This window comes from Talpa occidentalis, unplaced genomic scaffold (genome assembly GCF_014898055.3).
Source record: "Talpa occidentalis isolate TD23 unplaced genomic scaffold, MPIMG_talOcc4v2.1 talOcc4.14, whole genome shotgun sequence".
NCBI classification, from domain to species: Eukaryota; Metazoa; Chordata; class Mammalia; order Eulipotyphla; family Talpidae; genus Talpa; species Talpa occidentalis.
The window spans coordinates 18,461,817-18,722,244 of record NW_023601433.1 but is presented as its reverse complement, the minus strand read 5'-3'; the positions used below and the strand labels follow the sequence as shown (position 1 = coordinate 18,722,244).

Sequence of the window (260,428 nt, the reverse complement as noted above, 5' to 3'; positions counted from 1 at the left end):
ATTGTGAGAAAGTGTCTTATTTTTCTAGCTAGATAAGCATTATTTATGAATATGCTATGGAAAATAAACCTTGATACTTATCTTTCTGTATAAGATGAGAATAAATAATTCCACTAAAATAGTAACATATGCTTTTTAAGTGAGTTAGTATAAAAACATAGGTCATGGATATAATATGAAAGAGTTCTAGCCAGTAGTTGGTTTCTTTTGCAGAAACCAAGTGTGGCAATGAGAGATCACTTGTGTTGTTGAGAAATCATTGCACAAGTGTCTTTAATTCAAATTTGTGGGTTATTTTTCAAGTTAATTTAAGACTGTTGGAAAATAACTATGTGTGAGATCAGGATTTTGAAATTAATGCTTCCATTTATGTGCCCTTATGTGAACACTGAAGGCCTTCATTTTTCACTTTGACAAATGAGGGTAGAATAGAAATCTCTCAAACCCTATCTGATGTTAAATATGTCAAATTCTTTGCTTCTGTGGCTAGGCATAGTGAACTAAAGTAGCGAAGTGTTTCAGAAAGGGTTAGAGAAACCTATTATCCAAATTGCTTTCCCTCCAATGCCCTTTTTTCCCCTTTCTTTTTGGCCAGTTTCATTCTGGGGATGGAACCGGTGCTGCAGAGGCTGCGGGCAGCTTTGCAGCCCAGCACTTAACCGCTGTGCCACCAGGGGAGGCCCTGCTTTTAAAGTTATTTTTATATTCCAGAAGTGATATGACCTTCACTTTAACAGCACAAATAATGTAGGAAATGGATGGTATTTGTTGTTCAACAATCAGAAAAATTCGTAATATTTTGCCTCCTCTTTGACTCTCGGGCTCCTAGCTTAGTGCTCGCTCACACAGAATCATCAGAGGAGATGAAAGATGCAGGTGCACTTTTACAGGGAACATTATCTGGTAGCCTGTTACTTGAAAACATTTTGAAAGACTGCTTTAGAGAGACAATTGATATGGGGAGAAGATAGAAAATGAGGGTGAGAGCCCAGGTTTGTTCATGTATTTGTATGATTTCATCAGTTGCCCATCTCAGAGAATAAAATATGTCTTAAGAAGAAATAATTCAGTAAAAGGGAAAAAAAAACAGAAAATAAAACCTTTACGGATTAGTAAATTCAGGAATCTAGTTTGCAATCTCTCTCCCTCTCCACCTCTCTCCATCTTATGAGAGAGAAAGAGAGATAATGACTGTCACCGCTACTGGTAACATCTCTTTAAAAATTGTGCGTACTTACTAAGAACGTCTTGCATTCATTCAAATATCTGTTTCTTCAATAAACGACAAAAAATAAAACTTTACAGCTTCATCATGGCCTGCAGTTGAGTCTTGGCTCAAGATATAGTTGGCTTCAGGATTATATGGATGAATTGCGCATTATTTTAACGCCTGGATTATAATTGTTTTTATGGTTGTTGTTGTCTTAGAGAGAGAAAAAATATAAATTTATTAAATCTTTGCATTCAGGGTCTTTTAAAATCCTTATGATGATTTTACTCATCATCTCAGTGTGTGATAGTTATTATTTGGATGATTTGATAGTCACATGGGTTTACTCAACCTAAACCTTCGAGTGGATGAGAATCATTATTGGAACAACACAGCAACAGGAGGAAAAAAGTGGCATCATTCGAATTTCTTTAAGAAAACCCTTGGGTGTTGGACAAAGCTGTACAAAACATTGTCCATCACCTGCTTTCACGCCAAGCATAGGCACTCGCTCCTTGACTGTATTTTGCTGTTGCTGATATAGTTGTGTGTTTCCCTGAAGTAAGCCCGCCTCCATGTGTTTGTAGTGTCTGATAAACTGATTCTCCATAAATGCTTAGGGAACAGACTTTGAGTTGGAGGAACAATTCCCCTTTGGTTGTTTTGGTTGTGTCACATTATGGAATTCCTTTTCCTCCTCTGCCTTTCAAAAAGGTCGCTCTCATAGAGAAATTGAATGGTTCCTGCATTTGGGATTTTGCTTCAGCACAGCCAGCTTGTGCTGAAGATCTGGAGAGGGTGGCTGGAGTCCCCACTGAGTGATGACCTTTGTTACAGTGAAATGAGATATGGGCTCTTCTTATGAAATCCCCCTAGAATGTCAGTTCACTTTATGGCTATTCCACTTAGGAAAATCTAAAAACCTACGGTGAAACTTCAAATCTAAAAAACTGTTAAGATAATTAAGTGCCGTTTGAATTTTAATTCAAAATCAGTTTCTTTTAAATACCCCAAAATTGATGTTGATGCTAAGTTTTTTACAAAAGAGAATAATCATGATTGATAATGTCATAGTAGTGTACTTCTTTTTACCCACTTTTTCAAATTGCAAGTCACTGCATGTTAACACACATACATACAACACATGTTTCTCAGTCCCTTACACATTGCAGCTGCCTTCCCATCAGCGTGCGCATAAGCATGCAGCTCCCTGTGTGGTGCTGAGGGCTCACATGACCTTGCTGGTGATTGACCCACGGTGATTGGCAGGTTTCTCCTTGACAGATATCACTTCCTAACATGTGCATTTGAGTATCTGCCTTGAGTTTCTTCCTCAGCCCACGGGCAGAGACTGCTGTTCACTTTCTTCATTGTTTTATGCTGAAAGCCTGGAAGAGTTTTGCCACAATGCAAGTGCTTTAAAACAAATTGTGAAGTAAATGAGTTGTGCACTTTTAACACTGGGAATGTAAAACCAGGACAAAGGCCTATTAGTACAGCTGTTAAAAAAGACAAGTGGACCCTCACCCCAGTTCCCTGTGCTCCTCCCTCCTTCCCTCTGCAACCTGTCCTTCCTCCTCCCCTGCAGGATGTCTCTGATTAATAGTTGCATGTTTCTTTTTTCTGTTTTGTACTGTTGTTATTTTTTTAGACTGATGTCTTATTTGGTTCCCCTATATCCCTCCTATAAGTGAAACCATCCTATATTTTTCTTTTGCCATCTGGCTTATTTCACTGAGCATAATTGGTGAAGGAAATTCTATGGGGACTACACCTGAAAGCAGGGAACAAATGTTGTTTAAAAATGAACAATGATGTCTAAATTAAAAATGTATATTCTCACCAAGAAAAAAGGCAGAAGTGTTGCCAACCACCCCTCTGTAACCACTTCCTTCTTCTAATGGAGGGCATTCTTTGAATCTGTTCTCCCTACAGTGTTTGAAATGGCTAACAAAGGACGTGGTTTTAGTGGCTCCTCCTGGTGGGTGACGTCATTGCCAATCCCTGACCTGCCTCTAGAGATTGTCTGGACAGGAACAGTGTGTTTAGGGCATCATCCATGCAGAGTTTGGAGAACGAGACCCTTAGCAGTCAGATGCCCTTTGAGAAAATCTTGAACTTTAGAAGTCTCAAAACCTTTTCCTTCTCAAAGAAAGATTTATCCTTTCCAATTCTATATAATAAGAGAGATCAAATTATTATTTTCTATTGGTAAAAAAATAAAATAGTTTTAAACCTACAATTACCAGGAATATCACTTCCTTTTTTTACAGCATTAGGTAATACTTATTTTTATTATCTGTATCTGTTTATCTATAAATAAAATATATATCCATTATCCTTTAAGTCCAATTAGGTATCAAATTTAACTGATAAAGAAAATCCAAACAGATCAATTACTAGCAAGGAGATTGAATCAGTAATCAAACCCCTACCAAAAAACAAAAGTCCAGCACCTGATGGCTTCAGTGGTTAATTCTTTTTTTTTTCCAGATATATTTATTTATAAGAACAGTGGTACAGACCAGATGCACGGAAGGATGAGAGGATTTACCAGAGATAGAGTGGAGCAGAACAGGCAGACGACCAAAACACACTGCTGAGGGGAGCAGCTGGCGAGACAGGAGAGGTCTGCTTCACCATGTGGGATTCTCCCCGGCCAGCTAGGATCGAACCTGCGCTGCTGAGGCTGTGGACGTCTTAACATTGTGGCGCTCAACTGCCCATGCCACCCAGAACGACTCAAAAGTGGTTAATTCTTCAAAATTAAAAAAATTATTGATAGCAACTTCAGTTCATCCAAATATACGATTAAGAAAGTGCATAGAAAACTCCCAGTATGGAAATTAAGTAATAAAAATTTGAACCTTTACATAGTAATGCATATAGGAAGTACAGTACACATAACATCCCACTGATAGCATATATAATGTAGAAAATTCTTAATTCCAGGCAGAAAGGCTAATGATAAGAAGGAAAAAAATAGAAAAAAATGGAAAGTTTTAACTTATACGCAATTTTTATAGTTTACATTAAAGATGACAACACTTCCTAATTGAGTAAAAATATTTTAATGTAGGACTAATTAATTTTTCTCAGGATATTTTAAAGAACAGCTTTGAATGAGATTTCCAAATCAAGGAAAACATGCCTTGTTTTCAGTTTATCAACTATCCTTAATATAGCGTTTTTACCAGACTGTGTTGGGGCAGTCAAGAATTCTATCATTGGGCACTGATTTGTTAGTGGATATTCCAACAAATCTTCAAAAAAATGGTTACGAATACTGAAATAAAAACTGGGCCATGAATAGCCCCCAATACCATGACAAAAAACATAATTTTAAAACATGTCCTGAAGATGTATGTGTTAGCTACAGATAAAACAGACACTCCTATTATTGTTGACAGTGCACTTTGTAACACTGCGTAACCTAGCAAAAACAATGCCTCAATTGCTTTTTGATTTGATGAAGGTTTAGAACTGGAAACAAATGCATATGAAATATGTGCACAAAAATCAAAAGAAAACCTATACAAATCACAAGATTCATCATGGATACGGGATCAAGGTTGACATGCCAGTATCCCATGAAACCTTTATTCCTGCAATCACAGACCCAATAGAAAAAGTGACCCACAAGGATCACAATGGGTGGGGAGTTAACAATAAAGAAACAATGAACATAGCTACGGATGCAAAAATGACACTTTGAATATTGTTTTCTAAGATGGCAGAATATTGATCAAAATAGATAAATGCTGGGTTATACACCATTAGGGGAATCTCACACCTTTGGCAAAACTTTGCAATTGGAATAACATGTTCTTCTTACTGCGTGAAGAAGAAACACCCGTGGTGTGAATGAAGGCCCAGGAAGAAGTAATCTCATGTGATGATGAAATGTTAATATCATATGTAAAAATTGTAAAAAGACTGTGGGTAACCAAATTGTGGAGCACACATACAATGGAGCACAGAGCCATCGAATGGAATGAAGATGTCACATGTGCACAAGGACAAACCCTGGAAGCATTATGATAAGTGAAATAAGTCAGTCACAAAAAAATGTATGATTCCATTGACATGAAAACCTAAGAAAGGCAAATTCATAGAAAGAATAGAGTCAAGGTTATTCAGGACTGGAGGAGAGAAGGGCAGCAGGAGCCACTGCTCACTGGTCACAGAGTTCCTCCTTCAGGTTATGAAAGATACTGGAAACAGTCACGAGAGTACACAGCCGTGGGGATGTGGTCAATGCCACTGAACTATACACTTAAAATGGTTAGAATGGCACGTGATACGTTAAATATCTTACAACAAACATTTTTAAGTTTAAAAACTAATAAAAGTTTTTTACCTGTAGCATGACACGATTGCAGATAATATGATCAGAAGGTATGCCATGTTAAAAAAAAAAGGGATCACTGTCCTAGCAGTCGCCTCAAATTCAAGTTTCCTAGAGAGTGATGTAAAGTAGACCACCTGTCGTAAAAATACACGCAGGTAAATAACATTTAATTTCAATATTTGTGAATGAGTGACAAGATGTATCAAAATATTATAGCTTATTGATTGAAACAAGTTACAGTTTGGTAAAAGTTTAAAATATGTGAATTACGATTTTAGAATAAAGGAATAAAAAATGTTCCCACCAATCCATGCCATGCTTTCTAAGATTTCTTTCAAAAATCCAATGTTTGGGCCTCCCGTGGTGGTGCAGCGGTTGAATGGTGGGCTGTGAAGCTGTCGGCAGCCTCTGCAGCGCTGGTTAGATCCCAGGCCACCAGTGAGGGTCTCACCTGATGAAACAAACCTCTCCTGCCACACCCACTGCTCCCCTAAGCAGTGTATTTCGTCAGTCTGTCTGTTCTGTTCCCCACACTGGCTCTAGTGAATTCTCTGACCCTCCCGGCATCTGACTGTGCCCAGTGCTTGTATAAATAAATATATCTTTTTTTTTTTTTGAAAAAAGCCAATGTTTAACATTTCTGAGTATACAAATTCTCAATTTTCTCTAATACTGTGTAATCATTAATAACTGACAAAATTTTGGCTTTTTCTAAATGACAAGTAGGTTGCTCTCTTGCTATTTAAATACAAAGTATAATTTCAGCAAGGTCTGCTATTCAAAGCCTTTTCCCAGCAGGTGTCTCTCACCAGGCCTGGACAAAAGTATTAGCAGGTTTGCTCATCATCTGAGGTGCATGGCAGGATGCTACAAAATACTTGAGAAATCTGAGCTAGTTGTCTTTTTCAAAAACACTAAGGAACATCAGCTTAAAGGTTTGTTTTTTCTTCCAGTGCCACCAAGCAATTTCTCGGGAGCTCCAGAAACAGCACAGACGTGAAGTGAGAGCATTCTGACTAGAAAACCAAAAGGAACCCTGAAGATCAATGTCTGCCCTGAACATGCCCACCCTGGGGTGTAGAATGAGTGTTTCCCACTAGAATGAGACCCAGTATCTAGGCTGGCGGCTTCCCTTGGTGTCCCTTGAAGAAAGCTGGCTTGAGCATCAAAGAGAGTGGAGCAGAGCCGGTTGCAAGTCAAGGCCTCCACCAAGTAGCCAGGCGCGGACACATCCCTGGACAGGTCTTATCCCTCCCACCTTCTCCTCCCTCTAATCCCAGCCCCCTGGATATTCTTCAAGGCCAGGCGCTTTTCAATGGCATGAATTTGGTCCAGGAACTCGAGCATCCACTTCTGGCTGCCCGCACTGTCCTCGGAGTCCACGGTCTTCAGGTAGTACTGCAGCCCCATGGCCTTGGCTTGCAGGAGTAAGCGACTTGTCCCCGCGCCAGGACCTAGGACGGTTCCTCCCAAGAGGCTGGCCAAGTAGAGGGGCGCAGTGGAGGTATTGTAAATAGGGAAGGGGATGCTTTTCATACATGTTGTTATTCTGCCAGATGAACAGGAGTGGGTTGGAGGGCATGCGGATGCTCTGGTACCTGGCACACACCTGAGGGTAGAGGACCTGGGTTCCATTTCCCCAGGGCACAGTCAGTGTCTACACCGCCTCGACCAGTTGACTAATTTCTGAGAAGATGACTTGATCCAGCAGATTGGCAGTGCTGGAGACCACCAGTATGGAGGCGAAGTTGTCCTCGGTGCTGGACCGAAATGGGGAGAAGAGGTGTGACTTTTTGGTGGAGAGATGTGCCTGCACGAAGCACCGCTTGCCTTTGCCCGGGAAGCCCGAACGGGTGTCCTGCTCTTCCAGGTTCTATTCCATCTCCCTGTGTAGGGAAATCCACCTGGTGCCCAGGACAGCCGTCAGCACCAGGGAGCTAGCAGCCAGCCCCATCCTCTGGAAGCCCCGGGCCAGGGGCTGCTCCAGGCAATTGGTGTGGCAGCGGGACCTCCCAGGGGGTGGCTGCTGCCCCTGGGCTTCTGGGACTGGTGAATCCCCTCTCTCAGACGGCTGGCGGGGTGGGTCTGAGGAAGGCCCCGAAGCCTGGCTCTTGTCGGGCTCCTGCCCCTCACTGGACTCCAGGACCTGCTCTGGCTGCCCCGCGGAGGTGGGGAGCTGCTGGGGCCCAGTTGCCGCCTCAGGATCTGCTCTGCTCTCAGAGTCTGGCTCGGGCCAGTCCTCCTGCTCTGGCCTCTGAGCCCCTGAAGCCTCCCCTTGCTCGAACCCCCCTTGGGGTGCAACTTTGGAGGAATGGACACCCATTTCCGGAAGGACCGACCAGTTGTTCAACAAGAGGAACGAGAAAGCAGTGACTGGATGTTGCGCCCAGTCCCCTCCCCCCGCAGCTTCCAGGAGGAATCCACAGGGAGGCTGTGCCAATGGTCACAGTCCCTCGACCTTTGACCTCCGCTGTGCATGCTGGGATGCGGCAGGGGGGTGGGGGGGGCTTCCAGGGGTGTACTTTGCTGGAGAGCGGGTCTTTCCAGCTGGCCTAGTTGGGGGAAGTGGTTTCCAGGCGGGTCTGCTCCTGCCCTTAGGATCCCCCACCTGAGGGGCCTGCATTTGCTACACTGTTATCAGTCCTGGGGTTCCCTCCTGTGGCCTGGCAGGGGTGTTGATATATCCGCGGAGAGAAGCAGAGGCCGGGAAAGAAAAGGAGAAGGACACCAGAGAAGCCCAGAGTGAAGACCTGCCGGGGATTTTCATTTTATTTATTTTTTTAGATTTGTTTATTGTTATTCAAGAACTGGGGTACAGGCCAGATGTGCTGGAGGGTGAGAGGATCCACCAGAGACAGAGTGGGGAGTGGAACAGGCAGACTGACTGAGATACACTGCTGAGGGGAGCAGCGGGCGAGACAGGAGAGGTCTGCCGCGCCATGTGGGACCCTCTGCGGTGGCCGGGGCCGGGGACAGCTCCACAGTGCAGTGCTCAACCCGCAGCGCCACTGGGGAGGCCCCACTTTTCATTTTAGAAGTGAAGAGAAATCGAAATACTAATAAAATGCTAGTCATGAAAGTTGAAGTAGTTAGATTACAATCAAGAAAAGTGGATATTTAGAAGAATAAAAAATATCGCAGATAAAGAGGTGACCACATAGTGACAAATAGTTTGATTTATGGGGCAATCCTTAAATGTGTGGTGATTGTAGTCTCAAATATGTTTTTAAAATTCCAGAGCAGAAGAAAATAATGAATATTACAATGACATGCATAAATTAGAGACTTTATAAATAGAGAAAATCAGTGCAATGCAAATGACTAAAATCAAAAATGAAAGATTACCATGGATCATTCTGAAATTTAAAACAATTTTAAGAAATTACTCTGAAAATGACATACCAACAAATTGTGCACACTGGATGAAACAGACAAATTCCTTGGAATAGAAACGGTACCAAGGCCAAATGGACAGACCTCTCTCTAGGAGGAGAATGACTCAGTCAAAGAAAAGCCTCTTAGAGCATGCTTTTAACTGGGCTTTGGAAAGGCGGGTGATGTACAGTTCCTACTATAAGGAAAACTGCCTGGCATTTTCCCATGGTTGCCATCACTTTGCATTAATAGTAATTTTTTTTAATGTAAATAGAAAAAGCTTTTTCATACTGTCTCCAGATTGTAAGACTACTCTATCCAAGCGTTTATGGGAATATCTTTTACAGTCTTTTAAAGGAGAAATAGATTTTGAATGTTGGTTTTCCATAAAGTCATGGTTGAAAGGGGGAGGGGGTGCTGGCCTGTTGCCTTCGGGCCTGTAGACCTTTGGCTTCCCTGGGAGCAAGGCCACCTCCATCGTGGCTGCATTCACTGCCTCCAGCCCGTGGTTGTCGTCGGGGTCATGGGCTCGCCTCTGTGTGTGCTCAGAACTCTGTCTCCGCCTTTGATCTCTCTCTGCAGGCCAGCTGGGGCATCGCCGGCACGATGGCCCTCGGCCCCTGGGCCTTCTGCGCTTTGCTGGCAGCCTTCGTCCCGACCCCTGGGCATCTGCCACCAGCCTTGGACGGGCTCCACCCACTCCCAATGGCCGGGGCCCCTCCTGCCTGGGCCCCCTGCCTACCAGCCCAGTCGACCAGGACCCCACCTGAGTGCACCTGGTCCTCTGCGGGGGGCCCTGCCTCCCCCAAGACGCACGCACCCACGCCCTTGCCCGAGGGCACACACACATACTCACATGCACACACACACAGGGCTGATGGGGCGGGCGGCCTGCACAGCCCAGCACCCAGGCCTTAAATCTGGCGGGCAGCTCGGCACCCACCCTGCCTCCACAGACTGGCGTGGCCCACCTCGGTACTCGGCCTCTGACAGCCCAGGCGCGGCAGGCCCTTGTCCCCAACCCGGCCAGCGGCTCCACAGGGCCCAAATGGACACTGGCCGCCGCAGCTACAAGCGGCCCCCTCCTCGCCGGCCTGGGGTCTCCTGGCCCAGGGCACGGCCTGCCCCCAGCCAGCGGACGCCAGCCCCCATGGCCCTGCTGGGTCCAACCCGGGTATCGGGGACGCCCGTGGGTACTGCGGGCAGGCGCCCAAACACCGGCCAGTGGGCGGTGCCAGCCAGGCTCCAGGAGAGAAGGCTGATTCTGGCTGTACCACTGGGGGGCCATGGGTTTCATTTTTTTGGTTCTGGGGATGGCAGTGGGCCCTGGGTGCGCCTTTGGCTGGCCACTGTGTGGTTTGTGCTGTGTATTTCTTGGGCAAGCTTTGGGGTTGTGCGACTATTTTTGGAGTATCAGGAGTGGGTAGAGTGCTGTGGATTATGGCAGAATGTAGGAAGGTGATGACAACAGCTAGGAAAACAACCCAACTGCTTCAAACACTGATGAATCTACCCATGTTGGGGTTTGCCTTTCATTTGGGTAGAAAGCAGGATGCTTGAATTTAAACGGGTAAATTAATCCTTGGAAACCTGGGCAGGGATGAAGGGGTGTCGGGCCACAAGTACATGGTACACAAGGCCAGCCTCCTATCCCAGCGGGCACCTCCCCAGGAATGGCCAGAAGTTGATGAAACCCTATTGCAGTTGGTGCAGCCATATATGAAATAGAAGAGACTTTAGATAATATAGTGCCTGTGAGGCAGCAGGGGCTGTATGCGGGTGGTTCTCACAGCTCTGTGAGAGTCTAGGTGCAAAGAGTGATCCAGAATCCAGCAACTGCAGGATTAGAGGCAAGATCTGCAACAGTGTTTGGTGATTCTTGGGTAAGAAGTTCAGAGAAACCAACCCACCGTTATGAAGACGCCAGACTCCTTCTCGGGAGGAGGAGAGGGAGTCTGGCCCTTTATCCGAGTGTCATCCAGTAGTGGCAAACCAAGCTGCCACCTCAGAGTTGCCAGACTCCTCTGGAAAGTAGGAGAAGGCTGGCTCCATGTTCTGGCTCGCCGGATGGTGTCTCAGAAAATGAAGCCAAAGCGGCCCATGGCCCCGGGGTTAAGGCTGCTGAAACAGCACAAATGACAGAATTTACTGCACACCGACCATACACCCAGGTGGAACTGGTGGACTTGGGCAACAATTCTGCCAGAAAGCAGGGCAACCGTTGGCATCCTGGCTGCTACATTTGAGGGACTTGGGGGTGGAATGGATTATTTGTATGGCACAAGAGATGGAGAGACTGGCCTCAGGGAATTACACCCATCCTTGAGACAGAGGCTGCAGAACAGCCAGTGGTATGGCCAGGGCAATCATATCCTGCTGGAAAGGATAATGGCTGACATACGAACAGTATGGGCTGATGCAAGAGATGTGCCAGAAACAGTGAGCAGATGGCAGACGTATGTCGTGCTGGTACATGTACTTCGGGAATTGGGGATGTGGCAGGCCCTGTTCATTATGAATACTCGTGGTCCCAATGGTGAGCATTTCACAGCAGGGATGAGAGATTTGGTATTAACAAGTGCCCTGTTGTCCTCATTTGGATTCCCTCATGGCAGTTCTTGCACCCTATGTGGAACGTCAAATACACAATGTCACAACGACGATAGCTAGCTTGGGTGAAGTCAAGAGCCAGCACTCTCAAACTCAGAAAGGAATATGCATAATTGTTGAACAATCAAGAGGAATGCCGAGGAGGGCAAGGAAGCTTCTTGGCATCACACAACCTGTTAAAGTTACCCGTAATCAAATGTGGACAGATTTAGTGAGAGCAGGTGTAGATCACACTAAAATACATGTGAAGCCCAGTGCATACTTGTTAGAATTACGGAAACAGCTTCAAGAAGACCAGAGGCTCACACTGTTGAGAAGGACTGCAGGCCTCAGGCATGAGCCCTCCACCTAGAAGACCACCTGCTGCCGACCCCGTCCTCGGGCGATGGCCTGATCACTTTCGAATAGGTTGAGGGCCAAGGAACCTGTCCACAGGGGCTAGGCAGGGACATGAGGCCACATGTGGAGCTTGCCATCCTCTGGTCCCCGACTAATGTGCATATGGTTTTAGCTCTGGTAGACACAGGAGCAGAATGTACTCTGCTCTATGGAAATCCAGAAAAATTTCATGGGTCTGCTTACAAACATTTGATGGCTATGGAGGCCAGAGTGTCAAGGTGACAGCAGTGAGACTATCCCTGGGGTTTGGGCGATTACCCCTGAAGGAGTATAAAGTATATGTATTGCCCATCCCAGAGTACATCCTGGGAGTGGATGTACTACATGGCTTATGGTTAGAGATCACAGTGGAGAGTTTCTCCTTAGAGTGTGTGTGATAAAGGCAGTGGTGTGAGGACACGCTAAGCATCCGCCCATACAACTGCCAGTCCCTAGGTGAGTGACTAATACCAAGCAATCTCGGCTGGCTGGAGGCCACAAGGAAATTATGGGCACAATATCAGAATTAGAGAAAGTGGGCATTGTGCATACTGCCCACAGCCCCTACAATCCGTCCGTGCCGGCAGTCCTGTGGGACCCCACTCTGCAACCTATCTGTTGGCAGGATGGCCACAGTCCTGGCTGCCTTCCATGTCCTCGGTGGTCTGCGCATGGACGGGGACACCCAGGGCTCAGATGACATCTCATTTAGAGCAGCTGCTGTGTAGATGACAAGAAAGCACTAGAGGTAATGCGGTGTCCCAGAGATTTCAGTCCAATTCCTTGAATGTGGATTCGATCCCAATCCATATCCACTGAGTCTTCTGAACAGCGGCTGGGCTTGTCATTTTCACAAGCATCAGTATTCTTCCCATGGAACAGAAGATTTCCATCCATTCAAATGTCCTGCCAAAAATGCAGTTCCTCGAGGCCGAGGTCTCCAGTTTGTTTGGTTTTGTTTTTAGGTCAAGTCACATCCCAGCGAAGCAGTTGGGAGAGCAGAAAAGGGCTCCGGTGCGGCGTCGACACCCCATTTGTGTGCTGTCTTGGCCAGTGAGGGGAGACTCTTTCCACACGGGGGCAGCAAGGCACCTTGTCCAGCCTTTGTGAAGCAACAGTTGGGCTCTGGTTTCGTCAGGGGGAGGGGCCTCTGAGGGAGGCAACTGTCATCCCTTGGACAGAGGCAGCAGACACCGAGATGACACAGTGGGGACGAGGAGGGTCAGCATGGGGTCCGTCAGAACAAGTGTGGGTTCCTGACACCTCACCGGTGGTGAGGACAGCCCAGCACACCTGCCCCAGGATCATCCTCAAATGTATCTCAGTGCAAGTGAACACGTCAGGGAAGCCAAAACAAAGCAATCCAAGAGGTGACAAAAACCCACACATACTGTCCTGGGACAAAAAAGTAAAGCATAGACCCGTGGGCACTGCTATCTCCATGGTCACATCCTGGGGTGGACAAATGGATGGCCAAACAGAGTTTGTCCTTCCCTTGTTCCCAGGAAACTCGTGTGACCACCCCCCACCCCCAAAGCCAAGAACAGATTTAGAGTCAGCAAGAAAAAAAGTTTTTTCTGAGTCACCTTCCTGCCCAACTGAGCCCATGCTTCTCTCAGCCCACCTTGTGCCAAGCCGCTGAGTTGGTGCTCCTCCCTCCCAGGCCACCCACTTGTGACTGGGCAGCCCTTGCTCTCCTCAATCCCGCGCCTTCCAGGGACATTTCTCTCGGCGTGCTGGTGTCTGGGCCGATGTCCTGTACTCTCAACTCCCTCTTTGGAGTAAACCTGCCCTCTTGGAGGGAGGTAGATTTAGAGGTAGACACAGAGTTCTATCTCTAGCATCTGTTCATTTATTTATCTTTTAAGATCTGTTTATTTTTGCATACAAGAGCTGAGGTATAGGCCAGAGGAGCTGGGGCGTGAGAGGATTCACCAGAGACAGAGTGGGGAGCAGAAAAGGTGGATCTACTGAAATTGAGGGGAGCATCTGGTGAGCCAGGAGAGGTCCGCTGCACCATGTGGGTCACTCCCAGGCAGGCAGCACAACCAAACTGGCCCCGTGCTGCAGTGGCTGGCGATAGCTTGATGGCGCTCTCTTTACCCCTGCGCCACCCGGGAGGCCCCTCTATCATGCATTTATCAAGAAAATGGTTCCTCCTCAGGACACGGGCCACCCTACAAAAGCCACAGCAAACAGCGGTGGGCTCAGGGCGGCCCTCTGGAAGGGGACTCCTGAGACAGGGGCGGGGCTGGGACTGAGGCGCCCGCTCTGTTGTGCGTGAGACTGGGCGTTCTGGGCAGACAGACGGAGGGAAGAGATCTGAGACATCTGCGTGGGACAGGGGCCCCACGGCGCTGTCTGTTCACAGAGCTGGACGCCGCTTCCTCCGAACAGAACGTGCTGGAGTCAGCCCCCTCCGAGCGGCCTGTGGGGCCGAGCAGAGACCAGGCGCCCCCCACGCACAGCGGCTCACTGTGTCTCCAGGAGCCAGAGACTGCCCGGGCCCTTTTTGGAGCAAACTTGGGCTCTGGGGCGCCCCTCAGTGTGCGAGGCGGGGTGTGCGTGAGTGTGTGTGAGCGTGTGAGGGGTGATGATGGGGGTGGGGTTGTGGGCCTGGCCATGCCACGTGAGCCCATGGGGGGCATCCCCCCGCCCCCCGCGGCACTGGGGCCAGCTCCGCCCCTGGGTCCCTGCAGAACCGCCCGCGCTGTGACCCCGGGGCCCGCGGCAGAGGCCCGGGCTGGTGAGCCCAGAGCGGCGCGAGCAGCTCCTCTCCCAGGCGGGCGCCTCTCCTGGGCGGGCAACCGGGAGGCTTTTCTCGGCGCACGTCGGCCCGAAGGGACGCAGGGAACCGGCTCCGTCCCTGAGCGGGAGACCCTGTCCCTGGCTCGGCTGACGCTGACCCTGAGCGCGTCCCCCCCACCCCTCGCCTCTCCCGGGGTGCGGGCTTCGGGCTCCTCCGTGGCCCAGACAGTGCGGCTCCGAGCTCCGGCTGCGCTCCAGCCGCCGAGCCCCGCCTTCCTGGGGCGGCGCCAGCCCCAGCCCCCGCCCCGGGCCGCCCTAGCCCTGGCCAGCCCAGGCCCCTGCCCTGCCTGTCTCGGCGGCCGCCCGCCCCGCCCCTGAGGCGCAGCACCCCCATCCCACTCCTGGGGGCGGGGCGAGCGGCGGAAGCGGAGTCGGGCATTGGCTTCCTGGGCAGGGCAGGGACAGGCGCCATCGTCCACCCTCCTCTGGCCTCAGCGCAGTTCCAGACGCTCGTTAGTGGGGTCGTTTCCCTGAAGACTCTTTCTGTCTGGTCGCTGTCAGGGGAGAGAAACACAGCTGAGCTTCGTTGTTGATTTTGTGTCCTGCCACCTTCCTGATCTCATCTTCTCCAAGTTATGTTTTTGGGTTTTTTTTTTTGTGCAGTGACAGAGACTTGGAATGAAAGATTGCTGCTGTTTCTACCACAGCCCGGGTCGTCTGCCACACCCGAGGCAGCAGGTCTATTGGTGGAATCTCCACACACAGCCTCTTCCTGAGACCGGAACCCTCAGCAACATGGCCCTGGAGGGATGCGACCTCGGCCCTGGCGGTGACTTCCTGGGAAATGCCGGCTGCCTTTCTTCCTGCCACCCTCCTGTTGCCCAGTGAAGACAATCAGGGATTAACTCTGATACGCGCTTTGATCAGATCAGCATGCTCCAGAGAGAGCCGTGGCCACCTGCTCTCTCACAGGCATCTGATGGAGTTCAGCCTAGACGGGAGTGATCCCTCAATGGCCTTCACTGCAGACCCTTCAGGCCTGTCTCCCTGGCAACTCCCCCTCCCCTGGCCTCTGGATTCAGCTCCCCTCACCCTCCTGGGATGGCTCAGTCTCTGACAGAAATGGCATCCTTCTGAGCCTCTTCCAGGAACCACCTGGAGTAGGAACTGAACTCAGAGCAAACGAATTACGCATCAGAGGAGGGGTGCCTGTGCAGATCCCTAAGCCGTGGGCAGTGCCTTTTTTCTCATGTGCAGCCTGGGCCCCTCACCTTGGCCCTCCACCACCCTTGTCAGTGTCTTCTCTGTTCTTCTGGAGAGGCCTCCTGACAAGGAAGTGACTGTCCTTTCCTTCACACGCACAGAAATCTTTCATAGCAGAGCACTCTATCTCTACACAGGGAATCCCAGCAGCCTTCCTCCAGCGCAGATTTGAACTCACCCACATTGCATTGTGCTTTCTTCAGACCATTCTATTGTGCATTTTTCACCAAACTATCCCAGGGGGCTACCACCTAGGACCCAGTGAGTGGTCGTCATGATGTCCACATGCTCATCCAACCCACGGGCCCATTTCAGCTCCCGTCACCTGCCCTTGCCACATGAACAGGTCTTAATTCCATTCTGATCCTTTTTTGTCACTGCTCCTGAGTCCTTTCCTCACTTTCACAGGGATGAAGAACAAGGACGACTCCTGCATGGGTGGCCTTTTGTGGGTGGCCTCTTTCAGTCAGGAGGTCTTCACGTCCAGGCCTCCTTTTCTTTCTACCTTTTATGTCTGTCAGTTTTCCGTTGGCTGTATTGACAGTGTATGCTGAAGACAAAGCCTGTCAGCCTCAGTACTTTGGCCCCTGAGGTTCTGTCTGCTTGAAAGGCCTTTTCCCTCACCTCCTTCTCCAAGAACTCCCTCCTCATAGGGGCCTTCCCAGAACACTTTGCTCAAACACACCCCTCTCTGTCACCTTCATCTCTTTCCAGCCCTTTCTCCATCACACCTACTCTTCCCTACCTGGCGTGCCTGCTCCCCACACTGCACGTCCTTACCCCACAGCTCTGTGGCCACGTGGGCAGGTGGTGCTCACCCCAGGTGGCTTGGCCTTTCCTCCTCCTGGGTGGACTGGACACCTTCACCCCATCCTGGCAGCCATGAGCACAGAAGATCTTGCCACCTACGTGTGTCGTCTTCATTGACTTCACAGTGTTGGGCAGTTTCCAGGGTGTCCATGGGTCTCCTGGGGATCCCCAATCAGTGCAGGTTCTGACCCACTCGGCTGCTCAGGAATGAATGAAGCCGGACCTCTGTGCTCCTCCATGCCCATAAAGCAACCCGCCAAAGCCTGACAGTTTTCCACATCCAGCCCTCTCTCCCCCGAGTCCTCGTGAATGCTACTCCCCAACTCTGCCATAGGCCGCCCACAGGGAGATACTCCTCACTTTGCCTTCCCTCTGGGGTCTCACTTTCTCCCCAGATGAAAGCACAGAGGGTGCTGCACCACTGGATCCTGCTGGACCAGGTTCATCCCCTCCCCCAAATCCCTGCCCACACGCCCAGGGTTGGGACTCCTCTCCAATTCTTGGGGGGCTCCTAACGGGAGGATGGGACTCACTCATGGTGCACCCACCCGACAGTCCCGCTGCATCATGGCAGTGTGGAAATTCAAAGTGAAATAGAGGTAAATAGCCTGTGTTTTCTCCAAAGATAGTGACTATCTAATAATTCTAAGATAAGTGGGGAAGAAAGTGTTCTTACAATCTTTGGTGGAAATGTTGGTTATGATACCGATTTTGTGTGGTCTGTGTGCAATTCCATTTCAAAATTGCTCAAATGGGTTGAGCTTTAGATTAACACATTGGTTGTCATCCTTGCTACCTTGAAAGTCACCAATTGTAAAAAACAATAAAGGGCCCTGATGGACATTGTATCAGGTGTCTGCATTGTATTTGTGTTGTTCTTTCATTGACGGATCACATCAGTTCATTTAGAGTGAAATGTTTTCAGCTAAAGACAAAATTCCTTTTTTAAAAAAAACTGCTGTAGACATTGTTATCATTCTCAAGGTTCCTTGAAATGGTTCTGGTTATTCCCAGAGGTTTTTTCATCCTTCCTCATTTCTTAATTTAAGTGTTAGCACCCAAATAAGTTAGCATGCTTCTGATGTTGGATGGTTGGCAAACCTGCCCAGAAGTAAGACCAATGCTGAACTTCCACAAATGTGTAAACATATATTTTTCCGCCACCATCTCTCTTGTTGACTGTGGAATTTCTGCTAACATAATCAGGATTGGAGTTCTAGGATGAGACAGAAAATGAAAGCGTGCTGTCTGGCAAGACACTGAGGATGGATATTGCTGCAGGGGGCCTTGATGCCAAAGCCAGATAAGACACTGGCAAGCAGCTAAGATAAAGGGCCCCACACTGTGGTAACGAAGCTAAAGGGCCTCACAGGTGGGGCTGAAGCGAAAGACCCTCACACCTTGAGGCTGAAGATTTAACATCCCTTCGTTTTTTTGTACTTGGTCATAAAAAGAGAAAAATTTCTCAGAATGTACATTAGGCAATAAATTTTATGTATCAGTATACTGCAAGGAAATGGCATGGAAAATTATCTGTTTAGAAATTAGTTATTAAACAATTTGGCCCACTTGACAGTGGAAGACAATTTATTGTACATGCCTGACAAGCATTCCACCACAACAATTATAGTAAGTCCTCCTTTTGCTTTTTAGAAGTTTCTTAGGAAAGTTTTTAAGTGAAGTTAATTGTGTTAAGGAGTTTCTAGGTAGAAAAAGTTCTGATAGCTGAGTAGCAGCTGGACTCCGGCTGAAGGCCATGTGAATAGAAGAGTCTTTTGATGCTTAGGCTTTAGCTGATAGGGGTGTACTGGCGGCTGTCAACTGTCTTAGGTAATTGTCTAGCTGAAATAATAAGTTTTAGTGTAAGGTTTGGGTTTTTATCTATTAACCTTGAAGGCTACCGTCTAGCTGAGACCCGTAGGAGCCAGTAGTCCATGGGGATAGAATACGCTAATTGCTTCTGCTTTGCACATGATGATGTAATTTCTCTGCTTGCTAAAAATGAATAAATAAAGACCTGCTGAGTCCCTCGGTAGAAGATACTTGCACCTCATCGAGTGTCAGTGTCTCCTCATTACCTCATCCCCTTCCCTTAGCCCTTAAGTTTTCGCCGAAGCCGTCTCATACTTTCAGGAACCCCTGACAAGACATTTTGCTGAGGCTGGTCTGCCACAGGATGTCAACATGGGGTGAGTTGATTTGGAACACAGGAATTTCATTCTATTCTACCCTATTCTTTTTTGTTGTTTGTTTCTTGGTAACTAGGTAGAGGAAGGATCTTTCAGTTATTTCAAATTTTGTTTTATGAAACATCATTGCTCCATTCATCATTTTGCCTTTTTCTTTCCATAGGTATGTACAACTTTCAGAACTCTTGTATATGAAAGCTGGAAGGGTCTGGATTTTGAGTTAGTGTCTTATTTTCACTTTTTTTAATCAAAACAATATAAAGCGTTAAACAGAGTACATTTATAATTAAATTTTTGAGAAGTCTTTTTTTAAAAGATTTATTTATTTATTTATTTATACAAGCACGGGGTACAGTCAGAAGCGCGGGAGGGTGAGAGAACTCACCAGAGCCAGAGCGGGGAGCAGAACAGGCAGAAGGACCGAAGCACACTGCTGAGGGGAGCAGTGGGTGGCAGAAGAGGTCTGCGCGCCATGTGGGACCCTCCTCTGGTGACCGGGGGCAGCCGGGGATCGAATTGGCACTGCAGAGGCTGCGGGCAGCTTCACAACCCAGCATTCAAGCGCTGCGCCACCGGGAGATCCCTATAATTAAATTTTTTTAAAGACAAAATATATTTATTTGGATTTGCAAATGAGTAGGAGCCTAAAATCAATGAGGTGTATTTGACATTCACTCCAAATGAAGCTGCTGTGCCCACGCCTGCCTAACTAGAAGGAAGGCCACAATTTCATCCTTAATAGTAGTTTTTCTATGGCCATCAAGGAATTATTAATTTTAAAAATAATTTTAGCAGTTCCTTTTCACCTGCCAAGGATCAGGGATGTGAGTGCAATGATGATGTTTTCATTAGTTTTAGTCAACTGGTTCTGATCATAAGAAAGGGCTGCATGCATTATAGAAAATTTGAACAGTCGAATGAAATAAAATGACCAATGGCCAACTATGATTTTTCATCAAAAGAGAAATATTTTTTATGAGTTAGCTTACTTTCTTCCTTGTGATTTCCAGTATTTTGAATTGTGAACTATAACACCCTTGTATAAGGGCAGGTTGTATAAATGTAGAGTTTAAGAATCACCAAATGAACTCCCATTAACTAGGTGGAGAAACATAAAATCACATATCATCATCATCTTCTCTGAGTTCGCACCAATATGCGACCTTTACAGTAACTATTTCCCTTGCTTTTCATGACAAGTTCTCATATAATTCTGTATTATTAAATGTATAATTAAAACATGATTTTCATTTTGTCTGGTATTTAAAATATAATTAAATTCTATTATGTTCATTTTCTATCTAGACTCTTTCATGCAACAATATGGGCAAGATGATCCACAGGTTTGGCTGTAGCTAGAGCCTCATGTTTTCACTGCTATATAGTATTCCACTTAATACCCAGTAATTTTCCCACTCTATTCTACATTCACACTAGATTATTGCATTAATATTTTCTATCCAAACTGGAATAACAATATCTAGAATTTTATATTCCACTTTCTTCATTGAACATTGTAACATTTTATGTATATGTGAGATATATTGGACAGTTTCCTGGGGTTTTCATTTAGATTGTTTCCAATCATTTGTTACTGTAATAAAGTGCCAGGGAACATTTTCTCATGGGGAACATTTTCACAAATAAATATTGTTATTTGTGTTCAAAGTCACTTCCCAAACATGGAATTACTACTTCTACTATTACATATATTCTCTCAGGATTGAGCAAGTGTCCAGGATTCAGCTCTTTAGGAGTCAGCTCTTCCTTGGGCCATTTTGCTCCATCCAGCCATATTCTGCAAGGCTTTGACACACATATATCCCCACCACCACCACCCTAATTCCCATCTGCACTCCATGCTCATTGCCTTTGGCCACCATTGTGTTCTCCTTCTTGCTGGCCCTTGGCTTGGGTTCCCTTCCTTCTCTGTCAGCTTTTGGTGTGTGTGTGGGGAGGTTAGGGAGAGGGAAGGGTCATGAGCCATGGGGGCTCATTCTTGTTGGCTTTGGCCCCATATCCACTCTGAACCCCCAGGCAAGAGGCAGCATACACAACTCCTCCATCATCTGCTCTGTCCCAGCAGCTTCTTTTTCCTTGGCCCTGATGGTCCCCACACCAACTGGTTCCCGAAAATTTCCAACAGGCGTCTCCCCACATTGCTGTCCCCAAAACACCATGAAAGGCCAAGGGTATGGCCTGCTGGGAACATCTGTGGGCCAAGGGAAAGGGCCTAGGAAGGAGAAGCTGCTGGACCGAAGGCAGGAGCACAGCACCATTTTGTGGTGATGGTGGTGCCCCTGCAGCCTGAGGAGGAGAATGACAGTGGGGCCAAGGGGAAAGGCTCAGGGGAGGTGAGGGCCAAGCATGGAGCAAAGTCCTACTCTGATACCCACATTTGCAAAGCACTGGGCAGGTTCCTGCTGCCCGCTGTGGTCACTGCTTAGAAACCCTGGCTTGGAAACCAGGGTCGCCAGCTCTGGAACCCCGCCTGGACACCACAAGATGGTCATGTGGACCTCTTAATGGTACAACAGGACAGTCGCAGACACTGGGCTTGAACTGACACAGATACAATAAAGGCTTTACAGCTTGTTTCAAATTTGTTCTGTCCAGAGGAAGCCAGCTGCTATGGGTTCCAACTGTCAGCAAGCTGCTGAAAACAGTTAATCCTGTCATGACACCCAAGAGAACATTTAGGGAGGCATCTGGTTTGACACAAACTGAAAGCTTCCTGGAGACCACCTGTCTGTAGATTGCAGATGAGAAGAGTAACATAAAAGGACGTTTTTCAGCTAAATATTGAACTTTCAGAGTTAGAACAGGTTTTCTTTGAAAAACACCTCTTGACCCAACAGCACTCTTTGGAGGTATTTGGAACAAAAACTTTTTTTTCTCATAACAAGAAAATGTAAAAACACACAAGTGAGATATCTGTGTATTTCACTTCCTTTCCTGAGAAAAGTAACAAACAAGTAATTATTTCAATGAAATATTGAACTTTCAGAGTTAGACAGGTTTTCTTCGGAAAAAACACCTCTTGTGCTCAAAAGCACTTTAGCAGTAATTTTGAGCACAAGTGTTTTTGCTCACAACAAGAGAATGCTGATACACACAAGTGAGATATCTGTGCATTTTACTTACTTTCTTGAGAAAAATAACATAAAAATAGCTCATCATTGACTTTCAGAGCAGTGCATTTTTTCCAGTGTGATTCAGCATTTTTACCAAAAAACACTCTTTGGAGGCATTTGGAGCACAAGTGTTTATTCTCATAACAAGAGAATGTAAAAAACAGATGTGAGATGTCTTTGTATTTCACTTACTTTCTTGAGAAAAGTAATATAGAAGTAACTCTTTAAACAAACACTCTTTGGAGTCATTTGGAGCACATGTGTTTTTTCTTACAAGAAGACAATACTAAAAAAAACAAGTGAAATATGTGTGTATTTTACTGACTTTCTTGAGAAAAGTAATGTACAAGTAACTGTTTCAACTGAACATTGACTTTCAGAGTTAGTGCATGTTTTCTTTTTTTTTATTTTTTATAGTAAATTTTATTTTTATTATAAATTTAATTTTTATATTCCCCATACAATTGCATTCACCTTATTTTGACCCCAATCCCTCCCCTCCCCGCCCCCACCCCTGCCATAGAGTGTCTCTGGTTCATAGGTGTTTGTTGATTTTGATTTCTACTTTCTTACAGTTATTCTTTTTCCTGGTCCCTTATTTAAGTTTTGTAGATTCCTGCTATGAGTGAGACCATCCAGTATTTTTCTTTTTCTTTCTGGCTTATTTCACTGAGCATGATCCCTTCCAGTACCATCCATGTTGCTGCAAATTGCATGTGTTTATCTTTTTTGAATGCTGAGTAATATTCCATGGTGTATATGTACCACATCTTCTTGATCCAGTCATCTATTTTTGGGCATTTGGGTTGTTTCCAAAGCTTAGCTATTGTAAACAGTGCTGCTATAAACATAGGGGTGCAGGTGCTCTTTGGAATTGATGTTACTGTGTCCTTTGGGTAAATACCTAGGAGTGGAATTGCTGGATCATATGGAAGCTCTATGTTTAGTAGGTCAAGAAATCTCCACAGAGCTCTCCATAGTGTTTGGACCAGTTTGCACTCCCACCAACAGTGCAGGAGAGTTCCTTTTTCTCCACACCCTCGCCAACATTTGTTGTTGCTAGTTTTTTTAATATGTGCCATTCTCACTGGTGTAAGATGGTATCTCATGGTAGTTTTGATTTGCATTTCCCTGATTACAAGTGATGTTGAACATTTTTTCATATGCCTGTTGGCCATTTGCATTTCCTCTTTGAAGAAGTTTCTTTTTAGCTCTTCTGCCCATTTTTTGACTGGACTATTTTCTTTGTTTATGTTGAGTCTCATCAGCTCTTTGTAGATTTTTGTGATCAGTCCTTTATCATTAGTGTTGTGTGCAAAAATGTTCTCCCAGTCGGAGGGGTTTCTCTTTGTTTGGGTTATTGTTTCTTTTGCTGTGGAGAAGCTCTTTAATTTGATGTAGTCCCAGCTGTTTATCTTTGCCTTCACTATCACTGCTTTGATGATGTGTCTGTAAAGATGTCTTTGATGTGCATATCATGTAGTGTTTTGCCTATATTTCCTTCTCTGTATTTTATGGTTTCAGGTCTTATGTCTTATGTCTAGTTCTTTAATCCATTTTGAGTTGGTTTTTGTGTATGGTGTGAGGTAGTAGTCATGCTTCATTCTTTTGCATGTAGCGACCCAGTTTTCCCAGCACCATTTATTGAACAAATTTTCTTTGCTCCGATGCATAGTCTTTGCTCCTTTGTCAAAGATTAGATGACCATAAATCTGTGGGTTTATTTCTGGATTTTCTATTTTATTCCATTGGTCTGTGCGTCTGTTCTTGTTCCAATACCATGCAGTTTTGATGATTATGGCTTTGTAGTGTAGTCTGAAGTTTGGGCGTGTGATGCCTCCATTCCATTCTCTTTTTTTCAGAAGAACTTTGGCTAATCGGGGTTTTGGTGATTCCAAATGAATTTCATCAATAATTGTTCTATTTCTTTGAGGAATGACATTGACATTTTTATTGGTATAGCATTGAATCTGTATATTGCTTTTGGTAGGATGGCCATTTTAATAATGTTTATTCTTCCAATCCATGAGCAGGGGATGTCTTTCCATTTCTTTGTGTCTTCTTCTATTTCTATTAACAGTGTTTTATAGTTTTCTTCATATAGGTCCTTTACCTCTTTTATTAGATTTATTCCAAAGTATTTGATTTTTTTTGTTTCGATAATAAAAGGGATGTTTTTTTTTTTTTATTTCTTCTTCAGATTTATTGTTTGTGTATAGGAAGGCTACTGACTTTTGCATGTTGATTTTGTATCCTGCCACTTTACTGAATTGATTGATGAGTTGAATTAGTTTTTCTGTGGAGATTTTGGGGTTCTCTATGTATATTATCATATCATCTGCAAATACTTATAGTTTGACTTCTTCTTTTCCTATTTGGAGTCCTTGGATGTCTTTCTCTTGTCTTATTGCTCTGTCTAGGACTTCCAGTATTATATTGAAAAGCAGTGGTGAGAGTGGACATCCTTGTCTTGTTCCAGAACTTAATGGAAATGCTTTCAGCTTTTCACCATTGAGAATGATACTGGCTGTTGGCTTGTCATAGATGGCCTTTATGATGTTGAGGTATGTTCCTTGTATCCCAAGAATTTCAAGGGCTTTTATCATGAATGGGTGTTGCACTTTGTTGAAAGCTTTCTCAGCATCTATTGATATTATCATATGTTTTTTATATTTTTTTGTTGATATGTTGGATAACGTTGATTGATTTTCAGATGTTGAACAATCCTTGTGTCCCTGGAATGAATCCTACTTGGTCGTGGTGAATTATCTTATGGATACATTATTGGATTCTGATAGCTAAAATTTTATTGAGGATTTTTGCATCAGTGTTCATTAGGGAAATTGGTCTGTAGTTTTCCTTTTTTGTGTTGTCCTTGATTGGTTTTGGTATTAGTGTAATGTTGGCTTCATAGAACATGTTTGGTATTATCCCTTCCTTCTCAATTTTTTGGAAGAATTTGTGAAGGATAGGCACTAATTCATTTCTAAATGCTAGGTAGAATTCATTTGTAAATCCATCAGGTCCTGGGCTTTTGTTTTTGGGGAGGTTTTTGATTACCATTTCAATTTCGCTGCTTGTAATTGGTCTGTTTAGGTGTTCTATTTCTACTTTATGTAGCTTTGTTTGATTGTAGAATTGTAGGAATTTGTCCATCTCCTCTAGATTGTTGAACTTGTTTCCACATAACTGTTCATAGTAGTTACTGATTATTCTTTTGATTTCTGCTGTGTCCGTTGTGATTTCTCCTCTTTCATTTATGATCCTGTTAATTTGTGCTTTCTCCCTTTTTTTCCTTTGTGACCCTGGCTAGGGGTTTGTGTCCTCCTTGTCATTCAATTCAAAGAATTTTTTAAATTTCTTCTTTGATCTTCTCATTAGTCCAGTGGTCTTCCAGAAGTGTGGTTTTCAATCTCCATGAGGTAGGAGAGTTCCTTGCCTTCTTTTTATGATTTATTTCTAGTTTGATGCCTGGGACACAAGACAAACACCAACAGATACACCAAGACTGAAATCATACCAGCCATCTTTTCTGACGTCCCAGTATGTGATTGATCCTTGAGAAAGATCCGTGTGTGCATGAGAAAAATGTATACCCAGATTTTTTTGGGTTTAGTGTTCTATAGATGTCTGTTAAGCCCAAGCGCTCTAGATCCTTATTTAGAGCTTTAGTGTTTTTACTTATTTTTTGTCTCGTTGATCTATCCATTGTTGATGGTGGTGTGTGAAGTCTCCCACTACGTATATGTTTTCTCTGATGTCTGTTTTCAGAGATAACAACAGTTTTCTGATATATTTTGGTGCTCCTTCGTTTGGTGAATATATGTTAATGAGTGTTATTTCTTCTTGAATTATTGTCCCCTTGATCATAATGTAGTGACCATTGGGGTCTCTTTTTATCTTTTTGAGTTTGAAATCTGTTTTATCTGATATAAGTACAGCTGTTCCTGCTTTCTTTTTTGGTCCATTTGCTTGTAGGATTGTTTTCCATCCTTTCACTTTGAGTCTATTTTTATCTTTTGTAGCTAGATGTGTTTCCTGGAGACAGCAAAAGGTTGGGTTTTGTTTCTTAATCCAGCCTGTGACTCTGTGTCTTTTTATTGAAGAGTTTAGTCCATTTACATTTAGAGTTAATATTGATATGTTAGCATCTGTATTTGCCATTGTGTTTGTCTTTCCTTTGATTTTATTTATTTATTCTTTTAATAACTTTTTTTGGCCTTCTTTCATTGTTATTTGTCCCTCTGAGGTTCTGGCTTTAGGACTCCTTGTAGTATTTTTTGGAGTGGGGGTTTAGTCATAATGAAATTCCAGAGTTTCTGTTTGTCTGGGAAGGTCCTTATTCTTTCTTCATAGAGGAAGGAGAGCTTTGCAGGATAGAGTATTCTTGGTTGGCATCTGTTTTCTTGGAGTCTGTTGACTATGTCCCTCCACTCTCTCTTTGCCTGTAGTGTTTCTTCGGAGAAATCTGATGTCAGTCTGATTGGTTTTCCTTTGAATGTTATCTGTTTCTTCCCTCTTGTCAGCTTCATTATTTTTTCCTTGTCCTGGATTCTTGGGAGCTTTACTATTATGTATCTTGCTGTATTTTTCCTTTTGTCGTGGAAGTTTGGTGTTCTTCTTGCTTCTTGTATATCAATTTTCAGCTCCTTCTTCACGTTTGGGATGTTCTCTTCAATTATCTCCTTGAAGATTTTCTCTGTTCCTACATCTCTCTCCTCTCCTTCTGGGATTCCTATAACTCTTATATTTCCTTTCCTCATGGAGTCAGATAGTTCCCGGAGTCTTTCTTAGTTCTTTTTCCTTCGTACTTCTCTTTCCTTTTCTGTTTTGGTTCTTTTTATTTCTGTGTCTTCAAGAGTACTTATTTGTTCGTCCATTTCATCTATACTGCTTTCATTGCTTTGCCCAGAGTTCATTAGCGCCTCCATTAATTCTTTGATCTCCTGCATTTCTTTTACTTCCCTCTTTAGGGACTCAATTTCATTCTTCTGACCGTTGATTATTTTTCCCTTATCATTGTATTTCTTTATGACTTCTGTCAGTTTTTTAATCGTTGCAATTTTAAATTCTCTTTCTGGAAGGCTCAGAAGTTCTTCCAAGTTACTGTCGTTGCAATCTGGTGGGTGGATTTCTTTTTGTGGTGTGCTTTTTTTCCTGAGGAGTTTCTGGGTTGCATGTGGTTTTTCTACTCCCTATTGTCTGTTTACTAATTTGCCATATGCATTGGGACACTGTGTTGCTGTTACTGGCCGGCATCTTTGGTGAACTTCCCAGCTCACCTCTGGCTCCTCTGGGAGACTTCAGCTGGTTTCAAGCAGTCTTTACTGAAGAAATGTCCCTGTTCTAAAATGGCGATGCAAGACGCACTCCCTGCGCACCTGGTCTGCCCCGGCGGTGGGCTCCCGCTCCCCCTCTGGGCTGGGACTGTAGGCCAGAAGGGTCCTGGCGTGGTGAACTTCCCAGCTCACCTCTGGCTCCTCCTGGAGCCTTCTGCCAGTTTCAAGCAGTGTTTACTGAAGAAATATCCCTGTTCTAAAGTGGCAATGCAGGGACACACTCCCTGCGTGCCCAGGCCACCCGGCAGTGGGTTCCTGCTCCCCCTCTGGGCTGGGACTGCAGGCCAGAAGGGGCCTGGCATGGGCAAACTTCCCAGCTCACCTCTGGCTCCTCCGGGAGCCTTCTGCTGGTTTCAAGCAATCTTTACTGAAGAAATGTCCCTGTTCTAAAATGGCGATGCAAGACGCACTCCCTGCGTGCCCGGTCTCTAGTGCATGTTTTCTGAGTGATTCAAAATTTTGCCAAAAAGCACTCTTGGAAGGCATTTGGAACTGAAATTTTTTTCTCATAACAATAGAATGTAAAAACATAGAAGTGAGATATCTGTGTATTTTACTTACTTTCTTGAGAAGAGTAATGTACAAGTTACTCTTTTAACTAAACATTGGCTTTTAGAGTTGGTGCATGTTTTCAGCGTGATTCAGCATTGTCATCCAAAAGTACACCTTGGAGGTTTTTAGAGTACAACTATTTTTCCTCATAAGAAAAGAATGTTAAAACTGAGAAGTGACCTATCTGTGTAGTTACACAATTTTTTGAGAAAGTAACATACCAGTGACACTTTCAACTAAACATTGAACTTTCAGAGTTAGAGCATGTTTTCAGTGTGATTCAGCATTGTGGCTCAAAAGCACTGTTTGGAGGCATTTGGAGCACAAGTGTTTGTTCTCATAATAAGAGAATATTAAAATACACATATGAGTTATCTTTGTATTTTACCTTTTTCCCAAAGATTTATTTATTTATGCATACAAGAACTGGGGTGCAGGCCAGAGGCATGGGGGCAGTGAGAGGATTCACCAGAGACAAAGTGGGGAACAGAACAGGCAGATTGACTGAAATACACTGCTGAGGGGTGCAGCAGGCAAGTCAGGAGAGGTTTGCTGTGCATGTGGGTAGCTCCCTGGTTGGGGCTTGAACTTGTGCTGCAGTGACTGCAGACAGCTTCAAAGGTTGTGTCTTAACCCCTTGAGCCACAAGGGAGGCCCTTCACTTCTTTTTTCTTGAGAAGAGTAACACACAAGTAACTCTTTCAACTAAACACTGACTTTTACAGTTAGTGCATGTTTTCAGAGTGAAACAGCATTTTCACCCAAAAACACTCTTTGAAAGCTCTTGGAGTACAGGTATTTTTTTCTTACAAAAGAGAATGTTAAAATACAAAATTGAGAAATCTATATATTTTACTTAATTTCTTGAGAAAAAAGTCATACAAGTAACTCTTTCAACTAACATTGAACTCTCAGAGTGAGAACAGGTTTTCTTAGAGAAACAACTTTTTTGCCCAAAATCACTCTTAGTTTTGGAGGCCCTGTGTTTTTTCTCACAAGAGAATGCTAAAACACACAAGTTACATATCTGTGTATTTTACTTACTTTCTTGAGAAATATAACATACAAGTAACTTTTTCAACTACACATTGAACTTACAGAGTTAGTAGATGTTTTCAGTGTGATTCAGCATGTCACCCAAAAGTACTCTTTGTAGGTATTTGGAACACAATTGTTTTTTCTCATAACAAGAGAATGACAAAAAAAGATATGAGATATCTTTGTAATTTACATTCTCTCTTTCAACTAAACACTGACATTGAGTGGGCGCATATTTTTTTAAGATTTATTTATTTATTTATGCATGCATGCATGCATGCATGCACTGGGTACAGTCAGAAGCACGGGAGGGTGAGAGAATTCACCAGAGCCAGAGCGTGGAGCAGAGCAGGCAGAAGGACCGAAGCACACTGCTGAGGGGAGCAGCGGGTGGCAGGAGCAGTCTGCGTGCCATGTGGGACCCTCCTCCAGTGGCCAGGGAGCAGCCAGGGATCGAATCGGCGCTGCAGAAGCTGCAGGCAGCTTGGAAACCCAGCGCTCAACCGCTGCACCACCAGAGAGGCCTGAGTGGGCACATTTTTTTCATTGCTTGTCAGCATTTTCCCCAAAACACACTCTTTGGAGGGCTTAGGAGCACAAGAGATTTTTATCATACCTGGAGACAGGAAGAACACAGAAGTGAGATGCATGTGTGTTATTTTTTTTTTTCATTTTCTTGAGAAAAATCCCATATAGGTAACTCTTTTAACTACTCCCTGAACATCCCAATTTAGTGCATTTTTTCAGTGTTTGTGCATTTTCCCCCAAAAGCACTCTTTGGAGGGCTTTGGAGCACAAGTGTTTTGGGTCACACCTGAAGACTGGAGGAATACAGAAGTGAGGTGTATGAGCGTTTTACTCATTCTCTTGAGAAAAATCACATATATGTAACTCTTTCAACTACTCCCTGAACATCCCATGTAAGGTCATTTTTTTTCAGTGTTTGTCAGCATTTTCCCCAAAAACACCCTTTAAGGCCTTTAGAGCACATGTGATTTTTATCACACCTGGAGAAAGAAAGAACACAGAAGTGAGATGCATGTGAGATTTTACATTTTCTTGAGAAAAATCACATATATGTAACTCTTTCAACTGATCCCTGAACATCTGAGTTAGTGCATTTCTTCGGTGTTTGTCAGTATTTCACTCAAAAGCATTCTGGAGACATTTGGAGCACAAGTGATTTTTCTCATACTTAGTGACTGGTAAAATGCCGAGATGAGACATGTGTATATTTCTACTTTCTGTAAAAAAGTAACATATATGAATCTCTTTCAACTAAACCTTGTAATTTCAAAGTTAGTGCATATTTTCAGCCTTTTACAGCATTTTCACCCACAAGAGCTCTTTGGAGGCATTTTGAACATCAGTGTTTTTTCGCATACTTAGAGACTCTCAAAACACTGAAGTGAGATATGTGTGTATATAAATTACTTTCTGGAGAAAAATCACATAAAAGGAACATTTTCACTTAAACTTGAAGTTGGAGAGTTAGTGCATATTTTCACAGTGGCTCAGGTTTATTGTCCAAAAACACTCTTTGGAGGCAATTGTAGCACAAGTAATTTTTCTCATACCTAATGACTGGTATAACACAGAGGTGAGTTATCTGTATATTTCACTTAATTTCTGGAGAAAGATAACATGCAAGTACGTTTTTCAAATAAAACTTAAAGGTACAGAGTTAGTGCATATTTTCAGTGATTTTGAGCATTCTCTTTAGAAAAAACACATGTATTTCTTTCAACTACTCCCTGAACATGTCGTGTTAGGGATGTTCAGGGAGATCTGTGGAGGCTTTTTGAGTACCAGTGCTTTTTGCCATACCTAGAAACTCATAAAACACCAAAGTCACATACCTATGTGTTTGTCTTAATTTTTGGAGAAAACATCACATAGAAGGAAAAATCACCTAGAACTTTTGCAACTACACATTGAAATTTCATAATTTAGTGCATTTTTTTAGAGTGAGTCACCATTATCACCCAAAAGCACTCTTTGGAGACAGTTGGAGCACTAGCGATTTTTCTCATACCTAGGACTTCTAAAACAACAAGGTAAGATTTCTGTGTATTTTACTCATTTGTTGAGAAAAGTAACATATAAGTACCTCTTTCAACTAGACATTTAAATTTCAGAGTTAGTGCATATTTTTGGTGTTTTTCCACCATTTTGCCCTAAAGTGCTCCTTGGAGGCATTTTAAGCAATAGTGTTGATTCTCAAGCATAGACTGTCTGAAAACACCGAAGTAAGAAATCTGTGTATTTACTTTTAATTTAATTATAATTTTATTTTTAAGATTTATTTATGCATACAAGAACTGGGGTACAGGCCAGAGGTTTGGGGGTGGTGGTGAGAGGATTCACCAGAGACAGAGTGGGGAACGGAACAGGCAGATTGAAATACACTGCTGAGAGGAGCAGCAGGTGAGTCAGAAGAGGTCTGCTGTGCCATGTGGAAAGCTCCCTGGCCAGGGATCGAACATGCACTGCAGTGGCTGCTGATAGCCTCATAGGTTGTGTCTTAACCCCTAGCGCCATCAGGGAGGCCCTGTATTTTAATAATTTTCTCAAGAAAAGTAACATATAAGTACCTCTTTCAACTAGACATTGAACTTTCAGAGTTACTGCATATTTTCAATGCTTTTCACCATTTTCGCCCTAAAGCTCTCTTTAGAGACATTTTCAGCACTAGTGTTTTTTTTTATAGTTAGAGACTCATAAAACACCAAAGTGAGATATCTGTGTTTTACTTAATTTCTGGAGAAAAATCACTTATAATTTCCTCTTTCAACTAGACAATGAACTTTCATAGTGTAGTGTATGTTTTCAGTGCTTTTCAACCTTTTCGGATAAAGCACCCTTTGAGGCAGACTGAACACTCTTGATATTTCTCATTCCCAGATTCTTAAAATCTGAAGTGTGATATATGTGTATTTTACTTACTTTCGGGGGAAAAAAATCACAGATAAGTTGCTCATGTCACTGGACTTGGAACTCTGAGAGTTAGTGCAGTTTTCAGAGAGATTCAGCTTTATTTGCCAAAAGCACTCTTTGGGGGGTAGTTTCAGCACATGTAATTCTTCTCATAATTAGTGACTCTTTAAAACTCAGGATTCAGATACCCACTATTTTACTTTCTGGGAAAATATCACATATAAGTTCCTCTTGTAAGTACGCATTGAATTCTGAGTGTTAGTACCACTTTCACAGAGATTTAGCATTACAGGCCAAAAGAACTCTTTGGAGGCAGTTTGTACACTTGTGATTCTCCTCATAATCAGTTACCTTTAAAACTCCAGGTTGAGGTATCTGTGTTTTTTACTTGTTTTTATTTTTTTATTTAAATTTTATTTTTATATTCCCCATACAATTACAACCCCCTTATTTTGACCCAAAACTCTTCTTACCCCGCCACCTAGCCCCAAAGAGTGTCTCTGGTTCATAGTTGTTTGTTGATTTTGATATTTTCTTTCTTATAGTTATTGTTTTTCCTGGTCCCTTATTTAAGTTTTCTAGATTCCTGCTATGAGTGAGACCATCCGGTATTTTTCTTTTTCTTTCTGGCTTATTTCGCTGAGCATGATCTCTTCCAGCTCCATCCATGTTGCTGCAAATTGCATGTGTTTATCTTTTTTGAATGCTGAGTAATATTCCATGGTGTATGTGTACCACATCTTCTTGATCCATTCATCTATTTGGGGGCATTTGGGTTGTTTCCAAAGCTTAGCTATTGTAAATTGTGCTGCTATAAACATAGGGGTGCAGGTGCTCTTTGGAACTGATGTTTCTGTGTCCTTTGGGTAAATACCTAGGAGTGGAATTGCTGGATCATATGGAAGCTCTATGTTTAGTAGCTCTCCATAGTGGTTGGACCAGTTTGCACTCCCCCCAAACAGGGCAGGAGAGTTCCTCTTTCTCCACAACCTCGCCAATATTTGTTGTTGCTAGTTTTTTTTTTTTTTAAGATTTATTTTTATTTATTTATACAAGCACTGGGTACAGTCAGAAGCGCGGGAGGGTGAGAGAATTCACCAGAGCCAGAGCGGGGAGCAGAACAGGCAGAAGGACCGAAGTACACTGCTGAGGGGAGCAGCGGGCGGCAGGAGAGGTCTGCGTGCCATGCGGGACCCTCCTCCTGTGGCCGGAGAGCAGCTGGGATCGAACCGGTGCTGCAGAGGCTGCGGGCAGCTTCGCAAACCAGCGCTCAACCACTGCGCCACCGGGGAGGCCCGTTGCTAGTTTTTTTAATATGTGCCATTCTCACTGGTGTAAGATGGTATCTCATTGTAGTTTTGATTTGCATTTCCCTGATTACAAGTGATGTTGAACATGTTTTCATATGCCTGTTGGCCATTTGCATTTCCTCTTTGGAGAAGTTTCTTTTTAGCTCTTCTGCCCATTTTTTGACTGGATTATTTGTTTTTGTTGAATCTCATCAGCTCTTTGTAGATTTTTGTGATCAGTCCTTTATCATTAGTGTTGTGTGCAAAAATGTTCTCCCAGTCGGTGGGGTTTCTCTTTGTTTTGGTTATTGTGTCTTTTGCTGTGCAGAAGCTCTTTAATTTGATGTAGTCCCAGCTGTTTATCTTTGCCTTCACTATCACTGCTTTGGGTGATGTGTCTGTAAAGATGTCTTTGATGTGCATATCATGTAGTGTTTCACCTATATTTCTTTCTATGTATTTTATGGTTTCAGGTCTTATATCTGGTTATTTAATCCATTTTGAGTTGGTTTTTGTGCATGGTGTGATGTAGTAGTCAAGCTTCATTCTTTCTCATGTAGCGACCCAGTTTTCCCACTTGCTTTTAGGAGTAAAATCACATATAAGTTCCTCTTGTAAGTAGACATTGCATTCTGAGTGTTAGTGCAACTTTAAGAGATTCAGCTTTGCCAGCCAAATGCACTCTTTGAAGGTAGTAACTCTTGCAATGAGACATTTAAATTTCATAGATAGGGCCTCCCCGGTGGCACAGTGGTTGAGCACTGGGTTGCCAAGCTGCCTGCAGCTTCTGCAGCGCCAGTTCGATCCCCGACTGCTCCCCAGCCACCAGAGGAGGGTCCCACATGGAGCACAGACCTCTCCTGCCACCCGCTGCTCCCCTCAGCAGTGTACTTCGGTTCTTCTGCCTGTTCTGCTCCCCGCTCTGGCTCTGGTGAATTCTCTCACCCTCCCATGCTTCTGACTGTACCCAGTGCTTGCATAAATAAATAAATAAATCTTTAAAAAAATAAATAAATTTCAGAGATAGTACATATTTTCAGAGTGATTCAGAACTTTCCCTGAAAGCACTCTTTTTGTGCAATACGAGCACTTCTAATTTCTCTCATAACCAGTGACAATTACAATACTAAAGTGAGATATCTGTGTCTTTCACGAGGAAAGTCACATACAACAAACACTTGTAACTGCACATTGAACTCCCCCCAAAAATGCAATTTTTCAGAATGCTTAAGCTTTTTCTACCTAACACTCTGTGGAGGCAATAGGAATAATGGTGATTTCACTCATAACCAGTGACTCTCACAACACAGAATTGAGATGGCTGTGCATTTTGCATACTTTCTGGAGGAATGTCACACATAATTAACTCTTGCAACTAACAATGAAATTTCGTAAGTAGTTTTCATAGTGAATCAGCATTTTCCTCAAAAGCACTCTTTGGAGGCAATAGGAGCACTTTTGATTTCTGTCATAACCAGTGACAATTACAAAACTGAAGTGAGATATCTGTGTATTTCAATTACTTTCTAGAGGAAAGTCAAATATTCCTCCAGAAAGTAACTCTTGTAATTAGCCATTGAACTTTCAAAAGAAGTGCAGGTTTTCAGAGTGTTTCAGCTTTTTCACCAAAAGCATTCTTTGGAGGCAGTCAGAGCACAGGCATGAGTGTTTTTTTTCATAGTCAGTGACTTTTACAACACTGAAGTGAGATACCTTTGTATTTCACTTAATTTGTAGAGACAAATCATATATGACACATTCTTGCAAATACACATTGAACTTTCAGAGGTAGTGCTTGTTTTCAGAGTGATTCAGCAATTTCTCCCAAAGTACTCTTTGGAGCCACTAGGAGATATTGTCATCAACACAACCAAATTTTCAAACACCTTCGAGAGACAGATGTGTATTGTACTTACTTTTCGTAGAAAAAACATATACATAGGTCAGGCAACTACACATTGAAATTTCACAGTCAGTGCATGTTTTCAGAGTGATTCAGCATTTTCCCTGAAAGCACTCTATGGAGGCAGTTGGAGCACTTCTGATTCATCTCATACCCAGTGATACTTACAACATTTAAGTGAGATATCTGTGTATTTTACTTACTTTGTGGAGGAAAGTCACATATATGTAACTCTTGTAGCTAGACAATGAACTTTCCAGAGAAGTGCAGTTTCAGGAGTGTTTCTGCTTTTTCTCCCTAGGCCTCTTTGGAGGCAGTAGGACCACAGGTGAGTTAGCTCATAACCAGTAAACCTTACAGCACTGAAATGAGATGTCTATTATACACATCTTAATTTCCAGAGGAAAGTCACATACAGTTAACTCCTTCAACTAGATATTGAAATTTCAGAGATAGTGCATGTTTTCAGAGTGATGTAGCATTTTCCCCGAAAACACACTTTGGAGTGAGTTGGAGCACGTCTGATTCCTCTCATATGCAGTGATACTTACAAATTGAAGTAAGATATCTGTGTACTTCGCTTACTTTCTAGAGTGAAGTCACATATAAGTAACACATGTAACTATACATACGACTTTCCAAAGAAGTGCAGGTTTTCAGGGTGTTTTAGATTTTTCTCCCTAAGTCTCTTTGGAGGTAGTAGGAACGCAGGTGATTTAGCTCATATAACCAGTAAATCTTACAACACCGAAGTGAGATGTCTATGTATTTTGCTTACTGTCCTGTGGAAAGTTAACTCCTGCAACTAGACATTGAAATTTCAGAGATAGTGCATGTTTTCAGAGTGATTGTGCTTTTTCCTCCAAAGCACTCTTTGGAGGCAGAGATACTTACTACCCTGAAGTGAGATATAAGTGTATTTATGCTTACTTTCTGGAGGAAAGTCACATATAAGTAACTCTTGTAACTAGACTGTAGCCGTGGGAAGACCACAGGGCAGGATCTCTATGACCCAAGCAGACAGGGTAAAGGAGGGATCCTGGAGCCCACAGTGACTTTTTCAGGCTTTTACTGAGTTTACCAGGTACATGGCAGGCAGGGGTGCTGGGGGGCCTAGAAGGCTGGCAGCCTCCTAACCCCCTGCGAATCTTCACTCTTTCTGGGCTCTCTGGCATTCTTCTGGTGGTCTGTTCTGCTGTTCTGCTGGTGTCCCCGTGATGCCACCCTTATAAGTCCAGTCTCTCAGCCCAGGTGCACCCACCTACGCATGCCCACACCCCACTCCAGGTGCCCGCCATCAGGCATGCATTCAGGACCACAGGTTTCCGTCATCAATCCCAATGACGGGAGGGCAGAAAAGCCTGATACTTTTCTTACCCTACATAGACATTCAACTACGCAAAGAAGTGCAGTTTTCAGAGTGTTTCTGCTTTTCCTCCCTAGGCCTGTTTAGAGGCAGTAGGAACACAAGTGATTTGGCTCATAACCAGTAAATCTTACAGCACTGAAGTGAGATATCTATGTACTTTGCTTAATTTCCAAGGGAAGTCACATATAGTTAACTCCCGCAACTAGACATTGAAATTTCACACAAACTCATGTTTTTGGAGTGACTCAGCATTTTTCCCAAGAGCACTCTTTGCAGGCAGTTGGAGCACTTCTGATTCCTCTCATACCCAGTGATACTTACAACACTAAAGTGAGATATCTGTGTATTTTACTTACTTTGTGGAGGAAAGTCACATATGTGTAACTTGGTAACTAGACATTCACTTTCCAAGAAGTGCAGTTTTCAGAGTGTTTCTATTTTTCTCCCTAGGCCTCTTTGGAGACAGTAGGACCACAGGTGATTTAGCTCATAACCAGTAAACCTTACAGCACTGAAGCGAGTTGTCTATGTATTTTGCTTAATTTCCAGAGAAAAGCCACAGATAGATAACTCCTGTAATGAGACATTGAAATTTCAAGATAGTGCATGTTTTCAGTTATTCAGCATTTCCCCAGAAAGCACTCTTTGGAGGCAAAAGGAACACTTGTGATTTGTTACATAACCAGTGACACTACACTGAAGTGAGATATCTCTGTATATTGCTTACTTTCTGGAGGATAGTCACACATAAGTAACTCTTACACCTACACACAGAACTTTCCAAAGAAGTGCAGGTTTTACTGTGCTTCAGCTTTTTCTTGTTAATTCTCATCGGAAGCAAAAGCAACACTTGTGATTTCTCTCATAAGCACTGACTCTTACAACTGTAAAGTGAGATGTACATGTATTTTACTTACATTCTCGAGCAAAGTCACATATAACTAATTCTTGCAACTAGATGTTGATATTAGAGGTAGTGCATGTTTTCAGAGTCATTCTGCATTCTTGTTGAGGGCACTCTTTGGAGGAAAAAGGAGCACTTGTGATTTCTCTCATAGCTAGTGACTCATAACTGTGAAGTGAGATGTACATATATTTTACTTACATTCTGGAGGAATGTCACACATAGTTAATTCTTGTAACTAGACATTCATATTTCAGACGTAGTGCATGTTTTCAGAGTGAATCAGCATTTTCCCCAAAAGCACTCTTTGGAGGCAAAAGGAACACTTGTGATTTCTAACATAAAAAAGTGACACAGCACTGGAGTGAGTTATCTCTGTATATTGCTTACTTTCTGTAGGAAAGTCACATATAAGTGACTCTTGCACCTACACATTGAACTTTCCAAGAGTGCAGGTTTTCACTGTGTTTCAGCTTTTTCTCATTAAGTCTCATTGGAGCAAAAGGAACACTTGTGATTTCTCTCATAAAAAGTGACTCTTAGAACTGCATAGGGAGACGTGTATTTTACATGCATTTTTGAGCAAAGTCACATATAACTAATTCTTGCTACTAGAAACAGATATTTCACTGGTAGTGCATGTTTTCAGTCATTCATTTTCGCTGAAGGCACTTTTTGGAGGAACAAGGAACACTTGTGATTTCTCTCATAGCCAGTGACTCTTACAACTACGAAGTGAGGTGTATGTGTACCTCACTTACTTTCTGGAGGAAACTCACATATAACTAACTTTGCAAGCAGACACTGATATTTCAGACGTAGTGCATATTTTCAGAGAGATTCAGCATTTTCCCCCAAAACACTCTTTGGAGGCAAAAGGAACACTTGTGATTTCTCTTATAGCCAGTGACACTTCCAGCACTGGTGAGATATCAACTTGTGTCGCTTCCTTACAGGAGGCAAATTGCAGATGCCACCAGTTTGCCTTTCTAGACTTCTTTCCCCGACTCTCCTCCTGGATCTCTCCTCTTTGCAGAATTTGCTCTTTCTAGACGTCTCTCTTACTCAGCTTCAGTTATCAACTTTTCATCAGTCACTCACTCATAACTTCCTCTCCCCGGTTCAGATTTCCACTCTGAGATCCAGACATGTGTATCTTCTGTCTAACTTTGTGACTTTTGCCCAACCTGTCCCTCACAGCGCACAGTTCCCAGTGACTGACAATACCTTCCATTCTGGTCTACAGGCCAAACACTAGGAATCATCCTTGACACTTCATCTCTCATCACTACACTGACCCTATCCCCAGATCCAGCTTGGTTTTCCCAATATATAGGGTGCATTCAAATGTGAACACTTTTGAGAACAAAAAGGGGTATAAGTAATCACGCCAGGGCCACTGAGAACTGTAAGATTTCCTACTACCTAAGTCCTGGTTTCTCTCCTTGTCCACTGCTACCAACAACCACAAATGTCTAGTCTCTTGTCTCTGTCATCCCAATGGCCTCCTAAGTTGCCGGTGCTCCTGGGCAGACACCTACGTTGACCCTTGGCTCCATACTGAGCAGAAGACCTGGAAGGAAGGGATAATTCTTTTTCTGCCTCAGCATGCCTGAGAGCCACCCCAAGATCTCATACACTCAGATTGTTCAGCTCTACCCAAACTTTCTGATTCAAGAAGCCTGGGTAGAACTCCCGAATTGCAATACTAGGAAGTTCCTTAGTGACACCAACTTTGAGAAGTTCTGGCAGATTGTATTGTACAAATGATCCCTGCCAACAGAGGGCAGGGGCTAAAGCACTGAGGTTCACCAGGGACTGGAGGCAGACAATGTGAGCGCAAATCCTAGTTCTGCCATTTGCTGGTGAAATCATCTCAGAGTTGTTCACTTCTCTGTACCTAAGTTTCCACATCTGTAACATGGAGATGATGATAACAGTGGCTAAATTTTGGGATTAGTATAGGAGTAAGGGAGTTAAAAGATGCAAAGTGTTTAAGTCATGCCTGGCACAGAGTGAGCACTTGGCAATCATTTACATATTAAATAAAAGTTCTGGAATCGGAAAAAAAAATAGCCTGGACTTTCTAGTTATGTGATGTTGTATGTCAGCTAACCATTCTGAGCTTCAGCTTTCTTATTTGAAAAACTAGGATAAAAGCAATGCCTGTTTTGGGGTATTCTCATTAGACTAATTATGTCACTTATTAAATCTTGGCAAAAGAATACATTCACACATCAGACCCTCTTAATCATGTTACTGCACACAGGTTTTGATTCTGTGGGTAACGCTGCCCTCTGCTGGAAAATTGCACACTTTTAAAATTGGTTGCTCCCAACTTCCTCATCTCATCAAACAAAAACTGGAACAGTCCTCAGCAGATTTATTTACTCTGAACAACTTTTTTTGGCCGCTGCCAGAAAACATGATTTAAGTCATTGTCAGTATACATGGCTTTCCTCCCTTGGTAAACTAATGATCAATTGGCAACTTTGCTTGCAGTCTCATTTCTAAATTTTATTTTTAAGAAGAAGAGGGGCTGTGTTTAAGTATCATTCTTTAGGGTCCCCCTGTTGTACAGGGGTTAAAGTCTCAACACTATCAAGCTATTGCCAGCCACTGCCGCACAAGTTGATCCCCAGCCAGGGAGGTGACCCACAAGGCCCAGTAGACCGCTCCTGACTAGCTCACTATGCCCCTCAGCAGTGTATTTCAGTAGATCCACCTGTTCTGTTCCCCACTCTGTCTCTGGTGAATCCTCTCACCCCCCACACCTCTGGCCAACACCACAGCTCTTAAATTTATAAATAAAAATAAATCTTTAAAAAGTAAATAAATATCCCAGTTTAAATTAGCTAGTATTTCTGATAAACACCCACTTTTTTTCACTTTTCATTTTGTGTGCTTACTCCCAACTTTTTTACTGGAAAATGAATGCATGTGCATGTCAAGTTTGTAGTTAGGAGCAAAAACAATAATTAAATTATGTATCCCAGATTCACAAAAACCATACCCGAAAACTGTGCTACCTAGTGATTCCAAGAAAGGCAAAAACGGCACTTAGAGTACATGTAGTATCTGTGTATTTCTCTCTCTCTCTCTCTCTCTCTCTCTCTGTGTGTGTGTGTGTGTGTGTGTGTGTGTGTGTGTAACCATGAACAAGACAAATTCTCCCAATAATTAGATAGGCGAATCCATTTTATTCTGATAAGATGTTGCTTATTTAACTGAGCTCCTGAAAGGACAGGCACCCCACAATGCATTTGGGGCTAGTTAGGCTGTCAAATCACATGCTCCCCATCAATGCCTCCAGCATCCAGGCAAAGCACAGCCCCACCTCCAACAACCTCTCTTCAAAAGTTTCAAGGAAGCCATTGGGGGTGGGGGCTGGGGGCTGGGGACTGGGGAGACTGGGCACTCCATCCAGTCACTACTTTCTAATCTGTTCTCCTGTTCAACAAAGTGGACTTTCCTTTCCAGAAATGGGTCTTAGTCCCTCAAAGGCTGCTCTCAAAGGGGAGTCCAAGAATGAAAAGGTTTCAGGGGCTCAGGGGCTCAGAGGCCAGAGCAGGAGGACTGGCCTGAACCAGACTCTGAGAGCAGATCAGACCCAGGGACTGTGTATTTGCTCTATTTTTTTTAAGATTTATTTATGCACACAAGAACTGGGGTACAGGTCAGAGGCGTGGGGGGTGAGAGAATTCACCAGAGACAGAGTGGGGAACAGAACAGGCAGACTGACTGAAATACACTAAGGGGAGCAATGGATGAGACAGGAGAGGTCTGCTGCACCATGTGGGTAGCTCCCTGGCCGGGGTCAAATTCTTGCTGCAGTGGCTGTGGATAGCTTGATAACACTGTGTTTTTATCCCCTGTGCCACCAGGGAGGCCCCTGCTCTATCTACTTTAAAAGCATACTTTGTTTCCAGGAACAACAAAAAAGTAAGTACTGAGCTATGCTTTGTGCTGTGTAAAGACATTGTGTCACCTGTGAAATTTTAAGAGGGTGAGTTATAAATCATTAACAGATATAGACTGATAATAATTTAGTCATGTGCTAAAATTACCATTTTATCTGTCACATTTTACTACAATGGTGAAACAGATAAATGGAAATACTTATACCTAAAGTGACTGTTTTGGAATCCAGATTTCCCAGATGACTGAAATGTGCTGAATCTAATGTACTACTCCTTCAGTAGCTTTTAACATTTTTTTAGCTTAATTTTATTTTTACTCATGTCAGTTTGAATTCAATTTGGAAATATTTTAGTCTCAAATCATGTATTCTTAACAAAATTATCATCTCAATAGATGCAGAAGATCATTGAGAAAAAACTCTCAACAAAGTGGGTATACAGATAACATACTTCAATATAGTAAAGGTCATATAAGACAAGGCCATAGCTAATTTCATCCTCAATGGTGAAAAGTTGAAAGATTAGAAACATGATAAGGATGCTCACGTGCTGCACCTCCCCCTGCAGTGACCTTTAGGGCTAATGGCTTTCGCCACGGTCCCTAGATCCAGCTGGGCAAGGAACCAGTGTGCAGGGGAGTACAGCAACGTTCCCTGAAAACATAGATAAGACAGATCTTTATCAAAAGATAATGACCACCAGGAACCACTACAAGAATGCTACTACAAAAAACCTTATCTCGTCTTTCTAGAACTACAAACTTTATTCCCTTATTGTCTTTCTAAACTTCCTTCTTTCTTCTATAAAGGTCATTGGTTGTTAATTAAAAAATCATATGAAATCCTTAACACAAGCCTGACTCAAATGAAACATTACTAAACCCTGTAATAATTAAAATATAGTTTAGGTGAAAAGTAGTTAGTAAAACAAAAAATGTGATTATATAGTTTAAAAACAAAATTAATGGTCTATCTACTTAGGAATGAGGCTAGGTCCAGATGTAAATCACTGCCCTGTCAGTGATAAGCTAAACCCATGAGCAAGCTAATTTCATTGATATTCATTGTTCCTATGCTTTTAGAAAACATATATATATACTGGTCACAAACTCAAAGAAAATTACACTCAGATTTACACTCTCTCTTGAAGTGTGTCTGTTTGTCATTTCTTTCGCCGAATCCCTGACCACCCTGCGCAGTCTCTCAACCCCGAGATGGCCTCATCGTTCACTGCTGTGCTGGTCCGCGGCAGGTGGCACCCAATGTGGGGCCCGAATTCAAATTTTGCTGAGTTTTTCCACCCAAAGTGTTATAGGACAGGGAGAGGGGCAGCCCAAACCCCGCAAACCTGCCTATTCTAAATGGGTTCTGCCATCCGCCGCATCAACACAAAACATATGAGACTTTAATGAAAAGGAACTTTAATAAAACTAGGAAACCATACAGGAAAGGCAAAGAGTCTAGTTTCTAAATGAAGCACCCAAAGTTACCCGTCCCCTCGTGGGTAAAAGTCCATCCAAATGGGATTGGTCCAGAACAAGGCCCCAAAGCCTGCCACAAGTCTAAAGCATCTTCCAGTGGGGACCCACAGCAAAGGGTCACAAACAACCAGACAAGCCCGGAAGGAAAAGAGCAAAATCAACATCAAGATAAAAGCTGCCATTGTCACCTCCCCACGGGTCTCACCCACATCTGTGTCACCCCGTCCACGACCAAAAGACAAGCGCAGTTTCTTCACGTGTCTCTAGGCTCCATGCGCCTCCTCCAAGTCTCCTTGCTCCATCCTGCTTCCTTCCTCCGTCTCTTCCTGCAGCTTCTTCTCTTGCTGCTCAGCTCTACCCTCCCTTGGGTGGGGCAGGGAACCTCCCCCTTTCCTGGGGACCACCCTGTTGCAAAAGGAGAGGTGAGTAATGAAAAAATTGCATTGGGTAAGCTATCTTCCTTCTTGTGTGTGAGTGTAAATGTGATTCCCTTAAAAATACCCTCTTTTTAAAAAGTCAGGGATAGGATCCTCACTGGAGCATCCGGAGCTCGCTGGGTGATCAGTTTGAGACAGTAAAAAGTTTTTCTAAGTGTAAATGCTCGTGGTGCTGCATGTGTGTGAGAGTGTATGATTACGGCTCCACCGCCTCGTGGCTACGGAGTCTGAGTGGGCTGCACCCACGATTCCCGTGGAGAAACGTCATATGACATAACGGTCATCTGCTCTTCGAAGTAGCCTGGTCCGGAATTTATACGAACAGACCTTAGCTAAAACGCCTCCACAAGTTCCTGCGAGGGACACGGGCTGGACAACACAGTTAAAAAAAATCTCTACTTAAATAAAAGCACCACAAGAACATTGGTCAATTACAGACCAAAAACAAAAATCTTTTTCTATCTATATTAAAAAATATAATTAAAACACATGGTATTAAAGTAAATAAAAAAGCTCTACTGCAACTTTATAAATTTATATTATGGGTATGTCCGTGGTTTCCAGAAGAAGGCAGTCTATCACTAAAAACCTGGAAAAAAAGTAAAAAAAAAAAAGTAAAAAAAATTTATGCCCTTCATGGGCCATCTTAGTCCCAACACAGGCTTTGTCCTTCTGGGTACTAATCAAGATTTGTTGGTTAATGCCACTGAGGCAAAATTATGGGAAGGCCAACAGAATAAAGTTCCAAATAATCCTAAAAACAGTAATAATCTAAAAACAACGCCATTATTTGCTCAAGCCTCTGCTCCCGTATTAAAAATATCCCTTTCCCAGTCAAAGAATAAATTTAATAATCATAAATATACTAAAATACTAAATTAATTAACTTTCAAAAATAATAAAATTGCTGTGCTGGTCCGCGGCACTCACGCTCATCACTTTTACTCAATGCAGTGCTGGAATTCTCACCCAGAACAATTAAGGAAGAAAAAGAAATAAAAGACATCCCACAAAGGAAGAAGTAAAAGAGTCACTATTTGCAGATGACATTATATATACAGAAAACATTAAGAACGATACAACAAAAACTGTTAGAACCAATGACATGATTTTAATAAAGGTGCAGGATACAAAATCAACATACAAAAATCTGTTGCATTTCTTTACACTAAGTACAATTAGACCAAAAAGATTAAAATATCTTGGAATAAATTTAACTAAGGAGGTGAAAGACCTGTACAGTAAAATCTGTAAGACATTGTTAGAAGAAGTTAGAGAGGAGAAATATAAAAGGAAAGCTATTTCATGTCCACGGATTGAAAGTATCAATATTGCTAAAATTTCCATAGTATCCAAAGTAATCTACATATTCAATTCAACCCCTATCAGAATTCCACTGGCATTTTTCACTGAAACAACACAGGCAATACATTAGTTTGGAACCATGAAAGACCCCAAATAACCAAAGCAACTTTGAGAAAGAACAAAACTGGAAGTATCATGGTTCTCATTCCAAGTTACATTACAAAGCCATAATAATCAAAATACTATGGTATTGGCATAAAAAAGACATATAACATTGTAACAGAATGTTGAGTCCAGAAACGAACTTGTTTATAAATGGCTGATTAATATATGATAAAGGAGTCAAGAATATATAATGGGAAAAGTACAGTCTCTTCAAAAAAATGGTGTTGGAAAATTGCACACAAAAGAATGCAAAAGGACCACCATCTTACACCACAGGCCAAAATTAACCCACAATAGATTAAAGACGAATATAAGACCTGAAACCATGAAACTCCCAGAAATAAACATAAGCATGTAAATTCCTTGACATCAGACTTGGTAATGATTTTTTGGGCTTGACACCAAAAGCAAAGGCAACAACAACAAAAAAAAAGTGGCATTATATCAAACCATCAATCTTCAGCAGAGCAAAGAAAACAGTCAACAAAATGAAAATATAATGCATAGTAAATATATTTTATAAGGAATTAAAATAGTAGGGTAGGGATGCAAGAAGCAGAGGATCACTTAGTGGAAAAGAATAGAAAATCCAGAATCAGAAAAGAGTATCTCAGAATTTATGTCAGATAAAGTATTTTAAACCAGGTCAGAAAACATGGATTGTTTGGGACAAGTGAATATCCATTTTTAAAAGTTTTAAATGTTACATTATGCTCTAAAAGAAGTATCAGATTAGAGATTTAATTCGATAAAAGAAATGCAAAATAATAAAGTAAAAAAAAAAATTGTGAGCCTGGGCCCAATGGGAGAGTTGAGGCATTCAGAATTGCGTTTTCTTTTTTTTTTTTTCACTCTTGTTCTTAACATTTTTTATAATAAATTTTATTTTTATATTCCCCATACAATTGCAACCCCCCCATTTTGACCCCAATCCCTCCCCTCCTGCCCCCCACTCCCCAAAAAGTGTCTCTGGTTCATAGTTTTTTGTTGATTTTGATTTTCACTTTCTTATAGTTATTCATTTTCCTGGTCCTTTATTTAAGTTTTCTAGATTCCTGCTATGAGTGAGACCATCCAGTATTTTTCTTTTTCTTTCTGGCTTATTTCACTGAGCATGATCCCTTCCAGCGCCATCCCTGTTGCTGCAAATTGCATGTGTTTATCTTTTCTGAATGCTGAGTAATATTCCATGGTGTATATGTACCACATCTTGATCCAGTCATCTATTTTTGGGCATTTGGGTTGTTTCCAAAGCTTAGCTATTGTAAACAGTGCTGCTATTAACATAGGGGTGCAGGTGTTCTTTGGAATTGATGTTTCTGTGTCCTTTGGGTAAACACCTAGGAGTGGAATTGCTGGATCATATGGAAGCTCTATGTTTAGTAGGTCAAGAAATCTCCACACAATTCTCCATAGTGGTTGGACCATTTTGCACTCCCACCAGCAGTGCAGGAGAGTTCCTTTTTCTCTACATCCTCGCCAACATTTGTTGTTGCTAGTTTTTTTAATATGTGCCATTCTCACTGGTGTAAGATGGTATCTCATGGTAGTTTTGATTTGCATTTCCCTGATTGCAAGTGATGTTGAACATTTTTTCATATGCCTGTTGGCCATTTGCATTTTCACTTCATCTGAAATACGTGCACTGATTTCTCCTAAATTTGCACTTGATGACGTACAGTGCCACAACCTCTGGAACCATGAAAACAAACAGCTGTTTCCTGTTCTTGTATTTGTTAAATTCCACGAAGATGTCCTGGGCCCTGGGTGATGGAGAAGAGAAATAAGCTGAGGAGCAAGCATATTTAGAACTATTTTAGAGGAGCTTTCCCGGGAACGAGACCTTAAGCATCTTTAAGGTCCACGACAGTCGCCGACGCCACCGACTTCAGACGTCAACCCCGCGCCGCCAGCCGGCCGTCGCAGAGATTTGAGACAGCGTGCCCTCGCGCACGCGCACTGCTCACCCCTGGGGGAAATGCCTCTCGGTGCGCAGGCGCAGTGACGCCATTTTTCTGAGGCGCGCCCGCGCAGTTGCGTGTGGCGTCGTTGCTTGGCTACCGCTAGCCTAGTCCGAAAGATTTAAATCCGCCGCCGCCCGGGCTGCGGTGACCGCCGCGGCGACAGCCGGTTGGCTTCTCTGTGGACGGGAATTGAGCTCGGGGGCGGAGGAAAGCCACGGCGGCGGCGAGGAGTTTCTGACGCGATGAAGAAGATTTTTGGCTTTCGGAGCGGGAAGGGCGCGTGGCGCCGGGGCTCCTCCACCAGCCCGCAGAGCGGCGCCGCGGGCGCCCAGGCCGTCGCCCCGAGGCCGCCCGGGTACTGCGTCCGCGCCCGGGACCTCGGGAAGATCCACCGGGCCGCGAGCGCGGGCGACGTGGCCGCGGTGCAGCAGCTGCTTCTGCTGGGGAAAAACGGCTTGAATGATCGAGACAAGATGTCCAGGTAACGGGGCAGCGGGCCGGCCCCGGGGCGGGAGGACCCGGGAGACGCGCGCACGTTCGCGGCCCGGCGGGGCCCGGCCTGTCCCCGCGGGCCCGGCCGTCCTCGCGCCGACGCTCGGCAGCCGCTGGCCCTGGAGCCGCCGCGGGGCCGCGCCCAGCCCGTGGGGGAGAACAGCCCCGCCGGCGCTCGCGCCCTTTGCGTCCACTCAAAACTACCTTTACTGACAATTTTAGAAAGATGCAGCTAGTATCAGTTATAAGAGTCGTGTGCAGCATTTTATTTTTGCATTTATGTTTGCATTTTCATGCCATCACACTCCATACTGTAGAAAAGCGCAGAATGAGAGCGACCGTTCCCATCCTAGAGCAACGCCCAGGCTAGACGCGCTTCGGATGAACTCCAGGACCCACCTGGTACCAGTCTGTACCTATTTCTATATGTTCTTATGGAGCGACCTTCAAAGGAAACTTTGAAGGGGGAAGATGGCCCTGGGTTCTTGAACAGAAAATGTCATTTTCTCTAAGTGCGAGTTCTTCCTGGTATTTATCAATTTTATATAAACCAAACAAAAAAAATAAGGTTTTAAAAAATTTGAGTTACATATGCTGTCTTTTACTGTTGTGATGAAACTTACAAAAGGTTTGTAAGATAGACAAAAGCTTGCCTTCTGGATATCAAAATGTGGTATAAATTTCCACTAACTAGTAATTGGTTCACAACTGAAAATACACATAAATAAATGGAACAGGATAGAAGATGCCCAAACATCCAAATGCATGTGAATTTACTGGTGAAATATTATTATGGTGAAATACCAGCTAATTGTGTTTGGAAGAAACTAACTAGATTTTTTAATCTCATAAAAATAAGTTCCAGATCAAATAGAAATTAAAAATGTTAAATATACAAAATGAGAAAAGCACCAGAAGGAAACACAAATGTGTATTTGTTCATTTTTTATGTTGTCCAGGACCTTCCTAAGAATGACTTCAGGAGGAAGAAGTTTGATTCAGTAACATAAAAAATTAAAGCTCTCTGTATATCAAATCATATTAACAAAATAAAAATGTCTACAGCATATCTGTATCAGATGAAAAATATGTCTTCATTTTAAAGAATTCTTTGAAATCAACAAGAAGGAAACTAATGTGAAGATTGGGCAGATATATTTTTTGCATATCTGGTGACCAGTGGACATGGGAAAAAATATTTAGTGGCCCAGGTAGGAAATGAATTTAAGTTAATAGATGAGCAAAATCACCTTTTCCATCCGCAGAGTTTGTGATGATGAGGAGCTGTGGTTCTTACACAGTTGCTTAAAGTTTAAGCTGCTTTTGATTTTTCAGTAGGCAACTTGGTGATAACTAACACACTTACAAATATATATATATTCCTTTTACTTATGTGTATTCTAAAAATATCTTTAGGAAGTTGATACCTATAATGTACAATTTTTTTCTAGTGCTGCTTAAAATAGCAATGTATTAAAAAAACTCATAACAGAGTTTATAATTACAGTGTGCCCATAATCTAGATAATGGCCTTTGAAAGTGGCATCCATATAGATGTGTGTTCGCAATCAAAGGTGTACTTTAGTAGATCATTTTGATCTACATTCACTTGGATTACACATACACATAGACTGTAGTGTAGTGTTAGCCAAAAACATGTACAAGATGTGATAAAATGTTATTTTTGAGCTTTTGTATTTTAAGTGAATTTTTCTTTTTTTAAAAAGTCTGTGATTTCTACATGGAACATGTATAAAAATTCTAATGAGTTTATTATTAATGAAATATTCCTGGGGAAGAGCAGGCATATGAATTTTGCAGAGATTTTACTTTTTTACATTTTTTCTTGAAGGACTGGTATCTTCTGATAACTTTTGACCTTTCAGAAGTAAATAGAATCTTTTTATATGTGCTTGTAGATTTTATTATGCATACACTTAAATATATACATTTTTATTATATAGCTTTATTTTAATTTGTAAACAATTTTTAGTTGTGTATGAATCTAAAAATAGTAAACATAAATGATGATTATCATTATCAGTGCTTTACTTTATAAAACCTTTCTTTGAAGATTTTGAACAAACTGCACCCTCAGCTCTTTTCCACATTTAACCTGTACATTGTTTAAACCTATTGTTCTGAATTCCCAGTTTATAATGCGAGGATACAGGTAGACTTTGCTTCGATAACTTGAAAGTATGTAGTGTATTAGAGATATTGGGGAACTTTACTAGAGCTGTTAATGGAGATTATATATAGGTAAATATATACTTATATATGTGTGTGTATGTGTGTATATATGTGTATGATGTATTTTGAATTCTCCATCTACATTTATCCATTCTTTTTGTTCATCAGCTATAGCTTGAATATCTGTTATATAGCAGACGTATTCTAATACCTCCCAGGACGCTTTCATCCTTAGAAACTAAATGTTGCCCAGCCTAAGTTATGAAATTTAAAACTGAAGAATGTATTAAGACCTAATCTCATTTGAAGCTTTTTCTCCATCCTTTCAAACAAAAGCATTTTGGAGGGTAGGAAGTTGTAATAGATAACTTTTACTTGCTCTTTGGAAAATTTATAGTAGTATTAAGTGCTAATGTTAATTATTGGAAAGGTCTGATTTTTCACACCATCCCTGGCTCAAAATAATTGAATAAATGAGCTATCCATATTCATGCAAATGTTCAGTTTCCTTTGACTTAAAGTTTCCTGAAAATTGAAGTAAGATTGACTTTTTAAAAATATGCTTTTGTTTTGCTATTTAGTCCCTTTTCTCCAGAATTTTTAAAAGAACTATAATTTAGTTAAATGCCAACCATGTGATTAGAACTGCAATATGAATCACATGCTGTACCGCACTGTGGATTGTGTAATGCCCCTCTATCTTATGTACCAAAGACATATTTTTTTAACTGCCTCAGTTATAATTCTAAGACATTATGAATTATAAATTGCATTCCAGTGTCAAGGGTAAAATGTGAGAAAGTGTGCATCTTAGAATCATTAAAGTGCAGTGCTCTCTTTAATCTTAAAACATACTGCAAAATAGGTATATTTGTATTATTTTTCTTAGTTTAAATGTCTTTGTAAAGTGGTAGTAATGGCAATAAATAGAATAATACTATCTAACAATAAGGAGTTGCTTTTTACTGCAGGGGTTGTTTAGAACACTTTGAAAGATTGTAACTTAAGTATCACAACAGTGCCTGTGAGACAATTCCTTTTCATCCCCATTTTATTCAAGAGAAAATGAGGCATCGAGAGGCTAAGCAATAGCTAATAAGTGACAGAGCAAAGTAGGATTCAAACCCAAAGTGAGCTGAATCCACACTCTAACTAGTCAAATGAACTGCTCTTTCACTACTGCGATGAGCAATAAGGGCTAATAATGTTGTACTTTCCAATGGGCATGTGTTTAAAGACATGGGAATTTTGGCATTTAATGTTTACAGTTTTGAGTTAGTACACTATAATTTCCTAAAAAGCCTTCTCACTTTCATAGGACTGCTCTCCATTTGGCCTGTGCCAATGGCCATCGAGAAGTGGTAACTCTCCTCGTAGAGAGAAAATGCCTGCTTAACCTCTGTGACAGTGAAAACAGGACAGCCCTGATGAAGGTATGTGGTAGCCAGCTGTGTCAGTATGAAATGGACTTGATTAATACAATAAACATGAATTTATCTCATTTAAATAAAACTAATGGGTGAAATGTTTACTTTGAATTCCTAGAATTGACTATCTATTTCTTGTTCTAACACTGACAGGCAGTACAATGCCAGCAAGAGGAGTGTGCAGCCATTCTGCTGGAGCATGGCGCTGATCCAGACCTCGTGGACATGGACGGCAACACTGCTCTGCACTACGCTGTGCGGGGTCAGAATGCAGCCATCGTAGCCAAGCTGCTGGCACACAACGCAGACGTTGAAGCCAGAAACAAGGTCTAGACCAACCAACATTATTTACAAACTATTTGTAGTACTGTTGTATTGACAATTCCTCACTGACCAATGGGAGTCGTGGAGCAAGCTGTCCAGTGCAGGATGTTGTTGAAAGAGCAAGCTCCTGGCCTTTTATTGATAGAAAAATAATACAGCATCAATTGTGTGGGATAGGAGAACAAGGAAAAAGGATGGGTGAAACTGAACAAATGTGCATATGTATCCAGGGTTTCCGGGGGAAGGCGAGTCTGCTAACAAGTGTATTTTTTTATCCACTTGATCACTTGGTATTGAGATGGAAGCTGTATCTCAGTCCCCCTACTCCTGGTTCCAATCTTATTGATGATAAGACCTTCAGCTTATCAGTTTCTGGGAGGGCAGGGTTATGCATCAGTCAGTGGCCCTGCGCTAGAGTTCCTAGTCATACCTTGTGATTCATACTCATTGTTCCAGGATGATCAAACATCCTGCTCCTGTTGAATATGAAAGGAGCCTTGTAGGGTCTGGCAGTCCTACATTATTTTAAATAATTAATTGACTGGTCTGGACTGACCTTGTATTTTTTTTTCCTGACCTTATATTTGAATGCAGAACTGCACATAACCAAGATGGTGGCAGAGCAGGCCTTTTAAATCTAGGAGACCCACAAAGTACATGTGTTTTTTTAAACCACAGAACATTTCATGCATACATACTGAATACTACCATCAGGCCCTGTTGCCATGGAAACAACTCTAGAGCCATGTGAGGGTTGTGTCCTCCGCTTGATCTGTCCTACTTGATTCTTCACTTACTGGGTCACCTACTTTGCTTCCATTAGCACTGAGCTTACAGTGCTTGTTTTGTTGTGTATTTTTTTTTTTTTAGATTTATTTATTTAGGGCCTCCCCTGGTGGTGCAGCGGTTGAGCGCTGGGCTGCGAAGCTGCCCGCAGCCTCTGCAGCACCGGTTCAATCCCCGGCTGTAGGCGAGGGTTCCACAAGACATGACAGACCTCTCCTGCCTCCCCTGCTGCTCCCCTCAGGAGTGTATTTCGTCTGTCTGCCTGTTCTGTTCCCTGCTCTGGCTCTGGTGAATTCTCTCACCCTCCTGCTCTTCTGACTGTACCCAGTGCTTGTATAAATAAATAAATAAATCTTTAAAAAAACATTTATTTATATAAGAACTGTGGTACAGGCCAGGTGTGTTGGAGGGTGAGAGGATTCACCAGAGACAGAGTGGGGAACAGAACAGGCAGACTGATGAAATACACTGCTGAGGGGAGCAGCAGGCAAGACAGGAGAGGTCTGCCGCGCCATAAGGGACCCTTGCCGGCTGGCCAGGATTGAACCAGCACTGCAGAGGCTGCAGACAGTTTCACAGCACGGTGCTCAACCGCCTGTGCCACCAGGGGAGGCCCTTGCTGTGTATTTTGATGAAGATTTCAAGATTTGAAAACAGTCTTATCAATTTATAATATGTTTCATATTTTTTTTAATCTCTTATAAATGAGTTTGAGTGTTTCAAATTAAAATTTCTCAGTGATTTTAAGAGGAATACTTACCTGTACTCTAAATAATCATATTGTCAATCAAATGTCTACCAGCCTTGTTAGGTTAATCTCAGTTGAATAGATTATGCATGTTGCACACAATATTTTATCTTTCTCCTCAGTATTCATCCTTAAAAAAGTGCAAGTGATTTAGTAGCTTTTATTTTGCTAAAATAACCCAAGTAGGTCATTATTAGAATTTTTATTAGTAAGCCATTGTATTTTTATTTCTAATTAATATTTCATATAAAATAGGAAGTGATTTTAAGTAGGAATTAAAAATGGAAATCAGAATAAAAGTGGATTTTTTAAAAAGTACATATGCATTAAGGTTTCAGAATTACTATAATTGAGAATAAAATTACACACTGAGCTTTCTGACAGCTAAGATAAAAATTTACCAGCTTGTAATAAGGGAAGCCCCATTGGGCCATTTAATAATAAGCAATCAAACTTCATTTGAAACCTGTATCTTTCATTCAGCGCCCATTTCCCTAGTGCCTGAAGGCGACATCTGGGATCTTGATGCCATTGAGAGAAGAGACCCACACAAGGTCATATTACCTGGAGAAACGCATTCCCTTTAGTGGAAAATTCTCTAAACTATTACTGCAATTCCTAATTCCTCAAATGTTTGTGTTTGCCACAAAAAGTACTATCAAACAGGGATTAAGCAAAGTTAAACAGATTTCATTATCACTAGACATATAATGTTTTAAAATATTTCCAAATTGGGGCCTCCCTGGTGACACAAGGGAGGCTGTCCGCAGCCTCTGTGACGCGAGGTTGATCCCCAGCCAGCCGGGGGGGGGGGGGGGGACCCACGTGGCGCAGCGGACCTCTCCTGGCTCGCTCGCTGCTCCCCTCAGCAGTGTACTTCGGTTGATCTGCCTGTTCTGTTCCCTGCTCTGTCTCTGGTGGGTCCTCTTAACCCCTACACCTCTGGCCTGTACCCCAGCTCTTGTATGTATAAATGAATGGATCTTTAAAAAAATAAAATGTTTCCAAATAATAGATGATCACAGAATGTTTCCATTGGGGTGTATTCCTTAATTTCTGGTAAGGGTACATATTCTTTGGAATGTAATTAAGAAACACTAGTCAAGAGATACTCAGCTTGAGGCCTTGGCGCATTGATTGCGAATGCATGACACATTCAATACCTGAGGAGGGTACATAGATCTGGCTCTGGTGAATTCTCTCACTGACTGTAGTGCTTGTATAAATAAATAAATTAAAAAAAAAGAGATACTCAGCTTGATTATTAATGCAATAAAATACTTAAAGCATTACTAGTATGTTTAAAGTTTGGAGATAGAGAAAAATAATTAGCCTGTGCCCCCAAGAAGCTCTTGGTTTAGATGGGGAATAATAAATTAAATACAATATACCATGGTAAAGGCTGTGATAGAAGTATGATTCTTGGAGACAGTAAACATTCAGAGTTTGCATTTATTGAAAAGATGGAGCAAGAGAAAAAGGAGGAGGAGCACATGAGAAATTACAGAGGTGTGAGAACAAATGGGTCACTTTTTCTTACATTCTGTATTACATGTTTTAATTCATATTATCTATAAGTATTAAAATTCAGTTTAAAAATGTGTGACTTAGAAATTCTAAACTGTTTTTTACTGTTTTACAGGATAACCTCACACCACTTTTACTTGCTTTAAGTGAAAACAAACAGCAAATGGTAGAATTGTTGGGAAGGAAGGAAGGAAATAGACATGCTGTAGATAACATTATAAGGTACAGTAATTTTTTTTTGAACTTTAGTATTGTTTAGAGTGGTAATAGTCACTCAAATAAGAAGGATTAAATCATTAAGAGAATTAATTTATAATCCTGACATATATTGAAAAATATCAGTAAGTCATCGGGAAGAAAAGCAATTATTCTGATGGGCAATATATAAAAGTATATAGCAAAATTTATTCCTTTTTAATGTTGCTGATATCATTTACAATCTGATTCTTTTAGTCCTATGATTAGCTAATGGAGTATTAATGGGGCTCCAACTTTTAGTTTATGGTACAATTGACTTTCTTAACTTTTATGGTATTTCTTTAACCTCTACTTAATATGTTTTTCCTTTAAAGCTGTATTTGATGCATAACTAAGAGTTGATTTGGTTTCCATTCACCCTACTGCTGCAGCATAGCTAGTCTGCTATGCTGCTCACAGGCTGGCCCTGCTGGTCTGGTAGTGATTGACCTTTGTTCCCAGGATAACCTTGCTGGTCCAGATTCCTCAGCCTTCATGGTGATCTGCATTTAGTCTTCAAAGCTGCAATTTTTTAAAATTCCCTACATATGTTTCCGTCACTGCTTCAAAGCACTGACAGGTGGGCCTCCCAACTTTACTCAAAGATAATCTTCCCCCCTCCTTCAAAACCCTTATGTAGAGTCCCTATCTTTGCCCAGACCGTCGCAGTAAGTTATCCTTCTAGGATCTTCTTTGATTTTCCCGCTAGTAGATATTAGTTGGGGCCATTCTAAGCTGTAGAGGGGTTCAAACAATGCTGCAGGAAGAGATCAGACTTTCCCTTCTCCTGTGTTACCAGATGTGTATGCTACTGCTGCTTTACGTCCTGTGACACCTTTTCTTGGTTGGGTGCCAACATGCCTGAGATTCCACAATTAAGACTGAGCTCTCCAGCGATCTGTTTCCTATACAAATGAAAATTCCCCTACTTGACTTATATTTATGTCAAATTTCAAATTATTTTCTGATTCTGCCTTAAAAGGAAGCCACTCAGCAGAAATCTCTAGATCTGAAGTAAGTTAGTTGACAATGGGAAAGCCAAGACCCATCCATGATTCACCAGTATCCACGAGTTATAAAAGTTAGATTATGTTTTCCAAGTCAGTTAGAGATGAACATGGCAGTGAACACTATTCCAATAAAGATCTGCTGGTTCAGGGTTTGAGTAGGTAGAGAAGGAATAGTGGTAGTCAAAGCCAGGTTTATCTTCTTAGTTTTCTGCTCTTGTTATGATTAGCTAAATTATGCTATATAATGAGGTGACATTTATAATAAATTTAGTTACAGATTTGTAATAGCTAAAACCTTGAGTAACAAACCACAAAGAAAGTCACTAATAACCCAAATTAATAACATTTTCTTGAAACTGCAACATTTCGTTGTCAGAACTTATGAAAAAACACACATTGAGATTTTGGGAGGATTCCAAAATTGTTCCAGTGGTAAAGTTAAAGAACAAATTATTCTATTGCTTCACTATTTGTCTTATCTTTGGGGAGGCTGTATCATCTCATTAAATCTTCTAATAATCCTTTAAAATAAGGCAATCAGATCCCCGTTTTATGGAGAAAGGTTTTGAGCTGAAGGGAAGTGACTTGTCCAGGAGAAAATAGCTGTGATTATAGAGCATTGGACTCGTTCTGAGTTCAAGACATCTTCCACTGTGTATGAGCTTCTGAGTTATACTGCCCTCATTTCATGACTGCTTCACCTTCCTCTTTTTTCTTCTTTAAATTATGTTGTTGTTTTTTAAGATTGATTTATTTATTTATACAAGCACTGGGTACAGTCAGAAGTGCGGGAGGGTGAAAGAATTCACCAGAGCCAGAGCGGGGAACAGAACAGGCAGAAGGACCAAAGTACACTGCTGAGGGGAGCGGTGGGAGTGGCAGGAGAGGTCTGTCGTGCCATGTGGGACCCTCGGCAGCAGCCGGGGATCGAGCCGGCGCTGGAGAGGCTGTGGGCAGCATCGTAGCCCAGCACTCAACCGCTGTGCCACCGGGGAGGCCCCTTTTAAATTATGTTTTATAAAAATTTGTAGACCATACAAATTTGAAGTATACAGGATAATTATCGTTTTGATATTATATGAAACTACTATTAAAATAGTGATATGATTATCACCTTTTTTTTAATCACAGCAATCATCAACTAATTTCTCAATATGAAGAAGAAAAGAGACTTCATTCTTCTCCAGCAATTAGCAATCCAGGTAAGACTTTAGATAGTGAACGACTCTTGGTGTTCCTACCACAGGTAAAGAAAGAAAACATAAGGGAGTTTTGATAATGAAAAAGATTAATGTGCCCAATTACATGTATATTAAATTCTTCATAGTCTGTTTTTCACAGTTTAGAAAATTAATTGTAGATAATTTAAAATCTGAGACAATATTGTCTTTCTGAAAAAAAGAAAGTCATTTATTTAGTTCCTATGGACCCTAAAATACCATATAATACCTTTTATAAAAAAGAAAAAGGTTATTAGTTAGTATGCTATATGTTCTTCCTAATAACATCATAACAAATAGGACTTGTTTTAAAAATGATCTTTATTCAGTTTTTCCAACAAGTGGATTACATATGTTAAATGTAAATTATTATATCATGCTTTTTCTCACTAAAAAAGTAACTATATCTTGGGCCTCCTGGTGGTATAGGCAGTTGAGTGTAGCGCTGTGAGGCTGTCCGCAGCCTCTGCAGTGCCTGTTAGATCCCTGCCAGTGGCAGAGATACCCACATGGCACCACAGACCTCTCCTTTCTCGCTTGCTGCTCCCCTCAGCAGTGTATTTCACTTGGTCTGCCTGTTCTGTTCCTCCCTCTGTCCCTAGTGAATCCTCTCACCTCTTGCACATCTGGCCTGTACCTCAGTTCTTGTGTAAATAAATAAATCTTTTAAAAAAAAAAAACTGTGTCTTTAAAACTGGAGGCTCAACAACACCTGTCGGGTACTATAAATAGGTAGCAAATAAAAAAACTGCAAAACTTAGCCAGTGTGCACCAATACCAAGAAGAGATCTTTTTTTTTTTAAGATTTATTAATTTTTTTTATTTCTACAAGAGCTGAGGTATAGGCCAGATGCTCAGGAGCGTGAGAGGATTCACCAGAGACAGAGCTGGGAACAGAACAGGCAGACTGACGAAATACACTGCTGAGGGGAGCAGTGAGCGAGACAGGAGAGGTCTACTCACCATCTGGGTTGCTCCGAGGCCAGCAGTGGGGATCGAACCGGCACGACAGAGGCTGCGGACAGCTTCACAGTGCTGCACTCAACTGCCTGCGCCACCAGGGAGGTCCAAGAAGAGATCATTCTTAAGATGATCTATTGAGGGTCTCCCTGGTGGTACAAGGGGTTAAGCAAAGCACTGTGAAGCTATCCTCAGCCTCTGCAGCACGAGTTTGATCCCCAGCTGGCCAGGGAGCTGACTCGCCCGCTGCTCCTCTCAGCAGTGTTTTTCAGTTAGTCTGCCTCTTCTGTTCCCCACTCTGTCTCTGGTGAATCTGCTCACCCCCTGCACTTCTGGCCTGTACCCACTTATTATATGCTTAAATAAATAAATATTTACCAAAAAAAAGATACCTATTGATAGTATAGAAGTCAAAAAAGTAGTAACAAAAGTAACTTGTTATTGCTTTTGGTTGCTACTTAATAAGTGCCAGATACTTTAAATTCTTGGTAAGAAATTCTAGTTTTTAAAAAGTGAACAGTAGTGCAAAGACTTTGATGCAGGAGTGAATTTTGCAGAATTCATAAGGTGTTCGCTCTTGTTGGTATGAAAAGTGTGCTCTGGGAATGGCTGGGAAAGAGGTGAATAACTAGCTAGGGCAAGCTGATGACAGCCTGATGGTAGTATAAAGGAAGGACTCCTCCCCTGAACCCTGTGCACCTTGGGGGATTTATCAGGTAGAAGGCTTTTAGCAACAGTTAACAGGTGACTTAAATAACAGTGGCTGAAATGATAGGAATCAGGATTGTTTGGGGGTTCAGTGATGTCATCAGGATTCCAGTTGTCCCTCTTTCAGTTGTGGGGTAGGGGGTGTTTTGTTTGTCTGCTTGCCTGGTTGGCTAATATCAGTGATTCCAAGCATCATATTCTCCCATAACAATATCCAGAGGGTAAAAGGCTGCTTTTCTTCACGTGTCTCTTTTAAACAAAACTTGCAGTAGAAGCTTGCAGTAGACTTCCCCTAACACTGTATTGGTTGGATTACATCATAAGCACACCCATAAACCAGTCACTGGTAAAGGAAACGTGGTTACTATGATTAGCTCAGGACAATCATTTCTCTTTGTGGAACTGTGGAGGGGCTTCAACTTGTGATTCTTCAACAATAACAAAGAGAATAAGAATGGCTGGCTATTAGGGCAGGTGCTAGCTCTGTTTGCCACAGGGATTCATTGAAGAATTTTCAGCATTAGAGTAAAAGCTTGGACTTGAGAGTTAGGGCACTGTGGTTATTGTATAAAGCAGGAATTAGAGAGCTTTTCCTGTAAAGGCCTGTTACTAAATGTTTTAATCCATGTGGTCTTTGTCATGTCTGCTCAACTCTGCCATTGTAATGGGAAGCAGTCACAGACCATAAGGGACTAGATATGACTGTGCTCCAATGAAGCTTTATTTTTAAAATCAGATGCAGGGTGGAGTTTGTCTATGGGCCAGAGTTTGCTAACCCTTCATGGAAAGGTTGAAGGAAATCATAAAGAGATTGTGAGATAAGTTTTTTGGAGCTAGTATCAGTCCATTCTGAAGTTTTCACATATCCATGCTGAGATAAGTCAGCAAGCTCAATTTATTCCATTTAAAATGTTGATTTTTTTTGATGGTGGATGAGTGGTGATATATATAATTCGTGTTGTAAGATATGGTACCCCTGAAACTTCTACAGTTTTGGAAACTGTTACCTCATTAAAATAAAAAGGGGGAAAAGATGGGTTTTCTAGGCTTTCTGTCTCAGTTGTTTTGCTCTAAAAATGTATTCATTATGAAATAACAGTAATTATTGTAGGTGGTTTTGGGCTTTAGTTTGCCCTTTTTTCCTGTGCAAGCCTTAAGGGAAGAGCCATGCTTGCCCAGAGCAATAGAGTGGAAATGTAAAGGAGAGGCAGGTAAAGAACTTAGTAATTATTGAGTATAAAAAGTTAAGGGAGCTGGAGACAAATCCAAGATGATTCATAGGTTTCTGAGGTGAGCCCTAGTGTTTACCTTGGACAAGAATGAGTAGGACTTTGTCTCATGAACAAAGAACAGCAGGTCACCAGGGAAGACCAACTTTTTTCTTGGCTACTTGGAAAATAGAAATTTCTAGCTGGAGCTAAAGCTCAAGGTTAGAGATACATATTTGAAATAATCTTACAGTAATGATAAGGCAGCATTATAGATCTAAATGAACTGTCTGTGATGAAGAACATATGGATTAAGGAGAAGGCCATTGACAATACCCTGGGAATACCAGCTGGAATGGATGGTCAAGGAAGCTAATAAAATGACTGAAGAATGGACTCAAGAAGAGTAAGACAGGAATCAGGAAGCAATGTTGCAAACATTTTTTTTTTTAAATAATGAATTTTATTTTTATATTCCCCATACAATTGCAGCCCCCTCATTCTGACCCCAATCCTCCCCTCCCGCCCCCATCCCCCAAAAAGTGTCTCTGGTTCATAGTTTTTTGTTGATTTTGATTTTCACTTTCTTATAGTTATTCATTTTCCTGGTCCCTTATTTAAGTTTTCTAGATTCCTGCTATGAGTGAGACCATCCAGTATTTTTCTTTTTCTTTCTGGCTTATTTCGCTGAGCATGATCCCTTCCAGCACCATCCATGTTGCTGCAAATTGCATGTGTTTATCTTTTTTGAATGCTGAGTAATATTCCATGGTATATATGGACCACATCTTCTTGATCCAGTCATCTGTTTTTGGGCATTTGGGCTGTTTCCAAAGCTTAGCTATTGTAAACAGTGCTGCTATAAAGATAGGGGTGCAGGTGTTCTTTGGAATTGATGTTTCTGTATCCTTTGGGTAAATACCTAGGAGTGGAATTGCTGGATCATATGGAAGCTCTATGTTTAGTAGGTCCAGAAATCTACACACAGCTCTCCATAGTGGTTGGACCAGTTTGCACTCCCACCAACAGTGCAGGAGAGTTCCTTTTTCTCCACACCCTCGCCAACATTTGTTGTTGCTAGTTTTTTTAATATGTGCCATTCTCACTGGTGTAAGATGGTATCTCATGGTAGTTTTGATTTGCATTTCCCTGATGACAAGTGATGTTGAACATTTTTTCATATGCCTGTTGGCCATTTGCATTTCCTCTTCAGAGAAGTTTCTTTTTAGCTCTTCTGCCCATTTTTTGACTGGATTATTTTCTTTGTTGTTGTTGAGTCTCATCAGCTCTTTGAAGATTTTTGTGATCAGTCCTTTATCATTAGTGTTGGGTGCAAAAATGTTCTCCCAGTTGGTGGGGTTTCTCTTTGTTTTTGTTATTGTCTCTTTTGCTGTGCAGAAGCTCTTTAATTTGATGTAGTCCCAGCTGTTTATCTTTGCCTTCACTATCACTGCTTTGGGTGATGTGTCTGTAAAGATGTCTTTGATGTGCAAATCCCGTAGTGTTTCGCCTATATTTCCTTCTATATATTTTATGGTTTCAGGTCTTATTTCTAGTTCTTTAATCCATTTTGAGTTGATTTTTGTGTATGGTGTGAGGTAGTGGTCAAGCTTCATTCTTTTGCATGTAGCGACCCAGTTTTCCCAGCACCATTTATTGAACAAACTTTCTTTGCTCCAATGCATAGTCTTTGCTCCTTTGTCAAAGATTAGTTGACCATAAATCTGTGGGTTTATTTCTGGATTTTCTATTCGATTCCATTGGTCTGTATGTCTGTTCTTGTTCCAATACCATGCAGTTTTGATGATTATGGCTTTGTAGTATAGTTTGAAGTCTGGGAGTGTGATGCCTCCATTCCCTTCTCTTTTTTTTCAGTAGAGCTTTGGCTATTCGGGGTTTTTTGTGGTTCCATATGAATTTCATCAATAATTGTTCTATTTCTTTGAAGAATGACATTGAAATTTTGATTGGAATAGCATTGAATCTGTATATTGCTTTTGGAAGGATGGCCTTTTTAATAATGTTTATTCTTCCAATCCATGAGCAGGGGATGTCTTTCCATTTCTTTGTGTCTTCTTCTATTTCTTTTAACAGTGTTTTATAGTTTTCTTCATATAGGTCCTTTACCTCTTTTGTTAGATTTATTCCCAAATATTTGATTTTTTTTGTTTCAATAAAAAAAGGGATGTTTTTTTTTGATTTCTTCTTCTTCAGATTTATTGTTTGTGTATAGGAAGGCTACTGACTTTTGCGTGTTGATTTTGTATCCTGCCACTTTACTGAACTGATTGATGAGTTGAATTAGTTTTTCCGTGGAGTTTTTGGGGTTCTCTATGTATATTATCATATCATCTGCAAATAGTGATAGTTTGACTTCTTCTTTTCCTATTTGGATTCCTTGGATGTCTTTCTCTTGTCTTACTGCTCTGGCTAGGACTTCCAGTATTATATTGAAAAGCAGTGGTGAGAGTGAACATCCTTGTCTTGTTCCAGATCTTACTGGAATTGCTTTCAGCTTTTCACCATTGAGAATGATACTGGCTGTTGGCTTGTCATAGATAGCCTTTATGATGTTGAGGTATAGTCCTTGTATCCCAAGAATTTCAAGGGCTTTTATCATGAATGGGTGTTGCACTTTGTCGAAAGCTTTCTCAGCATCTATTGATATTATCATATGGTTTTTATATTTCTTTTTGTTGATGTGTTGGATAACGTTGATTGATTTTCGGATGTTAAACCATCCTTGTGTCCCTGGAATGAATCCTACTTGGTCGTGGTGAATTATCTTATGGATACATTGTTGGATTCTGATAGCTAAAATTTTATTGAGGATTTTTGCATCAGTGTTCATTAGGGAGATTGGCCTGTAGTTTTCCTTTTTTGTGTTGTCCTTGTTCGGTTTTGGTATTAGTGTAATGTTGGCTTCATAGAACGTGTTTGGTATTGTCCCTTCCTTCTCAATTTTTTGGAAGAGTTTGTGAAGGATAGGCACTAATTCGTCTCTGAATGTTTGGTAGAATTCATTTGTAAATCCATCAGGTCCTGGGTTTTTGTTTTTGGGGAGGTTTTTGATTACCATTTCAATTTCGCTGCTTGTAATTGGTCTGTTTAGGTGTTCTATTTCTTCTTTATCTAGCTTTGGGTGATTGTAGAGTTGTAGGAATTTGTCCATCTCCTCTAGATTGTTAAACTTGTTTCCATATAACTGTTCATAGTAGTTACTGATTATTCTTTTGATTTCTGCTGTGTCCGTTGTGATTTCTCCTCTTTCATTGATGATCCTGTTTATTTGTGCTTTCTCCCTTTTTTCCTTTGTGAGCCTGGCTAGGGGTTTGTCTATTTTATTGATTTTTTCAAAGACCCAGCTCTTGGTTTCATTGATCTTTTGGATTTTTTTTTAGTTTCAATTTCATTTATTTCTGCTTTGGTTTTTATTATTTCTTTTCTTCTACTGATTTTGGGGTTTTTTTGTTGTTCTTTTTCTAGATCTTTGAGCTTCGAGATTAGGTTGTTTCTTTGAGTTCTTTCTTGTTTCTTGATGTGAGCTTCTATTGCTATATATTTTCCTCTTATTACTGCTTTTGCTGCATCCCATACATTTAGGATATTGGTGTCCTCCTTGTTGTTCAATTCAAAGAATTTTTTAATTTCTTCTTTGATCTCCTTATTAGTCCAGTGGTCTTCCAGTAGTGTGGTTTTTAATCTCCATGAGGTACGAAAGTTCCTTGCCTTCTTTTTATGGTTTATTTCTAGTTTGATGCCTTCATGGTCAGAAACGATGGTTGATATGATTTCAATCTTGGTGTATCTGTTGATGTTTGTCTTGTGCCCCAGTATGTGATTGATCCTGGAGAATGATCCCTGTGCGCTTGAGAAAAATGTGTACTCCGTTTTTTGGGGGTTTAGTGTTCTATAGATGTCTGTTAAGCCCAAATGCTCTAGGTCCTTATTTAGAGCTTTGGTTTCTGTACTTATTTTTTGTCTTGTTGATCTATCCATTGTTGATAGTGGTGTGTTGAAGTCTCCCACTACGTATGTTTTCTCTGATGTCTGTTTTCAGAGAGGACAGCAGTTGTCTGATATATTTTGGTGCTCCTTCGTTTGGTGAGTATATGTTAATGAGTGTTATTTCTTCCTGTAGTATTGTCCCCTTGATCATAATGTAGTGACCATTGGGGTCTCTTTTTATCTTTTTGAGTTTGAAATCTGTTTTATCTGATATAAGTATAGCTGTTCCTGCTTTCTTTTTTGGTCCATTTGCTTGTAGGATTGTTTTCCATCCTTTAACTTTAAGCCTATTTTTATCTTTTGTAGCTAAATGTGTTTCCTGGAGACAGCAAAAGGTTGGGTTTTGTTTCTTAATCCAGCCTGTGACTCTGTGTCTTTTTATTGAAGAGTTTAGTCCATTTACATTTAGAGTTAATATTGATATGTTAGCATCTGTATTTGCCATTGTGTTTGTCTTTCCTTTGATTTTATTTATTTATTCTTTCAATAACTTTTTTTTTTTTTTGGCCTTCTTTCGTTGTTATTCGTCCCTCTGAGGTTCTGGCTTTAGGACTCCTTGTAGTATTTTTTGGAGTGGGGGTTTAGTTGTAATGAAATTCCGGAGTTTCTGTTTGTCTGGGAAGGTCCACATTCTTTCTTCAAAGAGGAAGGAGAGCTTTGCGGGATAGAGTATTCTTGGTTGGCATCTGTTTTCTTGGAGTCTGTTGACTATGTCCCTCCACTCTCTCCTTGCCCGTAGTGTTTCTTCGGAGAATTCTGATGTCAGCCTGATTGGCTTTCCTTTGAATGTTATCTGTTTCTTCCCTCTTGCCAGCTTCATTATTTTTTCCTTGTCCTGGATTCTTGGGAGCTTTACTATTATGTGTCTTGCTGTATTTTTCCTTTCGTCGTGGAAGTTTGGTGTTCTTCTTGCTTCTTGTATATCAATTTTCAGCTCCTTCTTCACATTTGGGAAGTTCTCTTCAATTATCTCTTTGAATATTTTCTCTGTTCCTACATCTCTCTCCTCTCCTTCTGGTATTCCTATAACTCTTATATTTCCTTTCCTCATGGAGTCAGATAGTTCCCTAAGTCTTTCTTCGTTCTTTTTCCTTCGTACTTCTCTTTCCTTTTCTGTTTTGGTTCTTTTTATTTCTGTGTCTTCAAGAGAACTTATTCGTTCTTCCATTTCATCTATTCTGCTTTCATTGCTTTTCCCAGAATTCTTTAGTTCTTCCATTAATTCTTTGATCTCCTGCATTTCTTTTACTTCCCTCTTTAGGGACTCAATTTCATTCTTCTGATCGTTGATTATTTTTCCCTTATCATTGTTTTCCTTTATGATTTCTGTCAGTTTGTTAAGCACGGCAATTTTAAATTCTTTTTCTGGAAGGCTCAGAAGTTTTCCAAGTTACTGTCGTTGCAATCTGGGGGCTGGTTTTCTTTTTGTGGTGTGCTTTTTCCCTGGGGAGTTGCTAAGTTGCCTGTGGTTCTTCTACTCCCTACTGTCTGTTTTCTAATTTGCCGTATGCGTTGGGACACTGTGTTGCTGGGACTGACCGGCATCTTGGGTGAGCTTCTCTGCTCCCCTCTGGTTCCTCCAGGAGCCATCTGTCAGTTTCAAGCAGTCTTTACTGGAGAAAGGTCCCTGTTCTAAAATGCCGATGTGGGGACACACTCCCCTGTGCGCCTGGTCTGCCCCGGCGGTTGGTTCCTGCTTCCCCTCTGGGCTTGGACTGCAGGCCAGAGGAGGTCTGGCGTGGGTGAACTTCCCCCGCTCACCTCTGGCTCCTGAGGAAGCCTTCTGCAGGTAGTCTTTACTGAAGAAATGTCCCTGTTCTAAAATGGTAATGTGGGACACACTCCCTGCGCGTCCGGTCTCAGGCACACTCTTCTGCGTGGCTGGTCTGCCCCGGCTGTGGGTGCTCGCTCCCCCGTGGGCTCAGACTACTGGTCGGAAGGGGCCCAGCGTGGGCTAACTCCCCAGCTGGCCACTGGCTCCTCCAGGAGCCTCTGCTGGTTTCAAGTCGCTAGCTGGCGCCAGAGATCTCTCCTAGAGCCCTTGGGGAGCTGATTTTTCCACCCCGTGGGACAGGGAACAGAGCAGGAATGGTAGGGTAAACCTCAACGGCTTTGGGGTGCTGTGTCTGCCTTGTGCCCCACCGTCGTGGAGAACCCACACCCCTAATTTCGTGCCCCGGGTCTCAGTTCCAAAGCCCTCAGTTCCAGGACGCGGGCTGTAGCCCAGTTCAGTGGCGCGGGAATGGCGCCTTTTTGCACCCGCTCCCGTGCCTGGGCGCCTGGTTCCTGCTCACTCAGTGAGGGCCTCTGCGCGTCTCCCCGCAAGCCTAGGTCACAGGCGCGGGGACCTGGGCAGCTGCGATCCGGATTCGCGTTTGCTTTTCAACCGCACTGCTTTTCTGCGCGATCCCGATTCTGATCCGTGTCTGCTTTTCCAGCGCGCCGCCTTTCCCGGCAAGCTTACCGGGGCGGCTGGGGCTGTGTGCTGGTGCTGGTCTCCTCCTGGGGGGGGGATCTCTTTAATGGCGCCTGGAGCTCACCTCCGCGGCGAATCCTGCAAGTTTCTCCACAGCTCCCGTTCACGGGGTGTGGTGGCTGAAATAGTTCCTTTCCACTCACAGTCCCACTTGCTGCATAGTTTGTTCTTGTTGGTCGTTTTAGTTTGTTTTTTTTTCCTCCTCTCTGCCGGTCGGAGAGTGCCGACTCTGTGGGTGGGGGAGGGGAGCAGGGTTCTGAGCTTTCCTCCCTTCTGGTCCTCTTTTATGGCCACTTTCTTCTTCGGGTAGTTTGCTGGAGTCATCTGTTTATCTTCCGTGTCCCAGTTCTCACTAGGACCTGCGCTTTTTCTCCCTATTAACTTTTTTTAATGGGAGATCTTACTGGCAGCGTCTCCTCGCTGCCATGTTGCTCCGCCCCTCTCTGCAAACATTTTTTTTAAATTGAAATTTTAAGGAGGAGAAGTATCAGTTGTATCAAGTAAATATATTGTAAAGTAAGTTGGATTTAATTTTTAAAAGCTCTTAGATAGTAATTTTTAAAAGAACAATTTTAGCATCCTATATCGACTATTTAAATGACTGGTACATTCAATGTCCAAATATGGAAAAGTAATCAAATCTACCAAGGTCATGACAACCTTTTTTGTAAGGATAGTGCTACACACACACCTAGGGTTGGGGAAAGTGTTTGCTAGTGAGTACACATGCCAACATTTTCCATAATTGTCAAAGCCTTGGGATACACCGTGAGAAAAATGATTGTCTTTCCTACTTGCTTTTTGTGGAAATGCTTGTGTTTTTCTCACATTCTGGATGCATTCTCCTGGAGGCATACTGAAATGACAATTTGGCCAACACAACCTCAAGCCACTGTCAGACCCTAATTTATAGGGGGTCATAACACAACCATGTTTTGATAGTTTCATGTTTTGATCAGATTTGCTCTACAGACCCACAGTTTGGAGACACTGGGATCTCCTAAATATTTTATCACAGAAAACTAATATACCAGGAGAAAATAATATTTCTGAATATACTAGTTCTCAGTTATTTGGGAATTCTCATGATATTAGTAAAAAGTCAGTCCCTGACTATTTTAGTGCTATGTTTCAGGATTCTCTTTTCATTTGCCTACTTCTAATATTTCTACTCTTTAGTGTTGCCTTCTAAATGTCATCCTGTGGAAAATTGTCTTGGAATCTACCGCAATCAGAACACATGTCTAACATGTGTATGTTTGACAAATGTGTACATTTCCTTTTAAGGTCATTGGTTACCTAACCAAACATTTATCTCATAGTCTGTTAGTTTCTTATGATGAATATCTTTGTATCACAATCACAGAACTACTGATGATGGTCTGCCAGGATTAAAGTGTCTCCTGGATTATCAAATACAAAGTTTTATCTGGCATAGTTTTATTGTGAAGTGCTTTTTTGATACTACATTTTTTCAGAAATTGATCATCTGTGGCTTAACTAGATTATGTACTCAATTAGATTACCAAACTTTCCAACCATCCACATATAAGATAACTCACTCTCCCTCAGCCATCAGTTCTGTTGATTGTAAATGATCAAGCCCACTGTGTACAGGGTGGAATAACAACTCATCCTACATTTTGGGTGCATTTTTGTTTTCCTTTTTTTTTCATTTTGACTCGTTCTGTCAACAACTTCCTTTAATAAGTGAGTGGTGGTTTTTGTTTCATAAGATTAAGAAAAAGTTTAGAAGCAAAAACTATATAACTATACTATCTGTGATAGTTATACATTTTTCCATAATTATTTCAGTGACCTATTTGATTCATAACTATTATAAAAAGGACTTAAACCCTGCATAGTTGGAGAAAATTGAGTGTGTTGTCTTGTCTTCATAGCTTTTGTGGTATAGGCCATTTTGCCAATTATCAGTGCTTTTAAAAATTCTGATAAAATAAGATTGTTGCTTATTTCACATTCTTTTCTGACATCGTTTCCTGTATCCCTTTTATGCCTTTCTTCAAATTGACAGAAGTACAGGAACTTGAAAGGCAGATAACTAATAAGAGTTTCATAAAATGTACTCATGGTAGAGGCTCCTCAAATCACACCCCATTGGTTATTTGGTGAGAACTAACAGGGCTCAGCATATATTTGTCCTCATGCCTGTCATTGTAGTGAAATGATGCAAGGCAAAAATCAGCTAAGAGAAAGGTGGTTGGGGAAAAATGGAGTAAACCAGATTCAGGTTTGCAAGAGTCATTTTCCTGTGTAGTTAGCAAGATCTGTTTAATTTCTCCAGCATGAAAATATGTTGTCTACTAGTGCCAGAGCCTCCTTAGAGACTGGGTGCCTGAGGTTACAACTGCAGTCTGGTTACATAGGCTTCCTCTCCCTAGCATGTACTGAAATCCCACAATCCCAAAAGGAAAGCCAAGTGTTCAGCAGAAACCACATTGTTTGCACACACAGTTGAGACACAGTGAGCCACCTTTATCAATCAGTTAGGGAATAGTAGACCCTTTCAAGTCCAAGTTCCCATTCACAACCATGGGTCAGCTATTCATGCAGGACTTTCTAAAGATAGGCATCTCAGGCCTGCTTCTTGAAATGTCTGCATAACATCTATAATCCTGCCTCAGCGTTTGCTGTTATCTTAAATTTATTTAATAGCAGCTAATATGATTATATGACATGGTACTAGTTTCATTTACATCATCTGTATGAAATTCTAGTGCTCCTTTTTGAATTTTGATGAATATTAGATATTTTCCATACATCACTGTGACAATAGTAGATCATTATAGTCTATTCTTTTTATTTGATTAACCTATAGTTTTTAAATAAAATTGGTATACAACTCTTTTTAGTTTTTTTTTTATTTTACATTAACCTTTTACAATACATAATTTTTTTACTTTTTGACAATATTTGCTTCCCCCCACCCCCCTAGGTTGAGTCCCCATAGAATTTCCTTCCCTAAGGCACCATGCACCACCACAGCAGGCCCCTGTGCTCCTCCCTCCCTCCCTCTGATCCCTCTCCCTCCTCCTCTGCATTATGTCTCTGATTTACGATTGTCTGTTTTTGCTTTGTTGTGTGTTGTACTGTTATTATTTTTTACACTGATGTCTTATTTGGTTCCCCTATTCCTGTTATAAGTGAAACCATCCAATATTTTTCTTTTTCCTTCTGGCTTATTTCACTGAGTATAATTCCTTCTGGCTCCATCCACGTTGCTGTGAATGGCATGAGTTTATCTTTTTTGATTGCTGAATAATATTCCATTGTGTATATATGCCACATCTTCTTGATCGAGTAGTCTCTTTTTGGGCATTTGGGTTGTTTCCAGGTTTTACCTATTGTAAATAGTGCTGCAATAAACATAGGGGGACAGGTGTTCTTTTGAATCAATGTTTTTGTGTCCTTTGGGTAGATCCCTAGTAGTGGAATTGCTGGGTTGTATGGTAGCTCCAGGTATACTACACTCTTAAATTCATGTAACATTGGTTCACAATACTCACTATAATTAGATTACTCAGCATTCAAAAAAGATAAACACATGCAATTTGCAGCAACATGGATGGAGCTGGAAGGGATCATGCTCAGCGAAATAAGCCAGAAAGAAAAAGAAAAATACCGGATGGTCTCACTCATAGCAGGAATCTAGAAAACTTAAATAAGGGACCAGGAAAATGAATAACTATAAGAAAGAAAATATCAAAATTAACAAACAACTATGAACCAGAGACACTTTATGGGGTATGGGAGTGGGGAAAGGGGGGATTGGGGTCAAAATAAGGGGGTTGTAATTGTATGGGGAATATAAAAATAAATTTAAATTGAATAAAAAGAAGGTACAGAATCACACTTATTCAGATGCATGTTCCCACACTGCACCTACTACCAAGCTATCCATAGTCATCTGCCGTAGTCCCTTGGCTCTATTCTACATTGCTCTCCAACCTCCCTCCACCCTCTGCTACCCTCAAGTTTTCAGTAGGATTTCTAGGGGTTTTTTTTTTTTTTTTTTTTGGTTTGGATTTTCCTGATCCTTTCTTTTGTTTTTCTATGTTCCACATGTGAGTGAAAATATTCAGTATTTTTCTTTCTCCTTCTGAATTATTTTTCTGGGAATAATTCCCTCCAGTTCCACCCATGTTGTCAGAAATGGCAAGAGTTCGTCTCTTTTTATAGCAGAGTAGTATTCCTAGTGTATATATGCCACATTTTTATATGCTCATCAGTACTTGGGCATTTAGGTTGTTTCCATACTTGGCTATTATAAATTGTGCTGCATATATCCCTTCAAGTTAAGTTTTTTTGCATTCTAATAGATATCTAGGAGTAAATTTTGCTGGATCATATGTTAGATCTATTTTTAATATTTTGAGAAAACTGCATACTCTTCCTATTGAGGCGATAGACAAGTTTACATTTCCACCAGCAGCGTATAAGGTCCCCTTTCTCAACATCTTCCCTAATAGTTGTTTCTGGTCTTTTAAATATGGATCTTTCTCACAGGTTTGAGATGGTACCACATCGTGGTTTTGATTTGCCTTTTCCTGATATCTAGTGATGATGAGCATTTTTTTCATATGCATATTTGTCATCTGTGTGCTTTTCTGGAGAAGTTTTTTAGTCCTTGTGCCCATGTTTTGATTGGATTTGGAGGTTTTACTGTTGCTGTTCAGTTGTATGAATTTTTTGTAGATCTTAGCTATTGGCCTCTTGTCAGATATGTGATGTGCAAATATTTTCTGCCATTCGGTGGGGTATATTTTCATTTTAAGCACAGTGTCATTTTGTCTTTAGTTTACTTATCTATTTCCTTGGTCAGGTTTTTATTTGTAGATTTTCTTCTCCGAATTAGAAGAGCTCCTTTCAACATTTATTGCAGTTGGAGACCAGTGTTTACAAATTCTTTCAATTTCTGTTTGTCTGGGAAGGCATTTATTTCTCTCTCATATCTGAAGGAGAGTATTTCAGGGTATGTAGTATTCTTGTCTGGCAGTTTTTATTTTTCAGTATTTTGAATATGTCATTCTGTTTTCTCCTTGCTTGTATGGTTGCTTCAGAGAACTCTGATGTAAGCCTGATTGGGAGTACCTTTACAGATGATCTGTTTTTTTTTCCCTAGCTTCCTTCAATATTCTGTCTTTGTCTTGAACTCTTGGATGTTTCACATCTTCGTGTAGGTCTCATTACATTTAGATAACCAGGTGTTCTTTTAACTTCATGGGCTTGTATGTTTAGTTCCTTCACCAGCTTTGGGAAGTTTTCCTCTATCATTTCTTTGAGCAAGATCTCTGTTCCTTCTTTCTCTTCTGCTCCTAGATGCTTATGTTGCCTTTCCTAATGAATCAGTTCATTCTTGAAGGGTTTCTTGATTCTTTTTCTTTATATTTCTCTTTCTTCTTCCTCCTGGGTCCTTTGTGCATTATAACTTTTGATGTCACTAATTCAGTCTTGCATGTGGTCTATTCTGCTTCCATAGCTTCTCCAGAATATTTTATTGCTTCTGTTGATCTTTTCACATCCTGTGTAGCCATTATTTTCTCATTTAAATCTTCACCTTGTGTTTTCTGTTCATTAATTTTATTGCTCACGTCATTCATTTGCTTTTCTGAGTTTTCTTCCTGTTCTTTGAATTATTGATAGGGGGATAAAATCTTCCATGTCTTCGTGGTTGGATTTTGGAAGGTTATTCTTGCCTTGTGATAACGTAGTCCCTTGATATGTCAAGGTGCCATGTGCTGTATTTTTCTGTTAGCCTATTTTGCTTCTTTTGATTTCTGTATTTTTTAAATGTTACAGTAGCAATAATTTAGACTTTTGCTGTTCTACTTTTCCAGCAGGTGGCACTGTCTTCCTCCCTCCCTCCCTCTTCCCTCCTCCCTGCCTCCTTCCCTCCCTCTCCCTCCTTCCTCCTTCCTATCCTCTCTCCTTCCTTCCTTCCTTCCCTCCCTCTCTCCTCCCTCCATTCCTCTCTTTTTCTTTCTTTTTTGAAGTTTTCCCAGCTTTACAATGTTAGATGTTGGCCTTTCCAGATCTTGAAGCTGTTGAGTCGGGGTTGGGGAAGGGCCTGGAGGGTCCAAGCTCTGGTGGGCAGGCGGCAGGGTGTTAGCTCATGCCTGTAGCACCACTGAATCCCTCCACTGTAGGGTTTCACGCCCATGTCTCTAGACTGAGTGCTCTCAGCAAGGTCCACAAGGTCAGCACATCCTAAGGGCTATGGGAATGGAGACACAGCCAACTGCACTGTCTTTATTCCTTTCACTGGGCAACCGGCCTGCTGGGAGCACCCCAGCTCTTCTGCACATGTCTCCCCTCTGACTCTGTGTTGTGGCTCCACACTGCTAGGCTCGGTCCCTTCTGAGGTATGCCAGCGAGGCAGCAGAGCTGTGGTTCGTAAGGCAGCCTCCCACCTGTGACCACAACCCCCAGTTGTCTGTCTCCACCAACTTCTGGCTTATGCATGAATCTTTTTGTTGTCCTTTCTGGTGTGGTCTGGTCTCCGATGTCTGAGACGTGTTCCAGTTTTGCCCCAGACATGGTTCCCTGGGTGCAGTTCCAATGTGGGTCAGCCTTTTTGGATCATCCTAAAGGCCTGCTCTGAGGCCATTTTTGACTTTCCGGAATTTTTTATCTCCTCTATTGATCTTTTTATGTTTTGCAACCCTGTTCTTTTCTTTTTGGTCATTCATTTTATTTCTCATCTGATTCATCTGTTTTTCTGAATTTTGTTTTTAACTTTTCAGAGTTATCTCTTGGACTTGTTTTCTGCATTTTCTACTATTTCTTTGAATGTCTTTATCATGACAGTGTTTAATTCTGTACCAAGAGGAGGATAAAATCTTCCATGTCTTTGTGGTTCGATTATGGAGAGTTAATTGTTCTTTATCTATAGTGACATATTCCGTTGAGGTCTCAAGCTGTGCCACGTGTTGTTTTTTTTTTTTTTGTCTGCCCATTTTGCTGTTTTAGATGTCCCTATTTTTTTAAAGCACCTGAAAGAGTTGCATAAATATTTGCACTACTTCTGCTTTTCCATCAAGTGGCACAGTGGTTTTATTTAATTTTAATTATTATTTATTTATTTATTGGTCTTTCTCAACTTCTTTAGGCCAGGAGGCCTAATCTTGAATACTGAGTCAGGGATTAAGGGAGGGCCCTGGAAGGGACCAATTATTGTTTGAAATGTGCCGTGGGGGAGGCGCTGGGTTGTTCTTGTGGCACTGCCCATGCCCCTCCTCTCTGGGCTTCAGACCAGAGTCTGCAGGCTGCGCGCTGTCAGTGCACTTCAGGAGGTCAGTACCAGTCCTGAGGGGTGGGGAAGGCTGAGTGCTGCCCAGTGCACTATGGTCCTTATTCTTTCTACCGGGAACCTGGTTTGACAGGAGTGGCCCAGCTCCTCTGTACATGTTTCCCTTCAGTCAGGGGTGTGCACTTCCACACCGTTCAGGTCTCCCTGCCCCAGACCACAACTCGAGGAGATGCCCTCCTTGTACCTCTTGTTTAATGAAACATGAGTCTCTTCAGGTGCAGTCCATGCTGGTCGCCAATATCCAAGAGCTGCTCCAGTTTCACCCCAAGTCACAGGACCCTCCAGGTTTATTGCCTCTCTGTATAACTTTCAAATTATCCGCCTAAGAGCAATGCAACAGACCTCTTAAGACACCATCTTGATCGAATTCCTGCCTAGCCAGCTGATAGCTGATGTAAAATTAGAATAAAAATTGATCCAGTTCTGGTTCCTATTTTGCTAAATCCTGTTAATTATAAAGTAAGAAATTCAGTCATACGATCAGTAAAATGTTGCTGCCTAAGTATATGATCAGACTTATTTACTTTGTGTATTTTTGTATACTTCAGTTGGGGAGATAATACCAACAGTCTATCATTTTGATTTTTATCTTAATTTTCAAGGTGACTATATCCTGACAATATCAATGATACATGGTAATACCAGGTTCAGATGATACCTTTTAAAAAAATTATTAACTCATTTGTATAGCAGTTTCAGGTTTATACCAAATTGGGCATAAAGTGCAGAGTTCCCACATGTCCCAGATCCCCATATATGCACAGCCTCCCCCATTGTTGACATCCTGCACCAGAGGTACATTTGTTACAACTCCTGAGCTTACACTGATTGGTTCGTTATTATCACCCAGGGTCTGTATTTACCTTAGGATTCACTCTTGGTGTTGTGAATTCTATAGGTGTGTGCATTATGACAATGTATAGTGACATATCCAATAATTGTAGTGTTATGCAGAATAGCTTCATGTCCATAAAATCCTCCATGCTCTGCCTACTCATCCCTCCATTTTCCTAATCTCTGGTGACCACTGATCTTTTTTTACTGTCTCCATAGCTTTGTCTTTTGCAGAATGTCTTGTGGAATCCTACTGTGACTATCTTTTTGAATGTTTAAAAAGTTAAAATCCAAGGAAGTTGAATGTAGTTTTTTAAGATGTTCTTTGTCCTTTATGGTTTTTGTTGTTGTTCATCAGCACAGTATCTGATAAAATATGCCTTATAAGCTCGAAAAGCATGCTCGAAAAGCATCTGATAAAATATGCCTTATAAGCTCGAAAAGCATGCTCAAAAATATGCCTTATAAGCTCGAAAAGCAAGCTTTCTGTCACATAATGAGGAGGGTTGAGAAAAATGGCATCATGCACTACTGCACAGCATTAACTGGACCATCCTGGTCTATGAGGTGGGTACAGAAAAAGACCCTACCAATGGAAGGAGACAGTTTGAACAGGTTGCAATTAATAAAACTAGAATCATAAAGTCTGTACCTATCTTGTACTTGAAAGTAAAACTAGAGAATCTATTTCCTCTTTTGCCCTGCTACAAAATAAGTGACTGGAAACTGACCTTCCTTGTGATAGGGTGTTTCATCCTAAACTGAACAGTCTCTACTAAAGAGGTGAAGTTGTGTTGTGTCGCAGCAAGATTATTATACTTCCTCTAACTACTATTGGTGAACCGCCACAAAAATCATGTTATTTAAGTTTGACAATGGCAATGTATGGCACTGTATGCTGGTTCTGCTAGTGATACCATTTCATGTTAGTTTCATTTCATTGTTAACAGCAGTTCATGTGTAGGTACCAAATTGTGGTAAATTATTTCAAGTTTCATGCATTTGATAAATATAAAAGGTCAAGGACATAAGAGTTTTTAACACATTAATTACATACTGATAGTAGAATGCTCACTCTAATATAATCTCCAGGTGTGGCTCCAAAGACATGCATTTTAGCAAAACATCAGATTTACACTTGTATTTTAATACTCTGTATTTTTCTGTTATTGATTTAAAATGTATTTTACTTTTGTCTTTACTAGTGGACGAGAGTTCTGAAGAAGATTCTTTAAGCAGGTATGAGTTTATTGGTTAAAAATATTATTTGTTAATGAAGTGCAGAGAAAAGGAACTAGTATTTGTTGAGTGTTTTACCCTGGACTACACGCTATATTATGTGGTTAACAGCTTATCTCATGTAGTCATCTCCATAGTTTTTCAAAGTAGCTGTGCTGCTATAGCTCTTTTTTTGCTAATTAGGTAACTGTGGTTCTGGAATCTTGATTGGCTCATGATTCCATTGTTTACAAAGCTACTGACCCATGAGTTGACAGTCATCCTGCTCTCTCAAAAATCCATTCTGTCTTTCAGTGTAGATTGACATGTACTTGTGTAGCACTGGCACTGGAGAGATCTAAATCAGATCAGCTGAGAAAGTTAACTTTAGTTTGTGTTAACTTTGCTTTAGACTTCTTCTAAGAAACCTGGTTTGTCCAAGATTTGACCTAAATAATTTGACAGTTGCAGTGTCAAATTACCTTGTTTTCACCCTCAAAAGTTTTAAGGCAGATCTCAGAAGTTATAGGCAGAACTTTAGAGCTATGTACGCAAGCCCTAATCAGCCAAGTCTTCTTAGGTATAATGAGTGATACCTTACACTCCTTCAGATGGATTGTCTTACTGTAAATGAAGAATAGCTGTGGTCTCTCTGTGGTCTCTGGAATGGAATAAGCAGGGAAGTGACATGTTTCAAGAGGAACAACACTGGGTTGGAGAGTGATAAGGGTTTAGAAAAGAGATGTGAATATTAGGGTTTATAGCAACTCAGATAAATTACAGGAGCAATGGACACAGTATGTTGGAAGTTGTGTAGAAAGGCACATGAAGTGGAGGGCTCAGGGGAACCCTCAACAGGCTACTGCTTGTTTGTTTAATTGAAGGAACCAGCAAACTTTAAGGTGTCTATTGAAATATATAATAACTTGAGCCACTTGTTACAGTAAATAGAATGTGATATCATCTCCCTCCACCTCAGATTATAGAGGGTAGCTTAGATCCCTTCAAAAATTAGGAGACTTGATATTACTGAACTACATAGGTCAGGACTTTCGGTAAAAACAAAGTATTCTTAGACTTTGCCAATATATGGGCTGTCACTTTTTGTGTGGGAACTAAGAATGTGATTTTACTGAATATTTTACATGTTTGGAGAGGTAGAATAAGAAACAGAAAACTGGGAACTTTTTTTAAAAACTCGAGATCAAATTTAAATTATATCAAGAAACTTAATATTTAAATAACCTACTTTTACTTGAATTTTTTAATACAGAAATTAAATCACTCATATTTAGTCAGTATTTTACCTCTTAAGGCTTTCCAGCAAACCTGGCATTGATGATTCATGGCCTACATCAGACGATGAAGACTTACATTTTGAAACCAAGGTAAAATGTTCTTTTGTGAAAGTAATTTTCTTGCTCTTAATTTAGTTTCTCTTTATTATCTGAGTGTTGTTTTCATTCATGAATCACTGCTCCACAAGGTGGCTTCTTTTTTTTTTTTCATTTTCGCAACTGAATTTACACAATCATTTGTCTTCATCTTTTTGACAAACAAAATAGGAACTACTTACATTGTTTGCCATTCCAGCCCATCTATATAAAATACTGCTCAGAAGTAAATTCTCATTTTCCCCTACAATTAAAAATTCACACAAGTATAAATCAGACAAGCACATTTTGAATTATAATAAATAATAAATTTAAATTTTATAGTGTTAGTTTTTTTTTCAATACTACTTTTAAGCTACTTATAGTTTTTATTTTTGGTTATCCTGATAAAGAAAATAATCTAATGGATATCATAGTATTTGTTTAATAATAAGTTGTAGATAAAGGAAATAACATTTGGAAATATTATTGTGATATTGTATTTATTTTATACAATTTGATACTTGCTATTCTTTTTTTTTTTTTTTTTTTTTAAATATTAAATTTATTTTTATATTCCCCATACAATTGCAAACGCCCCATTCTGACCCAATCCTTCCCCTCCCGCCCCCCCCCCCAAAAAGTGTCTCTGGTTCATAGTTTTTTGTTGATTTTGATTTTCACTTTCTTATATTCATTTTCCTGGTCCCTTATTTAAGTTTTCTAGATTCCTGCTATGAGTGAGACCATCCGGTATTTTTCTTTTTCTTTTTGGCTTATTTCGCTGAGCATGATCCCTTCCAGTGCCATCCATGTTGCTGCAAATTGCATGTGTTTATCTTTTTTGAATGCTGAGTAATATTCCATGGTATATATGTACCACATCTTCTTGATCCAGTCATCTATTTTTGGGCATTTGGGTTGTTTCCAAAGCTTAGCTATTGTAAACAGTGCTGCTATAAACATAGGAGTGCAGGTGCTCTTTGGAATTGATGTTTCTGTGTCCTTTGGGTAAATACCTAGGAGTGGAATTGCTGGATCATATGGAAGCTCTATGTTTAGTAGGTCCAGAAATCTCCACACAGCTCTCCATAGTGGTTGGACCAGTTTGCACTCCCACCAACAGTGCACAAGAGTTCCTTTTTCTCCACATCCTCGCCAACATTTGTTGTTGCTAGTTTTTTTAATATGTGCCATTCTCACTGGTGTGAGATGGTATCTCATGATAGTTTTGATTTGCATTTCCCTGATTACAAGTGATGTTGAACATTTTTTCATATGTCTGTTGGCCATTTGCATTTCCTCTTCAGAGAAGTTTCTTTTTAGCTCTTCTGCCCATTTTTTGACTGGATTATTTTCTTTGTTGTTGCTGAGTCTCATCAGCTCTTTGCAGATTTTTGTGATCAGTCCTTTATCATTAGTGTTGGGTGCAAAAATGTTCTCCCAGTTGGTGGGGTTTCTCTTTGTTTTTGTTATTGTCTCTTTTGCTGTGCAGAAGCTCTTTAATTTGATGTAGTCCCAGCTGTTTATCTTTCTCTTCACTATCACTGCTTTGGGTGATGTGTCTGTAAAGATGTCTTTGATGTGCAAATCCCGTAGTGTTTCGCCTATATTTCCTTCTATGTATTTTATGGTTTCAGGTCTTATGTCTAGTTCTTTAATCCATTTTGAGTTGATTTTTGTGTATGGTGTGAGGTAGTGGTCAAGCTTCATTCTTTTGCATGTAGCGACCCAGTTTTCCCAGCACCATTTATTGAACAAACTTTCTTTGCTCCAATGCATAGTCTTTGCTCCTTTGTCAAAGATTAGTTGACCATAAATCTGTGGGTTTATTTCTGGATTTTCTATTCGATTCCATTGGTCTGTATGTCTGTTCTTGTTCCAATACCATGCAGTTTTGATGATTATGGCTTTGTAGTATAGCTTGAAGTCTGGGAGTGTGATGCCTCCATTTCCTTCTTTTTTTTTCAGTAGAGCTTTGGCTATTCGGGGTTTTTGGTGATTCCATATGAATTTCATCAATAATTGTTCTATTTCTTTGAAGAATGCCATTGAGATTTTGATTGGAATAGCATTGAATCTGTATATTGCTTTTGGTAGGATGGCCATTTTAATAATGTTTATTCTTCCAATCCATGAGCAGGGGATGTCTTTCCATTTCTTTGTGTCTTCTTCTATTTCTTTTAACAGTGTTTTATAGTTTTCTTTGTATAGGTCCTTTACCTTTTGTTAGATTTATTCCCAAATATTTGATTTTTTTTGTTTCGATAATAAAAGGGGTGGTTTTTTTGATTTCTTCTTCTTCAGATTTATTGTTTGTGTATAGGAAGGCTACTGACTTTTGCGTGTTGATTTTGTATCCTGCCACTTTACTGAATTGATTGATGAGTTGAATTAGTTTTTCTGTGGAGATTTTGGGGTTCTCTATGTATATTATCATATCATCTGCAAATAGTGATAGTTTGACTTCTTCTTTTCCTATTTGGATTCCTTGGATGTCTTTCTCTTGTCTTATTGCTCTGGCTAGGACTTCCAGTATTATATTGAAAAGCAGTGGTGAGAGTGGACATCCTTGTCTTGTTCCAGATCTTAATGGAATTGCTTTCAGCTTTTCACCATTGAGAATGATACTGGCTGTTGGCTTGTCATAGATGGCCTTTATGATGTTGAGGTATGTTCCTTGTATCCCAAGAATTTCAAGGGCTTTTATCATGAATGGGTGTTGCACTTTGTCAAAAGCTTTCTCAGCATCTATTGATATTATCATATGGTTTTTATATTTCTTTTTGTTGATGTGTTGGATAACGTTGATTGATTTTCGGATGTTAAACCATCCTTGTGCCCCTGGAATGAATCCAACTTGGTCGTGGTGAATTATCTTATGGATACATTGTTGGATTCTGATAGCTAAAATTTTATTGAGGATTTTTGCATCAGTGTTCATTAGGGAGATTGGCCTATAGTTTTCCTTTTTTGTGTTGTCCTTATTCGGTTTTGGTATTAGTGTAATATTGGCTTCATAGAACGTGTTTGGTATTGTCCCTTCCTTCTCAATTTTTTGGAAGAGTTTGTGAAGGATAGGCACTAATTCGTCTCTGAATGTTTGGTAGAATTCATTTGTAAATCCATCAGGTCCTGGGCTTTTGTTTTTGGGGAGGTTTTTAATTACCATTTCAATTTCGCTGCTTGTAATTGGTCTGTTTAGGTGTTCTATTTCTTCTTTATCTAGCTTTGGGTGATTGTAGAGTTGTAGGAATTTGTCCATCTCCTCTAGATTGTTGAACTTGTTTCCATATAACTGTTCATAGTAGTTACTGATTATTCTTTTGATTTCTGCTGTGTCCGTTGTGATTTCTCCTCTTTCATTTATGACCCTGTTTATTTGTGCTTTCTCCCTTTTTTCCTTTGTGAGCCTGGCTAGGGGTTTGTCTATTTTATTTATTTTTTCAAAGAACCAGCTCTTGGTTTCATTGATCTTTTGGAGTGTTTTTTTAGTTTCAATTTCATTTATTTCTGCTTTGGTTTTTATTATTTCTTTTCTTCTACTGGTTCTGGGGTTTTTTTGTTGTTCTTTTTCTAGATCTTTGAGCTTCGAGATTAGGTTGTTTCTTTGAGTTCTTTCTTGTTTTTTGATGTGAGCTTCTATTGCTATATATTTTCCTCTTATTACTGCTTTTGCTGCATCCCATACATTTAGGATATTGGTGTCCTCCTTGTCATTCAATTCAAAGAATTTTTTAATTTCTTCTTTGATCTCCTCGTTAGTCCAGTGGTCTTCCAGTAGTGTGGCTTTTAATCTCCATGAGGTAGGATAGTTCCTTGCCTTCTTTTTATGATTTATTTCTAGTTTGATGCCTTCGTGGTCAGAAAAGATGGTTGGTATGATTTCAATCTTGGTGTATCTGTTGATGTTTGTCTTGTGCCCCAGTATGTGATCGATCCTGGAGAATGATCCGTGTGCGCTTGAGAAGAATGTGTACTCCGTTTTTTTTGGGTTTAGTGTTCTATAGATGTCTATTAAGCCCAAATGCTCTAGGTCCTTATTTAGAGCTTTAGTTTCTTTACTTATTTTTTGTCTTGTTGATCTATCCATTGTTGATAGTGGTGTGTTGAAGTCTCCCACTACATATGTGTTTTCTCTGATGTCTGTTTTCAGAGAGGACAACAGTTGTCTGATATATTTTGGTGCTCTTTCGTTTGGTGAGTATATGTTAATGAGTGTTATTTCTTCTTGAAGTATTGTCCCCTTAATCATAATGTAGTGACCATTGGGGTCTCTTTTTATTTTTTTGAGTTTGAAGTCTGTTTTATCTGATATAAGTATAGCTGTTCCTGCTTTCTTTTTTGGCCCATTTGCTTGTAGGATTGTTTTCCATCCTTTGACTTTGAGCCTATTTTTATCTTTTGTAGCTAAATGTGTTTCCTGGAGACAGCAAAAGGTTGGGTTTTGTTTCTTAATCCAGGCTGCAACTCTGTGTCTTTTTATTGAAGAGTTTAGTCCATTTACATTTAGAGTTAATATTGATATGTTAGCATCTGTATTTGCCATTATGTTTGTCTTTCCTTTGATTTTATTTATTTATTCTTTTAATAACTTTTTTTTTTTTTTTTTGGTCTTCTTTCGTTGTTATTCGTCCCTCTGAGGTTCTGGCTTTAGGATTCCTTGTAGTATTTTTTGGAGTGGGGGTTTAGTCGCAATGAAATTCCGGAGTTTCTCTTTGTCTGGGAAGGTCCATATTCTTTCTTCATGGAGGAAAGAGAGCTTTGCGGGATAGAGTATTCTTGGTTGGCATCTGTTTTCTTGGAGTCTGTTGACTATGTCCCTCCACTCTCTCCTTGCCCGTAGTGTTTCTTCAGAGAAGTCTGATGTCAGCCTGATTGGTTTTCCTTTGAATGTTATCTGTTTCTTCCCTCTTGTCAGCTTCATTATTTTTTCCTTGTCCTGGATTCTTGGGAGCTTTACTATTATGTGTCTTGCTGTGTTTTTCCTTTCGTCGTGGAAGTTTGGTGTTCTTCTTGCTTCTTGTATATCTATTTTCAGCTCCTTCTTCTCATTTGGGAAGTTCTCTTCAATTATATCCATGAATATTTTCTCTGTTCCTACATCTCTCTCCTCTCCTTCTGGAATTCCTATAACTCTTATATTTCCTTTCCTCATGGAGTCAGATAGTTCCCGAAGTCTTTCTTCATTCTTTTTCCTTCGTACTTCTCTTTCCTTTTCTGTTTTGGTTCTTTTTATTTCTGTGTCTTCAAGATTACTTATTCGTTCTTCCATTTCATCTATTCTGCTTTCATTGCTTTTCCCAGAGTTCTTTAGTTCCTCCATTAATTCTTTGATCTCCTGCATTTCTCTTACTTCCCTCTTTAGGGACTCAATTTCCTTCTTCTGATCTATCACTTTTTTAATCATGGCAATTTTAAATTCTCTTTCTGGAAGGCTCAGAAGTTCTTCCAAGTTGCTGTCGTTGCAATCTGGGGATTGGTTTTCTTTTTGTGGTGTGCTTCTTTCCTGAGGAGTTTTTAGGTTGCGTGTGGTTCTTCTACTCCCTACTGTCTGTTTTCTAATTTGTCGTATGCATTGGGACACTGTGTTGCTCGGACTGACTGACATCTTGGGTGAACTTCTCCGCTCCCCTCTGGCTCTTCCAGGAGCCATCTCTGTCTTCTGGGGGAGCTTTCTGCTGGTTTTAGGCAGTTTTTACTGAAGAAATGTCCCTGTTCTCAAATGGCGAAGCGGGATGCAGTCCCTGCGCCTCCGGTTTCAGGCACACTCTTCTGCGCACCCGGTCTGCCCCGGACGTGGGTGCCTGCTCCCTCTGTGGGCTCAGACTGCTGGTCGGAAGGGGCCTGGCGTGGAATAACTTCCCGGCTGGCCACTGGGTCCTCCAGAAACCTTCTGCCCTTTTCAAGCAGTCTTATATAGGGTGTTAGTGACTTTTTTTTCCTGGTCGCTAGGTGGCGCCAGAGATCTCTCCTATTGTCCTTGGGGGGCTGTTTTTCGCCTCCCCCCACCCCGTGGGACAGAGAACAGAGCGGGAATGGTAGGGTACACCTCAACAGCTTTGGGGTGCTGTGTCTGCCTTGTGCCCCACCGTCGTGGAGAAACCACGCCCCGAATTTTCGTGCCCCGGGTCTCAGTTCAAAGCCCTCAGTTCCAGGACGCGGGCTGTAGCCCAGTTCAGTGGCGCGGGAATGGCGCCTTTTGCACCGCTCCCGTGCCTGGGCGCCTGGTTCCTGCTCACTCAGGGAGGGACCTTCACCTCAGTGAGGACCTCCGCGCGTCTCCCCGCAAGCCTAGGTCGTCTCCCCGCAAGCCTAGGTCGCAGGCGCGGGGACCTGGGCAGCCGCGATCCCGGTCTGCACTTGCTTTTCAAGTGCGCCGAGTGCGCCGCGTTCCCGCGCCAGCTTACCGGCAGCCCGGGCTGTGTGCGCGTCTCCCGGGGTCTTTGTTCTTCTCTATTGGCGCCCGGAGCCGTTCGCTCACCGCCGCGGGGGATCCTGCAGGGTTCGCCTCAGCTCCCGTTCACGGGGTGTGGTGGCTGCAATAGTTCCTTTCCACGCACAGTCCCGCTTGCTGCGTCGTTTGTTCTTGTGGGCTGTTTTGGTTTGTTGTTTCCTCCTCTCTGCCGGTCGGAGAGTGCCGCCTCTGTGGGCGGGGGAGGGGAGCAGGGTTCTGTGCTTCCCTCCCTTCTAGTCCTCTTTTATGGCCACTTTCTTCTTCGGGCAGTTCGCTGGCGTCACCCGTTTATCTTCCGTGTCCCAGTTCTCACTGGGACCTGCCGCTTTTCCTCCCTATTCACTTTTTTTAATCGATACTTGCTATTCTTAAAGCTGTTATTTTTTTTCCATAGACTGTCCCGAAACTGAACTTTGCCAAGCTAATGTCTGCTTCTCAGCAATGCGGGAAAAACAGTAAGCCATCTGAAGACTATTTTTGTGTTATTCACTGATTTGAAAATACAGATATTCTTATGTACTCTTTACTTTGTTTTTACTATAGTACAAGCCAAATGTGCCATCATGAGACCAGAAAGTAGATCCTTATTTGAGGATAACAATTCTGAGAGTGAAAATGAAGATGTAGTTGAAACCCTTTCTAAGCCATCAATCAAAGTCCAGGACTTTTCTCATCCTGCCTTTCCATCACCTGAGCCTCTCAAGTCTTTAGCAATCCTGGATCATACAAAAGTAAGTAATTTTGTTCTGTTTTTAAAACTTCACCCCCCATGCTTGTGTACATAACATTCCCCTGATCCTTACCGTGATGGAAAGAATCCTAGAAAGAAATTTAATTCCTTGAGATTACAGTAGAGCACAGAATAACCAAAGAGAGATGTACAAAGGATTGAGATTTATAAAGATTGATGAGAGGAAACAATTCTTAAGTATACTATTGTGGACAGAAAAAATGAGAAAGCAACTAGGAATAACAGCTAGATGAACAGAAGATGAGAAGGATGAAGGGGAGAATTCATGTGAGAATAAGATAAATATGAAGATTGGATAAGACAGTGAGATGAGAAAGATTATTAATAAAACATGACAGAAATGTGGGATTAAGTGAAAGCAGGAACACTATCATAAAATATATAGAAATTATTTTATTATTATTTTTTAAAAGATTTATTTATTTATACAAGAACCGGGTACGGGAGGGAGAGAGGATTCACCAGAGACAGAGTGGGGAGCACAAGAGGCAGACTAATTGAAATATACTGCTGAGGGGAGCAGCGGGTGTGGCAGGAGAGGTCTGAGGCACCAGGTGGGTATTTCCCCGGCCGGCCGGGATCAAACCCTCATTGCAGAGGCTGTGGGCAGCTCCACAGTGCTGCACCCAACCGCCTGCGCCACCAGGGAGGCACCGATAGAAATTATTTTAAATGCAAATTAACAAAGCCAGATCATAAAAAACAATGTTCAGATTCTCCTGAATGTCTTATAGCTGATTTTTATGATGAACTGAAAGAAAACTTATTCCTCACTTTCTGTAAGGTTAATAAAATGATGACATAGTTAATATAACAAAACCTGTATTCATAGACAATAGAAAGTGAAATGTTTAAGGTCTTACTGATATTTTATGAATTTTGAATTTTTGGCTCTTCTGTTTCTTGTGGTTTCTAACTTTTATTTGATGGAGACTTTAATTCTTTAACTATCTTAGCTTACTGTTGGTATAATCTTGGTGTAGGAATTTGATCTTTTTGAGAATAAAGAGAGGAAATAAGTTACCCATTTATTTTAGTCTTTTCAGTAATTAAAATTTCTCATTATGTAAAGGAGGTTCTTAATCTCTGTCCATTAATGAGAAATTAAATTTAAGCTGCAGCACTCAAAGACAAAATAATATGGAAATAATTTTTTCTGTGAAGATTCTGATGTATCTTTTCCTGATATTATCTGTGTGTAATGAATACATATATGCACATCAAATGAATGGAATCACAATTTATGATTTTTACCCCTAATATAAATATCCTTATTGTTAAAGAATCATAAGGAAAGATTTCCAACAGGACATGCAAAATTATTTCTGGAAGATGATTTTCACTTTTTACATATCTGTAGCAGTGTGTACATTTCCTATTATTCTTGGGAAACTTTATTTACCTTATTTTTCATAGTTGTTAAGCCTAACACGTCAAGTCTTTCATACCTAAAACTCAGATGTCCTGATGACTTTATTATTCAATCCCTTTCTTCTTTCCTTATGTGAGTATTGGATCTTGCTTGATAATTGTAGATATATTTGAAGACTTTCACATCTTCAACTTGTATAATTGCAGTTTTATTAATTTCTTATGCTAGTTCCTTTCTCCAATCTTACCATTCTATGTGGCATAAGCAGAAAATGAGTTATTTTTGTGCTGTTCACAGAGGATGGGAAAACCATTTGAATTTTAAACTAGTGTTTTATATATTTTCTTGCATCAGAGTAATACTTAAAAGCACCACTTAATTCTGTAATTACACAAGCATATCTCCTTTAGACTTTAAAACTTGCCTTTTAAAATTAATTTTAAAACAGACTCTTTTTGTAGCATCTTGAACTAGTGTTTTTTAATGAAATCTTTTCATTAAGCTTAAAAATGTATATTACTGTGACATCCCAGAAGTGAATATTTGTTTTTACTTGTGAGGAGTACATTTTGTATCCTTGGAACAAATGTGAATTATGTAGCTGAAAAAATCCCACTTTCTCCCCACTGCTCTTATTTTCATTTTCAAAATTTTAGTGTTCAGTGTAGGCTTGCATAATTCTACCTGTTTAGTATAATTTACGAATACTTATCTTCTTAACATGTTTTCCTGAGTAGGGAACATCATTGCTTCCTGTAGTAGAAATATTTCTAATCCAAATGTATTCATGCAATTTTTCTTCTAAGTCTCCTGGTTCCTCAAATTTGATATATTTGAAACTAAAGTCATTTTCCCTAAGATTTTCCTCTATCCTGACTCTTTGTAATTTACTTTGACATCTGTTTTTGCCATTCTAGCAAATAGCACCCCTGAAACCTCAAGAAGCAAGCAAAATCTTGGTTTTCAATCCTCCTTGAAATCATCAATTCAGTCACTCACCAAACAATATTTTTGCTTGCTTAACATTTTTGATATCTTATTACCGTAACTTACTTTCTCACTATAGTTCTGAAATACTTTTCTCGTTTGCTTCCCTTGTATCATCTTCACAATGCCAACAGTGACTTTACTAACTTATATTTGCACTGATGTAACACCACTGTTTATTTAATCCATACTTGTACTTGAAGGGAAAGTTCATATGCTCACATGACACTTGACTTTTTTTGGTTTGTCTCTGATTCTCTACTTTTATTTTTCCATCCCACTCCTAATAACTGAGTTCCTGTGTTACCACATTACCCTGATAGTGTCGTTGACTCTCTTGCTTTGTATGTCATTATTTTGCTTCTATCACCTTTCCAGAATACTCTCACTCCCTTCTCCCTGCATTTGTTGTATATTTCAAGATACAACCCTATCCTGTGAGCTGTTCCTGAGCTTTCCAGGTACAACTAACTGTGCTCTCCTTTGTGCCCTGGTTGTAATTTATTCATCTTAGTTGAAGAACTAGTGAATTACACTTTTCTGTTCTTAATTTTCTTCATGTATTTCTACCCTAACTGAAATATTGGGAGAATCTGTCTTTTATTTATATTTCCAGCTTTTTCCAGGCAGGGCTGGTGCCTATACTTGAGTATAGTAAATGTTGTGGATTTACTGATGGATTAGTTCAGTGAGTAAGCATGTGAATGAATGGTTGTTTTCTGAAGTTGGGTTTTTGTTTTGCCTTTACAGGAAGAAGCAACAAAGCCAGCAGTTGGAAATGAAGAAAAGGGTAATGATATTATTGATATTGCTCCACAAGAGCACATAAATAATTACAATTTGGCTTATGTTGATGGAGCACACAAAAATAATAGAAGTGGTAAGTGAGTGACTATTAATATATTTCTATCCTTAAATGGTGGTATAAACAAACCTAAAGTTTCTAGATCCAAATGAGATATCCACTTCTTTCTATTTTTTTGAAGCAACATTGGTTTACAGCATGGCTTGTGTTTTAGAGGTACAGCGTCTCCCCCTTCAGGTGCTGTCTCTACTCCACAACCCTCACCAAAGCCCCCATAGTCCCCTGGGCTCCCATCCCACTTTGGTCTTGCCCCTTCCCCTCTCCCTCTCTAGTAGCCTCAGTAATAAAGTCAGCTTTCTAGGTTCTGTTATTGGTTTGACTTTATCTGACCCTTTGGTTTATTTCTCTATTGCCACATATGAGTGACACCATTCAGTATTTGCCTTTATTCTTCTGTCTTATTTTTTTTTTGTAAGATGTATTCATTTATGCATACAAGAACTGGGGTACAGGCCAGAGGTTTTGGGGGTGAGAGGATTCACAAGAGACAAAGTGGGGAACAGAACAGGTAGACTGACTGAAATACACTGCTGAGGAGAGCGGCGGGTGAGCCAGGAGAGGTCTCCCGCACCATGTGGGTAGCTCCCTGGCCGGGGATCGAACTCATGCTGCAGCAGCTGCAGATAGCTTCATAGGTTGTGTCTTAACCCCTTGTGCCACCAGGGAGGCCCCTGTCTTATTTTGCTTAGCTAATTCCCTACAGCTCCATCCATGGTATCTCAAATGGCAAGGGTTTATCTCTTTGTAATAGCCAAGTCGTATTCTATTGCACATATATACCATATATCCTTATCTACTCATCTGTTTTTGGGCACTTAGTTTCCATAGCTTGGTTATTGTCAGTAGTGCTGCAATAAGGAGTGCATGTGTCCCTTCAAATTAGTGTTTTTCTGTTCTTTGGATAGTCACCTAGGAGTGGAATTATTGGGTCATATGGTACATCCATTTTTAATATTTTGAGAAACTTCCAAACTATATTCCATAGGGGATGGAGGGACCAGTTTACATTCCCATCAACAGTGTATAAGGATTCCTTTTTCTCCACATCCTCACCAATGCTTGTTTCTGGATTTTGAGATATACACACACACACACACACACACACACACACACATATATGTGTGTGTGTTTATGTATGTATGTATGTATGTATATGTATGTATGTGTGTGTGTATATATATATACACACACACATATATATATATATCTCCTTGCTTGTAATTCATCTGCTCAGATTTTCTTGTTTCCTCACTGTTCAACCTGGGATGGTTGTATATTTCCAAGAATTTATCCATCTCCTCTAGGGTATTCAGCTTAACAGCATACAGAATGTTCATAGTAAACTCTTATGATTCTCTGAATCTCTAAGATATTTGTTATGAATTCTCCTCTTTAATTTCTGGTCCTATTTGAATTCTCCCTTCTTTCCTTTGTGAGCCTATTTACAGGTTTGCCTATTTTGTTTATTGTTTCAAAGTACCAACTTTTGGTTTCGTTTATCTTTGGGACTGTCATTTTGACTTTTACTTCATTTATTTCTGCCCTAATTTTTATTATTTCCTTCTTTCTACTGGCTTTTTTCTTCTTCTTTTTTTCTAGTTCCTTACAGTGAGCTATAAGATTATTTGATCTTTTGTTCATTTTATATATGTGGGCCTGTGTTGCTATATGCTATATACTTCCCTCTTCATGCTGCTTTTGCTATGTCCCATAAGTTCTGAAAGGTTTGTCCTCATTTTTGTCTCAAGGTATTTTTTAATTTACCTTTGATTTCTTCATTAATCCAGTAGTTACTCAGTAGTGTATTATTCAGTCTCCACATCCACATATTAGAAGTTTTTTCCTTCCTTCATTTTTGATTGATTTCTAGTTTGATACCATTGTGGTCAGAGGAGAAGCTTGGTATGATTTCAGTTTTTATGAATTTGTCGATACTTGTCTTGTGACCCACTCTGTGGTCAATCCTGGAGAATGTCCCATGTGCACTTGAGAAGAATATGTATTGAGCTTTTGGGAGGGTGGGGTGCACTGCCCTATGAAAGTCTTTTAAGCCCATATGGTCTAATTATTTAAGGCTACTTGTCCTTACTTTCTGTGTGGTTAATCTGCCCATTGGTAAAAGGGAATGTTGAAGCCCTAGCCATGAATGTGTTTTTTCCAAAGTCTATATTTATATTTGATAGTGATTACCTTATATATTTCGATGCTCCTTGGTTTGGTGAGTATAATATTGATGAGTATTATGACTTCCCGATGTGTTTTTTCCTTAAATCATTTATTGTGTTTATCCCTGTCTCTCATGTTTTTCAGCTGGAGATCTATTTTATCTGCTATTGTCCCATTTGCTTGTGGGATTGTTTCCCAACTCTTTAGTCTGAGCCTGGAGACAGCAGAAAGTTAGATTCTGTTTTCTAATCTAATCAGTCACTCTGTGCCTTTTTGAGCTCTGTACTTGACAGGAATAATGATCTTGCATGTCTTTGGTTAGGCTCGCGAGTGTTCTTTCTCTGAGTTGTAGTGTTCCTCTGAGAACTTAGGTTGCTGCTTTTAGTGTTTCTTCACCTCCCCGTTATTTGCTTTCTAAATATTAAAGCTACAGAGCTTCTACATTTCCGGTAGATGGCACTGTATGTCAGGGAGAAGTAAAATGTAGCTGGGTCATCAGGGGCGGGGCTGAGAGGGGTGGTCCCAAAGAAGTCCATCACTAGTGATAGTTGTGCATGTGGGCTGGGCTTATGCCTGTGTTACCTCCATTTGTACATAACCCCTAAGGGTGTATCCCTCCTTCCAAGTCAACCAGTCAATATCTATTTCCTTTAAGTATTTTTCTTTTGCTTGCTTTCTTCATAAGTATACCAGCTTTTTCTTCCTGAAACTTCTTCAACCCTCTGAAATTCCTTTCTGCTATAATATTTTATGGAAATATTCATAAACATAGACTTTTTAAAAATAATTCATAGTAATAGACATTGTCTTTAATGTATCTGTACCTATGTTTTATAGATATGATGTCAGAATTAGGATTAGGAGAAGAGGAAGATACAGAATCACCTTGGGATTCCGAGGTACTGTCTTTTATTAATTTTTTCCCACTGTAAGCATTGAATGACATTAAAACATAAAAGACTCTGATTTGACTTGATTTTCTCATCTCTGTATTTTCCCATTAAATTATTTCATTATAGATTTAATATATAATTAATAACATGCCAAATTTAATACTACTTCATAGTACAATGCTGCTAATTGTCAAGAGTGAAATTTTATCATACAGGAATCTAAGAAGTAGAATAAAATAGCAAATTAAACACAATGGATGTAGGGGGGGAAAGTATATTAAGAAAAGAACAGAAATTCATGAAATTGAAAAACGTACTAGAGAAAATAATTTCTAATAATATTGTTAAATATCTAACAAAACTGATCTTAAAAAACAAGAGAAAATAAAAATCATCCATATCTAGTTCACACAAACACTTATTTTTTTTATTTTAACATTTATCACTTTTTTTAAAATAAATTTTATTTTTATATTCCCCATACAATTGCAACCCCCTTATTTTGACCCTAATCCCTCCTCTCCCTGCACCCCATCCCCCATAGAGTGTCTCTGGTTCATAGTTGTTTGTTGATTTTGATATTTTCTTTCTTATAGTTATTCTTTTTCCTGGTCCCTTATTTAAGTTTTCTAGATTCCTGCTATGAGTGAGACCATCCAGTATTTTTCTTTTTCTTTCTGGCTTATTTCGCTGAGCATGATCTCCTCCAGCTCCATCCATGTTGCTGCAAATGGCATGTGTTTATCTTTTTTGAACGCTGAGTAATATTCCATGATGTATATGTACCACATCTTCTTGATCCAGTCATCTATTTTTGAGCATTTGGGTTGTTTCCAAAGTTTAGCTATTGTAAACAGTGCTGCTATAAACATAGGGGTGCAGGTGCTCTTTGGAATTGATGTTTCTGTGTCCTTTGGATAAATACCTAGGAGTGGAATTGCTGGATCATATGGAAGCTCTATGTTTAGTAGGTCCAGAAATCTACACACAGCTCTCCATAGTGGTTGGAGCAGTTTGCACTCCCACCAACAGTGCAGGAGAGTTCCTTTTTCTCCACACCCTCGCCAACATTTGTTGTTGCTAGTTTTTTTAATATGTGCCATTCTCACTGGTGTAAGATGGTATCTCAGTGTGGTTTTGATTTGCATTTCCCTGATGACAAGTGATGTTGAACATTTTTTCATATGCCTGTTGGCCATTTGCATTTCCTCTTCAGAGAAGTTTCTTTTTAGCTCTTCTGCCCATTTTTAACAGGACTATTTTCTTTGTTGTTGTTGAGTCTCATCAGCTCTTTGCAGATTTTTGTGATCAGTCCTTTATCATTAGTGTTGTGTGCAAAAATGTTCTCCCAGTCGGTGGGGTTTCTCTTTGTTTGGGTTATTGTCTCTTTTGCTGTGCAGAAGCTCTTTAATTTGATGTAGTCTCAGCTGTTTATCTTTACCTTCACTATCACTGCTTTGGGTAATGTGTCTGTAAAGATGTCTTTTATGTGCATATCACGTAGTGTTTCGCCTATATTTCCTTCTGTGTATTTTATGGTTTCAGGTATTATGTCTAGTTCTTTAATCCATTTTGAGTTGGTTTTTCTGCATGGTGTGAGGTAGTGGTCAAGCTTCATTCTTTTGCATGTAGCAACCCAGTTTTCCCAGCACCGTTTATTGAACAAACTTTCTTTGTTCCAATGCATAGTCTTTGCTCCTTTGTCAAAGATTAGTTGACCATAAATCTGTGGGTTTATTTCTGGATTTTCTATTGAATTCCATTGGTCTGTGTATCTGTTCTTGTTCCAATACCATGCAGTTTTCATAATTATGGCTTTGTAGTATAGTTTGAAGTCTGGAAGTATTATGCCTCCATTCCCTTCTTTTTTGTTCAGGAGAGCTTTGGCTATTCGGGGTTTTTGGTGATTCCATATGAATTTCATCAATAATTGTTCTATTTCTTTGAAGAATGACATTGAAATTTTGATTGGAATAGCATTGAATCTGTATATTGCTTTTGATTGGATGGCCATTTGAATAATGTTTATTCTTCCAATCCATGAGCAGGGGATGTCTTTCCATTTCTTTGTGTCTTCTTCTATTTCTTTTAACAGTGTTTTATAGTTTTCTTTGTATAGGTCTTTTACCTCTTTTATTAGATTTATTCCCAAGTATTTGATTTTTTTGTTTAGATAATAAAAGGGATTTTTTTTTTAATTTCTTCTTCAGATTTATTGTTTGTGTATAGGAAGGCTACTGACTTATGCGTGTTGATTTTGTATCCTGCCACTTTACTGAACTGATTGATGAGTTGAATTAGTTTTTCTGTGGAGTTTTTGGGGTTCTCTGTGTATATTATCATATCAACTGCAAATAGTGATAGTTTGACTTCTTCTTTTCCTATTTGGATTCCTTGTTTGTCTTTCTCCTGTCTATTGCTCTGGCTAGGACTTCCAGTATTATATTGAAAAGCAGTGGTGAGAGTGGACATCCTTGTCTTGTTCCAGATATTAATGGAAATGCTTTCAGCTTTTCACCATTCATAGTGATACTGGCTGTTGGCTTCTCATATATGGCCTTTATGATGTTGAGATATGTTCCTTGTATCCCAAGAATTTCAAGGGCTTTTATCATGAATGGGTGTTGCACTTTGTCGAAAGCTTTCTCAGCATCTATTGATATTATCATATGGTTTATATATTTCTTTTTGTTGATGTGTTGGATAACGTTGATTGATTTTCGGATGTTGAACCATCCTTGTGTCCCTGGAATGAATCCTACTTTGTCGTGGTGAATTATCTTATGGATACATTGTTGGATTCTGGTAGCTAAAGTTTTATTGAGGATTTTTGCATCAGTGTTCATTAGGGAGATTGGCCTGTAGTTTTCCTTTTTTGTCTTGTCCTTGATTGGTTTTGGTATTAGTGTAATGTTGGCTTCATAGAACGTGTTTGGTATTGTCCCTTCCTTCTCAATTTTTTGGAAGAGTTTGGAAGGATAGTCACTAATTCGTCTCTGAATGTTTGGTAGAATTCATATGTAAATCCATCAGGTCCTGGGCTTTTGTTTTTGGGGAGGTTTTTGATTACCATTTCAATTTTGCTGCTTGTAGTTGGTCCATTTAGGTGTTCTATTTCTTCTTTATCTAGCTTTGGGTGATTGTAGAGTTGTAGGAATTTGTCCATCTCCTCTAGATTATTGAACTTGTTTCCATATAACTGTTCATCGTAGTTACTGATTATTCTTTTGATTTCTGCTGTGTCCGTTGTGATTTCTCCTCTTTCATTTATGAACCTGTTTATTTGTGCTTTATCCCTTTTTTCCTTTGTGAGCCTGGCTAGGGGTTTGTCTATTTTATTTATTTTTTCAAAGAACCAGCTCTTGGTTTCATTGATCTTTTGGAGTGTTTTTTTAGTTTCAATTTCATTTATTTCTGCTTTGGTTTTTATTATTTCTTTTCTTCTACTGGTTTTGGGGTTTTTTTGTTGTTCTTTTTCTAGATCTTTGAGCTTCGAGATTAGGTTGTTTCTTTGAGTTCTTTCTTGTTTCTTGATGTGAGTCTCTATTGCTATATAGTTTCCTCTAATCACTGCTTTTGCTATGTCCCATATGTTTAGGAAATTGGTGTCCTCCTTGTCATTCAATTCAAAGAATTTTTTAATTTCTTCTTTGATCTCCTCATTAGTCCAGTGGTCTTCCAGTAGTGTGGTTTTCAATCTCCATGAGGTAGGAGAGTTCTTTGCCTTCTTTTTATGGTTTATTTCTAGTTTGATGCCTTCATGGTCAGAAAAGATGGTTGGTATGATTTCAATCTTGGTGTATCTGCTGATGTTTGTCTTGTGCCCCAGTATGTGATTGATCCTGGAGAATGATCCGTGTGTGCTTGAGAAAAATGTGTACTCCGTTTTTTTTGGGTTTAGTGTTCTATAGATGTCTGTTAAGCCTAAGCACTCTAGATCCTTATATAGAGCTTTAGTGTCTTTACATATTTTTTGTCTCATTGATCTATCCATTGTTGATAGTGGTGTGTTGAAATCTCCCACTACGTATGTGTTTTCTCTGATGTCTGTTTTCAGAGATGACAATAGTTGTCTGATGTATTTTGGTGCTCCTTCGTTTGGTGAATATATGTTAATGAGTATTATTTCTTCTTGAAGTATTGTCCCCTTGATCATAGTGTAGTGACCGTTGGGGTCTCTTTTTATCTTTTTTGAGTTTGAAATCTGTTTTATCTGATATAAGTAGAGCTGTTCCTGCTTTCTTTTTTGGTCCATTTGCTTGTAGGATTGTTTTCCATCCTTTCACGTTGAGTCTATTTTTATCTTTTGTAGCTAAATGTGCTTCCTGGAGACAGCAAAAGGTTGGGTTTTGTTTCTTAATCCAGCCTGCGAGTCTGTGTCTTTTTTTATTGAAGAGTTTAGTCCATTTACATTTAGAGTTAATATTGATATGTTAGCATCTCTATTTGCCATTATATTTGTCTTTCCTTTGATTATATTTATTCTTTTAATAACTTTTTTTTTTTTTTTGGCCTTCTTTCGTTGTTATTCGTCCCTCTGAGGTTCTGGCTTTAGGACTCCTTGTAGTATTTTTTGGAGTGGAGGTTTAGTCATAATGAAATTCCATAGTTTCTGTTTGTCTGGGAAGGTCCTTATTCTTTCTTCATAGAGGAAGGAGAGCTTTGTGGGATAGCGTATTCTTGGTTGGCATCTGTTTTCTTGGAGTCTGTTGACTATGTCCCTCCACTCTCTCCTTGCCTGTAGTGTTTCTTCGGAGAAGTCTGATGTCAGCCTGATTGGTTTTCCTTTGAATGTTATCTGTTTCTTCCCTCTTGTCAGCTTCATTATTTTTTCCTTGCCCTGGATTCTTGGAGCTTTACTATTATGTGTCTTGCTGTATTTTTCCTTTCGTCGTGGAAGTTTGGTGTTCTTCTTGCTTCTTGCATATCAATTTTCAGCTCCTTCTTCACATTTGGGAAGTTCTCTTCAATTATCTCCTTGAATATTTTCTCTGTTCCTACATCTCTCTCCTCTCCTTCTGGGATTCCTATAACTCTTATATTTCCTTTCCTCATGGAGTCAGATAGTTCCCGAAGCCTTTCTTCTGTCTTTTTCCGTCGTACTTCTCTTTCCTTTTCTGTTGTGGTTCTTTTTATTTCTGTGTCTTCAAGAGTACTTATTCGTTCTTCCATTTCATCTATTCTGCTTTCATTGCTTTTCCCAGAGTTCTTTAGTGCCTCCATTAATTCTTTGATGTCCTGCATTTCTTTTACTTCCCTCTTTTGGGATTCAATTTCATTCTTCTGATCGTTGATTATTTTTCCCTTATAATTGTTTTCCTTTATGAGTTCTGTCATTTTTTTAATCATGGCAATTTTAAATTCTCTTTCTGGAAGGCTCAGAAGTTCTTCCAAGTTACTGTCGTTGCAATCTGGTGGGTGGTTTTCTTTTTGTGGTGTGCTTTTTCCCTGGTGAGTTGCTAGGTTGCGTGTGGTTCTTCTACTCCCTACTGTCTGTTTTCTAATTTGCCGTATGAATTGGGACACTGTGTTGCTGGGACTGGCCGGCATCTTGGGTGAACTTCTCCTCTCCCCTCTGGCTCCTCCGGGAGCCATCTGTCGGTTTCAAGCAGTCTTTACTGATGAAATGTCCCTGTTTTAAAATGCCGATGTGGGGACATGCTCCCCTGCGCACCTCGTCTGTCCCGGTGGTGGGTTCCCGCTCCCCGTCTGGGCTTAGACTACAGGCCAGAAGGGGCCTGGCATGGGCAAACTTCCCAGTTCACCTCTGGCTCCTCCAGGAGCCTTCTGCTGGTTTCAGGTAGTCTTTACTGAAGAGATGTCCCTGTTCTAAAATGGCGATGCGGTATGCACTCCCTGCGTGCCCTGTCTGCCACATTTATCACTTTTTACATTTTCAGACCATATTTTCTTCCCCTCACCCCTTCAGATTGAGTCCCCATAGAATCTCCTTCCTCACGGCACCCATGCATCATCACCACCGTCCCCTGTGCTCCTCCCTCCATCCCTCTCACCCCCCCTCTCTCCTCCTCCCCTGCAGTATGTCTCTGGTTTATAATTGTCTGCACACAAACACTTTTAAAGGGAGATAAGGTGCAACTTTGTGACATTAAATTTGAAAATTTAGGTGAAATGTACAAACCATTGTGGGGGAAAATAGGAAATCTGAGTAGTCTATTTTCTGTTAAAGATGTTTAAATTGTAATAAAACAGGAATGACAAAAATTCTCCCCACAAAGAAAATCCCAGGTCCAGAGAGATCAAAAAATAAAATCTCCAGATATTTCAGCTAGACTTATTGACATCTCAAACAAAATCTTCCTTCAAATAGAGAAAATGGGAAAACTTATAATTTATTTTATGAGTCCAGCATAACACTGTTATAAAACCTTCTTCAGGACATTTCAGAAAAGAAAACTTAAAGTCCAATTTGTCTCATATGCTGAGATGCAAAAATCCTCAAGAAAATAACCTCTCAAATTTAGGTTTATTATGTGAAGGATTGCAGTGTGGCTTTGACATATAATGTTATCTTCTACATGAATGGCACAAAGAGATAATATACAATGGTCTTGTTAGATGCAGAAAAAAACATTTGATAAATGCAATATATATTTTTCACTTTAAAATAAATCCTGTAGGAACATATTTTCATTGGAGACTTCTTTCATCTATACAATAATCTATAAAAAAGGGCATATTTTATGATAAAAGCATTTGCCCTGCATTTGAGAATGGGAGAACAGTGCCTAATGTCACCATTCCTGTTCAACACAACTGGAGGTGGTGTCACTGAGCCATCCCCCAGAAACTGGAACATTTCAGGATCTGGCATTAGCTCTGTATCTGTGATGTTACTGTGCCTGTATTGATCAGGAACATCACTCTTGTCCACTGCAGTACTTCTGTTTATGCTGATTTTTGTCCATCGATGTCTTCTTTTCTCCTGTGTTCTCTATTTTATTTTCTATTTCATGTCAGCTCACCTGTACTACCACTAACTCACACTCTACCTGTAGGCTGCAATCAAACTCCATAGAAAAGATTTATACCATCATACTGGAAAACGGTTGAGCATTATCTTGAAAGGCAAAATATTTGCATTCCATGCAAACCAGGAATTTTACTCCTGAGTGTGCCATGAGGAGAATTTTGTACCTTTATATAAGGAGCAATTAGAAGCTGTAGCAGCACAGTGCACAGATTATTTTATGTTATGGGATGTGACAGATTTGTAACAGAATAGATTAATTAATCTGTTATAGAAGATAATACAATTAAGCACACAATGATGAAAATAAACACACAGAAACAATTTGCCATTTATCTATGAAAAGAACAGAAATGCATTTAAAATATGGGAAGTAATTTCATTTCAAGCTTTAGTTGTTAGATATATCACACAAATAACCAATGTTACCTTAATAAAAATAAATCTATAAAACATTGACAAATTAGAGAGAAAAGGGTTACTTTGTCTCCATGTTGAGCTAAAGTAAGATGCATGCAACATTTTAAAACTTACATTCTTCCAAAACTTAGATTCTTACTTGTTCTCCAAAATGAAGTAACCTTTTTTTTTTTTTTTTTTAAGATTTATTTATTTATTTATACAAGCACTGGGTACAGTCAGAAGCACAGGAGGGTGAGAGAATTCACCAGAGCCAGAGCGGGGAGCAGAGCAGGCAGACTGACAAAGTACACTTCTGAGGGGAGCAGCAGGCTCTGCAGGAGAGGTCTGTTGCGCCATGTGGGACCCTTGCCCAGCAGCCAGGGATCGAATTGGCGCTGCAGAGGCTGCGGGCACCTTCGCAGCCCAGTGCTCAACCGCTGAACCATCAGGGAGGCCCTACAGTGTTCTTTTTATAGGGAACAAGACATGCACCAAAGTTTTTTATGCCAAGTATGTTTTAACACTAAAAGAATTTCTATTATTACAGATAGTTTAAATTTATAACAAGTATACTCATTAGAGAATTTGTTTAAATACATATTTTTTTAAATATTCTTTTATCTTGTTGAGAAATGAAAATTAAAGGTAAGTGTTTTATAGAAATATGTGGGTAAATGAGTATTTTGTCAATGAAAACACTCTTACCTTCTTTGCTCAGTTTACTAAGCCAATTGCCAAATAAAGATGAAAGATAGAATTGACCTAGAAAGCATAGATGAGGTTTTCAATTTAAATGTTTTAGATTTTAATACATGCTTCTCTTTGTTTTTTAAGTTTAAAAATGTTTAAGCTAGGAAATTGAAATATTTTCTTAGAAAGAAATTAGGAAATCTTTCTCCCACTCATTATTTATTAATATCAAATTTAACAGAGTATTTCTGAGAGTCTTCCACAGAAATATGTTGATCATTTATCTGGAGCTGCAGACCAAAGAGGAAAAAATATGTTAACTGGAAAAGTAGATGGTAAGAAATTTATTTTTAAAGGGGTCATTTGACTGCATGTTGAGTTAAAATAAGAATAGTGATGTATTCTAATAGCCAAAGATAATCACCTAATAAATGCATACTAAGGTAAAAGAGAAGTGAAAAGGAAATAAGTTTTGTTTTCTTATCAGGTGTCAACAACAGATTACATTGAAAGGCTTTTCTTCTAAAGGGGTGTTAGTGTACTTTAAGATACTCTGAGAGCTAGGAAAATTAGGAAATAAAGAAAAGGAAAAGTGGGGATGAAGAATGAATGCGAAAGGCAGAGAGTGGAGATAGGGGCTAAATGAAGGAAAGAGAATTGGGTGTATATATAGAGGGAGGTGTTAAAAAAAATTGGCATCATTTCTCCAAAGTCTGTGCACACTTTGTAACTGTATGTCACGTTGGTAATTCTCAAAAATACGTCAAACTTTTTCGTTATTTTAATGTCTATTATGGTGATCTATGATTTGTAATCTTTGATGTGACTATTGTAATGTGACTGTTATATATGACCTGTGTCCATAAAGGCGTTGAACTTACTCAATAAATATAGGTATTCACTAGAAAAAAAAAAAATGGGAAGAGCAGAGTGTTCAAACTTGGAGAGAATGTAAAGTGAGTTCCCAGTACCAAAACTCATGGAGAAGCAGGACAAAATCTCCCCATTCTTACTGCTTTCCTCATTGTTGGGAAGACATTAAAGATTGAGATCATTTAATGCTATGTTTTATTTTCCATGGGTGAGCATCATGGATGTGGCCAACTATAAATGTGTATGCTTAAATGTTAAGTAAAATGTTGCTACCTCATAGGATAGGATCATATAGGACAAAATAAGAGAATTGAAGAGAGGAGGGTAGAGTCAGTTATGGAAAGATTAAGGAAGCAATAGCCTGATTAAAAAAAAATCCATTGCAAAGTTCATGACCTCTAATGCAGTTTCTAATGCAGAGGAAGTGATAGTGAGGAACTTGAAACTAGATTTTAAAAGGATGAGTTACAGTAAAATAAATGTGACAGCAGACTCAGTATAGATTACAGTTTCTCAAATGTTAATGCATCACTTGGGTAACTTGTTAAAAATACACATTCTGAGTTTTGTGGTGGAAATCTGCATTTCTAACAGGCTCTCAGGTGACACCATTGTTGCTTGTCCTTAGACCTTGCTCTGAGTTGCCAGGGTGTAAACTTCTCTTTAGAGAATTCTGGAAGAAGAGTCACTGGATAGCTCAAGATATAAAAGGATTAAGGAAAGCACTTCTTCGTTTTTATTTCTGAACATGTTTATAGTCAGAGGGAAACAGATGAAGAATTAAAACTATAGATAAAAGATACTGCTGCTAAGCAAAGAGAAAAGAGGAAGTGGTGAGGATAATATGTAATACATAAATTATGTATAGTCATATATATGACTAGATACTATATACATATATATGAGTACACACACATGCACACACACACACATATAATCCATGTGAAAGGTGAAGATCAAGACCACAGATCTAGAGATTTCTTTTGAAGAGGAAGGAGGATAGTGAAGGGCAGGAGGGAGGAAAAATGGTTAACTTGGTAGTTTTAGAGTTGATGAAAATTGAGAGAACTCAGTTTAGATGACTTCACTGTATTTGCACTCAAAAAAAATTTATCATTGCTTCTCCAGACAGTACTGGAAGCAGGAGAGGGTGCTGGAGTTGGGGTAAACCTTAGCCACTAATTTACCTCCTAATAACTATCAGACATCAAAAAATACATGTGGTGATTGGTGCCACGTATATTTTTCAAATTAATGAAGTTAATTTGAATATAGTAGTAGCCTTGACTTTTTTTCTTTGATAGTTATTTTTTTTATAACTTTCATAAAAATTCTTTAATGAGTATCATGATATAGCAAGCCAAATTCATTTTGGAAATGAAAGAAATTAAAGAATTTTCCCCCCTACATAGTAATACTGTTATTTTCAGTAAACCTTACACTGATTTTGAAATATAAAGATTTAAGATATCTGATAATTTTCTTGCAATTAATTTTTTTCTTTTTTGATAACCATATTTTAGAATTGAAAGTTTATATACATTATTTCTTAGATGTATTTTATATACCTTCTTGCATGAGCGGATCAACAAACTTGAAGATGTCTGAAGTAGAGGATACAAGAAATGTAGGCATTCCAGTAGCCCAGCTGGGTATGGAAAAATGTGAATATTTTTATTAACTATTATTCTACAAGTGTATAACCATGCTGATCAATTCATAACACTCTCTAAAGAGTGACAAATTATGCAATCAATTGAACTGTCGTCACAGCTGTGTACTTCCTAAATTATAAGATAAATTGAAGATATGATAAGAATATAATATATATGGTATGAGAATGATAATATGAAATATGATAAGTACTTGTAGTATAATGGTTTACCTGATTCTGATGTCTTGCACTAAATACATGCTGTTTCATTCTACCATCAGCTCTCACGTTTATCCTCTCAGCGTCATGGTTTTTTCTTGTGATTAAATAACACTTTTTCCCCATCTATCAGCATGTTCACACTGAGATATTGATACTTTTCTATTTTAGTTATAATCATTTGAAACTTAACCTTAAGTTCTGAAATATTAACTGCATGTTTTGTTAAACCTGTAGTCTTGTTCTTCATTCAGTGTTATACTGGGCTCACATTTCTCCCTGTGGCTGTCCTAACCTAAAGCCAACCAACCAAAGCCTGATGTGATCATTTCCAAAGCCCAGCATAAGGATTCAGCTTGATACTAACTCTGCCTGAATATCTTGCTGGCTTTCATATTTACATATGACTGATCATGTGTCCCTTTTGCTTTCCAGATTCTCCTGAAAAATACCATCACTTGAAGGTAGTAACTTTAATTTTTTCATTATGAATTATTAACTATAGGTTGTATGAAATGCACATTATTTATCATCTTGTTTCAAAACCCTTTCAGCCTACCATTGAAGTGAAAGATGCTATTCCTAAAAATGCAGTAGGAGTGAAAGATGTGCAAACATTTCAATCAGGTAAGTTTTGCAGCACAGATCTAACATTTCAGTCTTTTCTACTGCACTTTGCTCTGGCATTCTCAACTTCTGATGATTGATGCCTTCTTCATCATCCTGGTATTTTAGACAAATATGTGTCCTTCTGTGTGCTTCTCTCACTGTCTTGCTATAGCCTTGAATACCCTTCTCCTGCCCCTACCCCTTTGTGTCTGGCCAACCAACTTTTGAAGTCTCATTTCAGGGATTATCTCTAAAAAAGCCATGATCTCAAATAATAGCTATTGAGCAAAATAAATAGTTTCTTTATATAAGGATAATCCAAGAGATTAATCCCCACAGTGTAAGAACAGAGGGGATAGACATGTAAAGAAATAAATTGCAGTTCGAGTGATGAAGATACAAAAGAAAAATCTGTATAGTGCTATGTAGCCCCAAGGAAAGAGACATCTGTTTATCTGGGAAAAGCGTCATAATCAAGGAGGACTTAACATAGCAAGCTGAGTCTAAAAAGATGCAAAAGAATTTGTCAGAATAATACAAGAAAACATTTCCAATTATGGAAAGCTGTGCACTGATAAAGGCAGAAAAATCAACAGTGATTTTGGAAACCATGAATAATGCAGTTAAAGCTTCATGTGCTATTTAATAGTGTGACTTTATTGGTTAGTAATGTATACTTTAAAATTGTGTTTCATATATAGTTTTTCCCCTTGATGTTGAATGGGTAAATTTGTGAGTGAGTGAACCCTTGAGCTGTTTGTACCTGGAATCAAATTTTCCCAGATGATCTTGAAGTTTTAGATAGTTAGAAATAATTTCTTTCTTTTTTTTTTTTAAAGATTTATTTATTTATTTATTTATACAAGCACTGGGTATAGTCAGAAGTGCAGGAGGGTGAGAGAATTCACCAGAGCCAGAGCAGGGAGCAGAACAGGCAGAAGGATCGAAGTACACTGCTGAGGGGAGCAGCGGGCGGCAGAAGAGGTCTGCGCACCATGTGGGACCCTCACCCGGCAGCCGGGGATCGAACTGGCATTGCAGAGGCTGCGGGCAGCTTCTCAACCCAGCGCTCAACCTCTGCGCCACCAGGGAGGCCCAGAAATATGAAGCCAGCATTCTTTATGAAGCCAACATTCAGTTAAACATTAAGCTTAACTTGAACTTTCAATAAAATGTTACGTTGTGTTTTTGCCTAAGCATTCTAAGTAGTTCATTTTAACAACATATATAGATTTGTCAGAAGAACCAGACTTAGAAATGACATCAGAGGAAGGTCAAGAAAGGCTTGATGGAAGTGAAAATGACCACCCACTGGTATGTAGAAATTTATACTTAATTTCTGGTTTAATATTGTTTTCTGTGCTTTAAACATAGCGTAATACAAATCAAATTATTTTTGGACTAGTTTTTTAGACTTAATAGATCATAATTTAACATTTAGTTTTGAAAATATTTGTGCTTGTTAAAAACTTAAAATGTTTTTAGAATCTAGTAACTTTATCCTTGGAATTGAGAGAAAAAATTCCTGAATATTGCTTGCTTCTCGCATTTTTATAACTTCCCTACATGATTAACAAGGTAGAAATCCAATGCTGAAACATGATAATCCGTTGAAATTATGAACGGTGAAACAGTGATGTCCATTGAGTTGGAAAAATGTAAAAGAAGTAATCATTCCCACTGATTCAAAATTTGCAGCTTCATATTGCCAGTCGCCAACATCAAGGTGAAAGACTTATTCTCCTGTGATCTCTATGCAATTGACTTAGAGTCTAATTTCAAACAGTATATGGGGTCAGAAAAAGAAAAATACCGGATGGTCTCACTCATAGCAGGAATCTAGAAAACTTAAATAAGGGACCAGGAAAATGAATAACTATAAGAAAGTGAAAATCAAAATCAACAAAAAACTATGAACCAGAGATACTCTATAGGGGGTGGGGGGCAAGGAGGGAAGGGATTGGTGTCAAAATAAGGGGGGTTGCAATTGTATGAGGAATATAAAAATAAAATTTATAATAAAAAATAATAAAATAATTATGTGCCCAAAATGCAAAACAATATCATAGAAGGTGATGCTGGATAATTTTTTAAATGATGTGTCATATATTTAAAGAGTTTATTTTCTTCAGCAGCAACTTGTCAAGAAGTTGAATTATCAGTTTCTTTTGTTTAAGAAAAATCATCCTGGAAATGACTTGTTGAATTTGAAGCACTAATTAAAGACTTAATTAGTTGGCCAAAAAAAAAAAAAAAGAAAGAAAAAGAAATAATCCAACTGCCTATTAAGAGAATAACACCTTCTAGGGTGGGCTTTTTCTTGTTCAGGTACAGGTAATATTTTTCTATCTCAGTGTGGGTAATGAGTACATATTAAAATATTTTAATCCACTCTCATTAGTGTATATTAACTTGGCTGTTTAAAGACGGTAAAGACGGACAAGGTCACATTGTGCTGAAGTCTATTTGCCATCTGTCAGTCAGATGGCAGGGGTAAATATGTTAGGTAGTGAAGAATGGGTGTGAATAAGAGCACAGATTTAAGAAAGCCCTTGTAGGAATTTTGGAAAGGTCTTTCTTGAGTCAGAATGAAGCAGAATTTACAAAAATCTCAATGATCTGTAATGATAAAAATAAAGGAAGCACACAAAAATATCTGTATTGGATAAAATCACAACCACTAGTCAGAAGATAAAACTAATGAAAACAACAATAATTCTTTTTAATGAATAAAGTAATAGTAATTTCCTTAATATCAAACTTTTACTGAAGGTTGAAGAAGAAAACAAGATGCACAAAAATAGTGAAATGGAATTATCAGAGAATATTTGTGATGCTGCTATTGATAACCGTGGATTAATTCAACAAACAAAGAATGGGAAAACTGATAACCAGCACTTTCCTATTATGGAGAATGAAGATTCTGATAGGTAAACCTAGTTAGCATATATTTAATAGAAGGTACTTGTTATTTTCTTATAAAACAAATTATAATGTGCGCTAATATCGTCATTAACAAATTTTATATTTTTACTAGAGACATTCAGGCCTACTTTAAAAGTAAGATTGCCCTCACCACCCAAGATAGTTCTGATTTCTTCTTTCATATTATATGTGCCTCACGCTATTTTAAAAATAATGTCATTTAAGTATTACTATATTTTAAAATAAAAAATACAGTGGTGATCTAATTAGTACTACAGTGTCTGAGAGTCATTACTTTAGGCACCTCACTCTCAAGCTTTTGCACAGAAGCTTCACAATTTCCTAACTTATCACTATAAAATTCTATCACATAAAATTCTATGAATTTTATACTTCTCCTAGTCTTTGTGCATTAAAGACTCTCCATGTATAATGGTTTTTTCTCGTGCATTTTTTTTCCTGGTGACCTCCTCTGCCATCCCTCTTCTTAAAGCCTTCCTTGTGCTCACTTAACATTTCATATGACAATTCTTCTATAGCACAATATATCATAATTGTATATCTGTTTTTGAAGCAAGAAAAATATATTTCCTTGCTTACAGATGGTACTTCATACTTCTTGTGAATTAATAGACAAATGAATGTAGATAAATGTTGGAACTGTACAAAATATCAGTAGTTATTCTAAATATTGACCTTTTTGTGGATTTTTAAAAGTAGTAATCCTGGCTTGCCTATGAAAGAAGTAAAGAAAAATGAAAATAGCAAATGGACAGTCAAAGCATCTGTGACTACATCCATGTTTGAGAAGGCTGGTTCCCTAACTGGTGGTGCGCTTCAAGTGAATGATGACAGCAGCTTAAGTGAAGTAGATCAGAATGATGGAAGGTAAATTCTCTAAGTTCTTTATTTCTAGGTATAGGAATATCAGCAGTGATTACTTTTTCTGGGAATAAAACAACTATAATGTAGTGTACAGTCCCTGACAAGAGAGTTCTAGAGAATATCAGAGAAATACTGTTGAGAGGTTACAATGAGGACTAGTAACTTTGATGAGAAAGTTTCAATAAATAGTTGCCCTTCAGCCAGTTTGTGGTGAGTGAGTGTGAATTGCTCCTTTATAGAAGAATATATACGGAGAAAGACAGTAGAAAAATGGATAACTTCAGAAGAATGTGGAGTTCGAGGGAGTTTTCTTTCTTATCTTAGATATTTATGCTCTTGGAAATGATCCAGTAGAGAAGAACATGTTTATTAAATTTGATTTTGTTTGTATTTCCAATGTTAGAAACTTGTTGACTGTCAGCTTGATCTATATTTAATGATTTGCTAATATTATTTGTAGTACATTTTCTTTGTTCATTAATATTACTCTTTTTATGTATTGCTTAATCCCCTCTCTAGAAAATTAATTACATTGCAGATATTTATTTAAAAAAATCTAGTCTCAGTTATTCTCTGTATTAAAGTAGTTAACATGCATCTGAAATAGGTGTTTGGTTATTTTTTTTAGGCTTATAAAGAAAACATCTAAAGAAAAGAACAAGGTACAGTAAAAATTAATTGATAAAAAATATTATCCTGGGACCTCCCTGGTGGTGCAGGGGTTAAAGTCAGCGCTATCAATCTAGTGCCAGCCACTGCAGCATTAGTTCAATCCCCAGACCCAGGGAGCTGACCCACATATGGGGCAGCAGACCTCTCCTAAATCGCCTGCTGCTCCCTGCAGCTGTGTATTTCAGTAGATCCGCCTGTTCTGCTCCTCACTGTGTCTCTGGTGAATCCTCTCACCCCCACCATACCTCTGGCCTATAGTTCTCATATGCATAATAAATAAAAATAAATCCTTAAAAAATATTATTCTGTTGTAAAAGAAATACATTATAAAAGGTAGAATGAAAAAATAGAAAGTTTTCCTAAACTTCAGAGAGGTTTATTTTGAAAGAGTGATGTATAACACTAGTTATATATAAAGGTAGTCTTTTGATAAAAACAGTAATTAAAAAGAAGTCTGTTTTTGCTTTTATAGAAAGATGGATTTTTATCACCCTTGCATATTTAGTATGTTTCCTAAGTATTTTGAGAACATTTTGAAATAGCATTGCTTATTTGTAGGTCAAGAAGCAAATTAATTCTGTGGATAACCTGGAGGACTTAACTCAGTCATCTGAAACAGCTTCAGAAGATAGTAAATTACCTTACTCTAATTATAAGAATTCTATGTTGCTAATTGAACAACTTAGCATGGATTGTAAAGGTAGGATTTTATAACTATAAAGTCTTTTCTTTACACTGTGGGGTTTTATACACCATTTATCTAGTACTGCACCGTAAAGCACAGGTATAATGTTATTTATCTCAGAACTGTTTTATATTAAATTGAAATGAAAGCAATTGTATAAACTCAGCCAAAGAGCTTTGAGAATTCTCATTGTACTCTTGCTGACTCTGCTGTCTCCTAGGCCTTCATTCAAGGTCATGTACCATTTTTTCCCTCGTGAAATACTGAAATAACCTCAGAGCCGTTCTCCCTGCCATTCCACTTTCCAAAACCTTGATTGTGATATATTTTCAAAACTTCAGATCTCATCATGTTAACCCCCTTCCATAAAATCCAGCTATTGGAATAAGGTTAAAGGCCACAGTCTTCTCACTGCATCTCTTGTCCTTCTTTATCCATCTGCGTCTCAGGCACTGCCATGGTGGTTCTTTCTTGCAGTAAGACTTTTTGTTTGTTATAGTTTAGTGATGTAAACTGCGCATATAGCAAGTGTGTCCCTGGGTCACTTGACCATGTCTATACACGGGAAACCATCACTGCAATCAAGATACTTAATGTATGCGTCACCCCTAAAACATCTCCTCACGACCATTTGTATTCCTTTCAGACGCTGCCAACTTTTTTCCTCAAGTAGCTGTGCCATTTGTTTTCCATTTTGTGTCTATTTTCATTTTTTAAGAGCAAAAATGTTTGATGTCCGATTTAGGTGGTTGTTCTTTACATGCCTTTTGCTTTGGGTGTTCATTTTAAGAAAACTTTGCTTAGCACAAGGTCACAAAGATTATGCTACCTTCTATAAATTGTATAGTTTGAGGTCTTACATTGAGGTCATTTTGCTGTATTGACCTTGTGAGCTTTTTTCACATCTGTTACAAAGTATGGAGATGTTGTATTGAGACCCTCAGACCATTCGCACCTAACGGTGATACTGACATATAGTTGGTTTCAATCTGTCATCATGCTGTTGGATTTCTGTTCATCCTATCTGCTCCTTGCTCCTCTTTTTTTCCTGCCTTTTTTTAGCTTAAGTAATTTTTATGATGTAGTTTTATTTCTCTTTTGGGCTTATTAGCTATATCTCTTTTGTCTTGTTAGTTTAGTGGTTGCTTTAGAGTTTATAGTTTATGAGTAGGTAATCACAGTTTACGTTCAAGTAATACTTTACCATATTATATACAGTGTGTGAGAAAATGACAATAGTTTACTTTCATTTCTGATCTTTTCTAGATCTATGGGACAATAGGTTTTATTAACTTTGGAGAGTTCTGGCCATTTTTTTCTTGAAATTTTTTTCTTTCTCTTTCTCCTACCTCTTGGGAATTGTGTATTAGCCACTTGAATTTTTCTCACATTTCACCTATATCACACTAACTCATTTTTTTTTTTTTTGTAATGTCTAATATGTGTTTACCCCCACCAGTGTGTTTCATCTCTGACATTTTGAATTCTGGCTCTATAGGTCGTGTTTTTTTTTGTTGTTGTTTTTTTAAATAGCTGCCTTATCTTTTGGAGCTCTGTTTTAGGACAGTTAAGTTACTTTTCAACAAGGCTGATCCTCCTGTACTTGTTCTTATGATTAGTCCAGTGACTCTGAAGCAGTGCTCAGCCCCAGCTTGGGTGTTACCCACTAGCCACTGTCCTGCAAATGAGGAGTTTTTCCAGCCTAGCTAATGGAGCAGACACTATTCCTGGTGCTATGTGAGCAGCCAACACTGTTTCCTCTACTTTTTTCTGATGGTTTTCCCCACTGGTCTCTGGTGCTTTCCTCACAAGGGTATATACACTATTGATTGGTTTTGCTGAATACCCTGAGGGACCCCTCTGCAGATCCCTGGGGTTCTTTCTCTCCACTGTTGGACCTGTGATCTCCATCTACCTTGTTTTCACAGACTCTGTTTCATCAGCCCCGCTGCAGTTCCTGCTCCCTGTGGCATGGCCTGGAATTTCTTGAAGGCAGTGAGCTGGGGCATTCATTAGATTAACTTCAGAAATCATTGACCTTCACTGCCTGAAGTTCTTTATCTTGAAAATTATTTTTGAATGTATTTTGTCTGTTTTGTCTTTGCTTGTTTCAGTAGGAAGTACCTGTTATTCCATGTTGGCTAGAAGCAGATCGCAGTAGAACTTCAGCACATGCTGTAAACTCCTAGAATGTTGTTCTTTCTCCTTTGCTTAATTGCTTCCTGTTTATCCTTCATTTCTCAAGGTAGCCATCTCTTCCTCTTCCTAGATCATGTTCTGTTAGTGATCATAGAATTCAGTTTGCTTACAGTATCTGTCAGAACTTATCATTTTATTTGTCTTCCTCTGTCATTAGACATTAGCTAAACAATAGACAGAGTTCTTGTTTATTTTACCTACAAAGTTGATTATGTCTTCTACATAGTAGACATGACACTCAATATATAAAATAAATACATGCAGAAGTGAATATGAAAATCCACATCCTTTGTACACCAAAAGTACTTATATATTTATTTCTCTGTTTGTTTTCTCCCTGAGCAGATTCTGTGAGCTTATTGAAAATCCAGGATGCACTTCTTTCATATGAAAGATTAATAGAACTTAAAAAAAATCACTGTCAATTGCTTTCGGGAAAAATTAAAAAAATGAAAAATAAGGTTAGTGGCCTACAAAAGGAGCTCTCAGAAACCAAAGAAATAAAATCCCAGTTAGAGCATCAAAAAGTGGAATGGAAACGGGAACTCTGCAGTTTGAGGTATTGATCATTCTGGCTTTAAAGTAATGTATTACAGAGATGTAGCATAAGTTTTGTAAAACTTCCTAATTTACCTTCTGGGATTTTATGGGGGAGAAACCTTTACTAGTATTATGATATAGAAATTCTTGTAAATAATATAGCAGCTTCTTAACATGACCACTTTTACTAATAATTTAATGTGTATTATTCCACATCATAATTTTTTTTCAAAGATTTATTTATTTTTATTCAAGAACTGGGGTACCGGCCAGAGGCACGGGAAGGTGAGAGGATTCACCAGATAGAGAGCGGGGCATAGAACAGGCAGACAGACTGAAAAGCACTGCTAAGGGGAGCAGTGGGTGAGACAGGAGAGGTCTGCCATGCCATGTGGGAATCTCCCTGGGCGGCCGGGAATGAAACCCGCACTGCTAAGGGGAGCAGTGGGTGAGACAGGAGAGGTCTGCCATGCCATGTGGGAATCTCCCTGGGCGGCCAGGAATGAAACCCGCACTGCAGATGCTGTGGACAGTTCCACAGCACAACACTTCACCCACTGTGCCACCAGGGAAGCCCCTCCTCATCATAATTTTAATGGCCATATGGAAGTCCAACATATGGAAGCCTCATTATTTATTTAAAAAATTGAATTTCAATTTTTAAAAATTCTCTCTCTTCCTAAATGGTAGAAGGAATGTCTTTTATATAAGTATTTCTGTTTCTACTAATATTTTACTTTGAATGAATTCTTCAATATACTATTAAGAATAAGCACTTTTAAAAAATGTTTGTGGAAACAAAGGAATTGACAAAACGAAACCAAGAGCCTAGAACTATGAATTAGAAGCCTCCTAGACTGCAGACTGGAGGCTTCTAGAAGTGGGGAAGGTGGGAGTATGCACAAAGTCGGGGGGGCCCACTAGCGTCTGCTGGTGGGTGTGGTGTGATGATGTACATCTGAGGAGGTGTGAACCTGTTCCCCTGAATTGTATACAGTGCTTTAAACCAGTGCTACATCAAATTTTTAATCTGTTCTTAAGAAACTTTATATTAGGGCCTCCCTGGTGGCACAGCAGGTTGAGCACTGCGCTGTGAAGCTGTCCACAGCCTCTGCAGTGCGGGTTCAATTCCCTACTGGCTAGGGAGAAACCCACATGGTGCAGCAGACCTCTCCTGCCTCGCCTGCTGCTCCACTCACCAGTGTCTTTGGTCCGTCTGCCTGTTCTGCTCCCCACTCTGTCTCTGGTGAATTCTCTCACCCTCCTGTGCCTCTGACTGTACCCCAGTCCTTGTATAAATAAATAAATCTTTAAAAAAAGAAACTATATTAATTTGCATTTCCATCAATAGAGTATGAAGTGGCCATTTTTCTCAAGACACAGTTTTTTTAAATGTATACAGTTTTATTGTTATAAACATGGGAAAAAAGTAAAAAGTAGAAGGTGATTACTGATTATTTAACATAGCCCTCCTACATAGAAAATAAATTTAAAGATCTGTCTTGAGAGCACATACTAAACAAGATATATTGAAAGTGTTGCAAGAGAGATGTAAGAAGTGCAGGGAGGAGACAATAGACTCCTGAGCTGGGGCGTGCAGTCTCTGTGGAGCTGTGATGGTGTAAAAGATACCTGCAGATACTCTTTTACACTCCATCATTTTGTGCAGTTTAACTTTTTTCTAGTGAATTTATAAACTTGCTTATGAACAACCATGTCTCTATTTCATTTATTTTTTTAAGATTATTTATTTATGCAAGCACTGGTTACAGTCAGAAGCTCAGGAAGGTGAGAGAATTCACCAGAGCCAGAGCGGGGAAGAGAACAGGCAGACTGACGAAATATACTGCTGAGGGGAGCAGTGGCGTGGCAGGAGAGGTCTATGCGCCATGTGGGACCCTCACTGGCGGCCGGGGATCGAACTGGCACTGCAAAGGCTGCGGGCAGCTTCGCAGCCCAGCACTTAACCGCTGCACCACCAGGGAGGCCCAAAGTCTCCATTTTATTAGTAACTAAATTATCTATCCAAATGGCAGAGGAATAATACTTGTGTAGAAAAGGTTTACTTTACTGAATAATTTAAGACTTTATTTCCTACCATAGAGTTACTATTAAAGAAATTTACTGCATAGGAGAATATGTTTTTATTGCTATCTTTCAAAGATGTATACATCTTTTGGAAGAGGTTGTAGCAAGAAATAAAAACTTACAATCTAAAAAAGACAGTAATTTAAGAATATAGAAATTTTATTAGGTTAATGAGCTCATCATTTGAACAAAGCGACATGGTTCACTCGTACTTAGAAATAGATCATGAAGTCAACTTTTTATTTTTTAACAAAGTGAATATTAAGGTAAGCATATTTAACTGCAGATTTACCTTGAAACAAGAAGAAGTGAAAAGAAGAAATTCAGATACATTATGTGAAAAAATTAGGGAGCAGTTAAAAAAAACAGAAGAGCAATATCATAAAGAAGTTGAAGTGAAACAACAGCTTGAACTTAATCTTCGAACACTAGACATGGAATTAAGGACACTAAGAAATAATTTGAATCAGGTAAGTAATCTTTGGTGAGAAATTCATATTTCTAATATTTTATCAAAACTATAGTATAATTTTCATTTAATGTATATTATTAGATTTAAAACAAATCAAAAATATGAACTATGCCATCTATAGCCACAATGATTAATTTATTGCAGTGCGAAGAATCTAGTAGATGCTTTTATATGTTTTCTGAATGAAGGAATGAAGGTAAATTCAGCTTCATCATTAGCCTGCAAGTTAATTTTGTTTTCTTATGTTAAAATACATAATTGCCTCAATGCTATGGTGGAATTAGTTAAATATTCTGTAGAGACATTGTTTGTACCTGTGTGCTCTATGACAAATTTAACTCTCCTTTAAGTTCCAATTGAGTTAGTCTGTAGAATAGAGACCCTTGTACTTAAAAAAGCCAATTCCTTTGAACATTTTTTAGAAAGACTTTGAGCTTTTGACTTTGTTTTTAATGGTATAAGACCAAAAACTTAATGAAACTTGTCTCTAGGTTGTAGAAGAGCGAAATGACACTCAGAGGCAGCTCTCTCGAGAACAGAATGCCAGAATATCTCAAGATGGAATTCTGACCAATCTCCTTTGCAAACAAAAGGAGATAGAAATGGCTCATAAGAAAACAAATTCTGAGGTATTTTCTTTAGTTGTTTTCAAATATGAATGTATATGTATTTGTATGGGCATATGTTTTAAAAATCAACACTATATACATCATGGAAAATATGGAGGGTTTTTAAATGTATATATTTGTGGGGGGGCATTATTTTTGGATCAATAATTGAAATAATAAATAGTATTTTTAATATTTTTGGGCCATTGGGTAAAACAATAAAATTCTTGGCATCTTTGGGCCATTGAATAAAATAATATGCTTAATTCAAATGTACTTGTCTGCAGTAATCAAGTAGTGACATTTGCAAATGTCTCCCAAAGGAGAGGCTTTTAATATTTTCTATAGGGACCAGTGAACTTTCTATAATCTCAAAACTTTTGTTACTAGCAATAGATGTCCAGTTTCTGGCAGTGATTTCACCTCCTTGACATATTATTAGAAATCAGTTTATCACTTATACTTATGGTGAGGAGAAAAAGGGTAACAAGTTCAGAGACTATGTTTTCAATTTCATTTTCCTACATTTGAAAAGTGACAGTTTGCTCCAAACAGTGCTCTATTTCAGTAGAAAGAGCTTTAGAAAATAATGATACACTATAGTATGTACTTTGTGATAATTTATTGAAAAGTACTATATTCTTAGTAAATCAGTTCAGTGTATGTTTCTCCTCTTTCACATTTCTTACTATTTTAAACATCATGAAGAAGAAATAAAATTTATTGCAGCCACAAAGAGTTTCATGATTTTTTTCAGAAAGTTCTTTAAATTTTGCCTCATTTACCATTAGTATTTTTGTAGCAGAGCTTGACCGAAAAGCATGGGTCCTTTGCCCTCAAAAGAAAGAATTCACCAGGGCCTCTCCGGTGGCGCAGCGGTTGAGCGCTGGGTTGCAAAGCTGCCCGCGGCCTCTGCGGCGCTGGTTCAATCCCCGGCTGCTCCCCGGCCAGCGGAGGAGGGTCCCACATGGCGAGCAGACCTCTCCTGCCGCCCGCTGCTCCCCTCAGCAGTGTACTTCGGTCCTTCTGCCTGCTCTGCTCCCCGCTCTGGCTCTGGTGAGTTCTCTCACCCTCCCACACTTCTGACTGTACCCAGTGCATGTATAACAAACAAACAAAACTAAATAAATAAATAAAACATGCCTCTATAAAAAAAAAAAAAATTTATTTAAAAAAAAAAAGAATTCACCAGAGAGCATGAAGTGTCGTCAAACCAGAGAGGGTTTATCAGAGTGCAGTCAAAAAATGCAAGGGATGGCCCCTGGACAGGACTCTAGATTGTTTCCCTGAGGGAAACCCAAGACCAATTTTTCAGGAGTCTTCAAGGATCCTGTCTCCTGCTTTGAGATGTCTGGGTTCTGCAGAGTGGAGCACAGTGTTTGATCTTTCATGACTCTGGAGGTCCCGTGTTGATCAGGGCTGCAGGTAAACCTGTGGAGTGTCCCCATATGCCTGGGGAAAGGTGATTGCTCATGGGCATACACAGTATGTGTGGAACAATGTAAAGTATTGAATAAAACAAAGTGGGTATAAGCAGAGCACTTACAAAAAAATACAGTCTCTCCAGTGTCCATCATGTCTTCCTGGGCCCGGAACCATCTGGTGGCCAGGTGGCTGTTAACTGGTGTGATCTGTTCCTACCCCTACTTTTCCATATGCCCTATTTTATTTTGAATTAGAAAGCTTCTTTTGTATTTGTATGTTTATGTTAGAGAAGTAGTTGCGATTTAATAGAAGAGCACTCGTGGTAGAGTAGGAAGATTCTGCAAACTAGCTTATAGTTTTGACCTCTCCATTCCAGAACTGTGATAACTCTGTGTATGTGTATGTGTGTGTACACACACACACACACACACACACACACACGTAAATCTTTAGTACAATGCCTAGATTTACCAGCTAATAGTAACTTTCATTCTATAGCTGATTATTAAGAATGTTAGAAAAGTAGAAAAAATATGTGGAATGAATCTTAGATAAAAAGAGCTTTAGGAAGTTTAACCTGTGCAAATACATTTATTAATCTTTATTTCTGCCTCTGGGTTTGTGGTAATTTAGAGCAAGGTCATTCTAACTTTGAGGTTTTTTCAAAAACTCAAAATTTTTTCACTTTCTTGGATTCTTTGTCTTCAATTAAATTTTTAAACTTTCAGGCATCTATGCTTATATAATTTTTCTTTAATTTCAGAAGAAATCATGATATGTTATTTTATTGAGTGCTAGATAGAAGTCTCTTGTGTTCTATTTAGGTTTCTGATATCTATGAAAAAGAAAAAGATCTGGTGCATAAAAACCACATGTTACAGGATGAAATTGCAATGCTAAAACTGGCAATAGATACAATAAGAAATCAGAACCAGGAAAAAGAAAATAAATATTTTGAGGACATTGAAATTATAAAAGGAAAGAATGATGATCTTCTCAAAACACTAAAATTAAATGAGGAAACATTAACAAAAACAATATCCCAATATAGTGGACAGCTTAATGTTCTGAAGACTGAGAATTCAGTGCTAAACTCTAAATTGGAGAGTGAAAAACAAAACAAAGACAGACTAGAAACAGAAATTGAATCCTTCCGTTGTAGACTGGCTTCTGCTATACACGATCATGACCAAAGTCAGACATCCAAGAGAGACCTAGAACTTACTTTCCAGAGGGCAAGAGATGAGTGGCTTCGTTTACAGGACAAAATGAATTTTGATGTGTCTAACCTAAAAGATAACAATGAGATTCTTTCTCAGCAACTTTCGAAAGTCGAAAGTAAACTCAATAACCTCGAAATTGAACTCCATCACGCAAGAGATGCTCTCAGAGAAAAGACTTTGGTTTTAGAAAGGGCACAAAGAGACCTAAACCAAACACAGAGTCAGAAGAAGGAAATTGAACAGATGTATCAAAATGAACAAGGTAAAGTGAATAAATACATTGGAAAGCAGGAATCCTTAGAGGAGAGATTATCTCAGCTACAAAGTGAAAATACATTGCTTCGGCAGCAACTGGATGATGCTCACAACAGAACTGAAAATAAAGAAAAGATGATAATGAATATCCAAGATCAGTTTCAGGATGTGGTAAAAAGACTTCAAGCTGAAAGTGAAAAACAAGGTCTTATGCTGGAAGAAAGGAATAAGGAGTTAATCAATGAATGCAATCATTTAAAAGAAAGGATGTATCAGTATGAAAATGAGAAAGCTGCAAGAGAAGTAAGTATCCAGAAAGATAAATATTTTTCAATCTTCCTGAAAGAAAAGTCAAAGTAATCAGTGTATTTGCTCTATCAGCTTAGAAGCATACCATGTATCCAGCAAATAAAAATTAGACCAGAGAGGCGCACTTTACACTGTCAAAGACATTGTACCACCTATGAAATTTTAAGAGGGCTGTTTGTAACTTGTTAATAGATATAGACTGATGTTAATAATTTTGTCTTATACTGCTAAAATAATCATTTTAATCTGTCAACACAATTTTAATGCCATGATAAAGCAGATAAATGTAGATGTTCATACTAAAATGATTGTTTTGTAGACTACCTTGACCATTAATTTCAGATTTCCCAGTGTACTTTTCCTTTAAGTAACTTTAAAAAGTTCCTTAAGTAACTTTTAATATATTTTAATTGGTTTTGTTGTGTATGTGGATTTTTTTGCTTGTTTATGTCAATTTGATTTCACTTTGGAATATTTTGGTCTCAGATCATATATTCTTGAGCCCACTCAATTCTTTAAAGAAATTTACTTTTCATTAAATCATAATTTAGGACAAATGTGGTGTTAGCAAATTACTATTTGATTTAATCTCCCCACTGCTCTTTTTAATTTACTTTGAACATTTTTATAAATAAGTCACTCAAGACTCAGTTCAAAGTTCAGTTATTATTAATTGGTCATAAGTGTGTTCAGTACTAAAAGAATTGTATCTCTATGTGATTTGTTAATTTGCATTGGATTCCATACTCAGACTATGTGGGTTTATGGATAGCAAGAATGGAGTGAGTAGGGGAGAGTTGGACCAGCTGAGGTCAGAAAGTGAAGTGGCGGCCAGGTTTTATGCCTCCAGGTTTGAAAAGGCTATCAGAATTACTTCACTTTTATTCTGAGAGAGAAATGTATTGGAAGGATTTGAGCAGATGATTGACTATGTGAGTGACCATGAAGTTAATTTAAACATCTAGTAGAAAGAGGGAAGAGGTTCAACAATATGAAATTTACCACCACTAGGTTCTTTCTATATTCTTATCTCCTTTTGAAACTTCAGTGGCTTGTAATGCTTCGCAAACTGATCAGGGGGGAGTGCATGGTGGGGCTGAATCTTGTCAATTTAACACGGTAATGATTATGCAGTAGGCTAGCAGGAGGATGATTATGCAGGAGGATGTCTTTAATCAAATTCAGTAAACAGAAATTGTGTATATATGAGGGAAAGAAGGTAAACTGGTGATTTTCCCCCATATAACATGTGTTAGCATTACATATTATTAACATAATTTAATAAGATGATTTATGAAATCAGTAATAGATATGTCTTACTAGGTAGGTGTGAGACAACTTCAACAAGAACTGGCTGATACCCTAAAAAAGCAATCCATGTCAGAGGCTTCGCTGGAGGTTACTTCACGCCATCGTATTAATTTAGAGGAGGAGATACAGGATTTAAAGAAGAAATTAAGTCAAATCAGAAGTCAAGTACGTATGAAAATTAAAATATTAATACTTAATCTCTAACTGGTTACATAATACAGTGTTACCAGTACTGATTTTCATGGACATCTTTCCTTTTTTCATTATTTTCTTTATAATGTATTTGTTTCTTAAGCTTTGGCTTTATTCTGTCATATTATACAATAAAAACTTACCATTCCTCATACAAGTTGAGAGACTTTTTTTCTACTAAACTGTTTTTTAGTAATCTCTGTTACTACAACGAGGCAAGCCAGATAAAGTCACAGGACAATGTTTAATTGAATGTTCCAGGATGTTGTCTTTTCTCCTTATCTTTTGTGTATGAATATAGAGTCCGTGCATGTTTAATCATTTTAGATATGTTGTAAAAGCACATAAAAGATTGTATATAATATATACACTGAAAATAGAGAATTAAGAGACTACCTGCCATTGAAATTTTTAAAAAGATTTCAAATGTAATTCACATGTCATACAAGTCAGTCATCGAAAATGTACAATTCAGTAGCTCTTAGTATATTCAGAGAGCTGTGAAACTGAAACTGAATCAATTTTAGAACATTTTCATCACCCTCAAAAGAAGCCCTGTATCCCTTAGCCTCTATCCCCAGCCCAGGACAACCACCAATCTATTGTCTGTCTATGTTTTTTAAAAAATATTTATTTATGCATACAAGAGCTGGGATACAGACCAGAGATGCAGGGGTGAGAGGACTCACCAGAGACAGAGTGGGGAGGCAGAACAGGCAGACTGACTGAAATACACTGCTGAGGGGAGCAGCAGGCGAGTCAGGAGAGGTCTGCTGTGTCATGTGGGTAGCTCCCTGACCAGAGATCAAACTCGTGCTCCAGTGGCTATGGATAGCTTCATTGTACTGCGTCTTAATCCCTTGCGCCACCAGGGAGGCCCCTATCTATTTTTATATTAATGAATCATACCGTATGTAGCTTCTCTCACTTAACATAATGTTTTCAGATTTCATCTGTGTTATAGTACATATTAGTGCTTCACTTGTTTTTACTGTCAAATAATACTATTCTATGGCTAAAGCACTGTCTAGTTAATGGACCTTGTGTTTTATTTTCCCTACCTTAAAAATGCTGCCATGAACTTCCATTTTCAAATTATTGTGTGGATGTATGTTTTTATTTTCTCATATTAGATTTTTAGCCTCTGCTTTCTCCTCCTCTTGGCCTTTACTCACAATGTCCTTCCTGTCTTCAGTTTCTATTTCTTTTACTTAATCCTGCCTTCATTCAGACCTAGTTCAATCTCTCCTTGTGCATGAAGCTTTCTCCTACTGCCTTCTCACTGGTCATACTCTCTTCAGTGCTTGTCAGATAGTCTATATAAAACATTTTAGCCCTTAACTTTGTATTGTTTTAAGTATTTTTCATGAGAGATAAAGTCTTATAAAAATTGAAAATTTTTGAGCTTGACAGTTGTTGAGATAGAAATTAAGTACTTTATGCCACACCAATAATTTCTTCTTGGAGATATTGATAGAATAAAGCTTTTATTCTAAATGTATTTCAACCAGTTAAGTGTGAAATTAAACACTTAATCTAAGAGGCATTAACTGTTCAATCAAATGTTAATTTTCTTCCCTCAGTATGAAAAGAAAATCTAAATTTACCTTCATTGTGCAGTGTAAAGGCCAGGAACAGGACACAGTGCAGGTTTTCTGATTCCATGCAGACCAGGTAAAGGAGGAGTCAGAGTCCTCAGTAGTTTTACAGGTCCTTTATTGGGGTTCACCAGGCATATGGCAGGCAGCCTCCCAGCCTACCAGCCTCCCAGCCCCCAGCAAGTCTTCACTCTATCTGGGTTCTCTAGCGTTCGTTCTGCTGCTTCTCGGCTTCTCTTTCGGCTTCTGCTTCTGCTTCGGCTGCTGCTGCTGCTGCTGCTGCTGCTGCTTCTGCTTCGGCTGCTGCTGCTGCTGCTGCTGCTGCTGCTGCTCCTCCTCCTCCTCCTCCTCCTGCTGCTGCTGCTGCTGCTGCTGCTGCTGCTGCTGCTGCTGCTGCTGGCGTCCCCGTGACGCCGCCCTTAAAAAGCACAGTCTTAACTCAGCTGAATCCCATCTACCTATGCCCACACCCTATTCCAGGTGCCCGCCATCAGGCATGCATTCAGGACAAGGATCCATCATCTATCCTGATGGCGGAAGGGCAGAAAAGCCTGACATTTTCTTTACCCTACATGCAGTCAGAACTGAGCTTACAGACTTACAAAGCTTTGCCCATTGTGTAACCGTGGGAGTGGCTTTTCTGGAATGCCATGTCACGTAACCTTAATCAACTCATCAGAGTACTGGCCAAAGCAGCCCAGCATTAACAGTTGCTGGGAAAGAATTGATTTGGGTACTTTGATTTAGCAAGGAAGTCCAGTATTTCCATGTCAGCAACTCTTTTGTTGCTGCCTGTGGTGATCACATGATCATGTACTGTTTAATCCAGGTGATGTTTTCTTTGTAGTCCATGAGTCCCAACGAGTGTGCAGAGAGAGAAGTGTGTTACAAATGATTGCAAGTAGAAAAAAGTACATTGGCTAGTGGAATTGGTGAAGGGTTTTGAAGCACTGAAGTTAAATTCTGGGCCTCATGTTCCCCATTTATTGCTACTTTCAGTGGTATCAGTGATTTCCCTGTAACTTGTTTAGGATACCACAGTGCACTATCTGTATAAATTATCCAATGTAATTAGAACATCAAATATAGTAACAGTATAATGCTAATTGCAGTGTTAGAACTTACGTGCCATGCACTCTTCTAATTACTGTATGTATACTTGCTAATTTAATCTTCCCAACATCCCGGTAAGTTAGTACTATTATTATGTACATTACACAGATGAAGAAACTGAGACAAAATTTTAAGTAATTTACTTAAGTTCACAATAGAGACTTAAGGTCTGGTAGAAATGGGCTGTGTCCCCGGCACCTGTCTCCTATGTAGGTGATTGCATCTCAAACTATTCCGTGAAACATGTGGTTGTGACTTCAAGCAGCACATTAACCTTTATAATCACTTAGAAAGCTGTGGTCATTCACACAGTTTTTATTTAAATTTATACTTGAAGGGGTGCTTAGAATACAAAAATATAAATGTTTGCTATAAGGTAATTTTCCATTTTTTTCCATCTGACCAATTTATAAATTTGTGTATGATTTGATAAAATATAATTTAAAACATAATAATTTTGTATATCAATAATTTAAAACATAATAATTTTGTATATCAATATTAGAGGAGAGATTGGTTAATGTTCCTGTAAAGGGTCAAATAATAATTGTTTTAGACTTTGTGCACCCCAAGGTCTTTTTTGTAACAATCTCAAACTCTGCTCTTAACAGCAAAAAAGTAGCCAGAAACAGTATACAAATTGAGAGCGTATGTTTACATTCCAATAAAATTTTAGTTAAAAAAACATGTAATGGCACATTTGTCCTAGATTACTAGTGAATAAAAATTTTTTTTTTTCTTTATTTCAGTTGCAAGAGGCACAGGATGGTCATACAGAGGCCGTAAGATGTGCTGAGAAGACGCAAGATTACGTGCAAAAGTACATTTTTAAAGCAGCACAAAGAACTTGAGTATTTATAAAGCAGATGAGCAGTGTTGTCCGTCCGTCCCGCAGGCCGACGGGTTTCAGGAGCACAGCGGAGGGGCTGGGGATGAAAGATGCGTCCTCTCACTTGGCTGGAAGCAGGAACTCTCTTTATTACCGAGGGGCAGGGATATATATAGGAAAGTCTGCACATGTGCTTTTCTTGGCCTGCACATGCAGTTTATGTGGCCTGCACATGCGCTTTACGTTGCATCAGCTTTTGCCTTGCGCATGTGCTTTCCATGGACCTTGCAACTTCCTGTTAAGATTGCATCAGATTTGTAGTCTCATTATTTGGTGGAAGCGGGCACTACCCCAGGTCCCTCTGTCGGCTGGAAAACTGTACTGCCAAAGGTTACTGACACAGTGTCATATAAGAACTATGTGTTATGATATTATTGACATATCAGTGTTAAGTTGGGTAAAATTTTGAGTACTTAGCTCTTGAAGTGCATAATTTTTGTGCTTTTTTCTAAATCATATATATAACCTACAAAGCACAAGTTGAAAAATACACAATTGGCTAATCATCTACTCTGCATATTTTTAAGAATTTATGTAATTGCACCCTCAGATAGTTGTTTAGGATTTATGTGGTTGCTTTTGTTTATGTGTGAGATTAATATTTTAAAATATACATTCTAGGCTTGAAACAGAAAATGTGAAGTTTAAAGGTACAATCAAAAAACAAGCATGCAAAATTGAACAGCTTCAAAAAACTCTGCTAAGTACAAATACGGTAAGTCAAGTCTCTTAACTTCTGTGAAAAGGAATTTTATTTCTCCAGTGGCAGTATGTATCAGTGGTTTGGACAACATAAAAGACCTCAATGGTAAACTTATTTATTATATTCATATTGCTGCTGCTTGTTACTGGTAGTGTAGTTATACTTTGTAGAGGAAGTTAACTGATTTCATAAAATGTGTTATTTTTGTGGTAAGATTCTAGTAAAAAAAAATTCTATTAGTCTAAAAGCAGTATTACTACATTTTGTTTATCCATTGATTGATAAACTAGTTTTCCACCTTCAGATTATTATTTTTTTTTTAAGATTTATTTATTTATTTATTTATACAAGCACTGGGTACAGTCAGAAGCGCAGGAGGGTGAGAGAATTCACCAGAGCCAGAGCAAGGAACAGAACAGGCAGAGTGATGAAATACACTGCTGAGGGGAGCAGCGGGCACAGCAGGAGAGGTCAGTCGCGCCATGTGGGACCCTCGCCGGCGGCCAGAGATTGAACTGGCGCTGCAGAGGCTGCGGGCAGCTTTGCAGCCCAGCGCTCAACCACTGCGCCACCAGGGGAGGCCCTGGATTATTATTGATGATGCTTTTGAGACCACTGGCACACAATTGCCTGTTTGAATCTCAACTAATATTTTCAATGTTTAAAAATTCCTCCATATTTGAATCCTGTTTTGATCTAGAATTCTGAATTTTTCTTGTTATCTACACCTTTTGGTGAGATTTTGGGATTGATTTGTTTTTAATGTTGTAATATGTTCTATTCATCAAAAATGAATAGTATGTCATTGTGCAAGCATTTTTCTGGAAGGAACGTACTTTTCTCCTTTAAAGATTTTTAAAATGATAAGAGATGCTAGTGAAAGAGTACGAACTGTTTCATCGGGACCTTATAGAGTAACATAGCGCTCCAGCACTCGCATGGTTCAGAAACCATGTTTTCCCATTTACTTGAGTTAATCAGCCTTTCAAAAATTTAATGATCCAATCTCAGAAAAGATTGATGTTTAATGCCAATGTATTGATGCCAATGTATTGATGTATCGTGCAAACTCTGTGATTATTTACCAAGCAGAACAAGATTCTTCTGTCATCCAGACTCTCCTTTATAGGAGAGGTTTCTTATGATTTAAGGTTAGAAGATTGCATTGCATTATGAACCCTCAGTTGGAGCATGGAGCAATGAGGTGGCTGCATTAGAGACAACATAGTTTCTTTAATTTGCAATAATTAGATTCCTGCAGTGAATGTAGAACATTCCTACTGACTGGTCCATATTCTTATAGTCTAAGAAACATTGAAAGTTATTCATAGTCACATTATGTTAGCATACTTTATAGATACTGTGTTCATAGGAATGGACTGTGAAGGACTGTGGCAGTGTCAGGTAAAAATTATAGTGTCACATAAAAATTATTAAGGTATCAAAAATTGAAAATATAAGAATATCCCAAAATAATTAAACTTATTCAAAAATGATGAGTGATTTTTTTACAGATTCTTATAGAAATGAGCTAGAATTATGACATAAAATTATTAGTCACTTTAAGGTCTCTTCTGTGGCTCAAAAATCTACTAACAGAGCTTTCCAGGACTCGATCAATAGACCTGAGTTCTCTAAGTTTCTCACCATGTCATGTGTTTCCAGGCCTGGATTAAGATATGTGATTAACAGGGAAATGCAAATCAAAACTATAATGCCCAGGCATTAAAGTATATCAGAGTCCAGTGGAAGGGGAAAAGCAGATGATAGATAGAAAAAGCTATAGATTTGAACAAAAGTTACATTTTTTACATAATTAAAGAAGACTTAAATTTTACACCATCTTACACCAGTGAGAATGGCACATATTAAAAAAACTAACAACAACAAATACTGGTGAGGATGTGGAGAAAAAGGAAATCTCCTGCACACCTGGTGGGAGTGCAAACTGGTCCAACCACTACAGAAACCTGTGTGGAGATTTCTCAGCCTGCTAAAGATGGATCTTCCATATGATCCAGCTATTCCACTCCTAGGTATTTACCCAAAGGACACAGAAACATTAATTCCAAAGGGCACCTGCACCCCTATATTTATAGCAGCACTATTTACAATGGTAAGCTATGGAAACAACCCAAATGCCCAAAAATAGAGGACTGGATCAAGAAGATGTGGTACATATACACAATGGAATATTACTCAGCAATCAAAAAAGATAAACTCATGCAATTTGCAGCAATAAGGATGGAGCGGGAAGGGATCATGCTCAGCGAAATAAGCCAGAAAGAAAAAAAAAAGTACCGGATGGTCTCACTCATAGTAGGAATTTAGAAAACCTAAATAAGGGACCAGGAAAAAGACTAATTATAATAAAATAAAAATCAAAATCAACAAGCAGCTATAAACCAGAGACACACTATGGCAGGGGGTGGGGGAGAAAGGAGTCAGATCAAAACAAGGGGGGTGGGAATTGTATGGGGACTATAACCAAGATGAAAATGTATACATTGTGCAAAAATGAAAAATGATGTAAAAATATATAAAATAAAATTTAAAAAGATATATGATTAACACAATTTTGAGATGAATAATCTGGATTGGGAAGAGAGAGGTAGCTCTAACTGACTCAAGCCTCCAAATAATATAGTCAAGTATTTATCTGAAAAGAACTTCAGAATATTTCCAAAAGGTTTGTGAAACTGCCGCGGACCAGCACAGCAGTGAACGATGAGGCTGTCTCAGGGTTGAGAGAAGCGTGCAGGGTGGTCAGGGAGTCGGTGAAAGAAATGACAAACAGAGGGCCTCCCTGGTGGCGCAGCGGTTGGGCACTGGGTTGCAAAGCTGCCCGCGGCCTCTGCGGCGCCGGTTCGATCCCCGGCTGCTCCCCGGCCACCGGAGGAGGGTCTCACATGGCGCGCAGACCTCTCCTGCCGCCCGCTGCTCCCCTCAGCAGTGTACTTCGGTCCTTCTGCCTGCTCTGCTCCCCGCTCTGGCTCTGGTGAATTCTCTCACCCTCCCACACTTCTGACTGTACCCAGTGCATGTATAACAAACAAACAAATAAATAAATAAAAATACATTCCTCTTTATTAAAAAAAGAAAAAAAAAAAAGAAATGACAAACAGAAACACTTCAAGAGAGTGAAAATTTGAGTGTAATTTTCTTTGAGTTAGTGACCAGTATATATACGTTTTCTAAAAGCATAGGAATGGCGAACATCAGTGAAGAAATCAGCTTGCTTATAGGTTTAGCTTATCATTGACAGGGCAGTGATTTACATCTGGACCCAGGCGCATTCCTAAGTAGTTAGGCTATTAATTTTTCTTTTTGTTTTATGTGATTACTTTTTTGTTTTAACTACTCATTACCACTAAATTACTATAAATTAACACGGGTGAGTTTTACTTTTCACAATGTAATATTTTTATCATTAAGATTAATACTAACAAGGCTAAGCATACAACAGAGAAATTATTAAGCTAACAGTTCTATTAATACAAGAGTTTAGTAACGTTTCATTTAAATTAACCTAGTTATTAGATTTTGTATGTTCTTTTTTAATCAGCAACCAATGACCTTTTTAGACAGAGAAAGAGAAAAGATTTTAGAAAGAGAAAAGATTTTAGAGAGACAGTTGTATTAGAATAAAGTTTGTGGGCCTTGAGAAGGCAAGATAAGTTTCCCTGCGGTCAGCATTCCTGTAGTGGCTCCTTGGGGTCGTTATCTTTCAACAGGCTTCTGTCTTGTCTATGTCTTCAGGGGGTTTTACTGTTCTCCCCTTGCTTCAGGGAGTTTTGCTGTTCTCCCCCTGCGCACTGGTTCCTTGCCCAGCCGGACCTAGGGACCATGGCGAAAGCCATTAGCCCTAAAGGTCACTGCAGGGGGAGGTGCAGCAGAAACAGGAAGTAATCCAAAAAGAAAACCAAGAGAGTTGATAATCTGACCCTTGTGAAAAACATGTACATAATAGAAGAAAAGCAAGACAAAATATGCTGGTCAACCTAAAATGTACAAGGTTAGCAATCTACCCCGGTAGTCCACACCTGTGCTTTTGGTATAATAGTCTGAGTATGTGGTTAAGGAAATTGTCTCTGAGAAGTAAACTGGAAGGAAGAGATGAAATACAGTTGAACCTCAGTGAAGTTGGGAGGAAGGGGTTATCAAGTCTGGAAATAATATGTGACGGGCCTCCCCTGGTGGCACAGCGGTTGAGCGCTGGGCTGCAAAGTTGCCCACAGCCTCTGCAGCATCAGTTGGATCCCCGGCCGCCGGCGAGGGTCCCACATGGCGACACAGACCTCTCCTGCAGCGCCCGCTGCTCCCCTCAGCAGTCTGCCTGTTCTGTTCCCCACTCTGGCTCTGGTGAATTCTCTCACCTTCCCGCTTCTGACTATATCCAGAGCTTGTATAAATAAATCTTTAAAAAAAAATAATATGTGATGACTGGCAGAAATTTCATGTTGGAACTATAGGATTGAAAATCAGATGTAGGGCCTCCCTGGTGGCACAAGGGGGTAAGTACAGCACTATGAAGCAATCTGCAGCTTCCGCAGCAGGATTTCCATCCCTAGCCAGCCAGGGAGCAACCCACATGGCACAGCAGACCTCTCCTATCTCTCCCGCTGCTCCCCTCAGCAGTGTATTTCAGTCAGTCTGCCTGTTCTGTTCCCCACTATGTCTCTGGTGAACCCTTTCACACACACCCCCGCCCCCGCACCTCAGGCCTATACCCCAGCTCTCATATGCATAAAAATAAATAAATCTTTAAAAAAAAAAAAAGAAAATCAGATTTAAATATAACAGAAAGGAATAAATGATGAAAAGATCAGTCTGTTTATGAGCCCAGGCATTAAAGTATTTCAGAGTCCAATGGAAGGGGAGAAGCAGATGATAGAAAAAGCTATAGAATTGAACAAAAGTTACATTTTTACATAATTAAAGAAGACAGGTTTTATTTAAAGAGAAAAGTGATTAACAGGAAATAAGATCTTGAATCCTATAGAAGTATTCTTGTAGAAAATGAGTCTTTCACTCATCCTAAAGTCATTTGATCATCATAAATGTAGTGGGACTACATGGGAATTTTCCAAAGATTATCTCAGAAGGAATGTAATTTAACAAAACCTGAAATATATTGAACTATTGATGAAAATGTCTCTAGGGCATCTTCAGTAACTAAATTCTTTTTTAAAAATTCTTTTTTAAAAATTCATTAGCACTTGTTATTTTATGTGCAAAAACTTCTTTTCAGCAAATAAATTTTGGCAGTTTAAATTCTAGGAAGAGTAATAATGAACATGTCAAATCAATTTAACTTGTTTCAAGAAAAGTCATGTTTTTGAAATCTGTCTTTGCTGCCATCAGGTTTATAAATGACATTTTACAAACCTATCTAAACACATTACTCATGAACTGTCAAGAAATTTTTTTAAAGAAGAGTGAGTTTCTAGATTTTCAAAAAGAATTTTCTTTTAAAACTTTTTTCAAAGCCTGAGGATGAAAAAGAACAATTAAAGAAGTATATGGAATTAAAGCAATCTCTGGAACATAGTTTGGATCAAGAAATGAAGAAAAACAGTGAACTGGAAAAAGAGATTACTGGGTATGGTTTTTGATATTTCGACCATTAATTGACTTAATTTGACTATTAAAACATAAATACAAATTCATTTTATGTTTGTATTTTTATTATTAAAGAAACCCTTTTAAAAAATTACTTCAGAAACTTAGAACACAATCTGAATGCATTAAATATTAAATTAATTCTTTAATGATTTTTTAAACAATAGTGACAATGCCTTTTGCTTAAAACATCAACTACATTCTTCATCTTCTACCTTGAGTTTTTATTTCTGCAAGCTCTGTTCTCTCTGAGAGTCTCTCGTGTTTCAATTACATTCTTCGTTTCAACATTCACATTACTAGATATCTAAGAACTCTGTGTCATTGCTTAACATTCATAATTACCTTGACTTGGCTTATGTATTCTTTCTACTTTTGTTAGTTATAATATGTATCATTATACAAAAATTTATGCATGACTTTCATTTGTTGACATTTTGCTAGCAAGATCGCTCATCTCTTCTTAAATCAGTTTTGGGGAGTCATCATGTATTGCTGCTGTTTGCCTTTCTTCTAAAGCTCTGCTTCTTTTTCCTCTACTCAGGCTTGAAAGATTTTCTCTTTCTATTGAACGTACTCTTCTTATAGATTGATGTCAGTACATTTTACCAAAATGTATTCTGTGTCTCTTAAAAACATTCATCTGTAAACATGATTTCTTCTTCTTGGATACTGATGTCTGTGTTATAGCTAATATTTAATAGTAGGTTAAGTTTTATATTGACATACTAAATATGGATATGAATAATTTATAAGTCTATATAGTTACCACATTAACTTTTTATCTGCCATAAATGTCATAAAATTTTTGTTATTTACAAGAGTATAATTTAGATAGTATGCTTTCAAACAGTGGTAAATGGAGACAAATGAGAGGATCACAATTGATAGATTTGTTTACTTTATATATAGAAGCAACATCTGTTAAATATTTACTTTTAAGAAGTTGATTTATCATTCTGTATATTCCCACAGATTTAAGAAACTCCTAAAAATGTCAAAAAGGAAGTTAAATGAATATGAAAATGGGGAGTTTAGTTTCCATGGAGATTTGAAAACCAATCAAACTGAAATGGATAGTCAGATTAATACGCTAAAAAATAAGGTAATGTGTAATTAGTGTTGATACCCCCAAATCACTTAATTTGGGGAAATATAAGTCATTCAATTCTTGGAGCAGCAAAATAAAGATTTTCCTCTTACTTATATAGACTTGATACTGCTGAAAATATTGTGTTTTGTTTTTTTTTTCCTATGTCATTTCTCTACAAAAAAGGCCTACTGTAGACTTTCTTAGGTCTCAAGCTTTGGCTGGTGATCTGAATCCAGGCAGCACACATCACAGGACCCAAAGCACTAGCACCAAGTTGGGTTTTTGGGTTTGTTTGTTTGTTTGTTTGTTTGTTTGTTGTAATGGCTTTCATTGCAGGTCACGCAAAGTATATGATTCAGTGACTTAGTATATGCAAAGAGTTGTATAGTCATCAACACAATTAATTTTTAGAACGTTTCACCCCCCTAAAAACAAACCTTATACTTATTACCCATCACCCTCAGCCAGTTTCCTCATCTCTCTCCCCAGAAGCCCTTGGAACTACTACTCTGCTCTCTCTCTCTATCTATTTGCTTATTTCAGACATCTGCCGTCAGTGGACTCCCACAATGTTTTCTCTGTGTCTATGAGTTCAAATTTTTTTTTTAGATTCCACATATAAGTAAGATCATATAGTACTTGTCTTTCTTTGTCTAAAATTTCACTTTTGTTTAATGCTTCAAGGGCCAAGCAAGTTGCTGCAGTTGGCAAGATTTCTTTCTTTTTTGTGACTGAGTGCTACTCTGTTGCATATATGCATTTCATCTACTTAATCCATTATCCATTGATGGACTCTTAGGTTGCTTCCATGCCTTGGCTTTTGTAAATATGTTGCACTGGCATGGGCAGTACATTAATTGTTTAAGGTTAGTTTTTTCATTTCCTTCAGATAAATACCCAGAAGTAGTATTACTACATCATTTTTTTAATTTTTTAAAATATTTTGAGATGCCTCCAATTTAGATCCCACCAGCAGTGGACAAGGGTTCCCTTTACTGTGCATGCTGTATAACACCTGATATTTCTTGTCTTCTTGATAGCTTACTGTGCTTTTGATTTCACTTCCCTAATAATTAGTGATGCTGAGCATTCTTTCATGTACCTATTGCCCATCTGTATGTCTTCTTTGGAAAAATGTCTAGTCAGATCCTCTGTCTGTTACTTTTGCTATTGAGTTGGGCAAGTTTGTTATGTACTTTGAATATTCACCTTGTTTTGGATATACGACTTTCAATTTTTTTCTACCATTTGTTAGATTAACTTTTTGATTTATTTATGGATTCCTTCACTATGCAGAAGCTATTTAGTCCCAATTTTGACTTTTGCTTTTGTTACTTTTGCTTTAGTGTCAAGTTAAAAAAAGTCATACCCAAGACCTGTGGCAATGAATGAACTGTGTATGGAATAAAATAGAGGTCCAATTTCTTTCTTTTGCTTGTAGTTGTTCAGTTTTCCCAACACCATCTAGTGAAAAGATTGTATGTTCTTGGCTAGACCCCATTTTTATTATCAATAATGGTGCCAGTTATTTATTCCTGCATAATAAACCGCCTCAAAACCCGTTGGTGTAAGATTTATTTTCTTTGTGTTTATTTTGTTATTGAATGTACAGTTTAGACATGGGTCTCTGCTTGACCTCACTGCAATGCCTTGAGACTGGTGCCTAGAATTAGTATTTAAAGATTTGTTCACACACGTCCGGCCGACTCAGCTAGCTTTTAGCTGGGACGTTGGCCTGGATAATCTCAGCTGAAAGCATTTTTCACAAAGTGACAGCAAGCTTCAGCAAGCTTCTCAGGACAGAAAAAGTCAGGTGGAAGCTGTTTCACATTTTCTAACCTGGCAGTTACAGAACACAGCATTTATGTTACTTGCTTGGTAGCTAGTTACTAAGAATAACCCATATTAAAGTGAAGGAAAGTCATGGGAGAAATGTCAGTCTGTAGACATGTGTAAGAACCGCCATTTACTCTCACCTTTTCTTACCAAAGAACTATTGTATCAACAATAATTACTGTATGTAAAGGAAAGCAGCTCTTCCCAACTCAGTATCATTGAAATTCCATCAAGTTTTTTGTTTTTATTATTTAGCATGGTCCCTTATTTTGTGCAAGTGACAAAGGAATAAAATTTGTAGAGTCTTATTTTCAAAGTTTTATTTTGGGGGCATTTATTGACTCAGGCCTAAAGAATTCAATATAATTATGGGATGTTAAAGTGGGATAAGAGGCCAGAGACTGTCTACTGAGAGGTGACTTAAAATTATTTTGTGAAAGGAAGATAAAGCAATCATAGGAAAGTGTATAAGATCAATTGCAAATGTCACAACAAAGACAATGACAGTAAATATATTTTTGTCACTCTTAGTGGTTTTAACTTTGTTCTTGATTTTCTGAGTTACCACTTGTACTGCTCTAAGATTCTACTTCAGTCTAGATAACATTCTATTGCAACTGAATTTATTTCAAAATTTGATACTGGTTTTGAATCAGACTGTTTTCATTCGGCTTCCTTCACTACCAAAGTTTTTATTTTAATCATGCAGATTGATGATCTTACTGCAAAACTAGAAACTGCATCTTCAAACTATCTACATGTGGATGCAAAAAATCAAGTTCTTCAACAGGAGTTATCATCTATGAAAGCAATGCAAAAGAAATGTGAAAAACTAGAGAGGAACAAAAAGAAGTTGGAACAACAAGTAGTGAACCTCAAAAGTCATATGGAAATGAATATGGTAGAACACTATCAAGTGGAACAGTATAAACGAGAGATTGAAGAAAGAGCAAGGCAGGATATAGTGGAAAAATTAAAAGAAGTTAATCTATTTATACAGGTAATTGGTTGATCTGTGACATGCTTTAATTTCATTTCACTGCATATTACATTTTGGATATGTACACTGTATGCGTTCTCTCTACTTCTGTTATAGCCATTACAGTCATTTCTTTTGTAGATTTCTAGAAGGAAGGTAGCTTTGTTTCTCCCTTTTAGGTATTTCTGTTTCCCAGCATTGGAATCTTGATCTCTCAGCATTATTCTCGTAAGAGAATCATTGTATTATTTTGAGACCAGTTAGTATAAAACAAGAATCTTAGGAAGAAAAGGAAAAAAAGTACCATATTATTATTCTCAAGTTATATTATTCAGTCAAAAAAATTTAAATTGATTGTATTAGTCTTTCAGTTATCTGTTATATGAGAATTAATATAAGAACAATTTAACTATTCTTTATAATTTCTATTTAATTTGGTTGTCATTCATTGATGATAAATATTTTAAACTTAAGCTTTTTATTTATATGTGAAATTATTTTCTAAATCATTGACTCAAAACTTAAGGAAACAAATATAATTATTAAGATTATAATTATTTTTAAAATGTGTTCTTTGATTTGTTTTAGGCACAAGCAGCATCTCAAGAAAACTTAGAACAGTTAAGGGAGAATCATAATGCTTCAATAAGAAGTCAGATGGACCTCAGAATTAAAGATCTGGAATCTGAACTCTCCAAAATGAAAATCTCTCAAGAAGATTCTAATAAAATAGAATTGGAAAAATACAAGCAACTCTACCTAGAAGAATTAAAGGTCAGAAAATCATTAGCAAATCAACTAAACAGGTAAGTCAAAACATAAAATAGTGGAAAATTAATTTAGCTCTTAGGTTTGCCTCCATAGCATAGATTGAATTATAGATTCAAGATTCATGAGATAAGTAGGAAGTGAATACCACATAGTTGACCTGATCTGTTAGCATTTGAGCTAAATATTTTTGAAACTTCATAATTTAGAGAACGATAATGTAAAATTACTTATCAGAATTTCCCTAAAGAGGAATAGTAATGAGTTTATCATGTAGAAGATTATAACTTAAACCAGATGTCCAAATAATAAGAGCATTTTGGCACTTGGTAAATTAACTTTCTTGATTGTGATCTTTGTTGTTATCACTAGAAGATGCCTTAAGACAGACTATCCTTTATAATTTTTCTGCTCTATGTAAAGGCATACATGTAAAATAGGGGAAAGTTATCTTAGGCCTGAAGGGTAGTATAATTCACAAAAGCCGTGGGGGGATCTATGGGTTATAGAAAGGGTAGATCTCACCACCTACACCTTGGTAACCATGTTATGAGCTCGTAGCCTCTGGAGCTGTTTAGTTCTTTTTCATCATCCACCAACCTATGTATTTCTCCCCTAGAGATTGTGTTCTAAATTTATTCCTCAGTGCCAAATGCTTAATTTCTCTGTGGGGATGAATGAAATGAACAAGAGTGGTGCAAGCAAATGCTTGAAAATATTATTGAGGGATTTTTTTTTTTTTATTTCTGAACTGATTTACTAATTATATCTAATGGCATCTTCAAGGAGTTTTCGGGAAGAGAGCAGGTGCTACCTCCCAAGCCATCTCCATCACTCACAGCCCTCCCTATTTTGAGTTATAGGAGTCCTCCTAGAAACATATGTACTTCTTTAGAACAATTTTAAAGCTGTGATTGTAAACAGTAGGTATGCTGCAACACATGCTCATGGTTAAAACACTGTTGAATGGGAAATTCCATTTACTTTTATGGCACCATTTTTCTTAAAAAATGCAAGTTATTTATGAATCAAAGAACAATGAAATACTAACTAATTGTCTTTTGCAATCTTCACAGGACTAATGAGAGGTTAGCAGAGATCAGTACTAAACTTTTTGTGGAGAAACAGCAGAACAAATCTTTACTCAGCTCTCTTACTGTGAGACCAGGCCTGGATCCACATTGTGTGGGAGATCTTAGTAATAGTTTAGTGCTCAATAAACATCTTAGTCCAAGAGAAAACTTAGTGATTTCTCTTTCTACCTCAAACCAGCGGCCTTCAAGTAACAGCATGGAGACTTTCTTGACCAAGGTTAGTTGTAGTATCTTTTTATCCCTGGCTTTCAGATTTCAATACAATACTCCTTTTTAATTTGGTGAAATTCTGAATAATGTATTTGATTTATACACAGTAAGTAAACATCAGTAGTGCTAATAAAGGAGACAGAAATTTTGCAATTTTACATCACATTTTCAAAAATATCCATCTCTAATCTTATTCAATAAATGTAATTTAACTGACACATTTAAATTTTCCTGAAAAGCTGTATTTAATTAGATTTTAGAAATGAAATAGTTATGTCTAAAAACCAGAGGTATACTTTGAAATGCTTTGACATACTGTCTAATTGATTTCATTTTCACTGTGGTTCAAAGCAATTTTAAAGTTTTCCTATACCTGTGCCATACCCGTCCCACCCCACCCCCTACCCTCCACCCCTGACAAATGTTTATGCTTGTTATTTAAAGGAATCCAAGATTAATCCCTTTCATAAATTAAATAAACCTGCAAATTAATTGCAAAAAAAATTAGTTTGTTTTTGAGTTAAATGTTTTGTCATTTTCTTACGTGAGAGTGCATCCTTAATTGCTGTTATGGCATTTTTATCTCAATTGATATAAAATGTCTTTCTGAACACTTGTAGAACATTTTTCAAATAGTTGAATTGAGCAAATACCTGAATGTTTAAAGTGAAGTTCACTTATGTTTCTATATCTGGCAATTCCCTGAATAACTAAGATGACAATGATATGCCATCTTTGAATAGCAACTAGTTTTCATTGTTTTTAAAATATCCATTTCAATCAATGCTTATAGTTTTTATGATGTTTTCCTGATCTTCTTAATGCAGATAAACTTATCCGTAGTATAGGCCTTTGTTTAATGAGTTCTGAACCTTGTATATATTTTTTTAAATATTTATTTATTTATTTATTTATACGAGCACTGGGTACAGTCAGAGGCACAGGAGGGTGGCAGAATTCACCAGAGCCAGAGCGGAGAGTAGAACAGGCAGAATGACGAAGTACACTGCTGAGGGGAGCAGCGGGCGGCAGGAGAGGTCTACGCGCCATGTGGGACCCTCACCCGGAGGCCGGGGATCGTACTGGCGCTGCAGAGGCTGTGGGCAGCTTCGCAACCCAGCGCTCAACTGCTGCACCACTGGGGAGGCCCAACCTTATATTTTTTCTTTTTGGTTTCATGTCATAATGAATCATAAAATGGCAAAATTAAGGCTCTTAGACAGCATTGCAACCAAATAGGGTACAATTAATTTAAAGTTGTGATATTGAACTATTGGATAAAGAAAAAAATAATAAATGTCAAATATTCTTTAAGTTGTTGAGTCTGATACAAAATTAAAATGTTTTCATTATATTTTCATTATATAAATTCTTTACCTTCTTAGCTAATTCCTCAGTATTTAATTTTTAATTAATCACTATTTTATTTTATTTTTAAACAATATTTCTTCTCCCCATCCCCTCAGGTTGAGTACCCATAGAATTTCCTTCCCAAAGGCACCTGTGCACCATCACCACAGTCCCCTGTGCTCCTCCCTCCCTCCCTCACACCCCTCTCCCTCCTCCTCCCCTGCAGTATGTCTCTGGTTTATAATTGTCTAGTTTTGCTCTGTTGTGTTTTGTATTATTATTTTTTTTTACACTGATGTCTTATCTGATTCCTCTATATTCCCGTTATAAGTGAAACCATCCAATATTTTTCTTTTTCCTTCTGGCTTATTTCACTGAGCATAATTCCTTCTAGCTCCATCCACATTGCTGTGAATGGCATGAGTTTATCTTTTTTGATTGCTGAATAATATTCCATTGTGTATCGATACCACATCTTCTTGATCCAGTTACCTATTTTTGGGCCTTTGGGTTGTTTCCAGGTTTTACCTATTGTAAATAGTGCTGCAATAAACATAGGTGTACAGGTATTCTTTTGAAACGATGTTTTTGTGTCCTTTGGGTAGATCCCTAGTAGTGGAATTGCTGGGTTGTATGGTAGCTCCATTTTTTTTTTTTAATTTTTTTTATCATTTTTTCTTTTCTTTTTTTTTTAAAGATTTTATTTTATTTATTTATACAAGCACTGGGTACAGTCAGAAGAATGGGAGGGTGAGAGAATTCACCAGAGCCAGAGCAAGAAGCAGAGCAGAGCAGGCAATACACTGCTGAGGGGAGCAGCGAGCATCAGGAGAGGTCTGTGCGCCATGTGGGACTCTCGCTCAGTGGCTGGGGATTGAGCCGGTGCTGCAGAGGCTGCGGGCAGCTTCACAACCCAGCGCTCAACCACTGCGCCACTGGGGAGGCCCGGTAGCTCCATTTTTAGTAGACTGAGGAACCTCCAGACAGCTTTCCACAATGATTGGACCAGTTTGCACTCCTACCATCAATGCAGAAGAGTTCCTTTTTCACCACATCCTCGCCAACATTAGTTGTTGGCTTGTTTTTTTGATATGTGCCATTCTTACTGGTGTAAGGTGGTATCTCAGTGTGGTTTTGATTTGCATTTCCCTGATTATAAGGGATGTTAAACATTTTTTTCATGTCTGTTGGCCATTTGCATTTCCTCATTGAGAAATGTCTTTTGAGTTCTTCTGCCCATTTCTTGACTGGATTGTTTATTTTGTGTTTGTTGAGCCGTGTGAGTTCTTTATATATCATTGTGATCAGTCCCTTATCAGTTGGATGGAGTGCAAAGATTTTTTTCCCAATCAGTGGGGTGTCTCTCTGTTTTGGTTAATGTCTCTTTTGCTGTGCAGAAGATTTCAGTTTGATGTAATCCCAGGTGTTTGTCTTTGCCTTCACTATCACTGCTTTGGGTGATGAGTATTTAAAGGAGTTTCTGAGATGTATGTCTTGTAGTGTTTTACCTTATTTTCTTCTAGATATTTTATGGTTTCAGTTCTCATGTCCAGTTCTTTTCTCCATTTTGAGTTGATTTTTTATGCATGGTGAAAGGTGGTGTCTAGTTTCATTTTTTTTGCATGTGGTGGTCCAGTTTTCCCAGCACCATTTATTGAGCAAACTGTCCGCGTTCCACTGCATAGTCTGCTCCTTTGTCAAAGATTAGTTGTCCATATAAGTGTGGTTTTATTTCTGGGCTCTCTATTCGGTTCCATTGGTCTATGTGTCTGTTTTTGTTCCAATACCAAACTGTTTTAATTATTATGGCTTTGTAGTATTGCTTGAAGTTTGGAAGTGTGACACCTCCTTTCTCCTTTGTTTTCATCAGTAGGGCTTTGGCTATTCGTGGTTTTTTGTGGTTGCATATGAATTTCATCAGTATTTGTTCTATTTCTTTGAAGAATGTCATTGAGCTTTTTATTGGAATAGCATTGAATCTGTATATTGCTTTTGGGAGGATGGCCATTTTAAAAATGTTGATTCTTCCAATCCATGAGCAGGGGATGTCTTTCCATTTCTTTGTGTCGTCTTCAACTTCTTTTAACAGTGTTTTATAATTTTCTTTGTACAGGTCTTTCACCTCTTTTGTTAGGTGTATTCCCAAGTATTTGATTTTTTTGTTTCAATTATAAAAGGGATGGTTACCTTGATTTCTTCTTCTTCCAATTGATTGATTGTGTATAGGAAGTCTACTGATTTTTGCTTGTTAATTTTGTATCCTGATACTTCACTGAACTGGTTGATTATTTTGAGTAGTTTTTCTGAGGAGTTTTTAGGGTTCTCTATGGATATTATCATATTTTCTGCAAATAGTGATAGTTTGACTTCTTCCTTGCCTATTTGGATTGTTTGTATGTCTTTCTCTTGTCTTATTGCCCTGGCTAGGACCTCCAGTATTATATTGAAGAGCAGTGGTAAGAGAGGACATCCTTGTCTTATCCCTGATCTTAGAGGAAAGGCCTTCAGCTTTTCGCCATTGAGAATAATGTTGGAGTGGGTTTATCGTATATGGCTTTTATTATGTTAAGGTATGTTCCTTCTATCCTGAGAACTTCAAGGGCCTTCATAATAAATGGATGTTGGACTTTGCCGAATGCTTTCTCATCATCTCTTGATATGCTCATACGGTTTTTATTTTTCTTTTTGTTGTTGTGTTGGATTACACTGATTTTCATATGTTGAACCATCCTTATGCCCCTGGGATGAATCCCACTTGATCATGGTGTACTCTCTCTTTGATGCATTGTTAGATTCTGTTGGCAAGGATTTTGTTGAGGATTTTTGCATCAGTGTTGATTAGGGAGATGGGCCTGTAATTTTCTTTTTTTTGTGCTGTCTTTGTTTGGTTTTAGTATTAGTGTAATATTGGCTTTGTAGAACGTATTTGTTAGTATTCCTTCTTTTTCAATTTTTTGAAAGCGTTTGTGTAGGATAGGCACTAATTCACTGTTGAACTTTTGGTAGAATTCATTTGTGAAGCCGTCTGGACCTGGGCTTTTGTTTTTGGGGAGTGCTTTGATTACTGCCTCAATTTCGCTGCTTGTAATTGGTTTGTTTAGTTGTTCTATTTCTTTGTCTAATTTTGGATGATTATATCATGCTAGGAATTTGTCCATCTCTTCTAGGTTATTGAATTTGTTTGCATATAAGTGTTCATAGTAATCTCTGATTATTCTTTTGATTTCTGAGTCTTTTGTGATTTCTCCAATATTTAATTTTTTTGATGATTGTAAATAATACTACTACATTGGTAGTTCCTAATGTTTTAATGGTAATATAAAATTCTTTTAAAAAGACTTCTGCCATCTCGTATCAATTTCTTAATCCAATAAGATTTATCTAGTGATGATGTCACATTATTCATTTCATAATGCTTTTGTCAAAAAAATGTTATGAAAGATTGTCTCTAAATATTGGAAAATATGTCTAGGCAAAAAAATCTGTCTACACAAAGTTTGTAAAAGCACTGGATATCATGTTTTCTGTATTATCACAGTGGTTTTATGTTCAGGGTCACTATTGTAGACCCTGTCTTAAATAATTATGAGTCTGTTTTTTATATATGATAGATTTTGATAAGAAACCCTTATATGTGAATGATTTTAATAACACCCTAGACAGCTTAGGGTCATTTGTAGTATAGTTCAAGATATCCCCTTATATTTCATGATTCCATAGCTAATAGGATTATGATTAGTCAATGTGTCAAAAATTAACCCTAATTGCTAGAGGAGACAAAGTTACAATTAAAGGGAGTTATATATTGTTTTTTCTTGTTTCTAATTCTAGAAAGTCATGAAAGTGAAGCTATGTTTGAAAGCTGACACTAGCCTATATTTTTCCTTTTTTCAAACACATTTTCTTAAATCTTTGCATTCATAAGCATAAGGAAATGTTTCCGTCTAATCCAGAGAACAAAATAGATTTTGGGTTTTTTTTGCCAGGACTTTCACATGACATGATGACAGTACTGCTTTATTTTTATATTTAAGACTGTGCTGAAAAAATTAAAAACAGAACAGACCTTAAGATTTTAATATTTTCAGTGTGGAGAATGGAAAGTTCATTTTAAGGAAAAGTCCATTAAAGTAAAAAAAAGTGAATTTTTTCAAAGGGTAGTTTTTCAAAGAATTGCAAAATAATGCTTTCACTATAAAACTGACTTTTGCTTAGAATTGGTCTGCCATTAAAGAATGTGCAACAGTATATATGCAGTGGGCCAATACTAATTATACTTTCTATCAGATCAATCTAAATAGCATTGTGTAATTATGTCCTGTTTCTAAAATTAATTAAAATTAATAGGAATTTATTTTATTTATAGGATTATTTTTTCTACTTAAGCAACCCACTAGTTTTGTCTCTAGAAATATTATTTAAAACGCACATTTCATAAGCTATGTATCATTCCTACAATAATGTCTCTTGATCCTTAATCATTATAAATAATATTGGGCTTATTTCAGATGCAGCAGGAGTTGGAAAAAAATATAACTAGAGAACTAGAAGAAGGTATGTACCCGAAATTTATAAGTTACTTTAGATATCATTGCTTTCTGAAATAAACTGTAAGAACTAAGTCAACCCTTTTCATTGTTTGGATAGTGAATAACTAAATATTGTTTCTTATCCATATTGAATAAAATGTGAAAGTGTAAACATTCATGATACAAAATATTCTTAACCCACACTTATGCATCATGTTCTATAGCTTTTAAAATTCTGAAAATAACAGTTTTGAATTTTTCAGTTTTGAATATCTGACTGTCCTCTTCCTTCACTTTGCCATCCCCTAAAAAGTCGGTCTGCATATAAACTCTTCTCTGGAAGCATGAACTTCATCAGCTTGTGAACTACCAGAGGGTAGTGATATTAAGGCCAAACACTATCACTTGACAAGTGACATTTAAATCACCAGTCATTGACTTTGTCATTGTTTTACATTTGACCCTCAGGAAAATTTTCAAAATCCTTAGCATAGAATAAAATCACAGCTACATCACCTTGGTTCTTGCTAAATTATACAGCCTATCTCTTGCTGCTATTTATACTTTTGCTCTTTAACATCTGACAGAACTAGACCACTTATAACACCACGTATACTAGCTCTTTGCATATGCATCTTCCCTGCATCTGGCATACTCTTTGTATCAGTGAGGTATCACCATCAAAGCCATAATATTGTCATAAAACTGGAATGACCCTTCTGTGTGTTCCAGTAGTGCCCTGTATTGCACCTATCTTGGTATATGTGATTCATGGCAATTGCCTGTTTGTTTCTTTTTCTAGTTGACAGTGTATGTCTGCTGAGGGTGGGTTGTGTCATGCCACTTTGTAAGTTACTTAATTACAAAGCCTTTTAGCTAAAGAATATAATTCTTGAATGAGCCCAGAGGGGGAACGGGCATCCAAGGCTGGGGCAGACCAAGTGTGCAGGAAAGTGCACCTCCGACTTGCCATTTTAGAACAAGGACCTTCCTTCAATAAAGACTGCTTGAAACTGGGAGAAGGCTCCCTGCACAGCCAGAGGTGAGCTGAAGGACCACAAGCCTGGTCCCACCTGGCAGGGAGTTGGAGCCTAGAGGGGGATCCAGTGATTTGGAGCCCAGGGTGCAATCTAGCTGCCCCACCTCCGGGGAAGTCTGTGGGGCTTCAAGACACACCTTTGGAATTAAACAAACACAGAAGGAGGAGATATTCTGTGACAGCGACCATTAATATACTCAAAGTACTACTGCCTCACTGGACTTCTGGCATAACAGTATTTGACTCCATTGGACCGCCAGTATCCGAAATCCCAGAAAGAGCACACCAAAAAGATGCCGGCCAGTACTAGCAACACAGTGTCCCAATGCATAGGACAAATTAGAAAAAAGGCAGCAGGGAAAAGAAAAACTACATGCAGCCTAGCAACTCCTCAGGAAAAAGACACACCACAAAAAGAAAACCACCCACCAGATTGCAATGACAGTGACTTGGAAGAACTACTGAGCCTTCCAGAAAGAGAATTTAAAATTGTTGTGATGAAAAAACTGACAGAAGTCATTCAGGAAAATAACACTCAGAAGAATAAAATTGAGTCCATGAAGAGAGAAGTGAAGGAAATGCAGGAGATCAAAGGATTAATGGAAGAGCTAAAAAATGATGGGAAAAGCAGTGATAACAGAATAGATGAAATGGAAGACCAATTAAGCACTCTCGAAGACACAGAAATAAAAAGAACCAAAACAGAAAAGGAAAGAGAAGAGAAAAGGAGAAAAGAGATAAGGAAAGAGAGGTATGAAAAAGACTGAAGAACGACTTCGGGAACTATCTGACTCCATGAGGAAAGGAAATATAAGAGTTACAGGAATCAGAGAAGGAGAGGAGAGAGACCTAGGAACAGAGAAAATGTTCAAGGAAATAATTGAAGAGAACTTCCCAAACATGAAGAAGGAAGAAGAACACCAAACTTCCAAGACGAAAGGAAAAATACAGCAAGACACAAAACAGTAAAGCTCCCAAGAATCCAAGACAAGGAAAAAATGATGAAGCTGACAAGAGGTAAGAAACAGATAACATACAAAGGAAAACCAATCAGACTGACATCAGACTTCTCTGAAGTAACTCTACAGGCAAGGAGAGAGTGGAGGGACATAGTGAACAGACTCCAAGACAAATGCCAACCAAGAATACTCTATCCTGCAAAGCTTTCCTTCCTCTATGAGGAAGAATAAGGACCTTCCCAAAAGAAACTCTGGAATTTCATTATGACTAAACCCCCACTCCAAAAAATACTACAAGGAGTCCGAAAGCCAGAACAAACAGAGGGGTGAATAACAATGAAACAAAGCCAAAAAAAAGTTATTAAAAGAGTAAATAAATAAAATCAGAGGAAACACAAACACAATGGCAAATACAGATGCTAACATATCAATATTTACTCTAAATGTAAATGGACTAAACTCTTCAATTAAAAGACACAGAGTCGCAGGCTGGATTAAGAAACAAAACCCAAACTTTTGCTGTCTCCAGGAAAAACATTTAACTACAAAAGATAAAAATAGACTCAAAGTTAAAGGATGGAAAACAATCCTATAAGCAAATGTACCTAAAAAGAAGGCAGGAACAGCTCTACTTATATCAGATAAAACATTTCGAACTCAAAAAAGTAAGAGACCCCAACAGTCACTACATTATGATCAAGGGAACAATTCTTCAAGAAGAAAGAACACTCATTAACATATACTCACCAAATGAAGGAGAACCAAAATATATCAGACAACTATTATTATCTCTGAAAACAGACATCAGAGAAAACACATATGTAGTAGGAGACTTCAGCGCACCATTATCAACAATGGATAGGTCAACGAGACAGAAAATAAGTAAGCACAAGAAAGCTCTAAATAAGGATCTAGAGCTCATGTGCAAAACAGACATCTATAGAACACTAAACCCCAAAAAAATCTGATTACACATTTTTCTCAAGCGCACACGGATCATTCTCCAGGATCAATCACAAACTGGGACACAAGACAAACATCAACAGATACACCAAGATTGAAATCATACGACCATCTTCTCTGACCATGAAGGCATCAAACTAGAAATAAACCATAAAAAGAAAAAGGCAAGGGACTCTCCTACCTCATGGAGATTGAAACCCACACTACTGGAAGGCCACTGGACTAATGAGGAGATCAAAGAAGAAATTAAAAAATACTTTGAGTTGAATGACAAGGAGGACACCAATTTCCTAAACATATGGGACATAGCAAAAGCAGTGATTAGAGGAAACTATATAGCAATAGAGACTCACATCAAGAAACAAGAAAGAACTCAAACAACCTAATCTCAAAGCTCAAAGAACTAGAAAAAGGACAACAAAAAAACCCAAAACCAATAGAAGAAAAGAAATAATAAAAATCAAAGCAGAAATAAATGAAATCAAAACTAAAAAAAAAAAATCCAAAAGATCAATGAAACCAAAAGCTGGTTCTTCAAAAAAATAAATAAAATAGACAAACTCCTCGCCAGGCTACAAAGGAAAAACGGGAGAAAGCACAAATAAATATGATCACAAATGAAAGATGAGAAATCACAAAGGACAGAGCAGAAATCAAAAGAAAAATCAGAAACTACTTGAACAGTTATATGTAAACATGTTCAACAATCTAGAAGAGATGGACAAATTCCTACAACTCTACAATCACTCAAAGCTATATAAAGAAGAAATAGAACACCTAAACAGACCAATTACAAACAGCGAAATTGAAATGGTAATCAAAAACCTCCCCAAAAATAGAAGCCCAGGACCTGATGGATTTACAAATGAATTCTACCAAACATTCAGAAACGAATTAGTGCCTATCCTTCACAAACTCTTTCAAAAAATTGAAAGGGCAGGTATAACACCAAACATGTTCTATGAAGCCAACATTACTCTAATACCAAAACCAAACAAAGGACAACACAAAAAAAGAAAACTACAGGCCTATATCTCTAATGAAGATGGATGCAAAAATCCTCAATAAAATTTTAGCTATCAGAATCCAACAATGTATCCATAAGATAATTCACCACGACCAAGTAGGATTTATTCCAGGGACACAGGGATGGTTCAACATCCAAAAATCAATCAGTGTTATCCAACACATCAGCAAAAAGAAATATAAAAACCATATGATAATATCAATAGATGCTGAGAAAGTTTTCAACAAAGTACAACACCCATTTATGATAAAGGCCCTTGAAATTCTTGGGATACAAGGACTATACCTCAACATCATAAAGGCCATATATGACAACCCATAGCCAGTATCATTCTCAATGGCGAAAAGCTGAAAGCATTTCCATTAAGATCTAGAACAAGACAAGAATGTCCACTCTCACCACTGCTTTTCAGTATAATACTGGAAGTCCTAAGCAGAACAATAAGACAAGAGAAAGACATACAAGGAATCCAAATAGGAAAAGAAGAAGTTAAACTATCACTATTTGCAGATGATATGATAATATACACAGAGAACCCCAAAAACTCCACAGAAAAACTAATTAAACTAATCAGTTTAGTAAAGTGGCAGGATACAAAATCAACACACAAAATCAGTAGCCTTCCTATAGACAAACAATAAATCTGAAGAAGTCAAAAAAAAAATAACCATCCCTTTTATTATTGAAACAAAAAAATCAAATACTTGGGAATAAACCTAACAAAAGAGGTGAAGGACCTATACAAAGAAAACTATAAAACACTGTTAAAAGAAATAGAAGAAGACACAAAGAAATGGAAAGACATCCCTACTCATGGATTTGAAGAAATAACATTATTAAAAAGGCCATCCTACCAAAAGCAATTTACAAATTCAGTGCTATTCCAATAAAAATTTCAATGACATTCTTCAAAGAAATAAGACAATTTTTGATGAAGTTCATACTGAATTACCAAAAACCCCAAATAGCCAAAGCTCTCCTGAAAAAAAAGAAGGGAATGGAGGTATCAGACTCCCAGACTTCAAATTATACTACAAAGCCATAAGCATCAAAACTGCATGGTATCAGAACAAGAACAGACACATGGACCAATGGAACCAAATAGAAAATCCAGAAATAAACCCACAGATTTATGGTCAACTAATCTTGGACAAAAGAGCAAAGAATATACACTGGAGCAAAAAAAGTTTGTTCAATAAATGGTGCTGGTAAAACTGGGTCGCTACATGCAAGAGAATGAAGCTTGACCGCTTCCTCACACCATGCACAAAAACCAACTCAAAATGGGTTAAAGAACTAGACATAAGACCTGAAACTATAAAATACATAGAAGGAAATATAGGCGAAACACTACATGATATGCACCTCAAAGACATCTTTACAGACACATCACCCAAAGCAGTGATAGTGAAGGCAAAAGATAAACAGCTGGGACTACATCCAATTAAAGAGCTTCTGCACAGCAAAAGAGACAATAACAAAAACAAAGAGAAACCCCACCGACTGGGAGAACATTTTTGCACACAACACTAATGATAAAGGACTGATCACAAAAATCTGCAAAGAGCTGATGAGACTCAACACAAACAAAGGAAATAATCCAGTCAAAAATGGGCAGGAGAGCTAAAAAGAAACGTCTCTGAAGAAGAAATGCAAATGGCCAACAGGCATATGAAAAAATGTTCAACATTACTTGTAATCAGGGAAATGCAAATCAAAACTACCATGAGATACCATCTTACACCAGTGAATATGGCACATATTAAAAAAACTAGCAACAACAATTGTTGGCGAGGTTGTGGAGAAAAAGGAGCTCTCCTGCATTGCTGGGTGTGCAAACTGGTCTAACCACTATGGAGAGCTGTGTGGAGATTTCTTGAACTACTAAACATAGAGCTTCCATATGATCAGCAATTCCACTCCTAGGTATTTACCCAAATGACACAGAAACAGTAATTCCTAAGGACACCTGCACCCCTCTGTTCATAGCAGCACTGTTTACAATAGCTAAGCTATGGAAGCAACCCAGATGCCCAAAAACAGATGACTGGATCAAGAAGATGTGGTACATATACACAATGGAATAATACTCAGCAATCAAAAAAGATAAACACATGCAGTTTGCAGCAACATGGATGGAGCTAGATGGGGTCATGTTCAGTGAAATAAGTCAGAAAGAAAAAGAAAAATACCGGATGGTCTCACTCATAGCAGGAATTTAGAAAACCTAAATAAGGGACCAGGAAAAAGACTAATCAATACAAAGTAAAAATCAAAATCAACAAGCAACTATAAACCAGAGACACACTACAGGGTCGGGGGGAAGTAGGGGGTAGGGCGGGGAGAGGAAGGACTAGGGTCAAAATAAGGGGGGTGCAATTGTATGGGGAATATAACCCAAATGAAAATGCATACATTGTGCAAAAATGAAAAATGATGTAAGAATTATATAAAATAAAATACTAAAAAAATATAATTCTTTGGGCTTTTTTTTTTTCTAGCTGCTGCTGAATTTGAGTCTGTATCCTATAGAGCTTCTCCTCTAGGATCTACTGATGAATCAAATCAAGATTTGCTTTGGAAAACATCACAAGAATATGTACAGATTTTGAAGAAAAATTATATGATCTGAATGCTAAATAATGAAAAATTTTCCCCTGGGCTGTTTACATAACACTGTAATTGTTTCTTACATTTTATTAAAGGAATATTAACATTAAATCAAAAGGAATATTAAAATGTTTTTGTGTCATGAGAATGTGTATAGTATTTCTATGTGTGTGTGTCTAGTTCATATTTTATTGATTATTAATTATGTCAGGTCACATAAGTTGAGTAAACAGAGTTATGAAATGCATTGGGAGGTTAAACACGTGATGGCAGAAGGTTCAAGAGTTCCTACCTGACCTAATATCTCGCCACATGAGGACGCAGGAGGCACCACTGCCACCATCACCCTGGAGATTTGTACATTTCATATTCAAAGAGTAAAAATAGTTCATTGACACTTAACTAGCATCATGTTTAATCCATGACCTATGGAAAAAACCACATAATTTCACAATCTTAGCACAAAACAAGGTATTTTCCGGCCCTTGAACTGCCTACAGTTAAGTAGGGTCTTCGAGGTTCCTCCCACCACTGCTGTTATTTTTGCATGCTCATCTCTAGAAAGTAAGTCACCTTTCCATTCCTGCATTTAATTTGCTGCAAGGTTTGGAGTATAAGATTAGTCCTGTTTCTAGCTTCAACAGAGAAGATATAATCCTGATTTCAGTTATTTTTTTTCTTAGTTGACAACTCACTTTTAAGAGTGACATCAAGAATCTGTGTCTACACAGCATTTTGTTTCTTAATGTTTCAGCCTCTCAAAAAAATAAATAAATGCCTGGCATACATCTTTAGTCAATGAATGGGCATCATGCAAGGTATTGCTGAGAAAGAAAGCCGCACAGATTAAAAAGTGTAATCTAGATATCTATAGTTGAAGGGGGGGAAAAAAATCTATGAAAAATCCCCATCTAAAGATCTGATTCTAAAGTGTTGGAAATTCACCTACTTTTTTTTTCTCTTTTCGAAGAGGATTAAATGAAATACTGTACAATCAGATCATAGCATTCTACCCAGCGTGTGTTGAGTATGCAGCAAATACTGGCTTTTGTGATTATTTTTTCACCCCACTCAGCACATGTTTTTTTTTTTTTTCTGTTTGTTTTGTTTTTATTTATTTATACAAGCACTGGGTACAGTCAGAAGCTCGGGAGGGTGAGAGAATTCAGCAGAGCCAGAGGGGGAGAGCAGAGCAGGCAGACTGACAAAGTACACTGTTGAGGGGAGCAGTGGGTAGCAGGAGAGATCTGTGCACCATGTGGGACCCTCACCTGGTGGCCAGGGACCCAACTGGCACTGCAGAAGCTGCGGGCAGCTTCGCAACCCAGCGCTAAACTGCTGCGCCACCGGGGAGGCCCTCAGCACATGTGTTTTAATGGACAAGATGCACAGGTAATGCTTAGCCTGTGCCTATGTAATACCTTCTTGGTCTTTATCTCTCCCCTCCTCAACTCATTTTTTCTTTTTCCTTTTCACCTTGCTGTGGCAAACTCCACATTTATCCTTGAAGTTCTCTTGTATTTTCATCCTTCCTGTTAATAAGTAGTACAAATTCATTTATACATGCATATTTATGTATATAATTCCTAGTAAATATTAAGTACATTACTAAGCTTAACTAAAAATACCACATCAAGTTAGACTAAGAGGCCCTATCTGCTAGTTTAAGTGCATGTCACTGAAACATGATTACTTGTGGGGAAATCCCTTTAATATCAGGAATTGACCTGCCCACACTGTACAATGCAGAGGAAGGACGGCACCAATCCTTGTTACCATTTTGCATTCATACTAAGAATACTTATCAGGCAGTTCTTGGCATTTTCCTCCAGTCTAGTCTATAAAATGTGGGGATTGGTATGACATCTTGGATCATGCTATTTCTTGATCAATAAGAATTGATCAGTCTTATTTCTGTGATCAATAAGTTCCTTGGTAGAACAGCAACCTTCCTATAACCCTATGCTTTCTGGAAGTCAATCTACACTTTCAAAGACCCAAAAATCAAGTCACTGCTGTTTCCAGTGCTTTGGACCATCTCTCAGAGACATTTGTTGATTATCATGTTAATGCCTGGAAAATGTTTTAGAATGTTTTTCCATGAATACATTACCCCAGCATTCAGAATTACGATCTGCCTGATTAAAAAAAAAAAAATCAAGTATAATCATAAAAAATGATTTTTTTTCAGGAAACTGGCACTACCTGGTTGAAATAACAAGTCTGATTGTCAAGGAAAAAAGTATCTACACATTAGCAATATTCTAAAAGAGAAAGTGACATTTGAGTGTTCAGGAACACGGGAAAATTGTTTAAGGTAGTTCTGATTTTGACAATGATTCTTTAATAAAAAAGAAAAATTTTTACTTCATAACCACAAGATGGCATCAATTTCCTATTTTTCAAAGTTTAGCACATTTCTGTTTTTAACTTTTTCAAGAATACAAGGATTAGGCAGGTTTGGTTAGAATCTTCCCTTAAGTATGGACTCAGACTATAAAACCACGATCACTGCAGTAAATAGGGATTTGTGAGTAGAAGTCCAGCAAGGTGGCAGCAGAAAGAAGCCAGGCTTGCACCCTCTAATATTCACAACTAAACAGCAACAAAAAAGTGGGTATCCCTGAAAGGTCCGTAGGTGATAAATCATGTCCATACATCTTCCCAGGGAAATATCAGGGCTATGACATGGCACCAGGCCAATGTTCTTGACGCGATGATATATTCTACTAAATAAATGCAGTGAAAATGCAGAGTCTAATAACTATCGGCAAAGACCAGACATAAGTATCGAGATCTTCAACTTAGGAGGAGAGGCTCATGGAGGTAACTGCATGCTTGACCCATTGTTTCTCCAGCATTCTGCTTCTTGGAGCCATTCATTTCCATGAGCGAACTCTAGGGTGGGTGGGTTAACTTCCAGATGGAGAGTCAGTCTCTGTATGTTTCTCCCTCTTCCCCCACCCCCAGCCCCGCCTCTCTATTCTTTCCGCCTTCTTCTTTCCCTCTCTCTCTTTACCAAGAGATTTGACTGGATCCCCCTTAATTCACTGTGTGCACTTGTGGTGCTGAAGCCTGAAACTAGGGCATTTGACAGAAATCTTAGTACAAAACTCTTTGTACTCAAAGTGGGGCTGCTCATTCATCCTGATGGGTGGTCACATGGTTGTGCTGATGAAGAAAACTTTCTATGCGGTGTTGACTTTATTCTTGACTCTCATTAGCTTTCATCTCACCAGGGGCTGTGCGTGTGCTGGGAGCTCCCAGGAGGTGGCTCGCACTGTGGAGACAGGCATGTCCTGCATGAGGAAGTGCTTCGTGCCAGGTGCTGAGCGCAACAGCATCTTGCTGAGTTCACTTACATACATCATAGATTTCCTGATTTCCAAAGGTTCTTTCTGAAAGCTCAAACCAGTTGTCATGCCATAATGACTGTACTTTTCTTGGGAAAAACAGGCTCCATGAGCAGCTTTTTTCCCTACTATGTAAACTGGATCAGCTTTAACTTTGAAAGAATCCAGTCTGGTTTATTATAAACTCCAATTGACATTTTCTACCCTATTTTGGGACAGCCAGCTGCATGCATATTCTGGCAGAGCTATGGAAACATGGGCTCTCACTCAGCTCTAACAAGCTATCAGGTAGGAAGCCTGACTTTTAAGCATAATTTCTACCTTGTTGATCTTCCTATGGGGCTTAAGGAAGTGAGAGAGAGAGAGTTCTCCATTCTTGGTGTGACAAAGAGGAGCAATATCTGTAAAGTTAGCATTTATGTTGGCAATCTGAGCATCCATTTCAAATAATTAAAAAATAGGACTGACTTACAAAGACAACTATGAATATTAGAAAAGGATTCAAAAAAGATAAACACATGCAATTTGCAGCAACATGGATGGCGTTGGAAGGGATCATGCTCAGCGAAATAAGCCAAAAAGAAAAAGAAAAATACCGGATGGTCTCACTCATAGCAGGAATCTAGAAAACTTAAATAAGGGACCAGGAAAATGAATATAAGAAAGTGAAAATCAAAATCAACAAAAAACTATGAACCAGAGACACTTTTTGGGGGGTGGGGGCGGGAGGGGAGGGATTGGGGTCAGAATGGAGGGTTTGCAATTGTATGGGGGAATATAAAAATAAAATTTATTATTTAAATAAAAAAAAAGAAAAAGAAAAGGAAACACTTTAAAGTACAGGAATATGTAAATTAGAGAAGACATTATCCTAATGTGATTTGAAGTTTCGGTTGAAAACTTGTCAAATTATTGGCACCGGCCCCTCAGGTCCAGGCTCCCCACACACGTGTCCTTCACACCCTGTGGGGAATGGCTCTCAGAGCCACACCCACAGCTTTACTGCTGACTTCGCAAGTGCATGTGTCCTTTGCCACCATGGTCCAGTATTCCTGGTCACATGGTCTTTGTTTCCATTCGTTCTCAGCCTCGCTGGTTGTCACAGGCCCTCTTGCTCTAGCCCTCTGAGTGCCCAGGGCTTCCCCGTTATATTAATGTTTCAGCTGATAATTTCAACTGAGAACAACGGGCGAGAGAAACCTGGTTACCTAAGGTACTGGACGCTTCCAACAGTCTAAAAAGGAGAAGGTTGAAGATTTACTGTTGCATTCTTTTTTTATTTTCAGGTTTTTTTATTTTAACATTTATCATTTTTTACATTTTTGGACAATATTTGCTTCCCCCCACCCCCTAAGATTGAGTCTCCATAAAATTTCCTTCCCTAAGGCACACATGCACCATCACCACAGTCCCCTGTGCTCCTCCCTCCCTCCCTCTCATACCTCTCCCTCCTCCTTCCCTGCAGTATGTCTCTGGTTTATAATTGTCTGCTTTTGCCTTGTTGTGTTTTGTACTGTTATTATTTTTTTTACACTGATGTCTTATTTGGTTCCCCTATATTCCTGTTATAAGTGAAGCCATCCGATATTTTTATTTTTCCTTCTGGCTTATTTCACTGAGCATAATTCCTTCTAGCTCCATCCACATTGCTGCGAATGACATGAGCTTATCTTTTTTTGATTGCTGAATAATATTCCATTGTGTATCGATACCACATCTTCTTGATCCAGTTACCTATTTTGGGGCACTTGGGTTGTTTCCAGGTTTTACCTATTGTAAATAGTGCTGCAATAAACATAGGTGTACAGGTGCTCTTTTGAATCACTGTTTTTGTGTCCTTTGGGTAGATCCCTAGGAGTGGAATTGCCGGGTCATATGGTAGCTCCATTTTTAGTAGACTGAGTAACCTCCAGACAGCTTTCCACAATGGGTGGACCAGTTTGCACTCCCACCAGCAATGTAGAAGAGTTCCTTTTTCACGACAGCCTTGCCAACATTTGTTGTTGCTTGTTTTTTTGATATGTGCCATTCTTATTAGTGTAAGGTGGTATCTCAGTGTGGTTTTGATTTGCATTTCCCTGATTATCAGGGATGTTGGACATTTTTCCATATGCCTGTTGGCCATTTGCATTTCCTCTTTGGAGAAATGTCTTTTGAGTTCTTCTGTCCATTTCTTGACTGGATCATTTATTTTGTTTTTGTTGAGCCATGTGAGTTCTTTGTATATCATTGTGATCAGTCCCTTATCAGCTGGATGGAGTGCAAAGATTTTTTCCCAATAAGTGCGGTATCTCTCTGTTTTGATTAATGTCTCTTTTGCTGTGCAGAAGCTTTTCAGTTTGATGTAATCCCAGGTATATATATTTACCTTCACTATCACTGCTTTGGGTGATGAGTCTTTAAAGAAGTTTCTGAGATATGTCTTGTAGTGTTTTACCTTTATTTTCTTCTATATATTTTATGGTTTCAGGTCTTATGTCCAGTTCTTTTATCCATTTTGAGTTGATTTTTGTGCACAGTGAGAGGTAGTGGTCTAGTTTCATTTTTTTGCATGTGGAGGTATAGTGCTGCAAACTGTCCGTGTTCCACTGAATAGTCTTTGCTCCTTTGTCAAAGATTAGTTGTCCATATAAGTGTGGTTTTATTTCTGGGCTCTCTATTCGGTTCCATTGGTCTGTGTGTCTGTTTTTGTTTCACTACCAAACTGTAGCTTTTCGCCATTGAGAATAATGTTGGAGTGGGTTTATCGCATATGGCTTTTATCATGTTAAGGTATGTTCCTTCTATCCCGAGAACTTCAAGGGCCTTCATCATAAATGGATGCTGGACTTTGTCCAATGCTTTCTCAGCATCTATTGATATGATCATATGGTTTTTATTTTTCTTTTTGTTGTTGTGTTGCATTACACTTACTGATTTTCATATGTTGAACCATCCTTGTGCCCCTGGGATGAATCCCACTTGATCATGGTGTGCTCTCTCTTTGATTCATTGTTGGATTCTGTTGGCAAGGATTTTGTTGAGGATTTTTGCATCAGTGTTGATTAGGGAGATGGGCCTGTAATTTTCTTTTTTTTTGTGCTGTCTTTGTTTGGTTTTAGTATTAGTGTAATATTGGCTTTGTAGAACGTATTTGTTAGTATACCTTCTTTTTCAATTTTTTGAAAGCGTTTGTGTAGGATAGGCACTAATTCACTGTTGAACGTTTGGTAGAATTCATTTGTGAAGCCGTCTGGACCTGGGCTTTTGTTTTTGGGGAGTGCATTGATTACTGCCTCAATTTCACTGCTTGTAATTGGTCTGTTTAGTTGTTCTATTTCTTCTTTGTCCAGCTTTGAATGATTATATCGTTCTAGGAATTTGTCCATCTCTTCTAGGTTGTTGAATTTTTTTGCATATAGGTGTTCATAGTAATCTCTGATTATTCTTTTGATTTCTACTGAGCCTGTGGTGATTTCTTCTCTTTCATTTGTAATCCTATTTATATGTGTTTTCTCCCATTTTTTCTTTGTGAGCCTGGCTAGAGGTTTGTCTATTTTGTTTTATTTTTTCAAAGAACCAACTTTTGGTTTCATTGATCTTTTGGATTGTTTTTTTAATCCCCAATTCATTTATTTCTGCTTTAATTTTTATTATTTCCTTTCACCTACTGGCTGTAGGGTTTTTTTGTTGTTCTTTTTCTAGCTCTTTGAGATGTGAGATTAGGTTGTTTCTTTGAGTTCTTTCTTGTTTGTTGATGTGAGCCTGTATTGCTATATATTTTCCTCTTATTACTGCTTTTGGTCCATCCTATACATTCTGGAAAGTGGTATCCTCCTTGTCGTTCAACTCAAAGTATTTTTTAATCTCTTCTTTGATCCCCTCATTAGTCCAGTGTTCTTCCAGTAGTGTGGATTTCAATCTCCATGAAGTGGGAGGGTTCCTTGTCTTTTTTTTTTTTCATGATTTATTTCTAGTTTGATGCCTTTATGATCAAAGAAGATAGTTGGAATGATTTTGATCCTCATGTATCTGTTGATGTTTGTCTTGTGGCCCAGTATGTGATCGATTCTGGAGAATGATCCATGCGCACTTGAGAAAAATGTGTACTCATATTTTTTTGGGTGCAGTGTCCTATAGATGTCTGTTAAGTCCATGAGTTCTATGTCTTTATTTAGGGCTCTAGTGTTTTTGTTTATTTTTTGTCTGTTTATTCATTGATCTGTCCATTGGTGAGAGTGGGGTGTTGAAGTCTCCCAGTATATATGTATTTAATGTCTGTTTTCAGAGCTGGTAATAATTGTCTAATATATTTTGGTGCCCCTTCATTTGGTGAGTATATGTTGATGAGTGTTGTATCTTCCTGATGTATTGTCCCCTTGATCATAATGTAGTGTCCGTCTATGTCTCTTTTTACCTTTTTTAATTTGAAGTCTGTTTCATCTGATATAAGTATAGCTGTTCCTGCCTCTTTTTTGGTCCATTTGCTTGTAGGATTGTTTTCCAACCTTTTATTTTCAATCTATGTTTATCTTTTGTGGTTAAATGTGTTGGATTTTGCAGAAGGTTGGATTTTGTTTTTGAATCCAGCCTCCTACTTTGTGTCTTTTTATTGATGAGTTTAATCCATTTACATTTAGAGTTAATATTGATATGTTGGCATCTGTGTTTGCCATTTTGTTTGTCTTTTTTGTGATTGTATTCCTTGCTTTATTCTGTTCTTCTTGTTAATTCCTCTCTTGGTTTTGGCTTTACGACTTCTTGTAGAATTTATTGGAGTGAGGGGTTTAGTTGTAATGAATTTCTGGAATTTCTGTTTGTCTGAGAAGGTCCATATTTTTTCTTCATAGAGGAAGGAGAGCTTTGCAGAGTAAAGTATTCTTGGTTGGCATTTGCTATCTTGAAGTTTGCTGAATATGTTACTCCATTCTCTTCTTGTCCATAATGTTTCTTCGGAGAAGTCTGAAGTTAACCTGATTGGTTTTCCCTTATAAGTTATCTGTTTCTTCCCCCTTGCCAGTTTCGTTATTTTTTCCTTGTCTTGGACTCTTGCAAGCTTTACTATTAGGTGTCTTGCTGTAGTTTTCTTTTCATTGTGGTAATTGGGAGTTCTTCTCACTTCTTGTATGTCTATATTCATCTCCTTTTTTATGCTTAGGAAGTTTTCTTCAATTATCATCTTGAATAATTTCTCAGTTCCTTTGTCTTTCTCCTCACCATCCGGAATGCCTATGACACTTACATTTCCTCTCTTCATGGAGCCTGATAATTGTCTAAGAGTCTCCTCAAACTGCTTCATTTGCACTTCTCTCTCCTTTTCTCTTTTGGCTCTTTTTATTTCTGTATCTTCAATGCCACTGATCTGTTCTTCCATTTCATTGATTCTGTTTTCATTGCTTTCCCCAGAGGTCTTTAGCTCCTCTAGTAATCTTTTAATCTCCTGTGTTTCTTTTCTTTCCTTTCTTAATGTCTCAATTTCATTCTTAAGTTCAGTGATTATTTGTCTCAAATCTTTTTTTTTCCTTTTTGTTTTCTTTCTGCATTTTAATCATGATGATCATTAATTCTCTATCTGATAGGCCGAGTTCTTCCATGTCATCGTTGAGCTCTGGTGACTGTGTTTCTTTTTGTGGTGTGTTCTCCTGTGGGCTAACTTGGTTATTTATATTTTTAATTCTCCCTGTTGTTTGCTTTCTAATTAGTTCTGTGCGTTGGGAGGTCTTGCCATTGGTGTTGGCAGGCATCTCTCTGGAGTGCTCCTTTAGGGGTGCTAGAAACTGTTTACCAGACAGAGACCAGCACTGGTAGGCCTAAACTCCACCAGGGTGTTGATGCTGTGTTGCTGGGCACTGTCCCTTACAGTTCCCTCTCTCTGTATTTACTGTTCCAACAGGGAATCAACTAGTTGGTGATTTTGTTCCAGTCACGAGGTGGCGCCAGAGATCCGTACTTGCTGATCTGTGCTTTTTCCCAGTGGTTCTCTGAGAAACGGAAGAGGTGGGGAGGGGTGCCTAGGTGAGCGCCTCAACACAGGGGCTCTTATTCAAGCTGGGTGCTGTGTCTGCTCTGTGTTCACCCGGTGCTGTGCCCACAGGTGTATGGATTCCATGCCCTGACTTCTGCACTCTAGGTCTGAGTTCCAGGGCTATCAAATCCAAATGCCGGCTGTCACCCTGTGCAGTGCCCGCTGTTATGGCACGCCCCACACCCCGGATCCTGCGGCTGGCTCTCAGTTCTAGGATGGGGTCTTGCTCCACTCCTTATTTCCCTCCTTACCCCCCTTTTGAGCTGCCCACCCTCTCTCAGAGCCTGAGGGTGTTTTGGGGATTCTTGGTTTCCAACTATCAGGATGTTGGTGATTTTTTTCTGGTCACTAGGTGGCGCCAGAGATCTTTTCTAGTGTCCTTCCAGAACTGTCCCCCCCACCCCGGGGGTCCAGGGGAACAGAGTGGGAGTGGCGTGGAGAGCCTCAACGGCGCCAGAGTGCTGTGTCTGCCCTGTGCCCCACTGTCGTGGGTATCCTGCGCCCCAAATTTTGTGCTCTCAGTTCCGAAGCCCTCAGATCCAGGATGTGGGCTGTAGCCCAGTTCAGTGTCCACAGAAATGGCACCTTTTGCACCCTGCTCCCACGTCCGGGCACCTGGTTTCTGATTACTCGGTGAGGGACATTCACCTCAATGAGGGTTCCCGCTCATCTCCCCGTGGGTGCAGGGACCTGTGCAGCTGGGATACGCATAGGCTTTTCCAGCTCACTGCTTTTCCACACAAGCTTACCAGCTGGCCTTGGGCTATGTGTAGGTCTCCATGGAGTCTTTACCTTCCTCTAATGGCGCAAGAGCCATTCTCTGAGCTCCGCGGTGATTTCTGCCCAGTTTTCCACAGTTCCAGTTCACAGGGTGCAGTGCCTGAAATAGTTTCTTTCCACTCAAAGTTCCGCTTGATGTGTAGTTTGTTCTTGCTGGTTGTTTTTGTTGGTTTGTTTGTTTTCCTCCTTTCTGTTGGTCAGAGAGTGCTGACTTTGTGGGTCGGGGAGGGTAGCCAGGTTCTGAGCTTTCCTCCCTTCTAGTCCTCTTATGGCAACTTTGTTCTTCGTGCAGTTTGCCAGAATCACCCGGGTTTATCTTCCGCATCCCAGTTCTCGCAGGGACCTGCCATTTTTCCTCCCTATTAACTTTTTTTTAATGGGAGTTACTCGTAGCATTTCCCCTCTGCCATGTTTTACTTGCAGTATTTCCCCTCTACCATGTTGATCTCTCTCTGATGCATTCTTTGACATTGTGCAGGCAATGTACCAGTGGAATGAATGGTGAGTAGGGGGTGACTTTTCCTCCTGGTGGTAAGACTAGCGCATAACTATTGCCTTAAGAAAGCTGAGGAGGAGTCCTCTGCTAGAGCAAGTAAGGAGGGGAGTGTACAAACAGACCCATTGGGAAGGAATGTGTGACCTCATGGAAAGAAGGGTCCTGACACTAGCCCGCCCCTTCCCTGCTATCAGTATCAGCATTTATTTTCTTCTGTTTTCACAACGAACTTTGTGCTGAATGGTTCTCTAAAGGGCATTTTTTAATTTTAAATGCAGTGTTTCACAAAGAGGCCCCATGGGTTTCCAAACCTAACAGGAGGTCAGGCTCCTGCCATAGAAGCTTTGATCTTCAAATAGCTCCTCATTTCTTCATCTTCAGTTACCTTCAGTGTAATAATGTGTGTTCAAAAAGCTATAACCAATGACACTTAAAACCCACTGAGATGTCCCATGTCTAGCTTAAAGTAGCTCTCACCTTAGGAGATTCATACACTGCAGATTAAATATCACACCACAAAGTCTGTCGAGGTCCATGCCTCCTGATTATGAATAAGTATAGGATGGTCCTTCCCTTTGGATTTTGCCGTTTTGTCTTTAGGCCAGATGGTCTGAGGTATTTAGGGAATAAAACAGGTTACTGTGGCAGTAGATAAAATAATTTCATCTCTTACCCATAGACACTGTCCCTGTAAGAAGTGGCAATAGTCTGTGCAGGCCCGAGGCTGGAGATGGCCAAGAAAAGAGGTGATAGGGAGAGAGGAAGCCCTGAGGATGATCTTAGGGAGGTTAACTACTTCTGCTCTCTTTAAAAGACACATGTAGAGTTATTGTCTCTATTCTTCTGAACAGATAATTTAGGTACTTCAAAACTTTGTTCAGAATACGCATACAATGACTTCCCAGCAGAGCTAAACCTGGAATCGCCATAGTAATCTACAGGGAAATGTGTCTTAATCCTGGCACTTAGACATTCACCCTTTTGCCACCATCAGTGACCAGAAGATTCTTCCTCTTGTCACCTGGGGGTGACTTAGCCAGATGAAGGCAATAGCCACTGTTGATTAGAAACTTTCAATGGGGACAAAGTGAAGAAAACATATGTGACATGTAGTGTTTTCACCTAGAAAAACAACCTGCTGAAAGTCTTTGATCTTAAAATGCAACAGCGACTCAATTGGGAGCAGAAATTATATTAAGAAAATAAAGACTTTTTCTTAGGCAACAAAACATTCCTCAACATTCTGAAGCTAACCTGAAACTACACAGGCATCCCATGTCAGCTAGTAAATAAGAAAAGGGCTGTTGGACATCAGCTCGTCTTATACAAATACATTTGTCTGTGTGGGGCTGAAACAAACCACCAATTGGTTGGGAAAATCTGTAAAAACTGTTGAAAAGGGTATTGAAGTTATAGATCATACTTATTCTTGACTTGCTAGCAAAGATGGTACAGTGCACTAGCTTCCATTCATTTTATCACTAATAAATTCTTGGTGAAAGGCCTCGGAAATGTATTTCCTTTAATAAACCAAAAAAAGTATTCACATAAACTTTTGTTTGCTTTTAAATTTATTTTATGTTCCAGAAGTGATATGACCTTCACTTTAACAGCACAAATAGTGTAGGAAATGGATCATATTTCTTGTTCAGCAATCAGAAAAATTCATAATACTTTGCCTCCTCTTTGACTCTCGGGCTCCTAGCTTAGGCACGCGCTCACAAAAAATTTCCATCAGAGGAGATGAAAGATGCAGGTGCACTTTTACAGGGAACATTATCTGGTAGCCTGTTATTTGAATAACATTTTGAAAGACTGCATTAGAGAGACAATTAATATGGGGAGAAGATAGAAAATGAGGGAGAGAGCCCAGGTTTGTTCATGTATTTGTATGATTTCACCAGTTGCACATCTCAGAGAATAAAATGTCTTAAGAAGAAATAATTCAGTAAAAAGAGAAAAACAGAAAATAAAACATTGAAGTATTAGTAAATTCAGGAATCAAGTGTGTAATCTCTCTCCCTCTCCATCTCTCTCCATCCTATGAGAGAGAAGGAGAGAGAATGGCTGTCACCGCTACTGGTAACATCTCTTTAAAAATTGTGCGTACTTACTAAGAACGTCTTACATTCATTCAAATATCTGTTTCTTTAATAAACGACAAAAAAAAATTCTTTACATCTTCATCATGGCCTGCAGTTGATTCTTGGCTCAAGATTTCGTTGGCTTAAGGATTTTATTGATGAATGGTGCATTTTTCCTATTAACATTTCTTTTACTATTTCTATAGTAGTTTAACACCTGGATTATAGTTGTTTTTTGTTGTTGTTCTTATTCTTCTTGTTGTTTTGGAGAAAGAAAAAATAGAAATATATTAACTTTCTTTCCATTCAGGGTCTTTAATATCCTTATCTTGATGATTTTCTCATCATCTCAGTGGTGATAGTTATTATTTGGATGATTGGATAGTCACATGGGTTAACTCAACCTAAACCTTTGAGTGGATGAGAATCATTTTATTGGAACAACACAGCAACAGAGGAGGAAAAAAGTGGCATCATTCGGATTTCTTTAAGAAAACCCCTGGGTGTTGGACAAAGCTGTACAAAACATTGTCCATCACCTGCTTTCACTCCAAGCATAGGCACTCGCTCCTTGACTCTTTTTTGCTGTTGCTGATAAAGTTGTGTGTTTCCCTGAAGTAAGCCCGCCTCCATGTGTTTGTAGTGTCTGATAAACTGATTCTCCATAAATGCTTAGGGAACAGACTTTGAGTTTGAGGAACAATTTCCCTTTGGTTGTTTTGGTTGTGTCACATTATAGAATTCCTTTTCCTCCTCTGCCTTTCAAAAAAGTCGCTCTCCATAGAGAAATTGAATGGTTCCTGCATTTGGGATTTTGCTTCAGCACAGCCAGCTTGTGCTGAAGATCTGGAGGGCGTGGCTGGAGTCCCCAGTGAGTGATGACCTTTGTTACAGTGAAATGAGATGTGGGCTCTTTCTTATGAAATCCCCTAGAATGTCAGTTCACTTTATGGTTTTTCTACTTAGGAAAAGCTAAAAACCTTACAGTGAAACTTCAAATCTAAAAAACTGTTAAGATAATTAAGTGCCGTTTGAATTTTAATTCAAAATCAGTTTCTTTTAAATACCCCAAAATTGATGTCAATGCTGAGTTTTTTTAGAAAAGAGAGTAATCATGATTGATATGTCATAGTAGTGTACTTCTTTTTACACACTTTTTCAAATTGCCAGTCACTGCATGTTAACACACATACATACAACACACGTTTCTCAGTCCCTTACACATTGCAGCCACCTTCCCATCAGCGTGCGCACAAGCATGCAGCTCCCTGTGTGGTGCTGAGGGCTCACATGACCTTGCTGAGTTCCACGGTGATTGGCAGGTTTCTCCTGGACAGGTATCACTTCCTAACATGTGCATTTGAGTATCTGCCTTGAGTGTTTCTTCCTCAGCCCACGGGCAGAGACTGTTGTACACTTTCTTCATTGTTTTATGCTAAAAGCCTGGAAGAGTGTTTGCCACAATGCAAGTGCTTTAAAACAAATTGTGAAGTAAATGAATTGTTCACTTTTCACACTGGGAATGTAAAACAAGGACAAAGGCCTATTAGTACAGCTGTTAAAAAAGCAAGTGCACCCTCACCCCAGTCCCCTGTGCTCCTCCCTCCTTCCCTCTGCTCCCTGTCCTTCCTCCTTCCCTGCAGGATGTCTCTGATTTATAATTGTTTCTGTTTTGTTGTGTTTTGTACTGTTGTTATTTTTTTACACTGATGTCTTATTTGGTTCCCCTATATCCCTGCTATAAGTGAAACCATCCTATATTTTTCTTTTTCCTTCTGGCTTATTTCACTGAGCATAATTGGTGAAGGTAATTCTATGGGGATTACACCTGAAAGGGGGGGAGCAAATATTGTTTAAAAATGAACAATGATGTCAAAATTTAAAAAAAAAATTCTCACCAAAAAAAAAAAAAAAAAAAGGGCAGAAGTGTTGCCAACCACCCCTCTTCAACCCACCTCCTTCTTCTAACGGAGGGCATTCTTTGAATCTGTTCTCCCTACTGGGTTTGAAATGGCTAACAAAGGACGTGGTTTTAGTGGTTCCTCCTGGTGGGTGACGTCCTTGCCAATCCCTGACCTGCCTCTAGAGATGGTCTGGACAGGAAGAGTGTGTTTAGGGCATCATCCATATAGAGTTTGGAGAAATGAGACCCTTAGCAGTCAGATGCCCTTAGAGAAAATCTTGAACTTGAGAAGTCTCAAAACCTTTTCCTTTTCAAAGAAAGAATTTATGCTTTTCAATTATCTATGTAATAAGAGAGATTGAATTATTATTCTCTATTGTTAAAAAAATAAAAAGTAAAATAGTTTTAAACCTACAATTACCAGGAATGTCACTTCCTTTCTTTGCAGCATTAGGCAATACTTATTTTTATTATCTATATCTGTTTATCTATAAATAAAACATATATCCATTATCGTTTAAGTATCATTTAGGTATCAAATTTAACTGATAAAGAAAATCCAAACACATCAATTACTAGCAAGGAGATTGAATCAGCAATCAAACCCCTACCAAAAAACAAAAGTCCAGCACCTGATGGCTTCAGTGGTTAATTCTTTTTTTTTTTTTTTTCAGATTTAATGATTTATACAAGAACCATGGTACAGACCAGATGCACAGAAGGATGAGAGGATTTACCAGAGACAGAGTGGAGAGCAGAACAGGCAGACTACCAAAACACACTGCTGAGGGGAGCAGTGGGTGAGACAGGAGAGGTCTGCTTCACCATGTGGGATTCTCCCCATCAGGCCAGGATCGAACCGGCGCTGCTGACGACACGGATAGCTTCACAGTGTGGTGCTCAACTGCCCACACCACCAGGGAGTCCCCTTCAGTGGTTAATTCTTGAAATTTTAAAAAATTATTGATAGCAACTTCAGTTCATCCAAATATACCATTAAGAAATTGCATACAAAAGTCCCAGGATGGAGAATAAGTAATAATAAATCAAACCTTTACATAGCAATGCATATAGGAAGTACAATAAACATAACATCCCAGTGATAGTATATATAATATAGAAAATTCTTGAATTCCAGGAATAAACACTAATGATAAGAGGAAAAAAATAGAAAAAAAAAACCTGGAAAGTTTTACCTTACTCCCAATTTTTTTTCTTAAAGGTACATGGTTATTTTAATTTTCCTTCAAACGTGTGTGTGTGTATATGTGTGTATTCATTTACCAATCTTTTATAGTACAATCAGATTTTTCTAGGAGTTTTAATCTGATGATTGAAATTCTAGATAATCTTTCTCACAAAACTTATAATTCATTACCTACATTTCCAGTGTCTCTTATTTTTTTGTATGCATAAATAAAACTTTTTTTTTATTTTTATATTCCTCATACAATTGCAACCCCGATTTAGACCCCAATCCCTCCTTTCCCCGCCCCCACCCCAAAGTATATGTCTCTGGTTCATAGTTGTTTGTTGATTTTGATTTTTTTCTTTTTTATAGTTATTCATTTTCCTGGTCCCTTATTTAGGTTTTCTAGATTCCTGTTATGAGTGAGATCACCCGGTATTTTTCTTTTTCTTTCTGGCTTATTTCACTGAGCATGATCCCTTCCAGCTCCATCCATGTTGCTGCAAAATGCAAGTGTTTATCTTTTTTGAATGCTGAGTAATATTCCATGGTGTATATGTACCACATCTTCTTGATCCAATCATCTATTTTTGGGCATTTGGGTTGTTTCCAAAGCTTAGCTATTGTAAATTGTGCAGCTATAAACAAAGGGGTGCAGGTGCTCTTTGGATTTAATGTTTCTGTGTCCTTGGAGTAAATACCTAGGAGTGGGATTGCTGGATCATATGGAAGCTCTATCTTTAGTAGGTTGAGGAATCTCCACACAGCTCTCCATAGTGGTTGGACCAGTTTGCACTCCCACCAGCAGTGCAGGAGAGTTCCCTTCTCTCCTCATCCTCGCCAACATTTGTTGTTGCTAGTTTTTTTAATATGTGCCATTCTCACTGGTGTGAGATGGTATCTCATTGTAGTTTTGATTTGCATTTCCCTGATTGCAAGTGACGTTGAACATTTTTTCATATGCCTGGTTACACTCAATCAATTTTTATAGTTTAAAATAAAGATGACAACACTTCCTAATTTAGTAAAAATATTGTAATGTGGGACTAATTAATTTTTCTCAAGATATTTTAAAGAACTGCTTGGAATGAGATTTCCAAATCAAGGAAACATGCCTTTCTTTTCAGTTTATCAACTATCCTTAATAGAGCATTTTTACCAGACTGGGTTGGGGCAGTCAAGAATTCTATCATTGGCCTCTGATTTGTTAGTGGATATTCCAACAAATCTTCAAAAAATGGTTAAGAATACTGGAATAAAAACTAGGCCATGAATAGCCCCCAATACCATGACAAGAAACATAATCTTAAAACACGTCCTAAAGATGTATGTGTTTGCTACAGATAAAACAGACACTCCTATTATTGTTGGCAGTGCACTTTGTAACACTGCGTAACCTAGCAAAAACAATGCCTCAATTGCTTTTTGGTTTGCTGAGGGTTTAGAACTGGAAACAAATGCGTATGAAATATGTGCACAAAAATCAAAAGAAAACCCTATACAAATCACAAGATTCATCATGGATACGGAATCAAGGTTAACATGCCAGAATCCCATGAAACCTGTTATTCCTACAATCACAGACCCAACAGAAAAAGTGACCCACAAGAAGCACAATGGGTGGGGAATTAACAATAAAGAAACAATGAACATAGCTATGGGTGCAACAATGACACTTCCAACAGTGTTATCTAAGATTGCAGAATATTGATCAAAATAGATAAATGCTGGGTTATACACCATTAGGGGAATCTCACACCTTTTGGCAATACTTCCTAATTGGAATAACATGTTCTTCTTACTGTGCGAAGAAGAAACACCTGTGGTCTGCATGAAGGCCCGGGAAGAAGTAATCTCATGTGATGATGAAATATTAATATCATATGTAAAAGTTGGAATATGCACTAAAAAACCAGGAATGTTGTTTATAAAACTATCTCTGTCATTTACAGCTAAGTTGTTGGCTTCCATATACTGTATATATACTTGTAACCAAAACTCTGTTAGATTTTGAATGACATAGTCTCTGTTTTCAAAAGTGGTCAGACATTTCCCCAATGTTTGCCTAGTGTCTTTATGCCAGTAGTCAACTGCTTCAGTCATGATAACCATCACTATGGTACCATAATCTGAAAAATGCTCTTCATGGATGTTAAAATAGGGTGTGATATAGGAATCGTCACTTACCAAATGTTGAAGGTCTAAACCTTCCTGTACTTGGAAACAGCCATGTATACTGAATGCGATGTACAGAAGGTATAAAACCACTATCACAAACTTGGACTTAGTGTTTGTGAGAAAGGGGCCAAAATAATCTCTAAAGAACAAGTTCATTGGATGGATGCTCGATTCTTCATCAGTTCGAAGAGAAGTAAATGGGAGGCAGCAGCATCTTATCAGTGAGGAAGAATTTTGGTCCGGGTTTCCCTCTGACTTTTGCAGCCAGCGCAGACAGGCCAATTCTCTCCTACCATTTAGGGCCATAGAGGCGCCAAAACAGGTGATGTTACAAAAATAACAGAAGAGCAAGGTTGTTCCCGTGTAAATGCAAAAGTACTGCACGGACTTAAAGGAGGTCATCACCCCTGTAATGAAGGCCAGGACATTTGTGGGAGTGGTGATGGTGATGGACACCGCCACATGGGAGTAGACGTCAGACATTCGCTGTTGTACGCTGTCCATGATGTTGGTCTTCTGCCAAGCAGAAATCATGATAAACATGTCATCAATGCCAACACCTGTTAAAAAAATAAATCTTAATGTATATTCATATCCATGAAAGTGTAAATCACATAATTCAAAAGGTTTCCCCCTTTTTCTCTTTTGAATGAAGCAACGTTGTTTTACATCCTTGTTGAGTTTTTGACAGTCTAGGATTTCTCCCCTCAGGTGTGGCCACCTTCGCTCTCCCAGCACCAGCGCACCCGTGGTCCTCCACCAGAGTCCTTGTGCTCTCCTCCCTGTCCCTCTTGCCACCCTGCCCCGCCACCCCCCACCCCCCACCCCCCCACCCCCCCACCCCCCGCTTCCTGGCTATCTCAGCTCTAGGTCAGCTTTCAAGAGTTGCTTTGAAAGTTTGTCTTTGTCTGACCCTTTGTCTAGATTGCCTATATTCCACATCTAAGTGAAATGATCCTTTGTCCCTTAAAGTCTTATTCTTTGTCCCTTCAGGTTTTGTTTATCTTGCACAATCTGCGCTTAGGTAACACTTTCATCGGTTGTCTCTGTGTCCACAACAGAGCGCACTCTTCCCTCTGTAATAAGCTTGTGCTTCGCACGGATTCCTATTATTTCCACACAGCACAGTATACTCCTCCTCTCCATTTGTGGTGCCTCAGTGTTGAGATCAGGAAACCTGGTGGATGCGTGTTAGTTCAAGCAGGATTAGCAGTCTGTTCCTGATTCCACTAGATTACTTGAGAGACCATTTTCTCTCATAAGCCATTTCACAGAAATGCACAAACACTTTCAGCCAACATTCTGTTACTGAACCTATCTGAACACCAACAGCATCAGTCTATCATTGCAATATGACTTGCGAGGAGACACCGTGTCATTTACAAGCATGCACACACTAGTTTTCCTCCTCTTCTGTTTTTAATATCCAGATAATGTCATTCAAACTTCCCAAGCTGAATCTAGCAAGCTGGCCTTATCTTCTCCAGATACACAAAACTAGATTGCAATAGAGCAAAGCCCAAAACCCCTGAATGAAAAACAGACCTCCACAGCATATCTGAGGAGTAGCAGTCCCAAGGGAGAGAAAACATGAAGCAAACTCTGTGTAGTGAGATTGGGGCAGCACAACTCGTGGCGGGTGGGCACATGCTATGCAACAACCCCTACAGTTGGGCCTCCCTGGTGGCGCAAGGGGTTGAGACACAGCCTGTGAAGCAATCCTCAGAATCTGCAGCACGAGTTCGATCCCCTGGCTGGCCAGGGAGCAACCCACATGGCGAGCAGACCTCTCTTGACTCACCTGCTGCTCCCCTCAGCAGTGAATTTCAGTCAGTGTGCCTGTGTACTTCAGTCAGTGAGAATCCTCTCACCCCTCCATACCTCTGGCCTGTACCCCAGCTCTTGTATGCATAAATAAATAAATCTTAAAAAAAAAAAAAAAGAAACCCCTACAGTTGTGGGTTTAACACACAGCAATATCAGGGACTCCTGACACCTGGCAATGCACTGAATAAGGGAGTCAGCAAGCTGACAGCCAGGAACTGGAAAGCTTTGGGGTGGGGGTTCAGCATGAGCATTACTGGCTTGAGTGGAGGCTCACAGTATAGAACAGCTGGATCCTGACCTCTCAACAGGGAGAGCTGAGTCAGGTCACCTGCGTCTCCCCATAGGAAAGGCTACTACTCGAGACTGGGATATTCAGAGAAATCGCCACCCCAACCTGTGGCTAAAGCCAAAACAACAAAGGAATCCTGGTAAACCAGAGCTCAGTGCCTGCTAATGACAGGCACTCACACCCCAGGATAAGGCTTTGAGTGTCAAAAGAGAAGAGAACTCCCTGCCTGTGAGCCCATCTCAGCTGCAATCTGTGCCCAGTGCTCAAGCTCAAGCTCAAGCGCTCAAGAACAGCTTAGCGTGAGCATGAAGCCATAAAGGACATTAAGGCTGAGAAGTGGGCAAAGAAGTGGGGAGCACTTCCCAGCACCACCTCTGGTATCCACAGCACAGTAGGAAGCTTGAATTCCTGGCATTCATTGGGGTGATTCTTTGGTGCCCCACTGCCTTGGCACTCACTGTACCTTCTGCCCCTCATAAGGCGCAGCGGTTGAGCGCTGGGTTGCGAAGCTGCCCGTGGCCTCTGCAGTGCCAGTTCGATCCCCAGCTGCTCCCCGGCCACCAGAGGAGGATCCCACATGGCGCGCAGACCTCTCCTGCCGCCCGCTGCTCCCCTCAGCAGTGTAGTTCAGTCCTTCTGCCTGCTCTGCTCCCCGCTCTGGCTCTGGTGAATTCTCTCACCCTCCCGCGCTTCTGACTGTACCCAGTGCATGTATAAACAAACAAACAAATAAATAAAACATGCCTCTATAAAAAAAAAAAAAAAAGAACTGGAGAGCACTTCCCAGCACCACCTCTGGTATCCACAGCACAGTAGGAAGCTTGAATTCCTGGCATTCATTGGGGTGATTCTTTGGTGCCCCACTGCCCTGGCACTCACTGTACCTTCTGCCCCATCATAAGGACCAGTTCTCTCGTTACTTCAACAGGGGAAAAGACAACGATTTGAAAGTCTATCCCTACTACAACCCATCAAAATTAAAAACGAGGGGACAGACGAACAGATCACAAATGTTGGAGGGGAAAACGAAAGATGGGAGCCCCATTCCAGCAAAACTGCAGCACATGACTGACATAGATTTAGGGCAAAAGTTCTAACAAAGCCATGGAACTCCAATAACAGAGAACATGAGCCAGCACGAGAATACAAACAAAGCAATATGAGGTGGCTACAGTTAGAAATCACAGAAGTCTGAAACACTATAGCTGAATGAAAAACATTCATTGAGGGCCTCAGTAGCAGACAAACAGAAGCAATGGAAAGAATCGATGAGCTCGAGAAACACCATGTTGGCGAACACACAATAGAACAATGCAGGAAAAAAGGAATTTGAAAAAGGATATCATGTTTTCCTTTCGGGAAAACAGAGAGAAATCACATTCATCTCATATGGGTCCTAGAAGTAACAAAAATAAAGGCATAGAAAGTTCACTTAAAAAACAATGTCAAAGAGGCAAAATGGCAGCAGAGTAAAGATGCTGGGCTCACCCTCTCCATGTGTTCAAACTAGATTGCAACAGAACAAAGCCAATGACTCCTGAAGGAAAAACAGACAATTACAGCACAAGTTAAGTGCCCATCCAGAGGAGGGAGACCCCAGCAAGCAGTGGAACAGGCCAAGCAGGTAGCCTGCCTGGGCAGTGAGGTGAGCCCCAGTGGCCAGGCACAACTGGCAATGCGCTTACACGGAAACATTTGGCAGACCTCAGCAAGCCTCCAGACTGGGTCCTGAAGCAGACCCACCACCCAGGCCCCAGACAGTGGTGCAGATCTGTGAGCTCAGCAGTGGCTCATGGAAGCAGCCCCATTGACAGCAGGCCTTGGCAGTTCTCAGTGAGCCAGGGCAGGACTGGAAGCAGACCAGCCACAGCAGGCATTGGTGCAGACATCAGTGATCACTAGTGGGGCGCAGGAGGCACTCCGGGAAGTAGCCCTTGGCAGACCTCAGGGCCTAGAAGCAAATCCACCAAGGTAGGTCCCCTGCTGAAGTTGACCTACGTCAAGACACGCAGTAAGGAAACTAGAAAGAGTTCAAGGCAAAGAAAGAATGTAGGAGGCAGCCAGGCAGAAAATGCAGATAACCTATAAAAGTACCCTCTTCAGGCTTACGTCTGAATTCTCTGAGGAAATTCAACCAGCGAGGAGAGAATGGAATAATGTATTCGAAACACTCAAAGATCAAAACTGCCAGCCAAGAATACATATCCTGCAAGACTCTCATTCAGATGTGAGGGAGAAAATAAGGCCTTCACAGACAAATGAAAGCAGGAGTTTGCTATCACTAGACTTCCTCCTCAAGAATTATTGAAAAGAAAACTCCTATCTGAATTTCAGATAAGAAAAGCCACAAGAAACTAAACTATAGAACAGAAAACTAAAGAAAAAATTACTGTAGCTAATACCTTTATATCAATAATCACTTTAAATGTGAATGGAATGAACTTGCCAAGCAAAAGGCACAGAAAGGATGGTTGGATCTGAAAACAAATCCAACTTCTTGTTGTCTCCAGGAGACCTATGTGAGTTCAGAAGATAAACACATTCAAAGCAAATGGCTGGAAAAAAATTCTACAAGTGAATGGGACCCTCAAAAAGGCAGCGACAGACATACTTCATCAGACAAAGAAAAACCCTTTCAGTTAAAAAGGGAACAAGAGGCAGAATGGTCACTCCATAGTGATTAATGGAGCAACACATCAGGAAAGGATCAATATGCCATCCCTATACATGCAGCAAACAAAGGTGCACCCAAATATATAAGACAACTATTTAATAAACCTAAAAACAGACATTGACCACAACACAATGATGGTAGAAGACTTTGACACCCCACTTACATCAAAGACAGATCAACCAGAGGGAAAATCGACAAGGAAACAATAGCCTTAAGTGAGCAATAGACCGCTTGAGCCCACCAGACATTTATGGAGAATGACACTCCCCAAAAGCTGAGCACACATTCTTCTGAAGGTCACATGGAACATTTTCCAGAGTGGATCACATGTTGGGTCACAAAACAAGTGTCAATAAATTCATGAAGTTTGAGATCATTGTCAGGTAACTTTTCTGATCACAATGGTATCAAATAGAATTCAAGCACAAAAAGAAAGTGGGAAAAACCCCGAGTATGTGGTGACTATAAAGCACAACACTCGTGACTATTGGGTTAATGAGGAAATCAAAGAAGAAATTTAAAAAACACCTGAAGACAACAGAAACTGAAGACACAACCTATCAGAACCTCTGGCCAGGATCAAGAACAGTTCCAAAAGGGAAGTACACGGCAACACAGGCACACAAGAAGAAATAAGAAAGAACTCAAATAAATATGCTAACATTACCTGAAAGAATTAGCAAAAAAGCTAGTTGAAGGAAGGAAATAATAAAAATCACAGTGGAAATAAATGACATAGAAGTTAAAATGACAGTTTAAAAAAAATCATTGAGTGTCTCCCTGGTGGTGCAAGGGTAAGACACAATCTATGAAGCTATCTGCAGCTACTGGGCCATGGGTTCGATCCTCAGCCAGGGAGTTGCCCACATGGCACAGCAGACCTCTCCTGACTCACCCGCTATTCCCCTCAGCAGTGTATTTCAGTCAGTCTGCTTGTTTTGTTCCCTGCTCTGTCTCTGGTGAATCTTCTCATCCCCCTACACCTCTGACCTGTACCCCCCCTTGTATGCATAAATAAATAAATCTTAAGAAATTTTTTTAATTTAAAAAATTAATGAAATGAGCAGCTGGAACTTAGGGAAAAAAATAAGATAGAAAACTTCTAGGTAGACTCAGTAAGAAAAAACTCTTAGTACAAGTGGGTAGAAGGAACATATCTCCACAGATTAAAGGCATCTATACCACACCCACAGGTAACATACTCAGGGCGAAAATAGGACAAGATTTCAGATACACAACAATGATGTGCACTATCACCACCTATGTTCAACGTAGTATTGGAGGTACTAGAGCTATTAGGCAAGAGAGGGATATAAAAGGAACCCAAACTGGAAACAAAGAAGTCAAACTATCACTATTTATAGATGACATGATAATACATATAGAAAAACCTAAACACTACATTTTACAAAATATTCGAACAATCAGGGAAGTGAGAGACTGCAAAATCAACATGCAAAATTCTGTTGAATTCCTATATGCAAATAATGAACTACAAGAGAAAGCCCTCAGGAAAACAATCTCATTTACAATAACATCGAAAAGTATTAAATACCTAGAAATAAACCTAACAAAAGAGGTGAATGATCTAAGAAGAGGTGGCACATATACACAATGGAATATTACTCAGCAATCAAAAAAGATAAACTCATGCCATTTGCAGCAACATGGATGGATCTAGAAGGAATTATGCTCAGTGAAATAAACCAGAAGGAAAAAGAAAAATATCGGATGGTTTCACTAAAAGCAGGAATATAGGGGAACCCAATAAGACATCAGCGTAAAAAAATAATAACAGCACAAAACAAAGACACAATTTTAAATTAGAGACATCCTGCAGGGGAGGAGGAAGGAGAGGGATCAGAGGGAGGGAGGAGCACTGGGGACTGAGGTGATGGTGCATGGGTGCATTGGGGAAGGAAACTCTATGGGGACTACACATGGGGGGGGAAGCAAATATTGTTCAAAAATGAACAATGATGTAAAAAATAAAAATAAATAAAAATAAAAATAAAAAATAAGGAGGTGAATGATCTATTATTCAATGAAAATGATAAGGTATTGCTAAAAGTAACAGAAGATGATGCAAAAAATAGAAAGATATTCCCTGCTCATGGATTGGAAGAATTAATATTGTTAACATGTACACCTTCTCCAAAGTAAGACAGATAGAGATGAAATGCAATTCCTATTAAAGTTTTAATGGAATTTTTCAAAGAAATAGAGCAACTATAATTGAAATTTATATAGAGCCAGAAAAGACCCCAAATAGTCAAAGCAATATTGACCAAAAAAAGTATTGGAATAAAAACAGACACACAGACCAATGGTATAGAAATGACAGCCCAGAAATAAACCCATACTTTTATGGACAGTTAATGTACAAAACAGGAGTCAAGAGTACACAATGGAAAAAAAAGTTCTGTTCAACAAATGGTACTGCAATACGGGGCAGCCACAAGTAGAAAAATGAACTAGACCACTCTCTCCTACCATACACAAAAAATAACTCAAAGTGGATTAAGGGTTTGGATGTAAGATCTGCAGTCATATAATACATAAAAGCGACCAGGCAAAATACACCATAATATTGCCTTCATGGCTGTCTTTGGGGATTTGACTCCAACTTCAAGGAAGGCAAATGCAAAAATAAACAAATGAAACTACATAAGCTAAATGGCTTCTGCCCAGCGAAAGGAAGCCTCATCAAAATTAAAAGACACCTTACTGAATGGGAGAATACATTTGCACATCACACACCTGCCAAGTAGCTAATATCTAAGATCTACAAAGGACTCAGACAACTCAACCAAATGAAAACAAGCCAATCAAAAATGCACAGGAGAGCTAAATAGACACTTCTCCAAAGACGACACACAGATGGCCAGCAGGCACATGAAGAAAATGTTCAACATCACCTATCATCACGGAAAGGCAAATCAAAAGCAGAGGGATGTACCAGTGAAAATGGTCTACATGTGTATCTGGCAGAAACCACAGAGGTTGGTTAGGATGCAGAGAAAAAAGAACCCTAGTACTTTCTTGGTGGGAATATAGATGTTTCATATGTTTGAATTCACCAATCTCATGTGGATATGGTAGATTGTTTTTAATTATTTTTTCAATTCTGAATCACACTGAAATGAACACACTTACTCTACTTTTTGGAGCATTTTTTCAATTATTAGGACAAATTCCTAGAAGTAGAATGGAGAGGTAAAAGACATGCACCTTGAATCCCCTTGTAAGCCTTTTGATTTGATACAAAAATTGGAGTAAGTATGAGCCAATTCACAATCTTCTCCTACTAGCAGATGACAGGGTTCATTACATACAACCACCCCAAAAGCTTCAGTCTTGCAATACTTATTATTCTAATAAGAAAATAAGGCATCTCACTTTTGGTTTAATTTGCATCCTTTGATTGAGAGGTCATATATTTTTTTCCCCTTACATTTTCAGTGACTTGTATTTTCCCTTTTCAGGGTTGTGTGTGTGTGTGTGTGAGAGAGAGAGAGAGAGAAAGAAGAGAGAGAGAGAGAGAGAGAGAGAGAGAGAGAGAGAGAGAGAACTACCTGCTCATGTCATTGTCTTTACTTTCGCATTTGGGGTCCTTATTTTTTCCAGTTCTGAAGACACAATTTAATGTTTGTCTTCATTTCTGACACCTTATTTTGGATCTGTAGTCATCTAAGCACAGTTCTTTTACTTAATCTATCATAAAATCTTTCTGTTATCTACTTTCTTCCCAACACACATAGTGTAGCCTCACATTTGCTTTACTCACCTAGTATTAGAAATGGTGCATTTGCAACTATTTTCACAAATGGCACCCGCACGTACAACATGAGGCCAAAGCCACTCACCACTGCCAGGGCAACAGAAATCACTCCAATGGCTGCAGTAAACATTTGGTTTCGTATACAGCTAAACCTATAAATAGGGAGGGAAAAATGATGAATTTTTGGCAGCAGCTTCCATACTTAAATTTCATCAATTCATGACATTCTTGATTTGGACCTGTTCTGAAATCTCTTCTGCAATCATTCTACACCTGTCTCCTGGAGACCTTTAATTCCCATGCACTATCCCAGACCCACTATACCAATTCAAAGAGGGGAAAAAAAGTTGGCATTTTGTGCTTTTATTAAACTATCTTCTTATGCAGCTGGCCAAGCACTAATTCCGTAATGGTGTTTCAGAACCACATACATGTACTGGAGCACAGCAGATGGTTAATTCCACTCTAGTGTTCAAGGAGTTGTGTGTGAATAGAACACAACACTAAAGGGCAGGCAGCTGCCGTTGAGAAAGTACCCACATCCAATTATCTTTGCACTCATTTCCTGATTCCAACTAGCTATTAACACCAACCTAAAGGGTTCCTGTACAACAGAGATAGTATGTGGTTAATAAAATGCATGAAAGCATCCTGCTAAAACATTTTCAAGATTCTCCTTTACTGATGAAGTGGGTTCTAGAAAAGTTGCTATTAATTGCAAAAAAAATTGTTTTGAAATGTACTGTTTTTGGATCAACACAAGACTTTTCTGTTTCTCTGTTGGACCACCAGAAATGGGAATATAGAGAGAGCATTTGAAAGCATGTATGCAGTACTTTGCCTCCACAATAACCACATTACATTTTAAAATATTGACAACACCCTGTGGCTTTATATTTTAATTTTATGTGAACAGTTTTAAAACAAATGATTGATAAAAGTCTCTCTGGACTTCTATAGGAAAAAGAAACTAAGTTTGAAGACTAGGAAAGACAACTAAGGAAATGGAGCTACTGATTCTAAAACGAAATGTGATGAAAATACTTTTTCAGACGATATTCACATAGTATAACTTTCTTTTTATTAAAATGTTTCTGCACCATTGATGTGTTCCACTTTTTCTCAAACTGCTGGTGCCTTGAGTTAAATTTAGGGTCCCAAACACACACACACACACACACACACACACACACACACACAATTTCAGAGCAAAAGTAAATCACTTGGTTACAATAAATTTGAACATAATGAATATTTTCCTTTCACAATACTTCTTGAAAACACAATTTATAAATGTTTAAGATAAGAACATAACAAAGATGAACTTCAAATACAAAAAGATTAGCGAGAGCTACACAGGACATGTTTAGTCTCAATCCCTTTTACAAGTTTGTGCATTTTTATGTAATTTTATTTTTTTAAGATTTTTATTTTTTTTATTTATTTATTTATACAAGCACTGGGTACAGTCAGAAGCGCGTGAGGGTGAGAGAATTCACCAGAGCCAGAGCGGGGAGCAGAGCAGGCAGAAGGACCAAAGTACACTGCTGAGGGGAGCAGCGGGCAGCAGGAGAGGTCTGCGCGCCATGTGGGACCCTCCTCTGGTAGCCGGGGAGCAGCCGGGGATCGAACCAGCGCTGCAGAGGCTGCAGGCAGCTTCACAACCCAGCGCTCAACCGCTGAGCCACTAGGGAGGCCCTTGTGTAATTTTTTTTAGACACTGAGGTAGGAAGGTAAATTGTTGGCTACAGTGACTCTACTTTGAGTAGTTGTGCTGAGTTTCTCTAAGCAACTGTTAATAATTGTAAATGAAGGAAAGATATGAAAATGGACACTGTAGGAGACTGATGAAATGCGCTTGCAGATATTCTAGAACCCTACAAGAAACTTGATACAAGCAGTTTATCAAAATGATCGGAGAATGATCGAACTTTAGATTTCCTAAGACCCTGGATCAACAGATCTTGACTCAGTAGGTTTACAATGATGCTGCAGAATCATTGTGTCTAAAATTTTCCTAAAACAATTCCAATGGTCAGTCAACTGAGGCATCCCTGGCAGCAAAATGGCCAATTTTCTGAATATTCTAATAACTTGATTGCGTCGGGCTGAATTAGAAATGACTACATTTAGAAAACTATGTTTGGGGAGGAGGCCACATCGTTCTAAAAGATAACGAAGTCTATTAAACACAAGAAAAATTAAAGTATGTTTGAGAAGAGAAAGACTTTCCAGATTGTATCAGAAATTGATCTAATATTTGGTATAAGTTTTGTCATTTCTAAAATGTCAAATTTGAAATAGACTACAAACTCAATATACCACTACTTGCCATAGAATGGTGTTCAGTTTGGCCATACTCTCTTGGGAAGGTCTTACTATTGTCCAAATGATTTCATTCCAAGCCAAAAAATATGGAATGCTCAAATGTGTTGAATCCCTGAGCTAAACAAACACAAGATAGTCGTATTGATAACAGAGAGAGGGAGGGCGAGATGTCAAAAGAATCTACAAAAGCACTAGCAGGAAAATCAGTTACACATATTCAAGTCCAAGGAAGGCAAGTATTAGGACTATACTCAGCACCTGTGCCGACAGAAATTTCCTGGTCCTTTTCCTCTTTGTGCCTGCTCCAACCCAGGAAGTAGTTTTGCAATATGGAAAGGAGGAAGGCATACTAGACAAATACTATGAGAAACACTGTCTTAAATATGCTCAGAATACTAAAGGAGAACACTGACAGGGAACACGATATATGAACGAAATAATAATATATATAAAAAAAATGAAATGGAAACAAACAGAAATTCTGGAGCTGAAAAGCTAAAAAAAAAAAAAAACCAACAAACACACACACAACAGAAACAAGTGAAACTTAGAGATGCTGACCAGATTTAGCATTGTGCTGGAATTGCTCGCCAGAGCCATTAGTCAAGGAATAGAATAAAAAGAATCCAAGCTGGAAAGGAAGAAATATAAGTATCCTATTTCACAGATTACATAATCACAGATATGAAAATTTCAAAGCATCCACAAGAAAACTACTAGTTACAAAAAATTCAACAAAGCTACAAGATACAAGAGCAACTTATAAAAATCAGCTGTATTTCTATTTATGTGCAAAGAGCAATTTCAAAAGGAAATTAAGAAAGCAATTCTATCTAAAAGAAGAAAATACTTAAGAGTACATTTGACCAAGGAGGTAAAAGATGTGTACACTGAAAATTATAAAACACTGGTGAAAGAAACTAAAGAAAACCTAATTTAATAGAAAGACATCCTTAGTTGATGTGAAGGATTAATATTGTTAAAATGTCAATCACTTAGCAATCTACTGATTCAACACAATTTCTATTAAAATTCCAATTTCCTTTTTTCTTTTCAAATTCACTTGAATTTGCATGGAGCCCATGATATCCAAAACAATCTCCAAAAAGAAGAAAAAATTGCAGGACTGAGATTTCCAGATTTCAAAGCTTACAAAGTGGTACTGTAATGAAAACAATGTGGTACTAGCATGCAAATAAACATACAGACTGACAGAATAGAATTGGGAGTCCAGAAATAATCTATACATATAGCCAGTTGATTGACAAGTGTAAGTCTAACAAACTGGAAAAGTCTCTTCAATAAATGGTTCTTGGAAAACTGCATCTTCACATACTCAAGGATGATGCTGGGACCTTATGAAATACCATAAACAGAACTAAATAGACATTGATCAATAATCTAAATAAAAGAGTTAAAACCATAAAAACTTGTAGAGGGAAACACAGGGTCAATGTGCACAACCTTGGACTTGTCAGTGGACACTTAGATATAATACCAAAAATGCAAGTACCAAAAAAATTAGATATGTTGGATTTTATCAAAAAATAAAAAAATGTTAATCATTACAGGCCATTGTCAAGAAAGTGAAGAGACAGTCTATAAAGAGGGAGAAAATATCAGCAAGTCATATAGCTGATAAGGGGCTTAATAACTGAAATATGCAAAGGGCTAATGAAAAACTCTGAGTCAACAACAAAAGGACAAAACCCAATTATAAGAAGGGCAAAGGACTTGGATAGACATTTCTCCAAAGAGGATATACAAGAGGCCAATAAACAATTGAAAAGACAGTCAACGTGATCAGATATTTACAGAAATGCGAATCATCACCACAATGAGATACCACTTGACACAAACTAAGGTAAAATCCAAAAAAGGGAAAAGAATGAGTGTTGGTTTATAGGGAGACTGTGGAAAAACTGGAGCCCCTATCTACTGCTGGTGGGGGCGAAAATGGTGTAGACTCTGGAAAACAATGTGATGGTTCTTCAAATAGCTGACTATGGATTTCTCATGCAATCTACCAATTCCACTTGTAAATGATTCTCTTCACATGAGCACACCATGTTCCTTGCAGTGTTACGATTGTCAAGAAAAGGAAATATTCCAAGTGCCCACAAAAGACCGAGGATAACCAAATTGTGGAGCACACATACAATGGAGCACAGAGCCATCAAGTGGAATGAAGCTGTCACATGTGCACAAGGACAAACCCTGGAAGCATTATGATAAGTGAAATAAGTCAGTCACAAAAAAACATATGATTCCATTTACATGAAAATCTAAGAAAGGCAAATTCAGAGAAAGAATAGAGTCAAGGTTAATCAGGACTGGAGGAGAGAAGGGCAGCAGGAGCCACTGCTCACTGGTCACAGAGTTCCTCCTTTGGGTTATGAAAGATATTTGGAAACAGTCACGACAGTACGCAGCCGTGGGGATGTGATTGATGCCAGTGAACTGTACACTTAAAATGGTTAGAATGGCACATGTTACATTAAATGTCTTACAACAAATATTTTTAAGTTTAAAAACTAATAAAAGTTTTTTACCTGTAGCATGATATGATTGCAAATAATATGATCAGAAGGTATGCCGTGTAAAACAAAGGGACCACTGACCTAGCAGTCACCTCAAATTCCAGTTTCCTAGAAAGTGATGTGAAGCAGACCACCTGTCGTAAAAATACACTCAGGTAAATAACTTTTAATTCCAATATTTGTGTGTAAGTGACAAGATCTATCAAAATATTATAGCTTATTGATTGAAACATGTAACAGTTCAGTAAAAGATTAAAATATGTGAATTATGATTATAAATAAAGGTAATAAAAAATGTTCCCCACCAATCCGTGGCATGCTTTCTAAGATTTCTTTCAAAAATCCAATGTTTAACATTCCTGAGTATACAAATTCTCAATTTTCTCTAATACTGTGTAATCATTAATAACTGTCAAAATTTTGCCTTTTTCTAAATGACGAGTAGGTTGCTGTCTTTTGGCATTTAAATACAAAGTATAATTTCAGCAAGGCCTGGTATCCAAAGCCTTTTCCCAGAGGGTGTCTCTCACCAGGCCTTGCCAAAAGTATTAGCAGGTTTGCTCCACATCTGAAGTGCCTGGCAGGATGCTAGAAAATACTTGAGAAATCTGAGCTAGTTGTGTTTTTCAAAAACACCAGGGAACTTCAGCTTAAAGGTTTGTTTTTTATTCCAGTGCCACCAAGCAAGTTTTCGGGGGCTCCAGAAACAGCACAGACATGAAGTGAGAGCATTCTGGCTAGAAAACCAAAAGGAATCCTGAAGATCAATGTCTGCCCTGAACACGCCCACCCCTGGGGTGTAGAATGCGTGTTTCCCACTAGAATGTGACCCAGTATCTAGGCTGGCGGCTTCCCTTGGTGTCCCTTGAAGAAAGCTGGCTTAAGCTTCAAAGAGAGTGGAGCAGAGCCGGTTCCACGTCAAGGCCTCCACCAAGTAGCCAGGCGTGGACACATCCCTGGACAGGTCTTATCCCTCCCACCTTCTCCTCCCTCTAAACCCAGCCCCAGGCACCTGGATGTTCTTCAAGGTCAGGCGCTTTTCAATGGCGTGAATTTGGTCCAGGAACTCGAGCAGCCACTTCTGGCTGCGCGCTGTCCTCGGGGTCCACGGTCTTCAGGTAGTACTGCAGCCGCATGGCCTTGGCTTGCAGGAGTAAGCGACTTGTCCTTGCGCCAGGACCTAGGACGGTTCCTCCCAAGAGGCCGGCCCAGTAGAGGGGCGCAGCGGAGGTGTTGTAAATAGGGAAGGTGATGCTTTTCAGGTCCATGTTGTTATTCTTCTGCCAGATGAACAGGAGTGGGTTGGAGGGCATGCAGGTGCTCTGGTACCTGGCACACACCTGAGGGTAGAGGACCTGGGTTCCATCTCCCCAGGGCGCAGTCAGGGTCTGCAGCGCCTCGTCCAGTTGACTCATTTCTGAGAAATGACTTGATCCAGCAGATTGGCAGTGTTGGAGACCACCAGGATGGAAGCGATGTTGACCTCAGCGCTGGACTGAAATGGGGTGAAGAGGTGCGACTCGTTGGTGGAGAAATGTGCCTGCACGAAGCGCCACTCAGCCTTGGCCGGGCTTCCAAAAGGGGTATCCTGCTCCTCCAGGCTCTCTTCCGTCTCCCTGGGCAGGTAAATCCACCCGGTGCCCAGGAAGTCATCAGCACTAGAGGCGCTAGCAGGATGAGCCAGGGGTGCGAGCCCACAGCCAGCCCCATCCTCCGGGAGCCCCGGGCGAGGGGCTGCTCCAGGCAGTTGGTGTGGCAGCGGGGCCTCCCGGGGGGGGCTGCTGCCCCTGGGCTTCTGGGACCAGTGAATCCCCTCTCTCAGACGGCTGTCGGGGTGGGTCTGAGGAAGGCCCTGAAGCCTGGCTCTCGTCGGGCTCCTGCCCCTCACTGGACTCCAGGACCTGCTCTGGCTGCCCCGCGGAGGCGGGGAGCTGCTGGGGCCCAGTCACCCCCTCAGGATCTGCTCTGCTCTCAGACTCTGGCTCGGACCAGTCCTCCTGCTCTGGCCTCTGAGCCCCTGAAGCCTCCCCTTGCTCGAACCCCCCTTGGGGTGCAGCCTTGGAGGAATGGACACCCATTTCCGGAAGGACCGACCAGTTGTTCAACAGGAGAACAAGAAAGCAGTGACTGGATGTTGTGCCCAGTCCCCTCCCCCCGCAGCTTCCAGGAGGAATCCACAGGGAGGCTGTGCCAAGGGTCACAGCTCCTGTGACCTTTGACCTCCGCTGTGCATGCTGGGATGCAGTGGGGGGCTGCCAGGGGGGTACTTTGCTGGAGAGCGGGGTCTTTCCAGCTGGCCTAGTGGGGGGAAGTGGTTTCCAGGCGGGTCAGCGCTCCTGCCCTTAGGATCCCCCACCTGAGGGGCCTGCATTTGCTACACTGTTATCAGTCGTGGGGTTCCCTCCTGTGCCCTGCGGGGGTGTTGATATATCCGCGGAGAGAAGCAGAGGCCGGGACAGAAAGGGAGAAGGAAGCCAGAGAAGCCCAGAGTGAAGACCTGCCGGGGCTTTTCATTTCATTTATTTATTTTTTTAGATTTGTTTATTTTTATTCCAGAACTGGGGTACAGGCCAGATGCGCGGGAGGGTGAGAGGATTCACCAGAGACAGAGCGGGGAGTGGAACAGGCAGACTGGCTGAAATACACTGCTGAGGGGAGCAGCGGGCGAGACAGGAGACGTCTGCCGCGCCATGTGGGACCCTCGCTGGTGGCCGGGGCCGCGGACAGCTCCACAGTGCGGGGCTCAACCCGCTGCACCACTGGGGAGGCCCCACTTTTCAATTTAAAAGTGAAGAGAGGGCCTCCCCGGTGGCGCAGCGGTTGAGCGCTGGGTTGTGAAGCTGCCCGTGGCCTCTGCGACGCCGGTTCGATCCCCGGCTGCTCCCCGGCCACCAGAGGAGGGTCCCACATGGCGCGCAGACCTCTCCTGCCGCCCGCTGCTCCCCTCAGCAGTGTACTTCAGTCCTTCTGCCTGCTCTGCTCCCCGCTCTGGCTCTGGTGAATTCTCTCACCCTCCCGCGCTTCTGACTGTACCCAGTGCATGTATAAACAAACAAAGAAACAAATAAATTAAAAAAATAAATAAATAAAAGTGAAGAGAAATCGAATACTAATAAAATGCTAGTCATGAAAGTTGAAGTAGTTAGATTACAATCACGAAAAGTGGATATTCAGAGACTTGATAAATAGAGAAATCAGTGCAATTCAAATGACTAAAGTCAGAAATGAAAGATTACCATGGATCATTCTGAAATTTAAAACAATTATAAGAAATTACTCTGAAAAATGACATGCCAACAAATTGTGCACACTAGATGAAACAGACAAATTCCTTGAAATAGAAACGCTACCAAGGCCGAATGGACAGACCTCTCTCTACGAAGAGAATGACTCAGTCAAAGAAAAGCCTCTTTGAGCATGCTTTTAACTGGGCTTCGGAAAGGCGGGTGATGTACAGTTCCTATTATAAGGAAAATTGCCTGGCATTTTCCATGGTTGCAATCTCTTTGCATTAATAGTAATGTAAGTAGAAAATGCATTTTCATAAAATCTCCAGATTATAAGACTGCTCTATCTAAGAGTTTATGGGAATATCTTTTACAGTCTCTTAAAGGAGAAATAGATTTTGAATGTTGGTTTTCCATAAAGTCATGGTTGAAAGGAGACCACAAGAGGGCACCCATTTTCTGCTTTAAAAGTTACAGTAAATTAGCAGGAGGGCTCCTTTTCTTTTTCGTCTGTGTTTCAAGTCCTAATTACAGCCACCTCTTGAATTTATTATTCACATGCTTTAAACCTACTGGCATCTGTATCACATTTAGCCTATAGATGGAATTACTGATTTGGGAATGTCATGTGTTATACCACATGCATATTATGGAGGGAATGGCTTGGTTTCCTAAAATTTGAAGAGGAAATGTCAAAGGGTGCTTACAAGTACTCTACCATGAAGCAGATCCAGGCACAGGGCCTCTCACTGCCCATCTCTGTGATATTTCTTTAGCATCACGTCAGCATATTTTTCCCCTCAGAAAACAACTACTGAATGTCCACAAGAGTTCACAAATCAGTGACTGTTAAGTACTGACTTTTATAGAAAAGTAAGTATTTGCTTTTGGATCCTATGTTATCCTGTCTTCTCCTTCCAGATTATTTTATTAATCTACTTATCTAGATTACTAATATTTGTTTGAGTCTAGAATGTCAGTCAAAAAAGACTGCCTTTATTTAATTTTCTCCTGCCAATTTTGTTTTATATTATAAGAGGTGTAGTGGTAGGAAGGGCCACTGCGCAGGATGTCTATGATCCAGCAGATGGGTAAAGGAGAGGCTTGGAGCCCTCCATGGCTTTCTCAGGCTTTTATTGAGCCTTACATGTAGTATGGCAAACAGGTACACAGCAGGCATGGGTGCCGGGGGACCAGGAGGCCCACAAGCATCCAAGTCCCCGCAAGTCTTCACTCTGGGCTTCTCTGGCTTCTTTCTCACCGTCTTTCTCTCCTGTCTCTTCTGCTGCTGCTTCTCTTGGTGGCTATCCCAATACTCCTCCCATGGCCCACAGAAGTAAAGGAGACAGCTTGCAACAATGTAACAACTGCAGGGCCTCATCAGGCAGGGCTGTGCCAATAGTGGGAGGGCAGAAAAGCCTGAAAAACCATTTACCCTACAGAGGAATTTGGCTTTTTTACAATGCCTAAGAAATAAGATCAGGCTGATTGTTCTATGGGTTTACCTGCTATGTTTGATTTGTGAAACTCTTTCGTATTGGCTGCAGAGCTGGAGATCACACCAAGTATTAGCTGAGACATGATGGCATGCAAATGACATGGCATTGGAATCGGTTAGTTTCTCAGGTTTCTTCCTTTGGACTGAGACGATGCCCTGACCTTTCATCTGAGTATGGGAATACACTTTTCCAGAGAAGGATCCTCCATACTTTAGAAAATACCGTCTGTATGAGAACAGGAAAGGAATTAGGATATTAAAGAACATAGTTTAGAACTTAACATTTTATCTAGTCTGCCTCTTAGGCATAAGCAGTCTAGATCCAATCAAGCAGACAAAGCATAACCGAGTGCTCAGTCACCTGCTATCCTTATCTTTACCAGTAGGTAGTTTCATTCTCCTTCTGTTCCCCAGTTGTCCTCAACTGGGGACACTGTACATGTGCACTGCATATTCTCTGTCCCCATCTCCTTCTTTTTAGTCCCACTCTCTCAGGTTAGCTAGAGCTAGTTTGGTGGGGGAAAAAAAGGGATATTGCCCATCGCTATTTATAACATGGCTTTTTAAATTTGTGTGTTAGTAAGTAATGTGATTATTCGTTTCCTACCTTTGACCATGAGCTCTTCAGAGGCAAGAACTGTGGCTTATTCGTTCCTGCATTTGTTACCCATTGGAGACTCAATGTTATTCAAAAGTGGGTGACAATACAGCAGTGGCAGCAAAGAAAGCACCTTCCAACTGACTAATATGTATCTGCTTATTCTCACTACTCAGATGGCCCTCCTGGCCTTTCTGTACTCCAGTTTTATTTAATTAAGATGTGGTAGACACATTAACTGATATGGATTCTGGGCTAAGTAGATCCTCTAGGGTTTTTCCAGATGCCTTTATGCTAAATGAGATATGAGGTATCTTTTTGTATCTTCTTATGAGCCCTTTTTCCTTTCTTCTTTCTTACTTGTTAGGAATTAAACCAGTAGAGTTGTTCCTCCCAATTTGTGTAGTAAGCCGCCCCTAGGCATTATGAGCTCCTCATAGTTTTCTTTTTCTGGGTTAAAATCGTAAGAGTTGCACCAGACATTGAGAAGGGGCTCTAAAGCTGAAACACGAATAATTCAGAAAGAAACTGAAGTAAGGATTAATAGTGCCAACAACAAGAACTGATCATGAATATAATATGTGGGGGAAACATTGTAACTTGCGTATAAATAACATGGTATTGTGGTCAACTCTTAACATCAATGGCCTCCATAGAATCTTGACTGTCAGTATTTGTGACATTCCCTGGTCCCTTTCCTTAATGATTCTGGCTTTAACTAACTTGGTCAAATGAGACATTAGTAAGACTGACACATCAGAGGATTGACAAGTTTTTGTGCATTTGGGACTTGTTGGCTCTGAAACAAGAGAAAACAGGATCTTGTTGAATTGGGATCAGGGCCACAGCACTCATATTAAAACTTTTTTTAAGTAGTTACTTTAACCTTGACCTTAAATTCCTTTTTATATAATAAAGTGAATTTCCTATTTTCTGTAATAGAGTGATACCCCGAAAGGAATACCAGAAAACAAACTGGAGATTGCTTAATGGAAAGAAAAACAGATTTTAATGGAAATATTAGAAAAGGAGAAAGGAGATATTGAAGGTTGTACTCAGCACACAAAAAGTAAAACAAGCAAACAAGACCTGAAATATTGTTGAGATAGGACTTTGAAAGGGGGAAATAATTTAATATTTAACTAGGTCAGAGAGTGACTATAATCTGAAAAAATTATTCAGAGAAAATAGTAGTAATGCCCCCAAAGGGGAACAAGTGCAAAAGGTGAATGAATAGTTGGAGAAGTTCTCTTGAAGCATAGAAGAGTTAATCAAGTGGTTACAAAAAAACAATAGATTTTTATATTTATATTTTAATTTTGTTTTTCCATATGTATACATGTTCCACTCACCCTCCACCAAATCACTCATGTCAATACCCTGCCTACTCACTGCCCCCACCCCGTTTCCTATGGTAACCATTAAATTATTTCACTGAGTTTAAGATCTATTCCTGCTGTATTTTGTCTGTGTGTTTTTGGTTATTCATACTTCCAGATGAGTGAAACCATCCAATATCTATCTTTCACTTTCTGATTTGTTTCACTTAACATAATTACCTTGAGAACCATCCCCAAAGCCACTATTTTATCTTTTTTCACATCTGTATAGTATTCCAGAGATGTTAAGCCAAGATTGTGGACCATTTGTTTAGACTATTTCATGCATTAGTAAGTACATTTCAAAGGATAAAGTTAGATAGAGATTCGTGTTTTACCTGAGCTCTAGTGGACCAAGAATTTCTAGAGTTAAATCTTCTCAATAAGAAGCACACAGAAGAGAAACCTTAGAAGGAACCAAGAAGGAAAAAGTGGTCAACCTGTGCCTGAAGTGCATGATGTAAGGATCCTGAGAAGGAATTTGGATAAGTTTATCTACATTAGTAAGGTGAAGATGGACAAGACTTAATTAAATAATGAATGGTTTGATAATTCAGAACTTAATATTTCTGGCCTCAAAACAAACACATAGGTCTTTGTTTAAAAAAAAAAAAAACCCACCAACATATCCAATCCCCAAATCAAGTTAAAGCAATGGAAGGAGAGAGCTCAATCCTAAAAAACATGGCTGGCTTATAGATTTTTCCAAAATGTAAGGGTCAAGATGAGATTTTTAACACTAAGGGAACCTTCTGGAAAGAAGTAGGGGAATAATTATATGGGACTGACAGGACGGTAGTTGCCATGGCTCTCCAGCATTGAAAATGACATGACATTTCTTTGAAGTGAACTTACTTAGGGTATGAAAAGTCCAAAGGTTGATTAATGGCTACCTTTTCGGGGAAGAAACATTGCAGATGCATTGGTCCTTCCAGGCATCAAAGGGCCACAATTTCTATTGTAGAGGACTTTATATAAGGGAGGAATAATCTGTTTCAGAAAAGACAGTTAAATTTCTTCTGTGAAATAGCTGGGTCTAGTGACTTTAAGAGATGGCCATTTTTAGCATTCAGTTTAATTTCTTCAATAGCAAAGGGTGAATCAGGTTTTTAATTCTTCTCCAGGAAACATGATAATTTGTATTTTTCTAAATATGTGTTTATGCCATTTCTTTTAAAATTATTAACATTTTCATGTGTTTGGAAAGATTTTTTTAAAAATCTGTTATTTATTTATACTTTTGATCCTTTTTTCCATTCATAACATTAATTGTGCCTATTCTCTTTTTTTCTTTAAACAGGTTTTCAAAGCTCTCTCTATCTACAACTCCTTTAGAAGAACCAGGTTTTGATTATATTGTTTAACTCTGTTTTAAAATTCTTTGATCACTCTGCTTCTTTCATTTCTACCTATGCCTTTACTTCCTTCTTCCAGCTTTCTTCTTTTTCTGACTTGTTGGGTTGACAGTTTCTTATTTTCCAATAAGTGCATTTAAAACTATTAACTTTTACTGAAGTGTTGGGCTAGGTACTCTCCAGGTTTTGATGGATAGTGTTCTAATTATAAATTTTCAAAAATCTAGTAATTTCCTTAACTTTTTTTAAATCATGAATTATTAAAAGTGGGATTGTTTCCAAGTCTATTGGGTTTACATGGTTCATATATTATTTCTATTATCGTTATATTGCCAGAGAATATTCTGTATAATATCAATTCTTTTCATTTTGATGAGGTGTATTTTCTGGATATATTTTTTTTTTTTTTTTTTTTTTTTTTTTTATAAATTTTATTGTTATATTCCCATACAATTGCAGCCCCCCCATTCTGACCCCAATCCCTCCCCTCCCGCCCCCGCCCCCCTAAAAGTGTCTCTGGTTCATAGTTTTTTGTTGATTTTGATTTTCACTTTCTTATAGTTATTCATTTTCCTGGTCCCTTATTTAAGTTTTCTAGATTCCTGCTATGAGTGAGACCATCCGGTATTTTTCTTTTTCTTTTTGGCTTATTTCGCTGAGCATGATCCCTTCCAGCGCCATCCATATTGCTGCAAATTGCATGTGTTTATCTTTTTGAATGCTGAGTAATATTCCATGGTATATATGTACCACATCTTCTTGATCCAGTCATCTATTTTTGGGCATTTGGGTTGTTTCCAAAGCTTAGCTATTGTAAACAGTGCTGCTATAAACATAGGGGTGCAGGTGTTCTTTGGAATTGATGTTTCTGTGTCCTTTGGGTAAATACCTAGGAGTGGAATTGCTGGATCATATGGAAGCTCTATGTTTAGTAGGTCCAGAAATCTCCACACAGCTCTCCACAGTGGTTGGACCAGTTTGCACTCCCACCAACAGTGCAGAAGAGTTCCTTTTTCTCCACACCCTCGCCAGCATTTGTTGTTGCTAGTTTTTTTAATATGTGCCATTCTCACTGGTGTAAGATGGTATCTCATGGTAGTTTTGATTTGCATTTCCCTGATGGCAAGTGATGTTGAACATTTTTTCATATGCCTGTTGGCCATTTGCATTTCCTCTTCAGAGAAGTTTCTTTTTAGCTCTTCTGCCCATTTTTTGACTGGATTATTTTCTTTGTTGTTGCTGAGTCTCATCAGCTCTTTGCAGATTTTTGTGATCAGTCCTTTATCATTAGTGTTGGGTGCAAAAATGTTCTCCCAGTTGGTGGGGTTTCTCTTTGTTTTTGTTATTGTCTCTTTTGCTGTGCAGAAGCTCTTTAATTTGATGTAGTCCCAGCTGTTTATCTTTGCCTTCACTATCACTGCTTTGGGTGATGTGTCTGTAAAGATGTCTTTGATGTGCAGATCACGTAGTGTTTCGCCTATATTTCCTTCTATATATTTTATGGTTTCAGGTCTTATGTCTAGTTCTTTAATCCATTTTGAGTTGATTTTTGTGTATGGTGTGAGGTAGTGGTCAAGCTTCATTCTTTTGCATGTAGCGACCCAGTTTTCCCAGCACCATTTATTGAACAAACTTTCTTTGCTCCAATGCATAGTCTTTGCTCCTTTGTCAAAGATTAGTTGACCATAAATCTGTGGATTTATTTCTGGATTTTCTATTCGATTCCATTGGTCTGTATGTCTGTTCTTGTTCCAATACCATGCAGTTTTGATGATTATGGCTTTGTAGTATAGTTTGAAGTCTGGGAGTGTAATGCCTCCATTCCCTTCTTTTTTTTTCAGGAGAGCTTTGGCTATTCGGGGTTTTTTGTGATTCCATATGAATTTCATCAATAATTGTTCTATTTCTTTGAAGAATGACATTGAAATTTTGATTGGAATAGCATTGAATCTGTATATTGCTTTTGGAAGGATGGCCATTTTAATAATGTTTATTCTTCCAATCCACGAGCAGGGGATGTCTCTCCATTTCTTTGTGTCTTCTTCTATTTCTTTTAACAGTGTTTTATAGTTTTCTTTGTATAGGTCCTTTATCTCTTTGTTAGATTTATTCCCAAATATTTGATTTTTTTTGTTTCAATAACAAAAGGGATGGTTTTTTTTATTTCTTCTTCTTCAGATTTATTGTTTGTGTATAGGAAGGCTACTGACTTTTGCATGTTGATTTTGTATCCTGCCACTTTACTGAACTGATTGATGAGTTGAATTAGCTTTTCTGTGGAGTTTTTGGGGTTCTCTATGTATAATATCATATCGTCTGCAAATAGTGATAGTTTGACTTCTTCTTTTCCTATTTGGATTCCTTGGATGTCTTTCTCTTGTCTTATTGCCCTGGCTAGGACTTCCAGTATTATATTGAAAAGCAGTGGTGAGAGTGGACATCCTTGTCTTGTTCCAGATCTTAATGGAATTGCTTTCAGCTTTTCACCATTGAGAATGATGCTGGCTGTTGGCTTGTCATAGATGGCCTTTATGATGTTGAGGTATGTTCCTTGTATCCCAAGAATTTCAAGGGATTTTATCATGAATGGGTGTTGCACTTTGTCGAAAGCTTTCTCAGCATCTATTGATATTATCATATGGTTTTTATATTTCTTTTTGTTGATGTGTTGGATAACGTTGATTGATTTTCGGATGTTAAACCATCCTTGTGCCCCTGGAATGAATCCTACTTGGTCGTGGTGAATTATCTTATGGATACATTGTTGGATTCTGATGGCTAAAATTTTATTGAGGATTTTTGCATCAGTGTTCATTAGGGAGATTGGCCTGTAGTTTTCCTTTTTAGTGTTGTCCTTGTTCGGTTTTGGTATTAGTGTAATGTTGGCTTCATAGAACGTGTTTGGTATTGTCCCTTCCTTCTCAATTTTTTGGAAGAGTTTGTGAAGGATAGGCACTAATTCGTCTCTGAATGTTTGGTAGAATTCATTTGTAAATCCATCAGGTCCTGGGCTTTTGTTTTTGGGGAGGTTTTTGATTACCATTTCAATTTCGCTAATTGTAATTGGTCTGTTTAGGTGTTCTATTTCTTCTTTATCTAGCTTTGGGTGATTGTAGAGTTGTAGGAATTTGTCCATCTCCTCTAGATTATTAAACTTATTTCCATATAACTGTTCATAGTAGTTACTGATTATTCTTTTGATTTCTGCTGTGTCCGTTGTGATTTCTCCTCTTTCATTGATGATCCTGTTTATTTGTGCTTTCTCCCTTTTTTCCTTTGTGAGCCTGGCTAGGGGTTTGTCTATTTTATTGATTTTTTCAAAGAACCAGCTCTTGGTTTCATTGATCTTTTGGATTGTTTTTTTAGTTTCAATTTCATTTATTTCTGCTTTGGTTTTTATTATTTCTTTTCTTCTACTGGTTTTGGGGTTTTTTTGTTGTTCTTTTTCTAGATCTTTGAGCTTCGAGATTAGGTTGTTTCTTTGAGTTCTTTCTTGTTTCTTGATGTGAGCTTCTATTGCTATATATTTTCCTCTTATTACTGCTTTTGCTGCATCCCATACATTTAGGATATTGGTGTCCTCCTTGTCGTTCAATTCAAAAAATTTTTTAATTTCTTCTTTGATCTCCTCATTAGTCCAGTGGTCTTCCAGTAGTGTGGTTTTTAATCTCCATGAGGTAGGAAAGTTCCTTGCCTTCTTTTTATGGTTTAGTTCTAGTTTGATGCCTTCATGGTCAGAAAAGATGGTTGGTATGATTTCAATCTTGGTGTATCTGTTGATGTTTGTCTTGTGCCCCAGTATGTGATCGATCCTGGAGAATGATCCGTGTGCGCTTGAGAAAAATGTGTACTCCGTTTTTTGGGTTTAGTGTTCTATAGATGTCTGTTAAGCCCAATTGCTCTAGGTCCTTATTTAGAGCTTTGGTTTCTTTACTTATTTTTTGTCTTGTTGATCTATCCATTGTTGATAGTGGTGTGTTGAAGTCTCCCACTACGTATGTGTTTTCTCTGATGTCTGTTTTCAGAGAAGACAACAGTTGTCTGATATATTTTGGTGCTCCTTCGTTTGGTGAGTATATGTTAATGAGTGTTATTTCTTCTTGAAGTATTGTCCCCTTGATCATAATGTAGTGACCATTGGGGTCTCTTTTTATCTTTTTGAGTTTGAAATCTGTTTTATCTGATATAAGTATAGCTGTTCCTGTTTTCTTTTTTGGCCCATTTGCTTGTAGGATTGTTTTCCATCCTTTGACTTTGAGCCTATTTTTATCTTTTGTAGCTAAATGTGTTTCCTGGAGACAGCAAAAGGTTGGGTTTTGTTTCTTAATCCAGGCTGCAACTCTGTGTCTTTTTATTGAAGAGTTTAGTCCATTTACATTTAGAGTTAATATTGATATGTTAACATCTGTATTTGCCATTGTGTTTGTCTTTCCTTTGATTTTATTTATTTATTCTTTTAATAACTTTTTTTTTTTTTGGCCTTCTTTCATTGTTATTCGTCCCTCTGAGGTTCTGGCTTTAGGACTCCTTGTAGTATTTTTTGGAGTGGGGGTTTAGTTGCAATGAAATTCCGGAGTTTCTGTTTGTCTGGGAAGGTCCATATTCTTTCTTCAAAGAGGAAGGAGAGCTTTGCGGGATAGAGTATTCTTGGTTGGCATCTGTTTTCTTGGAGTCTGTTGACTATGTCCCTCCACTCTCTCCTTGCCCGTAGTGTTTCTTCGGAGAAGTCTGATGTCAGCCTGATTGGCTTTCCTTTGAATGTTATCTGTTTCTTCCCTCTTGCCAGCTTCATTATTTTTTCCTTGTCCTGGATTCTTGGGAGCTTTACTATTATGTGTCTTGCTGTATTTTTTCTTTCGTCGTGGAAGTTTGGTGTTCTTCTTGCTTCTTGTATATCAATTTTCAGCTCCTTCTTCACATTTGGGAAGTTCTCTTCAATTATCTCTTTGAATATTTTCTCTGTTCCTACTTCTCTCTCCTCTCCTTCTGGTATTCCTATAACTCTTATATTTCCTTCCTCATGGAGTCAGATAGTTCCCGAAGTCTTTCTTCATTCTTTTTCCTTCGTACTTCTCTTTCCTTTTCTGTTTTGGTTCTTTTTATTTCTGTGTCTTCAAGAGCACTTATTCGTTCTTCCATTTCATCAATTCTGCTTTCATTGCTTTTCCCAGAATTCTTTAGTTCTTCCACTAATTCTTTGATCTCCTGCATTTCTTTTACTTCCCTCTTTAGGGACTCAATTTCTTTCTTCTGATCGTTGATTATTTTTCCCTTATCATTGTTTTCCTTTATGACTTCTGTCAGTTTTTTAATCACGGCAATTTTAAATTCTCTTTCTGGAAGGCTCAGAAGTTCTTCCAAGTTACTGTCGTTGCCATCTGGGGGCTGGTTTTCTTTTTGTGGTGTGCTTTTTCTCTGGAGAGTTGCTAGGTTGCGTGTGGTTCTTCTCCTCCCTACTGTCTGTTTTCTAATTTGCCGTATGCGTTGGGACACTGTGTTGTTGGGACTAGCCGGCATCTTGGGTGGGCTTCTCTTCTCCCCTCTGGTTCCTCCTGGAGTCATCTGTCAGTTTCAAGCAGTCTTTATTGGAGAAAGGTCCCTGTCCTAAAATGTCGATGTGGGGACACACTCCCCTGTGCGCCTGGTCTGCCCCGGCGGTGGGTTCCTGCTCCCCCTCTGGGCTTGGACTGCAGGCCAGAGGGGGTCTGGCGTGGGCGAACTTCCCCCGCTCACCTCTGGCTCCTGAGGAAGCCTTCTGCAGGTAGTCTTTACTGAAGAAATGTCCCTGTTCTAAAATGGTGATGTGGGACACACTCCCTGCGCGTCCGGTGTCAGGCACACTCTTCTGCGTGCCTGGTCTGCCCTGGCTGTGGGTGCTCGCTCTCCCTGTGGGCTCAGACTACTTGTTCGGAAGGGGCCCGGTGTGGGCTAACTCCCCAGCTGGCCACTAGTTCCTTCAGGAGCCTGTGCTGTCTACAAGTCGCTAGGTGGCGCCAAAGATCTCTCCTAGAGCCCTTGGGGAGCTGATTTTCCACGCAGTGGGACAGGGAGCAAAGCGGGGATGGTAGGGTACACCTCAACGGCTTTGGGGTGCTGTGTCTGCCTTGTGCCCCACCGTCGTGGGGAACCCATGCCCCTAATTTCGTGCCCCGGGTCTCAGTTCCAAAGCCCTCAGTTCCAGGACGCGGGCTGTAGCCCAGTTCAGTGGCGCGGGAAGGGCGCCTTTTGCACCGCTCCCGTGCCTGGGCGCCTGGTTCCTGCTCACTCAGGGAGGGACCTTCACCTCAGTGAGGACCTCAGCGCCTCCCCGCAAGCCTAGGTCGTCTCCCAAGCCTAGGTCGCAGGCGCGGGGACCTGGGCAGCCGCGATCCTGGTCTGCACTTGCTTTTCAAGCGCGCCGAGCGCGCCGCTATCCGCGCCAGCTTACCGGCAGCCCGGGCTGTGTGCGCGTCTCCTGGGGTCTTTGTTCTTCTCTAATGGCGCCCGGAGCCGTTCGCTCACCGCCGCGGCGAATCCTGCAGGGTTCTCCTCAGCTCCCGTTCACGGGGTGTGGTGGCTGAAATAGTTCCTTTCCACTCACAGTCCCGCTTGCTGCATCCGTTTTTCTTGTTGGCCGTTTTGGTTTGTTGTTTCCTCCTCTCTGCCGGTCGGAGAGTGCCGCCTCTGTGGGCGGGGGAGGGGAGCAGGGTTCTGCGCTTCCCTCCCTTCTGGTCCTCTTTTATGGCAACTTTCTTCTTTGGGCAGTTTGCTGGCGTCACCCGTTTATCTTCCGTGTCCCAGTTCTCACTGGGACCTGCCGCTTTTCCTCCCTATTCACTTTTTTTAATGGGAGATCTTACTCGCAGCGTCTCCTCGCCGCCATGTTGCTCCCCCTCCCTTGTTCTCTTGGATATATGTTTTTTTAAAAGATTTATTTATTTATACAAGAGCTGGGGTACAGGCCAGAGGCACGGGAGGGTGAGAAGTTTCACCAGAGATGCAGTGGGGTACAGAACAGCAGACCTACAGAAATACACTGCTGAGGGAAGCAGGAGGTGAGACAGGAGAGGTCTGCCACGTCACATGGCTATCTCCCTGGTGGGCTGGGAATCGAACCCTCGCTGCAGAGGCTGTGGACAGCTTCATAGCTTTGTGCTCAACCTGCTGGGCCACTGGGGAGGCCGATATATGGCTATTTGTGTAAATTTTTTTGTATTTGAAAATAATAGTTATTGTGTTGAGTATAAGATTCTTTATTCTTAAGTACATTGCACATCTGTGTATCTTAATAATTTTATCTGAGCAGGAAAGATGTACCTCCTACCATAAGTCTGAATTTGCCAACTTAACCTTGTAATTCTGTTTGTTTTCTTTATATATAGAAACTATTTTGGTTACGATCCTGCTTATAAGTTTGCTTTGTTCACAAGCTTGCTCCTTTTATATATATCAAATATCTCTTTGCCTCATTAATATTTGATACTTAAAAATATCACTACCTCATCTTGATTTATTGTTTTTTGTTGTAATTATGTTATGTCTATTTTTAAACTTTGGTATTTGTTTGTATTAGGTATGTCTCTTATTAGTGACATACAAGATTTTAAAAAAAATCTAATCTGAAAGTTTGTCTCTTAATAGGTGTGTTCAACCCATTTGAACTTCTATATCACATATTTTGGGATTTATTTCTATTATACTATTTTGTGTTTTCTGTGTTATCTTGCTTTTATCATTTCACATAACTGTGTTACGTGCACATTGTAAACCTTAGTGGAACATTTTAAATTTTTTTCTAACATTGCTTTTGCATAAATCATTATACAAATATATTACTTTATCATGAGAAATAGAACAAGCAGGTCAGGTTTTCTTTTATCGATTAATATTCTTTATACATAGTAAAGTTATGCGTCAGATTTTACATTTTTAATTTCTTTATTGTAGTGATTCTACATATTTGAGGATATGAATATCTGATTTAAAAAAAAAACATGTGATCTTTCCCCAGGCAAAATGTTTGTGTTTGCTTGTCAAGGTTGTGCTTGTTTTTAGGAGTCTGTGGCTCCCCTGGAGTTCAGTCTTGATTTAATGGTTTGGTGAGGGGAGAGCAGAGCAAATCCCGTGATATTTATGCTGCCAGTAATACATATGACACAGCTATATGATTTAAGATTTGTGTTTTCTTTACATGTTCACTGTGTGGAATTTGCACGTGTGATATGAATTGTGATAAGAAAGGATTTATAAACTTTATTTTTTTTTAAGATTTATTTCTTTATACAAGAACTGGTGTACAGGCCAGAGACATGGGAGGGTAAGAGAATTCACCAGATACAGAGTGGGGAGCAGAACAGGCAGATGACCTAAAACACTGTTGAGGGGAGCAGAGGGTGAAACAGGAGAGGTCTGCTGCGCCTTATGGGAATCGCCATGGCCGGCTGGGAATCGAACCTGCGCTACAGAGGCTGTTGACAGACTTCCAACGCTGTGCTCAAGCTACTGCACCACCATGGAGGCCCGTATTTGTAATCTTTAACACAAGACAAAAAGAAATCAGGGGGCAGAAAAATTGCTTACTTACATTGCTGATAATCGAGCCTCATCCAGAGCAAAACAGGAAGCCACGTTGTATCATTTGTACCTGGATCTCTAGTCATTTCATGGATCATTTGGAGGTAACATTGTGCACTGGTTAGGGCTCTGTGGTCAGGCGCCTGTATTCATGTCCCAGCTTGGCAGGGTCTGAGGTTTGTAACCTTGGGCAAGGTGAATGGGGATATTAGAATATCTGCCTGTAAGGAACTTAAGAAAGCGCTGGCACTTCCTAAGAACTTAGTAAATGCTCACTAAATGACAAAATGACTATAACAATATTTATATATATATTTTTTAAAGATTTATTTATATATTTATGCAAGCACTGGGTACAGTCAGAAGCACGGGAGGGTGAGAGGATTCACCAGAGCCAGAACAGGGAACAGAACAGGCAGAAGGACCGAAGTACACTGCTGAGGGGAGCAGCCGGCGGCAGGAGAGGTCTGCGGGCCATGTGGGACCTCCTCCGGTGTCCGGGGAGCAGCTGGGGATCGAACTCGTGCTGCAGAGGCTGCGGGCAGCTTTGCAGCCCAGCACTCAACCGCTGCGCCACCAGGGGAGGCCCTACAATATTTATATTTAGAATGGTTGTTTTAGTTAAAAGAAGCCTTTCTGACTTTATTTTTCAGCCAGCAAAAGTGAACTCATTAAGACAGTTTCTTCTTTTTTGTACATTGTCCTAAGCATGTTTCCTCCTGGACAATCCCTTGGAAGGATGGAGTGGGATGTGCTAGTTCTCAACATAGAACCATGCCATAGCAACTGCTTAGAACGCAGACTATCTGCAGTGCTTTCCAAGCAGATTGAAATTGTGAAGAATTTTGCATTTCCCTTCCATGATTTGTGGTATAGATCTGGGTTCATTCGATACAGCTCTTCGTTTTGACTCTTTGGAGAACTTTTGTGGGAAACACCACTAAAGCTGTGATAAGGGGGAGATTTCAGAAGACTGGTTGTAATTTTAGAAAGGAGATACTTAGAAATAAATGATGATAAATTTTTACACAAATCAATTAAAAGAATTGAAAACTTTAAAAACTTTAGACTGAAGGTCTGGATGAGATAACATTCAGGCACTAATTTGGTGCCTGAATAATTTAAACAACATATGGTAGCATTTATAAAAATGTATAGGTAAATGATCAAAATTAATTAGACATTTATATTCTGTCACGTGCTTGGAAGGGTGTCTCCTTATTGTCTGGGATCAATGGTCCTTTTGGTGACACACCAGGGACCAGATGGAAAACATTAGCTACTATTTGCCATACTTGTCAAAAATGTTTTGCAATCATTACTCTAATAATGCAACATAGTCATGAAGTTTAAAAACCAGTACTAAGTCACAGTAAAGAAAATAGTCATAATAAATTGAAGCATTGCTGTGAAATGAAAACTAAGCTAGATTTTAAAATGAAAGTAAATATGAATCATATCTTAAGCTGATTAGAAATTATAAATTAAAAGCCATACAAAAATAAAATGATAGGGATTTGATTTTTGCTTTCATCGGATCTTAGCTTAATATTTAGATGTATTTTTAGCATCTAAAAAGCACAAGCTATATCTTACACTTCACAAGTCATCGCTTAAAATCTGGTAACAGTTTGTCATCAACAAATAAGAAATGTGTTAATGAATTTTCATTTGTTAACTAAAGAATATTCTGAAGCACTTGGTTTGATTTTGTCATTGTTACCAAGTCAACTATGGCTCCTTTTTTTTTTTTTAATATTTTACCAATTTTCTTTTTAGCAATTTCTTTCTTTTTTAAAAAATTTATTTATTTATACAAGCACTGGGTACAGTCAGAAGTGTGGAAGGGTGAGAGAATTCACCAGAGCCAGAGTGGGGGCCAGAACAGGCAGACTCATAAATACACTGCTGAGGGGAGCAGCGGGCATGGCAGGAGAGGTCTGTGCGCCATGTGGGACCCTCTCTGGTGGCCCGGGATCAAACCGGTGCTGCAGAGGCTGCGGGCAGCTTCCTAGCCCAGCGCTCAACCGCTGCGCCACCGGGGAGGCCCCCTAAGCCTTCTATTTTTGACAGATATGTTCAATATGAAAATAATCGTTGTCATAATTTCAGGATTTAAAATTTTTCTAGCTTACTGTTGTCATTTCTCTGAGGTGTCTACATTATGGTAGAGTTAAAACATCTGTCTAATATTAGATTGGCAGGGACTTAGAGAAATTCACAACAATGGCTGTACAAAATCCTGTCTGTTTTATACCTTTGGGTGTAAAATTAAGACACCTATGATGTTATGAGACATTTGTATCTGGAGCAACATCTCAGAAAATGAAAATGAAGTTCTGAATTTTTCCCTATTTGGCCAATGGAACAACAAAAATAATTCCCTATCATGTCAGCAGCCAATTTGTGAATGTACATATTTTTGAGGAGAACTCCCCTGCAGCTCAGGATGTTTGCACAGGCATCCAAATCCAGAGGGTTAGATTACAAATATTTCAGCTAGGAGTGAAATGAAGAATCCTTCCATATTTCTAGCAATAGAGGAAAAGAAACAAAAATTTCCAAAAAGCAGAATTTTTCAATGAAACTCAGTTCCTAATAGCCAGCAGTTATATTTACTATGACAGGTGTACCGGGCTGTCCTCTGAAAATGTACTCAGCAAAATTGATGCAAAAGCAATAAAACCATTCTTTGGGGAAACTGCTTTTTTGTATTCCATTTATTGATAATTTATTTGAAATGAAACTGTAGCATGTTCATATTGTGTCCATTTAGGTTTCCTTTTGTGGGTGATTTCAAGGGTCTTTTCATAAATAGTAGCAGTATCAAGTAGCTCAGATTAGTGAGTCTCTTATGATGGCTTTTAGGTCCACAGTATTTCTTTCTACTGATTTCTCTTTGTGGATATATGACAGCTATTCCCAAAGTAGAACCTAGAGTAATTGTTGAGGAGCTTTTAAAAATCACAACGCCTGCTCCCAAGGCTCCCAAGAGTACCTACTTATGGCCCTAAAAAATAGCTTTCAACAGTGATGAGGGCTAAAAGGGCACTGGGAGCAACAGTTCCAGGGGATCACTGTTGCCCCTCTGCTTCAGCTGGCAGCTCACTGCTCCTTGGTGTGTGTGTGATCTCACAATCACAAAAGCAGTTTGAAGATTTATTTATTTATTTATTTATACAAGCACTGGGTACAGTCAGAAGTGCGGGAGGGTGAGAGGATTCACCAGAGCCAGAGGGGGGAACAGAGCAGGCAGACTGATGAAGTACACTGCTGAGGGGAGCAGCGGGCGGCAGGAGAGGTCTGCGCACCATGAGGGACCCTCCTCCCTGGCCTGGGAGCAGCAGGGGATAGAATTGGCGCTTCAGAGGCCGCGGGCAGTTTCGCAACCCAGTGCTCAACCGCTGCGCCACCAGGGTGGCTCATCATAAAGGAAGTTTAAAAGCCGGGCGTATCTGATTAAAAGTGACAATGAAATCCTACTGGCACAAATGAAAATTGGTTGAGTGCAGTTACATAAGTCACACACACACATATGTGATAACTATGGCTAACATATGTTTAGCATTTATTATGTGTTCTTTATATATTATTTAATTCTTAAAATAGCACTGTGATGTAGGCATGATTAGCCCCATTTTACAGATGAGGAAATGGGCCTTAGGGATTAAGGAATTTGTCCCAAGTACCTAGCCCCTACACACAGCAGCTGGAAATACTTTCATGGTTCTCTGAAAAGTCGTATGTATAAAACCTTCTAAACTTCTAAAACCCATGGTCTACAAGACTCCTGGGTACTTGACTAGCCCCTGATTAAGTATGCAACACCTCGCCAACTCTTCTGGAGACCCACCACATTGCTAGGTCCTTGGGTAGAGAGTAAATTGACACTTGCCCTTAATGAGAAATAGCCTAGAAGCTTAAGGGAGATAAAGCGAGACAAAGCTAGAAAGACTCATAAAGAAATGGCTAACACTGTTTATTCACCTGGGGAAATCTGGTCAATGAGTGAAAGGAAAGAACAATAATTGTTTAATAAAACTACCCTTCCTTTTCCTGAAAGTCCATCTGAAAAAAGATGCTGCTTTTAGTATATAAAAACGGAGATTTGAAAGGGATCTCCAGAAGCAAAGAACAAATGAATTCTAGTTTCCTTGTTTAAAAACAAATTCTAGAACACAAGTCTTGATTTTAACATTTTTAGATATTGTGATGTTACTTAATAGCAAAAGACGGTTGACTTTCAGGTCTTAAGCGTCTCCAGAAGGAAAAGTCTGGTCTGCAAAACATTTCTAGCTAAAAAGCTTCAACAAATTCTGGCAATAGTTTGGAATCGTGAGCAACCTTGTTCTTTCTCAAATTGTCCCACTCAAAAGTCTCTTTTATTTACTCCTTGGCAACGGTTTGGGTTACCCTAAACCCCACTGCCTCCCAGAATTCCCCTCCAGTCACATTTGCCACGTCGACTCTCAAGATGAATCTGGGGTCTGTGCGCCTGAGCAGGGGGGGCAGAGCCGCCAGCTGTAATGTGCCCCAAGCAGTGTTTTCCCTTTGGACTGCCAACCTGAGTCAGGCCCGAGTGGGTGGGTGATTCAAGATGAAATGAACATTGGCTCCATCTAAGCTTTTGGTTTTGATGTGTAGGAAAACGTCTTTGTCATGTGTGCCAGGGAAATGCAAGTTTAGAAAAAAATAGGCAGGGAATTGTTATAGAAAAGTAAGATCGCTTTTATGGCCTCAGGACTGGGATATTAAAGTGCTATCTAAATTAGACGGGGAAATATAACTGGAGGTATATTACAACTTCCCCTTTTTTATGTTTAATATATTTTATTTTACATAATTCTTACATTATTTTTCATTTTTGCACAATGTATGCATTTTCATTTTGGTTACATACCCAATACAGACTAATTATAATAAAGAAAAAATCAAAACCAACAAGCAACTATAAACCAGAGACACACTAGGGTGGGGGTAGGAGAGGAGGGATTGGGGTCAAAATAAGGGGGGTGCAATTGTATGGCGAACAACTCACCCTTTTAAGGTATATTAGTGCTTGAGTTCCCCTTTGAAAGGATTTTAAGGGAATACTGTGGCTTTCAAGAAGCTTGCTCTTGTTTTCTCCCAGATCATGAAAGTATTAGAAAGTGATGACTCACAAAACCAAGAAGAATCTTCTCATTAGCTGATATGAGACTATATGACTATATATTACCCTTTAAAACTTATCTACAAAAGGAGATCGCTTGAATTCTAATACGATTCATAATTTTAGGTAATTTTTTACATGGAACAATGAATTGATATCCAAATTGACATCAAGGACATTTACTTTTCCTTTCATTCAGTGACATTACTCCTCTTGAGCTATGCTGCGTTTTGGTAAACTCATAGTGACATCTGAAATGTGTCTCCCCATTTTCTCCTAGAAGTAGATGATGCCAGAACAGAATAATTTTTTTTTCTAGCTGAAGCTATTATGGCAGAAGTGAATGTGTCATCTCTACTCACTCAGAGTTTTGCTGTCTTTGAAGTTTTAAATTTTTAAAGTACAATAGGGAAGGCAATAACAATACAGCTATGAATTGCATTTGTAGAAGGTAGAATACATTGAATATGTATTCTACCTTCTACAAAATTACTGTTTTAATTTTGTGATTAACAATAAGCACTTACCAGCTACATTCATTACAATGAATATATTGTAATATATTCATATTACAGCTTACATATGTATTATGTATATATTGCTGATTCAGGAAATACACACTGTCGCAGTGCTATCTTCGTAGTTTTCTCCTCCACAGTTATAAGACTGACTATAATTTTGTAGTCATTAAAAAAAAAAAAAACCCTACCATTAAATGGCACTGAGAGTTAGTGTTGAAACTTTTAACTCCTCAGAAAATGAACAAAAATAGAACTAAAATGACCTCCCTACATTCACACACAAGTCCTCATCAAAACGACTTCCTATAACTGGAACGAGTGTGGTTCCACATTCTTAGAAAGAAAAAAAGATCCGTATGTTCTGTGTGGAAGCAACAACACTGAGTGTTCAAGTAAGAGGAAGTTACGGGAACTGAAAGCTCCTTTCAAGGAAGAATGAATAGCTAAGAGAGTTAATGAAGGGAATGAATAAATAAATGCATTCAGGTCATGACACTATTAATTTGGAACAAGCTGTCTTCAAATGTTCAAAAAAATTATCCCAAAGAAAAGCAGACTAAATCATAGTAATATGGCTTAAATTAGAGTAATGTGGTAAAACTAAGTAGGACTGGAATAATTATTTTATTTGAAGACCAATTTTGAACAATCCTTCTGGGATAATTGATGATGGTGTGAAAATGATTTTTAGGAAATGAATGATTTTGCTAAAGATTTCTATGGAGCTGGTCTTTTAGGGGTGGGAGAACACCAGCCATTTATGGCTGCTTTGCTCTGGTGAAAGATTTCCACTCCTTTCTTGCCATCTGCAAATCTGCTGCAGCTTGGAGTCTCCAGTTCTCTTTTATACTCCTGCAGCTGAGACGGGAGACTCAAATCACAAGAACTGGGAGGAAGAGACCATCAGGTAACCTTTAAGTTTGTGTATATGTGTACGATCGTCCACAGAACGCTAGATTAAGAACTGGAAGCTCTGGATCTCAGATGCTCAATAGCTACATGGTTTAGAGCAAGCCGTTCTGTTCATAATAATTCCGTTTTTTCCCATCTGTGAGTTATGTTGCTGACATCATTGGGTTATAACAGGGATCAAATGTGTTGTGAAATGCAAAGTGTATTATAGATTCATTATTACTAACTCTAAAGTAATTCTGTGCTGCTTGCTCCACCCCACTTTCCCAGCATTTTTGCCTCTAACCCAACTCTGTCCTTGCTGATTGGTTGGCAGAGGCAGCGCCCTGCACTGTGTGAGATGAAGAAGCTCAAGAGAGCGGTACCAAGAGGTCAGTTGCCCCAGGTTACCAGCTACACCCCCCACTAAGATTCATAGCCTGGAAGAATATTTATGATAATTACTGTGCAATAACATAAATGTTTCTGAACAATTATTTATTCTAGTTCTGAGTTCTCTCATTCTCATCTCTAAAATTAAGACAGGATTGGTATGAAGAAGGCTCTTACTCTGAAAGTCACTGTCCATATTGGAAAGAGTTCCATCCACTTTATTAAGTTATGGGTTGGGTATGGTGGGGCTTGGTTGGGTAAAGTGGTTCCATCCACTTTATTAAGTTATGGGTTGGGTATGGTGGGGCTTGGTGGGGCTTAAGTTTTGCTTGAGATGGGTTTTCAAAATGACAGCATGTTACAAAATACACATATTTTGTTATATATACATATTTTAGTGGGTGTGGAAAGGAATGTCTACTGACTTATATGGGGCAGAAACTTGGTATTGATATTATAGGTGCATGATTTATATGTTTGAACACATAATCATAGGGGCACTTTAGAAGGAAATTTTGTCATTCTTTATGAGGGTTCACAGACTAAAGAAATAATAGTTTAAGGTTAAGGAATGTTAATATGTGCATAGGCATCAAAAAGCTGAAACCACAACTAACTAGACTAACTTGCATTACCACCAACACAGGGTTTCTCAACAAGGACGCTCCTGACATTTTGAGCTGGATAATTCTTTGTTGTGGGGCAGTCCTGGGCATTGGGGCATATTTTACAACATCCTTAGCCTCCACTCACTAGATGCCATTAACACTCTCCCACTTGTGACAAATCAGAATGTCTCCACACATTGCCAAATGAAGTCTACATTTGTGGGGGGCAAAATGACCCTTGAGGAACAGAATCACTGCTGGTTGAAAATTACTGTTTTAATTTTGTTATTTAACAATAAGCACTTACCAGCTACATTCTGACAGCTTTAAGCCACTGGTGATAGAAGGGGGAAGTGAGTTGAGAAGACTGTCTACTCAAGTTAGACGGCAGAGGAAGGTCAAGCTCAGTTCAGAATGTGTCCAGAAAGACGTTTGGCAGCACTACGGAGGACTTTCCTTGCAGAAGGAAATTCAGCCCTAATTTCCTTTCATGTTGCCACATGCCTCCTTTCTCTGACTCTCCAGTAGGAAGTTGTATCTCAAAGCTCTTCTTTGGGACTGCATCCTGCCTTCACCTGGATGATTCAGTATTTACACAATGGCCGATGACATGAGAAAGCATCACAGAGGTGACATGGTTATTTGGCCTGGCCTCATCCACAGATATGTCTCTGACACCTATAACAGCCTTGTCCACAAGTTTCAAAAAAAGTAATTGGAAATTCCACCTCTTCTCTTGAGACTTTTGTAAAAATGTTTTCCCCTTTTAATTGCTCATGTTTCTTTTAACCTAATATTTTCCTGTTAGTAGAATGCATGTATACTGAGTGATTTGCTCCAAACTTCATACATCTAAAGGATGTCTTTGCTGGAAGATCCTTATTATCATTTTTTCTAAATTTTTAAAAACAAAATGTTTGTCAGTATATTAAGGGAGAAAACAGATACAAAATGGTACCATAAATAAAAGGTGGGAAAATTGTTCTACCAATGAAAAGCTAAAGCTAACAAAGGTGAGCCGTTCTGTCCAATATATCAGCAGGGACAATGTGATCTAAAGCATGAGGACATAGGCTTGCTTTGGAACAGGACAGCGGGAGTGTTGGATACAGAGCCAGGTCTTGCTAAGAATGATCTTAGAACTGGAGAGCAAAAGAACGAGACCCAGCCCCCAGGAAATGGGACTGGCAGGAATGAAGAAGGAAACAGTTTCCAGCCAGCTGGCTTGCTATCCAAAAGGCACTGACACCATAACACTAAGGGTATTAACTCATGAGTCCTCAAATGTTGAAGGTAGAAGAGTCAGGTAGAGCCTGGACTTACCATGTTGTGGATTTGCCGACACTTTTAGGAGTACTGGAACCATAGACATACTTAACGTAAGCACCCTTAGGTGAGCAAAGCAGGCAAGAGATTTTGATGTGGTGCTGGGGTGGATCATTTTGGGGTAGAAGAGGCCAAGGAGACTATTCCTAAAATGGATGAACCTCTGACAATGTAATTGGGTTTAGAAGATGTGAAACAAGCCCTGGCAATATCGTCCATATGTATCAAGGACTGTGGCATTTCATAAAATAAATGATTATGTTTTAAATGCACTAAAGAAAGACATTCTTCTTAAATTTGAGCTTATGACAGAGGAGATTATTCTTTATTATTCAATAGATCTAGTGAGTAAACTAGTGGGTCATGCATTACAAAACTCAAAAGCCACTGGCCAACAAATCTTTTTCAAGTAGAAGAGTGAGCTCCTGGGAAGTTCTGTGGTGGTAACTTGGGGATGGAAAAACAACTTCTATACTCAGGGAGTGTGGAAATCTGGCACCATTTCCCTTTTTCTTTCTTGTATTGTGCCTCAGCCTCCAAGAATTCAGTGTCAGCAAAAGCAGCTGGTACAGAGGATGCAAAATGCTTTCGGAGATCTTTCCTCTCTGTTCAGTGGAATTCTGGTTTCAAGACGTGGAGGCCAAACCACTGCTTTTCTTTCTCTCAGTTCTCCCGCCATTTGACCATGGACTTGGGCTTATTTGTGAAACTTTCCACCAACCAGAGTTAACTAAAGTCTTTGTTCTCTGGCTGAGGAATGAGAAGAGGATCTACGATGACTAAGAGAATATTGGGCAGATCACCAAGAGAGAAGTTCTTGGGAAAATGACTCTTACAGTTGTTTATGAGCTCCTGGGCTGGCCCCCAAGCTCAGGTGATTCAATCTGATCCTATTCAGCATATGAGACGAGGCACTGGGCATCACAGACACTGGAGAGAGGTCCAATAGCCCTGCTAAGGCTCTGAAAACCAAATATTGGGGCCACTGCTGGCTGAAGGTGGGTTGGAACTCTTTTTCTCAATCTAGTCAGGCATGCTTCATGCTAAAACTATGTGTCAACATTTCTTACCAGTTTTAAGCAAGACTCAATGACATCATTGAAGATGTCCAGAATATAATCCAAATTACTCAGCTTCCAAGGAATCAGGAAAGTTTCAACCCAGAAAGACAACATGTAAATTTCAATGCTGCAATGACACAGAATTTGAAATTATTTGAAAAAGACTTAAAACAGCTATTTTAAAATGCTCCAGGAAGCAATTACAAAGGCTCGTGTAACAAATGAAAAAAAAAATCTTAAAGAAAGTAATATTAAACAGATAAAAATTTTTTAAAAAAACTGAAAAACCCTATAACTGAAATTAAAAAAACACCTCACTAATAAACTCACTGAATGAACTTAATAGCAAACATAGGGATATCAGAGGAAAGATCCAGAAAATGTAAAGATAGATCAATAGAAATTATCCAATTCAAACAACAGAGAAAAGATAAGAGAGAAAAAGAACATAAATCTCAGGAAACTTTGGGATAATAGGAAAAAAGCCTAACATTCATTTCATAAAAATCCTGAGAGTGATGCTGAAAAATTCTTCTTAAAAAATGGTTAAATATTAAGAAATTTGGCAAAAGACATACATCTACAACTTTTAAAAAAATGGAGCAAATCCTGAATGGGATAATTCCAAGAAAATCCATTCCCACAGTGTGTGTGTGTGTGTGTGTATATATATATATATACACACACACACACACACATACACACACATATAAAACTAAAGACAAAGGAAAATCTTGAAAGCAACCAGAGGAAAATGACAATGACTCATTGTTCATAGAGAAACAATGATTCACATGACTATGATTTTCTCATCAGAAACCATGGAAGGCAGAAAGAAGGAAGAAAATGTTCAAGTGCTAAAAATAAAGAGCTATCAATTCAAAACTGTATAGCTGAGAGAAATATCCTTCAGAACTGAAGGTGGAAGAAATGCATTCTTACATAGGGAAAACTAAGAGTTTTCATTTTATTGGGAAACTATTATCGGGAATACCCATTCCTCTCTTCTTTATGCACACTAATTCTATAAAAGATCTTTCACACTAAGAGTATGTTTATTTTATCTTTGTGTGTGTAGATGGTCTGATGACTTTCAGAGCAGGCAGCACTTAATAGTTTGGGGTCCCTAGGTTCCCCTTGGTTTCATGCTAACACTTTGAGGCTGAACCCTTGGAGCAGATTCTGGGAACTCACGCACCAGGGGAGGTGGCTAAGTAGCCTTATGGAGCCTAGTTCCAGCTTCAGGGTCACTTTGGAGGTATATATATTTTTTTTAAAGATTTATTTATTTATACAAGCACTGGGTACAGTCAGAAGTGCGGGAGGGTGAGAGAATTCACCAGAGCCAGAGGGGAGAGCAGAGCAGGTAGAGTGACGAAATACACTGCTGAGGGGAGCAGAGAGGTCTGCACGCCATGTGGGACCCTCGCTGGTGGCGGGGGATCGAACTGGCACTGTAGAGGCTGCGGGCAGCTTCGCAACCCAGTGCTCAACTGCTGCGCCACCGGGGAGGCCCTGGAGGTATATTATTTTGACTGCCTTCCCCAATACGTGAGGTGATGAAATCAGCGAGGACCAAGGGCAAACATGAGCCCACTGCCACATTTCTTTTGCTGTAAAATGAATTGCTTGGTAGGAAGTGATACTGTGTGAGTTATAATAGGTCTTGGATCAAAAGGAGAATAACAATAACAGGTCCTGTTCCAAGTCTGGGCTACACTGTCCCATGGGCCCTGGAGATAATGTTGCTTGTGTTAAGCCACAAAGTTTAAACTGGCTGCTCTAGTTTGTGACCCTTCTCATCTTAGGACTGAAATCCCACCCACGGTGCCAAAGGGCACACAAGCGTCTTCCACTAAGGACTTTCTCTCTCCCAAGTTCCCAATGCTTCACCAAACAGCTAAACAGTGAAGGAAACATCTCCTTGCATGTAAACTGAAGGGCCTGTGCTCATTGACGAAGGCAAAGAGATAGCTGGAAGGTGGAGTGTTGTTTTGGAACTTCTGCTCAGTGCAGGCCAACACAGTTGGGGGCGGGGTGAGAGAGGCATGCCATATGACTCTTCTCACTAGTAGGACCTGAAATCCAGTACACAAGCCTGTTACACTTGGCCATAAGCAGTCCTGCACAAGCCATGAGTCACAATGCTCCTGTTTGTGCCTGTCAGAGCATGTGACTTCTGAAAGCAGCATTTATATTCTTCTCTTCACCACTGACACCTGGAGAAAGTAACAAAAACAAAATCAGGAAAGTCAATGGCCTGAATTTGACTTTTTTCTTTCCATTGTCTCTTTCTGGGGAACACAGAATACTACTACTAGAATGTCTACCATAACAGATGCATTGAACGTTATAAGAACATGTAATAGGAACATTTAATGCTGACCAAGGAGAAAGGGATCCAAAAGCTGGAACACAGAGGATGAGTAGAAGTTGCCCAGAGAAAAGTGTGTATGAGTACGTGCTGAGGTTGATGGGGGATGGAAGACTGAAGAGGGCTCCAGGCAGAAGGAATGGCCTGTGCAATGTCCTGCTGACAAGGACAACATGGTTCTTAAAAATATAAAAAGAAATTAATTTGCCAAAACACCAAGTAGAAAGCACTGGCTAGCAAGGGATTAGGTAGGAGGAATAATTAGGGCCTATGCTACTAAACAAACACTTCTAAGGACAGAGAGCAGCCTATGGAAGGTGGGATGACTCAGGTGGGTTTGCATTTTAGGAACAGCACTTTGGCTGCAGCATAGAGAACAGTCTGAGGGGTGAGGAGAATGGAGGCAGGATCGCCATACTGGGCAATCTGTATGGTAGCTCATTCAGCCAAAAGATGATGATCTAATCACAGTAGTGATAATAAAGACCACCCCTGGTGGCTCAAGGGGTTAAGATGCAAGCTATGAAGCTATCCACAGCCACTGCAGCATGAATTCGATCCCCAGCCAGGGAGGTGATGCATATGCGCAGCAGACCTCTCCTGTCTCGCCTGCTGCTCCCCTCAGCAATGTTTTTCAGTCCATCTGCCTGTTCTGCTCCCCACTCTGTCTCTGGTGAATGCTCTCACCTCTGGCACCTACTCATACAAGAAATATCCCATTCATACAAGAAATACAAGAAATATCCCATTTCTTGTATGAATACATAAATAAATCTTAAAAAAAAATTTTTCAGGGATGCTTAAGGGACATCCTTAAAAGTTGAGTACTTTCGAGTACTCAACATGGGGAACGAGGGAAAGTTCAATGGGTGGCACTGTCATTCTCTTGAGGGAAATAAGGAGAAATAGCAAGTACAGAGGAGAACATAATAAGGTCACAGTCAGTGATGTGCTCCATCCCGGCACACCCATGTGGAAAGGGCTTGGCAGTTGTGTCTGCTGGCCTACCCAAAATACAACAATATTTAAAAGATGGGCAAGAAGATTTCGCAAAAAACCCAAAGGTGGTGAAGAGATAGGAGGAAATGATATTGCTGAAGTAGGTCAACAAACATCACATGGAGTACCAATATCCAGGACTAATATTGACAAGCTTCCATTTTTTTCATTTATATTTTTATGTGAATAGTAAAGTGCATCAGATCTCACACTTTTTGGTTCTATAACGTATTGTCTACTTTTACAAATCACTGAAAACTCAAAAAAGCTGATTATATGGCTACAGCTATCAATATTTATTCTATTGGAAATCAAAAATTAGAGAAATTTTAGACATGTATTCATTCACTTAAAAATAACAAGTGTATTACTAGTTAATGTTTATGAAAATAACTATTTTAATACAAAAATTAGTGATAAGAGTAACATTATTTTTTAAAAGTATGCGCTTTTTTCCAAATCTCTTTAATGTCTGGCTTAATAGAAAAAAGCTGAATTACCCTACCTGGTTCTACCAGCATTCTGTTTTGCTATCACAGTTTATGCAGCCTTTGGAAAACTCCCATTTGGTTTTGTGGCATCACAAAACAATAAGAGTGAAAAAAAAACCAAAAACTCAATAACATCTTAAATATTTATGAAGAGTTGGATCTTGCAGATCCCCAGAAATGGCTCCCCTCAGATTGGGGGACTACACTTTTAGAATCACTGCCCCACAGCAGGAGAGTTTGATATATACTGAGAATCTCAGAAATACATTCTTGATGCCACAGCCAGGAGCAGACTGGAATAGACCGATTGAGATTTCAAAGATGATTTTATGAGAGGTTGTCTGGTTGATATTACTTTTCAAAATTGGGAACGGCGTCTAGAATGTTCACTCAGTTCATTCACCAAACATTTAGTATAATTTTACATGATATACCAGGAACTAGACACAACGGCTCTTTCTCTTCTCTTTGGGGAAGATTAGACAGTGAATAAATAAAGTAATTATATATACATATATAAAGATGGCAAATTCTATGCAGAAAAATAATGTGAAGAGGTATAGGGAAGGCTGGAAAGCTGTGCACAGGACAAAGGAAGGCCTCCTTGGGGAGGCATTATTTGAGTAAAGACCTGAAGGAAGTGAAGGAACCAATTGGATATATGGCAAAAGTGCTTTCCCAGATTTTAACAAAAAAAAATTGTTTAATTTTCCCCCTATTTCTTCTGTAATCAAATCTATTGTATCTGGCATTAGCTGCAAGTGTAAGAAGATGAAAGAACTGTTTAGTGTGCTAAGTACCAAGCATTTCATTAGCTTTCATTTCCACATGAGATTTGGGACTTTCAATAAGATTTAAAACTTAGTGAAGGAAAGAAAGCACATGAACACGATTCCTGTAGTTGTGTAGTTTTTATGAACAGAAATAGCTGGTTTGAAATTGCACCACCATTAAGTTTTTATGCACCAGATCTGTACAGCGTCTACAATTCCCTTTCAAGAGGTACAGATGTAGGAAGGGAATTCTTCATTAAAGGAGGGTAAATCAGGAAATTCATACCTGGTCACACTTACATGGTTTACTTGCGTTTACAAAGTGTGTTCATAAACGATCTCACTTACTCTTCATAGCAATCCAAGAAGCTGGTATTATTCTAAGACATACGATGGCCTCCATTTCTGAGCCGAGCTAACAGGATCAGAAGGCGAGATAAATTAGCTGGCCATGTGGTAGAGTTGGGACCTACTTTTACCGTAATTTGCCTTTTCGCACAGTGCTTCCCCACGCCGCACAGCTGTTATGAGCAGCAACTAAACCAAAAAAGCGTTACACTCCCCTGGCTCAACCCCTTCCCTTCGCCAACTGCACAACCAAGGCCGACGGAGGCCAGGGCCGGAAGGAGGAAGTGCGCAGGCGGGTGAGGTCACACACTTCCGCCCGCCGGGTCTGCGCTTGCGCACGAGAGGACTAACCTCTCGGGGAAGCCGCCTGGAACTCTGGGTTGGCGCAGTCGCAGAGCAACCTCCAGGCGGAACTGGGGCGTCCCCTGCTCTCGGGACCAACACACCCGGTGTGAAAAGGTGGTGGCAGCGCGGAGCGGTGCGCATGCGCGGGCAGTTCTTGGGGTGAAGGGGTGAGAGCCGGACCGGGCGGCCAGCTGGGCTGGAGCGGAGCAGCGTCAGGATGGACGAGGACGTGCTGACCACCCTGAAGATCCTCATCATCGGCGAGAGCGGCGTCGGCAAGTCCAGGTGAGGCGGCCCCGCGGTCGTGACGGGGCCGGCGGACGGGGCCGCCGTGGCAGCGTCTCCCGGGCCGGCCGGGAACCGTCAACGGCGCGCCCCGAGTGGCCGCGCGGGGTCCCCGCTTGTGCGCCGCGGGCCCCTCCGCCTCGCGGCCCGGCGGCCCCGGCTCCCGCGGCCTCGCTGCCCGCCCTGCCCGCCCCGCCCCGCGCCCGCAGCCCCCGCCGGCCCGCGCCGGCCCGAGCGGCGGGTCTTGCGCCCCCGTTGTGGCGAGAGCGCCCGCGGCTGCCGCCCGCCGCGCGAGGCCTGGGCGCCGGGGCCGCGCTGGGTCCCGAGGCTCGCCTGGGCGAGGCCGCGCCCCGGGCTCAGGCCGCTTGTGCCCCGGCGAGCTGGAGTCGGGACTTTATCACTTCGGGATTCAGGTTGGACTTTCTCTAACGACGTGACGCGCAGGGAAGTCTGGTGACGCCGCAGGTCGCCGTCCTGGCCGCGCTGCAACGCCCGCCCCGGCTACTGCTGTCGTGTTTCATGAGTCAGCCCTGAAAGATCTCTTTGGCCTTCCAGCTGCTTGAGTCACTCCCTGTGCTCTGAGATAGTTTTGCTGAAGCTGTGAGCCACCTTGACAAATGATGGCTCCATTCTGCCGCAGCACAGAAGATAACAGAGTGTTGTTTTTTCTTTCTTGGCGCGAGGGGAGTGATACTGACAATAGTTAGACTTGAGTGTGTGGCGGAGACATGGAGCTCGCGGTGTAGGAAGAGCGTCCTGATTTCGTCCAGGTCTGTGGAGCAGTTCCCCGGGTGAATTTATCCTCACCATATTTCCTGTTTTCGCTCCTGATACGCTTATATGTCAAGTCACTTTCTTAATCGCTTCCTAGTTAAGGATTTTTAGAGACTTAAGGATTTGAAATCTTAATCTCTAATATGTTCTGAAGGTTTATATATTTTTTAAGTATGGTAATCTATTCTCATATTTCTCCTTTAATGTCCTCTGCACCGTAGTGAAGGATTTGTGTTCAACAAGGATTGCAGTCATGGAACACTGGGTTAGGGAAAGTAAAGGGTGTTGGGGGGTGGAGGAGGGTGGGAGGGAAAGAGAAAGGGCTAGATAGAATGATCACCATTCGTTTTGACGGTTTAAAAGGTATATACTGGCATTATCTCAATAAGAACTCCGTAGCTTTGTGACCTTTGTTTCTTGAGATGTGTCTCATTTAGGTTAAGGCTTATCATATTATATAATATTGCTAAATCTGAAATCAAGATGAAAATCATTTCATGTGATTCAATCCAGTAAATGGCAGGGCACTTTTTCTAAATGTATTGGGGGGATCACTGCCTAGGAAGGCTCTGCTAGAGGTTTTTTGAAGATTATCTGGAAGTATAGTGTTGATTTAATTGAGGTTCTTCCACCACACCACAGTCTTCTAAGTGATTTCTTGTTCTTAGTTCCCCTGCCTCAAAGGTATGTGGATCTAATCTGTTCTAAACTTTTCCTCCATACTTAGTAGTGAGTTGTCAGATGCTCACTGCAGTAGTTGAACACCTTTAATACCTCTTTCAAGAAAGGATGGCATTTGTGAAAAAGTTGTCTTATTTTTCTAGCTAGATAAACATTTGTGATATGCTGTGGAAAACAAAAACTTCGATACTTATCTCTTTGGGTAAGATGAGAATAAATAATTCCACTAAAATAGAAATATATGCTTTTTAAAGTGAGTTAGTATAAAAACATAGGTCATGGATATAATCTGAAAGGGTTCTAGCCAATAGTTGGTTTCTGTTTTTTTTTTTTTTTTTTTTTTCAGATCTAGAGTTAGTGGCATTGAGAGATCACTTGCTGTTGAAAAATCATTGCACAAGGGTCTTTAATTCAAATTTGTGGGTTATTTTTCAAGCTAATTTCAGACTGTTGGAGAATAAACTACGTGTGAGATCAGGATTTTGAAATTAATGCTTCCATTTATGTGACCTTATGTGAACACTGAAGGCCTTCATTTTTCACTTTGACAAATGAGGGTAGAATAGAAATCTTTCAAACCCTATCTGATGTTAAATATGTAAAATTCTTTGATTCTGTGGCAAGGCATAGTGAACTGAAGTAGCAAAGTGTTTCAGAAGGGGTTAGAGAAACCTATTATCTAAATTGCTTTCCCTCCAATGTCCTTTTTAATCCCCTTTCCTTTTGGCCAATTTCATACCTTACTTAAGAAATATGGATTCGTTATAATTGCAGTCTATTTATTAGAAATTTGATCTTCTCTAAGTGAAATGGTGGTGCTACTTCCATCTGCAGCTCTGCTTGGAGAGTATTTTGCCTTGAAAATATGAAGGCCTAAATATACACCCATTATAAAGTATTTGTTCTTAATCATTTTTAGGGTTTTGAATTCCTTTCAAAATCCAATGAAGAAATGTACTCTGCTTAGGGAAATGTGTGTAAAGAATTTAGGATACTTTTCAAGCTACCACTGTCCTCCTAGCTGAGATCTGCTGACTTATCCTCAGAGCCTGTATTCAAATTTCTTGCTCTGCACCATACCAATTCCCTTCCTTTCCTAAGGACCGTTAATAACATAGATTGTCTAAGAATTAGCAATTATGTAAGAAAATTCCCTAGTTGTCAATGCCCAATAAGTAATTGGACATTGTCTTATGGCATCGTTGTTACTACTGTCACTCTACAAGTTATGTTAACTTATGTTTGTATAACATTTTCTGTGCTGACCAGATACAGATATATACCTTTTTTGTTTTTAAATTTAGGGTAATTGAAATTTTTAGTCAATCTTCACCTTTGTTAATTTGAAGTTTAATGTTGGAGAGAGAAGAAAGTTTTTATAAATAGTCTTAAGATTCTTATTAGTGCTGTCTCATAACTCCTATTGGACCTAAGTTAAAGTAATTAATAGTCAAGAAGGTTCAATGTTAGGTAAGAAATTCTACAATTTGATTCTTGTTTTGCTTTGCTTTTGCTGTGCTGGTTTTATGGTAAACACTTAAAGCAAAGTCAAGAAATACAATTAACGACAGTGGGTTTGGAAACTACTGAGAAGCAATAGGGAATTCTGCAGTATACTCTGTGGGCGAAAACAGTCTCTAGCAGCAGTAATTACAACCTGTAGAAATAGTCATACTTTTTTCTGTAATTCAGATATCCGATGGCGATTGCCTTGATTTTATTAATACAAATAGGTCAATACAATAGTCTTGTCCTACTTTAGGAGATAATATAGGGGAGATTGAATTATTTGATAAATCTTGGACTTTAAGAAAAGCTTAGATATTTTTGAAGAGTTTTGAATAAATCTTAAGAGTACTCTTCTAAACTGGTGTCTGCTGCTTGCATTTCATCCCTTCATTTCTAGTATCTTCATGCTTTCCTAGGTTTAATCCTTTGTAAATGCTCATGCTAACCATGCTTATTGCTTTGTTTTAACTGACATTAACTTTTAAAAATGTATAGCAGTTCTTGTCATTGCTTTCTTTAAAAGCCTTCAAACTTTCTATTGCCTGCTTGATTTTCTGTCTCCTACCTAGCATTTGCCAGAGTGTATCTACTCTGGGCCTCGCGATCTTTATGCCCCCACTTTTTCTATAAATTTTCTTCTTACTTAGCTAGAAGTTATATTAGTTGTTATAAACACTAGACTTTTCCATCTTCCATTTTTCACTTGAATTCAGAGTGGATCATACTTTTTAAAGAAAATTAGCTTGTTTTATTCTAAGAGACTTATTTTTCCAACCCTTTTGTCCTTTGCTAAATAAAGCATGACATGTGAATATCATTTTCCTTAGAAGGATATATCATTACAATTCAAAAAAACAAAACCCACAAGCCTTTTCATACTTGGGGAATTGTGTAGGAGAGCATGGGGAATATATTTTCTAGTAAACTACTTTGCTCTTGGGATTCTTTAAATGCCTTTACGTAATTTAATTTCTCTGTATGTACCTGCAGTATGTACAAGACAGTATTTCTGAGAGCAGACCTAAATCAGCTGCTTATTGGCATCTAATTTGTTACAAAAAATAGCAATGATGATCACTTTTATCAAAGGATTAGAAAGAAAAGTCAAATTCCTAATCTGTCTTTTTAACATCTCTTTTAGCCTGCTCTTGAGGTTCACGGATGATACTTTTGATCCAGAACTTGCAGCAACAATAGGTAAGCCTATGTTTAAAATTCAATAGAAATGCCAAATATTTTCTTAACTTCAGGCTGTTTTATTTCATTTCCCTCAAAATACTATCCACACTCTTACTTCCCTGTCTCTTACAGTTTTTCTTACCTTTCACAACTTAGCTCTAGTGTCATAAGGTTTCTGAAGCCTTTCCACATCTCACCAGGCAGTAACGTTGGTATCTGTTGTCTCATGGCACTTTGTTAACATCACTAATATTATGATTATCTGTGCACACAGCACATTTCTTTCCTGTACTATAAATTATCTTTTATTTAGCAACATACAATTATTTGAATATTTGTTATATGCCAACACTATCGTAAGAGGTGGGGTTATGTGATGGCAGTTATCACCCAACTACATTGCGTTAATTTTGTTTTTTTTACTATTTGCTGCAATGTCTCATGTGTATTATGACACATATTCACCAATACTAGTTATTAAGGATTGTTAGGAGCGATTTACCTAAATGCCTCCCCCCCATGTTTGTTTGTTTTTTTTTTTAATTGAGATAATACTGGTTTACATTGTTGTTTGTGTCTTAGAAATACAAGATCTTTCCCTTCAGGTGTTGTTGCTGCACCACACCTATCAGCAAAGCACCTAAGTCAGTCCCCGGAGTCCATTGCACTCGCTGTCTACTTTGTCCCCTGCTCCACTCTCCTCCCCCACCCTCCATCCCCTCTTCCTCAGTAAGATTTCCTGGATTTGTCTGACACACCTTCTGACTTTCTTTACTAGGAATAATCCCTTCCTGTTGTTGCAAATGGCAGGGGTTTATGGTTGTTTTTTTTAATTGCTGAGTAGTATTCCATTGAATGTGTATGCCACATCGTCCTGATCCATTCATCTATATTTGGGTACTTAGGTACATAGCTTTGCTATTGTAAATAGTATTCCAGTGAACATAGGAGTGCTAAATGCCTTTTTTAAGATTAACTTTTAAATTTTATTTTATTTTTTGTTGAGGTAATGTTGGTTTACAACCATTGTATGATTTAGGGGGACAGGTTCACAGCTTTTCAGATGTATGTTGCCACACCACACCTACCAGCAAAGCACCCTTAGTCCTTCACTATAGACCATTGGGCCCCTCTTCCCTTTGTCTCCCACACCTCATTCTTCCCCTCTATAGCCTCAGTTCTGCAGTGGTATTTCAAAATATATACTAAAACATATATTCCATATATGTATCAAATCATCTGGTATTTCTCGACCCCCCTCTGACTTATTTCACTTAACATGAATAATTCCTTTCAGTTCGATCCGTGTCGTTGCAAATGATGAGACTTCATCTTTTTTGTTTTTATAGCTGAGTAGTATCCCATTGTGTGCATAGACCACATCTTCTTGATCCACTCATTTGTTTTTGGGTATTTAGTATGTTTCCATAATTGGCTATTTAAATAGTGTGGTAATGAACACAGGAGTGTACATATATATCTTTGAATTAGGGTTTTTGCATTTTAAAATAAATGCCAAGGAATGGAATTGCTGCATCATATGCTATATCTATTTTTAATTTCTAAGGAACTTCCATATTGCTTTCCATAGGGACTGGACTAACAGTGAAATTTAGATTGCCTGAAAGTGGTTTCCCACATTAGTCTAATGGAATGCATGTGAAGATTGAGCTAATACTTAGGTGTTTTGTGTTTGGGTAGTAGACACCAATGTAAAGGTGTCGAGGGACAGCTTATAATAGTTGAAAGAGCTGAGACAGAGCAGGGTGCTATCTGGGCTCTCCCTTGAACTAGTTGTGATCTTGAACAAGTGAGTTAACTTTATTGTCTCTATTTGTAAACTGAGAGGTTTTGGTGAGTGACCATAAACTTGCTTCTAGCTCTAAATGTTATGAGGAGTAAATGTAGTAAAGATATCTTTAACATTACTAAGAAACATAATGTTTCTCTTAATTGATTTTTTCATTTGTTGTATCTTTTCATTACTAAATAATGTCATACTTAGAGGAAAATTGTAAAAAAAGGAAAGAGAATTCCAGTTGATCTGACTCAAATTTCCCAAATATTAATATTTGCCGTATTTGCTCTGTCATTCTCTACATACACACAAAATATTCTTATTTCCTTAAAATAGTTTCAGAGTAGTTGCAGACATGATATCTTTAACCTCCACATTTTTAATGTGTATCTCCTAGATGAATGTGGATACAGTTCTGTATACAGGCAGGTTTCATCACTTGTCCCACTAATGTCTTATATGGCAAAAGAAAAGGAATTGTTTCTGGGCCAGGATCATACATTCATTGAATTTAGTTGTCATTTCTCTGTAGTCTCTTTTAATCTGAATAGTTCTTCAAGCTTTTTCTGTCTTTCATGGCCTTGACATTTTAAAGAATACAGATCGGTTATTTTTGTAGACTATCCTTCATTTACATTTGTCCAGTGAGTCCTCGTGGTTAGATTCAGGTTAGCATTTTGGGCAGGAATTCAACGAAAGTGCTTTTCAGAACTTCCTGTCAGGAGGCACATGGTGTCTCTTTGTCCCATTTCTGGTGATGGGACTTTGGTTACTAAACATGTTGTATGCCAGATTTCCCCACTGTGGAGTATCAACTATGGTGGTGTTCAGATGGTGATATTTTAGATTCTATCATAGCATCCTCACTTCTTATTTAGAATTCTCTAAAGAGAGAATTCTTCTTACTTAGAATTCTCTTTTGTCTCTCTCTATGTCTGTGTGAACTCACAGTGCCTCCAAATGTTTATTAAGTTTTATTAGGTATTGCTTAGCTTTTATAGACATATTAACATTAGTAGTGATAAAACTACTGGTAAACTAGTAATAAACATTTATTTTGCTCAGAACATGCCTGGTAATGAATTTGGAGGAGTAGAAAGTTTAAGTAACCGACACGAAAATAAACTTGACTAGAGTTAAAATTTTGCTAAGGGAATAATCTTACATGTAATATAAAGCTGTCTTCATTTCAGACCCAAATGGACTCTGGGACTTGCAGAATGACGCATCCTATGTTGTCCTTATTACTAAAAAGGCTATGTCTAAAAAGAAATTACAATGAAAATATACATAATTTGTTCCTTAAATAGACTGGATATGAAAAGTATTTTTACATTTAGGTACAAGATTTTCTGCCTTAGGTTATAGCTAATATCCACATAAGTTTTTTAATTAACTCAATTGTTAATTTATTAAATACTGAATGTAGTTATTAGTGGCTGTGTGAAAATTAGTGTTTTATGGAAAATTATTTTACTTCAAAGTAAAATAGTGAGGATAACACATCTTTATTTTTAAGTGGTGTAATAGGTTTCTATCTTGTTCCTTTTAAGAGAGTTGGCTGTGTTTGGGGTTTGAAGATGGTACTAGAAAGTTGACATTTTCTTCTGTTTACTTTCTGGTAGTTAGCTAATAACAACAAACTGAGGAGAAAAAAACTAAAACACAAACCCCTGATTTCACAAACTCAGAAGACAGCAAAAACCCCGAGCTGGGAAAACAGAGGTTAAGCAGGCTGCGTGTGGGAAAAAGCAGTGAGAGGGATTCACAGCTGCCCCTGATAGCCAGCTAGCAAGAGATGCTTCGGGATGTCCTGAGGTACACAACTTAAGCCCAATATTTGCAAAAGCAAAACGTGTTTCTTGAAGCTAACGTACCTGGTTTAATTCTGAGAAGTTAGGGAGATGAAGCCAAAGAAGGGGTCACACAAGCCATTATTAAATTTATCTGTCCCTGCAGCAATAGGGGAGGAAATAACCATGTATTTTGACAAATCTCAATACTGCCTGTTTCCGTTCTCTGTTAAGAACCTAAATAATTCTTTTTTTTTTTTAAAGATTTATTTATTTATGCATACAAGAGCTGGGGTACAGGCCAGAGTTGGGGTGGGGTGAGAGGATACACTAGAGACATAGTGGGGAACAGAACAGGCAGACTGACTGAAGTACACTGCTGAGGGGAGCAGCAGGAGAGGTCTGCTGCGCCATGTGGGTTGCTCCCTGGCTGGCTGGGGATCGAACTCATGCTGCAGAGGCTGCGGATTACTTCATAGTGCCGTGCTTTAACCCCTTGTGCCACCAACCTCAATAATTCTTATGGAAAACTCTGACTCAAGAAAAAGTGCTGCTGGTCCAGAATGGGAGCCATTATGGTCTTTTATATAAATCTCCTACGAATTAGTTGACCAGGGAAACTGCACATCTTTCGAAGGCCAACTTAAAGACTCTACCACCATCCAAGAATCAAAAAGGAAGAAAGGTACAGAAAAGCAAAGAATAGATGAAGAATACTCAACAGAAAAAATGCTGCTGAGAAATGATGAAAATTACTTAGCTCAGGATAAAGAAAATGTGGTATATACTCACAATGAGAATCTATTCAGCTATGAGGAAGATGAAATGTTACCATTTACAGCAAAATTGAGGAGCTGGAAGGAATTCTGTGTAGCACAGTAATTCAGAAAGATAAAGATATTGGACAATTTCACATACATTAATAATATGATGAAGGAAGCAGATGAACTAAGAAAGTAAAATAATTATATATTAGCAGGCATTGATAACCAAACTGGTGTGTGCAATTGGGAGGGAGAAAGGGCCAAAGAGGGATATAAGGGCTGATGGTAGGAGAAAAATAAATGTGAACATTGCTTAAAAATCTATAAAAGTGTTTGAGAGGTGAAAAGAGTTCTTACACAGTCAGTGGTATTTAGTTGACTGGAAGGTATGCATTCATGTGGAAAGGATGTCTGACACTTATACTGGAAGAGGTGGGTGATGAACTTAAAAAAAGTGGGGAATTTTATATGGTTTATTCAGAAGTAACCAAATTTTAGTGAACCCATCCCAGATGATCAGGACAAAAGAACAGAGGGGCACACAATGAATAGGAGAGTAATTCTATGAATAGTAACTTGCACAGGTACATTCAGGCCAGTGGGAAACAGAATTCAAATTGGTTCTGAATCAAGGGATGCCAGTTTTCATGTACTGGTGGAAGCAGTGACCAGGGACCTGTAAATCCATGGCTGCCAGGAATAGCTGCTAGTCCAGTCAGGACCACAGTAATGCAGGGACCCCTGGAGAGACTTTAAAGTACGGTCTCTGCCAATACTCAAATGTAGTTTTAAGATTACGTGCCCTGCTTGAACACTTACTACACTTCCAGTTATAGTTAACTGTAAAAAACTGCGTCCACTCTTGGTTTCGTTTTACATTTTTGGTTTGTTAACAGGAGTGGGTTTTTTTTGTTTGTTTTTTTTTTTTATAGCAGAACTATAAAGCTGCTCAAGTTTTTTACTGAAGAATGGGAACACCGTGAAAAGTAGAGGCATTTAGTTTTAGAGCAAAATGATATTTGAATATCTTCTAAAAACTGCACCCATTTCATGGGCAAGTTACTTAAGTCATCAGCATTATAGCCTCTGTGAGTCTGCCTTCTGTATAAATTTTGTAATTTTTAAAATAAGGCTTAGCAGGAAATGTCCCTTTGTCTTAAATGCAGATATTGCCAACTAAAGCAGTAACTACCAAACCCTCCTTCATCAGTGCTATCAGCAATTTTTTTTGCATGTTTGTGACTCAGGAACAATCACCATTATTCATTGGTAGTTGCCATTAGAGTTTCCCAGGGACTGAAGGAATCATTCTAACTGCTTGTTTTGTTACCACAAAAAACATATTCTTTATCAGAATTATGGAATAATATATGACTTGTTTTGGGGAAGTTGTTTGACTACCATTTTGATTTCTTTCTATTCAAATTTTCTGTTTCTTCTTTGTTCAGTCTTAGTAAACTGTTGTTCTTAAAACTTACCCATTTCTTCAAGACTATCAAGATTTGTTATAGTTGTTCATAGTAATCTCTGATGATCCTATATGTTTCTACATTATCTATAATATTTTGTCCTCTTTCATTTCTGTTTATTATAGTTTGCTTTCTTCTTTGTTAGCCCGGCTAAAAGGTTCACCAAAAATGGTTCTAAAGTCCCTGCAGTGAGCATGAGTCCTTCAGTCATCACCAGAGAGGCTCTGTATCCCAGCTGCCCCTCCTTTTCTTGGCTCATGCTGCTCAGGTAACATTCCAAACACAAACTGCAGTTCTTCCTAGCCTGGGCTGTTTTGTCCTTCTTCGTGTGTAGTGATGATCTGGTCATCTTCCAGGAATCTATATCTTTATTTACATGTAATTTGGTTGTAAATATGCGGAGAAAGAGAGTCTGGCATCTTCACTTTTCCACCATCAGAATCTGTTTTTCATCTGTTTATTAAGATTTTAGTGTTGGGTTGATTAATTTCAACTAACATTAGATAGCATTGTCATGTTGGTTGACTTAGTTACAGTCTTTCACATCTCATGAAATTCAGACCCAAGTATTTAATAGATTTTCATATAAATAGTATTTAAAACTTTTCAATTTCCTTTTGTTCATTGCTAATATAGAGAAATACAGCTGATTTCTTAAATGTTTATTTTGTATCCTCCTTGCTAAACTTGTTTCTAGTTCTAGGAGCTTTTTCTTCCCTGTAGCTTCCATTGGGTTTCTACCTTCCTTTTCAGTCTGGATGCCTTTTATTTCTTGTTTCACTGCCTTAGCTAAAAATCTCCAGTATAACATTGAACAGAAGTGGTCATAACTGAAGTCCTTGTTTAGTTCCTGACATTAAGGGGAAACATTCAGTCTATTACCGTTAAGTATGAGATTAGCTTTATATTTTTCATAGATGCTCTTTATCAGGTTGAGGACCTTCCCTTTTTCTAGTTTGCTGAGAATAGATTAGTTTCTTTATCTCTCCTACTAACCTCTAGATTCTTGGTTTCATCTGTTCTCAGAACAACAGTTCATATAATTATGGTGCCCCCAAGGCACCAATTTAATTATATGTGATAGATATCTTACATTTAATTGATGTCACTGCAAATTTAGATTTGAAATTTTAAAATCCTGGTGTTACATATATTTAATTGAGGTATAATTGACATTAGTTTCAGATATAGAACATAATGATTTGATATTTGTATATGTTGTGAAATGATTACAAACCTGTTAGCATCCTCTTAGCAACTTTTAAATATGCAGTGCTGTAACTAGTTGATTTGCTATATTACATCCCCATTTATTGTATAATTTTAAGTGTATACCTTTTTGTCTCTTCACCTATTTTGCTCACCTTAGACAATCACCAGTCTGTTCTCCATATCTGTGAACTTGTTTTGTTTAAGATTCCACATTTAAGTGAGATCACATAGTATTTGTCTTTTCTGTCCGACTTACTTCACTTAGCATATTACCTTCAAGATCCATCCACGCTGTTATAAATGGCAGAATTTTCTTATCACTGAATACTCTCTCTTTATAAATTTATACCACATTTTCTCCAGTATTTCCTGAGGGTGGTATCTGCAGTTTTCAGATCTATGAACTCAGAAGGTAACTTGGAAGTAGTTATTGACATGCAAATTACACATGTGAGAGAGACAGTCATTAGACTGTCAATGAACATGCGAAAGTAGGAATCTAAAAAAGAAGAAAGAGAAGATTGGGGAAGGGATGGGAAACACAAACATTCTAGAAACAGTTCCTTTTCATGGGTATACCGATGATTGGGCATGCTCAGCTATTAAAAAAAACAACAACTTACACTCGCTGATAAACTTTGAGAATTTAACTACTACTTCTGTGTAATGCCCAGCAGTATCTGTCAGTCAGCACATGCAATTTCTGCCTTTTCTTAGGTTTTGGTTTTCTTAAGCACCACATGAATAAAATATAATTTTATATTTATATATAGATGATATGGCATACTATATCTTTATCTGGACCTGGTGAATACAAAATTATTTAATTTGTGATCCTTTTTTGTTTGTGAAGAAACTTTAAGATTTCCCTTGGTCTGTATAATCAGCATGATCCTTTCACTAATGGTCCCTTCACTCAAGGCATGACTTTATCAACCCCTTTATTGCCCTACCCCTAAACACCAAACATTTTTTGTTTTTTATCTTCAACATACAGAAAGAGCTGACATATTGCACGTTTAACAATGCTTTTTCATTGCCTCATTTGTGTATGTAATGGATCACCAGAAACTGCCCAGTAATTACTAATGTATTTCCATGTTAAGCATTTAGTATATAAGAGTATTGTTCATCGTGGTTGGGACTGTTCTGAATTAATTATGACAAGCTAATGAGATCTTTTGAAAGTCTTTCCAAACTTCTTGACCTAATGTTTTTCACTCTGGCCAGTGGGGTAGACTGCATAGTATTTTTTAATACTCTCTAGAGACATGTAAGCAGTTACTGTTCCTTTAAGCCAGATGGTGTATGTCAACTCCTTTTTATGGAAAGGGAGAGTTTTTGTGAGGGCTGCTATAGTAAAGCCTTATGTAACTTCTTACAAAACTCTTTTCTTTACATAAATTAGTACTTATAGGAGATTGTCACAGAACTTGGAGCACCCCCTTTCACTTCTGAAGATTGTTGATTCTGAGATTTGAGTACAAATGTTTTTGTATGTAAATTCTCCTTTTGAAATTTTGCAGGAGCAAGTGGTCATTGATGAAATTATAAAAATATTCTCTTTTTTAGGATGAAAACAAATAAAGAATTTATATGACAAGAAGTGAATGACCCTTTTGTATTTACCAGTTCTCCAAACTGCTTATAGTCAGGAGCTGAGTTGGGGGGTTGGCCACCTGTGGACAACACTTTTGGTAATTAATAGCCTGTAGATGCTCAGTAAGCCCCCTGAAAACTCTCCCTATCCACAGTCAGACATGGATAGTCTTCCCTACTGTGGCACTGTGAATTCTAGCTCTTGGCTTGTGACAATAATCAGTTATTGTCTTACATTGGTTATTTTTTTTTTTTTGATAATTTTTTTTCAAGTTGTTCAAGTAGGTGTTTAAATTCTACAAGCATTTTATTTTCACATATCCATATTAAAATCCTAAGCTGCTGAAATTCAGTGACACATTTTCTTTTATCTTCACATTCATAACTCAGAATTTAGAGTGTGAATTTGATAAAGTGGCATTTCTGTTTTTTTATTTTCTTAGTAATTGAGTTTAAAATATATTTTACTGAGATTCTTATCAAAATTTTTATTTCTTCAAGGTGTTGACTTTAAGGTGAAAACAATTTCAGTGGATGGAAATAAGGCTAAGCTTGCAATATGGGTAAGAGTTTTTAAAATATATTTTGTATAAATATCAAATTCAAAATCTTTAGAGGAGTAGAAATTGGTGTGTGTAGTGTTCCAGAGGTTAAAAAAACACTTGTATTAAATAACTTTTGGGAGATTTAATGTTGATAAAAAGGCAAACAATAAATTATTATTTCTTTCAATTGGGTAATTAGGCAGGGGCTTGATTTAAGTTTTTTAAATATATAATCCCATTAGGATATTTAAAAATAGAACAAAGTGTAAAACAAATCATGTTGTCTGGCAGAGAGACTCATTATTGAATATGTTTCTTTCAAATTTTAAAAGACACCCTAGACAGACCTAACACTAAAGGCAGTTGTTTGGGAGAAGGTGAATGTAGAGATACTTAGGAAAAAAATTATTTTTCATGTTTGTTAGATATAAAATGGGTTTGCTGGCTTTGAATTTATATTTAAAACTGGTGTCTTGGGCCTCCCCGGTGGCGCAGTGGTTGAGTGCTGGTTTGCGAAGCTGCCTGCAGCCTCTGCAGCACCAGTTCAATCCCCAGCTGCTCCCCAGCCACTGGGTGAGGGTCCCACATGGCGTGCAGACCTCTCCTGCCGCCCGCTGCTCCCCTCAGCAGTGTACCTCGGTCCTTCTGCCTGCTCTGCTCCCTGCTCTGGCTTGGTGAATCCTCTCACCCTCCCGCTCTTCTGACTGTACCCAGTGCTTGTATAAATAAATAAATAAATCTTTAAAAATAAAAAATAAAAATAAAACTGGTGTCTAGTCTTCGCGTAGATCTCCTCATTTTCCTGTGAGCTCAACCATTGTGATCCACATTGCTATTCTAACTAGACCTCTTTCTGCTAGTTCTCAGTCAGGTGGCACTAACTGAAAAATACCCAAGATGATCAGTGTTTGTGTCTGTCACCCTCCCTCTCTTCTTCCTCCCACTCCCTCTTTCCACCCTCACTCGCTCTCTTCTGTCTAAATATGATTACTGATATATTGATATGTATCATGTTGTTTTTAAAATTTGCTATTTTATATATCAATTTCCACATGTATTATGAAAATCAGTCAGTAAAGGCTAACAGAAAATACCGGACAATGTTGGATTAGGCCATCGTAAAGTATAGTGAACAGTTTAAGAATGCTGCCTGCCTTGTGTACTAAAGCAGGTCCCTGATTTTCCATATACTTTCATTCATGATTGTGTCACATGTTTGTGCTGTTGATACTGCTTTGTGAAATAATACAGATTAGAGCTTGCAAACGAGGGGTTTTTGTTTTTAGTTTAATTTCTAGTTACTGTATAATAAAAAGACCAGCAGATATTATGAAGTAATATCTTTATCATAGGCCTGTAAAGTTCCCTCTGACTATAAGGATGATAACAGGCTCGTTCTCAAAAGGATAATGGAAACAGTAAGAAATTAGTTTAGTAGGAGAAAGTTCATCTTTAACCAGTGTATACCTTTCAGTAAATATCCATTAAAATATCCAGGCACATGCGTACTGTTACACATATATGTATATGTAGTTTTTTTGGAAACTTTTCACTTGTCTTCCCCACTTCCTTTACATACACCTAACACTACTTTTTTGTGATTATATGATTATAGATGTGTATCAGTTTAAATCGCCACCAGGTTTCCATCTTCTAATTTAGTCAGACTGAGTGAAAGCTATTTACATTACTATTAGTACTAGTGCTCTGCTGAGTCCTAATGTGTACAGCTGTGTGTGTCCAGTTATTTTTTTTTTTAAAGATTTATTTATTTATTTACACAAGCACTGGGTACAGTCAGAAGCGCGGGAGGGTGGGAGAATTTACCAGAGCCAGAGCAGGGAACAGAACAGGCAGAGTGATGAAATACACTGCTCAGGAGAGCAGCAGGCGAGGCAGGATAGGTCTGTCGGGCCATGTGGGACCCTCGCCTGGCAGCCGGGAATTGAACGGCACTGCAGAGGCTGCAGGCAGCTTCGCAGCCCAGCGCTCACCCGCTGCGCCACCAGGGGAGGCCCTGTCCAGTTATTTTAAGGTGTATACATATGTGTATAAATTGGCTTTTTGTTGATGAGAAATATTGACAAAATACATAGACGTGCACATAGATACATACTGTGTGTGTCTGTATATTGCCAATATTTCTTTGGCTTTCTGAATAATAGTTTTTTACTTGTATTTGCTTTCTTTTTGATTTGTGAGGTTTTTCTCTAATGTATTGACTATATTTTAAATGAATCTTTTAATACATTTTGCTCATTCTAAAGAAATACATATCTTTTTCATGATTAAATCCTTACATAATAAAAATATTAACTTTTTGTCATTCTGTGTTTTCCTGCTCTTTCATTCATCTTTTAAAATTTTTTTAAGATTTATTTATTTATTTATACAAGCACTGGGTACAGTCAGAAGCGCAGGAGGGTGAGAGGATTCACCAGAGCTGCAGTGGGGAACAGAACAGGCAGACTGACAAAATACATTGCTGAGGGGAGCAGCGGGCATGTCAGGAGAGGTCTGCGTGCCATGTGGGACCCTCGCCAGTGGCCGGGGATCGAACTGGCGCTGCAGAGGCTGCGGGCAGCTTCGCAACCCAGCGCTCAACCGCTGCACCATGAGGGGAGGCACTGTCTTTAAAATCTTATTTAAGGGCCTCCCTGGTGGCGGTGTGGCAGGTTGAGAGCAGCGCTGTGAGGCTGTCCACAGCCTCAGCAGCATGGGTTCGATTCAGGCCGGGCAGGGAGATACCCACATGGTGCAGCAGACCTCTTCTGTCTCACCCGCTGCTCCCCTCAGCAGTGTTTTCTGTCCTGCCTGTTCTGTTCCCCACTCTGTCTCTGGTGAATTTTCTCACCCTCCCGCGCTTCTGGCTTATACCCCAGTTCTTGTGTAAATAAATAAATCTTTTTAAAAAAATCTTATTTAAGATGAATATATATTAATGGAGTGTGTGTGTGTGAGAGAGAGAAATATTAACTGTCATGTTACAGATCTTTTTTTTCCATTTGTTATTTACATTCACCTCTTGTTTAGGGGTGGGGATCTAGATGTTTGCCACACCAAAGCTTTGGTATTTATGTGATCAAATCAGTTATCTTCTTCATGGCATCTGGGTGTCAGAAGCTTTTCTCAGTGTTAGAAGTATATGAATCCATATGAATCCTCCAATTCTGGTCTAAATATAAAGTCAGTTATCTCCTGCTTGGAAACTTTGTGTAGGAATCAGATATAGTAATCACGCATAGCCTTGTCCCACTGCCTCTTGAAAGTGCTGCATATACATCATGACCTACTTGACACCTGTAAGGAACAAGATTTTGTTCCTTCCCTTTGTCATGTACTTCACTCCCATTTCTAGATCCCTTCCAGCTCTTTTTTACTTCTCTATCAAGAATTTATTTTCTCTTTTCCTGCCAAAAAATAAAACCGCAGAAAGAAAATTAAAAGTTCTGTTTCTTTTAACAAAGATGTCATTATACTCTTTGCATATTCCTTTTTTTTTTTTAGATTTATTTGTTTGTTTATTTATTTATTTATTTATGCATATAAGAACTGGGGTATAGGCCAGAGGTGGGAGTGGGTGAGAGGATTCATCAGAGACAGTGGGGAACAGAACAGGAGGATTGACTGAAATACACTGCTGAGAGGAGCAGCGGGCAAGTCAGGATAGTTCTGCTGCACCATGTGGGTAGCTCCCTGGCCTGGGATCAAACTGCAGATTGCTTCATGGTGCTGCATCTTAACTTCTTGCACCACCAGGGAGGCCCTGCATATTCCTGTTTTGAAAACAAACACAAACATAACTAACTTCTGACTGAGCATATAAATTTGTTACTTGTTACAAATCCTAATTTAATTAATACTGTGGCACAGGCTGTTTTGCCCAAAGTGAAATCTAAGAATGTCAAGATTAAACATTTGGCTTAGTTAAATATTTACTTGTAAACTGTCAAAATCATGTGCAGTAATATTTTGCCATTGAAGCAGTTTTTTGCTGTAGTCTTTCTCTGAAAACATTGGGGTTTTATGCATAATTCAACTGGAATTCTGATTTTTATATTGAGTTTCATCAAGGCTATTGTTGAAGTTGATCTCAGTGAAAATCAAACGAGACAATTTATATTCAAAGGTTGTCTGTTACTTCTGGGAATTAATTTATTAAAGTATGGATATTTTCATTATGCAAGTAGAATGACTTCCACATTATTACCAAAAATCTTGTTATAATACTGTCGTTGATGAAAACATTTCATGCTTGATCTTTGCCTTAACCTTTATCAGATTACCAAAGTTATGATTTACTTTTTTTTTAAATTTGCTTTAGATAGCAAGTTCATGTCACTTTATGTGGCTTTTAATATATATTATTGTTTTTGAAAAGTTCAATAATAAATATGCAAATTGAATAAGTTTATTTATCAGAGGTCTTATAGGAAACTTTGAGACAAAAAATGCTTATAAAGCATTTTGTTACTTCATGAATTTATCTATTTAGAAATTTTAATTTTGATGTTTTTCCACATCAGCATGGTGTGGGTAGGGATACTTTTTGTTGTGGTGAGGATCTGGAAGCAAGGACATTCTGCATTAATGTATTTGTGGAAGAGTAGTGGGTGTACAAAGAAAACAACATATTGCTTAGAGACCTTCAGTGCTACTTTAAAATTCCTCTCTAATCTTTTAGAACTTTCTGGGGGGTTATACTTTCTGCTTGCCTTGTAGCCACTTTTGTAGCCATGGGACTCATAGTTAAGTTGAAAAGTGTAAGTTTACTTTTCTTCAGGTTACTTTACATTAGCACACTGCATACTTTTTCTTAAAAGACTGGATAGTAAATATTTAGTCTAGTGTTAAAGTGGACCATGTGAATGGGCCTGGCTGATTCTAATAAAACTTTATTTAATAAACGCTTACATAAAACAAGTGTGTGGCTGTGGTAGCAGATTGCCAACTACTGCTTTGAATAATTTTAGGTATCTTGAACCCGCCATAGGACTATAGAAAGAAGACAGAAGGAGCTACCAGAAGCAGAGACTCATTAATAGATTATTCACTTTTTTTCCAACGAAAGTTTAGCAGCTCTCCATTAGCAAGAATTGTTTTGGGCATTACACTTAAACTGGTGATTAAGTAGATGAAGTCACTTCCGTAAGAAATTTAAATTTCCTAGCTAGTGTACATTTTATGTTGATCACCCCAAAGTGAGTCAGAAACTTATTAATTTTCAGTCCCACCTAAAAATCCCTGACCTAAAAGAAGACAATCCTGTAATTCTCTTTAAATCAGTGGTTTTCAACCCTGATTCCAGGTTAACATCACCTATAAAGATTTTAAAAACATCTGTCAGACTCTAGACCAGTTAAATCAGAATCTTCTAGGGGTTGGACCCAGGGGATGTTTCAGTTTCCTTTCCCCTGGGTGCAGCCAGAGTTGAGAACCATGGCCTTTCAGTGAAGTGGGTTTCATGTGTGATAATACTTTTAAACCCCCAAAAGTAGAAAGCCTTTATTTAATGATTCAGTATTTATTGTGTTTTATATAATGCTTGTAAGAAAACACATCTTATATAAATTTCAAGTTTTAAGTGAACTTATTTTTAATCATGCTATTTTTATTTTCTACTCTTAATATGCTGAAGTATTAGTAGTTATACTTTCATTATTTAATAGTAATTGATTGTCATTTTTAGGATACTGCTGGTCAAGAGCGGTTCAGAACATTAACTCCCAGCTATTACAGAGGTGCACAAGGTGTTATATTAGGTAAATTTTTACTTTAATATACTTGCTTTAAAAAAAAAATTACTGGAATTTTTGATTTTCATTGTCTATGAAGGTTAGTACACTTTTATTTTTGTTTTTTTTTATTTTATGTAACATTAGGTTATAGTCACTTAGTACTAATGCATATTTCAAGTTTTAAAATGTCTTTCTAAATTGTTGAAAAGTGCTTGTCTTAATAATTCTTGGGTAGCTGTATAAAATGAATATTGATCAATTATAGGAAGAATGCTTTTCTTATATTATGACTTATTTATGAGACGAGTTTCAAAATGTTAAAAGTTTAGAAAACATTATAAGAAGAAGCCCTGTATTATAATGCAGTTGATAATAGAGGAAGTCAACTAATACCCATCCACTAACTCTACATATTTTTTCAAAGCTGCAAATTTTGATCCTTGTAAGAAACAAATCAACAGGGTCCTTGTAAGAAATAAATCAATAGATCTTTTAATTAATATTTGCTCTTTTGCCACAGGTTTGGACCTAAACGCTTCGGTTTTTGGACAAACCTCTTATTGTTACAAATAGGCCCAGCTGTTGTTTTGTTTGCTTAAATTAATTTTCACTGATCTTGTAGGATATAATTTTTTCACATTGTGTTAATAAAATTAAATATGTGTGCATGTGTGTATATATATATATATATATATATGTAAATGTATGTGTGTGTTATTTTTATTTTGGAGGTCAGTTTTGTCTATCAGGATCAGTAGACACTCATTGTTAAGTGTTGAAGGGTTTTTCAGTAGACTTGCCTATATGGTAACATTAACCCCTAGTTATGTATGAGAAATAAAATGTCATTACTTTTTATTTTGAATGTTTATTAAGTAAATGACTCTTTTGATTTCAGTTTATGATGTGACAAGAAGGGACACCTTTGTTAAACTGGATAATTGGCTAAGCGAATTGGAAACATATTGCACGAGAAATGACATAGTAAACATGCTAGTTGGAAATAAAATTGACAAGGTGAGAAGTCAGATGCTTGGCATTTGGGCTTTCTATTTTGGTAGCCTTTCTTAATCTTTGCATTTATCTTTTAGGAAAATCGTGAAGTTGACAGAAATGAAGGCCTGAAATTTGCACGGAAGCATTCCATGTTATTTATAGGTAAGTGTGTGAATATTTATGCTTTCATTGTTAATAACAAATTTTTAAATGGAGTTTGTTAATGTTTCTCTTTATGAACCATAAAAATAGGTATTTAGTTTATAGTTGTCTCATGCTATAAAATCTGACTTTAGAAACAGTTCTTTATTTTTTTTCTTCTATGAGGAAAAAAGATCATATTATGTGATGTCCTGTAGAACACAGTGGAATCCCTCTAGAATATAATGGCATTCAGTAGGCTGGGCGCCCTGTGCTGAACTTGTACCTCGTTGATCCGGGTGCTGGCAGCATTGTACAACTTAGGAGTTTGTTAGAAATGAATGCTTCATCTTGGGCCATAATCCAGATTTTCTAAGTCAGAATACATTTTTAACAAGATCTTTATTTGATTTGTATGCACATTAATATTTAAGAAGCGTGGTAGAGCATGGTTGGCATACCACAGCATGGGTCAGGTTTGACCCACCACTTCCATTGGAACACAGCCATACCCAGTCATCTGCATATTGCTATTGCTGCTTTTGTGCTTGCTTCATGACAGAGTTCAGGTGTGTTCATTTGTTTTAACAGAAACCACATGGCTTTCAAAGCCTAAGCTGCCTGACCTTTTACCAACAACATTTTGCTATCCCATCATTTAGAAAAATGGACTGGCTATATCGAAATTACCTGGGGAGCTCTTTAAAATTATACATCCCTGGACCTCTCAGGGCCTGGAAGGCAGTTTATAAAAAACTAGTGTCATCGATTCTGACAATTTTAACATTAGAAATTAATGATTTAGCTATTTCAGTGTTAGAACTAATTAAGAATCAGGAAATGGAAATAGGAGAACATCATGCATATATAAATAAAAGCAGGGTTGTATAAGTGGAAGGTATAAGGAATTTCAGAAAGGAGTTGAAAAACTACCTAGTAATGGTAACAGTAAGCTTAGTTGCTGAATGTCCTTTATGTCTATACATCAGTTTACTCAATAAATACTTATTGAATATTGAGGATATAACAATGAACAAAGCAGACTAATTTAACTCCTCATGAGTTTAAATTCTAGTATGTAGAATTTAACAGACTTATGTAAGTAAGTAGTGCTGTGACAGAAATAAAACCTTCTTAGGGGAGAGAGAACGACTTGAGTGGGAGCTATTAGACTGCCATTTGGGCAGGAATCCATCACCGGAAGATCTAAAGGGGGAGTAGCTGAGAGAGTGGCAAATACTGTCTGAGGTAGAAGCCAGTTTTAGTGTCTTCAGGAAACAGGAAGAAAGCTTGTGGGCTGGAGTATATTGTGTACTGGGGGAAGGGGTGGTGACGGGAGATGAGCTTTAAGCAGATCATTTTGGATCTCATAGGATATGGTAAAGAAAATGCTTTTATTCTAAATGCGGTCGGAAGCAAGGGAGTAGTGTTGTGATACGATGTTCTTTTGAACTGATGTTCTTTTAAAAAGACCCATTTGTGTAGAAATGGAACATAACAAGCAGAAAGAAAAAGAGAAGAATGATTCTCATAATATGGTCCAGATGTGATGCTTGTGGCTTTGACTACGTTAGCAGTAGTGGGTTATACAATGTTGACAGATCCAGGTGATACTTTGAAGGTACAGCTGATATCCTGTGCTGATCGATTGGGTGTAGAAGGGAAGGTACGAGAATAATCAAAGACAACTCTGGGTTTTTGGCATAAGCACCTAAATAGATTGTTCCACCCTTAACTGAGGTGTGGAAGACTCAGAACTGGTTTTGGAGGTAACTGAGGAATCAACCATTCTGCTTAGCTATAAGAATAAGCCAACTCTCAGATAACTCGTGGTATGCTGGTCTTTAGCATTTAGATGACATTTAAGGTCATTGGATTGAGGCCATCATCACTATGGGAAAAACTTGATAGAAAAGGACTATAGATTGAACTCTACGGTACTTCCAACAATTAAATCAGAAGAAAGAAGAGGTACCAGCAAACAAAGCTGTAGGTGAAGCTGCGAATGACATGCCAGTGAGAGGAAGAATTAGTGTTTAGTGTCCAGAAGTCAGGTATGAACAAAGTGTATACAAAAGGTAAGTGATCAGCTGTATCAGATGCTGTGGGATGTCAGATCAGATAAGGACATTGAATTTGACAAGATAGAGAATGTTGATGGTCTTTAAAAGAATAGTTTAAATGGAGTGGTGGGAACAAAAACCTAATTAGAATAATTTGAAGAAAGAATTTGAGATAAGTGGAGACAAACTATATGGATAACTCTGAAGCAATTTTTCTTTGAAAGAGGTAGAGAAAATGGGTGACTGCTAGAAGGATACTTGGGCTGGAGGGCAAATTGGTTGGTTAGTTGGTCAGTTAATAAGATAGATCATGATTTTGGTAGACTTTTAGGCTGATGGGTATGATCCAATAGAGAATGATCCTTCAGTGAATGAGAAAAGATAGGATCCCAGGTACTAGAAAAGAAAATGGCCTTAGAACAGAGATAGTTCTTCCATTATAACAGAAGGCTATAGATGCAGGTAGGTGCTACAACTGTTAGTGGATGATCAGTAGTTCTGCCAGATTGTTTCTGTTTTTTCTTAACAAAAAGCTAGATTACCAGTTGAGAAAAAGGAGTTTTAAGACAAAGGAATAAAATGTCACCTCAGACAGTGATAAGAGTATCACTAGGGAAATTTAGGCTTGGGGAGAGGTGCTAAATGTACACCTGAGTTTCATGAGCATAAATTTAAACTGGGACCCTTGTCCATGACTGTGTGTCATTTTTTCAGCAACCTGCAGCTGCTTGGATACATGTTATTGCCAGATTGTTTTTCTTGGGGCCTAAACTTCCATATTTAAAATGGGCATAATATCTGCTTCAGGGGACTAGTTTTAAGAATTAACTGGAATATTAAGGAAAGAACTTTGGCGTAATATTTGATTAAGACTTTATCATTTACTATTATAGTCTCAAGCTTATATACCAGAAGATTGGTATATAAGCTGGTATATAAGCTCAACTTTGAGAGTTGGGGGGAAATCACTGCTGTTAAACCTATGGGGCAAAATTGCTGATTTGTCTTTTTATGTATTGTCAACTGATTTTTTTTTTTTTTTTTTTGGCCATAGTAGTTTCCCAGAAAAGCAGGAATATGGTCAGAAAAGAATGTACTATCACATGTTTCCTTGAATTTCAGAGGCAAGTGCAAAAACCTGTGATGGTGTACAGTGTGCCTTTGAAGAACTTGTTGAAAAGATCATTCAGACACCAGGACTGTGGGAAAGTGAGAACCAGAATAAAGGAGTCAAACTGTCACACAGAGAAGAAGGCCACGGAGGAGGAGCCTGTGGTGGTTATTGTTCTGTGTTATAAACTCTGGGAAACTCCATCTCTTGCATATTAATCAGATAGTGACATCTTTCTGTATATAAACTCTAACTGCTATCTTAGGAACCTTGCAGTTTGCACATAATTTGTTTTGTATCATGGCAGTAAACATTTGCAAAAAAGCCCCCTCATCGGCTTTCCCAGGTACAATGTTATGGTGAGCATGCACAGTTTGCAGTCTACAGTTTTTCGTGTAACATAAAATAGGTGTACCTTTACCAGTACATTTGATTTTATGATTTACATTTATCATGTGATGAAAAAAATCCACCTATCCAGTCTCTGTTGATACAAAGTATATTTCGGTCTCCTTTTTACTTAACTACTCCTATCAATTACTGAATTAATTGATATGTAGAACTCCTGGAGCCTCTGGGGGAGAGAGAGGTATCATCAAACATGGCAAATTTCCTTTCAGGAATAACAGTATGATTTCCACAGCTTTTCTAGGATGTTTGCTGACAGATTCTCTTTTAGTACTAAGCAAAATTCTTTAAGTCAATAGTCCAGTCCAATTTATAATTAAATCTCTACTTGTTCTGATGATACTTCTAAAGTAGCATTGATATGTTAAAGAAGTTTGGTCTTTTTTTTTTTTATTCAGTGAGTAGGTCAGTTGCTTAATGAGAGTTTTATTTCTGTGATATGTGTGTTGACACCTGACCTTTTGTGCAGCATTTTTAGTTTTGTGGTGTTTGACAGAATAGCAATAAGATTTTTCCCCATTTTGGTTTCAGGACACAAGTAGTGTGTTTATGTAACTCATATGGTCCTTACCACTTTTAAAAGCAACACCTTTTTTCCATAAATGCTGGTGGGTTTGTCCAGGTACATCAATTATAGCTTGTGTAATGTTTATCAGTATCTGTATCTTATGACTTCCATAATGGCTAGTTGATATTTAAAACCTATTTCTGTGTTTTGAAGGTTGGGCAAAAAAAAAAAAAGCAAACACTAAATGACAGCTTAAGAAAAGCATATTGCTTCCAGATTTTGATGTTGGGGGGAAATACCATTGCAATGAAAATCTCGGTAATTTACTGTAACAAGTAGTCAATAGAGTATCTAAAAACCCAACTTGTACAGATCTAATAAATCTTTTCCACAGTATTCAGTTTTCTAACCTCTTGCTATTGTACATTGTTTTTTCACTGATGTTATTTAATTTACGTTGATCTTTGCTATTTTAAACCTCCAAATAAGTAACTTGTCCTTTCAGACTGGTCACTATACTACCCTTTAGTAAGATATTGATATTAATTTCTGGGAAGTTTGTTTTCTGTGTTATAATTACAAATGATAAATATTTTTATGGGTCACCTTTACAAGACAAGTGATAATGGATGAACTTTGAGCTGGGTTCTCTCTGAAATGTTCATCCTCCATAAGAAAACCTTGCACTCTACTTGGTTCACCATGGCAATCTCCATTACATGTGATTAAAGGTTTTCTACACTCTGTATGTTTTTATTAAATATAAACCATTTACTACTTTAATGTTGGAGAAGGTAGCTGACAGATGTACTTACAGCTTGTGTTACACTGAAACTTCAGACTTGTAAATTTATATAGTGTGTATTGATAAGACACACTATATTCTAATCTGTTCATTGGATTGTTGTCTTAATTTGGGTCAGAATTTGGACACATGAGTCACTTAACTTTTAAAAACTAATTTTGTTTCATTTATATTGTAACCTTTTATAGTTTTTGAATAAATATAGCCTGCTTTCCATAGATGTATTTGTGCAGGAACTATATCCATTTTCTTTATTACTCTCATCAGTTGAGGAACATCTAAATATAGAGTTATTCAAATTATATGACTTTCACTCTACTATTTTGTTGCAAGCTTATTATTTCATAACTGAAATAGTTGTAACATCTAATATTAGTCAGTGAAATAACAGGATTTTGTTCCTTCTTTTCCAAATCACTTGAGGTAGGAAGTCTACTAGATGGGGCCTCCCCTGGTGGCGCAGTGGTTGAGCACTGGGCTGCGAAGCTGCCTGCAGCCTCTGCAACGCTGGTTTGATCCCGGCCCCCGACGAGGATCCCACATGGTGCGAAAGACCTCTCCTGCCGAGCCCACTGCTCCCCTCAGCAGTGTATTTCTGCCTGTTCAGTCAGTCTGCCTGTTCTGCTCTCCGCTCTGGCTCTAGTGAATTCTCTCACCCTCCCGCGCTTCTGACTGTATTCAGTGCTTGTATAAATAAATAAATAAATCTTTAAAAAAAAAGAAAGAAAGAAAAAAAAGGCCATGAGGCAAGGATAGCCTTTCAAAAAAAAAAAAGTCTACTAGATGGTTCAAATTGGAACAATTAGAATATAGTGTTTGAGTTCTAGGAGTACTGACATAGAGCTAAGCAAATAACTAATTTCTGTTACAAGTAATAGTTATCTTTTATTGAAAGCTGCTGTGGTGTCAGGTGCTTTTCTAAGTGCTAGATTATCATTTAACCTCACAACAGCCATAGAGATTGTGTGGTACTCCTGTTTGACCCATTTTCAAGATCAGGATTGTCAAACAGGTATAGATAACTTCCCTAACATCATATAGCTAACCAGTGATGGAGATGGATTCCAGTCAAGGCATTTTCTTTTTTTTTTTTTTTTGGTCTTTTTCACTTCTGACTTAATGCTATTAACTCATTTCTTTTGCTATAACTAGTTTCTTTTTGTTTTAAGGCATGCTTAAGGGATTTTGCCTGTGTATCATTCTTTTATTAGGTCTACTAGAAATATTTAATAATTTTTGATTATAGAGTAATACTAGAGTAATTCCACCTTTGCATGGTGGAATGAAAACCCCTGACTTAGAAAAAGACTAAGTCATGGGGACTTATGGCACTTTAATTTCCTATTTGTAATTGGACATAAAAGAAATTAAATCTAGGAACAATGTTTTTGCCCAAAATTAAAATTTGGGGGAGGTTTTCTTTTTTCTTTTTTTAAGATTTATTTATTTTTTTTACAAGAACTGGGGTACAGGCCAGAGGCATGGGAGGGTGAGAGGATTCACCAGAGACAGAGCAGGGAGCAGAACAGGCAGATGACAGTACACTGCTGAGGGGAGCAGCGGGCAAGACAGGAGAGGTCTGCTGCACCATGTGGGATTCTCGCCGGCCAGCCGGGATCAAACCTACACTGCAGAGGCTGTGGACAGCTTCACAGCACGCCACTCAACCCGCTGCGCCACCAGGGGAGGCCCGAGGTTTTCATTTTTAACGACTTAATTGTCATCTAGAAATTCACACTTGGTGTTGGCTTTCTAATTGCATTCAATAGAATTGTACTTGGTTTTCCTATTACTCAAGAACTATGCATGATTCTATACTAAGTGTGGGACTTTGCATAAGAGAATTCTTAAAATAGTACTGTTCTGCCTGTGGGATGGTACAGATCTCATTGCCACAATATCTTTAAATACAATTTGGGTGTATATTTGTGAAACTGATTTTAAAGTGGCTTGGGATGATAACTAGGTACTGTAGATTATAGGTCTTCTCAGTATTCAAGCATTATTCTTTGATATTGTGCTGTCCATTTCACCAGTAATACTTAAGTTTTTTTTATTCATGTATTTCCCCTAGTTAGACATAGGGGGAAAAGCATTTTATCAGTTTTCATGAGATATTTTACTAGTTCTGACTCCAACTCTGCCAAAGTTAATCAACCATAGACTACACCCTGGATTTTGTCTAGGACTATTGAAAGAGGAGAATAGAAAGTAGATTTGCTAAGTCAAAACTTGGAACTAAATATGGATTCACCCAGTGATCTCTCCGACTTTTTTTCAAAATGGGAACATTATGAGGTTATGGGGGAAAATGTAGTCAACTTCTAAGATTTTAAATATTGCTATTTGTAACTTTAAATGTTACTATTTGTTCCATATTTAAAAATCAGTAATTTTTTGATTGATATAGTCTGTTTAAATGTCTTAGGGAAAGCTGTTGCACACACATTTCCAGTAGCGTGAGCTCCTATTCTAAGGCCTGCCCCCTCACCATCTCCCTTACATACACAGTGTTTCTTCTTATGAACCTGGTTAGCAGTAAATTACATAACTTCATTTCTATTTTAATGATTACAAGTGAGTATGAGCACTTTTAGTATTTTATTGGATATTTGTATTTAATTCCTTGTTCACATATGTGTGTTGCCCAACCGACGTCCAATTCCTTTTCTCCCAATATGACCCACTTTTTCTTTGGACAGCTACCCCTGTTACCATGCATGTGGTTTCTATGAGATTGTCGCACTCCCAGTTCTAGAGTTCACCCCATTACTTTTAATCAGCGCCATTCTTCCCCCTTCACCCAGATATATGGTTCAGGAATAGGCACCAGACCCAGATCAGTTTACTTAGATGCAAGATGTTTGCTGATGTTTCCTCGGGAACTGTGGAAGAAGACATGTTCTTGAAGACATTATGGCGTGAGGCTTCATGTTGAGAAACTTGATGCAGCTAAGTTTTCTAATATGAAGGAGCCAGCCTGCAGGCAGACCTAAGAAAATGAGAGGAATCAGAATTGGTGCCCTGATGTATTCTGGAATGTCTGGACCAAATGGGACCTGAAGTGAGATCTTTTGAATTTTTCACTTACATGAATCAATAAATCTCTCTATTGTTTATACCAGTTTGAGTTGAATTTTTTTTCTCATAACCAAATGTATGCTGTGTATTTTATGTTCTTATTTATAGTACACTTTGTATATCAAGCTCAGCATGTTGATGTTTATTTATATAAGGAAGAAAAATGTAGGGCCTCCCCGGTGGCACAGTGGTTGAGCGCTGGGCTGCGAAGCTGCCCGCAGCCTCTGCAGCGCCAGTTCCATCCCCTGCCGCTGGTGAGGGTCCCACATGGTGCGCAGACCTCTCCTGCCATGCCCGCTGCTCCCCTCAGTAGTGTATTTTGTCAGTTTGCCTGTTCTGTTCCCCGCTCTGGCTCTGGTGAATCCTCTCACCCTCCCACACTTCTGACTGTACCCAGTGCTTGTATAAATAAATAAATAAATCTTTTTAAAAAAAGAAGAAAAATGTAATACTGTCATTTGAAAAGCCATTACTCTTAAATAGCCCTTAATATTTTGTGAGGTTAATTTCATATATTTCTTTATGGATATATACATATAAATGAATTAACTTCATACATGTGATTTTTAAAGGCCTCTTGTTTTATAGATCTCTAATTTGGTTCAATTTCCTGTGACTGAAACACTCAGGTTTGCCCCCTCCTTCCTGGGTAGTTGGTGTTACAGACTGGTGTGTGTATCCTTCCTGCATTGCTCCATGTTTCTGTAATGATGTAAATATCTATGTATACATTACTCTCATTTACTTTACAAAAATGGGTTCATCCATTTTTTTTAAAGATTTATTTATGCATACAAGAACTGGGGTACAGACCAGAGGTGCAGGGGTTGAGAGGATTCACCAGAGACAGAGTGGGGAGCAGAACAGGCAGACTGACTGAAATATATTGCCAAGGAGAGCTGTGAGCGAGTCAGGAGAGGTCTGCTGTGCCATGTGGGTAGCTCCCTGGCCGGCCAGGGAGCGAACTCGTGCTGCAGAGGCTGCTGATAGCTTCACAGTACTGTGCTTAACCCTTTGTGCCACCAGGGAGGCCCCATCCATTTATTCTTCATGTCTACATTTCTTACCTAACAATAGATTGTGAAAATGCAGTCAAGACAATTTATATGCATTTAACATATATTTTGATGGTTGCACGACGCTAATACTCCATGATGTGAACATAGCTCAGTCTGCTTAACACTCTAGTAATGGTGTTTATTGTTTACATTTCTTGCCTCTGCAAATGTTGCTGCAGTAAATATCCTTGTATACATATTTTTGTTTCTATAGATCAAATATCTAAAAGTTGGATCCATGGGTCAAACAAAGTGTGTATCTTTTGAGATGTTTTGTAGATTGTTTTCCAAAATATAGTAACAGTTTACATTCCACTAACAATATGTCAATGTATGTTTTTCCCCTGGAATTCTCTATTAGGATAGGTTCTCAGATTTTGATTTTTGCCACTTTGGTATTTGTGAGGTGTAACTGTCATTTTAATTTTAATGTAATATTTTGTGGTCTTGTTATATGAGCTTTTGTGCAGTACAGACATTAACCCTAAAGTTTCTGGTTTAAGCATTTGTTTCCAATCTAATATTTTTCTAAACTTTATGATGTGTTTTTCTTTACATTCCATTTTTATAATTTATGGCTTCTGAGTTCCCCAACTCATTGTATGTACAACCTCTTTAACCTTTTCTGATTCTTATTTTTGAAGTTTTTAATAACTTAGAGTTCACTTTTGCTTATGCCACAAGAAAAGGAGCAATCTTATTTTTCCTCACATGCGTCGCTATGTACCAACACTGCATATTAAGGAAACTTTCACCTGAGATTAAAATTCCACAACTGCTGGAATCTACTTTGGGGCTTTTGTTTTGGAATCTCTTAAGCTTGGAAGGGAATGTATTTCAGTGTAATTTATTTCCTTTAATTCTGTATATTTTATTCCATACTTAAAAAAAAAAAAGTCTTAGAAAAGCTCCACAGGTTTCATCCAACTGCCGCAGGGGCCTGGTGAGACAAGTTTTGATGATAGTGGCCCTATAATGTTTACTATGGGCCGGTATGGCAAGTACTCTTTGTCAGTTATGTTTCACATCTCAGTCTTAAAGACCACTTTCTTTTTTGCCCACTTTTCCTTTTCGTGGTTCCTTTCTTAAAAAAGTTGTTTCTAAAATGTGATAAGGTTACGAATCCTTTCACATTGCTAAAGACTGTTAATCAGTGATTTGTCCTTTGAATATTTGAAATGTTGTATAATTAAAACCTTGTTATCAAAGACTTTTTAATCAGTTTTTTCTAAATGGGATTCTAATTAGAATCATTTCTATGTTAATTATGAGGAAACTGATAATTGAATGATACTTGCCTTTAAGAAACATGGGATATATTTGTCTAGGTTCTATACTATTTTAATTAAAAATATTTTATTGCTAAAGAACACTTACCATCTGAGCCTCAGTGAGTCAATATTTTTGCTAATGGAAGGTCTTGCTGACAGTAGGAGTGGTTGTGGCAGTTTCTTAAAATAAGGCAACAATGATCATCGATTTACCCTTCCTTTGACAAAAGATAATTTCTATAGCATGTGATGCTGTTTGATAGCATTTTACCCAAGTAGAAATTGTTTCAAAATTGGGGTCAGTCCTCTCAACCCCTGCTGCTGCTTTTTCAGCTAATTTTATATAATATTCTAAATCCTTCTTTGTCATTTAAGCCACCTTCATAGCACTTTCACCAGGAGTAGATTCATTCTCAGGAAACCACTTTCTTTGCTCATTCACAAGAAGCAACACATTATCTGTTCACCTTTTATCATGAGATTGCAGCAATTCAGTCACATCTTCAGGCTGCTTCTAATTATGGTTTTCTTGCTATTTTTCACTACGTCTGCAGTTATTTCTTCTACTTAAGTTTAAATCCCACAGAGTCATCCTAGAGGGTTGGAATCAACTTCTTCCAAACTCCTCTTAATGTTGCTATTAGACCTCTTCCTGTCAGTCACCAATATTCTTTGTTATTTTTTTAGCCCCCGCGCTGCAGGGGGAGGGGTTCTTATAAGAGACTCATGCATAATATTTGCCCACTCCTCCCTTAATGGCCATAATCTTTAAGGAATTCCTACAAATCAGTAAGTAAAATGCTGACAACACAGTCGTTGAAAGTAAGCAAAATAATTGAGCAGGTAGTTCACAAAACAGAATTTCCAAATGGCCCGTAAACATGAGCAATTGCTCAATGTCATTAGTTACCAAGGAAATGCACACTAAAACCACAATGTAATACCAACACCATCACCAGAGTGATTAGAAAGATCTATAATGCCAAATGTTAGCAAATATGTGGAAAAAATAGAACTCAATATACAGATTCAGTGCACCCCAATGAAAATTTCAATGGCATTTTTCAAAGAACTGGAACAAACTACTGAAATTTGTGTAGAACCACAAAAGACTGTGAATAACAAAAACAACCCTAACAAAAATGAGGAAGAAGGACAAAATCACAGGTCCAGACTCAAACTATATAATATATATATATATGTATATATAATGGATATAGTATATCTATATATAGTATAGTATAGACATATATATAGTATAGTGTATATATAGTATAGTATATATAGTACATATACACTATAGATACTGTATACACATACACACTACACTACTATAAAGCTATATTTTAAGTAAAACAGCATAGTACTAGAACAAAAACAGACACACAGACCAATGGAAAAGAATTGACAGCCCAGAAATAAATCCACACTTATAAGGACAGCTAATCAACAAATGAGCAAAGACTATACACTGGAACAAGGAAAACCTTTTCAATGAATGGTGATGGGAAAATTGGATTGCCACAAGCAAAAAAAGGAAATGACTGCCTCTCCCACCATACACAAAAATATACTCAAAATGGATAAAACACTTGGTAAAACCTGAGACCATAAAGTGCATAGAAGAAAACTTAGGTAAATCACTCCATGACTTAAGCTTCAGAGATAACTTTGTGGACTTGTCCCCAGCAACAGAGAAAAGAAGATATAAACAACTGAAATGCTTCAAACTGAAAAGCTTCTGCCTAGTGAAACCATAACTAAAATGAAGAGACACTGCTGAATGGGAGAAAATATTACACACCATACATCTGATAAGGGGTTGATTATCAAAAATATACAAAGAGCTCACACAACTCAACGAAAAGAAAATAATCACTAAACTGGCAGAAGAGCTAAACAGTCATTTCTCCAAAGAAGACATACAGATGGCCACCAGGCACATGAAAGAAAAATTCAACCTCACTTGCCATCAAGGAAATGCAAATCAAAACCACAATGAGATAGCCCCTCACACCGGTGAGAATGGCCCATGTCAAAAAGAACAGAAACAAGTGCTGGCAAGAGTGAGGAGAAAAGGGAACCCTCTTACACTGTTGGTGGAAATGTAGACTGGCCCAGACTCCATGGACAGCAGTACGGAGGTTTCTCTAGACTGAAAATGCATCTGCCATACAACCCAGCATTCCACTCCTAGGTATCTATCCAAAGAATACAAAAATGCTAATTTTAAAGGAAATTTGCACCCCTGTGTTTATTGCAGTACTCTTTACAATAGCCAACCTATGAACCCAAACTACATGCCCCAAAACAGATGAGTGGATCATCTTAGACCTTTCTTATGTACTAATACCTTTCTATATACATTGAGTCCCCAGCTAACAAATGGGATATAATGTCGCTTTCAAATTTATTGTCAGCAACTTGATTTTGTACAGTTTTTTAAAGTAGTTTTGTTTACATGGGAGTTGAATTCACCTTTATTAAAATTATTCCTAGAGGGCCTCCCCGGTGGTGCAGCGGTTGAGCGCTGGGTTGTGAAGCTGCTCCCAGCCTCTGCAGTGCCAGTTCAATCCCTGGCTGCCAGGCAAGGAGGGTCCCACATGGCGCACGGACCTCCCCTACTGCCCGCTGCTCCCCTCAGCAGTGTACTTCGTCAGTCTGTCTGTTCTGCTCCCTGCTCTGGCTCTGGTGAATTCTCTCATGCTCCCACACTTCTGACTGTACCCAGTGCATGTATGAATGAATAAAATAAATCTTTAAAAAAATAAAATAAAATAAAATTATTCCTAGGAATTTGTTTTCATTAGTGTAAATAGAATTGTTTTTCTCATTTCAGAATCTAGGTACTTGCTAATAAGGAAAAGTTGTTTGCTAAGTCTGTCCAGCTTCCTAATCGATTTGCAGTTTGGTTTAAGCTAGATTGTCTTTAATTTTCTGCGTAAAATTGCAACAATTTAATTCGCAATTTAAAATTTATTTAGAGGACATTTCGGGCATTTATTTTGTTTCTGATGTTATTTTGGTTTTGGAGCCTGATAAAGTGTTGGAAGGGTCTCCCCTCCCTCCCCCACCCCCACCCCCATTTCACTGCTGCTGTTAAGGCCTGCCCACCCCAGCCTTCCCCCAGGGGATGTCCATGCAGGACTCAGCCAGCCCAGTGAGCTCCTCAGCCAGAGGTCATGCAGGCCCTCCCACCTCTGTTCAAGGCCAGGAGCTTAGATTTTCAGAGCCACACTCTCCTCAGCATCCACCACTTCCCTACTGGCTATTGTTTCTGCTGTTCCTGACTTCAGGTTTTGCCAGACTGATAACACTGGGAGGGTCTCTTTTTTTCCTACAAGCTGGAATACTTAATTTTTTTTTAAAAAAGGATTTTTTCTATTCATTGCAAGTTTCCTAGAAGTCAGTAGAACATTAGAGCAAAAATGGTTTAGGAGGGCAGCCTTTGGGGCTTCTTTCCCTAGCTCAGTTATTTACTGTATGCCTGTTACTTAACCTTTTCGGCTCTCAGTTTCTTCATACCAAAACCAGGATAGTAGTTTCAACAGCTTCACAGAGTCATGAGCTTTAAATGCATTAGGGATATAGAACAGAGGGCTTCAATAAGTGCCAAAGTGCCAGCTGTTATTAGCGTACCTTGGTTATCAGTCTTCTCAGTTTTTCTATTATTAAGTCAATTTTTATTATTCATATAAAGAAAACATGGTTTTTTTTCTTTTAATGTTCAACATTTCCTGCAACAAAATGTAATATACTCAAACATTATTTTTCTAAGGTCACATTTCTCATGTTTATGTGTATCTTCCTTTTCTCATTAGCATTTTGTCTCCACGAAATTTTTAACGTGCTAAAAGGAAGTCTAGAACAGTGAGCTGGAAATAAATAACACAGTGATTTCTAAGCGGATAAAGGCAAATAAGATACGTGTTGGGAATGTTATCAGCTCCCCTGCACTGCAAAGACCTGGATACTGAGAACGAGTCTCGGTCAAGCACCAGGCACGTGCTGCTGTCTGTCTACCTGTGCAGCAGGAAAGAGCTTTTATTTTCTCAAGAGGTTCTTGACTTACAAAGATTAACTATTACAGGTCTTAGGTTAGTAATTTGAAAAAGTAAATTGAGTAGTTTCTAAAACTCCATTTAATTCTAAACTCTCTCTGAATTTAAATTTAAAAGAAAGCTGTGGAACCAAGCTTAGCCGAGGTTTCGCCATTTTGTATATCCTCCACCTTGATATGTTAGTCCTTGTCCAGCCGCATTCCAGAGATAGTTTCAGCAGTCCCAACCCTCACTCCACTTGGTGACGAAAAAGCAGACCACCCCAGCCGCCAATGAGGGCAGTCCTATCCATAAATGGGACAGCATCTCTAACGGTCCAATCAGTTTGAAACTGTAACTGCGCGCGCCAAAATGCCTTTGTAGTAGCCAATGAGTAATTGCCAGCTTCTTTCAAAATTCGCACCACTTGTGACCCTGTAAGAGACCCCTGCTTCCTCTGTTCGGGGCTCTCGCTATCTGCCACTACGTTGGTAGTTGCCGTGGGCCCGGACTCGAGCCTGTAATAAACTCCCTTTTGCATTTGCATCAGCTGTCTTTGGATTCTTGGAGGCTATGCTCGCCGAGTCTGCTGATCTTGGGCACAACAAAAGCCAATCTTTTTTTGGGAGTATGTGGAGAAATGCCATCCATATGGCCTCAACTGTTTTGATAAGCAAGGAACTGCAACAAAGACACAGTTGCTAGGGAAGCAGTAACAGTTATCACTGTGTAAATCAATGATGATTTTTCTCACCCACACAAGAAATACTTTTAATTGCCTACAAGCTAGCTCAAGACAGACAGAAGGGTTCTCTACTCTCTTGGAATTTATATCCTAGTGGGATGAAGTAGACATTTAAAAATTACATATTAGAATCTGAAGTCACTTTTTGCTGGATCACAATCCACACTATGGCATATTCCACAGAATCCACACCCAGTGGCGCAGTGGGTTGAGTGCAGCACTGTGGAGCTGTCTGCAGCCTCTGCTAGGTTTGATTCCTCTGCTAGGTTTGATTCTCTGCGGGTTTGATTCCCCGCCGGCCAGGGAAAGTCCCACATGGCATGGCAGACCTCTCCTGTCTCACCTGCTGCTCCCCTCAGCAGTGCATTTCAGTCTGTCTGCCTGTTCTGCTCCCCACTCTGTCTCTGGTGAATCCTCTCACCCGCCTGCTCCTCTGTCCTGTACCCCAGTTCTTGTATAAAAATAGATAAATCTTTAAAAAAATAAATAAAAATTACATATTAGAATTTAAGGTCACTTTTTTGCTGGATTGCAATCCACACTATGACATATTCCACAGAATCCACACTACAGCATACGCTACAGAACAGGCATGTTGTTCTACTGTGTCACTAACATACGGAAGTTCCACAAAAGTGCATCTATTACTGCTTTTTAGCTCTTGAACCTGCCCATTTCTGTCACCAGAATCATATTGCCTAGATAAGACCTGCAACTGGCGAGAAAGATACAAAAAGTAAGAAGAGAAGATTTTTGATTCTCAGCCAGGATGTTGCAAAGAGAGGTGGGCATGGAGAGGCAAGAGCAGTACCAGTTTGCTCTTCTCTAAGCTTTGAAATTTAACTCAACAATTTGTAGAGTATATGTTCAGGGCAGAATTGCAGCCTGTTCTGCCAGACCGTTTCACTGCACAGTCATGTTGGGGAACAGAATTTGAATCACTTAACATGAGCTTCTATGTATATAAATATATATATATATTCATATGCATTACTAGGGCCATCAAAACTGAATTAGTTATTTTTAAAAGAAAATTCCAAATCGAGAAGAATGGGTATCTTCTAGCAGAAATGTTTGTGATTGGGCCTCCCCGGTGGCGCAGCGGTTGAGCGCTGGGTTGCAAAGCTGCCCGAGCCTCTGCAGCGCCGGTTCGATCCCCGGCTGCTCCCCGGCCACCGGAGAAGGGTCCCACATGGCGCGCAGACCTCTCCTGCCGCCCGCTGCTCCCCTCAGCAGTGTGCTTTGATCCTTCTGCCTGTTCTGTTCCCTACTCTGGCTCTGGTGAATCCTCTCACCCTCCTGTGCTTCTGACTGTACCCAGTGCTTGTATAAATGAATGAATGAATGAATGAATGAATAAATAAATAAATAAATCTTTAAAAAAAAAAGAAATGTTTGTGATTGTGTTGTTTTCTTTTTAATAGTGTAATCAAAGAGAAAAGGCAAGAAATAAACTTGTGATTGCATAAAACCAATACTTCTAAATGAGATCTCTCTGTTCTCCATGAGATGGCAGTAGTTCTTCAGTTATCTGAAAAATTCTGCAGTAAATGTCACCCTCAAACTCTCACACTGCCCAGTTGAGAATGTGTACTGGCTTTGCCTTTTATTTCTTCGGCTCTCTTCTTCCCTCCTTCCCTCCCTCGTCTTCGCCAGCCCTCCCCGCTCTCTCCCTCTCAATCTCTCTCTCTCTCTCTCTCTCTCTCTCTCTCTCTCTCTCTCTCTCTCTCAGTATGTCTCTCCCTCACCCTCTCTCCCTAGTTCAGCCAGGGATAACATTTTACTTAGATCTCAGCCTTCCTATTTTGAGACGACCTTCTCCCAGCCCTCCCACTATTTCTAGTGGTCCCAGATGACCACTGTTAACCTATTTTTTTCTTTTTTTTAATTTTTAAAAATTTTTTGTATCATTGTTCATTTTTAAATAATATTTGCTTCCCCCACCCCCTCAGGTGTAGTCCCCATAGAGTGTCCTTCCCCAAGGCACCCGTGCACCGTCACCTCAGTCCCCTGTGCTCCTCCCTCCCTCCCTCAGATCCCTCTCCCTCCTCCCCTGCAGGATGTCTCTGGTTTATAATTGTCTGTTTTTGCCTTGTTGTGTTTTGTACTGTTACTATTATTTTTTACACTGATGTCTTATTTGGTTCCCCTATATTCCTGCTATAAGTGAAAGCATGCGATATTTTTCTTTTTCCTTCTGGCTTATTTCACTGAGCATAATTCCTTCTAGCTCCATCCACATTGCTGCAAATGGCATGAGTTTATCTTTTTTGATGGCTGAATAATATCCCATTGTGTATATGTACCACATCTTCCTGATCCAGTCATCTATTTTTGAGCATTTGGTTTGTTTCCAGGTTGTACCTACTGTAAATAGTGCTGCAATAAACATAGGAGTACAGGTGTTCTTTTGAATCAATGTTTCTGTGTCCTTTATTTATTTATTTATTTATTTATTTATTTTTGTGGGACCCTCACCGGCGGCTGGGGAACAAACCGGCACTGCAGAGGCTGCGGGCACAGCACTCAACCGCTGCGCCACCAGGGAGGCCCATTTCTGTGTCCTTTAGGTAGGTCCCTAGGAGTGGAATTGCTGAGTCATATAGCAGCTCCATTTTTAGTAGACTGAGGAACCTCCAGACAGCTTTCCATAGTGGCTGGACCAGTTGAAACAAACTTCTTATGCTGGAGTCAACAGATAGTTCTCAGTGCAACAGGGGTTGACTTGCTTTGGAGGCAGAGAAAATGGAGCATAATCAACCTTACCATTTAGAGGAGAGGGTTGCTTCCTGTGGTGTGTCCTTGCTATTTAAAGAGAAGTTTCTGGGAACTAATTTGGGGTCTCACAGATAAAATGAAGATGCCATCATTATTCTTGCAAACCTGAGTTAATTTAAAACTTTAAAATGATTTATTTACTTATATTTTTGCTTTTAAAAACCACTGTGAAGGGGGGCCTCCCTGGTGGCACAAGGGGTTAAGCACAGCAACTTTGAAGATATCCGCAGCCTCTGCAGCATGAGTTTGATCCCTGGCCAGCCAGGGAGCAACACACATGGCACAGCAGACCTCTCCTGTCTTGCTCGCTGCTCCCCTCAGCAGTGTATTTCAGTCCATCCACCTGTTCTGCTCCCCACTCTGTCTCTGGTGAATCCTCAACCCCCGCACCTCTGGCCTGTACCCCAGTTCTTGTATGCACAAATAAATAAATCTTTAAAAAAAATAAAAACCACTGTGATGCTTAAATATGAGATGTTAGACTTTTTGTGAGGGGAGAAAACTGTTTTCTGGAAGCACTCAATTAAAAGAAAGGATTTTAAATTGCACTTCATTTTCCACCAAACTTTTAAAACTAAATTGTTCGATGATTTTCACTCGAGTATCTTGAATACATTTAATTCTAATAGGCTTCCTTCTCCAAATGTTTCAGATTATAAGACAATTCTGTCATTGTATTCTTCATCAGACGCTGGCTCTCCCGCTCACTGCTTACTTTGCTTAAATGACACTATTTCTGGACAAAGCAGCGACAAGACATGCTGGATATAAATATATGTTTAGAATGTTGGAGGCATTTTCAGAAAATTCAGAAGTCTTTTTTCAGTTTATATTCTTAATCACAGTTGCCACTTTAAAAAATTTCATTTTTATGAGTAGCATTTACATTTTTATTGGCATTCTTTCTACTTCTTCAGTTTTACATCTACATTGATTAATTCTTCCCTTTACTTTTTAGAATAGACTTTATTTTTATAGCAGTTCTTGATTACAGCAAAATTGAGCAAAAAAGTACAGTTTCCATAACTATTTTTCTACAGTTAATTTTTAACTTAATCCTGTTTTAAAAAGTAGCCCCAAATCGAGCCATGTCCAATAGTAATGTTGGCCTCTCCCAAAAGGTTAATATTCAATCAATCAATCTTGGGGTTCCAGGTCAGCACTCATGAACTAACCTGCATGATAAGAACCCCCCTTTCCTTTCCCTGAGAGAAGGTGGTTTTACGTGCCCCATCCTCATTTTAACTTAAAACACTTCCGTTCTGTGTAAGCCCTCACAAAAAGATAAGAAGCTACGCAAAAGATGAGAAGCGACCTGATTCACAATCCATTTCATAAAGCCAACTAGATCTTTAAATTAATTCAGATGAATTTTTTTTAGCAATTTTTATGTTGTCTTAGAGCATGTAGAGCATGTATGTTGTCTTAGAGCATGTAGATGTCTAGTCTTTCAAATTTGTTGTGGTGGGTGTTGTGGAAAATAATACATAGAAGCCTCGATGAAATGAAGTCAGGAGGCTAGATGCGAGTTCTCATACTCAATATTCAGTGCACACTACAGAATCCAGCCAGAAGAGACCTGCCTGGCATCTCCTGTGGCAAGTGATACTGCTTTTGCCAACCAGCTTGGAGTTCAGCATAAGGTCAATTGCTTCTGTGTGTCGCTAGGTGGTATTACCTGCAGATAAATGGCAGGTTGTTCTGGTTCTGTTACAGGGCAGGGAGAGGGGCACCCCAGAACCCCCAGATTGCCCGCTGTAAATAAGTTCTGCCCTCTGCCACATCAAGACAAAACATGTAAGACCTTTAATGGAAAGGAACTTTAATACAATTAGTGAACAATACACAAAAGAGAAAAAATATAGTTTCTAAATCAAGCATCCAAAGTTACACATCCCCTTGTGGGTAAAGGTCCACCCAAACAGGATTGGCCCAGAGCAAGGCCCAAAAGCCTGACATAAGTCTAAAGCACCTTCCAGTAGGGACCCATAGAAAAGGGACAAAAACAGTCAGACAAGTCTGGGAGGAAAAGAGCAAAATCAAAATCAAGATAAAAGCTGCCATTGTCACCTCCCCACGGTCTCTCACCCACATCTGTGTCACCCATTCCAGGACCAAGAAGCCAGCACAGCTCCTTCATGTGTCTCTCTCCTCCATGTGCCTCCTTCAGGTCTCCTCCTGGCTCCCCATCCTGCTTTCTTCCTTCCCCAGACTCCTCTCCAGCTTATTCTCCCTGCTCAGTCCCACTCTCCCTTGGGTGGGGCAGGGAACTTGGAACCTCCCCTTTTCCTGGGCACCAACCTGTTACAGGTTCTGTGAAGACAAGTTCAAAAGACAGTTAAACAAGTGTCATCCTGTCTTGGCAATGACTACTAATGGCAGGCTGGGCTCACTTTCAGCAACCCTTTGAGACTGTTATTTCTCAATACTGAGGGGTTGGGGTAACTACCAATCGAGCTACTCCAGCTTGATCTGGTTGGGGACATATGTCTGGGTTTGAGGAATGACATAGCTTTGCATTCAATAGTAAATATTCACAGGTTAGAGACTATATTTTTTTTTTCTGAGCAACCATAATATGATGGGACATCAAAGACTGCATTTTAAAAATCTGTGTCATCCAATGCATAAGAAGTTAATAAGGAGGAAAAGCAACCCTACTATTATTATGGTTATGGATTATGATTCCCATTCTTGGTAGGTCCTCAAGAATAAACTTTATTTCCTTGGGGACTCATGAAAACTTATTTTCTAATAAATCAATTCCATGTTAAGGGATAACTTGCTGCAGCCACATAGCCTGTTGCCTGATTTTGTCTAAATGGCTTTCAACTCCAAGGGGCCATTGCTATAAACACAAGATGTATTAGTTACAGCCTAATTTGTTTAATATTTCTCTTTCTGCAAGGGAAGAGAACAATTTTTTATTGGGTGCCTTAGGAACTTTTGTAAGATTTCCCATATTTCTTTCTCTTTTTAATCTATCAAAGATTTTATTAATTTTAGAATTTTGACTTCCAGGAAGATTTGTCATTAAGTATTAAAAGGTTTAAAACACAGAGACTATTATGAAACAATACTTAATTACCCATGGCAACCAGTAAAGAATCTTAGCGCAAATATATATATACACACATATTATATATATATATATATATATATATATATATCCATTCCAACAATAACAAGTTTCATCTTGAGCCTAAATCTTTCTCTTCCCACAACAAAAATTTTTATCCTTCATACTTTCCTTTTTTCACTGAACACAAACATCTAATTTTCTTTAGGAACAGTGCTGTTTCCCTTATTATTTCCACTAGCTTTAATTTTATGTATTAATTAGAACTCTTAGGCCTTTAAACCTTAATGTCTTAATTTTTAAAATATAAGCAGTAACTGAAACTGTGTTATATCAGTATCCCTTTAGATTGGAAGACTTACAAATAACTTTTCATAATTTCTAGAACATGTACACCAATTTTTCTAGGTGATAAAAGATACGTTTTACTCATATCCAAATCTCTGTTCCCTTGAATCTAATTTATATTGAGACCAAGGCTGTGTTACATTAAACAACCACCTTTTCCCTTTTCTTGGATTTCTAAGTAAACATAGATCGATTTTGGAGAATATATCCCTATGAACTGCAGTCAAGTATACCATTTACATTTCCCATAATTGTTACTTACAAAAGGGATATCTTTTTTTTTTTTTTTTTTTTTTTTTTTCTCTTTGTGATTGCTTTGTGCTTTAATGCTCCTGGTTTGGTTTTGTTTTTCAATTTGTTTATTTTTATTTTTTTTTTTTTTCTCCATTTTTCTTTTTTTTTTTTTTTTAAATATTAAATTTTATTTTTATATTCCCCCATACAATTGCAAACGCCCCATTCTGACCCCAATCCTTCCCCTCCCGCCCCCCACCCCCCAAAAAGTGTCTCTGGTTCATAGTTTTTTGTTGATTTTGATTTTCACTTTCTTATATTCATTTTCCTGGTCCCTTACTTAAGTTTTCTAGATTCCTGCTATGAGTGAGACCATCCGGTATTTTTCTTTTTCTTTCTGGCTTATTTCGCTGAGCATGATCCCTTCCAGCGCCATCCATGTTGCTGCAAATTGCATGTGTTTATCTTTTTTGAATGCTGAGTAATATTCCATGGTATATATGTACCACATCTTCTTGATCCAGTCATCTATTTTTGGGCATTTGGGTTGTTTCCAAAGCTTAGCTATTGTAAACAGTGCTGCTATAAACATAGGAGTGCAGGTGCTCTTTGGAATTGATGTTTCTGTGTCCTTTGGGTAAATACCTAGGAGTGGAATTGCTGGATCATATGGAAGCTCTATGTTTAGTAGGTCCAGAAATCTCCACACAGCTCTCCATAGTGGTTGGACCAGTTTGCACTCCCACCAACAGTGCACAAGAGTTCCTTTTTCTCCACACCCTCGCCAACATTTGTTGTTGCTAGTTTTTTTAATATGTGCCATTCTCACTGGTGTGAGATGGTATCTCATGGTAGTTTTGATTTGCATTTCCCTGATTACAAGTGATGTTGAACATTTTTTCATATGTCTGTTGGCCATTTGCATTTCCTCTTCAGAGAAGTTTCTTTTTAGCTCTTCTGCCCATTTTTTGACTGGATTATTTTCTTTGTTGTTGCTGAGTCTCATCAGCTCCAAGTTATTTCCAAATTCCCGAAACCTTAATGCAAGTAGCTTCCCTGGCTGTCAGTTCTTTATCTTGTCTTTATTTCTGGGAATCTAACCCAATGATAGATCTTTCTGACATCTCCATGGTGGAATGAAAACTCGTAATCCCAGTGGATCAATAGTTAGACAATTTAGGACATAGGCACTCAAAATGAGGTTACTCACTCAAATGATGTCTATTCCTAGATTTCTTTTTTCAAAATGACAGTAGTGAATAAAGTATTGATGGTGAGAATCTGGGGGGATTCCTGTAGGAAAGCTTGTGGAGGCATGGGGCACCCAAGACCATGGCCCCAGGAGCTTCTGAGGGTCTCCAGAGGCCTAACTTGGCCTCCAGCAATTTGTCAAAATCACAATTTCATTGGTCCTATCAGTTTTTGTCTCTGGGGATTTCTGTTCTATATAAGCAGTTCTTGACCTTGTTTCTGTTAATGGGCCCCCCTCTCCATAATTTAGGGTCATGGTTTGCCTGCAACTGCTGTTCTCTGAAGGATCTGAGAAAAGTTACTGATTTTCAGTGTGTCCAGCTATTATCTTGTCAGATGGGAACGATAACTTCTGGGTTCTTTACAGTTGCAACAATGACAACTCCATTTACCATCTCTAAGCCTTAGTTCTGCTGTTGTCACTTATTCTATATCTATAAATATGGCATTCTACAACACAATGTTAAAAGTTCAGTTATAGTGCCTCTCTGGTGGCACAGGGGTTAAAGACAGTGCTATCAAACTGTGGCCAGCCACTGCAGCACGAGTTCAACCCCCAGCTGGCCAGAGAGCAACCCACATGGCACAGCAGACTTCTTCTGTCTCGCCTGCTGCTCCCCTTAGCAGTGTATTTCAATAGGTCTGCCTGTTCTGCTCCCCACTCTCTCTCACCCCCTGGCAACTCTGGCTTACACCCCAGTTCTTGTATGCATAAATAAATAAATTTGAAAAAACAAAACAAACAAAAAAATGTTTAGTTATAAACAGTCACTTGAGAAACATCTGGTTTCGGCTCTGACATGTCCTAAGAATATAGTGCTGATAGGACTCCTTCTCTCTAGTTAACCAGAAGGCTTGAGGCACCAAGTCTGTTATTAAAAGTTGACCGCAGTTTGAGTATATTTTTGCCCTTTAAGAGGATGAAAGAAATTAAGGTTTGGTTTTATATAAGTTTACTACTGATATCAAAAGTTTAATTTTTTCTTACATTTCTTACATTTAAATTTTTTTCTTACATTTTAATTTTTTTCTTACATTTAAACTTTTTAATAAAAGGTTTATTAGGGAAAGGCGAAAAAGAGGCACCCGCGTAGTCACAGGTGGGCAGGAGAATTGCTGCTCCTGTTTTGCAAAGAGAAAAGGTTTGTGGGAAAAAAAAAAAAAACAACAAAAGTCTAATTTTTAAAATTCTTGGAACAAGTCATTTGATCTTATCCAGCTTGACAATATATGTAGGTTTCCCTACGATTCCTGTCTCACACATTTCCGCACATTCCTTTACTTTCCCATTTTATTATAACACCCCCTTAGACTGTACAGTGTTTCTTACAAGCATGCGGTTAAGTACTCCAAGTTAAATTTAAAATGCATATTATATTTTAAAATGCATATTATAACCTCTGAAAACAGCAGTACCACAAGGTGTGGCCACCACTGTCACTGAAAGGGCCCGCTCTGTGGCTGGGGAAGGCTTCGAGAAGACGTCAGAAGAGGCGTGTCAGGAGCTGCTGGTGCTGTCCTTGCTGCACAGACAAAACAGTCAAAGCCTGTGACAGCCCGGAGGAAATTGTTCTCTAAGATTTCATAATTTGGAGACAAAGAAATTGGCAAGGTCATTTCTGCTGCAGTGGAAAATCTTGGAAGAATGAGCATCATCACAGTAGAGAATGGAAGACACTGCATGAAACTGGTGAAAAGAAAATTTCTAGCATCTGATGTATTGTACCTGCTCTTGACATTGCTAGTGTTTCCCAGCAGCCTTTGGTGGTAGTTGATGAGGATGTTGAGGGAAAAACTCTGATACACTTGTTTTGAATGGGCTGAAAGTTGGTCTTCATTTGTAGCAGTCAGCATTTCAGAATGAACCAACTTAAAGACCTGGCTGGTGAGCTGGTGGTGCAGTATTTGGAGGAAGACTGAATGCTGGTGTTCAGCCTCATGGCGCAGGGGCCGCCGAGGGCCATCATGACTGAAAAATATGCTGTGCCTTGAAAGGGAGAGGTGGCAAGTCTCACACTGGAAAACACATCCAAGATCTCACAACGAGTGAATATGGACAAGGGAAACTAAATGAACATCTGGTGGAACTCTGGCTGGAGCAGCAGTGATGTGGACGTGAATGGAAAGAAAATCGGGGTTACAGATGTCCCCAGAGCCACACACGCTTTGCTGAAGAAGTTACTGTTCTGGGAGGAGGTTGTCTCCACCTGCAGCCTTGAGCTTGTTAGTCCCAGCTAACAGAGATCAGGGACTTAGGCTGGATTTTCTAATGGTCTCCCTACCCTTCCCCTGTTGGTCTTCTCACCACCTTCCTGCCACCCTCTTGCTGAATCCCTGTGCTCCTTTCCTCCTGCCTCCTTCCTTTCTCATTTCTGTTCCTCAACCCTCACCTCTCACAATCATCCTACGGGGATGCAGAAACCTTACCACCCAATTAACACAATTCAAAGGCTATCTGTCAACATTTACATAAAGTATTGTCAGAAAGAATATAAAAAGGAGGTAGAGTTCTTTATGGATTCTTTAAGCGGCTGTAGAAATCCAATTTATGTACCAGAAATGACTACATATATTACACAATGAAATGCCTCTACCAAATCCTGAAATGTATATAAGTTGGGCCTGCTTTTAATCTAGGGTCGTCTCTTTAGATTATGATGTGAAATGCACTTTTGAGCCCTTTGATGAGAACCACATGGCAGTGCTTTGATGCTTAGCTGTAGAGCAGGGTAGACCTTCTGCCTGAATAATGCGTCCTGGGTAGGTTTCATGTTTGATAGATGGTCTGCTTCTCTGGGCCTAGAACAGACGCGTCTTTCTCAAACAGTGAAATCTGATGATGGAGTCCATACTTGATTTATTTAAGCTGAGCTGTTGATAGAATTAAACACTTATTAGCCGAGATGCCTTCCTTTTTCTTCATTTGAAACAGTGTTTTTCACAGTTGTTATTGACGATCTGGTCAATGTTCTTTCCACAATATTGTGCTTCCAAGAAAAGGCAGACAAACAAAAGGAGAGAAAGAACAGCAGCAGGAAGTGGTGTCAATTCCAGCAAACTCATAAATCACACGGTTTGGATGGAGGCCAGCTAAAGTTTTAATTTTATTAATATTTTAGAAGCTAGTGTAAGCTACAATTTTCATAAAATAAACTTTATTTTGTAGAAGCTCTAGGTTGAGACACAATTTTTTCCTTTTATGAGATTTTTGAAATTTTTTTTAAAGATTTATTTATTTATGCATACAAGAGCTGTGGTACAGGCCAGGGGTGTGTGTGTGTGTGTGTGTGTGTGTGTGTGTGTGTGTGTGTGTGTGTGTGTGTGTGTGTAGGAAAAATATCAGGCTTTTCTGCCCTCCCGCCATCAGGATAGATGAGGGAACCCTGTGATCCTGAATGCATGCCTGATGGCGGGCACCTGGAGTGGGTACACCTGGGCTAAGACTGTGCTTTTAAGGGCGGCGTCACGGGGACGCCAGGAGAAGCCGAAGTAGAAGCCGAAAGAGAAGCCGAGAAGCAGCAGAACGAACACCAGAGAGCCCAGATAGAGTGAAGACTTGCTGGGGGCTGGGAGGCCTCCCAGCACCCCTGCCTGCCACGTACCCGCTGAACCCCAATAAAAGACCTGCAAAAAACCACTGAGGACTCTGACTCCTCCTTTACCTGGTCTGCATGGGATCAGAAAACCTGCTGTGTCCAATCCTGCCTTTACAGTGTGTGAGAGAGAGAGGAGAGGGGAGAGAAGGGAGAGGGGAGAAATGGAGAGGGGAGAGAGGATTCACCAGAGACAGAGTGGGGAGCAGAACAAGCAGATTTACTGAAATACACTGCTGAGGGGAGCAGCAGGGGAGACAGGAGAGGTCTGCGGCACCATGTGGGCAGCTCCCTGGCTGGGGATCGGACTTGTGCTGCAGTGGCTGCGGACAGCTTCATAGGTTGTGCCTCAACTCCCTGTGCCATCAGGGAGGCCCTTTTGAGATTTGTTTTTAATGATGCTAAAGTTCAGACATACAGAAAATAAAGAGCAAAAGCACCTATGCATTTAAGATCCAGGTTTAACCAGTTAACATTTGCCTTATTTACTCCAGACTTTCATTTTCTAAAAATAGAAAAGATAAAGTTCCCTTCTGGTCTTTTTCTGGTCTCATCCTCTTCCCTTTCCCCCCCTCCCTCCTCTCTCTTCTCCCTGCTCTCTCCCTGCCTCTCTCCTCTCTCCCGCTTCCACCTCCTACTCCCCTCTCCCCTAGGGCCAGCCACACCTCAAGTTGGCCTCTTTCTCATGCAGAATTTTCATTTTTCAGAAGCTCTATATAGTCATAAAATATACCTCAGTGTTTGATGTACTTGAAACTTACGCTATTTACTCTACCTTCCATTTTGCAACTGGATTTTGCTCTTCAGATTTTATTCATGAGAATACATGTGGCTCCAGCCCATTCATTTAAATGGCAACATTCTGTTCTATTGTATTAACATGGCACATTTTATTGGCCTATTCCCTAAGTGCTGAGCATTGAAATTGTTTCCAATGTTCTGTTATTAAAAATATATAGCTGCAAAAAACTAGGTTTTGCTTTTCTTGTTTTGTATTTGTGTGAAAAGTTGACATCTGTAAAGACTTTTTAAAATGGAGCAATTACAGAGAAATTGCATTACTTGTCTTCTTTGAATAAGGTTAAAGACCTTCAGCTAAAAGGCAATTGTTTTAAGAAGTCATCTAGCAAACAATTGAGACTCTATGGAGAGCATGAGAACAGGTAATTGTGGACTTGGACTGCATCAAATCAATCACTTCCCTTTCCATCCTATGTAGAGAATTGGTAGTCAATTATGTATAACCAAGAATAGCTTAAGCTTGTTAATACCATTCAAAGCTTTTCTGTAACAACTCAACTTCTTTTCTCCCATAAGCCCCTGCCTTTGTTCCTCCTTGGGCATGGTTTAGATTTTCTGCCTGAATCTGTGTACACAATTGCTGTTCTTTGATCCCAAATAATTGCATCTTCCTTTCTAATGGCCTATTGAATGTTTAGGCTGACATTTGTTCCTCTGTGTTTGCCTCCAGTTTACTGGCTTCTGCTGAGGTTTTCACTTTCTACATTGTTTTTGTCTTTCATTTCTTTTTTTTTTAAAAAGATTTATTTATTTACTCATATAAGAACTGGGGTACAGGCCAGAGGTGTGGAGGGTGAGAGGATTCACCAGAGACAGAGTGGGGAATAGAACAGGCAGACGGACCGAAATACACTGCTGAGGGGAGCAGCAGGGAAACAGGAGAGGTCTGCTGTGCCATGTGGGTAGCTCCCTGGCCGGGGATCGAACTTGTGCTGCAGTGGCTGTGGATAGCTTCATGGTGCTGTGCTTACCCCCCTGCGCCACTGGGGAGGCCCTTTTGTCTTTCTTTTAGAGTTACTCTATCCATTTCTTCTTAGCCCCTTATATGGGGAGAACTTGGAATCTCCTCTCAACTCTTACCCACACTGCACACTTCTGTGGCCAGATGTGCAGGGTATTTTCCATACCAAGTCATTTTGCGACACCAGGTGGGTATCTAACAATTTAATTCAGTCCCAACACTATGTGCAGTTAGCATCACACCCTGTCACACGGCCCTGGGGACTCCTGGTTTTCTGAGGGCACAAGTTTGATCCCCTGCTGAGCAGGATCAGCCTGGGCTACACCAGAGCAGCTAGCTTTGATGGCCAAGCCCACACAACCAGGTTTGAGTTTTAGAAAAGAGAGAGAGAAACCTCGGCAATTTTGGAAACACGTGGGTCAGGTTTAAATCAGGTCATACCGTCCTGATCCAGCAGAGCCTGCCGGCCCAGTTCTGGCGTGAGAGAGCACAGTGTGGGATGTTGTCGGGCAGGTATGGACTCGGTGCAGGTTTTCTGATCCAGCAGACCAGGTGAAGGAGGAGTCAGAGTCCTTAGTCGCTTTTTGCAGGTCTTTTTATTTAGATTACCAGGTACAAGGCAGGCTGGGGAGCTGGGGGCCTGCCGGCCTCCCAGCCCCCAGCAGGTCTTCACTCTGGGCTCTCCGGCCTTCTCTCAGCTTCAGCTTCTTTTGCTTCTCTCTTGGCTTCTCTTTTGGCTTCTACTGGCGTCCCTGTGACGCTGCCCTTAAAAAGCACAGTCTTAGCCCAGGTGAATCCCATCTACCTATGCCCACACCCTACTCCAGGTGTCCGCCATCGGGCATGCATTCAGGACCGCGAGGATCCATCATCTATCCTGATGGCGGGAGGGCAGAAAAGCCTGACATTTTTCCTTACCCTACAGATGTAAACACGAGTGGGGTTTCGGTTTTGAGTCCCCAGCTGGTTTTGAAAATGGGCCAGGTTCAAACTCCCACTGGTATCACTTAGGTTCAAGCTAGCACCGGCACCCAGTAAGTCTTAGGAACAGCTGGTGTGGAAAATGGGCCAGTCAGGTTTGAAACCCTGAAGGGGGATATAAGCCAAAGCTTCAGTGAAGCTTGAGGAAGTCTTGATTCAGCTTCATTTGCTTGGGACTCAGCTTCAGAAAGAGGTTTGATCCAGCTTGGGAGAGGCTTCAGGGAGAGACCTGGCTGTGGAGAGAGACTTGGCTAGACTCTCCTGAGAAGACCATTGGTGTAAAACCCGCAGACCTTGGCTTCAGCTGTGCCACTGGCCTAAACTCAGCATCTCTAAAGAGCTGTAACATTGCTTGACATCTGGCACTGCCCAGGCTTGTCTCCACATTGCTGCTATGCTGCTGGGGTGCTGCCTCAGCAGCACCACTGTGACACCCCAGTTGCCGCAGGTTAGTTGGATCCTGGTTCCCTGCTTACTGATCTGCCACCTGTCCCAGGTTCTCTTCAGAGGAACAGAGCCATCTTGCAGGAACAGCTTTTGGTTTGGACTCCTGGACACTGTGGACACTCCCTGAGGTAGGACAGTGGCGACTTGTTATTGCACCCTGAGATTGAGCCTGAGGGGTGTCTTGCAATTGTGAACACACAGGTGAAAACCCACACCACCATGACCATATCCTCCAATTTTGCTTTTCAATGCCTCAGTTCAAGGGCTCAGTTCCACAAGACTGACCCTCCTCTCCAACTTCACACATCAGTCACAGATTCAGACTGTCCTCTGTGCTTCCCACCAAACAGCTATAAATCAAAGGATCTTGGGTCAATGAATTTCCCAGAGTAGCTCATGCAGCTCAGGAGGATAATTTGCTTCCTAGATCACTAGTTCACTGCAAAAGGCTATAACGCAGGAATGGTCAGGTCAGGAAGAGACACATAAGGCAAGGTGTAGAGGAGAGAGTGTGGAAGACCCATGTCCTCTCCAGGTGCACCCCCCATACCTCCATGTGTTCACCAACCTGAACCCCATACTGTAGGGACTTCTAGGGGGTATCATTACATAGGGATGATTGATTAAAGCATTGACAGTTGGTGAATAATTGAACCTCAGCATCTGTACCCTCCCAGAGGTGAGGTATGAAAGTTCCAATCCCGTAGTGGTATGGCTGGTTCACCTGGCAGCCAGCTCCCATCTTCACTAGCAGAAACTTGGGTGTGGTTGCAAGGCTTGTTATGAATACAAAGACTTTCCTTTCACCATTAGTGTTCTTATCACTTAGGAAATTTCCAAAGGTTTTCGAAACTCTGTGCCAGGAATGGGGATGAGATCTAAATATATACTTCTTAATATGAATCATAATATAACACCCTTGAAATTCATTGCTAATTCTTTTTTTTTTTAAGATTTATTTACTTTTTTATACAAGAACCAGGGTACAGGCCAGATGTGCAGGAGGGTGAGAGATTTCGCCAGAGACAGAGCAAGGAACAGAACAGGCAGACTGACTGAAACACACTCCTGAAGGAAGCAGTGGGTGAGACAGGAGAGGTCTGCTCACCTCATTGTTAATTCTTAAGGCAAAAACTTTACTGCTAAATAACACCTTAGGATATTTTTATAAGTTTAGATACACTATATATTTCTTGCTATCTAGTTCCAAAATTT

General features: G+C 39.4%; 3 protein-coding genes and 1 pseudogene across 10 annotated transcripts; 2 read left to right on the top strand and 2 right to left on the bottom strand.

The window, feature by feature from the left end:
* Nucleotides 1-4,351: 4,351 nt before the first annotated feature.
* Nucleotides 4,352-7,884, bottom strand: LOC129145813 (patched domain-containing protein 3-like; annotated as a pseudogene).
* A 10,982-nt stretch (nucleotides 7,885-18,866) lies between these two features.
* On the top strand, nucleotides 18,867-161,787 carry ANKRD26 (ankyrin repeat domain containing 26). Of its 7 annotated transcripts, none has more exons than XM_054694824.1 (34): nucleotides 18,867-18,934; nucleotides 50,674-50,788; nucleotides 50,936-51,109; nucleotides 54,283-54,389; nucleotides 56,546-56,616; nucleotides 75,364-75,397; nucleotides 76,692-76,764; nucleotides 83,601-83,661; nucleotides 83,750-83,937; nucleotides 87,067-87,196; nucleotides 90,185-90,246; nucleotides 98,565-98,658; nucleotides 100,750-100,848; nucleotides 101,505-101,533; nucleotides 101,624-101,696; nucleotides 102,910-102,992; nucleotides 104,451-104,608; nucleotides 105,321-105,491; nucleotides 106,117-106,150; nucleotides 106,719-106,860; nucleotides 109,390-109,603; nucleotides 111,959-112,142; nucleotides 112,636-112,773; nucleotides 115,002-115,958; nucleotides 117,288-117,440; nucleotides 120,928-120,998; nucleotides 121,689-121,782; nucleotides 127,260-127,372; nucleotides 128,368-128,497; nucleotides 131,031-131,321; nucleotides 131,889-132,106; nucleotides 133,145-133,379; nucleotides 139,231-139,276; nucleotides 145,741-146,020. In XM_054694824.1, exons 1-34 carry the CDS (start codon nucleotides 18,930-18,932, stop codon nucleotides 145,869-145,871), a joined length of 4,878 nt encoding a protein of 1,625 aa, XP_054550799.1. In that variant the 5' UTR covers nucleotides 18,867-18,929; the 3' UTR covers nucleotides 145,872-146,020. The 7 variants fall into 7 exon arrangements, with proteins under 7 accessions (XP_054550799.1, XP_054550794.1, XP_054550793.1 ...); XM_054694819.1 differs by lacking the exons at nucleotides 18,867-18,934; nucleotides 145,741-146,020 and adding exons at nucleotides 47,315-47,690; nucleotides 161,144-161,787; XM_054694818.1 differs by lacking the exon at nucleotides 18,867-18,934 and adding an exon at nucleotides 47,315-47,690 and having other exon boundaries at nucleotides 105,324-105,491.
* A 1,055-nt stretch (nucleotides 161,788-162,842) lies between these two features.
* On the bottom strand, nucleotides 162,843-179,353 carry LOC119245145 (patched domain-containing protein 3). The gene is given in 7 exon segments (XM_054695458.1): nucleotides 162,843-164,396; nucleotides 172,414-172,559; nucleotides 177,288-177,409; nucleotides 178,288-178,366; nucleotides 178,368-178,707; nucleotides 178,710-178,942; nucleotides 179,100-179,353. Coding segments are annotated over 7 exon segments (2,682 nt in total). The 3' UTR covers nucleotides 162,843-162,888.
* A 29,849-nt stretch (nucleotides 179,354-209,202) lies between these two features.
* RAB18 (RAB18, member RAS oncogene family) lies at nucleotides 209,203-234,136 on the top strand. Of its 2 annotated transcripts, XM_037510166.2 has the most exons (7): nucleotides 209,207-209,452; nucleotides 213,558-213,613; nucleotides 222,732-222,793; nucleotides 228,465-228,537; nucleotides 229,412-229,530; nucleotides 229,605-229,671; nucleotides 232,836-234,136. In XM_037510166.2, the coding sequence occupies exons 1-7, from the start codon at nucleotides 209,385-209,387 to the stop codon at nucleotides 233,009-233,011; spliced, it is 621 nt and encodes a 206-aa protein (XP_037366063.1). In that variant the 5' UTR covers nucleotides 209,207-209,384; the 3' UTR covers nucleotides 233,012-234,136. The 2 variants fall into 2 exon arrangements, with proteins under 2 accessions (XP_037366064.1, XP_037366063.1); XM_037510167.2 differs by lacking the exon at nucleotides 229,605-229,671 and having other exon boundaries at nucleotides 209,203-209,452.
* The last annotated feature ends 26,292 nt before the right edge of the window (nucleotides 234,137-260,428 follow it).

Bases quoted from the DNA above. Each gene is read 5' to 3' on its own strand.
- ANKRD26 (XM_054694817.1), top strand. From the start codon at position 47,659: ATGTCATTTTCTCTAAGTGCGAGTTCTTCCTG. The intron at 101,534-101,623 runs GTAGTAACTTTA...AAACCCTTTCAG, and splicing joins AAAAATACCATCACTTGAAG to CCTACCATTGAAGTGAAAGA. The intron at 139,277-145,740 runs GTATGTACCCGA...TTTTTTTTCTAG, and splicing joins AACTAGAGAACTAGAAGAAG to CTGCTGCTGAATTTGAGTCT.
- RAB18 (XM_037510166.2), top strand. From the start codon at position 209,385: ATGGACGAGGACGTGCTGACCACCCTGAAGATCCTCATCATCGGCGAG. The intron at 213,614-222,731 runs GTAAGCCTATGT...TATTTCTTCAAG, and splicing joins AGAACTTGCAGCAACAATAG to GTGTTGACTTTAAGGTGAAA. The intron at 222,794-228,464 runs GTAAGAGTTTTT...TGTCATTTTTAG, and splicing joins AGGCTAAGCTTGCAATATGG to GATACTGCTGGTCAAGAGCG.